Below are 256585 nucleotides of genomic sequence, written 5' to 3' on the forward strand. Positions count from 1 at the left end.
CATTATTATTATATATTAGCCTCAAACTAGAAAAAAACATAATATACATTTGGAATATAGTGGGGAAACATAGTCTGATAGAGTGATAAAAGGTACTACTATGTGGTTATTGAAAATAAATGAACTACAGAAATGTGCCACTACAGAGATGAAGACCACAATGCTGACTGAGAAAAATAGTCACAAAAGAACACATTCTATATTATTCTATGTATTGAATTGTCTAACAGCAGGCAAAACTAAATAATAGCATTTAGGAATGCAATCCATGAAATAATAACTAAAAATGTGAAAATAATAATTATCTTCACTGGAAATAGAGATTGCAAGGTTGAACAAGAGGGACTTCTGATATGCAGATATACTTTCAGTTTTTAACATATGTTAGTTAAAATGGTGCTTGCCTGGTAACAGCATTTTCATTTTGTAAATTCTTTCATATGTGCTTTATACCCCATCTCAAATAATTGTTTATGATAAAAAATGTGAGGAACCATTGAAAATACTTTATGAAAGGCAATTATACGTTGTAGAGACCAAGAATAGTAACCTATTTAAAAGACTGATAACAATGTCCAGGTCTTAATAAGAGTAAAGTTCTTGTTTTCTTGGACTTTACCCTATTCATTTCATGAAAAAAAAAATGGGAAGGCAGGAAGGAAGGAAGGAAAGGAGGGAGGGAGGAAAGGAAGGAAAGAAAGGAGAAAAACATGTTTTTAAAGCACATTAAATTCCACATCTAGTAATCTTAGCCATAATTGTGGCATCAGAAGGGGAAAAAAAAATGTTATATTCAGAAATGTGTTAGAACTGTCCAAAAAAGATATGAAATACATTGTGAAACAGATGTTGTAATTCAGTTTTATTGGTGATGAAATCACTCTTCTCCCTTAAAAACAGAACATTTCTATTTGAAAGAAAAGATTGGTAGGGGGCCCACAGTGTGCCATCTCATAGAGAAACTGACCCAGTTGAGTCCAGGTTTTCTGTGCCTGCAATCCCTACACTGATCCACACCAACTACACAAAATACTTTGGTATAAATGCTATGCCTATATAGTTTCCCCAAGTCTTCCCTAAAATGATCTGCATAATATTTTGTTATGATCTAAACTGTGTAATCCATAGAAAAGTCATCCAGGGCTTCACAGGAGAGTCAGATGTTTTGTTTGACAGTCCTTTGTGAAGCAGGAAGTGTGATTGTCACAATAGGCTATAGTCCATGTGATACTTATTCCTTCAGAAATCACATATTCAACAAGCAAGTTATAAAAATTTAAAGAAAACTGTGCAGATATTATTTAATTGGTCCTCCCCTTCGTTGGAAAACCCAAAATATTACTGCTTAAAAGTGAGTAATTTTGTATATATTTAAAATTAGTACCATCAGAGAGAAAAATATAGTGCCTGTAAAAATTCAGTGATTATCCTTATCTCAGTTTCCTTCCATAGTTGTGAAAAATAATACTGCTGTCAGGTCATCCATGTCACAACCACAGCAGGATATCAAAGACCTTAATTTTCACTTCTGTCATAGCAGAACTTTAATAATATGAGATAAATAATAATTTTTAAATATTTATATGCCTCTAATATAAGTCAGGGGTAGATGAAACTTACCCTTTCTCATTCACAGCAAAAGTGCTTTAAATCTCATGGAGAAAAAGTACAAATAATGCATGTAGATACTCTATCCTTAGAGGAAGAATGTAACTCCGTACTCTAAGTGTGGGTTACGCATAGTGACTTTCTTCCAAAGACTACAGTAACTTAACAGGAGAGAAACAGGCAAATATGTCTGGCCAGGCAATTAAGGTTAATAGCAATGGCCATATTGACAGTGTGCAATTTCGATAAGATGTTATGAGATGGCACTTCGCTTTGTGGTCCCATCCCCAAAACATATATTCTAGTCTAACAGTGAGAAAAATATTACAAAATCCCCAACTGAGGGATATTCTACAAAATTCCTGACTAGTAATTCTCAAAACTGTCATGGTCCTCAAAAGCAAAAAACATCTCAAAAATTGTCACAATCAAGATGAGCTCAAGGAGACATGATTAATAGATGTAATGTGGTATCCTGGGTAGTATCCTCAAACAGAAAAAGAACATTATGGAAAAACAGGAAATCTGAATAAATTATAGAGTTTTGTTAATAGTAATGTATTGATATTTCTTCATTAAGTGTGATAAATACACTATATTAACATAAGATTTAATAAAGGGAAACTTAATATTGGGTATTAAAATCTCTTTGTACTATCTTTGTAATATTTATTTTCTTTTTTGTCTTTTTTAGGGCCACGTGCATAGCATATGGAGGTTCCACAGGCTAGGGGTTGACCTGCAGCTACAGCTGCTGGCCTACACCACAACCACAGCAACACAGGATCTGAGTCGTGTCTGTGACCTACACCACAGCTTATGGCAACACTGGATCCTTAACCCACTGAGCAAGGCCAGGGATGGAACCTGCGTCCTCCTGGATGCTGGTCAGATTCATTTCTGCTGAACCACAGCGGGAACTCCTGCAGTTTTTCTATAAGTCTTAAATTGTTTTAAAATTAAAAGATTATTTTAAAAATAGGTATAGTTTATCCCAAGCCCAGAGTAATTATGAAAAAAGATCTATACATTGGCATATGAGGGTTGTGTTCATTAAATATCCGAAGACAAAACTGTTTGGGGATAGGTTATATTTGGGGAATCATCAGTATTTCCAACTGAGAGTTCTAGAGCACAATTAATAGACATTTATTTTTCACAGATTTGGAGGCTAGGATGTCTAAGATCAAGGTGCCAGAAAATTCAGTGTCTGGTAAGAAACCTCTTCCTAGTTTGCAGATGGCTACCTTCTTGATATATTATCGCATGGAGTACACAGAGATTTCAGCATCTCTTCCTCTTCTTATAAGGAGACTAGTCCCATCATGAGGGTTCTCAAGTTCTAATTTAACTGTACTTATCTCCTGAAGGCTCTGTCTCCAAACACCATCACTTTGAAAATTGAGGCTTCAACAAATGAATTTGGGGTGGACAAAAACACTGTAGCAAGCGGTAAGAATTTTGTAGTAAACTAATTTGTAATTTGATTTTTCTACTCAAAGTTTACCATGGACCAGCTGTATTATCATTATCTAGGAGCCTATTAGAAATTTAAAAATTCAGGCCCACCCCAGACGTATGTAATCAGGATGTACATTTTAGCAAGATTCCCTGGTGACATTAAGGCATTTTAAATTTTGAGAAATAATGGGTTATACTATTATTTCAAGAAGTTTAGCAACAACAAGATGGAGAAAAAAATAAGAGTTTCAGTGAGAAATGAATTTTTAAGGGTTTTTTTTTTTTGAGTGAAAACACAGTATATTTGTAAGTGAGAGAAAGAAATGAGGAGGCAAAGAGGTAAAAGATATGAACACATGGCATAAAATACTTCTATTATATTACTTAGTATAACTGTTCTTTTCCATTTTTATTCACCATCTCATGACTGTTTATTTTCCCAAGGACTTTGCCAGGTACAAGAAGTAGAAATAGAGATTAAGAAGATAAGGAGGCTTCACCAAATCTCTTGGCCTTCTGTAAACTCCCTGCAACTCTGATTTCTCTTTCACTGTCCTGAAAATGAGGACACTGAACAAATGTCAATATAAGGAATTAAAAGTACAATTAAAAAGTGTTTTCTAGGGAGTTCCCCTTGTGGCACAGCAGAAACAAATCTGACTAGTATCCATGAGGACGCGGGTTCAATCTCTGGCCTTGCTCAGTGGGTTAAGTATCCAGCGTTGCCACGAGTTGTGTGGAGGTCACAGATGCAGCTTAGATCTGGCATTGCTGTGGCTGTGGTGTAGGTGTGTCCCCCCCAAAAAAAAGCAAAAATAAAAAGTTTTCTAATTCTGATGGCACCTAGTTAGCATTAAGTAGAAGAGCATAAAAAAAAGACAGCTACTCCATTTGAACTCTCCTTATACAATGTACTTTACAATCTGACTTTCCCAACTAATTGCAATCTTTTATGGATCCCCAGAGACTCGCAGACCTGTCCTAATCTACTAATTAGGAGACCAGCAACGTGGTGCTAGCTTTTTTGGAGTGCCTGCCCTGAAGCAACATTTAGTACCAAGTGTTTCCCTTGGGGCTATCTGCAAATAAATTTTAATGAACAAGATATTATCTGTAATGCTCCTATGAAGACTTGATGAGTATCTAAGTTAGTGTACGAAGAAGCACATTTTCATAGATATCCATTGGCTCGATTTAGAGAAAAGAGCAAGAATCTCCGCACTGAGAACTAGGAAATCAAAGTTAGCTGCTTAATTCTATGACTGCGAACTTTTTATTTTCTTCTCAAAGATTCAGTGTTCTCATCTGTAAAATGAGGAGATTGAACTAAATATGAATTAACTGACTAGGAGCCCCAAGACCACATGGGTGTTTTGTAGTATTTTACATTTGACAAAGATTTAAAATAGGGAGTTCCTGTTGTGGCGCAGTGGTTAACAAATCCGACTAGGAACCATGAGGTTGAGGGTTTGGTCCCTGCCCTTGCTCAGTGGGTTAATGATCCGGCGTTGCCAGTGAGCTGTGGTGTAGGTTGCAGACGCAGCTCGGATCCCACGTTGCTGTGGCTCTGGCGTAGGCCGGTGGCTACAGCTCCAATTCGACCCCTAGCCTGGGAACCTCCATATGCCGCGGGAGCTGCCCAAGAAATAGCAACAACAACAACAACGACATAAAGACCAAAAAAAAAAAAAAAAAAGATTTAAAATAGGTAGAGGCAACCCACTAATATGAATTAGAGGATTTTCTGGAAACATTGGAGGGTATGATGTTATTGGTCTTATTTCTCCATGTGACAACAAACAACTGAAATAGGTTAGCAGCCTAGGAGGGTTAAGATGGTATTCTGTTCAGATTCCCTCTTCAGAGCTGACATAATCACCTTACCTCTTCACCCTGCATTCAGTCTCTACCAGGAAGGTCAGCTGCTGACAGCTCATAGCTGTGTCCCACATGACAAATTTCCCTTGACCAGCAAGGAACTATCTCACTCAAGACTGTATTCCCTCCCAGTAAGGGCCCTTAGCCGTTGACACACTCCTTTCCATTAGTTGAAGACAACTCTGTAGGGCCATGACAGCTCTGGAACTCCCCATGAAATCAGATGAGGTCTTTTGTTCAATGCTGCCTTCCTCACACAAATATATCTCCTAAGAGCACACTCCTGTGAGCCTACATGTCATTCTTTTCCTCAGAATCTGTTTCTAGGGACCCAGTATAAAGCATGCATCTCCAATTTGCCCAAATGCCACCATTCACTAATTTTTCCTAGTTATAAAAACTAAAGTTTCATTCCGATTGATCAGCACTCCCTCATTGTTGTTTTCCAAAGGTTAAAAAAAAAATGTATTCATACTCAAGTCTCTATCACATAAGACAAAATTAAAGACAAGAAGGTTACAGAATTCTATATCCACTATTCTTCTTTCATGCCCCCCTAGAAATTTGAATTTATAATACCAGGACTGGATGTTTGCTCAGATCCTTTCTAGGGCAACTATTCTGTATTATAAGATCCCATGCCTTGTTTTTATAGCAAGTAAGAGCAATTTTAGCACAAAGAAGTGACTCTAACTATGGAATTTCAAGACCCAGCATGAGACAACAGCCTACTCCAGCTAAGAGCAGAGTCAAGGTTGAACAGTCACATCTAGGATCATAAGCACAGAGAATATTCTATATGACAGCTGTTTCAGTACTAATTATGTAAAGCTGCTAGAACACATTTTCCCTTTCTTCTAGATTAGATAATGACTGATGGGGGGAAAAAAAAATAAACAACCTGGTAATACAGTCCAAGGATAGAGTTCCTTACTATATCTAGTGAGTATGTCTCTAGCCCATTAGTACTCACCAACATTTTATGAAATACTTTTTTTAAAATATGAGTGCACATTTCATTTTGACAACAGCCATGTCAAGAAGATATTTTTAATCTCCATTTAGAGATGAGATATCAAAAGTTAGGAGAGGAGTTCCCTTCATGGCTCAGCAGTTAACAAACGCAACTAAGATCCATGAGGATGCAGGTTTGATCCCTGGCCTCAATCACGGACGCAGCTTGGATCCTATGTGACTATGGCTCGTGCTATAGTTCTGATTTGATCCCTAGCCTGAGAACTTCCATATGTGGCAGATGCAGCCCTAAAAAGAAAAAAGAAAAAAAAAAAAAAAAACACTTGTAAGAAATCAAATCTTCTGTACAGTAAGTAGCAAAGTAGAAGTTGTGTGCACAGATTCAAGCTTAGCCTATTTGACTCCTCAAATATGAAAAATAAAATTCGTGGGATGTTAGTACTCATCAGGATCACTGTGGAGTTTTCAGAGTCAGCATCAATAGATGAGTAACCAAACTGATATTGTAGCAAATTCTAGACATTGTGATTCTGTTTCTTCTCCACATGTCCAGTCTAGTATACAGGGAAGTTTGGTTGGCCATATGAGATTTGCTTTATTAGCTCCACAGTGCTATTCAATCATAAGACATTGTCATTACCACTGTTTCTAACCTGCTCGAGATAAATAAATAAAGTCAGCTCCAAGAATAGTTTATCCTAGGACTGAACTCATTGCCTGGAAACAGTACTATTTTCCCTGTATCTTTAGCAAGATCCACAGAGAAAAGAAATTGGAACAAAAAAGCTAGAATAAGAAACTCTATATAACATAACATATATATATATATATATATATATAATATGTATGCTCAAAATAAATAAATAAATGTGGATATAGAGATTTTTGTATTATATATATATATGTTTTGTTGTACAGAGAGTTTCTTATTCTAAGTCTAGGCAATGAGTTCCCTCCTAGAATAAATTACTCTTGGAGCTGACTACTTTATATATACATAAAGTGTATATATATATATATAAATACACACACATACATAGAGTTTCAAATTGAATATATGTAAATATTATGTAAGTAAATTATATATATATTTACATATTATATATATGTACATTTATGTGTATATATATATATATTTATATATATATAAAGGTTAGATAGTGCTACCCTCAAAAATGTTTATCATAGTTTTATTCACTAATGAAAAATATAAAATGATCCAAATATTTGAACAGAAGAGAGTCAGTCTGGTAAATCATTTCACACCCACAAAATAGATTGTCATGTAGTCCTTAAAATTATATTTATCAAGAAAATTTCGTGACATGAGTAAAGAAAAATGATGAGAAAAAATCAGGATGCAATTTGTACAAATGATGTGACTTTTACTTGGTTAAGGACATCCATAAAAAGCTGGAAGAAATGTACCAACCTCTCATGACCTTGGTATCCTTACCTTTAAAGTATCATAATAACCCAAAGAAAACTAAAGGAGCTGGGGGGCAATCTAGGGTCCTAATAGGAAACAGATGGCACTCTCACAGGGTAATTGGAGATAATTTGATAAAGGAATTGTTTACCCAAATTGTGGCAAGAGGATAAGAAAACACAAAGGAAAGTGAAGTAATGCAGGACAGGTAATACAGCGTGCAAGTATTTCTCCTGGACATGAGGGAACAGTTCCCAAATCCCAGAAGCAGAGACATCTGTGTGAATGGATTTGATCCCCAACAACTTTGACCTGCCAATCATGGCAGTCAGGCCATAGCAACCCAACAGAAAAGAAATCAGAATATAAGTACCCCAATAGCATGCTCTTCCTTCCTCTGTACAGGCATGTAGATCTGCCTCCCAGAGTTGAGAGTAAGATGAAGGAAGGAGCAAGGGAGCTGGGGGTAGGGAAGTTGAAACGAGTGGAAGTTATTCTACAATTAATCCTTTTTGCTATTTGGCATTCACTTTTTTCCTTCAACCAGGAAGAATTTGTGTCCCCCATACTGGGATTATATAAAAGTCCCATCAACTACCTTATCCACAAGAGATTTGTTATTTGAGATTCAAGTTGAAGGATAAGTTCTTCTGAAAGTTTATAAATGCATGTACTGGAAGAAACCCTATGGACAGAAAAAAATAACTTCATACCTAAAATATATGTCCATCCCTGAAACAATGGAAAGTTTCTAGTATAATCATATGCCACCAGTTGTTCTTTAAAAAATAAAAATAAATTTAAAAGCTTTAAAAGTGAAAGGATCTGAGGGAAAGGGGGGGGGGGAATTACCCTAATACTCCCACCAGGACTGGAGTGGGATGATTCAGGCCTTGGCCCCTAAGGCGTTGGACCCTGTCGGGCAATCCTATTTACTCAGCATTCTTAGTTTCCAGCTCCCAGTAACAATTTTCTCTTCTTATCTCTTGCCCTAGCAATGACGTGTATTGTCTCCTATGGGTTTCCAAACACTTTGCTCAGATGACAGTAAATAGACCTTTTATTACACTCTTTTCAAATTACCCAATTGGAGTTTATCTGATATATTTTCTCATACTGACTGATAGAAAAATTGGAACTAGGAGTGTCTTCAGAAAAGATATTGTCCAAAGTGAAACTCTGGAACTGAGTTGTTTATCCATTTGAGAAGTGCAGGGATAATCCCTTTGGCAGAAGAAAATGAGTAATGAGTAATCCATGGCAGGTGGTAGTATTACAATAATTCAAATTGCTGCTTACTGGTGGCTTGGTATCTTAGTGTGTTCAACTGCCACAACACAATACCACAGGTTGGATGTTAAACTTTATTTTTATTTATTTATTTTTTTTGTTTTGTTTTGTTTTTTATTACTCAAATGAATTTATCACATCTATAGTTGTATAATGATCATCACAATCCAATTTCACAGGATTTCCATCCCATAAATCAAGCACAGCCCCCCACCCCCCAAACTGTCTCCTCTGGAGACCATAAGTTTTTCAATGTCTGTGAGTAAGCATCTGTTCTGCAAAGAAGTTCAGTCTGTCTTTTTTTCAGATTCTACATGTCAGTGAAAGCATTTTATGTTGGTGTCTCATTATATGGCTGACTTTTCTTAGCATGATAATTTCTAGGTCCATCCATGTTGTTAAAAATGCTGGTATTTCACTCATTTTAACGGCTGAGTAATATTCCATTGTGTGTATATACCACATCTTCTTGATCCACTCCTCTGTTGATGGACATTTACGTTGTTTCCATGTCTTGGCTATTGAAAATAGTGCTGCATTTAAGGTAATTATTGATATGTATGTTCTTATTGCCATTTTATTAGTTGCTTTGGATTTGTTTTTGTTGCTCTTTTTTCTTCCCTTCTTTTCTTGTTCTCCCCTCTTCTGGTTTGATAACTATCCTTAGTGTTGTATTTGAGTTTATTTTTCTTTGTGTATCAATTGTAGATTTTTGGTTTGCAGTTATTCTGAAGTTTTGATATGAGTCTATATGTATATGAGATTGTTTTAAGTTGTTGTTCTCTTAATTGCAAGTGCATCTCCAGTGTCCTGCATTTGTACCCACCTCTTCTCATGATTTCTGATTTTGGTGGCATAATTGCGCATGGATGATTTCATATCTTTACTGTATATATACCTTTACCGGTAAGCCTTGTCATTTGTAGAATTTTTGTTTCCTGTTGCTGTCTTTTCTTTTCTACCTAGAGAAGTTCCTTTAGTATTTGTTGTAAGGCTGGTTTAGGGTTGCTGAATTCTCTTAGCTTTTGCTTATCTGAGAAGGTTGTGATTTCTTCTTCAAATCTGAATGAGAGCCTTGCTGGGTAAAGTAATCTTGGTTGGAGGTTTTTTCCTTACATCACATTAAATATATCATGCCACTCCCTTCTGGCCTGCAGAGTTTCTGCTGAAAAATCTGCCGATAACCTTATTGGGGTTCCCTTGTATGTTATTTGTTTCTTTTCCCTAGCTGCTTTCAATATTTTCTCTTTGTCTTTAATTTAGGTCAGTTTGATTAATATGTGCCTTGGTGTATTCCTCCTTGGGTTTATTTTATATGGTACTCGTTGTGCTTCCTGGATTTGAGTGGGTGGTTCCTCTCCCATGTTAGAGAAGTTTTCAGCTATTATTTCTTGGAATATTTTTTCTGTCTCCTTCTCTCTCTCTTCTCCTTCTGGCACCCCTATAATATGGATATTGGTGCATTTAACATTGTCCCAGAGTTCTCTGAGACTCTCTTCATTTGTTTTCAATCTTTTTTCTCTTTTCTGTTCCACATCCATAATTTCTACTAATCTGTCCTCCACCTCGCTTGTTTGTTTTTCTACTTCCTGTATCCTGCTGTTAGCTGCTTCTAGTGAATTTTTTATTTCAGTTATTGTATTTTGCATCTCTTCTTGTTTAAGTTTTATATCTTGTATCTCTTTGGTCAGTGTTTCCTCTAAGTTATCCATCTTTGCCTCCAGTTTATTTCCAATGCCTTGCATCTTCTTCAGCATCAACAGTCTAAAGTCTTTTTCCCAGAGGCTGAGAATCTCCTCATGGCTTAGCTGATTTTCTGGGGTTTTTCCTTTCTCCCTCGTCTGAGTTATAGTCCTCTGTCTTTTCATTTATATAGGTTCTTGGTGTGGTGACCTTTTTACAGATAATAGAGTTGTATCCTCTCTTACTTCTGGTGTTCTCCCCCCTTGTGGCTGAAGTTGGTATGGGGGCTTGCTGTAGGCTTCCTGCGGGGGGGGGGGGGGGGTTGATGCCTGCCCACTGGTAGGTGGAGCTGATTCTAATCCCTCTGGTGGGTAGGGCTTTGTCTCTGGATGGGATTAGAGGAGGCTGTGTGCCTGAGGGGTCTTTAGGCAGCCTGTTTACTGAGGGGTGGGGCTGTCATCCCACCTGGATTGTTGTTTGCCCTGTGGCTTTTCAGCCCTGACTGATGGGTGGGGCCAGATTTTCCCAAAATGGCCACCTCCAGAGAAAGGCACGCTGCTGAAAATTCGCAAGAGTTTTGCTTCTAATGTCCTTCCCTCACAACAAGCCAGCTTAACCCCTGTTTTCTCAGGATGTCCTCCAAGAACTGCAGTTAGGTTTGACCCAGATTCCTATGGAAATTTTGCTTTGCCCTGGGACCCAGTGCACATGAAAGTCTGTGTGTGCCTTTTAAGAATGGGGTCTCTGTTTCCCCCAGTCCCATGGAGCTCCTGCATACAAGCCCCACTGGCCTTCAATGCCAGATGCTCCAGGGGCTCTTTTTCCCAGCGCCAGATCCCCACACATGGGAGTTTGGTATGGGGCTGAGAACTCTTACTCCTGTAGGTGAGTCTCTGTGAACCAGTTACTTTCTAGTCTGTGGGGCTTCCCACCCAGGAGGTATGGGGTAATGTATATCATGTAATTGCCCCTCCTACCTTTTGATGTGGCCTCCTCTTTGTCTTCTGGTGTAGGATATCTTTTTTAAGGTTTCCAGTCTATTTGGGCTGGTGTAGGATATCTTTTTTAAGGTTTCCAGTCTATTTGGTTGAAGATTGCTCAGCCTTTAGTTGTGAATTTTGTTGTTTTTAGTAGAGAAGTTGAGTTCCAGTCCTTCTATTCCGCCATCTTAATCCCCTGGATGTTAAAGTTTAAACAATGGAAATTTATCTTCTAAGCTCTGGAAGCTGGAAATCCATGACCAAGTTGCCAGCATGGTCAATTTCTGGTGAGAGCTTTCCTCCTGACTTGTAAATAGCCACCTACCTTTTCACCATGTACTCACATGACCTTTTCTTGACCTATGCATGTGGAAAGAGAGTTCTGATGTTTTTTTCCTTTTCTTGTAAGAGCACCAGTATAGGATGAGAGTTTATGACCTCATATAACTTTTATCACCTCCTCACAGCCCTTATCTCCAAATATAGCCACATTATGGCTTCAACATATGAATTTTGGGAGGACATATCTGTGCGATGATACAAATACACACTCACACACACACACACACACACACACACACACACACACACATTTATGGGTCTCTGCCCCTGGTTTCTGGCACAGATCTCTTAAATGCTGGTGATTTCCTAAGTGACTAGAGAACTAGGAGCAGCCCTTGTTCCATTAAGGAGACTCTGGCTGGCTCCTGCATAAGGGCTGGTCCCAAAAAAGACTAAACCATGATTAGAAACTTGACATTATCAGCCCCACCCCCCATCCTCCAGAGCTGTGAGAGGAGTTGTAGACAATTGTGCTACATGAGGAATCTTGCATAAAATCCCAGAAGTACAGGGTTCTGAGAGCTTCTAGGCTGACAAACACATACACATTAGAGAGTCACACATCCCAAGCCCACAGGACAAAGCTCTACACTCAGGATCTTCCCAGACTTCACCCTGTGTCTCTCTTCATCTGACTATTCTTCTGTATCCTTTATTATATCATTTAATAAACTAATAAGTATAAGTATTCCCCTGAGTTCTGTGAACCACTCTAGCAAATTAATTGAACCTCAGGAGGAGGTCATTGGAACTTCTGATCTACAGCCAGTTGGCCAGAAGCACAGGTGATAACTTAGGCTTGCAACTGGTGTCTGGGGTGTATGTGGGGTTTGGGGATCAGTGAGGGAGTAGAATCTTGTGTGACTGAGCACAAGATGACTTTATTTAAGGCAGTATCAGAAGTGAGTTAAATTGTAGGATGCCCAGTTGACGTCCCAGAGAATTAATTGGAGAAAAATCACATATTTGGTCACCCGAGAGAAGTGTTCTGTGTGAGTGGCAAAGGACACTCTCAGGGTAGAAACATACTGTAGGAAAGAACTGTATTTTTTTCCCATAAAAGGAAGAAAATTGAGTTTTTCATTTTTTATAAACTTTCAGTCCATAACACTTAGTGGAGTGCAGAATGAAGGCAAGAAGCCATCAAGTAACTATGGCACTGATATAATAATTGCAATTACAATAATAATAATAACCAAACACTTATTATAGAAGACTGTGGCATACTTTAACTTTTGAAGTCCTGTTGCGTGCACAAGAGGTGAAGGAGAAATTGAGATGAGCAACTCAACAGGAATGCAAGTGGACAATTACACAGCTTCTTTAGGAGCTTCGAAAACTTTCCTCTCTTACAGCTGGAAGCAGACATGGCTGAGAACCAAGCCCAACACCTGATTATAGCAGTTAGAGCTGTTGTGGGCACCTAGCTAAGGGCACTGGTAGGAAATGAATGGAATGCTTGGAAGTCATAAACAAGGCTGAAATCTTTGGAATTATAAATCTTGATATTCCTATGTCAGTTGAGGTGCAACCAACCACCCTATCAGGAGACAATTTTCAATTGTTCTCCTGCATTTCTACATATCTCATGAGTAGAGACACTCGCTACCTTTGTTCTGGATTATTTTTCCATGGATGTTTGTATAGTGAACACCCTGGGAAGAGATAGTGTTTTCTTCTAGAGAAAAAAGGCAGGAACCCTTGATATCCAATGATAAAGTTAATGTCTCCTACTAGAGCAAAAGGTGGGCAGATTTGCGGCCAAGAATTGTTTGGGTTCCCTAAGCCCAGAGTTCCTCTCGTACACCTCAAATCACTGCTTGAACAGGTATCATCAGTTTCTCTTCCCTTCACCAGGGCACTGAAACAAGAAAATACTAATGATCTGATTATTGCTGTTATGGGGAAGAAAGCTTTTTACGTCTGACACAGGAACTTCATGTCTTCTGTCCACATCCATGGACATGCTAACTTGTTAGCCTGAAAGTAGGGTAAATCTCCAATACTTTTTAGTTCTAGACAATTTTATTAACAAGGATGAGATGCTGAATAGAGGATTGGCTTTCTAGAAGAGGAAAAATGAGGATCTTTAAGTCAGTAAATGGTGTTTGAAGAAAGCTCATGGGAATTGGTAATAAATATGTTGACAAAATTGTAATGTTAACCAGACAATAATTTTTTTTCCAATTCATTGTTTGTTAATGAACAGAATCGGGGAGGTGATTGTAAGTCGAGTACAAGTAAATAGGTTCAAAGACAACTGACTAGTTGCTATAACTCTCTTCCAGGTGGCAGTATTTCCTCACCAATGTGGTGGTCAGGCTCAGGAACATCACATTGTAACAACCTGTACTAGAATGCCTTGTAGGGCAGAACAACACTTCTGATGTTCTTGTTACAGAGAAACACAGGTAAACCAAGAGTACAAGGAGGGAATTCTATGATTATTATTGGCTGAAACAAGATAAATCATTAGAACTTTGGTTGGTTTACTTGGAAGATGAGGAAATGGAAGGTGTATTGTAAAGAAGGTAACAGCTAGGTTATTTTTAGGATTCAGCCCCTCCTGCAGTCTATCACACTAACCTTCAATCCACTTGAGGGGGATAGCAAAAGGTCTCCAAGACTTTGCAGTAGATATTGGCTATTTTAAGAAAACTTTGACCTTCGGTTTTTCCTGAGAAAAACCCCTATGGTAAATCAGAGATGAGGCCTTGAATACTATTCAAGTTCTTACTGCTCCAGATAGAGTTTAACTGTAGATGAAGATGACCCAACAGAGAAGGAGAAACTGACTCAAAGAAATACAGATAGAATTTTGTTGTCAAACTCACTACCCTGGAAATCTTAGCTTGTCCTTATATAAAAACTAGGCAATAACTTAAAAGATGTTCTCAAGACAATAGGAAAGAAAACGCCTCCAATTTTAAAAAGGACTGCTTAAAAATAAAAAATTAAAAAAACTCACTGTGCCAATCAAATCCATGATAGTCAAAGGTGACAAAGCCCCAGAACCCCAGCCAGAATGCAGTGTGGCTTCGGCTGCTGAATCAGAGGGTCTCCAAAGTAATAATGACCTTGCTGCCCCGTATAGAGGTGTGAGGAAACTGAAAATATTGGCACTTTGGTTGAGCTGCAAGCAGCAGCAACACTGCTGGAAATCAAGTAAAAATGTGACTTACTTATTGGTAAGAGCCCCTCTCTCCATCTCCCTCTCTATCCCAAGTTCAGTTAATTTAAGAAAAAAGATGATTAAAGGGTAAGGATTGAGTCTCTTATGCTAAGAGGAACCTGAGGTTCTAAGCTTGGGAATATCGGCAAAGGGAGGGATTGAGCCTTAACTTCCCATCACAATACGGTTTGGAAGAACCTTGATTTTTTTATGTTTAACATAGTATTTAAGCTTGACTTTTAGACTCAATCAGATCTTTAACTGTTTGACCTTCAGTAAGATATTGAACACTTCTTTGTCTCATTTTTCCTCATTCCAAACTGAAAATATTAATAATACCTATTTTATAGGATTATTGTGAAGATTAAATGTGATAATGTGTATAAGGCTCATAGCAAAAAAAAAAAAAAAAAGGTTCCCATGTGGCACAGCAGCTTAAGGATCTGGCATTGTCACATTTGTCAATGCAGCAGCTTGGATTGCTGCTATGGAACAGGTTCTGTCCCTCGCCTGGTAACATCCACATGCCATAGGTGCAGCACAACAACAGCAACAAAAAACTCTTAGCATGTTGTTTGGCATACAATATAGTCTGTTCTCAATCATTAGCAATCATTGTCATGTATATAAAATGTATTATGGATATACCACCATAATAATTTTGCCATTGATAGTTTTGGTAAACAAAGTCTCCTACCACTGCTAGACTAAAAATTTGTACTACAAATTATCCTCATCTATAAAATTAGTATGACTATAAACTCCAAAGATTTAGTACAGACATTTAGTTAATACTTAAGTGTACATATGAACATAAACTTAGACTACCTGGGAATGAATAATTATGATGTAGATCAATTTATATTGATATATTGACAAAATTTTGGAGGAGAAATGCAAGTTGCAAATTTATAATGATAATATCATACTTACACATAGAGAATTATGCAGAAAAGTATATGGTATATGTCTATGTACATAGACATATATATATAAAATAAAAGGGAGAAAGTAGTCTAAAGCTATGCTAGGAATTAAGAATATTTGTACTTGATTTTATATATTGTAACTGTTTATATACTTTACAACAAGCATGGTGCATATACAAAAAATTTCAGTGCTTTTTTTTCCATTGAGGAAAATGTAAATTTTTATTGATTATACATTTCTCTGAAAGTTGAGATGTGTAATCTCAGTTTGAAAAGGGAACTGATACATACACAATATATAATATTCCTGTGCCTTCTATTGTTTTTCATATACTTATCATATACAGTTCCCCAAATCATTCTGAATACTAAGAACAAGCATAATCTCAATGTAACAGATAAAGAAATGACTCAGAAATACTTAGATTATACTATCTTTTCTATGCAATCCTTAAAAAAACCTCAAAACTTTTAGTAACATGCACAATGTCATGACAATCACAAGGATTCCTGTTCCTGAATGCTTGTCCCATACTTTTTCTGTTATTTCATAGGGATCAGTTTATCGGAAGTTTACATGAAGGTTCAGTGAGAATAGGAGGGAATTGACATGTCCATGGGCCAATTGACATGTTAACCTTTTGTTAAACAGAGAGGAGGTGGGGGAAGAAAGAGAGCAGCTGTGATCCATTCACTCCCATACTCTTGTGGGAAATAAAAGGTAGGACATCTAGTTGAATGTCCTTGCCAACAATTTTCTGCACCTCTGACTAAATAGAATAATAATAATATTTAGTAAAAGGAGAATATTTATCCATAGAATAATCTTTACAGGAATCCCATGGCTTAGGATTTCCTGTAGTTATTAAATCAGGAATCTACAGATTTATGAATCTTGGACAGTATTACATAAACTAAGGAATAACATGGAGAGAACTAAAGTCCTCCTGCTGTGTGAGGGGATAGTTTGTCACTTGGAGGCCATGTCTCCTCTGGCCAGAGAACACATGTCTTATGCAGGGAAGAAGGACCTAAGAAGCTTCTCTCTGTATCCTAGACTTATCCCTACTTTGTCTCAGCCTCTCAAGTGCCTTTCACATTAATAACAGGCAATATTTTTGGTTCAGGTGAGTCAGATTAAAAAATTCAATCCTTTGTGTTAGCTCAAAAAGAGAGCTAAAAGAACTAACAAATACAAATACATACTTAGCAATACATTTCTCCAAATAACAGGTGTAATTTAAAAATCCCAGAGGAGTAGGAGGAGGGGAGTGGGATGGACTGCGAGTTTAGGGTTGGTAGATGCAAACTATTACATTTAGAATGGCTAAACAATGAGGCCTACTGTACAGCACAGGGAAATATATCCAGTCTCTTGAGATAGACCATGATGAATGAGAATGAATAAGAAAGGGAATGTACATATATGTATGATTGGGTCACTTTGCTATGCAGCAGAAATTGGTACAGTGTTCTAAATTAACTATAGTTTAATTTTTAAAAAGGGAAAAAAATAAAGTTGGGATCAGGTTCTGAGAAAAAAAATTTAAAAAGAAAAAAAAACACCAGAGAAAATGAATATTTATGTAGAATTTACCATTTGTCAGGAGCTTTCCCTATGTTACTTCCCTATACTACCTGTCATGTGTGGTAGGTAGTATCATTCCCATTTTCATATAAAATTAATAAGACAGAATTTTTTTCAATGGGAAAATCATCCTTACAAAGTCTGGAATCTGGGGTTCCAATCTAGACCCCATGTTCATCTCCTTATTTTTGCCTCCTAGTAGGAAATTAAGTCTCTGATTATTCTTTGCAGGAATTGAATTTAAGAACTAGTTCTCTACTTCATAACCTGATGTGAAATCCCAAATGTATTTGAAAACAATACTTGCCAGGTTTTCAGCCCTGTACTTATCCCCTTCTAAGTGTCATCTATTCAACAACTAATTTTGTTACCTGGCTAAGATGCCAGCAGTAGGGTCCAGGACTCAGGAAGATGAAAAGATTCTACACCTAATAAAAGTTCCTTTGATGGAGCTCAGCACCCACTCCTGAAAAAGTCACTTTTAATTACACTTTGACATTTATTTTACTTTACACCTCAAAAATAAATAAATAAAACCCATGACTTTTAATGAAATGGATATGGGGTTTTGCCCTGGTAGTAGGTCAAAAGTGAAAGAAGTCATCTATAAAACTTTTGAAAGAGTTCGAATGAAACTACTTCATGTTTCTTCATCTAAAATTAAAGTGAGACTTCAGTACTCCATAGGTAGAAATTTTTCTTCTTTTTTGACATCTGATCCAGGGGGATTTATAATGCTTCTGCAGAAAAATGAACTCTAGAGAGGCTAAGATGATGAATAATTATAAGTAACAGAGTTTTTTTTTTTTTCTTTTGATGTTATTCCCAGTTACTCCTAATTCTGAATAAATAAATATTTCTGGGAACAGAAGGGCAGCGGAGGAGTAGACTCAGGTAGGAGTGTGCCACCTTATACAACTCCTACAGGATGTGTCTGCAAGTGCATTATGCCATGAAACAGAAATCCATGGGTGACAGATGGTATCAGTCCATAAACAGGGTCATTCTGGTCACATTTTTATAATTACACTTAAAGTATATAACTCATAGGGAAAAAAAAAAGATAATTTTCTTGGTCCATGATTTTTGCTATTCTTCCAGGATTTACAGAGTCTATTGGTGTTTTAAAATGAAAGAAAGAAAAACTACATGGTCAATGGCAGAAAATCTAAAGCAGAAGTGATCAAAATATATAACTTCTCAATGATCTGGTCCAGGCAGTTTTGAAGAAATGTGTCTAATATGGTAAAAATCGATTCTTTTGGCTATAGTTATTGGTTTTGTAAAATTAGTAGTGATATTCTAGTTATCTCATCCAAAGCAAGCTGATTAGATTATTGGTATGATTTTTCTAGTGTGAAAATTGGTTAAGAGAAGAAATTCCTGGTTCCATAACCTTCCAACGCAATGAAGAGATGCAGTCATATGTTGACAATTCTTTTAGAAATACCAAAGTAACTGACTCAATTCATTATAAGGGCATGTAGGACTTGCTTTAATGAACTGAGGAGGAAAATCCCTCAGAGTTCAGAAGTGGAGAAGAGCACAATTAGAGCAGATATACAAGTCTCTGCTTAGAGTAATCCATCTTCTAGAGCTTTATAGACCCTTAAAGTATGATATTTGCTCAAAAATAATTTTCCTTATAATTCATTCTGTGTTTATATGACAAGTTATAAAATAATGGAGGAATGATACACTGTCCATATTTTCCAAATAGATGTGAAATTAGGATATATGTATGTGCAATTCTTATACATGTACTATATAAAATATCATATATTATAATTTAACATACAAAACTATGTATGTATATGTATATATAAGAGAGAAAGAAAGAGGATCTTGTTCAGTGCTTCCCTTGGTGAACTAAAGAAAATTTATCCATGCCTGAATGATGTTTCCTTCATGAATATTCCCAAATGCCTTTTTAATTATTGCCTGACTTTCTTGTGCTTCAGTTCCTATTTGAAACTGAAATTAGTTATACGATTGAATGCAACTGTCAACCAGATAATCAGGTCTTCCTAATGCTCTTCTGCAGATCCATCTTAGACCAGAAGCTTTTTGCTATAGAAAACTGATACATGTGCTCAAATAAAGTTCTCATCTGAGTAGTCTGGTTTGAAGAGAACAAGTTTGGAAACCACGAAGAGTGGGGACCAAGAAAGAGAAAGATAGAAAAGGTATCAACTTATATCTAGTCTGAGCAATACTAAATTATTTTTTATCAGATGAAGCAAAATGTCTTAATGTTTCCAAAGTAGTTTCTCCTCTCTCATCCAATTTCAATTCATTCTAAGTGCCTTTTGAAATTCAGCTGGTCTAAACCGAAATCAGTTTCTTTCCTCTGTAGCCTACTTCCTCTCTAGTTTTCCCAATCGAGTGAAGAACATAACTGTTCACTCAGACAACAGTCAACTTTGGAATCTCCACTTTCTCTGATTCCTCTCTCTCCTTCATGTATGACATCTAATCACCAGCTAAATCCAGTGGTTCTCTCTCCTGCATGGCTCTGGAGAGTGGCTCAACCACCACTGAATTGACTGTCTTGCCCCCACATTTCTCACTCACCTGGATAAAGACAGCCTCTAAACTGGTACCTCTGTATTTCCCTAACCCCCCCATTCCCTTAATGGCCAAAATAATTTTTCTAGAAGCATATTCTGTTACTTCCTCTTTAAAATCATTTAGAAGTATTAGGGAGCTCACTCTCTAAAGTACAGATGTCTTATTTGTTGCATATTATCTTCTGGGTGCTGCCTGTGTCCACAGGCCCCATTGTTAAGGGAAATGCCACTCTTAATTGGTTTATCTTTCTGTCAAATGAATACTGTAAGGAATTTTAAACTTTGACTCAATATAGGTTTATATTATCCCTCTATTATAGGTCATATGAAACATATTTTGTGACTCTAAGATTTTTACATAAGAGTTATAAGGATGAGGAGACAATTCCAGTGAAGGATGAATTAGGCAGAAGGAGAGGTCAAATTGTGAATCTGTTGTAAAAGAGCCTTGGCCAACCCTACAGTGAGTTTTGAAGAGGAATTGCCTTCATAGCTTTCCATAATGGAGGTTAGGGGCCAAGTTTTTGTGCCCCCACATAGACAAGTCATTGAATATTGGGGAGACACATGACCTGGGTAAGCAGCTTCCTTCCAGTGTGGGCAGTTCCTAGAAAGGGACTTAGCTTTGAGTCATCCGCTGACAATACTGGCAGGAATTGGAAGAATGGATACCTAGGTGCTAAAGGGGCTTCAGGATACAGCATCCAAGTGGTCACTACCTCTTACAAGGACTTCATTATTTTAGTAGTTATTGTAATTTACAAGTTTTCCTAGCAGGGCATTCATGAGACCCAAATTCTAAATTTAAAATGGAGATTAATGCTAAAGATGATCATCCTTAAGCCCTCTACAGTGGGATCATGATTTCCAACACAAACGTTAAGAAAATTAAAGTGGAAATTGAGGAAACAATTTGTTCATAACCAGTTGTGTTGATTTCAGGAGGTGGATTGCTAATAACATGGATTTTCACATTTCCTTTTTTTCCTCAGGATTTCTGTAAATGTAGAATGAGGACTCGAGCTTTCAAAGAGCACTTGAGAAAGTCAAATATCCTTGTCCTTTGGTCAATCCCACTAATATCACATATCCCATTATTGCTCTCTACAAGAGATTTTTCTGCAATATTTGGTGTTGTGTTTAAATTACAGAAATAGATGAACATTTTGAAGTTTATTCTGAATTTATCTTGGGTGCTAAAATATTGTCTGAAAATATATAAATAAATATGCCATATTAAGAATTATTTTTTATTATTATTCCCATTGAATAAAATGCAATTAGGATTTAGGTAGAATTATTATCACTCATATCTTAAGCCAAGCATAAAAGTGCAGAGAATCCTCTGTAAATGATGGTGTGAAAGACAATGTGAATGAATAGGGAATGTCTCCCCAACACACACACACACACACACACACACACACACACACACACACACACATTCCTCCACAAAAAGTAAACTGAACAGTCAGTTGCCATGTACTCTTAAGTGCTGTAGGAGAAAGGAAAACTCCTTAGAGTCTACATGTAAAGACAGCTATTAATGAAAAGGAGTGCAGTCAACTGCAGCAAAGGAATTTGGGGAAGCAGAATGAGTGTGCAGATTTTTCAAAGCACTGAGATCAGCACTGACATGATATTCTCAAATTTTTAAATAAGGACAAAAGATACTTCTTGCATTTTTCCACCTCTTCTAAGAACAACTTTTACAATAAAACCTATATTTCCTTAGCAATACAGAGCTGCTCTCTCAGAGCCTGTTTAGACAGAGATCACCAATGCTGAGCTAATGTGCACATTCAATGAACTTTTCTCCATCTTCATCTCATTTTACCTTTTACTGAATTTAACACTGTGACTGTATATGTAAACACACATATATACACATATCCACATACATACACACATACAAGTATTTTAGAATTTGTTTTTGGATTTTCTATTTTTATGGTTAATTCTGGAGCCTTTATTTAATTATACATGATAAAAATTACTAAATATAACATCATTAAATAATTTCATTAAAATACATATATGTGTTTTTTGGGTGAACATCCAACATGGAGATTTTTAAATTAAATTTTAATTTAATTGTGAAGCATGAGTATGTTTTAATTCTGATATTTAAAAAGGAATAAAATAAAAAAGCAGCCCAGACAGATTACAAGCCCTAGAGAACTGTGATAAACTCATGTTCTCCTTTGAAGGCTGAGCTGGTTTATTACTCTATTTAGTTTGAGCTGACCCCCACATCTTTTATGATTGAATCAAAACTTTCAAAGAAGCCTTCACCACAGTCAGTAATGAAAAAAGAGAAAGCCACTAGATTTGATGTCGTATACCCAGAAGTTCTTATTCACTCTATAGATCACTGACCAAAGGCCACAAAATTTCCAAATTAAAACCATGAATGAGAAAAAATGTTAGCAGCTGACTAGGACACCTTTGTCCTGATTCACAGCAGCCCAGGCCTCTTGGGTTTGATGTGCCTCAGCAATGTTATTTTGGGTTAGTTACTAGGCAACTCTGTCTATGAGTCATGGGAGAGCACTCAGCAGCACCATCATCCGTGTCATCTTTCAATAGACTTAACACAATAGCTAAACACCAGTCGCCTTTTTTTCACAAAGACCCATGTCAGAAATCAGGAAGCTGGAATGTGGAGAATGCTTTTATAGTGTAGCCTTCTGTAATTTCATGTAATTTCAGAATTAAATATCATTAAGACAGGGAAACAAATGGCTTACTAAAAGGAAGTCAACCCAAAGAAGTATAAAGTAAAAATAAATAGAAATCCCTGAGATGGAAACATCAATAAATAAGGTACTTTGGAAGATTATTATCTTCCCGGACTTGAAAGTCTCCGGGATTCAGCTTGGGAAATCAGTTACTGTCTTCAGTGCACTAAAATAGTTAACTGGATTCTTCCTTTCTCAATGCTTAGCAGAGTATACCCTGTAATCCAAATGGAGACAAAAGTTTTCTCTTTGTTATTTTTAAGCAGATTCAACTATTCTTTTGCTTTAAATTTTTGTTCTATCCTAAAATATAAAAGTTACTAGCGATTAGAGATATGGAACCTGAGAGGGAGCAGGTAAGTAATAAAGAGAAGCAGATTTTTCACAGGCAAATATTCAATGCCCACTGGACACTACCTGATCAAAGTGTCACAAATAACTGAATTTTTAAGAGTTCCAACCTTTACCTGACTCTGCTCTTCTCCATCAATTTTATGGGTGGGTAGCACCTACCATCTTACTCCTCATGCAAGAAAACCACCCTCATCTCCACCAACTCCCTTCACAAGTTTGGCTTCAGGAGGATGTGACCTGTGCAGGTGCACTGGGCCCCTTCATCAAAGGGCCTCACACTTGATCAAATGCTTCAATGTCACCATTAGAAACTCTTCATCATTTGAAAACAACATGCCCCGTGTTTTCATTTTGCACTGAGCCCCACAGATTATTTATCCCATCTATACCTTTCATTTGTCACATGAAATTAGTCACCATGCTATCCATTCTACCTTCTGAGCTAACCTATAAACCTGTCAGCTCTTTATGCGACTTTTGTGGTTCAGGCTTTCAGCATCCTAACACAGGAACCTGATTGTGGCAAGGATTTTAGGGCAAGTGTCTCCTTAGAAGTGAGCAGAGCCATCCATGAGTAAGGGTCACCAGAGAAGAATAGGGGAAAGAACAATTCCAGGCAGTAGATACAGTACCAGGCAGCTCTGAGAAGGGAAAGTGGACGGCAGCCAGATGGAGAGAGACTCAGAAATCCCAGACGTTCTCCCTGTGTTTCTTCTCCTCTTCTCTCTCTCCCTCTGCATGGTATGCAGGTCTAGGACTCCTGGTTGGAATTCCTCGCTCCTGGCCCATGTACATCTAGAGTTAACATAAGATTTTACTATTGTTTTTCATCTGTGGAACTATCTTAAAAAAAATTAAGGAGTTCCCGTCGTGTTTCAGTGGTTAACGAATCCGACTAGGAACCATGAGGTTGTGGGTTTGATCCCTGGCCTTGCTCAGTGGGTTAAGGATCCAGTGTTGCCATGAGCTGTGGTGTAGGTAGCAGATGTAGCTCGGATCTGGCATTGCTGTGGCTTTGGCATAGGCTAGTGGCTACAACTCCGATTAGAGTTGGAAACCTCCATATGCTGCGGGAGCGGCCCAAGAAACTGCAAAGAAAAAAAAAGACAAAAAAAAATTAAAATGTATCCTCAGAGTCCCTAAACATCAAAATGCTCCACTGTTTGGCCTGTTCTATGCCTCATATTAGGAGCACAAGGCCAGATAGTCTTATCTTTCAGCTTTTCTGTGCACATCGCCTGTGATCCAACCCCAACAAATGGGTGTCTCTGTGCTTTTGTATAGGCTGCTCTCTTGACCTATAATTCTCTATGTACACAACCCCACAAGGAATTTAACCAATAAATTTCTAGCCAACCACTATCTTATTGGGAGGACAACTTCCTTCTGGATAAAGTTGCTCCCTTCCCCTTCTATGTTCATGCAGCTGGTTTGCACGTTTTTCCTGTAGAAACTGCTAATTTGGGGTGGGGGGAATTAGAGGAAGAAAGGAAGGGAAAGGAGGAGGAATAAAGAGTTCTGAACTCCTAAAGAGAGTCTGCAAATTAGCTAGCAGAGGCATTGGAAATGAAAATGGTACAGCCATCAAAGGCAACTCACCTGCTTCTCAGTTCCCCCTCCATCTCTTCCCCAGGGTAAATTGCCCTGGCTTCCCTAAATGGGTCGGTGCCAGTCTGATTGGGGCCAACATTTCTCAAGGGAAAAGCCTGAGTGCTGTCCTCCTCACCCTATGAGAGAAAATTAACCAGAAAAGTCAGCAAGATCAGCCACCCCAGGCTCCTGTGTGCCTATCAGCTCTCTGCATGTATAACAGAAGATCTCAGAGTTATTCCTTCCTTTCCCACTGGAAGTGACATATTGGCATTTATGCCGGTTCACTGATTCTAAAGGGTCAGGAGGAGAAAGCCACAGCTCCCTCCAATTACCCACAATAGCTGAACTCAGCAGAGACTTGGAAGACTCCCTTCACACAATCTTTTACAAGCAGCCAGTTATAAACCAGTCATCTATGTGTGTACAAAAGACCAAAATAAAGGCCTAAGTCATTTTCAAAACAAAACAAAAAAAATCTTGGATCACACATGAAAGATCTCTCACCTCCCTCCTCCTTTACAAGAAAAATAATTCCAGCTGGATAAGCTCTTGTAGAATTAGGAATTGGGGTGTGCAATTAAATAACACCTTAAAATAAAATGTTACAAATATACTCAATAGTGAGTTCATTTCATATTAAATTGAAATGTGAAAGAAAAATTATTTTGCTTTCCACACTTTGGTTTCTAGCTTAATATGGTGTATGAGAATGTTCATATTATCCCAAGGAACACTGTGAGGAAGAAAAGACAGGGAATCACTCCTCTTCCTTACCCATTTCATCTTTATTCTGAATTTATAAATATATAATGTGAATAAATCTGGCAAATTAACATTCATTGCCAGGATAATATTACCTGATTTCTGTTTGTTTGCTGTGTATCTTTCTATGTCTATCACATTTTCAATTTTTCCTAATTTTTAAATATCTTTTGCATTTACATTTCTGATTCTAATGTCTAATTTTAAATTTTCCTCCTTTGCAAGATATTTTTTTGAAGTCTATAAACTGGCATTCTGCAGTAGATAAGAATGTGTAGTCAGAAGCCAGTTTTATCTTTCTGACATGAAGTAACAGGCTTATTACCATGCACCGAAATAAAGACCTTTGTCATGTGTTCCTTTGTCTTGATGGTCACACCACCTGTGACAATGCAAAGTACACTGAAAGGTGACTGCATTATGCAGCAGCATTGATAACTTAATACTAGAAATATATTCCAAGGAAACAAGGCCTTACTCAAGTGCAACTGCTTTTGAAATTCTCTTTCACTAGTAACATTTGTGGGATAAAGTGTACACTGTATTCAATAGCATGACTTACTCATGATGATTGAAATAATCTCCCCTGCGTTATTCCCTGATCAGTGCCTCATGAAGTATGCCTTGTACCATCTCCCACCATGGGGTTGTAGGGAAGATAATGTCTATCTTTTCTAAATTCTCCTCAAATGAAAAATTTAGTTATAACTTAAATCTTTATAGAAAGCTAACTCATATAGATAATACATAAAGTTAGATTTAAAGAACTGAGATGTAAAATTTGTACTCTTATTTTCTACCTTATACATCCATGCAGAAAAATGACTTCAGCATCACTTATCTATACTAATTTCTTTATTCCCAGTGGTCATTCATGCCCATCCTCAGTGCCCTAAATGCCAAAGCCTATACATTTTGCCTTTATTTTATTTAGAAACAGAAGGCTAAACTTAATTTTTTTTTTTTTTTTTTTTGTCTTTTTGCTATTTCTTTGGGCCGCTTCCGTGGCATATGGAGGTTCCCAGGCTAGGGGTCTAATCGGAGCTGTAGCTACCGGCCTACGCCAGAGCCACAGCAACACAGGATCCAAGCCACATCTGCGACCTCCACCACAGCTCACGGCAACGCCAGATCGTTAACCCACTGAGCAAGGGCAGTGACCGAACCCGCAACCTCATGGTTCCTAGTCGGATTCGTTAACCACTGCACCACGACGGGAACTCCCTAAACTTAATTTTAAAGTATATATAAAGAAGATAATTATGGTACTGGAAATATAACAATACTAATAACAATAGTAATCATAAGAATAGAGCAACTAACACTTAGTATCTGTCAGGCATTTACATAATCTTTTTATATATATTAACTCATTTACTTCTATGAGGTTGGTGCAGATCTTTATAGAGTTTTCTGTTTAAATTTCATTCTTTGTGAAACAGTTGAGAGTTCACAACATAAGGTCTGCTATATCTTCCACAATCTCACTACTCAAAGAAATGCCTACAATAGAGACTTCAAATGGTTCTGCAGTTCTAAGATGCAGTTCTAAGATGCAGTTCTAAGATGCACTCTCTCTTGGGTCACTATAGTGCTATCTCCTACTAGCTGTTGGCTAACTTCACTGGGTCCTACTCTCAACTTCTATGCATCACTATTCAGGCAAGTTCTACTTGTCCTGCTTATGCTTACTTCCACTAAGACTATCACGTCTGCCAGGCACCAGTGCCCCCGTGTTGGCACTTTTGGCACCATTATAACATTAGTAGGAATCCAAGGCATCATATCTTGTGTGCCAATATTTTATATGGTGTTGATACAAAAAAAAAAGCTTTTATTGTTTTTTTTATTTATTCCTCTCCCTCCTTCCTGAAAAATCATAAATATGGGTACAGGTAGGCCTGAGATAACAGTCATATCTGAGGAAAAAATTCCCTGTTCTTCGGGATCAAAGATTTCTATATTTGGCCAGATTTGTAGACATTCCTTCTTTGTTTTGGCTAAGTTCCTTCTCACAGGGCTCCCAGGTCCTCTGGAAAAACATCATCCCAGTGGACCTATGTCATCACCTTAAGATATATGACCAGTCATCTTCATCCAAGAGGTAGTTATGCATTAGATCACAGGTAATTTCACTGCATCAGGATTATCATTATTGATTATTAGCAAAATGATTCCCCAAAGCAATAGAATCTATGAGTTAAAGCTTATTAAATTTAACATTTATCCAAGGCATAAACTATGGTGCTCACAAACATACCACGTGCTCCTCTTCATTCCCTTTCTCTCTTGAGTTTAAGCTCAGCCATTTACTTAATTTTAGACAATGGCTATGAGTGGGAGCCAGTGCATAGAAGAGTAATACACAACCTCCCAGCCGCTCTGCTCTTTCTCTGCCATGACTAAGTTATCATGATGCAGGTATAAGATGGTAGAGTTTCCAGCAGCCTGAAACCTTGATTTGTAGCACTTGCTGATTTCCATGCTGTGAATTTCCCAACATGACTATTTCAAGCTATATACATGAAGCTACTAAATGGGGACTTGGAAATACATGAGCAGAGCTGACTCTTAATCATTATACACCTTGTCGAGTGCATACTATAAACTCCGAAAGAAGAAGATATAGCTGTAATTTAGGAATAGAGACAAAAAAATCCCCAAAAAGAAGTTACCATCATGGCTCAGTGGTAACGAACCTGACTAGGATCCATGAGGATGCGGGTTTGACCCCTGGCTTTTCTCAGTGGGTTAAGGATCCAGAGTTGCCACGAGCTGTGGTGTAGTTTGCAGATGAGGCTCAGATTCCACGTTGCTGTGGCTGTGGTGTAGGCTGGCAGCTGTAGCTCTGATTCAATCCTTAGCCTGAGAACTATATGCCACAGGTGCAACCCTAAAAAGCAAAACAAAACAAAACAAAATATTACCCTGTAAAATTGAAGTAAATAGTATGCAATAGAGACTTAGTTGAACTTAGATATCTACACAAGGAACACTGTCCAAGGAACTGAGAAGGTATCAATGCACATTGCATTTGAGATAGTGAATCCATCACTGGGAGAAGTTTTCTTAAGTGCATTAAAGATAAAGCAGGATGTTTCCCACATCTTGCAAAGGTGATCAGCATGAACTCAGATTCAATCAACACTTTACCTGGATGCACTTTCTATGCCAGGAGTAATGCCCCTTCTTTACATATGTTCTCCCATTTCACCACAGACCCCTTTAACTTATCTCTACTTTGCAGATGAGAAAAAGCAAGGCATAGGCAATTAGCAAGAAATACAAGGGGGATTTGAGTCCAAGCACTCTGATTCCAAGCTCAACATGCCATTTCTGGAATCAGACTGTCTCTATTGTCTCAAAACAAAACAAAACAACAGTAACAAAATGGTGACTGGTGTGTAACTGAAGTAAATACAATCTTATTCTGCTCAAGCATATCATAACATTCTGAGACAATTGAATAATCATGGCCAAAGTAGTTAGAGACCAAAAAAAGAGGAAAGATAAGATTTGATATTTTTCACTTTTCTCCCTAATTTCAGGGCAATCAGGAACCATTTAAGAAGCTCCTACATGTTACTTTCTCCAGGTGAAAGGAGTTAATTCCAAAGAACCAATATTCATTATTAATTACAAATATCCCTAATATAAAGAATGATTTTTTTTCAGCTGTGGTTGTATAGAAACATCCCTTAAAAAAAATCTTAATTTGTTTTTTGTTCATCAAAACTCATGGACTTATGGCATTCTGAAGATACTGCCCTAACAGAAGGAAGATTTCCTGAGCAAATGTCAAATCCTGGTAACCTTGTAAGATATAGCTCCCATCAGTCTAATAATTTGACTCTCTTGTTTATAAATCAGCCTTTTTAGGGTATTTCTGTTCTATTAGTCATTTGGAAGCTGTTGTGTAAATATCTAGAATACTTAAATAAAATCTATATATTTTTGATCCTGTTAATTTGGGAGACAGTTTCTGGACCCACAGTAGCCCACCAAAAGTCTCTGACTCTTCCTCTATACATCTCCTTAGCAACAATTGCAGTATAACATATTTAACTATAAAGACATGCTAAAAGTTAATTGTAATTTAATTAATTTCCTTACTTATAAGTTAAGCACCATTAAAGAATTGACAAGTGAATTAAATTCTCTTGAAAAATAGTAAATTTTATTCTCTCATGGTATTAGAGACATTTTTCACAATGTCTACCAAGAGCATCATTTTACAGTTTGCAGAACTGCCCTGAATTAGTTTTATTTTCAAAAGCGAACAGAAGTTTTCTTATTTCCAAAACTCTTTTTAACTTCAGCATGCCAAATAGCAAATTAGTCTCACCTGTAGGTAAGAAGACATGATGAGCAGTGAAAAGTTCATTAGATTGTTCTTTTTGAAGTTCTTTGAGGCGAAGATTATATAAGGCTGCATGAAGATTGTCTGACTTGGCATAAGGTTGAAAATGCATGTAACAAATGAGTATAAAATCTCTCTTCTGTCTAGTCAGTGTTAATGTCAGATGTTGCTTTTCTGAGTTCTCTCTTCCCAGTTTTTTTCAGGCTTTGTGCATGGCAACATCAGATGCCTTTTAGAAGGTTGCTGTCCTTATTAAATATTTTATTTTTGAATAGTCACTTACACTCTGTTTATATGTTCTCTCTGGGACTTACAGGCTGATAAACAATTGGTTTAGAACACTGACATTCAGCCTCTTAGGTCCCTGGTCAAATATGTCTTGACATCTCCCAATCTGGTACAGAGGGCTTTACTCCTTCGGTAGCTTTGACTAACATGTAGTGCCACCAGAGCACTAATTCGCCTATTGTCAAGCTTCCCTAGAAGGTTATATATGAGTGAAAACATATACTTCCCAAATGGAATCAAAGTCTTGAGGTTATTGGAAATATTACGATTTATAATCAGGAGTTCTTTATTTTTAGACTCACCTTCATGACTATTTATTCTGAGTTTATGTAAGCCATTCATCTCCCTGACATGTAAAATAAGGCAGTTGAACTCAAGTTTTTTTCGTAACTAAAATGCTAGCAGTTAAAAAAAAAAATGATGAAGCAGAAACAGATGATGTGTCTAGGAGTAAACAAGACCAAATAGTAAACAAGCTATTTTAATGATTGAGAAAGAACAGCTACCAATCTGCTCTTCATCCAGGTACCCTGCAAAAAATCTACCTGTAAATACACTCTGTTCACTCACACTGAGCCCACAGCCCCCCTCACATTTAACAGAAAGGCACAATAGGGAAATGAATCATCATGCTGCACAGGAAATTCTCACAATATTGGTCAAACTAATCCATCATAATCATAAATATAATTGTTCAAAAGAAGATCACCAGACATTTGAAGAAAATCTGTATCATGTTAGTGAAAGATCAAGATGAACAAACAATGCAATTCATGATACTGAAGGAAGCAGTGCTAAGTTAGGGAGCTGAAGGAGATTTTCATGAATTTTAGTTTAATGGCTTTAAAGATATGAGATAATATTCTATTCACAAAAACATAAAATTTTTAAAAGGATATCATACAAAAGAAAAGGTTCATTATAGAATTATTTTATCACTCTCTTTTACCTCCCTGGCCTCCAAACCTATTTTGAAAATTTGGTACACGCATCCATACTTGATGTCAATGTTCAGGGATGTTTTCCCAGACATCTTTTTACCTCATCTTCTGTCTCCCACTCCAGCATGCAGCAATATTCAGAATACTGAATAAATTCAATATTTATTGACTACTCATTTCTCATTATATCACTTCCAATATATAGGTAAATATTCAATAAATGTGAATTAAATAATCTAAGAAAAATGTTTTGAGCCAAAAAAAGACACAAGTGTTCAGATTGATTAAGTCCACCTCATACTGAGAAGCATAAATGTGGAAAACAACAAATTAAACCAGGAAATTTTCTGGTAAAATTTCATAATTCAAAGTAGGAAAGGATTTTTTTTTAAATAATTAGCAGACTTTACTGGATATCCCATTACTAACATTCAAAATTATACATAAAAATCGTGCCACTAGAATTCTATACCAAGAAAATTATCAAGCATATGTGAGGGCATTTAAAATAATCTTAAAATTCCCTATAATAATAAATTATTCAAAGAAATGCTCTAGAATAAGAACAAGGAGTCCAAGAACAGGTATGACATAAGACATAAGAATCAGTGGCAATATGATACTGAAGAAATGTAGAAAGTTTCATTTCTTTGGAATTTTTTCCCCTGATCAACAGATTCTATTAGAACAATGTTTAGAGTAATATTTTGAAGAAAAGGAATTAATGGCACAAGAATTTATTTTCTTATATGTGTGTCTAATTTTCTACTACAGTGTTATAATATTTATATAAGTTGCAAGTGATATATTGAGGTTTTCTGTTTTTAGAATCTACCTATTAGCAAAGGATGGGATCATTAGAGTTACAGAACAGTGCATTCTCTTCAACTTTGACCATGTAAAAATAATAATAGATCAAAAATGAGAATGGGAAGCAGAAGAGGTAGAAAGAAAGGTACATATGCTAATTTCCTAGTTTAAGAATAGGAATAAATAAATACTGTTTAATAAGTCAAAGAACATAAAATTTAAGAAAACTCGGGTAAATAAGCACAAAATAATTTTAAAATGAAAATATGATTATTAAAATTATATAATAAAGAGATGTACAGAATAAAGAGGAGTCATAGATATGAGCACAGAAAATCACTTTCAGTGTGGGTAAATCAAATTTAGGTGTAGTTGGTGTGTCAAATTTAGATGTAGGTAGAGTGTCAAGTTAATGATAATCACCAGAAAAGTCAAATTTGGAAATCCTTAGTGGTTGCCTCTAGGCAAAGGGGAAGAGGAATTCTGAGCGAGAAAATAGGGAGTGGGATTATTTTCATTTGTACACTTTTACGTATTTATTAACATACTTTACTTCATGGAATTTTCCTGAATATCTTTTTATAGACTAAATCTAAAGTGATTTAGATATTAGTATAGCTCATATTGGTGAATTACTTAGTTCATAAAAATATGTGAATTTATTTATGAATATTAATTTTTAAGAAGGTAAGATTCTGGTCACCAATTCCAGTGTGTTGGTACACACTACCAAACAACTCTCTCCCACACCAGCTGGGTGTTCTAGAGTTCAATTCTGTGACACTATTAATCAGAGATTGCATCAGATACCTCCAATTAGGGCTCAGTCCTACAAGACTGCCGTCCCCCACTTCAGCCACCAATTATAAGTCCAAGTTGTCGCTTGTGCAGCTATAGATAAAAGGTTCCAAAGCCCCCCCCCCCGGTTTGATTTATTTGCTAGAGAAGCTCACAGAACTCAGGAAACCAGTTTACTCACTAGATTAACTGTTTATTACAAAGGACACAAATCAGCAACCAGATGTAGAGATAAAAGACAAGGGCCTAGCATAGGAGATTCTGTCCTGGAGTTTAGGACCTGGCACAGTGGCACCCTGGTTTGGAAGCTCTTCTGAAATAGAGTTTTAACTAAAGAAAAACCCCCCCTTGGCTAAGAAGGCAGCTGCAAGCCTTTCCAGCTGTGCTCATCACTATACCACCCTTCTTGTAATAATGTAACAACTGTGTGCCCTATGTCCAAGCCAGCAGCCCTGCTAATCAGGAACCCAGCATTGTCTATCAGTTCTGCTTCTGTAACCTTGCTTGCTCAGTTTCTTAGGGAGGAACACTGTCTGCTTGGGGATGGGGGAGGTCCGGGATGCTTACATGGGAAAATCAAGACCTTGTAGTGTATAAAAGTTACTGAGAACAAAGACCTGGTGCTCAGACTCTGGAGGTGACTCCTCTGAGCCTGCACCGGTGCTGAATAAACCTTGCTTTTCCATATCTCCGAGTGCTGTTTGTCTTCTTCCGTTGCCACGGTTTTTGCAGTTTCCACAACACTTCAACTGCCTTACTTTTGGGTTTTTCTGAAGACTTCATTGTACATGGCACAATAGCTTGGCCACTGGTGATTGACTCAACTTCCAGCCTTTGAAATCAGGGCCTGCTACTTTCAACCCTCTATTCAAAGTTGCTTCTCCTGGCAACCAGCTCCCACCCTTTAGGTACTTTTCTAATCAACTCATTAACATAACAAAACACATCTTTATCACTCAACACAGGAAATTCCAAAGCTTTTAGGAGTTCTGCACTAGAAATGGAGACAAAAATCAAATATTTTATTATAAATCACAGTGTCAAAGAGTCTGTTATTCTCATGCACAGTTGAAGAAAAAAGACAGCAAATGTTGGTGAAGAGATGGAGAAACTAGAACACTTGTAGACTGTTGATGGAAATGTAGAATGATGCAGCTGTGTGATCCAGCATTCTCATTCCTGGCCATAAAACCAAAGGAACTGAAAAAAGTATCTCAAAAGCTGTATGCACTCTCATGTTCATAGCAGCATTATTCACAACAACCAAGGCATGGAAACAACCTGTGTCCATCAAGGGATAAATGGATATTGAAAATGTGGCATATAAGCACAATATTATTCAACCATAAAAAAAGACGGAAAACCTGCCATATACAACAATTTGTTTAAGTACAAGTAGTTTCTTAGAGGAGAAATATCAGAAAAATGTAGTCATGGGTAGCAGTGCTAAGATAGGGAAAAGAATCAAGAAGATAAAAGGTGTGTTAAGCAGGTTACTGTTGGGAGGCCCAGGAAAGAGTGTGACATGCACACCTCAGAGCACTCCATCAATGGGCAAAGAAGTTTGAGTATTTAACTATTAAATGCTCCTTGTTGGGAGCTGGGGAGATAGGTTGAAGACATTTATTACTTGGCACTTCCTGTTGGCTCTGCAAATAGAACAGGCTTCCGTGGCTTCCACTGGAAGTTGAACCTGCAAAGCACAGAAATGGTAAAATGGTAGTGCCAAGGACATATGTGTGGAACTCTGAAAACTCCCAACTAAATGACAACATTCCTTGTGAGCAGAATCCATATCTTCTTTATTTCTACAACATAGCATGGGCCCCACAATGAATAAATACATTGTTATTCACTGAGTTGTGGGTACCCAAGCATTTTGAACATATCCCTGGCATAGCAGACAGTTTAAGTTTACCAAAAGTGAGAAGAGCTTTGTACATATTCTGCCACCAACTGCAAAGGATTTTCCCTATGGTCAATTCCCAGATGTTGGTTTACAGATGAGAGCTTGTCCAGAACTAAGTTTTTACCAATATGTGACAAGAGAAGAAAACAATTGATAATTTTATACTTTTGTGAGATTTATAAAAGCTGGATTTAAGAACTATAATTTGAAATTTTCCCCACCCTGTATTTTTGGTATTAAAATATTTTGTTTATGAAATTATAGTGAGATAAGTGATACTCTATTTTTCCTTTTCAATGCCTATGTGTTTCCTTTTTTTCCTGGGCAGATTTTTTTAAAGTGTGATTATATGTTGTATAAATCAACTTTTAATTAAAATCATATCATTTTATAATAGAAAAAAATCTGGAAATATATGAGCTATTCCTTATTAAGATTTTGTGTACTCATATCATCCTATCAGTTATTTTCCAAACTTAAAATAGCCTTAAAACCATTGATATGATTTTATAAGGTAAATATAATCATCAGCACTTTCAAAAATGATAAATATAACATTTGTTTACTCATAGAGAACCAAAAACATCTGCTTGGTTCTTTTAAGATTACATAGTTAAAATTTAATGATGAGTTTACTTTATGATTAATTATTTTTATTCTATATTATGCAACTTAAATGCTCTATTTTTTGCTATTAACTTTTTAAAATTGAAACAAAGTTGATTTACAATGTTGTATTAGTTTCAGGTGTACAAAAAAGTAATTAAGTTACATATATATATGTATGTATATACATACATAAATATATAATTTTTCAGATTCTGTTCCTTTATAGCTTATTACAGAATGTTGAGTGTAGTTCCTTGTGCTACACAATAGGTCCTTGTTGTTTATCTATTTTACATACAGTAGTGTTAGTCCCAACTAACATAAATCATTACTCCCAAGCTCCTAATTTATACTTCCCCACCCCCTTTCCTCTTTGGTAACTATAAGTTGTTTGTTGTTGTTTTTTCCTATGTCTGTGGGTCTATTTCTGTTTTGTAAATAAGTTCATTTGTATCTTTTTTTTAAAGATACCACATGTAAGCGATATCATATATTTTTCTTTCTCTGTCTGGCTTACTTCACTTAGTATGATAACATCTAGGTCCATCCATGTTGGTGCAAATGGTATTATTTCATTCTTTTTATGACTAATATTCCATTTTACACATATATATGTATATATGCATATACATATATACATGTATATACACACACACACATATACTATACACATTTTCTTTATCCATTCATCTGTTGATAGACATTTAGGTCGCTTCCATGTCTTAATTTTTAAGAAAGTCTCATTTTAAACATGCAAATATGGATTTATTGAGCAGATGATTTACAAAATAAAACAAAGGAAAATGACCTTTGTAACATAGTCTTGTTTAAAACCCAGTGTATATAAGATTATAATAGCCTATTTTCCAGGTCTCAGAAGACAGTCAGTGATCATAAATATGCTTCTAAGATTACATCCCATCTGACTCTTTAAAACAGTAATTCTTTGCAGCCCCAAATATTTTGTACACATTTATAGATCTTCCTATATATATAGTTGAATTCCTATATTGTTCCTTTTTTCTTATGGAATGTTGAGTATGATGTAAATAATCTGGTTGGAAAATTTGGACAAATGGTTAGCAACAATCTGCATGATATTTGGGGATCTGGCAGGGCTCTCTTTAGGTAAGGGATGGAGCCAGGACCACCTGGAGAGGTAGGTAGATCATATTCCAAAGCTCTAGCAAAATACAGGCAGAGAGAAATAGGTTAAAGTGAACACACACATACACACACAATTTGAAGGGATAAGAAAACCACTATGTAAGGCAGTTTATAGCTTGAGAATGTGTCTTAAAAGGCAGCTTCATCTTTATGTTTGTAAAGGGACATCTCAAAATCTCCTTTCCATTCATGGGTAATAGTCTTGATTCACTATTTAGCATACATTCAATGCTTTCTTGTCTTCAGGCAGTTATGTTTTAAAACTTACCAGATAGGCCCTCATTCAATTTCTCCTATGTTTCTATACATTAACTCACCTACAAGACAGTGAACAGAGACTACTGGGTAAAGTTTCAGGGTGTATGATGACTTGGCCTCACCTCTGTTTATTTTTCTCAGATATGTGTCACTCTTCCTCATAGCTAGTATTTCTTATTAACCCACTGGAATTTGTCAGAGAAAAACCTTGTCTGTAAGCAACTTTCATATAATAATGTGAATTTAAAAATCCATATATGGCCTTGTTTGTGTGAGGGTGCAGAGATTGCTATTATTATTACTCTTATACTAGTTGGCAAAGTCATCTAAAAGATTTAATTATCTTCCTAATATATAACTTAGTGCCAAAGATTAAGAATTTAGAGTGCATTTAGTTTTGAAATAATGGGTTTTTAAACCCACAAAAGTTATTTCAATAAATAGATGTTTCTTATGAATATTCTAATAAGAAATTATGCTAATGGCAATTTCTAAAGCTAAAAATTATTGAAAAGAAGATTAATTACTTATAATATGCCATGAGAACTATGGGACAAAAATAGATAATTCTTCAGTCTTTAATGCTCAAATATTTTATTGATATATTCTTGATGAGAAAAGAAGTAAAGATCAACCTTCAGAAGTTTAGGAAAATATTTTAAGATTAAACAAAGAATATTTCAATATGTATTTAAATATAATTTATCTTAAGTGCTATAAAATATATGAAATTATTGTGTGAAAAATAATGACTTGGTTGTAAGCCATTAACATTAAGAAAAAACAGAGGACTTACTCCACTAGATATCAAGATTTATTATAAATCTAAAGTAACATGTGTGGCATTGTTACAAAATAGATAAATAGGCCAGTGGAAAAAAGAAAGTCCAGAAACTGATATACATATATAGATAGGTGATTAATGACAAAGATAATATTTAATTGAAAAGGAAATTACAGGAGTTCCTATTGTGGCTCAGCAGGTTACAGACCTGACTAGTTTCCATGAGGATGTGGGTTCCACCCCTGGCTTCATTCTGTGGGTTAAGGATCTGGCATTGCTATGAGCTGTGACATAGGTTGCAGATGCAGCTTGGATCCTGCATTCCTGTGTCAGTGGCATAGGCTGGCAGTTGTAACTCTGATTCAATTCCTAGCCTGTGAACTTCCATATGCTGTAAATGTGGCCTTAAAAAGCAAAAAATAAAAAAATAATTTTTAAAAAATTAAAAAAAGGAAAACTACAAAAAAGGACCTGTTAAAAAGATGGTACTGTATCAATTGTATATCCACATGTAAAAGAAAAAAATTAAAGTGACACTTACTTTACAAACATGCTAAAAATTTTGTTCCAGGTGGATTGTCACTCTAAGTATAATATAAAAAAAAAAATTAAATCTTCCAGAAGGTAGCACAGTAGAATATTCTCATGAACTTGAGATACATAAGAATCTTTTTAAATTATCACTATACCTAATAAAAAAATGATAATTGGATTACATTGTCAGAACATCTGTTCATCTAAAAACTGTATGGAGAGAGAGAAAATGCACACCACCAAGTAGAGAAAACATTTGCAACATATATAAGTATACACATATTTTGAAAAAAAGAAAAAAAACTGCTATTAAGTTAATTAAAAAAAAAAAAAAAAGGCTGACAATCCAATAAAATGTTGGTCTGCACCCTGCAGGCTTGCAATCTCTTTACTTGCCCATCTTCAAGACCAAAATAAAGAGCCCTGAGTCAGTGCCAAATATCAATGGCTTAATGGATAGGTGAATCTTATGTGTCTGTGGCAAGGTCCTGGAGCAACATCCTATGAATGGCAAGTGGGACATGATGGCAGCCTTCACTACTGGGGTTGGGAAAGGTTACCAGTTATGGAGGGAATTGACATCAGGTGGGCTCTTTGGTTACCAAGGAAACCTATAGAGGGCAAGCTCCTTTGATACACTATCATAGCAGAGATAGGTTTGATTTAAAGATTAGAACAATCACTAGGTGAGACCTGGGGCAACTACATAGGCATTTACTGATTAGGCTCAATGATTAAGAGTGCAGGTCAATCAGGTGAGTAGAGTGGGTGAGTCAGGGACTGGCTGGCAGGAGAGGTACCAAGAGCAAGGGCAGCCATCTTGTATGGCCTTATCATACAAGTGGGTTAAGAGACTTGAACAGAAGGTATTCAAAAGGCCAATGAGCATATAAAAATATGCTGATATCACTACCCATCTGGATATGCAAATTAAAATCACAGCTATATACTTTTCATGTATACCAAAATGACTAAAATTTAAAATTGACAACACCCAACTGTTGGAAGAACTAGAATTGTCATACAATGTTTGTGAGTGGAGGAGGAGGAAAGTAAATTTCTACAACTAAATTACTAAATAAAATGAGTAATATTGGTTAAAATTTAATATATACACACCCTAGAGACTAGCAATTTCCATTCAAAGTAAATATGTGAAATTGTGTGTGTGTGCAACTAAAATCACATAACGAAATGTTCATAGCCTCATTATTTTTAACAGTCAAAAATTGGAAACCCAAGTGTACTTCAAGTGAAAAATAAATTGTAGCATTTTCATGCAATGAAGTAACAAACAGTGAAAATACATGAACTGCTATATATAACCAGTGGATGAATATTCACAGCCATAATGCTGAGAAAAGAAAGCAGACACAAAGGAATATATATACATAAAATTTCCCTTTATAAAAAGCTGGTATTAAAACTCTGTATTTTTTGTTTTGTTTTGCTTTTCTTTGTTTAGGGAAGAGTAAGAAGGAGAGTTGTTAGGTTTGATTTTTTTTTTCCTATTTTAACTTGGATATATTTATCTTTATGTGATTATATGATAATTTATGAAACCATACACTTAATATTTTACATTTTTCTGAATGTATATTATATTTTAACAATAAGGTTAATATTTTAAAAGTTCAAGCCTTTGACTTCTGCCTCTGGTGAAAATATAGTGATAGGGATTGTAGTTACCCTTCCCCCCTGAAATAAAAGAAATAAAATATGTGAAACAATAATTTCCAAGACATACACAGCAGGCAGTGAAGTATGATAATGACCCCTGAAAGACAGAAAATGAATGATATGAGCTCTATGACTGTTCTAGCTTGCTGACTCTAAAGATCTTCCAGTATAAAGAGATACAGCAGATGCCCTGAGTTGAAAAGAGAAAGTTGAGAGTATGAGGGAACCAAGATAGCTAGTGTTTTTATCCAGAGTAGTGTAGAGAAGAGAACTACAGAGAAACAGAACCACAGAGATCTGTGGAGGATCTAATTGAGTATTCATCAGAGTATGGATCAGGACTGGTTTGTGAGGAAAGCACTCAAGACTGGGAAAGAGCCAACTACAAAGATTAAACAGTACCTGGTACTCACAAAGAGCCAGGAATAGTGCCTGTTTCAAGCAGTGAGAATGAAAAGTCTCCTAATTCATTAGAAATTGTCAAGTATTTAAAAGGGTCTTGTCTAAGCAGTGGTGAATAATTATTCTTAAATAAATTATCCCCATAATAGATTGTTTTGGTCCTGCCTAAAATGTCTTAAAAGTAAAATCCAGAAGAATCAAATTTTTTCAAGTAACTTAACTACATACCAGAACAAATCTCAAAAAAATTTGTAGGACTGCAATAATACCTAGGAGTCAACCAAGTAAAACACAAAAAGTCTGGCATCCAATCATAGATTACTAGGTATGCAAAAAAGGCAATAATGTAGCTCATAATGCGTAAAAATCAATCCATTTAAACCATTCGGAACTAACCCAGATGTTAGAATTAGAGGAAAAGGGCATTAAAATAGTCATTACTATATTCTGTAGGTTCAAACAATTATGCAGAGATATGGAAGATATAGAAAAGAGCCATATTTAACCTAAGTAGATAAAAACTACAATATCTGAGATAAAAAATACACTGGATGGGATTAGATTGAGGACAATAAGACATTGGAGAAGAAAATATTAGAGAACTTGAAGATATGCAACAGAAATTACCTAAGATGAAATACAGAGGGAAAAAAATGAATGAAGAAAGAAAAAATCCTCAGTGACCTATGAGCCAAATTTAAGCCTCATAAAATATGTGTAATTGGAGTAGCCAAAGGTGGCAGGAGAACAGGGAAAAAATCCTGTAAGGAAATAAAGACTAACATTTTTCCAAATTTGATAAAAATTTATAGGGAGCTCCTGTTGTGGCTCAGTGGTTAGCGAATGTGACTAGGAACCATGAGGTTGCAGGTTCGATCCCTGGCCTTGCTCAGTGGATTAAGGATCCGGTGTTGCCATGAGCTGTGGTGTCGGTTGCAGACGCGGCTCAGGGCCCACGTTGCTGTGGCTGTGGTGGAGGCCGGTGGCTACAGCTCCAATTTGACCCCTAGCCTGGGAATCCCCATATGCTGCGGGAAATGGCCCAAGAAATGGCAAAAAGAAAAAAAAAAAAAAAAGATAAAAATTTATAAACCTACAAATGCAAGAAGTTCAGTGGTCCTCAAGAGCAAAAAATATAAAGAAAAATAGAATAAAGTATATCACATTGGTATTCAAAGCCGATGATAAAGAATATATCCTAAAAGTAGTCATAAAAGTGAGGCAAGTATACATAAGGAACAAAGATAAAAATGACAGCATACTTCCTGTCAGACGCAATGCAAACAAAAAGATAGTGAGTCAACATCTTTATCAAACTGAAAGAAAAAAAACCCTTCAACTTAGAATTATATAACTGACAAAAATATCTTTCAGAAAAAAGGGCAAAATAAAGACTTTCAAACAAACAAAAGCTGAAAGAATTCATCATCAACAGAACTAGACTGCAAGAAATGTCAAAGAAAGTCCTTTTGGCAGGAGGAAAATGATAGGAGAGGAAATGTGGATGTACACAAAGGAATTATAGGTAATAGAACTGGTAAATAACAATATTAGTAAATGTATACAGTTTTTTCTTATTAAAATATAAAAAGTATGTTTTTTCTTATTGTATGAAACTAAAAAAAAAATCCATATTAGGAGAATTGAGAGCATATATCCACACAAAACTTGTACTTAAATGTTCCCCTAGTAACCAAAAGGTGGAAACACAAATTTGCATGAACCAGAAAATAAATAAACAGTGGATATTGTTCAGGCATAAAGAGGAATAAAATGCTGATTCATACTGTAACATGGATGAATTTTGAAAATATGATGCTAAGTAGAAGCAAGACACAACAGACCATGTATCATATGATTATATTTATATGAAATATCCAAAACAGGCAAATCTACAGAGATATGGATCCTTTCCATAGTCTACTTTGGAAAGTAGACTAGTGGTTGCCAGGGGATGGAGTTTAGAAGAATAAAGAATGAGTGCTAATCATTATGGGTTTCTTTTTGGGGTGATAAAAATGTTCTGAATTAGATAAAGATGGTTGCATGACTTTGTGACTATACTAAAAATTACTGAACTGTGCACTTTAAAGGATGAATTTAATGATATGTGAATTGTAGAGAGTTGATGGTGGCTCTCCCAAAATACATTCAGGTCCTAATGCCTGGTGCATGTGAGTGTGACTTTATATGGAAGTAGGGTTTTGACAGATTTAATTCAGTTAAGGATCTCAAGATAAGATCCTTCTGGATCTAGGGTGGACCCTAAATCCAATGACAGGTGTTCTTATAGGAAGAGAGGGAGATTTGAGACACTCATACATATGGGGAGAAGGTCGCATGAAGGTAGATGCAAAGACTCAAGTGATGCTGCCAAAAATGTTAGCAGCCACCAGATCCTAGAAGAAAGGCATGAAGCAGATTTTCCCTTGGAGTCTGCAGAAGGGAACAATACTACTGACACATTCATTATGAAATGTGAGAAAATAAATTCCTATTGTTTTAAGCCACCAGCATGTAGTAATTTATTACAGAAGTCCTATGAAACTAATGCATGAACTATATATCAATTAAAAATATTATCTGGGGGTTTGGGATTGGCATATGCACACTGAGGTATATGAAATGATTGGCCAATGGAGACCTGCTGTATAGCATAGAGACCTCTACTCAGTACTCTTTGATAAACTACGTGGGAAAAGAATCTGAGTCACTTTATTGTACAGCTGAAAATATCACAGCCTTGTAAATTAACTATACTTCAATAAAACTTTAAAAAATATTACTTGGAATAAAGACAATTACTTAAACAAAAATAACAGTATAGTTAGTTGGATTATAAAATATAAAACACAAATATAAGTAAAAAATAGCGGTGAGTTCCACAGGGAAGAAATGGAAGTATACTATTGAAAAGTTCTTGTACTTAGGAGTTCCCATTTTGGCTCAGCGGAAATGAACCTAATTAGTATCTATGAGGCTGCAGGTTCAATTCCTGGCCTCACTCAGTGAGGTAAGGATCTGGTGTTGCCATGAGCTATGGTGTCGGTTGCAGACGCGGCTCAGATCTGGCGTTGCTGTGGCTGTGGTGTAGGCCAGTGACTGCAGCTTCAATTCAGCCTCTACCCTGGGAACTTTCATATGCCATGGGCAAGACCCCCCTCCCAAAAAAAGAAAGAAAGAAAGAAAAGTCCTTGTACTGGATTGGATAACACCCCCCAAATTTTCATGTCCTTCCTGGAGCCTAAGAACATGACTATGTTTGGAAGTAAGGCTGTTACACATTTGATTAGCTAAGACAAGATCATACTGGAATAGGGTAGGGAGAATCTTAACCTAATATAAATGCAGCCTTCACAAGAAGAGGAGAACCAGAAAGATAGACAAACAGAAAGAAATAAAAAAAAAAAAAAGTCACGTGACAACGGGAGCAGAAATTGGAATGAGACAGCTATAAGCAAGGAATGCCAAGGATTGCCAGCCATGAGCAAAGGACAAGAACAGGCAAAGAAAAATTCTACCTGGAGTCTCAGAGGGAGCATGACCCTGCTTACAATTTGATTTTTGGACTTGTAGGCTAGAACAGTGAAAAAAGAAATTTCTATTGTTTAAAGTCACACAGTTTATTGTACTGTTATAACAGTCCTGGAAAATTAAATACTGTTCTTAACAGTGCATGTGAAATAGTATATAACTCAGAGGTAGTCTGTGATAAGTTAAAGATGCATACTATAAATCATAAAGCTATCACTTGGAAAAGCCCTTGACAAAATCTAACAGTCACTCCTGTTAGAAAACAGAAAGCTAGGAATAGAAGGAAACTTCCTCTAATAAAAGCATCCATGAACAACCTACTGGTAACACCACACTTAATGATGAAAGACAGAAAATTTACCCCCTAAGATTAGGAATACAATAAAGATGCCTACAATCACCACTTCCAGATGACACTGTAATAGGGGGTCTAGCCAGTATGATAGAGTGGGAAATAAAAAATGTGAAACACCCTATTTATATAATAAAGGCAGAATTTAAAATATCTATTCAGAGATGACATAATCATTTATGTGGAAGAACTGAGAAAAACTACTTTAAAATGCTACTTTAATAAGTGAGTTTAGCAATACTCATTTAGCAATGGTCATTGAGCCTTCTTGCTTCCAGATACAAAATCAATTTATAAAATTACCTGCATTTCCACATACTCATAAGGAACAATTGGAAATTGAAGTTGAAAGCAAAAATAATGCCATTAAAATAGCATCAAAAGTATGAAATATTTAATAAATCTGATAAAATATGTTAAATATCTGTATATACTGACAACTACAAAATATTGCTGAGAGAAATTAAAAACTGAAGTGGAAAGATGTAGCTGCTCACAAGGTATATACCTCAATGTTAACATCAATATTAATTACATTGATATAATCAGTGTTAATGTCAGTTCCTCCCAAATTAACTGTAGATTTATTATAATCCTAATAAAGAAATCAAGAAGAGCTGTACTGGCACAAAAATAGATGTTTGGTATCCAACAAATCAAAGGAACAAAATGGATTGTCTAGAAATAGACCCAAACGTATACAATCGACCAACTTGTAACCAACAAAGAAAAGCAATTCAGTGAAGAAAGGATAAGGTTTGTTTTTTGCTTTTTGTTATTGTTTGGCCAAAAAATGGTGCTGGAAAAATTTTATCGGCATACGCAAAAAACTGACTTTGATTCCTACCTCACGCCACATAAAAAATTTAACTCAAAATTTATCATCTTAAATAAAAATAAAATGATAAAACTTCTAAAAGAAAGTATAAAATCCTTGTGAACTGGAATTGGACATTACAAACACAATCTACAAAAGAAAACAATTGTTTTACAACAGCAAAATTAAAACTTCTCTTCAAGAGACACTATTAAAAGACCTCTGTTTCCCACAGAGAGGGAATCAATATTTTCAAAGCCTCTATCTAAAAACTGATTTTTTTCTAGAGTATAGAAAGAAGTTTAGGAACTCAATCCTGGAGTTCCCACTGTGGCTCAGTGGGTTAAGAACCCGACATGGTGTTTGTGAGGATGCAGGTTTGATTCCTGACCTAGCTCAGTGGGTTAAGGATCTGGCATTGCTGTAAGCTGTGGTATAGGTCGCAGATGTGCTAAGCAACTCAAATCCTATGTTGCTGTGTTTGTGGTGTAGGCTGTTAGCTGCAGTCTGACCCCCTAGCCTGGGAACTTTCACATGCCACCAGATGCAGACATAAAAAGAAAAAAAAAAAAAAAAAAAAAAAAAAGAACTCAATCCTAAGAAAAGACAACTAAAAAAAATAAATTAAAAAAAAAGACCAAAATATGTAAATAGACACCTCACCAAAGAAGATATACTGATATTTAACAAGCACATAAAAAATCATTAGTGATTAAGGAAAGGCAAACTAAAATCATAATGAGATATCACCACACACTTATTATGTACGTCATTACATGATTATCTTAAACAGAATAACATTAAAACCACTGAAAACTATGTGAAGCAACAGAAACTCATACACTCCTCCTCCTCCTGAAAATGTAAAGTGACACAACTGCTTTGGAAAACATTTTGGCACTTTCCTAAAACTTTAAACATATACCTACTTCATGATACAGCCAGTTCTCTCCTAGGGTATTTCTTTTACCCAAGAGAAACAAAATCATATGTCTGTACAAAGACTTATACACAAATATTTATAGAAACTTTATTAGTAAACTACCCCAAACTGAAAACAACCCACCTGTCCATTAATGGGTAACTAGATAAACTGTGGTGTATCTATACAATAGAATACTACTCATTAATAAAAATTCATGAACTATCAATTCAAACTACAATATGGATGAATCCCAAATAACTATGTTAATATTTAAAAGGCAAAAAAAGAGCGCATACTCTATTATCCCAGTTTATATGATATTCTAGAAAATGCAACTACTTTTCAATGACAGATACCAGACCAGCAGCTGCCTAGTGGGGTGAGGTGGGGGGGGAGGAAGGGATTACCAAGGAGCAAAGGAACACTAGAAAACCTTTGGCGATAATCAGTGTATTTACTATCCTTATTGAGGTGATGATTTTACGGGGGTATACCTAAATCCACATTAAATTTCATATCTCAAACAGGTGCAATTGGTGTATATCAATTCTACCTCAATTTTAAAGTCTCAGTACCTTACTAAGTTATGTCTATGTAGTATTTGCATATATATTCTCAAGGAGTGATTATTTGCCACCGTATCTCCATAATTTTTTTTTTCTGGCTGCACCTGAAGCATGTGCAAGGCCAGGAATTGAACTCAAGCCACAGCAGTGACCCAAGTTGCTGTAGTGACAATGCCAGATCCTAAACCTGCAGTGCCACAAGAGACTACATATTCAGTTGCAGAAGATAACATTATTTATAGTTGCACTCCTCTTCGATCAGTAAAGAATACCCTCCCTCTCCAATTAGAGCTACTGCTCAAATTATGTTCTAATCAAATATATATATATGTATGTATGTGTGTGTGTATATATATGTGTGTGTATATATATATATATATAAATATTTGGATTAAGAATGTTATTATTGGGGAGATCCCCATCGTGGATCAGAGGAAACAAGCATCCTCAAGGTCGCAGGTTCAATCCCTGGCCTCACTCAGTGGGTTAAGGATCCAGCGTTGCCATGAGCTATAGTGTAGGTCACAGACACAGCTTGGATCTGGCGTTGCTGTGTCTGTGGAGCAGGCTAGCAGCTGTAGCTCCGATTTGACCCCTAGCCTCCATATGCTGCAGATGCAGCTCTGAAAAGCAAAACAACAAAACAGACAAAAAAAAAAAAAAACAAAAAAAAACCCAAAAAACAGAATGTTACTATTGGGCTTCTCAATCCTTTTTCTCAGTATTTATAGAAACTATCTACTCATGCCTCTCAATGAACATCATAGAATGGACATCACGTCAGCCGCAAAGAGTCTTCATTTCCTCACCTTTATTTATTAAGTGACCATGGGCAGTTGTTTAACTTCCCTGAGCCTTGATCACCTACTAGAGATAAGAGGATTTAATTGCTCTCACAACTATTGCTACAGCACATGATTTGTTAGGGATACTTCCAGTTCCAACATCCGTAACACTATGTGTGCTACCAAAGTCTTAAATCAAGATTAGGATTTTGATTCTTTTTGGGAAGTCAAGATCATATAATGATTTTTAGAGTTATATCACAATTATATAAGAGTGTGTAGAAAATTATTTCTACTTAGGAAATATCCTTCTTTAAAGACTACAATTTCTCCTAATGTTTATTTTTATGCATCTTTCAATGAGGTTGTATAAGGAATATATGAATTTTTTAAATATTGGTTTGAAAATTCTCCTTTGTATTATTTCCAAAAATCTCCATTCTTACCAGAACACACAGACACACACACATTTAGCACTTTCAACTGATGGTCACAGGATTTTGTAGCACTTTGGGACAGTAAAGGACTTTAGAGATTATGTTGTTTTAACCTTCTAATTCTAAAGTAGGAAAAACAAAAAAACAAAAAAACACACCTGAATCTCAGAGGTATTAAATGGCTATCAGAAACATTCTGCTATATAGATGAATTTGGTGTGATGTTCTAATCTACAGAGAATTCCTAGAGCAACAAAAAATATCCTATTTGTCTTGAGGAAATGTTCAGATAGAGATGTTCAATTCTTACTGCCTCTAAAATAAAGAATTGTCTTATAGAAATTATCAAAATAGACTTGATCCTGTGGCCATATTTGTTCATTAGATAGAAATTCACTTTTGACGTATATGATCTGATATTATAGCTGACCAAACATAGCAGACACGTTCTGAAGGCACCTTCACTTTGTCCTTGTGAATGGCATAAGCTTCTTCCATTGTTATCTATGAAAACAGATATTACCCATATTGATCCCATACAGGAAGATAATCTTTTAAAGTAATGTCCTACCTTTGTACCCAATACTACTTCATGTGTTTCCTGTAAGCTATTAGTAATTACAGTATTTTATTCTTTCACTTCAGGAAAAGCATTTAATGCAAACACTAAATGTAAAATACTAGGATTGATAGCTAGTTACATTTTTCCAAGAATACACTTATACTCCCAGTTAATGACTCTAAGTTGACTGGTAGTCAATGTCTTGGTGGGATGAGCAGAGAGAAAGTAATCATGGACAACAATTCATTGTCCTGTTGCTTTCAGAAATAGAAAAATCAAGTTCCTTGAATCACTGTTTCTCACAAGTTTTGTTCAGTCAAAAAAGTCTAGCACAAATTCAGTACATAATGCAGGGTCATTTTTTCAATATAAATGTTACGTATTTCTTAATCCTTTAGAGAGATTGTGATCCATCAAATTTGGAAATCTAGAAGATATTGTGTTTTTCCTTCGTTCTGTGCAAAGATCTCAATATGCGATTTTCCTGAGCCTTATCTGTTTCTTTCTCTCCAAGTTTAACAAGAGGAAAACTTCTGATATTACAAAAGACATAATAGTGTCCTCTTGAGTGTCTTGAAGGTCATTTGCTTTAATAGGCATGATGTAATTTGATTTGTCAATGATTACTGTAACATCCATTGCAATGGAAAATATGCATCAACAACCATGTTGTACTACTAGTACACACCACATAGCACCCATAACCTGAGTCTACATTTGAGGTTTAGGAGGGTTTCTTCACCACCCTCTGTAAGTTAATACATTTTGCTATAAGGCATTAGGCCTTACCTGTTTGCATTCTTGAGCCCCTTTAAAGATCCACTGAAAATTACAGATTTCTCCAAGGCAAACCACATCTGTATTTCTACAATTTTTCTACAGTTTTTCTACAATTAAGTGACATTTTCTGATCTATTTGATATGCAAGTCAAGACCTCCTTCCCCTACTTTACCTTAGGAAAGCCATTCATTTGTAATAAGCCATTCATTTGTAAATAAGCATGGTTTAGCATGTTCTGTTGGAGGCCAAAATAGGCCCTATTTTGAGGTTTCTCTTTTCTTTGGAGCCCTCTTCCCACCTGGACAGCCTGCTTAAGCATTGCTGCAAGGCTGCCAACTCAACTTTAACATGCATGCATCTCGCTCATAGTATTTATGTGTTTGTTTTGGTTTCCACTCACCAAAGTCTTCTTTTTATTCTATAATTACCATGGTTTCACATGATCCAAGTGCATGGATTTGTATTCGCTATGACAAATTATCCACCTTGGAAATTGTAATGTTTCATTATTTTTCATTTTTAGAACTAGGATTTTGTTTTAATGACTGATAAATGGACATATGCCAACTACCAAAGTTCCCTGGGTGCAAAGTCCTGCTATAACCCACATAACACAGACAAAATGGGAATTTGTACTTCATCTGAAAAAATTGCCCCACTGACACAAGCATAACATTCTGAAGGGGATACACACTGAAAAACACTAGAGTGAGGAGGCATTTGTCTAACTACAGCAGAGTATATAGAGATGGAAGGAGGAGTCAAGGGCAGATTATCTTTAGTTCAGAACTTTTTTTTATTTTCAGAAGGACAGGGTTTCCTCTAATTGACACTAAGAACAATATTTGTGCCTTTAAATTACATTTTACCCTGATAGCAAAAGAATCATCAAGAATAATTAACTGGTGCCCTATCAATGATTTATTCCATCTGTTTTATTGCATTTATTTTAATATTGGAAATCTCATATTTTTAAAAAGACAGCTTATTAAAACATAGCAATGAGGGAGTTCAGTCATAGCTCAGTGGTTAACAAACCTGACTAGTAACCATGAGGTTGTGGGTTCGATCCCTGGCCTCACTCAGTGGGTTAAGGATCTGGCGTTGCTGTAAGCTGTGGTGTAGGTCACAGATGCAGCTAGGATCCCACATTGCTGTGGCTCTGGCATAGGCCGGCAGCTGTAGCTCTGATTCGACCCCTAGCCTGGGAACTTCCATATGCCACAGGTGTGGCCCTAAAAAGACAAAATAGGTAAATAAATAAATAAATAACAATTAATTCTTGGTATTAAAATACCCTGCCTTTGCTATTAAATGGTTTTTGACTTTTTGAAGACAAATTTGCTTATTTTTTTCCAAGCTTCTCTGTCTCTTAGATTAAAAGAAGGGTTAGCTTTGTGTTTCAAAGACATCATATTTTGATTTTCTTCTATATCCATTGTATTGATGAATAAATATGGAAACAAATATGTTGTGGAAAGAACCTTAACCATAGATAGAGAGGAGAGAAAAAGGAACTGGTTCTATTTACAGAAAGGTTAACATCCCCCCATCTCTTCATGTAGCCTGCATAGTAAAGTGCATTTCTTTTCTTGATTTGGACATTGGAATTCAATGTTGATCAAGTAGCAAACTGGAAAAAGACATTTGATACATCCCTTCAGCTGTTAGGTTTCTTCACCTGCAAGCTAGGAATGTTTTAGGACCCAGCTCCACAGTACGCAGTCTGCAAATCAGCACCAGGGACATCACCCAGAAAGCTGGTTGGAACCAGGGACTTTCAGCACACACCACCCCCCCCCCCCCGCCCCAGAGACTTTCAGAACTGGAGCATATCTTGGAACAATGTCCCCAAGATGATTGTTTTGTACATTCAAATTTGACAAGCATTAATCAAGACGGTTTTTCCCCAAGACCTGAAGAAAATCATGCCGCAAAAAAAAAAAAAAAAAAAAAAAAAAAAGACAGAAACTTTCTCTCTGCATTTTAAATCTCCCACCTATTTCACAGAAATAATTATAGCCCCAGGTTGTCTGTTTCTGGGAAAACACATGTGGCCACTTGTGAGTTCAATTAAGAAATCAAAGACAATTTTACAACAAAAAATTATGAAAAAGGTAAAGAAAAAAAAAGACTAGACTAAGATTCTTTGAAAATTTGCCCATTTGTTTTCTGTGACAGAGAAGATGAAAATAGATTGAATTCTCCAAAAAGATAATAGGGAAAGTTTGCCTAAGAGCATAGTATTGAAAATAATATACAGATGAAGGAGAGCATCAACAGGTAACACAGTAAAAAGCACAGTGTAGGAAGGATGTTTATTGTAATGCCTGGATATATATAACACTGTCATGAATCTCAAAATTGATTTTCCTTTCTTCTGAGGCAATGGTAACTCGAATAAACAAAACGAGAAAGAAGAAAACACCCATAGTCTAAAGTTGGCCTAAGAAGCAGCACTATTTGACAACCGTGTTGAAAGCTTAATAATATTAACACAATGTCATTTGAAGGGAGAAATATTTTCCTTCCACTTGCTGACTCCCTGAAATGTCTATAAGGGTATAAAAGATGTTGGTAATAATGGAGCAGATGCCTCTGAATTGGTCAGAGAAAATGCTCCACCACACATAGTTTAGGAAATTATAGCTATATTTTCCTCAAATGTTTCAAATAAAAAAATCCAGTTGAATGCTGTGGTTTGCTTAGTAATTTTTCAGTGTAATTTTTTTCCCCCTGATTCTTTGGCTACATACAGCCTATGGGTTTTTGAAAGAAATAATATTTCCAGAGGAATCCAAACAAAGTGAGAGGAAATCCATTCTCTGTAAAGCAAGGGAAAAGGAGTGCTTTCTATAAGCAATAATAATTTTCTCCATCAACGAATATGTCTGTGTTAGATGGATACAAAATACCTTATCCTGGGACTGCCCAGTAGGTTTTTGTTTCCTGTGCCTAAGCTGAGAAGTTTAGTATGTCTGTGTTTTCATGGCATCAGCAACTTGAGCAAATCAAAAATTTTGAAGACAGTTTTAATACAAGTAATGAGGCTTGGGGAAGACCAGATCTATTACATTCAGGACAGGCTTTCCCCAAGTAGATATCTAGGGAGCTCAAAAATAGCAATGAAAATGTTTAAACTGCACAGGGATGTTTTGGGAATACAGATTGCAAATGCCTAACAAGTTTCTAACATCCCTAGGGCAATGCTTCATTTTCTAATATGTTCAAGTAACTTTGGAAGTCTTTTTAAGAATGAGCATGGATTGTTTGCATATGTAGAGCATTCTAAGTTTCTAAGTCTAGTAAAATGAGCTCCAGCTTCCTTGAGGACGTCATTCCTTTTTAAAGGGCACAGCAGTGAAAGCTGCATATGTGTTAGCCCCTTTGAAGAGTAAATTTGGAACAACTTAATGCAAATCATGGTATAGACCCTGGAAACCAATTATCAAAAAGACATAAACATAAAACAACAATGCTTCCTTGTAAGCAGCAAATCTTCATTAAGTCTTTTGGCATTGATTACATTCACATGATTCATTTTGAACTCTTTTTAATAATGTGAATTTAATGCATAATTTCTGTGTAATGACATTTTTTAATTACCACATAATCACGGGTGAAAAAAAGTATCTACCATTTGGTCCATTTTATGAGGCTAAGCAAATAAATCTATAAAATAATTTATTCTGCTAGTTGCTTGGAAACCTTATTGTTGATATGACAACCCCAGCATAATAAATCAAATCACCACTTTCTTTCATTTGCATGTACAAGTCATATATTTTCAGAAGAAAAGTACTCTTTCTTTTTGCTATGCTACAGTGACATCTACAGAAAGGAGTGAAGAAATATTGAAAGAAATAGCTTTCTTGCTTTCTTTTTTTTAATACTCTAACATAAAGCGAATTAACTCTCCAAGCTTTAAGAAATAAGTTAAATCTTTCCAACACAAAAGCCTTTTTATAAGAACCCTAAAAACCTCATAAGGCCAAATTTATAGAATTTTATATCTTGTGCTTCCTGAAAAACCTAGCTAATGGCAATTTTCCGAGCAAACTTAGTCATATTTATTCCAAATAAAAGTAATTATTTCCTTTATGAGGATCAGTGATTACTTGAATTTTTAGAAGATAAGCATTTGTAGTCAAGTATAAATAATCACTTGTTTTCACAGCTTCTTTCAAAATACGTCACCATATATTTTGCAATCCATTACTACAGATTACTATAGTTGTTTTTATTATTATTTTCCTATCCACTTTTAAATAATTTGAACAGGAGTTCCTGTTGTGGATCAGTGAGTAAGAACCCAACATAATCTCCCTGAAGATGCAAGTTCAATCCCTGGCCTTGCTCAGTAGGTTAAGGATCAGGGATTGCCACAAGCTGTGATACAGGTGGCAGATGCTGCTCAGATCCAGTGTTGCTGTGGCTGTGGCGTAGCAGCTGCAGCTCTGATTTGACCTCTAGCCTGGAAACTTACATATTCCATAGGTGCAGCCCTAAAAAGAAAAATACATTAATTAATTAATTAAAATAAAAATTTGAACAGTTAAGCCTTTGTGCCTAGAGATGGGGAGAGGGCAGGGACAGCATGAACACTGATCTTCAAATCAAATAAATTATAAATGAGACCTTCTCTTATTTCTAACTCAGTAAATATCTCTCTCCTCTAGCTACAAAGATTGATCTGAGGAAAAAGACCTTAATTCCTATGTTCTAGAGTCCATAAGTTATTCCACCTGCACCTCATTAAAAAAAGAACAAGAATGGAAATAATCCATCTTTTTGGTCAGGGTCACTACCACAACAAAGATGTTCAAGAGAAAAATGTCACTTTGAGTGGAACTTATTGAAATATCTCCCGTTCCTACAGGTCTTCCACGTGTCCCAAAATGACAGATCTCAGCATAACTTCTAAGAGGTAGTAAAGCTATGCAGAGCAGTACAGCAAAATCTTTTGTATTAGTGGAAAGGAATCTTTCAAAGAGTCTATGTCATAAGTGCTTTCTCGTTGACTGTATTTCCCTTACAAAACAGATTGAGGGGAAACAGGGATTATGATACTGTCCTTGTCCTCACCATCATTGCCATCACCTTCATGATCATGTTGTTTTGTATGGAAGAGATTGTAACTGCATGCTGTGGTAGTGATTTATGGCATAGTTAAGAGACTGGCAAAAGTGGGAGGAATATTTGAGAAAGAAAAGACTTTCAATTCAAGAAAAAAATTATTTCAACTGACATTCAAGAGACACCAGCTATGTACCATGCTCTGGGTTCACTGGCAAAGGTACAAAGGAAAGCATAAATGAGATATTAAAAAACATGGAAATTACTCCTTGGAATGGTGATGTACAGATTTGTCTTAAAGCTAGCCAGACATAGATAAATAGATATAGATAGATTAGATTGATAATAGATAGATGGTAGATGATAAATAGGTAGACAGAACAGACATTGCTCCTCCACAAAAAAAGCATTACTTTTAAATTTTGGATGTTGTGTTTTTCTTTGCAGGAACAAATTTAATTCTTACAAACAGGAATTCTTCCTACTGTTTTATTATTTTTAATGCACAGAATTTGTGTTTATTAGGGAGGATATTGCTTCACCAAAAGCAACACCATTGCTTTTCTGCTCTTGGCATCACACATTTCAAACGTCATGATTCAATATGTCAGAGGCTCTTTCTTTTGAAGAAAATCCCTTAATCCTGCCTTCATCTAGGAAGCACTGTGCTCATTTCGGTAAACCCCTCTGGAGCATTCTGCACAATATAGAAAGAAGTCCCTGTTCACAAGGCTGCCCCACTCATATTTGGTATTGGTCATGGCAAAGTTCCCAGTGCAATCCCAAAGAAAATGTTAGCGGAAATACTAAATTAAATTAAGCACCAATGACAGAACGCTGATACACACTGATACTGGGGATGGATTCAGGAGGGACTTGTTATATTACAGCATGTTTCACTATTTAAAGTTTATTAAAGGAATTTTACCTTCTCAAAAGTGGCTAAGATTCTGAATTTACAAAAATTGATCGACTTCACTACTGACTATAAAATTTAAAACCTGTTTTCAGTGACTTTGTACCACTTCTAGTGACTTTTTCAAAGATCAGTAGAGAATAAATCCAACCGGAGATTCTTTGTCAGGTTTATTCTTATGAGATAGGGCCTGGTAAATCATGTAGGAATTAGGAATTATCTGTGTGATTCATCCTCTCTTTTTTCAACTGTTCTTTCACATCTCTCAGAAAATGGGCTGTAGGACATAACTGGGAGTCTCAGAGCCTAGAATGGCGCAAATGTAGGGCAGGTCAGAGCTAGGAAATCTAACCAGTATAACTCAAGGAAACAAAGTAAAAAATTTTAATTTACAGACTTTCCAAATTCTGCTCATGTCTGCCTTTCCCTCCTTGACTCCAGTTAGACCCCTTATTTGCTCACTTCTGTCTTCTCTGACACCCTGGCTTAACAGGTATACTGACATTTGAGCCTCCTATTTCATTTCTATTTTATGACTGGCCCTGCATCCTTGCCTCATACTTAGATTTGGCTTCCTGAGAGCCAGGGGGTCTTTGGGGCTCCCTTCTCTGAACTGTCTCCTCTTATAGTTCTCTGGTTTAAGACCTGCTTTCTGGGCTCTGACCCAACCCAGACTCAGACCACCATTGTCAGGCTCCGACAAGCAGTCTTTCTCTCCACTGGGGGTTCCATAAGTCAGTAATGTGATCTAACATTGGGGAATCTGAGTTGTCCTCCCACCTCTACACCATACATTGTTGTTTTATCTGGCAAAATCAGTGAATCCCTCTGAATAGCAGACCTTCCGTTGTGATCCAAAAAGTCCATTTTACTGATATTTCATAGATATTCTAAACATTAGAGCTTTACAAGACATAAAAGCAAAAGCAAGTTACCAGCTGTACACATTGTATGGAAAGCCACTGCTGAACTTCTAGAGAGTTCCTACTTGGATTGTGGAATGGTTATGGCTTCTAACTTTAGTTATTCCTCAGTTCGAGGATTAAAGTGTACAAGTACTATGTGATAGTATACAGTTATACAGAACACTAGCATGTTAAGGTATTCAGATACTATTATTAGGTTGGATTGTGAAATTCACTCATACAGTTATCCAGTAAATACATATTCCAGGCCATTTATCCACCAGGCCGTCTGTGTTAGGTATCCTTGGATTACAAGGTGAGGATGATAGACAAGGGCCCTGCCTTAATGAGGCTTTCTGTCTTGCACAGAGGAGTGGAAAATAAACTGTTATAAAATGATCATTGGGTGTATACTTTAAAGTTAAGGTAATCACTATGAAGGAAAATTATAAGGAACCATAAGCCCAGAGTGAGGGGATCTGATTTTGTCTGAGGTCATTTGAAAAGCTTTTCTAAGGAAAGTGACATTTTTGCTAAGACTTAAAAGGTAAGTAGGATTTAATTAGGTAGAGAGAATGATTGTTAGTAGAAGAGAGATTTTCCTGGCAGGAGAGATTAGCATGTAGAAAGTCATCAGAGGAGGTATATGCCTTTGAGGAATTTAAAGAAGACCAGGGTGGTTGGAACACCCAAGGTGAAGAGACTGTCTCATAAGGGATACAAAGTCTTGGTCACTGTGGCTATAAAAACCTGTGATCAAAGATGCACAGGTTGGGAGTTCCCATCGTGGCATAGTGGTTAACGAATCTGACTAGGAACCATGAGGTTGCGGGTTCGGTCCCTGGCCTTGCTCAGTGGGTTAATGATCCGGCGTTGCCGTGAGCTGTGGTGTAGGTTGCCGACGTGGCTTGGATCCTGCATTGCTGTGGCTCTGGCGTAGGCTGGTGGCTACAGCTCTGATTAGTCCCCTAGCCTGGGAACCTCCATATGCTGCAGGAGCAGCCCAAGAAATAGCAAAAAGACAAAAAAAAAAAAAAAAAAAAAAAAAAAAGATGCACAGGTTGTATACAACTGGTGACTGTCTATATATAGCTACTAAACCTTAGCTCTCCTACTCTAGTATTAGCTGGACCCCAGGTTAAATTGCACCATCTAATTTAAATTGTCTGTGAGCAAAATAATTTTCCCTTATTTATTTTGTTAATTTTCCAAATCACCTTGAACTGCCTGAAGGATGTTCCCCTGTGTTTACCTCTTGATCGTAAGCTACAAGTCCTCTAGCTGTCGGTATCCAGCTCCTTTCAGTTATTTACCCAACAGTTTCCGTGATATATTGGCAAGACTTAAAGCATTTTAGTCATTGACATGAACTTGGTAGTTTTGCAGACAGGTAAAACGATACTTATATTAGCTAATGATAATTCTAATGGCTATTTGTGTCAAGAACTAAAGTAAGTACTTTATATTGTGTATTTTCCATAGCCAGCACTGGAACCCAGGTTTTCTGATGGTTGATATAGTGGTTTTGCTAACTTGCCATGCTCCTCATGTCACCATTAATCATTACCGTGAGATCCACACTTAGAATTTCATAGAGCAAAAGCATGTATAAGACCCAGGGATCAGTTTAGGAGACACTTGTGTGAAAGTCATGTCTAAGGTAGAGGGCCACAAGGACAGGCTTATGGATGAGGAGGACTTCTTGGGACAAGGCAGCTGGCTATTGTGTTCTACGGTTAGGACCACCAAAGAGAGAAATTCTAGGAAGAAAGAAACTGCACCTCTGAAAATAAAATGCAATTTCATTATGATCTCAGGATCCCAGGAGCCTCCTCAAGAAATAGACTCCTTTTTAAAAGGCAGGAAAACAATCATTATTCAGGAGTTACAATTATTCAGTAAATTTAAGCATCCATGCATGCTTCAGACTAGGTTAGCCACAAGGGTAACCTAGTACCCAAGCCAAGGTAAACAATTCTTCCAAATAACTTTTCTCTCTCCAAGGAGACCAGGACTCTGGATACCATGGGTGAGTTTTTTGCTTTGTAATATAAAGCAAGAGATAGGAAGGAAATCAGTGCCATCTGGTCTCTGAAAGAGATGCCATATTCCATTTGACCTAAGACTGGAGAAAGGAGTGTGTGTGTGTGTGTGTGTGTGTATTCAAGCAACAAACTGCAACTTCCATTGAGGGAAGATGTTTTTACATGTCTTGCACAGTTGATGTCTGAATTGTCATGTGTGTTTTAGATATAATCAGTAATACAATTCCCACAAGACAGAATACTAAACATGAAGCATTTTCTATTTCCTCTACATGACACAATCTAGAAAGAAGATGAAAATGGGCTGCAGTCTTGTCACTACACCTACAGAAAGCATTTGAAGGGAGAAAGGATTTTTTCTAAAGCAATGTTCTAACATTGACTATAGATTTTAGCTGAGAAGCAAAAAAAAATTTAGCTTTGTCTTTTGTACTAGCTAAAGTGGAAAATATAATTATTCTTAAAATAATTCTTTAAATTATTCTTCCAAAATAATGTTTATTGAATCATCTGTAATTACTGTTCTATGACCCCATTTTCCCTTTATTCAAGCACACACACACATATATATATATATCTCGCATATCATTATATTCATTTATTCATTTTCCAACCATTATTCTTGAGTAACACTAAGCCATAAAGACTCAGTTCTCATAGAGCTTAGTTAGAATATATAGGAGGCTTGGAAATATTACTTAAGTAATGGTGCAAATGAATTTAAATTCACATTTAGGGCAAGTATTTCCAAATATTAAAATGAGAGATTTTGACAAAAGAGGTGGACCGTATTCGGGAGGCCAGAAGAAGACTTCATCTTGCGTTGTGAAAAAGCAGAGAGTGAAGCATTTCCAGCGGAGGAGAGAAGGAGAGAGGAAATTATGGAAGATGGATGAAGTTAGGGTGGATGGAAAGGAGAGAGGAAGCAGTGGGGACCATCTAGTCATAGTTGACAATGCAGATGAGGTAGAAGGACACAAGACTAGGCTTCGGAGGCCATGATAAAGGGATTCAGTTTACTCTGGAAAGCAGGGGAAATGACATACCAGATTTGCATTTTCAAAATTTAACATGTCTGCATGTAGAGCACAAGTTGTATTTGGGACAGAGTAGATGCACAGAGAACTGTGGCTTGAACACGACTGGTTTTCCTCATGAAAAGAGAATGGAAATCATAAAGAATTGTGTTTGGTGATTTAGGAATATCTATAGAATGTTACTTTAAACTAGTGTGTTATGATCTCTCAGGAACCCTGGAAATATTTTGAGCCATTCCAGCTTCCCATTTCCACACCAGTCTGTAATGGAATTCTCAGCCCTAAGAGGCAGCCACCCTGAGGACAAGATTCTCCCCTGTGGTTTTCTGCACAAAACCTCTGGTTGGTATCATGTAACCCAAACTATAGGTAGTATTACTATTTTTGGCCAATCTGGGATTTCACTGTCAGCACTGCCTCTAGGAATGGCACTCATGTGGTTCAAATTTCCGTTGTGTTCAATGATTTTTCCCTCATTCCATTTACTAGATGTTCCAGTGTTCCCACTGGATGTAGGTATGAGAAAGGTTAAAAGCAGCTAGATTTTAATGTCCCTTCTTGATGACAGACTTTGCTCCACTGGAATTGTACAGATTACACCCTATGTGATCTGTAAGTGCAAAATTCTCTTAAAGTTCAATTTTTGAAAATAATGTTACCTTTTTTTCTCTGAATTTGATTTGCTCCTTTTTTTTTCTCCTTATTAGGAAATACATTTCTTAATGATTTATAGTACAGAATTCATGCTAGGTATTTTATTTTACTTTTTTCTATGTATGTTAACAAGTGCTAAATACCTCTACAAGGGTAGTTTCTAGTCATGCAAATTTACCCCTCCACCCAAAAGCAAATATTAACACTTGTCTCACTAAGGAGCTCAACATAAAAAAAGTCACTTCATTTTTAAGTTACAATTTCCATTAAGTTCAAATTATTGCCATATAGAATTTATACCCTCTCTCTCATAGGTATATAAAGGTTGATTTTTTTCTTTTCTATTTTGTACATTTTAATTGCAGTTTTAAAATGAACTGTAAGAGAACCTCAGCATTGTGCACAAGAAAATGTGTCAGTATTTCAGTGTTCTACATTTTATCTGTAAAATGACATTTTATCACACAAAAGTAAAATGTTGTTTTGCAAAAATAAATATGTGTGTGTGTATCAAATTGATTTTTTTTTTAACGTGGGACAGGACTGAGTTTTGCCAAGGTATATCCAAAGCATACTCTTTTCGACATTGTTTTGTGATTCATTTACTCAAGAAATTACAGCTCAGATGCAGCATCTGGTTTTCAGTGAGTTCTGGCTTTTTCCCCATTTTTCCATCTGGATTGACCGAGGTACAAGTCAATCAAGTGTGGAACCAAAAGTCTCACAGCAAGATAGAGTCTGGTCCAGCAATAAAGTCCAAGAATTCTCCTCACAAGCAGTGTACCATGAGCCTTCTATATATATGGATATTGTCTTACTAATTCTATTTTTAAACATGGATTACTGCAGCCCTGCCACTGTTAAAATTGCACATCTGACTAAAGATTGCCATCATAATAGCCATCATTTTAGAGCATCTGTCATACCACACGTCCAAGTTAGCAGTTTTAATATTCAGCAGAATGGCTTTCTTTGGTAAGCACACATCCTGTTTGGAAGACTGCAATGTGTAATCTACCACTAAAAAAATGGCCAGGAAATGTACTCTTCATAAAGGAGAAAGTATAGGATTTTGTCGAAGAAGGTCAGGTCTTTCACCACCTGACTCAGTGATCTGAGCAGGATCTTTAACTCCTTGAGGCTTGTTCAACATCTCTAAAATGGTTGAAAGTACCGTATGTAACCCAGAGCAGTGCTATGAGGGAATAAAATTTAAATGTCAGTTTGCTAATAGCCACAGAAATATTTTTAAATATCTTATGTAGGTAATGGCAGCCATTATGTTGGATTAAGTTTATAATGTTGCTGAAAACAGAGATGAAATATCATTGACTGGTGATTGTATCAAGTTCCTACTTAAACAGTTACATATGGAGTAAGTTTGGGCCCAGGATATGTTCATTAAAAATCAAACGTGTGGAGGGCTTTCCAGCTCTCTGTGGCAGAGAAAGCATTGTGTACCAGACAGTCTATGGACTCTCCTATGTTCCCTAGCTTTCTAGCAGTCAAGTAGGTCTTTGTGGCTAGTCTGGAAAAGGGCTTTCAGTAGACATGAACTACTTTTTCCAAGTAGAAAGATTTAAGTCCTAGAAATCAATGGTCCAGTAATCTCTTCCCTTACTGTATTAGTTTTCTATTGCTATATAAAATCACCCCCAAATGTAGTTGGCATTAAACAACATACATTTATTTATCTCCCAAGTCTCTGTGGGTCAGGAACCCCACTGAAGCTGGGTCTATGGTTTCAGGGTTGTTCACAAGGCTGCAGTGAAGATGTCAGCTGGGGCTGGGATCCCAGTTGAAAACTCATCCCATGATGGATACCACTTATGTGGTTGTTGGCAAGAAATCAGTTCCTGGGCATTGTTGAAATGAAGCCTCAGCTCCCTGATCACCATTGGCTAGGGGCCTCCCTCAGTTCCTTTCCAGGTCGTTCTTTCAGCAGGACCATCGGCTTTATCAAAGCCAGCAAAAAAGGGGGTCTACTGGTAAGACAAAAGCCATAACTTTTTGTAATGCAATAATCAAAGTGGCATGCTTTCCACACTGGTATAGTCTACTGGTTAGAGGAATTTTCATCAAGGGGAAGAGATTATACCAGGCTGTGAATATCAGAAAATGGATATTCTAGTAGGCCATCCTAGAACCTGTCTGTCACACCTACCAAAAAGTTTATCTACAAGGCAAAGTACCCACAGTCAGCTTGATTCCACAGTGACTTTGTGGAGCAGAGCCTCACCTGTGCTGGATTTGTATCACTGAGACTACAGGGCAGTTTAATATTGTGACTAATATAACATGGATTTAATTTGATGCCTAGAACAGTAATTTGTAAAATAAACTGGGCAAGACATTTCCCAAATACAGCTAAGAGAATAGACTCATAGAGGTTAGGCAATATTTTTTTCAAGGCAACAAAGCAAGTTATATCTAAACCTCAAAACTTGTGGTCTTTTCTCTGCTACTTTGCTGTAATGATGTATCACTGAGAACTCCTGCTACTCCTCTCTTGACTCTGCTTACCTGAAGAATCAAGTGCAGTCTCATAGAATGGCACCGCTTATTTTGTATTTTTTTTTTTTAAGGGCCACACCTGCAGCATATGGAAATTCCCAGGCTAGGGTCAAATCGGACCTGCAGCTGCCAGCCTATGCCATAACTACAGCAATGCCAGATCTGACCCACTTCTGAGACCTACACCACAGCTCACAGCAATGCCGTATCCTTAACCCACTAAGGGGGGGCCAGGTAATGAATCTACATCCTCATGGATACTAGTAGAGTTTGTTACCCTGAGCCACAATAGGAACGCCTAATTTTGTATTTCTCATTCTGACTCACGCAAGGAGAGTTAGTTACTTGAGGTATCCTTTGCACAATTCCCAAATCCTTTGCTTCTGTCTATTTTAGCACTTACTATTCTGAAGTGGAATTTTGTGTATATCTGTATCTCTTCTAGACAATAAGCCTGGTATGAGCAGAGGGCATAACTTACTCTTTGTATTTCCATAGCAAAATATGTCATGAATTTGGAAAGCACTTTATTATCTAGTCAATAAAGTTTGGTGAATACCACAACTTAGATATTTTGCAAACTCTATGTCAAGTTCAAATAGGCTTTTACTGAATTTAAGTATAGCTACACAGATTGGTAAGTCAATCAATGTAGAAAATAAGAAATGGGCAAGAAACTAATAAAGCTCAAAATGACTTTTTTTACTGAGATACTCCAATAGAAATGCCCAAACATTTTGTGGATTTCACATTGTTAAACACTTCATATTTCCTTTCTTCTCAGATTAATCTCCCAATAAAATTCCATTGCTCCTGTAGGATTTTTGAATCCTTATTCCCTGATGATGATGGTGATGATGATGGTGATACCGCATGCCAGGCATTTTAGGTCTGTAAAATGTGGTATTCACTTTAAGTCTACAATTTATCAAAAGGAAGAAAATTGCTCATGGTCAGACTGCTAGAAGTGGCTGGGCAGAATCCAAGCCCAGTGTGTTTATTTATTTGTTTATTTATTTATTTATTTATTTATTTATTTTTATTACTCAAATGAATTTATCACATCTACAGTTGTATAATGATCATAACAATCCAATTTCACAGGATTTCCATCCCAAAACTCAAGCACATCCCCCACCTTCCAAACTGTCTCCTCCAGAGACCATAAGTTTTTCAATGTCTGTGAGTCAGCATCTGTTCTGCAAAGAAGTTCAGTCTGTCCTTTTTCTAGATTCCAGGTGTCAGTGAAAGCATTTGATGTTGGTGTCTCATTGTATGGCTGACTTCACTTAGCATGATAATTTCTAGGTCCATCCATGTTGCTAAAAATGCCGGTATTTTGTTCTTTTTAATGGCTGAGTAATATTCCGTTGTGTATATGTACCACATCTTCTTGATCCACTCCTCCTTCGATGGACATTTAGGTTGTTTCCATGTCTTGGTTATTGAAAATACTGCTGCAATGAACATCAGAGTACATGTGTCTTTGCAAGTCATGGTTTTCTCTGGCTAGATGGCCAGGAGTGGGATTGCTGGATCAAATGGTAGTTCTATTTTTAGTATTCTGAGGAATCTCCATACTGTTTTCCACAGTGGTTGCACCAATTTACAATCCCACCAATAGTGTAATAGGGTTCCTTTTTCTCGCCACCCTCTCCAGCACTTATTGTTTGTAGACTTTTTTGATGATGGCCATTCTGGCTGGTGTAAGGTGATACCTCATGGTCGTTTTGATTTGCATTTCTCTAATAATGAGTGATGTTGAACATCTTTTCATGTGTATTTTGGCCATCTGTATGTCTTCTTTTGAGAACTCTCTGTTTAGATCTTCTGCCCATTTTTTGATGGGGTTGTAAACACCTTCTGCAACTCCATACCAAAAAAAAAAAACCAAACAGCCCATGTGTTTAACACCATATCCAATGATTTTAACCCTATTCTCTACTGTCATTGCTGCCATATACAGGCTCAAACACTACCTCAGCCCCTGTGCACCCTTTCCTTCTGACCTAGAACCTTCATTGCATCAGCAATTTTACCTAACATGACTACATTTTCCAAATGTAAACCACATATTCTAAAACAATGTGCTGGAATATCTGAAATTGTGACTCTTCAGAGTAGTCCAAGACAAGAGTTTTTATGCTCAAATCTTTCTCTCACAGAGCCTCTGACCTAAGTGAGCCCTTAGGTTAAAGGGTAAAAAGACAAATGGTTTCAAGCTTTTCTTCTAGGTCTTATTTTAGCCTCTTAACTCCCTCAGAGTATCAAACCCAACTCTAAAAGAAAATGCAATCCTACTTCTCCAAATGAGCATCCCACAAATTACTGCTTTCAACCAATTGCTCAAAGGAGCCCAAGAAAATAATTCTCAAAAAAATTTTTTTAAAGTGTTGATTCTCTCTAGCAGCTAACTTTTGAATGTCAGCACTGTGGGTGAGCAGCACACACTAGACTAAGCACCATGAGCTTCTTCCTCCATTTCAAAGAGGTCTAGTATCTCTACACTTCTTTAAATCCACACACTGGAATGGCAGAATAAGACCACCTGATTTTCTTGATAATTCCCGACATTTACAACTGTGTCTGCATTATTCAGATAGATTCATTTTTCCTTCTTCGTCGGGTTTGAAAGACAGAGCATTTGACTCTAAACCTTATTTCTCCCAAATGTTATCAGGCTGGAAGTGATCTTAAACAATCAAATGTTTAAGCCATATTCATAGATACAAAAGTGTTTCCTGCCTAAACACATGTTTATACCCACACATCCCCATTGTGGCCAGGCGCAGAGAGCTGGATGAGTGAAACTTGCGTTCTGAAGCACTGGCTCTGCTTATTAACCACTCTCAGCAAGAAGGTAAAATGGCTTTGTAGTACTAATCTGGTGTGTTAGTCTGTTTTCAGGCAGAATCAGAGCTTTAAGAATGGTATATGGCCACCAATTGATAGGTAAGAATCTATCTTTCTCTTGAAACTTCCAACTAAGGAGATTCCTTTGTGTCCTTCAATATCCTTTCAGCAAAAAGTGCACTATTTACATAACTGACTGAAATGAGGGCCCATGATTTCGTCTTCAGTAATTAGCAAAGATGTAACACTCTGCATTCTTTCATAAATGATGATGTGAAAATATAATAATAAAAGAAGTAATAATAATAGCCAACATTTAATGAGCACTTATTATTTGCAGGCATCATGCAAAGAACTTTACATGTATTTTCTCATTTAATCTCCATAATGTAAAAAGGAAATGTTACCAGAAGAATCCAGAATGAGAGAAATTAGATAACTTTCCCAAGGTCAAAAACCCAGTCTTGATGTGGAATTATGATTTAATCACTGGCTTTCTGATTTCCAGTCCCGAGTTGCTCTGCTATACTTTCTTTTGAGTAAAATAGACATTCCAATTTTATGGCACTTCCAAAAACATTAGAGTCAGACTCATTTTGTAAACTCAGAGGAGGTCACGTGTTAGAAGGAGAGCACAGAGATCCTTCTAATTGCTCTCCTTACTTTCACCACTGCAAATCTACAGCTATAGTCAATTCAGCAGCCAAAAGCCAAAATGACCCATTGAAACGTAACTCTGAGCATGTCACTCCTCAGGCTCAAATCCCTCCAATGTAGAGAACAGACTTGCCATTGCCAAGGCGATGAGGGAGGGAGTAAGATGGACTGGGAGTTTGGGGTTAGTAGGTGCAAACTGTTACATTTAGAATGGATAAACTATGATGTCCTGCTGTATGGCACAGGGATAGACTTGGGATAGACCATGATGGAAAAGAATATATATGTATAACTGACTCACTTTGCTGTACAGCAGAAATTGGCACAGCATTGTAAATCACAGCACTTTATTCTTTTAAAAAAAAGAAGAAGAAGAAAAGCTGAAGCCCTTCAAATGTTATATGAAGCTCTAGCCAGTCTACCTCTCTCTCTCTGATCTCATCTCCTTCCCGTCCCTTCTTCCTGCCACAGAGCTATACTCACCCACCCACCCACCACCCATTACCCCCTGAATATACTCTCCCTCCTCAGGGACCCTGGATTTACTGTTCTGTCAGGTTGAAATGCTCTCAGCTTGGGATCACATGGCTTGATCTTTCAACTCCTTGAGATTTTTGGTCAAACATAAGTTTCTAAATGAGACCGTTTCTGACCATCTGTTTATAATCACACATCTCCTCTGATTTTTCTTGGCATTCACCGTACCCCGTCCATAGATCTTACCATCATCTGATGTATTATATTTCACATACCATCTACGTCTTTCCATAGGAGCTAGGATCCCTGGGAGAAGGGCTATTTTGGGTCAATTTTGTTTGCCATTGAATCCCCAGTGCTTAGAACAGTGCATGACTAACAGTAAGCACTAAATGATATTTGTTACATAGATAGATGAGAATAAATGACTAAGTGGTATTCATAAGATTAGTGCATATTAAAATGCCCATTCTTGACCATATTCTATTAGCAAATATGAAAATATCATCTACAAACCTGTATAAAAAATAAAGACAGACTATCCTCAAGGTAATTTTAAATAAAAAAGGACAGAAAGATCTCTTAAGACCGCATTTAAAAAGTTTTAAATGGCCAAACTGAGAGTTCACAGATGAGCAAAGATGTAAGATAATCCACCCAGATACCTCGAATAGGAAGGGCTACAAATAGAGCAACTAATAAAGTTACCAACACACTATGTCATGTTCAGAAAAAATGAGATTACGGTGTCATGACTTCATTGTTCCTGTCAATTGAGAAGTGTAGGAAATGAAGAAAAATGTAACCAGGGATGCTAGTGAGCAGACTGACAAGAAGACAAGGGAATTATAGCTCCACAGTAATGACTCACACACTTGAATTCAGGCTTGCTCTTTATCAGTTCCACATGAAAAACTATAGAGGAAGATAAGAGGGAAACACAGCCGCACAAGGCCTCGCTAAGCTTTTAATATCAACATCAGAGAGACCAGAAGTCAGAGAGAGGAGTGATCCTTAAATAATTTTGAGACAATCATGAATTCCTCACACTGCCAGCTGTGGAAAAGAAGGCAAACCAAAAAAGTGAGCTGGGGCTGGGAAAATATTTGTGAAGCCGTGTTAGGCCCCCAGACCCTCAAGCAAGTGACTTGCTTTTTAACCATTTCTCCTTGGCACCTAAACCAGCCAAACTTTGTGAACTCAGCTTTCTCAACAGATGGAGTGTTCTTAAGTTCCTCTCTACTACCATCTTCTCCAAGTATAATTGAAAAAGCCAAAAAAAAAAAAAAAAAAAAAAAAAAAAAAAAAAAAAAAGAAAAGAAGAAAGAAAGAAAAAGAAAAAGAGTTTCAAGAGCTCGGCAGAGGGAACCGTTGGTTTTATTTTGGCGGTGATGTTCAGCTCCTTGGCAGGCAGCACTATTAGTTAACGTTGTTAGCACTCTGGAATTGTCTATGACTTTTGTCATGTGTTTAAGCTGATTAGCCCCCTGGGTGACTTTGGCTTCCAAGGCAGCATTCCTTTGACAGCTTGCTGAGGGTACAGATGTCTGGACAACAGATAAAGTTCTTAACCCTTATTTCTCATTTGGTTTCTGCTCAACTATTTTAATAACGCCTGCAGACTTATAAACAGAAGGCAATGGTTTGTAATATTTTAAGATGCTCACTTGCAGGCTAACCGCTATTGACTAAGGCAAATTTGCATCCGTAGATGCATGCTAAAATGTGACTCTTCTTTCACCCGCTAATTCCTTTCACAGGCTTAAACTCTGTAGATTTGACCTCTGTGATCTCAAATTTGCTCCAGCCTTTTCATTTCCATTATTGCTACCCTTCTCCAGCCTGTTTCCTTTGCCTGAAAACAGATCTAGCCTTCTACCTCATCCGTCGTGATAGAAGCTCATTTTTCATCTTCAGCTTTATATTCTATTGTTTCCATTCAAAGGATCAGTGTTTCATCCACACTGGAATACTTTTTACTTCCTGGTTATACCCACTACATTCAAGGGTCTGTGCTTTTGTTCATGATTGACCCACCAAACATATTTTTACATAATTCATTGTTCAAAATTAATGCATTAGCCATAGCTAGCCATTGTAATATATATGATATATCTTCATAATTTTGCCAAATTTAATATATCAAGTCCTAATTCTGTTTTTCAAGCACATTTAATTAGTCTTATATATATTCTTCATTGAATTAACCCTACACACTGCTAACAAAATTCGTTTTCTTAAAGGACAAATCTTGACTGGCTATAGAATAAAATTTCAACCCACATTCATATAAGCTGTAATCACTATAATAAACCCATTATTTCATAATATGTGTGTTTTCCTGACCAAACTATGACTGATACAATAACCAAAATTTAAAAGCACAAATTCTTTGACTCAATTATTTTTTAATTTATCTATTACCAAAAAAAAAAAAAAAAAAACTATCCAGGTACATAAAGAAATGGTTAGCATTGTTCAGTGTTTCATTGTGATAGCAAAAGTTAGAAAACATTGAAATAGTTATTAATAATGAAGTGTTTAAATGTATTTTGAAACATTCTTATGCCATGAAATACTAACAGTTAAAAATATCCCTAGATCTGTAAGTGGCAGTCATCAAAATGGAAAAGTTGTCAATATGCATTGAAAGTGAAAAATAGCAAGTTGTAATAAATGCATGCCATGAAATATAATACTTAATAAAACCAAATCCATTGAAAAATGTCTGACAGAATTTGCCATAAACTGTCAGTTCTAGAGAAGGATGCATGTTTGAGTAATGGGAATAAAAGGACAGTTTCTTTTGTATTCAGTTCACCTTTATTTGAATTATTTGTTTGAATTATTTCAGGGAGAATTATTTAAGTGTTGTGCATTTGTTTTAAACAATATATAAGATGGCAAATGTCTGGCCTCACAGTGGATTGCAAAGTGGAGACCTGCTGTGTTACTGTTTATGTTTGTTTATTTGTTGCTAAACAGACACATCAGAGCAAACAGCTTATTGGAATTAGCCAGAATGCTAATTTAATTTTATAATACACTGGCGAAAACAGAAAGATCCTTTCAAGCAGAACTGGTCATCCTGTCTAGTGTATAATCTTCAATTTGGGGTACCACATTTCATGAGGAAAATTAATAACCAGTGTGACTCTGAGGTAGAATAATCAGTGTGATAGTTAATTTTATATGTCAGCTTGACTGAGCTAAGGAATACACAGATAAGTGGTAAAGTATTACTTCTGGGTGTATCTGTGAGGGTTTTTCCAAAAGAACTTAGCATTTGAATCATTAGACTAAGTAGAAAAGATCCTACTCATCAGTTGGGTTTCATTCAATCCACTTAGGGTCTGAATAGAAAAAGAAAGGATGAGGAAAAGCAAATTTGCTCTCTACTTGAGCCAGAACATCCATCTTCTGCTCTCAGGTATCAGCCTTCCTGGTTCTCAGGCCATTGGACTCGGAATGGGACATACACCATGGGCCTCTTTGGTTCTCAGGCCCGTAGATGTGGATGAGAGCTGCAACACCAGTTTTCCTGAACCTTCAGCTTGCATATGGCAGGTGGTGAGACTTCTCAGCCTCTATAATCATGAGCACCAATCCCTCATAATAAAAATCTTTCTATATATCTCTACATATATATCTTACTGGTCTGTTTCTATAGAGAACCCTGACTAATACAATGAGGCTATAGAATCCATGTGACATTAAAAACGTAAACACTGAGAATATATACACTGAACAAGAGAAGTTTCTATCATTTAAGCTAGAAAACAGCAGACTACTTGCATAAACTTCCCATATAACAAGATAGCCCATGGTAGGCACTTTCAGGATATGTTACTTCAACCACATATCTATGATTATTTTACATTTTCTGCTCTAGTTGCAAAATGACCCCAAGAATCATAACGCTTTCACAGAAATACTGAAGGCCAGGAAGAAGAGGGGGAGGGGTCATTTTTCTACATTTACTCTAAGTATATTGCCAAGTAGAGCCTCCACCTTTTCATATAGCAGCCACACAGGAGAAAATGGCCAAATGACAATACCACATGAACTGGAAACTTCTAGAATTTATTCCAACTCTATCTAGACTGTCCAAGTACTTCCAAAATCCACTTATCCACACAGGAGAAGCAGCTTTCCAGCACTGTTACAGAAGTAGAGCACAATCTTATTTTTAAAGAACCAAAATCCCAAACTTGAAAACAAGTTATCTAGTTAGTGAAAAACAAAACCAAAAAACCAAACAGGCCATATTCAGTCATGGGACAAAATACACCTTATTTATTAAGCCACCTAGAATAGTGTGATGTCACATTCAAGGTAAAGAAAAATAATCATTTTGCACAACTACAGATGTCTTTTGGAAATTAGAAAATTGCTAATGTATTCCCATGTAAAATTTTTTCACAAACCAATCTAAATGCACTATTATTATACCCTGAGATATAAAGAACATCCTCATATGATCACTTTTAATTATTACTTTTGTCTTATCTTTAAAATTCAGTACCATACTCCCAGATTCTGTTACTTCTCCATGTGCTCAGCCAATGCATTTCTGTCACCATTATCTACTAAGCCTCCACTATGTGAAACTCATCATTATTTCCAATTCACATCCCTGAGAAGATGGATTTAGGAGCTAAATAGTGATTATACCATAGTAATTTATAAAGGTCTTTTTCAAATTTGTCCATTTTATATGCACTAATGACCAGCCCACTGAGTTTTGCATCATCCACTGTTACTAAACCTGCAGAGATGCTTCACAGGGTTTCAGCCTTAATAACAATGGAAAGGCAGATGAAGGGACCTGTTTATAAAACCTCAACATCTAATTTATTTACTAAGCAGTAAGTACAGGCCATTATATTGACTCACTCCCTTTCCTTAACCAAACTCCCAAGACTATTGAGTAGTTTCTTCATTATTTGCTTATGAATTTTAAATCTAAGTACTAGATTTATGCTGCACTATCACCACCTTTTAAATAAAAAATACTGTGTTTGTATCTTTGTATCTTCTCTGTAGATATATGCTTATCTATCAGCTATAAAATGTCCTTTGATTTCTAATGAATACTTTATGATGTTTGACCAGCTTTCTGCAAAAAAGAGTGCATTATTCTTTCAGAAATTAACAGTAATCAACAGCTAGCCAGTGACAAAAGGCTTGATTTTTTAAAGGATTCATACCCTTTAATTTCATTAATATATTTTTTCAGATTATTTTCCATTATAAGTTATTACGAGATACTGAATAGAATTCCCTCTGCTATATAGTAAATTCTTGTTGCTTATCTATTTTAGGTATGGCAGTTTGTATCTGCTAATTCCATACTCCTATTTTATCACTTCCCAAGTCCTTTTCCCCTTTGATAACTGTAAGTTTGTTTTCTATGTCTACATACTATTTCTTTGTATGTAGATTCATTTGTAATATTTTTATATTCCACATATAAGTGATATTATATAATATTTGTCTTTCTCTAGCATACTTACTATCATACTTATTCACTTAGTATGATATTCTCTAGGTCTATCCATGTAGTTGCACATAGCAGTATTTCATTCTTTTTTTTGGTTAAGTAATATTCCAGTGTGTGTGTGCGTGTGTGTGTGTGTGTGTATCATGTCTTCTTAAGCCAATATGCAGATTTAATATGATCCCTGTTGAATACCCATGACATTTTTCACAGGACTAGGATAAATAATCCTAAAATTTGTATAGAACCATGGAAGACCCAGAATTGCCAAAACAATTGTCCTGAACTGAAGCCATGAAACTTTCAGAATTCAAACAGTACTACAAAGCCACAGTAAATCAAAAAACATGGAAATTTCCCATTGTGGCTCAGAGGGCTAAGAATCTGACAGTCTCCATGAGGATGCAGGTTTAATTCCTGGCCTCGCTCAGTGCATTAAGGATCTGGCATTGCCACAAGCTACTGTGTAGGTCACAGATGAAGCTCAGATCTGGTATTGCTATGGCTGTTGCATAGACCTACAATTTCAGCTCCCATTTGACCCTTAGTGCAAGAACTTCCATATGCCACAGTATGGCCATAAAAAGAAAAATAAGAAAGAAAAAAAACCACAGCATGATATTGGCATATAAACAGACATATAGATCAATGGAACAGAATAGACAGATTAGGAATAAATCCACATGATATGCTCAGTTAATCTTCAACAAAGGAGGCAAGAATATACAACAAAGAAAAGGCAGCCTTCTCAACAGGTGGTGTTAGGAAGGCTGAACAGCTACATGCGAATCAACGAAATTAGAACACTCCCTCACACCATATACAAAAATAAACTCAACATGGTTTAAAGACAAATATGACATAATATTGTAAATCTAATTTGAAAAAAAATCATCAAAATAACTAGGAAAAATATTTCTCCCAATAGAAAATACATAACTTCATGAAAATATACACATCACCATTTTGAAAACATCATCATTGAGCTATGGTTTTATATGTAATGTGCTATGCCCTAAAAGTAATCCTACATTTTGGGGAGAGCTTCAGTAAAGCTAAGATACAGATACTGAAAATTCTGAAAACTAGCTTATTTAACCAGCTACTTTTATTAGCTGATCTGGGTGAACTAAGAGTGTTACTCTCTACAATTTCAGAGATAAAAAGCTAAAAAATAATTTGTTTTTTCATTAGAATATCCATATTTTGAAATCAACCAAAAAACGTGGAGGTTTTATATATCTCCAGTATTAAAGATATGTCTTTAGAGGATTAAGAGTGAAATTACGTGTTAAACTAAATTTCCTATTGAAATACATCACTTAATTAAGGGAGGTATTTGACAAATCAGCATAATTTTTTTTCTTAAAAACTGAAAGCCAGCTCTTGAAAGAGTTAACAAGACAGAATCTTATCTGAGTGACTGAAACACACTGTACACACACACACACACACACACACACACACACACACACCTACCTCTATCAAACAAAGGAAATGCACCAGTATTGCTCCTGAAATTGCCACCTTATAGCCATCATCTATAACTCATCAGTCATTATCACAATGTCATTTAAAACGCATAAATAATATTGTTTACTAAAATTTTAAAGCCAATTCTAAATAAAGTCTAAATGTTTGGGTAAAATCTCAAACTAGAATAATCCTTCAACTTTTCCTTCGAGAGTGGTTATTCTCATTATTTACCACAAATAGGCCAAATTATTTATTTGTGGTAAATAATTAGGGTAACAGTATTTTTTGTCTCAGAATGCTTCTGCTTTATGGACTCTCTATTTCATTTTTTTTTTTTGCTCTTTCATGCTAAAGTCCAAAAATATAATAAATAGCATGATTCTTTATGTATGAAAATACTTGAGATGTTATGGTTGCTTAATAAATCACAAAAATCATCTAAATGTGGTCAACATCATTAAGATTATAGAACCAAATACCTTTCACGTGAAGAAAACTCATTCAAAATGCACAGTGAGTAAAGTGATTTTGACTTTCAAAACAGATATGTTTCATTCAGCATATGAAATTTAAGTTGGTGATTTTTATCGAATACAGGAGAATTTTGATTTGCATCCAAAAATGAATTGCACTTACAAACAAGGTTGTGTATTGAAATATTGTACATCATAACTGTCTGTTAAATAGTCAGAAATGCACTTCTTGAGAATTATCCAAAGCAATGTGCAACAATTACCTTTATATTAGGTTTTGATCAATTGTACAGCATGTTTTCCCCAAATTATCAGTCATAAAGAAAAGCCTTCAGCAAAAATGAAAACTAAAAGTAGTTTATTGCATTCACATTTACTCAGAATCTTAAAAAGAGGCTTATTTATGTTTTTTATTCTCTTATATTTAGATGATTTTCTTGACCTCAATTCCTACATTATCTCCAAAGCATTATACTTGAACATTTCTTGATGTTTTACTTAATTTTTGCAACACAAACTGTTTGATAGTGACCAAAGATGGGTTATTATCTAAAAGATATATTTGCACTTATTTGCCAAAAATAATTTTTCAGAAGTGTTTTGTTGTTGCAAATGACAGCCTATTGGAATACTATTCTCCTTTTAATTAGAAAGCAGTTTGATTCCTGTGAGATTTTATAAAAAGCACAAGTAAAATAAAATGGTATCGCAAACCTTTCTTAGCCAAACCGTAGCAAATACCCAAAACTTTGAGAGATTAAAAATTGTGCCTCAGGGTGAAGGAATCAGATTGTTGAGCCCGAAATTTATAAAATTGGAAGAGGGGCTCTAAAAAATACAATATGACAAATACAAAATCAGGCCAAGGAAGGAACTGGCAAGGAACCCTAGAGCTTAATATTTTTATTAGCTTCATGACAAATCCACTCTATTTACTAAAAGCATATCTATATACTTATTTTTTTCATTCTATTGAAGTATAGTTGATTTACAATGTTGTTATAATTTCTGCTGTACCACAAGTGATTCACTGATACTTGTACACACATCCATTCTTTTTCAGATTCTTTTCCCAAATAGACCATCACAGACTATTGAGTAGAGTTTCCTGTGCTATACAGCAGGTCCCTTTGGCCAATTATTCCATATACCACAGTGTGCATATGCCAATCCCAAATCCTCAGCCCATCCCTCCCCCTGCCACCTGTTCCCTTTGGTAACCAGAAGTTTGTCTTCAAAGTCAACAAGTCTGTTTCTATTCTGCAAGTAAGTTCATTTGTATCCTTTTTTTAGATTCCATGTGTAAGTGATATCATATGTTGTTTGTCTTTGTCTGACTTTAAATTAAAATCCCTGAATCTACATTAAATCTTCTATCACATTTCAACAGATTCAAAATTAAGGATTAAAACCAATTCCAATGTGGAGAATAAACCAATTGCTGCCAGAGGTAAATATGCTGAAGATAAATCTTTATTGTGAACAGAAACATGCTGAGCATTAAGGTAAAACCTGACCGTTAACAGAACCCTAAACCATCACTGCTCCACTTTGGAATCCTTAGGTGAGGAAAGACCAGATAGTGGCTTTGCTTCATCTGTTGTTGTTTGTTTTGCTTTGTTTTAAATCTAGCCAAAGAAATTAAAATCCACTGGCCCTTCCAAGGGTCAATAAATGTATGATCATACAGTGAAATCAGGTTATACAAATGTTGATGAGAAAGAAAAAGAGACTTGTTTTGTAGCTAAACTCAAATTATGTTAGTCAAATTAGTCAAATTATGACACTGTCTCATACTGCTTGTTGTCTGAGGATACAATTTAATCTTCTTTAGATTAAGTTTGCTCATCTGTAGAAGGTGGACCATAACACTTACCTGAAAGCAGTGACAATTAAGAGCTAATAATGCAAAATGTTAACATGTAGGCAATGAAGTAAATAGTTGTTTCTCACTCTGTAATTGTCAGCAGTATTATCTCTAACCCTGTCTATAGGTAGTTTTACTTGTACCACATGTTTATGCATCCACAATCCTGCCAACCCAGAATATCACACATTTTCATTTCCCCATGTATTGTCTATGTATACTATAATTCTACAACTGTATTCCTGTATTCAACACATATTCTGTTTTGTACACAGTGGGAAACCAATCAATAATAAGAAGGAAAGGTAGCATTTTAAATTCACAAATACATTATGCTGAGTGAAATAACCAGACTCAAAAAGCTATGTGTTCTGTAATTCCAACTATATAACATTCTTACAGAAGCAAAACCGTGGGGAATAATATCCAAACATTGGCATGGGAGTATTGGTGGACTCTTATTAGAGGCATTGTAGAACTTGGGGGTTGGAGGGAGTAGAACTTTTTCTGTATTTTATTTCATATATTGGTTGTGGTTGTGGTTACATGAATGTATCATTTTTTTAACTTTCAAAACTGTACATTATAAGAGTAGATTTTGCTATATGTAAACTTCAAGTATAGAACATGAAAAAAAGAAGCTACATTAGTTTCCCCTGATTACTCAATACTGATTGTGAACATAAAACGTGATCCAGGAGTTCCTGTCGTGGCGCAGTGGTTGACAAATCCGAGTAGGAACCATGAGGTTGTGGGTTCGGTCCCTGCCCTTGCTCAGTGGGTTAACGATACGGCGTTGCTGTGAGCTGTGGTGGAGGTTGCAGATGCTGCGTGGATCCCGCGCTGCTGTGGCTCTGGCGAAGGCCAGTGGCTACAGCTCCGATTAGACCCCTAGCCTGGGAACCTCCATATGCTGCAGAAGCGGCCCAAAGAAATAGCAAAAAGACAAAAAAAAAAAAAAAAAAAAAAAAAAAAGTGATCCATTATATAGCCTATAAAAACATTAAAACTGCAATCAGTGCATTCTTTAAAATCATCCACAATCCTGCCATCCCAGTATAACACCTTCTTTCAGTTTTCCATGGATTATAATTCTATAACTGAATTTAACACATTCTGCTTTTCCCATATGGAAATAAACATTTTCAAGAAAACACCTTCCGTCACAATACAATCACCATTTTCCACCTGTACATCATTCCATCTAGTTAAATATAATTGACTTAACTTTCCTCAGTAATGGACATTTGGACTACATTAATATTTTTTATCATTATAAACAAAAATCCATTGAAAATTTCCTGCTGTGGTGTAGTGGGTTAAAGATCTCACACTGTCTCTGCTGTGGCTTGGGTCTCTGCTGAGGCACAGGTTCAATCCCTGGCCTGGTGCCATGGGTTAGGGACCCAGCATTGCTGCAGCTGTGGCTTAGGTCACAGCTGAGGCTCAGATTGGACTGCTGACCTGTGAACGTCCATATGCCATGTCAAAAATGATTTTTAAAAAAATTCATTGAACATCTTAATACACATAACCATTTTTTATTTGATGTTTTCCCCTTGGAGTAAATTTTAGTGCATGGAATTTTATCAATAAAACCTGAATTTTTTTGGTAAACATTTGCCCAGTTTTCATAAAAAGATTTTACTTATTTTCCCACCTACAATAGAAATTGGAACAATTTTATAATCTCTCATATTTACTGATTTATATGAATATTTTACATTTATGACAATTATATATTTATCATTTTTGTATATTACATTTTTAACTTTAATATGTGTGAAATGGATATTTTGCTTTAATTTTCATTTTTATTGTGTATTGCTGTTTACAGTATGTCAAAAATTTGCTTCAAATTTGTATCCATTAGAGGTATAGTCTTTCCTCGTTCTTTGTCCATATACATAGAAATTTTGCCATGACTCAGTAGTCTTTCCCTAGATGTTCCCTTCTGGGTTTGTGCCAAATTACACTGGGAAACTCCAAAAGTAAAATGATGCTGGGGGCCATATGAAGTTCATCAACTGATGAAACTGCACAGAGGCTGCCATATACCAGATACTCAAAAAATGTTTGTTGAAGGGAAGGAAGAATTTAAGGAAGAAAGGAAGGAAGAACTCAAGGGAAAAGCAATTATAAACAAGGACTAATCATCTTAACAGGCAGGTCTGGGAGAAGTCTTTCTGAGATAACCCCTAGCATTGAAAGTTATGTGGTCCTAGTCTCTCTTGAATCAACTTGGCTTGAATCCCGTAATAATTCTATTATGTAGCTACAAGTATATCGCTGCTTTCCTGTGCTTCAGAGAAACAATTACAAAAAGAAGCAGAGATTTAATATAAATTACTGGACTCAGTAAATTTTCATTCTAACGGTGAAATATATTTAAAATGGTTTCTTAACCAACAATATCAATAAAATGAAGCAGATAATTTGGAGTTGAATCAAAAAGTACCCACCTTCAAATATACTGACACAGATAGAGGAGTAAAGTCACACTGAATAGATTGCCATAGTCACAAAACTTTCTCTAACTTGTCGTATTTTGCTGATTTGATATTTCTTTTTGTTACGGGAATTAAAATGCCAGATTCTCCTCCCTTTAAATTTTTACCTACTCACTTTAAAATGTATTTTCACTTATAAGGTGAGGATGAAGTATCATCTCAAACTGGAGTATTTCTATTCAGCAAAAAGTGGCATCATTCAATGTCTCGTTGTTTGGGGTTTTGACTTTATTTTGCAGAAAGATAAAAGTGCTAAAGTAGGGTCGGTTTGCAACTAGACCCAGATTGCTCAGTTTTGTTTTGTTTTATTTTTTAACTTCTGCTCTCCTGACATTATACTGTATCTGCTACCAATCTAATTCAGATGAGGCATTTTTGTTTACTGAGTGAGGGAGCAAATATAACGTACATTTCTGGCAGATTAGTGGAAATAGTGAGAAATCTATCTTTGACAAGGAGTAGCAAAATAATAGGTTGGTGGTTCTGTGTGAGAACTGTATTATGCAAAAACATCGTCTTCCACCCCACTCCCAGAAGTTAGGTCCTGGGATGTCGGTGACTCATCTGGAGCGCTCAGAGCCAATTCTGCTAAATGCAGGAGGACGGTGCATGCCTCAGAACAAAGCTGGAATAACCCTGGCAAGTTAGAAAATGATAATTGGTGACTGACATTGAAGGTTTTCAGAGGCCAGTATCAAACAACCTCTATCTTTTTACTATGAATGATGGAACTTTGCGTTCCATTGTCACATTAAATCCCCTTGTGCTGTAGCTTAGTAAAATGAAAGCAAACATTATTTGGAACATTAGCTATAAGTCATGCAAAATTTGGCAGTTCCAATTTGCATTTGAATAATAAATTGAAATGAGCCCAACCAAACCAAGTCTGCAGCAGACTAATAGCAGAAAATATATACTTAAAGATATTACTACTATCCAAGGTGGCAGGGATATAAATGAATGTTGGAGTTCAGCATAAAACTGTCCAGTACTTCATTCATCAATATTTATGAAAATCTGAAACTGATTTATGATTTCCATTTCCTGCATTGAATCACAAAACAAGCGCTTACCAAAGAAGCCAATCAATACTGACAATATATTCCATTATCATAATAACTGGTAGAATGCCTCAAAATGGAAAACTAGCACTGGAGAATCTCAGGGATCTCCAGAATGACATACTTTCCGAACTTTACCTCAAAGACAAAGAAGAAGACAATTTGAGATTATAGTAAGACATAATAATAGAGAAAAGAATATGACTAAGATTAAAGACAGTGTGCTTAAACTCTGTGGGATCCATGGAACTATCATAAAAACAATTATTTGGAGGAAAAACACGTGGGAAGAGACCAAAGAGTTTTTTGACACAAGAAAGAAGAAGTGTGTTTGGGAAGATTTCATTTATTCATTTATTCACAGATTCATTTATTCAAAGATTTATTGACTAAGGTTTCTGATCCATCATGTAAGATCTAGAAATAAACAGATAAATATAATAAAATATGCATTTTAAAAGATTTCACAAGTCAGTGGAGAAGACAACAGGAAGACAGTCCTTGGGAGTTCCCATGTGGCTCAGTAGTTAACGAATCCGATTAGGAACCATGAGGTTGTGGGTTCGACCCCTGGCCTTGCTCAGTTCAGTGGGTTAAGGATCTGGCGTTGCTGTGAGCTGTGGTGTAGGCAGGCAGCTGTAGCTCTGATTAGACCCCTAGCCTGGGAACCTCCATATGCCACAGGAGCGGCCCTAGAAAAGGCAAAAATATATATATAAAAAATAAAGAATTTCAAGCTAAAACAACAAATAGTTTTTTTTTTTAATAAAAAAAAAAAAAGTCCTTCAATGGAATTATGTGCAAGGAAATCATGTATAAGGCTTTAAGAGTGGCACTAACCTCTTCCTGTTGACAGTGATGCCTAAACTAAATCTTAAAGGATGAATAAATGTTATAAATGTGATCAACAGAAAAAAAAAATCCACAATGTAATGCTCATTATTATAATTCTAAGAATCATACACACATCTAATATTTACGGTAAAACATAACTAAGAGTACAAATTATTTCCTCTTCCTTTTGCTGACTCTGAAGGCGTGATGACTTTGACCTTTCATCTACAGAATGGCTTTCCTTTGCTCATTTATCGCCTGGCTGTTTGAGTTAGACTATCTGCAGTAACAAACCTGATTCTCCACCCAGACCAGATTCGAGTCTGCAGGTTAAATAAAACTGTGTTGGGAAAGGTAACAACGGATACATGCGTGCTTTTTGCTATCAGGAGTATAAGGTCACAGCTATTGATTTTTGGGAAAAGGCCCCAAAGGAAGTTGTTGAGGAACTTTTTGAAAATTTAGATGACAAAACAAGAGTTTGCTGGAAAAAGGTGATTTTCATTCTTTAATCTCTCAGTCATCTGAAGGTGATTGTTACATTTTAGATTGAGAGATGTCTCTAAGAACAGGAGTAACCTTAGAAAATTACTACAATTTGGGACATCATACGATATTTAGAATGTCTCTTTCTTAGAATCGTTTTGGTCTAGGATAGAATCTGATATGCAGATGCTATGTTGTGAATCCAAATTGCCACACTTTCTGGCAGGGCAAGTCCCTATCCCCCTGTTCTAAGATTATATTATTTCATAAGACTGAAAGTCACAGAAAGGCCTCAGATTTTAGAGAAGAAAAAATATATTTCTGTAACCTGAACACAATGCAGCCACTTGAGAAAATTTTTCTCTCCATCTTGACAACTATACCCTGTTCATATGAAAATACATGCCTTCCAAAAACAAGATGTCAACATGCCCAGGAGGAGTGTATCGTACTCTCCAAAGATTTCAAAACTAAAATGTTTTTGAAAATAAAAATCAATCGTCATTACTTCACCACAATTTTGAAGTATACTAATAAACGAATGCCAACCACACACACACACACACACACACACACACACACACACACACACAACACATACACATCAAATCACCCTGAATTCTACATCCCAGAGTAATAACTATAAATAATTAGGTGCAAATCTTTATACAGACACATATGATAAATAAATGTATGTAATATATAAATATTAAAAAACGCTTTGAGGAGTTCCTGCTGTGGCACAAAGGGATCGGCAGTGTGTTGAGAGTGCTGGGATGCAGGTTTAATCCCAGACCTGGCACAGTGGATTAACGATCCAGTATTGCCACAGATGCTGCTTATGTCACGACTGTGGCTCAGGTCTAATCCCTGGCCTGGGAACTCCATATGCTCTGGGGTGGCTAAAAAAAGAAAAAAAAACTTTGAAAAAGATACTTTTTTTTTCAGAGCCATTTTAGGTTCACAGAAAAATTGAGCAGAACAGAAGTAACAGAGTTCCCATGTACCCCAAAGTCCATGGTTTATGGTATAATTTACTCTTGTACATGCTACGAGTTTAGACAAATGTATAATGACATGGGTCCATCATAGCAGACATATACATTGAATATATTCATATACATAACAGATATTTTCTTTTTTTACAGAGTAATCTATGATTTCCTTTTTTCACTAAATATATGTTTAGGTTCATATAGACCCCCCCTTACTTTCTGATAATATTATAGAATCTCATAAACACTGTACTTTTATTTAATTAGAAATACTTTATTGATAGACATATAGGTTTTTGGTTTTGTTTTTTGCTTTTTAGGGCCATGCCTGAAGCATATGGAAGTTCCCAGACTAGGGGTTGAATTGGAACTGCAGCTGTGGCCTACGCCACAGGCACAGCTGTGCCAGATCCGAGCCACAACTGAGACCTACACCACAGCTCATGGCAATACTGGATCCTTAACCCATTGAGCGAGGCCAGGGATAGAACTCACATCCTCATGGATACTAGTCAGGTTCATAACCTGCCATGCAACAACAGGAATTCTGACATTTAGATTTTTAGTATAATTTTTAACACAAAAAAGAGAGTACAATAAAATTCTTGCTCATATATATTACCATTTCATGTGCTTAAATTCTAGGTAGGACAGGAAAAATGTCACTGGCTTTGAAGCCATAAAAATTTTTCTTTCAATTACAGTTACAGAATTTAAAATTTAAATAAATTTGGCTAAATGAAGCCTTAGTTTCATCATCAATAAATTGGCGGTAATAGTTTCTTCATAGTATTCTGAAGATAGAATAAGATAAAATATATGATGTTTATTTTATTATTAACTATTAATATTGGCCACACCTGTGGTATGTGGAAGTTACTAGGCCAGGGATCAAACCCATGCCACAGCAGTACCCGAGCTGCTGCAGTGACAACACTGAATCCTTAACCCACTGGGCCACAGGCAAACTCCATAAGGTTTATTTTAAAAACTGAACATATGGTACATGGCTTTGTTGCTAAAGGTTTTGTGTAGCTGTGAGATTATCATCTTGTCAGTTGCTATCACTTCTCTGAATCAGGGCTGTTTATTAAAATTCACACCAAAAGGACTGGGGTAGGGGTACATAACACTGAAAGGAGGATGCCAGGGAGCTGGTCAGCCTCAGAAGTGAACTTCAGAACATCCCGGTACAAAGAGTCTACTGGGGGGTTATACACTCCTTATTGGAATTGGGTCTTGTGCTTTTTCACAAGGTCATGGCTCAGTTTAAAAGCAAAATAGGTGATGTGAAGCATTTGACAGCTCCCAGCACTGTCCTGGGAGCAGTGGCTGCCAAGGTAAATATGGGGGCTCCAGCATGACAAATCCTAAATGGCAGGGGCCTTGAAGAGGCCTGCTGACATTTTTATTTCAAATAAGTTATTAAAATAGAAAACCCAGGAGTTCCCATCTTGGCTCAGTGGTTAATGAACCTGACTGGTATCCATGAGGACGCAGGTTCGATCCCTGGCCCCACTCAGTAGGTTAAGGATCTGGCATTGCTGTGGCTGTGGTGTAGGCCAGCAGCTACAACTCCAATTTGACCCTTAGCCTGGGAACCTGCATATGCCATGGGTGCAGCCCTAAAAAGACAAAAGACAAAAAAAAAAAAAAAAATAGAAAACCCATTCCAGAAATCTAGAAGTATCCCTCCTAGAAGCAAGGATTAGGGAAAGCTCAAACAGATTTTGTTACATCCGGTCACTGAAGAATAAAGAGAAACAGGCTACCTTTGCTGACAAGAAAAACATACTAATTCAGATAATGTGCGGGATTCATTGCAGAGGAGATAGAAAATTCACAAATTAGGATCCTGCATGGGCTTTGCACTCCAGGGGAGTCTTTCCCCCCCCATCACCACACGCCTCCGTCTTCCTCCTTCTCAGGAATATTGTCAGCCTGTCATGCAGGCCTTCAAGGCCTTCACTTCTCCTCAAGAGAGAAGGAGTGATTTAAAAAAAAAAAAAAAGTTTTATTTTGAACCAATTACAGACCTACAGAAGTTGCAAAAGTGGTAGAGTCCTGTAACCTCTCCCCATGCCTCCCACAAGGGTAACAGTTTACAGAGCATCAAAACGTTGCCGATGTCTTTTTATTTCTTATTTTTTTAAGTTATATTGAAGTATATTTGATTTAGAAGGTTGTGATAATTTCTGCTGTGCAGGAAAGTGACTCAGTCATGCATATTCACATATTCATTCTCTTTCAGATTCTTTTCCCACAGAGATTATCACAGACTACTGGGTAGAGTTCTCTGTGTTATACAGCAGTCAATGAATGTCTTTTTTTAAAACAGTTTCACTTAGATACAGTTCACATGCCATCAGACTCACCGACACCTAAAAAACTCACTAGTTTTGGAGTTTGCATCATGGCACAGTGGAAACAAATCTGACTAGGAAACATGAGGTTGCGGGATCGATCCCTGGTCTTGCTCAGTGGGTTGGGGATCCGGTGTTGCTGTGAGCTGTGGTGTAGGTCACAGACGCAGCTCAGATTTGGCATTGCTGTGGCTGTGGTGTAGGCTGGTGGCTATAGCTCCGATTGGACCCCTAGCCTGGGAACCTCCATATGCTGCAGGTGTGGCCTTAAAAAGACCAAAAAAAAAAAAAAAAAAAAAAACCCTCCCTGGTTTTGAGTGCATTCATAAAGGTGGAGATCTTTTCAAACAAAGTTATCAGCTGAGCAGAGCCTGACCTGTAGCATTAATTACTTCACAGCAGGGTTTCATTCTGTTTGCAAAGTCCTTCTCATGTCCTGGGGCTTCCTGAGGTACCTCTGGCAGAGCCACCCATGATCACAGAGCAGACTTACACATGTGCACAGGAACGCCTCCTCTTGCACATGCTGTTTGTGATATGGTTTATCAAAACTTTGTCTGAGAATTATCTTTACCACTTGAAAAATATTTGGTCACTTATATACAATCCATGAGATTTGCATGTTTCATCTCACAGCATTGCAGGGGCAGTAACTTTCCTTTTATTTATTTATTTATTTTTTTTTGTCTTTTGTCTTTTTGTTGTTGTTGTTGTTGTTGTTATTGTTGCTATTTCTTGGGCCGCTCCCGCGGCATATGGAGGTTCCCAGGCTAGGGGTTGAATCGGAGCTGTAGCCACCGGCCTACGCCAGAGCCACAGCAACTCGGGATCCGAGCCGCGTCTGCAACCTACACCACAGCTCACGGCAACGCCGGATCGTTAACCCACTGAGCAAGGGCAGGGACCGAACCCGCAACCTCATGGTTCCTAGTCAGATTCATTAACCACTGCGCCACGACGGGAACTCCCTATTTTTTTTTTTTTTTTACTGAAAAAAAATAGTTGATTTACAATATTGTGTTAGTTTCTGCTGTATAGCAAAGTGAGTCAGTTATGTATATACACACACTCCTTTTTAAAATATTCTTTTCCATTATGGCTTATCATAGGACATTGAATATAGTTCCCCATCCTATACAGTAGGAGTAATAACTTCTTAATTTTCACATATTTCTAAATATAGTCATGACTTACTGAAGTCTTTTAAAGAAGATTGTATCTCAATTAACTTGACTTTGTTTGGAAACAGCCCAGCTCTGCCTGTCAGGTCTATAATTGGCATCTAGTTGAAAACTGAGTGCAAATAAAGTGTTCTGAGACTTTCTTGGCCTCCTATTGGCTTCCCCTCCTTGGGTAGCTTTGGTTGTCAGTTCCTGCCCCCAAGATCCCAAACCTACAAAGCAGAAATGCAAAGCCTCCAAGATAGACAGAAAGCCTTAAGGGGAGAGCTGACAGCTGGGGGACCAAGTCACTTTGGTTTACCTGGGAACTTCGCAGCTGTAAAACTGAAAGCTTTGCTTCTGTGAACCCCATCAGTCCTGGGCAAACAGGGGTAGTGGGTCATCTATTGGTATCATTCTTGCATGGCACTGATCTGGACACCGATTCCTGAACACACATGGGTCCATCACTGCCAGTGTCTTCAGCCAAAGACACCAGGATCCCACCTACAGTTGAAGAAGTCAGGCATGTTCCACATTGCCTCAAGGAAGGACACACACAATGGGGAGCCTGAGAGGGGTTTGCCTTGGATAGAGGGCATTGGAGACAGTGTGTGATCTGACATGGGCCGGGTTGGGGGTTTGGGGAGGGTTTAAGGAAGCAGGGGTTTGCTGGAATGGCCCAAGATGGAGCAGTGACTGTGTTGAGGGAGTAACCTTCAACAAGGACCTGGCTGAGATGGGCCAGTTGTAGACTTAGAAGTCATTCCAAGGAATAGTGAAGGCCTGAAGTTCTCTGAGGGTTTTCCCTGAACAAGAAGCTCCAGAATAACCAACTAGAGAAGTTACAGATATGGGATTATCAATAATGAGATGTGAAAATGATAATAAACATAATAAACATCTTTTGATTAACCAAGCTGTAGTAAATTTCCTTCCCTTCTGAATATTGAAAACAATATTTTTTAAAAAGCATTGTCAGCTGAAGAGGCAATCAGAGTATGTGCCAAAGAGTGTAAAAATATATTTTAGAAATGTACCAAGTAGTTAATAAATGTGTCATTTTACTGGATTTGTGGCAGTTGTGATTTTTGTCAGCTTTTTAAAATTTTCAGTTGGCCTTGATTTATTTTCTATGGCTTAAAACAATAACCATTTTCTCTTTCACATTTCTGTCCTTCTATGCCAGGCATTGCAGGCTGGACTCCAGTCATAGGAGGGCTTGCTTAGACTGGATCATTGAAATGGCTCATCCCACAGGTGTTGACTAGCAGCCCACCTGGCCCATTGACTAGATCTCCTGCATACAGGGTCTCTCTGTTCTGAGTTCTCAGTGTCATGCTCAGAGTCCAGGAGTATTCCAAGAGTGACATTTTAGGATTAAGAAAGCAGAAATGTCCAGTCTTCATAAAGTAAAGGCCTGAAACTAGCACTTCTACCATATTCTAAAGAGATACCTAGTCAACCTCTCAATAGAAAGAGTAACAGATCATTGGTAGCCATTTTTAATCCACCATGCAAGGAAACACAGTATCTGATTCCCAAAATTTACCATTAAAGTTCCAGATGGTAGTTGTTATGTAGAGTCAGTGATTCTTAGGTGAATGTTGTTCCTCTTTTGTATGTTTGCCTTTGAATTTTGCCTGAAATTATGTAATCTTGGTATGGATTAAATCAGAATATATTTCCCTATACTAAAGAACAACTTGGCAACGCCTTTTCCTCCTAGCATCTATTTCTCCTGTCTAACACAGCATTATTTTCCTAATGAGGAAAGACATATGTTAGGAATAAAGTTGATAGATGTCACTGAATGTGAATTCATTATTAACATTTAGGTTAATCATTCAAATTGACAGGGACCCTGGCAATAAGAGGTTGGTGTTAACTGATCTATTTTTGAGTAACTATGAACTGAGAGTCTTCCTTCATATCCAGAATAAAATTACATGAAGAATCTTCAAAAGAATCATGAATGTTCTAAGTAACCTGGAAACAAAACACATGGCAAATGATCATTTTCCAAATAATATTTTACATAGAAATTCACATCATATGGCTCTGTTGAAAGTATACATTTAATCAACATCAATCATAATCAGGCTGAAATTTAATAAAATAAATTTTCTTCCCAGTGTATGTAGTAATTCTTATATTGCAGAGTCACACCATCTGCTGTGACAATAATATTTTGAGGATTTCTTAGAGAACAAAATCACCATATAGACTGTTAAAATTGAAGCCACAATGGTACCCTCTAAATGCAACAGTTCTGATGTTTATAATGGCCTACAGAAAGCCTCAAGCTATCTCTTCATTCCAAAGAATCTAAAGCAGAGGTTTCCAATATGAACTAATCAAGCGCTGTCAGAGGAGTTTACACCATCTGGCATCACATAAACTCAAGTCTTCACTTAACATTGAAGTTCAAGAGTTTCACTCTCTCTAGATTATCTCATTTGGGGATTCCACAGTGTATGCAGTCAGTAAGGATGCATCCACAATGCAACACTTATGGTATGTCTGAAATCAGTAAAGCCCTCCTCCGATGGTTTCTTACCATTCTTATTAAAGTTACCATGGCTACTATATATTCTTTGAGACCTGAATTGTATAGTTATTGTATTCTTTAGCTCTGATTGGCTCTGTCTTACATTAGCTATTTCTGTTGAAGTATTCATTGAGTTCATCAGTTCTCTCAGGTTTGGTGAACCTAATTTTGACCATTGCTTTGAACTCTTTATTAGGTAAATTACTCATCTCCATTTCATTTGGATTTTTTCTGGAAGTTTATTTTGTTCCTGTATTTGGAACATATTCCTCTGTCTCCTCATTTTGTTTGACGTTCTGTTGAAACACCTACCTCTCCCAATCTAATAGGAGTGCTCTTGTGTGGGAGTATCCCCTACGTAGACTGCATGTATGCATGGGTGTCATTGGCAGGCCAGCTAGTAGGAATGGCTGCAGGGGAGTCCTTGGGGGCTCTTCGTTGGGATGACTGAAGCTAGAGAGGGTGTGGCCAGTGGAAGTTCAAGATGTGTGACGCCAGTTTGGTTGGTTGGCCGGAGCTAGGGTGGGCACAGGATGGGTACTCAAATGATGACACTTGCCTGGTATCTCCAACCTTGGAGAAAGTCTCAGCAGTTCCCCATCTATTTGACAGCTGTTTTAAGGTTAGTAATTGGATTTCCTTTCCATATGACCTAGGTGCTCTTTAAACTGCTATGTGTTCACATGGTCCCAGAGCAGGCAAGTCTGCACTTGGGCCCCTTGGTGATATTCCTCCAACTGCTGGTCACTGTGTCAAGGGCGGGGTTCCTGTGTGTCCATATTTTTCCTACCCATTTCTATGTGGTCCCTCTATGTTCAGAAGATGTTCAATCAGCCCTCAGTTCTCCGTCAAGAAAAATTGCTCTATGTGTAGGTGCAGATGTGGTATGTCCATGGGAGGAGGTGGGTACGGGACTTGCTGACATCTGGGACCCCCTTCAAAAATCTCCGTGGTTAATGCCAAAACTTTCTTTGACAGCCAAGTAAATGAAGAAGCCAAGTAATATCACAGATATTTTTTAATATGAACTGCTATTTTCAAGTTTACCTCAGTCATATCTATGAAATGATTGTTTCATTTTCTTGATCTCAAACCATCATTCTAGCCAACTAAATCTCTTTTCTATCTTTTTAAAATTTATTTTTCACTGTATTTTTATTTAAAAATGTTTTTCAGTTTTTTAATTATATTGAGATGTATTTGACATACAGCACTGGATACATTTAATGAAAGCATAATGACTTGACTTACATGTATTGTAAAATGATTACCACTATAAGTTTAATTAATATCCACCATCTTATATAGATAAAAAAAGAATTTTTTTTACCTCGTGATGAGCATTTTTAGGATCTACTCTTTTGACAACTTTCAAATAGACTATATAGTCATGTTAACTATATTTATCATGCTGCATTTTATATCCCCAGGATGTATTTATTTTATATCTGGAAGTTTTTACCTTTTGACCACCTTCATGCAATTCCCCCACCCTTACCTCTGGTAACCACATTTGATCTCTAAAAAAAAAAAAAACTTCTTGAGTTTTAGAAATATTTTATGGTTTTCTACACATCATTATTTCTAGTAACACTGTTTTTACCACAAACAAAAACATTTTTAATATAAGAAATCTTACCTGAGCTATCACCATCAAGACCCATTCATCCAAAGCAGACTACAAAGGCAATTTACATTCCAGGTGAAAAAAGCAATAAAAATTATCATCTCTCCATCTTTCAACATGTCATTCTTTGTTCAATTACCCTAATCAGTCCTACTGAATTACTAAATGATATCTCAATATTTGCTTCAATCAACTTTACCCAGACTGAGCTGGCTTCACAAGATACATGTAATTGTGCACAGCTGAGCATACACATACACACTCATGATCCAGATGTTTCTCTGCCTTGATATCCTTGTCATTGTCATTTTTATGAGAATTAATCCTTTCTTATTCTCTAGGACTGCTGGAGCTGGACCAAGGTAAATGTCTGTGTCCATGATATGAGACTTGCTGCTCAATCTGTAAGTACCCCTTAAGCACCAGTGTACTTATGGAATATTTTAGAAAAATTTCGTTAATCAACCTTGAAGGAATTATTCCCAGGATTTATTGCTTGGTTAAAAAAAAAAAAAAAACCAGGGCCATTGGAAGGATCTCTTCTAGGAGATTGACATTGATTTTTTTCCTATCATATCATTTGAGAATTAGCCAAGACCCAAGAGGGAAGGAAAACATAATAACCCTTCTCGAGGCATCTTAGTTACTTGAAGAGAAATATTCTGGTAGTGCCATATCTGGCATTATAGAAACAATTTCTCAGAATCATTCATGTTCTTTCCCACTTTGGTTCATTGTATTTTTTTATATGTGTCAATGAATGTGGGTAGAGTTTGTATAAGGGCTTTTTTAACCCTCAAAAGGCCTTCTTTCCTTTTCTATTTTATTGACTGACACATGGATGTCTTATATAATAATGTAAAAAATTATTTATAATATTTTTGAAACATATTTAGTGTGGTGAAGACAAAAAATCAATAGTACTTATATCTATTATATTTGAAGGTGGCGTATCTCTTTTAAAGGTCAATTAAAAATTTGTTAGCATAGATCCTGTGACTATTTCAAAAGGAAAGTTTTAAAAAAAAGCCAAAGCCATAAGACAGTAGAGGTTGTGTTTTAGGAATTAAAAGATTGAATGGAAAGGGTCTTGTCTAAGTGGTCCCATTTAAAACTGTGTCATGTTTCCAGCCAAATAATAGAGATTAAAAAAATTATCAGATATGAATGAAAACAAAGTTTTAAGCACCACTGGGCAAAAGCATTATTGGTGTTAGAGTTAGGTATTTTTAGCAATTCATTAAAACCTCAGCTGCTCGAGTTGTTAATGAAATAATGGACCTTCAGATTTGCCCTACACCTGTCAGGAAGCTAAGGATTATCTTTGTCATTCAGGCTTCAGAAGTTTGGGCAAGTCTTTAATTTGGTTTCAAAAAAATTAAAATAATAAAAAATGAAAACAAAGGCTAAGAGTGTCCACAGATTTAATCTTTCTGGAAAGCAATTTAACAATATCTACTTTAAAACAAAGCTTTTTAAATGTGTGTTCACTTTGCTTTTGTTTGGAGTTTTCTAAAAGCAGAGAGAGAAAGAAAAAAAAAAAACACATATTGTTTGGTATGTGATTTCAGGAAGCACATAAGAGAGTGGGGAAATGGGACAGGGAAGTAGGGAAGGCAATGAAGGGTGAATTCAGATTACTTCTGCGGGCAAGTGGGTCCCAAACCCACCAGGGACCATTGAAGAGACTGTGGAATATGCCTCATGATTGTATCACTGAGCATTGATGACACTAGCAGATTTCCCATGAACTCTCAACTTTCTGATTGAAGGTTGCTTTAAGAGCATGAACATTCTGGTTCATCTGGCCCCATGATGCCAAATAGGCTAACTCTAGCATCCAGAGAATACTCTCAGCCAGAAGGACTCAGGAAACCATCAGAGTATATGGGAATTGTATGCAGGTGACTTGGGTAGGCAGAGAGGACAGAGTGGGCCCCTAAGGACCTTTGACCTAGAGAATCACATGTAGAAATGTGTTCTTTCATCATGCCTCTTGCAGTGAGTAGAGGAATGTAAGCAGTAAAATTTCTAAAAGGTTGTATTACATACACATGATTACGCAGGAAACCAGTGGATTTTCGTTTAGTCTATCAAAAAGTCATCTTTTCCTGCAATCAATTCCAAGTTCCATTGAAACTATGGTCCATTAAATAATCTGTTTTACGAATATGTAGTTATAATCTCAACACACTCGCCTGTCCTGAGATGCCTGGTAATATTACCAAATGAATTTTCTTAGGAGACTAGAGAGATCCTCTACGGGGTTGCCAGATTTGGCAAATAAAAATACGGGACACATAGTGTATTCCTTTTCTCAGCTGCCATAATGAAGTGCCACAAACTGGTGCCTTCTAACAACAGAAATTTATTGTCTCTCGGGAGACTAAAAGTTTATATTTATGGTATCAGCAGGGCCAGGCTCCCTCTGCAGGCTCCGAGAAGGATCTTTGATACTTCTAGCTTCTAGGGGTTGTCTGTAACCCCTGGGGTTTGCTTAGTTTGTAGCTGAATCACTCCAATCTCTGCCTCCAACTCCCCTTGGCCTTCTTCCCTCTGTGTCTGTGTTTGTGTTTCTCCTTACAAGGACATCAGTGCTTGGGTTTAAGATCCACCATCATCCAATACGACTTTATCTTAGCTTGATAACACCTGCAAAGACCCTATTTCCAAACAAGATCACATTCACAGGTTCCTGGCGGCATGAATTTTAGGGAGATACAATTAAACTCAGTACATCCAGTTACATTTGAATTCCAGGTAAACAGTGAATATCCCAAATACTGCAGGGAACATACTTATACTAAAAACCACTTGTGTACTTGAAATTATAATTTCATTGGATGCTCTATATTTGTATCTGGAAAAATTACTCCTAGAGAGTATTCAGGCCCTTCAGCATCATCTCCTTTCTACAGGCCTTTTGAAGAATTTTAATCCATTTTATCTAAATAATTGCATAAGTAACCATCTTCCTCTTTTGTCCCATTTTCTCCTGAAGTCTTTTGTTTTTTTTAGGGCCGCACCCACAGCACATGGAAATTCCCAGGCTGGGGTTGAACCAGAGCTACAGCCGCCAGCCTACGCCACAGCCACAGTAACCTGGGATCCAAGCCGAGTCTTTGACCTACACCACAGCTCGTGGCAACACTGGAAGCCCAACCTACTGAGCAAAGCCAGGGATTGAACCTGCATCCCCATGAATACTAGATTCATTTTCACTGCACTGCAATGGGAACTCCTTGAGGTCTGAAGTCTTGAATCTTATTAATAAATATTTACTGAGTTATTCACAATCTGTAAGAATATGTGACAAATGAGTCTGATCCCTCAATCAGATGGTAGAGGAAGATATGTAAGATGTTCTCCCTGCCCCTAGACATCCTACAAGTTAGTTCTAGTGATGAGAAAGACATCTCCCACAGAACCGCTGCAAGACAGAGATTGTACTGCCAAAGATGCTTTTGTTTGCATCTTTGGTGGTACAATAAGCAAAAGTGGAAGGAACTTGAATTTGTTGCTATCCCACCCATGGTAGAAGGTTACGGTCAGATTTCATGGAAAGGTGGCTTTGGAATTGGTCCTTAGAAGACAGAAAGGATGGAAGTGTGAAGTTGAATGGGTGAGAGTGTCCTACGTAGAGAGAGTAACTTGACCAAAGGAAGGAGTTGTTAGTCTGTTTAAGGGTCTCACCTAAATCAGTGGTTCCTAAACCAGTCTGCCAGAATCTCCTAGATTCTGAATGTCTGTAGTCATTCTGTAGGGCACTGATGGAGTAGGTCTAGAATGGTTTAATTATTTTAAAAGTGCCCTAGGAATTGACATATACAGTATAAATCCTAATGTGCAATAGTTCAAATACAAACTAACCTTGTATGTATCACATAACATTCTAAGGTCAATGTGATAGGCTAGGGTTGGGTTTAGTAAAAGTAGACTAAAAAGGGAAAACTATTTTATATTTCCAAAGCAGAAGTTATTTTTAGACTCAGTGGTCTGAATAGAGAATTTATAGCCAAGATTTTTCATTAACACAAGGCCCTTCTTTCCTTCCTTTCACAAATACCGAACAACTCTTTCATGAGTAAAAAATGTTACTCATTCCTTAGTAAACAGTTAAAAATTCAAAGAACAATTTCCATTCCAAACTAATTTGTAAATGCCCATTATCAATAGTTTTCAATTAGTAACGTAAAATGAAGACTGAATGTTCTCAGTTCTAAACACGAACAAAACTATACTACTTGCTGATTTATTTTAGGTTACTGACATAAATGAGTCAGGAGCAAATGAGGTAAAAATTGCAATAAGATAGGATAAATGGCTAATTTTTCATGTAAACCACCAAAAAAGTTGTCTAAAAATAACAGTTTAAACAACTAAAAATAGCAGTGTGAGTCAAACTCCAGGAAATGCAGACTGTGGCTTGTTGTGTCTGTGCATTTCAAATAATGTTTATAATTTTTAAAACACTTATCAAAACAGAACAAATGTACAACTCTCTACATAAGGTGAACTTCTAGAGAGATATTTCCTGACAGCATGGAGAAGGTTTAAAGTCTTTAACTAGAAAAGGTCTGTTCTCTTTTTTAAAATTATAGTTGATTTACAATGTTGTGCCAATTTCTGCTGCACAGCAAAGTTACCCAGTCATACATGCACATAGTTTCTTTTTCTCATATCACCCCCATCATGTTCTAGCCCAAGAGATTGGACACAGTTCCCTGTGCTATATAGTTGGGCCTCATTGCCCATCCATTCTAAATGCAACAGTTTGATCTACTAACTCAACTCCTAGTCCTTCCCACTCCCTCCACCCTCCCCCTTGGCAACCACAAGTCTGTTCTTCATGTCTGTGAGTCGATGTTCTGTAGATAAGTTCATTTGTGCCATATTTTAGATTTCACACATAAGTGATATCATATGGTATTTGTCTTTCTCTTTCTTAGTTCACTTAATACGAGAATTTCTAGTTACATCCATATTGCTACAAATGGCATTATTTCATTCTTTTTATGGCTGAGTAATATTCCATTGTGTACCACATCGTATAAATCCATTCATTAGTTGATGGATATTTAGGTTGTTTCCATGTCTTGGCTATTGCAAATGTTGCTGCTGTGTTTCCTCTTTATTTCAGGAAGGGCTCCCATTAAGCACCAAGTATCTCTTTGAAAAGGTAACATAGTTTTCATCAACAAACCAGGCGGTAATAATAACTAACATTTGCAGTTTGTGAAGCACTTGTGCTTGCTCCATTGCATCTGATGCCTAACAGTTGTAGTGGGTGGGGAGGGACAGGGGCTGCCCATGGTGCCACCTTTACCATACAGGTAATCAGTGTGAGGCTTAAGAATGTCCCTAGAGATACTGAAGGCTGGATGATTTCTAGCCAGAGAAGCAGAGCTTGTACCTGATTCCCAGCCCTAACAATCCGGTCATCTTCCAATCATGCCATGACGTTCTAAACTATTTCAAGAAAAGTTATCCTCATGAAATAATATACCAGAGTAGAGAAGGGGCAATTGTTCTCTTCGACTCAGATCTGTGAGAAGCATTATTAGAATGTGGGTTAAATAGCTGAGAAGCCGCTATTGGAGATATGCAACCTTTATTAGGATTTAATATCTCTGTGGTTTTGTTTTAAATAACTTAGTAAGCTGAACTAATCAATTCGATCAAGTAATGGTCTATGAAATTCTCTTTAAAGCAAAGCTGTTAGATTAAAGAATCCAAAGATAAAATCTGAAACTAGTAAGCTTCTGCTAGTAATCCTCTTTATTGTTTTAATGAAATTCAAACCAAGTCACAATGAAAGTTCAGAAATGAAGGGTTTAAGAAGAAAATGTGAAAATTGATTCTGCAGAGTTTCATTTCAAATCAAGTCTTAACAGCCATTAAAACCTTGAAAATGGAGGTTCACATGATAATCCTTCCACTATTTTAGCAATAGCCAGTTGCCACTGCAATCGAGCAACACTGTGGTGGAAAGTGGGATGTCCTTTTTACCATAATTAGTTGAAATTAACTGTCATTGTTCCTATACATCAGAAAATCAACCCAGTAATGTCCTATTCAGATTATCCTAAGGGATCTATGGTTTCATTAATTCTGAACTTTGAAATTTCTATAGCAAACAGGAACCAAAGCCGAATATCTAACTATGGGAAACAGTTAATTAAATTATAAAGTTTCCCTATGGTGGCATATTATCTCATCAAGAATTTTTCTGGTGTTCTCTTGTGGCTCATCAGGTTAAGGATCTGGCATTGTCACTGCAGTGTCTTGATAAATGCTATGGTGTGGGTTTGATCCCTGGCCTGGAACTTCCACATGCATGCCCCCCCCCACTCCCAAAAAAGTTTTTATTGACATATTATTCATAGTCAAAATATTCATAGTCTAGTATTAATTATGGAGAAAACATGATAGAAATTGGATTAGTTTGTAAGGGCTGCCGTAACAAAATGCCACAGACTGGGTGGCTTAAACAACCAAAACTACTTTTCTTATGGTTCTGGAGGCTGGAAATCCAAGATCAAGATGTTGAGATGTTTGCTTTCTCCTGGGGCCTCTCGCCTAGGCTTGCAGATGGCTACCTCACGTGACCTTTCTTCTCTGCATGCTGGCTCCTGATGTCTCTTCGTCTGCTTATAAGCCCCATCCTAACAGCCTCATTTTAAGTTAATCACCATTTTAAAGACTGTATCTCCAAATAAGGTCACATACTGAGATAGTAGAATTTAGGACTTGATCATATGAGCTCCAAGGGGACCTAATTTAATACATTACACCAATTATATGCAAAACATTTTTCTCTGGCTATATGTATGTTGATGTTTTGACAAAAAACCTAAAAGGCAAATAAGACAAACAGCTAACTGAAAGAAATGTGTAGGAAGTTAACTTCATTTTCATCCTAATATTCTTCTAGGTTTTAAAAGAATGTATGTTTATTTAAAGTGAAAGGAATCAACTTAGAGCATATGTTTAAGTATTATAATGGTGACCCAAAGGATTTCTACATGAATCTATCTATATCAATGATTATCCTTCTTTTTCTATTCTTTAATTTCCTTTCCTCTTCCTTTTTTTTTTAAACCATAAACTACTTCTTCAGCAAAGGTCTTAGACAGTAGCCCAAGATGTAATATTGGAAAAAGCAAAGCTACTTTAGTTAATGCAAGGCCATTTTCATTGTAAACTGTAAAGAATTTGCCCACAGTAAATTTTTAAGTACTTTGAGAGCATAGCCTAAATTGCATTCATCTTCAAAACTTTTAATCCCTAGCATAGCGCCTTCAACTGAACACATATTCAATAAATATGTCAAAAGAAAAGACACTGAAGTATTTCACAGCTATTCCTTAAATCAGAAGACAACAGTGAATGTACTAGATTTAAATCAAAGCAATTCACTTCAAGTTCTTGTTCTGATGAATATCATATAGGTAACTTTCATCAAGCCACATAAGTTCCCAGTGATTTGGCTTCCTCATTTGTTGGTAATGCAAAAGAAAAAATGAATTTTCTTAACAGCTGGTCTAAGTCCAGGGAGTGAATTGCCTTTGTTTAGAAAAAATCTGTGACAAGGCACTTGGGATAGAAGATAAGATCTTGGGGACAGGAGCTAAAACCAAAAGTTAAAAAAAAAAAAAAAAGAGAAGTAAAAAAAAAAAAAAGAAATGGAAGGCTAAGTTGTTTCTTTGCCTGAGAAAATGAGATATACTATTGAAGGGACAGTGAGAAGAGAAAGGAAAATCAAGGAGAAAATAGGAGAGAAAGAGAGATGACAGCAAGATGGCAAGAGTCTGTGGGCACAATACAAGATGTCACCAGCATCGGAAATCTCTGCAGAGAGGCAGGAGAAAAGTTTCATAAACAATTTTAAGTCGTGAGCTGTGAGAGGTGCAATTTGACCCCTCATCAAATTCTTCGAATTTCAGTAGAAGGTCTATCACACTGCAATGTAATGTCATTACACACTATGGATAGTTGATGGTAAATAGTAGGGGATGCAGAGGGTGAAGGGGTGACTCAGTGAGAAAGGGCAAGTTCATCTGAGGAGCAGAGTGAAGCACAAAGGCAACCTTGGGAGTTCCTGCTGTGGTGCAGTGGGTTAAGAATCTGACTGCAGCAACCTGGATTACTGTGTAGGTTTAGGTTTGATCCCTGGCCTGGTGCAGTGGGTTAAAGGATCTGGTATTGCTGCAGCTGTAGCATACATCATAGCTGCAGCTCAGGTTCAATCTCTGGTCTGGGAACTTCCATATGTGCCATGGGTGTGGCCACGAAAAAAAAGAAAAATAGATTGAAGGCAACCATGTACATGCAAGCCATGAAGACTGCAAAAACTTGAAGAAGGGCTTCCACAACCCACAATCAATTGTACAAAGATCTTATGTGGTTTTGAGATCTCAAGTATCATGTGGGTCATATGTTAAATGGGATAATCATGTACTACTACTGCTGACTTTATAGAATTACTGTAGCAATCAGAGGAGATGAAAATTGTTGACATTTATTCACAATTTACTATATGCCAAGCACTTTGAGGCTCACTCTGGATATTTTTACTCTTTTAGTACTCAAAGGAATGGCATAAGGTTCCTAGTACAAGCTTTGTCTGCATTTCATAGTACTGGAGAAGTAACTTGCCCTAGTTCACATAGCTAATAAATAAACTGATGGAGCCAGGAATCAAGCCTATAATAAATATACTAGCATAGCCCAGAATAAAACAATAACATGTAAATTAAATAATATTATAAGCAATATAAGGTATCACTCTGGCATTAGACAGATCAGGCATTTAGAAAGGGAAGGAGAGGGAGGAATGTGGAGGAATTAGTTCATCTCTCCTCAATTAATGGTGACCTCACAGGTGTGAGGTCATGGAGGTCTTCCTAGTATGGTCCCTCAGCTTGGAACTCCTTCTGCTTGTGTTGTGGAGATTGAGCCTGAAATAAGAATTTAGGCAGGAGTTCCTGTCATGGCTCAGCAGTAAGAACCTGACTAGTATCCATGAGGACTTGGGTTTGATCCCTGGCCTTGCTCAGTGGGTTAAGGATCTGGCATAGCTGTGACTGTGGCATAGGCTGGCAACTGCAGCTCCGATTTGACCCCTAGCCTGGGAACTTCCATAAGCCATGGGTACTGCCCTAGAAAAAACAAAACAACAACAACAACAAAAAAGACTTTAGGCACAGGGACTTCTTACTGGGGCTGAAATTCAATTCTCTGGCAATTATAAAAGCCATGTACCCACTGAGCTATAGCTTCCCAAAGGGGACACCTTTTGAAATCTTATACAAATGTGCTGATCGTCCAGCAGTACTTCCTTTTTCCTCCTCTTCTTGACCTAACACTCATCAATTAGATTCCCTCTCCACCCCTCAGATGGCCTTTCCCCTCAGACTCCCCACTCCATGCCCGCAACTGCCATTCTGCTGGAGTTCACACAATTCTATACTGTCCTCCTCCCTCACTTATATGTAAGCCTCTTGAAGCCAAGAGCTTCTTGGTTCCTAATTCCAAAATGCCCAGAAAAATGCTAGGAACACAGTAGGTTCTCAATAAAAAGGTTTTTTCATTAATGGAATAAAAATCCAACTGCATTTTTTTGGGGGGATAGCTGCACTAGGAAACCATAAGTCATACATCCTGGAAGAGACTTTTGTATCTAGAGTTAAAATTTCATTTTAGCTCTGATTTTAACTTGCTCCATGACTTTGGGCAAGTCACTTAACCTTTTTGGCCCTCAAGTTTCCCTTGTAAAATCATTGGTTTAGATTAAATTGATTTTTCAGGTCAATTCTAGCTCTTAACTTACCTAACATTCCTTCTTCTCTGTCAGAAGAATGATTAATGAACAGACACCCCTTATAAACCATTGGTCAACTTGAAAACTCAGGGAAAATGTCTATGTCTCCCTTTATATCATTATTATATGCTTTTTTCTGTCCAAGTTCAAACTTACAGCCCTTGAGAATTCATAGCTTCTATTATTCTTGCCAAATATGTTCTTAGCTAACCCCCTGATCCTACATGTATGTCCTTATTACTAACAGGTCCACATAAACTATGTGGCATTAAAGAAGACTGATTTCTCTACGATAGCTAGTTGCTCCAATGTTTCTTTGTTGAAGTACTAAAAAAAATTTAGTAGTAGATGAGGGTGAAATGGCTGGAGATTGCAATGCCTTAAGCGCTTTAACGTTATCCAACTGCCCAGGTTGATCCACTTGGCACACATGCCAAGAGGAGGGAACATAACAAGTAGGAAACAAGCTATTAGCCAGCTTGAATGCATGGCAATTAGTGATCCATTATCTCTACAACAGGGTTAGATTGGTTTCCCAATAAGCTTTTGAATTAACCAGGCATCGCATTCTATTGCAAATCAATTAAAGACATTTACTATGTTACTTCCTGATTTCTCATAAGTAAATTGATTTATACTTATTATTGGATGTATTTTGATAATCTTTTTGTTTTACAGATACCTCAGATAACACTTCTGAATGATATCAATTCACAGAAGAAAACAGTGTGAATCTCAGTCTAATTTCATAGATGTTAATAATGAAAGTTCAAAATTATCATTGAATGTGGGGGTAGGTGGTTTTAACCCTCACCAAAAATACATCTTTGAGAAATGTTGTGGTATAAATTAAATTTATAATTATATGAAATAATCCTTTTCAAGTTTGTCATTTGTAACATTCCTGTAAATGACAATACCGCCTCCCAATTTGACTTAAAACTTGAGAGCCACCATTCATTTTCTTTATCTTAGCCATGACATCTATGCTGTTGCCAGGCCAGCCTAACAGTCCCTTCTTTCCACCAACAGAGTTATCACATCCTCCACAAAACTTACATCCCACTTTCTGCCCCATAAATCTTCTGCAAAATGGAAGCCCTCACAGAAGGTAAGGGGATTTTGTGGAAAGTTTTTCCACAGTTGCAACTGAATAAGTGAGACTGAAGCAACCTGTGTTGAGATGAAATAGACATAAAGAGAAGGATGAGGCAGTAAAACTGGAGAAACTGTAGGTTCTCATAAACATGAGAGATTGGTATTTAAACTAAGTTTAACCATATAGCAGAGGGAAAGGGAGCCCCAGATGAAAACTGAGACCCCTGATGTGATTACTGAGGCTGCCACCATTGCTTTTTTCCCCTCTGCATTGCTACTCCCATCACTTCATTTTTTAATGCCTGCTATATGTTAAACACTTTGCTAAACACTATGAAAGTAGTGTCTCTGGTTTTCACCATCCTCCAAATGGCAGGAAGAGCTGCCTATATTACTCAGGGATAAAAGAAGGTAAAGAGAATAGATGCCTCCAACATACTCTCTGCCTCCAGTAGAGACAGTGAAATTCAGAACCTGAAACTCCTTGCTGATGGGCTTCCACTTATTCTGCACCTGATGAAAAACATAGACTAAGTCCTCACTGTGTAATGAATAAGTGGGAGGTTAACCTGGCTTGGGCCATAATCCTACCACTGGTCATTAAGATTGGTTTGACTATTAGAGTGGCTGAAAAATATCTTTCATCTCTCTTTCCACCATTTATCTTCCTACTCAAACTATCATCTCAGTCAAGACCAGTTTCATCAAGACACCAGGCAATGTTCAGTCTTGAGGCCTGCCTAAATGGAATCACTTTCTGTGCCCTGATGGTACTCCATTATTTGGGATCCTCTTTTGACGATTTGAGGATCCAGAAAACACACTGGGGATTTCATGGGACCCCAGAGTTTTTTGGGAGCTTTACTATTAACACCAGGTGATCTTATCATCTGAATTCAGATATGAACAGAGTCCCAAATACCCATGGGACATCTTTCAATTATAAAAGATATAGGTGGATGCAGATCTCTCATAAGGGTATGTGTCTCGTCAAGCAGAGCACAAGGTATGTTTTAACCTATACTCATCTCCTAGATCTGATTCAAACTTCACAACCATACACAGCAATTCTGCCAGTGTACATGGTAAAAAAACCCACTAGAGGGGTTGAGCTTTGCTGGATAACAATAAATAGTAATAATGATAACAATGATAATGATGATGATAATGGGAAAAGATGAAGCTAGATTTTCAAAGACTTTCTGATTTTTTTTTTAATTTTGCTTTTTAGGGCCACACCCATGGCACATGGAAGTTCCCAGGCCAGGGGCTGAATCAGAGCTATAGCTGCTGGCCTATGCCACAGCCACAGCAATGTCCAATCTGCAACCTACACCACAGCTCAGGGCAACACCGGGTCCTTAACCCACTGAGTGAGGCCAGGGATCGAACCTGCATCCTCATGGATGCTAGTTAGATTCATTTCTGCTGAGCCATGATGGGAACGCCCAAAGACTTTCTGATTTTTTAATGTGAGATACCACTCTGATACACCAACATGACCAGGAACAGATCTGGACATATCAGTGAGTAATATATTCAATTACATGTCTTTTGTAATCTCAACATAAATACCATTTTTTCTTATGGGCTAGTAAAATGCCATCATAGCATCTTTCTGGATTCCTGGGAATAATAATGTGAGGGATCTGATGTCTCCCTCATGGTTAGTAAGCAAAGGTAATTAATTTGTAGTGTTGTGAGAAAACTCATCTCCTGAGACCCATGTGCCCAAGGAAGGCTGGAACCATTGTTACACCTTACTGGTGAAGACCATTCTGGAAGAGCTCTCACTTACCAATGTAAGCTCTTGCCAAAATATTAGAAAATCTGTTAAGAACAATAAATCTAATTTTGAAAATATTTTGCTTTATCTTTTTTCCTATTTTTCTTTCTCACACATACTAAACTGTAAAATCCTTGAGGAAAGAAAAGTATTTTCTTTATCTTTGACTATCTGTGTACAAAATAATGCCTTGGGCATCCTAGGCACTTAGAACTTAATGGGCAATTAAGTGAATGAAAGATCAACTATCATAAGGGCTATGGTATAATTTAAGGTAAAAGAAAGAACAGAGGTTATGTGGTTATCTTACCCTATTCACCCCAGATTCCAGAAAAGAACCCCCTTATCCCTTGAACTTCCTGTTTATTGGCAATTAACTCCCCAAAGAATGAGTTAATCCCACATAAAACTTCTCTGGAAGCTACTCAGTGTCCTAAAAAGTAGAACTAAAGATAGGTGGGTAAGAGGGAATCCAGGTCAGCTAGGGTTTAGAAGTGATTATGTAGAGAAATCATTGAAACCATTCTTGGATTTAAGCAAAAGCCATAAAGTCTTAAATAAATAATGTAGCCCAACTGTATTTTAGTCTAGATCCAGCAAAGCCCACTGTCACCTTTTTCCTGGACTAATTTAGATATATAGACTTTAAACCATTCTTCTCCACTTAGTCTTTCCCCCGATAATAAATTCTCCACAAAGTAAAAATGAGCTTTTTGAACTCTAAATTCAATCATGGCACTTGACTCCTTAAAATCTTCCAGTGCCCTCCTGTTGCACTTAAAATGAAAGGAAAATACCAACACATTTTTTCAACCTCATTTTCAACCACTCTTCTCCACTCTCATTATTTTCTGGTAACAGCAATCTTCTGTGTGTCCCTAGAAAACTCCAAGCTCATACTTGTCCTTGTATGTTGTTCTCTCTAACTGGAACCTTCTCCCCATCCTCATTTCATTCTTTTGTACACATAGCTACATTTTTCTTTTTTTTTTCTTTTTTTTTTTTTTTTTTTTGTCTTTTTGCCATTTCTTGGGCCGCTCCTGCAGCATATGGAGGTTCCCAGGCTAGGGGTCAAATCGGAGCTGTAGCTGCTGGCCTTCGCCAGAGCCACTGCAACGCTGGATCCGAGCCGCTTCTGCGACCTACACCACAGCTCATGGCAACACCAGATCGTTAACCCACTGAGCAAGGGCAGGGATCGAACCTGCAACCTCATGGTTCCTAGTCGGATTCGTTAACCACTGCGCCATGATGGGAACTCCGACATTTTTCTTATCCTTCAATCCTCAACTCAAACATTACCTCTTCATACAGGACTTTCTTGACTACTTAATCCAAAATATCACCCCCCTCTATTATTCTTTATCTTTCTTTAACCAAGGAAATATGAATAGAAGTGACATGTGCCACTTCTGGTCCAAAGTTTAAGGAGGGAGTGTTTGATTCCCTCATTCTCTTTCCTTTCGCCATATTAATTGTTAATGTCCCAGATGGGAGAGATTTTATCAGCCTACTCTTCAAATGACAGTGATATAGAGTAAAGCCTCGATCAACCAGCAATGGATATATGGCATGAGTTGTATTAATCCACTAATTTTAGAGAGATACTTGCTATTGGTGCATAACTCAGTCTGTCTATAGCTAATGCAATCTCAGAACTCTGCTTATTTCTTTTATATCTCTAACAACAATCCATAATTATTATCTTCATAGTTGGGCTAACCTACTAGAATATAAATTTCATGAGAGCTAAAATACACTACATACCTATAAAGGGTCAAATACACTGTAGGTGCTAAATAAGCATTTGGTAAATACATGAGTCCTGTGCTACTGTAGATGCTGCTCACTGGAAAGGAAGTATACAGATCTCCCCTGATGAGCCGGGAGTGACACTTTTTGTTAATTGCCCTAACTCTGGCTAGAGGGAGAAGCCCTTAAGAAAGAGTTAGTTACATGTTGCCTAATTTCCTCTACCTCTTCCTAAAGCAGGGGCCAGCTGACCCTACTGGTAGCCTGACTCCTACACACATTCTGGTCCTTCCTTGTCTTTTCTTGGAAGGCAGTCTGTTATTCAGATATCTCATCATCAAGTCCACCTTACCTTAATCCAGTCTGCCCTTGGGTACCATATAGCAGTCTTGAAACTTTTGATACATAAACTCCTTTAAAACTCTTAAGAAAGCCATGGACTCTTTCCACAGTACAAAATCATGCAAGTTCACAATTTCATAGGACTGACAAACTTCCTGAAGCTTCTTCAGGGATGCCTTCCCCCATATTCCAAAGACTTCAAGCTAAAAAACAGACTTCAACGTAATTCTCTGATCAGACTGCCTTCATGGATCCCATTGTTCTCCTGTTCTGAAGCCCTGTGTTTTTTTTTTTTTTTTTTTTTTTTTTTTTTTTTTTTTGGTTTGGTTTGGTTTGGTTGTGCCCACAGCATGTGGAAGTTCCTGGACCAAGGACTGAATTTGAGCCACAGCTCTGACCTATACCACAGCTGTGGTAACTCCAGATCCTTAACGCACTGCACCATGGCAGGAATTCCTGAAACTTTGTTCTGAAGATCTGTTCAACACTCTTGATCTTCTCTTGCTGTGTTCCTGCCTTGCTCTTATTCCAATTACTGTCCTAAATACCAGGTAGGCAGTAGGGGCTCAGTTAGTTACTCCTCCCCTTTATTTCCAGTGTGTCTGCTGTAAGGCTAGACCATTCTCCTTGCATATAGATGGATAATGGTAGCTTCCCTGAGTCCCAGGGCCTGTCCCACCAAGGGACACATACTGTTCAGTCTATATCCTTCTGATCTCTTTAAGTCTACCCCAAAAACATTTTCAAACACTCTAAAAGTGGGAAAAAATCCTCTGATATTAAATATCACTTACACAAAAAAGACTTTAAAAATCTCTTATTTGTTCAACTTCTTCAACTATGAGTGAATAAAAATAGGTTGTAGAGTCACTTCACAGATTTAAGAGGTTATCTCTTAAACTCCTTTCAGCAGAACTAGAAGCTACAGAGTTAAAGTGCTTCTTAAAATGATAAAAGTGCAACATCAGAACAATGACTCAGCTTCTGAGTCAAGCTGAGTTTTTCCAAAACAAGGTCTTCTGCAGTCTGTCTTAAGTATTTGTGCATTATGCTGCTCTAAGCATGTACACATTGTGCTATTCCACTCAGTTAGAATAGCAGTCATAAGAAGGGCTCCTTTTTCATTACAGGGCACTTGGAACAGCACTATTAAATATTTTAGATGGGAAATCTTGGGTGGAAAAAAATTTTATACAAAAGAGAGTGATAAGGAAAAGACAGAAGTATTATTTCCTTGACTGAAACTTAGGTAGAGGTTGCAAGCCTGCCCCCTGATGCCCTCCACCCTGAGAATTCTTCTTGAAACTACCACTGCCCCATGCAGCAAAGTTCGAATCCTATTGACATAAGCTACATATGACAGTGCAGGAGATAAATATCTCAACAAAGAGTGCAAACAGTGCTTCCCATCTTCCACAAGATAAAAAAAGGAAGGCAGCCCCTGACTCCATCACTCATTTGGCTAGATTTCCCTGATGATGACTGTTTTTCCAGGAATTCAAGAAGGCAAATCAGTGCATTGCTGTTCTGCTGAATGGCATGCTCCTGCCTGTCCCCGTGTATCAGGGGAATCCCTTCTTGCTCTTTTTCCTTCCTGTCATAACCACTTAATATTTAACTCAAAAAAATAGATTCTATTGTTTCCTGTCCCTTTAGGACAGAATGTCACATCCCTAGAACTTAGAAGAATATACTGATCCTTGGTGTCAAACCTTAAGGTAACTTTAGCACGTGGAAATTTAGAATCATCTGTCTTTAAGCTATAAACTTCCTGAATCAGAACTCAATGGTAATTAATGAACTTATTAATGAGAAACCCCAAAAGACAATGGTGGCACTCTATATGTGGGCTATTTTTGTCACATAAGTTTTGCCAAGAATGCTTTTCAACCTCCGCCCAACTATCTTAGTTGAGATGACAAAAATCTAAACTGTCCTCAAGACCCAAACTGAAGATCACTTCAACTGTGAAACTGTCTTTAACGCAAATCTCACAGAGGTGAGGTCAATCTGCATTCATTAGCACAATTATTCAAGCATCTGTCCTCCCCTATCAGACCATAAATTCCTTGAGGCAGGATTCATACTTTATTCATTTAGCCCCAGAGCCTACTTCAGGGCCTAGCACATAATGTATTGTCAAAAATGTTTATTAAGTGGATAATACTGACTACTGACATAAATAAGGTGCCTCAGAATTGTTTTGTGGGCAGGCATACTATGAAATCTGATGATTCAAATGGTACCTGAGCTACAGTCAAGGACAAAAGGGCCACACACTAGCTTTAGCCTCCCCACCAGCCACTTCCTAACCTCTGACACAACTACGTACTCTACCTTTGGAAGAAAAATGGCCACGGTAATGCTAAGAGTATAAATGTTACCACATATCTAAATTTTGTTTTGATATTTTATTCAACCAAGACCTATTGAGTATCTGCTAGGTTCAAGACAACCTAGGAGATTTTTGGGTTTTTTTATGGCCATATCTCGGGCCAGGGATTGAATCTGAGCTGCAGCTGCAGGAACACCAGATCCTTTTAATCCACTATGCTAGGCCAAGGATCGAATCCTTGAATCCACAGTGACTTGACTGCTGCAGTCAGATTCTTAACCCATGAGAGATTTTTAAAATTTTTCAAGGAAATATATTTTTAAGAATTAAACTATGACTTACATATAATAAAGCTATATTCAGATATTTTACTAAGAAAATCCTAAATCCAATTCCAGCACCTAATGTTAAGATCTGTTCCATAAATCAATAGCAAACCTTCTTATAAAATTTTACTAAAGTGAAGAGAAGTGAAAAGGAAATATTGTACATTGTTGGCAAGTATAGACTCTGTAATCAGAAGGCCTGTATTTGCAAACCAACACCCTCACTTGCTAGCCCAGTCACCTTGGGCACACTATTTAATCATCCTGGGACTTCATTTCCTCGTATGCAAAATGGGGACTAATAATAGTACTTACCACAGGCAGTTGTTCTGAGGCCATGAAATTGCTTATATTACGATGTCAATAAATGTTAGGAAGTTTCTATAGAAAGTTTCTCATGAAGTTCCCATTGTGGCTCAGTGGTTAACGAATCCAACTAGTATCCATGAGGATGCAAGTTTGATCCCTGGCCTTGCTCAGTGGGTTAAGGATCTGGCGTTGCCACAAGTCTTGGTATAGGTCACAGACGTGGCTTGAATCCTGTGTTGCTATGGCTGTGGTAGGCCAGCAGCTATAGTTCCAACTGGATCCCCAGTCTAGGAACCTCCATATGACGTGGGTGCAGCCCTAAAAAAGACAAAAGACAAAAAAAAAAAAAAGTCTCTCCTATCAACCTCCCTCTTTACAGATCTTTGCAAAGAAAAAATATTCTTTCATTCAATTAGACTTTCACTAATGAATAATAATACTCACTAATGAATGTTCTCTGTGCCAGACACACACTGCTAACATGGTTTTGACTGATACAGCCCATGTTTTCAGGGAGCTTATATTCTGAGATATCAGTTAAAAGGTGAACAAATGCTTTCTGTGGTAATATTGAGAAAAGAATCGAACATACAAGGGGCTAGAGTGAATAGGTGCATGCCTTCTTTAGGTAGAGTGAAACTTCTCTGAGAGATATTTGGGGTGAGATCTGAACCTGAAGGGAGGGTGCTTACAAGGATCTAGGAGGAGAGTGTTACAGAATGGAGAGTGGGTGTAACGGTCTTAAAGTTAGAACTTTCTTCAGTTCAAATAACAGCAAGCAGACCAGCATGCTCACAACAGAGTAAGCTCAGGGAAGAAGGGCAGGCAGGCGATGAGGCCCTGGAGTGAGGCAGGGGCCTAGCCATACAAAGCCTTGGCAGACACTGGGAAACTCTGGCATTAGTTCATTTAGTTTTGTAATTCGAGGCCAGTGGAAGAGTTTGCACTGTGGCAGCATGTTCTCCGATCTTCACTTTTGAAAGCTAATTCTGGTTGTTTTGTACAGAAAAGATGTTGGGTCAGGTGTGAGGGAAATGAACTGGGTCAGGTGGGAATGGTGGAGGCAGTTGGATGAGGCAATTTTCAGGGTATACTTCAAGAGAGAATTACCAGAATTCAGTGTAGAATGGCTATTTGCTATTTGTCACCCCTACTGTCTTTGGCCTGAGCAATTAGGTAAACAGTGCTGTCACTGAAAAATAAATGAAGACCAAAAGAAGAGCCAGTCTGAGAAGGAAAATCCACAGTTCTGTTTTAGGCCTATCAGTATCCTCATCTGGAGTTAAGGGGTGATTTCTAATGCGAAATTATGTATTCCAGATTGGATTGGAGCACGTACAGGGGGTATAGGTATAGGAGGTCACAATATTGTTCCCTGAGCACATCAATACTAGGAAGCTAAGAAAAGAGAAGGCGTTTCAGATCACACTGTAAAGGAGCAGTCGATAATAAAAAATACACATATATCATGAGAGTGCAGCATCCCCAAGGAGACACAAAGAACAATTCAAAGAGAATGGAATGGTCAACCACATCAAGTGATGCTGAGAAGCTAAGCTCAGAGGGATATGGTGGCTGCTGAAACAGTGATCAAGTGGTGAGAACAACAGTCTAATTTCATGGGGCAAAGAGAACCAGGGAGGTGAGGAAATGAAAGTGTGTATAGACATTTCTTTTGAGAAATTTTCTCATAGAGGAAACAAAATGATTGTGAAGAGAATAGTTAATGAGTATATGGGTTTAAGAAATTTGTTTTTCAATGGAAATCATAACAACATGCTGTCCCATCTCTAAGAGGAACTTTTGGGATTGAGCAAGTGATGGGAATTCTATTTCCTTTATTGACAAATTTCCCACCAAACCTATAGTGGGTACTGAAAAGGGTATTTCCCCACACACACACCAAAATAGATGCTTAAACTGGATTTAAACTTTGTACAGTTGGAATTTTTATTTAAAAAATGCAAAAGCATTTCTTTTTTTAACTTAGCATTTGTGTTGACTGGTGTCATCACATCAATTGGAATAATTTGTCTAAATATAATTTTTAAATAGAAGCTTTTCCATGTTGAGAACAGTAAGTAACATAAAATGAAAAGGTGATCATTTGTTAGAATTGTAATCTATCATTCTAATTTATAGAAAAATAAAGTTAAAATGTATCCATTCAAAGAAGTCCCAGTGAATCAGATACTTTAATTCATGAAAAGATAGGAAATATTTTTTAGAAATATGAAAAACCAAGACTTTTAAACTAGCTTTATGCCAAAATTGTCTTCTACATAATGGTGCAATGAACTGTGTTTCACTAATACCAACTAAATGTGTTTTTAATGATGTTATAATAAACCTAAAATCTTGAGAGGAGAGTGATGCTGTCAAAGTATAATTGTTTCAAACTTGGAAAATAAACCATTTACCCCCAGTGCAATGTTTACTTGAGGATAAATGGCTCATTTTTACCTTGGTATTTATCTGACAGCAGGAGGAGACATATCCTTGGTAAAAAGTTCTATCATCATTATCCTTATTTTAATCACAAGCATCTGGTTGAGGTTTCATTCCTTTTCTATAAAGAAGAAAATGGGGCCATTTCAAAAACCAATAAAGGGGAATCTGTGTGAGACAGACTGTCAGAATCATCTGGTCCTGGGTGGCAGGCAAGCCAAGGGGAGGCACCTGCCTCATCTGCAACATTGCTTTTGAGAGTCTGCTGGGAAAATACTCTGCCCCAAAGGGAATTCAGTATGAAATTTCCCTTCATAGTTGTCAAATAGATCAGTCTTGGAAATGAGAAAGTGTCTGTGATGAGGACATTAGGGAACAAAATTAGAATGAGTCTCCAGGTTATTCATTCCCAGCAGTAGCTCTCTGAGAATAGAGTAATATTTATCCTATAGTCCCATGTGGGAGAATGGCCTGGAGGAGGTCTAGCAAGTGCACCTGCACCTAAGGAGACTGGAGGCACCACTTGCTCTGCTCCCAGACATCAGGGCGATCCTGACAGCCACCAGTTCCTCATGCCTTTCCTTTCCTTGCCCCTCTTCTCACTCCCACCCCAACTTTTTTACAGCTCTGTCCTACAATCCTCCCTTCTTTGACACTGAGTTCCTTCCTGGAGGATCTTTCAGCCTGAGGCACACCAGACTCACCTCACTTTTAAAAACTGCCTTAAATCCTAGTCTTGGACCCATAGATATGCAGGGGCCATGTTTTTAATGAAAAAATTATACCTCCCTCTCTCTATTCCCTCACTGTGACCTGGCAACAATTGCTTAGGCAACTATGTTTCCTGGTTTGAAAATATAAACTGGTGGGATCAAGATGGTGGAGGAGTAAAACACGGTACTCACCTCCTCCCACAACTGCATTTAAAAAAAATCTACAAGTAGAACGATTGTCACAGAATATCTACTGAATGCCAGCAGACCTTAAAACTCCAAAAAGGGCAAGAAACACTTCGTAAAACTAGGCAGAACAAAAGGGAAAAAAGGAAAGCAAAGAGGAAAAAGAAGGAATCAGGATGGCACCAGCACTCCTGAGAGGGAGCTGTGAAAGAGGAAAGGAACCCAAATCCTGGGAGGTCACATAACCACAAGATGGGACAAAGGGGGAACCTCAAAGACTCAGAGAAAAGATCGGCTGGACCTAGGAGGGCAAAACAGAAGGAGAAGTGCACAGACCATTGGTACCACTGCCCCTGGAAACCACAGCTCAGAAGGTGGCTGGGCACTCTGACTTAGGAACCAGAGGTCAGTTCCGGGCAGAGAACTAGAGTTGGCTATGTGGAGAAAACCAAGGGAGTGCAGGAGGAGGCTTGGGCCCTCAGGAGAAGCAAGGCGCCATTGACCAGGAGGTCCAGATGAGGAGGGGTGGGACCATGGCAGGAATATCCTTCTCTGCACACATCATGTATGCTTTCGGGTTGTAGGAACCTGCTGCAAGGGCTACAGGTGGCTGGGCACCTCTTGGACGGACTATAGGCAGTGGGAGCAAACCTCCACAGTTATCTCAGACTCCAGAGGTGGGCGTGGCCCACCACCACTAGGGGTCTATGAACAGGAAACCACCTATAGCCCCAGTCACCTCTGCAGAGAAGGGAACTGCAAACAAGTACCACCCATTGCCATCATTCCCCAGGGAACACACATGCTATTGCCACTGCCAAAGTTCTGGGCACCACGCACACTGCCCTGATGGTAACTGTCACTTCCCAGGGCCCTTCAACCAGAAGCTACCTGCACCACCTCCCCATGAGTCTTTGCCACTGATAAGGGCCTAGTAACCAGGCTCTGGCTAATGGCACTGCACACTGAGGAAAGAGACAGCAAGCATCCAAACCAAAGGCAGCCTTCATACTCCCCCCGCCCCCCCCAAAAAAGTAAGCCTTCACAAACTACCCAGGGGCACACTCACATATAACCAGCCCTCCAAGACTACAGTAGTTGTTGTCCCTAAACTCACAGAATAAGAAAAATATAAGCAAAAGGAAGAAGCTCAGGAACCATTCAAAGAATAGGGGAATTCCCCTGAGGCAGCAAACAATGAAACAGATCTCTGCAGTCTAACAGATGCCAAGTTCAAAAAGGAGATAGTGAAATACTGAAGGAATTAAGAGCAGATATGAACAGTAATGCAGATTACTTTAGAAAGGAACTAGAAAATATAAGGAGGGGCCAAGAAAAATTAAAAAATTCAACTGCAGAATGACAAGCTGAGTTAAAGGCATTGAAGAACAGAATGAATAATGCAGAGGAATGAATAAGTGACTTGGAAGATAGAATAATGAAAATAACACAATCAGGACAGCAGACAGAAAAACAAATGAAAAAACGTGAAAACAATATGAGAGATATATGGGATAATATAAAGTGGGCCAATCTATGCATAATAAGGATTCCAGAAGGAGAAGAAAAAGAAAGGGGGGTTGAAAATATATTGAAGAAGTTATGGATGAAAACTTTTCAAAACTAAAGGAAACAGCAAGATACGGGAAGCACAGAGGGTCCCAAACAAGTTGAACCCAAACAGGCCCACACCAAGACATATTATTATAAAAATGGTGAAAGTTAAAGATAAGGAGAGGATTCTAAAGGCAGCAAGAGAAAAAGAGTTAATTATAAGGGAAACCCCATAAGGCTGATTTCTCTACAGAAATATCACAGGCCAGAAGAGAGTGACAAGACATATTCAAAGTTCTTAAAGGGAAAAATTTGCAGCTTAGAATACTCTACCCAGCATGATTATCATTTAAAATAGAAGGGGAAATAAAGAACTTCTTGGAGTTCCTGCCATGGCTCAGTGGAAATGAAACTGACTAGTATGCATGAGGAGGCAGGTTTGATCCCTGGCCTCGCTCAGTGGGTTAAGGATCTGGCACTGCCATGAGTTGTGATGTAGGTCACAGACATGGCTCAGATCTGGCATTGCTGTGGCTATGGCATAGGTCAGTGGTTACAGCTCTGATTTGACCCCTAGCCTGGGAACCTCTATATTAGGTACAGGCCTAAAGAAACAGAAAAAAAGAAGAAAGAATTTCTCCAACCAACCAACCAAAACTACAAGGATACAGCAATACTAAATCCATTTTAAAAGAAATTCTGGGAAGTCATCTGTATATAGGAAAGAAGTAAGAAGGCATAGGATGGAAGAAATCACAGCTGGAAAGTAATCGCTTAAATATAGATCTAAAAGAAAAAGAAAACCTTTTTGTAAAAGTGACAAACAAAATTTGGGGAAGGAAAGTAAGAAAATCTGTATTCTTTTTTGTTTTGTTTTTTAATGTTTTTGAGCCTATGTGACTATCAGGCTAAAGCAAGCAGATATAGTAAGGTGTCAACATACTTTAAAAACAGGGCAACCACAAATCAAGACCAAAAAAAAAAATCGCAAGAACTAAAAAGAAGAGATACAAGCATAAAATAAAAGGAAATCTCCCAACCAACAAAAGATAAAGGAACAAAGGAGATACATGGAATCAACAGGAAAACAAGGTTTAAAATGGCAATAAATACATATTTATCGATAATTACCTTAAATGTCAATGGAATGAATGCTCCAACCAAAAGACATAGAGAGAGTGCTGACTGAAAACAAACAAGCAAAGAAACAAGAGCCTACAATATGCTGCCTAAAAGAGACATCTTAGGGCAAAGAACACATATAGATTGAAAGCGAGGGGATGGAAAAAGATATTTCATGCCAATGGACAAGAAAGGAAAGCAGGAATTGTAATACTCATATCAGACAAAATAGACTTTAAAACAAAGGCCATAAAGAAAGACAAAGAAGGACACTATTTAATGATAAAAGGATCAATTCAAGAAGAGTGTTTTACACTGTCAATATATATGCCCCTAATAGAGGAGCACCCAAATACATAAAAAAAATACTAAAAGACATAAAAGGAGAAATTGATAAAAATACAATGTAGCATATTTAACACCCCACTCATATGAATGGACAGATCCTCTATACAAAAAAAATCAATAAGGTAACAGAGATCCTAAATGAAACAATAGAGCACACAGACTGAATTGACATTTTTGGGACATTACATCCAAAAAAAAAAAATCAGAATATACAATATTTTCAAGTGCACATGGAACATTCTCAAGGACTGACCACATACTTGGGCATGAAACTAACCTCAACAAATTTAAGAGTACAGAAATTATTTCAAGTATCTTCTCTGACCACAATAGCATGAAAGTAGAAATCAACCACAGGAAAAGAAATGAGAAAAAAATAACTACACGGAGACTAAACAACATTCTATTAAAAAACCAATGGGTCAATGAGGAAATCACAAGGGAAATTTAAAAAAAAAAAAATACCTTGAGACAAATTACAAAGAAAACACAACCTTCCAAAATCTACGGGATGCAGTTCTTAGAGGGAAGTTCATAGCAATACAGGCCTTCGTCAAAAAAGAACAATCTTGGAATTCCCATCATGGCTCAGCAGAAACGAATCTGACCAGTAACATGAGGACACAGTTTCAATCTCTGGCCTCACTCAGTGGGTTAAGGATCCAGCATGAGCTGTGGTGTAGGTCACAGATGGAGCTCAGATCCTGAGTTGCTGTGGCTGTTGCTGTGGCTCTCATTTGACCCCTAACCTGGGAACCGCCATAGCCATGGGTGTGGCCGTAAAAAGACAAAAAAAAAAAAAAAAAAGAGGAAGAAAAATCTCAAATCAACAACTTAAGCTATCACTTAAAAGAACTAGAAAAAGAAAAACAACAGAACCTTAAGTCAGGTGAAGGAAGGAAATCATATAGATCAGAGAGAAAAATTAATAAAATAGAGATTTTAAAAAATAGAAAAAATCAATAAAACCAAGAGCTGCTTCTTTAAAAGGGTAAAAAAATTCACAGACCTCTGTCCAGACTCACTAAGAAGAAGAGAGAGAACCTAAGTAACCAAAATAAGAAATGAAAAAGGAATGATCTCAGCAGATATTCAGAAATACAAAAAACCATAAGAGAATACTATGAACAATTATATGCCAAAAATTTGACAACCTAAAAGAAATGGACAACTTTCTAGAGACATATAGCCCCCCGAAACTGAGTCAAGAGGAAACAGATAATTTAAACAGACTGATCACTAGAAATGAAATTTAATATGTAACAAAAACACTCTCTACAAACAGAAGTCCATGACCAGATGGCTTCACAGGCAAATTCTACCAAACATACAAAGAATAACTTATGTCCATCCTTCTTAAAATTTTTCCAAAAGATTGAAGAAGGAAAAATCCCAAAGACATTCTTTGAAGCCACCATCACCAAATACCAAAACCAGACAAAGATACTACCAAAAAAGAAAGTTATAGGCCAATATCTTTGATGAATATAGATGCAAAAATTCTTAACAAAATTTTAGCCAACTGAATCCAACAGCACATAAAAAAGATCGTATACCACAACCAAGTGGGATTCATTCCAAGTTCACAAAAATGGCTCAACATATGCAAATGAATCAATGTCATACACCACATTAACAAAAGAAAAGTGGGAGTTCCCATTGTGATTCAGAAGAAATGAATCTGACCTGCATCCATGAGGATGCAGGTTCGATCCCTGGCCTTGCTCAGTGGGTTAAGGATCTGGCATTGCTATCAGCTGTGGTGTAGGTCGCAGACACAGTCTAGATTGACATTGCTATGGCTGTGGCATAGGCTGGCAGCCACAGCTCCAATTTGACCCCTAGCCTGGGAACTTCCATATGCCATGGGTACAGCCCTAAAAAGACAAAAAATAAAAAGAAAAGTGAAAAACCACATAACTATCTCAATGGATGCAGAAATAGCATTTGACAAAATCCAACATCCAGTTATGATTAAAAACTCTTACAAATGAGGGAACATAACTTAACATAATCAAAGCCATTTATGACAAACTGACAGCCAATATAATACTCAACAGAGAAAAGCTGATAGCCTTCCTGCTAAAATCTGGGACAAAACAAGAATGCCCACTCTCACCACTTTTATTCCACACAGTATTGGAACTTCTAGCCAAAGCAATCAGACAAACAAAATAAATAAAATGTATCCAAGCTGGAAGAGAAGAGGTAAAATTGTCACTACATGCATATGACATGATATTTTGTGTAGAAAAGCCTGAGGACTCCACACAAAAACTACTTGAACTGATCAATGAATTCAGCAAAGTAGCAGGATACAAGATTAACATTCAGAAATCAGTTGCATTTCTGCATACTAACAATTAAATATTATTAGAAAAGGAATATAAAAATATAATACCTTTTAAAATCACACCTGACAAAATTAAAAATTTAGGAATAATCCTGATCATGGAGGTGAAAGACTTATATGCCAAGAACCATAAAACATTAGTCAAGGAAATTATAGAGGATTCAAAGAAATTGAAAGATATACCACACTTTTGGATTAGAATAATTAATATTGTTAAAATTGTCATATTAGCCAAAGTAATCTACATATTTAATGCAATCCCTATCAGATTACCCATGACATTTTTCACAGAACTAGAACAAATAATCATCAAAGTTATTTGGAACCTTAAAAGAACCAGAAATGCCATAGCAAACCTGAATAAAAAGAACAAAACAAGAGGGATAACTCTCCCAGATTTCAGACAATACTACAAAGCTAAAGTAATCAAGACAGTGTGGTACTTGTACAAAAACAGACATATGCATCAATGGAACAGAATAAAGAGCCCCAAAATAAACCCAGACACTTGCGGTCAATTAATCTTTGACAAAGGAAGTAAGAATATACATTAGGAAAAAGGTCTCCTCAGCAAGTGGTGCAGGGAAAACTGGACAGCTGCATGTAAATCAAGGAAACTAGAACACACCCTCATACCTTGCACAAAAATAACCTCAAAATGGCTTAAAGACTTAAACATAAGATGACACTATATAGGCAAAACATTCTCCGACATCAACTGTACACATGTTTTCTTAGGTCAGTCTCTCAAGGTAATAGAAATAGAAACAAAAATAAACCAATGGGACCTAATCAAACTTACAGCTTTTTCACAGCAAAGGAAACCATTTTTTTAAAAAGAAAATACAACCTAAAGAATGGAGAAAATAGCTGCAAAGGATGCAATTGACAATAACGTTAATCTCCAAAAATACACAACTTATACAACTCAACAGCAAAAATGCAAACAACCCAGTTGAAAAATGGGCAGATCTCAATAGACATTTATCCAAAGAAGACATTCAGATAGGCAACAGGCACATGAAAAAATGTTCAACATCATTAACTATTAGAGAAATACAAATCAAAACTACAATGAGGTGCCAACTCACCCTGATCAGACTGACTATCATTATTGAGACTACAAATATCAAATGCTGGAGACAGTATGGAGAAAGGGAACCCTCCTGCACTGTTGGTGAGAATTTAAATTGCTACAACCACTATGGAAAACATTAGGGGGCTCCTCAGAAAACTAAATATAAAATCCAGCAATGCCACTCCTGAGCATATATCCAGACAAAACTTTCACTGAAAAAGATACATGCACCCCCATGTTCATTGCAACACTATTTACAATAGCCAAGAATTAGAAACAAACTAAATGTCCACCAACAGACGAATGGATTAAGAATATGAGGTATATATACACAATGGAATACTATTTAGCCATAAAAAGAACAAAATAATGCCATTTGCAGCAACATGGATAGAACAAGAGATTCTCATACTAAGTGAAGTAAGTAAGAACGAGAAAGAGAGATACAATATCACTTATGCGTGGAATCTTAAATACAGCCCAAATGATCCTATGTATGAAACATAAACATCATGGATGTTGAGAGCAGACTTGTGGTTGCCAAGGGGGAAGGGGAGGGAGTGGGATGGACTGGGGGTTTGGGGTTAATAGAAGCAAATGGTTATATTAAGAAAGCATAGACAATGTGGTCCTGCTGTACTGTTCAGAGAGCTATGTCCTATCACTTGTGATGTAACAGATGAAAATTAATATGAGAAAAAGAATGTATATATAGAGAGATAAAGAGTCATATATATATATGACTGGGGCCATTTTCTATATAGCAGAAATTGACAGAACAATGTAAATCAACTATAAAAAAATTTAAGAACAAGAAAATATAAACTGGACCAATCTAGCTTCTCTCTCTGGATTTAGAATTGAAAAGCCAATTTAAGAGCCTGAAACTATTAGCCGTCTGAGTAGCACTGAGAGGGAGGCTGTGAGGCAGAGTTAGAGGTCTGTATGAATGATAAGAAATTAAATCCATGGGCATAAGCAGAAAGAACAAGTGAATGTAAGAAGCCAATCATTAGGGGGAAACAGAGCTAATGTGTCCCCCAAAAATCAGGACACACATCATGAGTGTCCACGACCATCCCAAGGGAGCACTGTCTCAGGTTCAGGAAGCTTAAATTCCTATGAGGCTAACTCTTCCTATAGTTCCTGTTCTTGGATTTTCATACAATTCCACTTCTCACTAAAATAAACTTACTTTACTTTCAGTATTTTGAGTGGGTTTCTGTACATGCAGGGAAAAAAATCTAACTAGAAGTCAGTTGGCAAAACAGGAAGCTAAGACTAAATAATTCTTGAATAACTTTCAATGAACTGAGGAGGAGGAGGAGGAAAAACTATCTTCTTTCCATGGGTTCTCTGGCACTTGGTCTTACATCAAAGACACGTAAGTCCAGTGGCATATCTTAACATTTAATATTCTTTGAGAACATAAAGCCTGGTACACCGGACTGAGAGGGGTCTAGAGATCTTCCAGGACACTAAGTCAAGAATCTCTTACTTTTGTCATGGAAGTCTTTTCGGTCTTACAAAAAACATCTTTATATAAAAAACATCCAAGTACAAATGCTTTTGTTGGGCAACTCAGTCACCCTTTTTACTCCCTCACCAGATCAAGAAACCCTAGAAGTCCCCAGAACTCAGTTTGAAGCAATTAATCTCTCATTTTATATGTGGTCTTTAAAGAATTTAAGCTCCTCCCTATGGGAACTTAACCGTGGGGTTTTATCTCTAAAACCATCTGTAATCCCCGTCTCAAATGCACTAATATTCAACAATCCTACAAGCAATTACTTTATATTTGTTCTCTATGTATTCTTGTAAAGACTTCCAACATCATAGGTTTCAAAATATCTTAATATTGGAATATTCATTTGAGACGAATATTTTATATACCAGTATTTTTAAAAGAGTGCACTGAAGTCTTTGCCAAAGCAGCTTGGATTTGGGCACCAGTCCAAAGATTGAACTTTAAAGAGATGTGGAATGTGTTTCAAGAAGTCCTAAGGTGAAAACGTGAAGCTGAATAATTTTGATGTCTCTGTATAACTCAAGTATATCTTTCAGACTGAAAAAGAGGTATGGTTTATATAAGAAGATGAATGATTTAAGTATAGCAATGTCTCTTCAATTTGACTTATTTAAATCTTAAAAGGTTGGTTTCTGCCATACATTTCAAACCACATTAACTTCAAAATCTGTATATTCTGAAAGCAAGAAACTGTAGATCAGTGATGGAAAGATCATCAGAGGCTGTAACAGAGATGACCATGACTTCAGTATCCACTCCGTCTTCCGAGTAACAAAGCCCTACTTTTATTCTGAGCAGCAATGTGATCACTTAAGGAACTACATTTCTAAGCTCCTTACATCTAGATGTGACTAAGTTCTGGCCAATGAAATGTAAGCAGAAGTGTGTGAGATTTCCAGAAAGACTGGTTTAAAGGAAGCTGCCTCAGCTAGGAGGTGCCTATGGTGTTCTCCCAGCTTTCACTCTTCTTGATGCTTCAAATGCAGATCATGATGCTAAAGATCTGCAACCATCTCCTATGAAGAGGTGACCATGAGGATGCAAACAACAGAGATGTATCTGCCCTAAGAACTCTTGACTGTCTAAACCCAGACTTAACAAAGGAAATAAACTCCTCCATGTCATTCCACTGTTATTTGATGCTTCTTGTAATATAAAATTAAACCAAATCCTAATTAATTTGGTTGTCTAACTTATAAGATATTCTTCCAGGACTATGGATAGGAGGTAGGAGGAGAAAGGAAATGTCATGACTACTTTTGAAAAATAAAATGTGCATCTGTTTATCTCTTGCCTCCACCTGCAGCTCTCATTTTTTCAGTACAGAGGCTGTTTAAGAATTCTGCCATTATTTGAATAAACAAAATATTATAAAAATATGATAATTACTTAAATAATATGAAATCATATCAAAACTTACCCTAAAACATCTTTCATACTTATGTTGAATATATAAGATTTAATTAATTTTAAAATAGAGATGAAGTACATGCCCCTCTTAGAAATCTTTCTAAGCATGTGTACGTAGAATAATGTGTATTTGTTTTTTTCGATAGAAAGCAATTCACATATTGCTTTCTTCTGGCAGAAATAAGGGCATATAAAGAGCTTCTTCACAACTGTGTTTCCATAACTATTATTGTATATGTATCAGAAAAGAAACCCCCCCCACACACAATAATCCCATCAATTAATTCTTTTCATTTTATACATAACTGTCAACACATGGAGAACATTAAGAATAGTCTCTCCTTTTCCTTAACTATGAAAGACATTTGCATTAAAAGAGGAGGATCTTTATTTCCTTAGAGTTCATCTGTGCCTGCTGGTTATTCCCTAGCTAAAGCTATAATCCTGTTTGCAACATCATAATCATTTACCCAGCAAACAATCAGGGTGTCACTAACAAAGAATTATGACTTTAGGTGGGGGATAAACTACAGGCACAGATGAACTCTGAGGAAATAAAGATTGTTTTCATGCAAATGTGGCAAATAATAAATAACCAAGGGTGAAAATTATGATGAAACAGATTACTCTATAAAAACAGATTTGAGAAGGTATAAATAGTATGTTTTTAAATTTTCTCCTTTCTGGAAGTATGATGCACCAGGTGTTTATAAAGTACCAGTGCAATTTTACTATTTAAAAACTCTGACTTTACATATGAAGGAAGAAATCTATAAATACAGGGAATGATGTTTCAGAAAGATTTTTAATAAAATAAATTTAAACATTTAGATTTCAAATAAATGCCAGCTTAAAATAATATTCAATCTAATTGTTCAACTCACTGAAAGCATTCTTTGCTTTTGATATTGAGTGATTTTTATGGATAATTTATGTCAACTTGATCCTAAATTCACTAATTAATCCATCCATTAATTTGTCTCTATAGTCAATGATTGTAGGGTAAACCTATGAGAAATGAAGATAATAAGCATAGCATGGCAGAGCCTCTTCCAGTCCCAAGGGGTTTTGCACTCATTACTGCATTTTATACTCACACTATCTTTTGAGCTAAGTCAAGTCAGTATCTTTTTCTGCATTTCATGATAAAGAAACGTATTCAAATAAGTGATTTGCCATCCAGTAAATGGTGTAACTTGATAACCTGTGTTTCTCCCACAACATATATCATACTGTCTGCCTTCCCCTGGGAAAAGTCAGGGACTGGGGTAGCTTATCAGCTGGATCCTGAACATTCATGCATTCATTCATTACTAATGACCACCCAGTCTGAGCTACACATATGATAGGGGTGTAGCATATCTGGTGAACAAAATGGGTATAATCCATGCTCTATTGAACTGGATCATCTAGTGGAGAGACACATATTCAAAGAACCCACAAATAAATTATTATAAAAGCTATGAAGGGGGAGTTCCCATCATGGCTCGGCAGTTAAGAACCTGACTGGTATCCATGGGGACGCAGGTTCAATCCCTGGCCTTGCTCAGTGAGTTAAGGATCTGGCGTTGTCGTGAACTGTGGTGTAGGTTGCAGACGCAGCTTGGATCCTGTGTTGCTATGGCCCTGGCGTAGGCCAGCAGCTACAGCTCTGATTAGACCCCTAGCCTGGGAACCTCCATATGTTACGGGTGCATCCCTAAAAATACAGAAAGCCAAAAAAAAAAAAAAAAAAAAAAAAGCTATGAAGGAAAAAGTAGGATACTGTGAAAAAGAATAAAGGAAAAGAAACAAGGGGAATTAATTTAGATAGAAATTAGGGAAAGTCTCTTGAGAAGGTACATTTTGTCAACTTGGGGATGAGAAGTGTCATGTAGCCAAAATCAACATGAGATAAGCATTCATCTTTCCAACAACTGAATCATAAGTACAAAAAGAACGGGTTTGTCTGTATCAAGGCATTATTTAAAATATTTGAGTGCCTTATAGATATGGAGCCATTGTGTAACATTCATTTGTTCAAGAAAGTATTTCTGTTCATCTCACATATAAAACACAGAATTAGGTGGTCTTAAGGGTGTGGTGTCCCACTGGCGGGTGTTGTGTGACACACTCAGAGTGCACCAGATGTGAAAGATTTCAATGAATATCCAACCACATATTAAAACTACCAAATATCTTTTAACTTTAATTTGTTTTCATCATGTGTACACATCCAGAGCTCTAAAATTATAGAATTTCCTATGGCTCTATATGAGTAGGAAAGTGTGCATATACAACTACTAAATCCCAACCTGCATGTAAAATCATGTGATCATTTGTCCAATAGTTGCTAGAGGCACACTGTACCAACTCTAGAATTAGTAATATGGTTGTGATTCTAGAATGTCTGTAACTCTCTCAATTCCACAGCCAGGACTGGGTGCATGCCTTTAACAGCGATTTTAAGCTGATCTCCAAAATGAGGTAACACATTAAAGCTGCTTCAGGCAAAGGTTCTAATCTTATTTAGTTTTTATTTCCTCATTAGACTAATGGCAAAGGAATTAAGGAACTTTTCTAGATGTGTGGTTATGGGAGGCAAATAAAGGCAGAAGGGGGTCTGCTCTGCCCCCAAAAGACCATCAATGTTTAATTTCAATGTTATATTGGAAGTCAAGTGATAAAGTCAACAGTACACTCCTTATTTCAAATTCTTACCAGAAATGCACTGATGACAACTAATTATCAGCTTCTTTTTTGTTTCAAAATTCTTATATTATAAAAGGTGATGGCATCTTATAAAACCTCTTTCTGAGCTAGTTCATAAAAGATTCAAGCTATGATGGAATAGGCAGAAGGAATAGTAGTTGGTCCTACTTTCCTAATGAGACTAGGACATCTCCTGCCATCATGTCTGAGAAAAAAAACTGGAGTTTTATAAATTGTACTTAGAAAAAAAATTGCCTTTTCTGTCAAAAGGTAAAAGGAAGCTGTCTTAGAGCAAAGGAGAGTAGGGAGAGCCAAGAAACTTTAAACCTGAGCAGAAATGCTGAAAAGAAAAACAACACAATTTCCTAGCTTAACAGAGGAAGAGGAGATCCCTATTTTAACTATAGATACTAAAATTCAGAAAGCCACAGCCTCAGGATAAGATGCCAGAAAGGCTTTTGACACAAATGGCAAAGACTCGAGAGGGACTCCCTGTTGTCCGTCTATGACATTGTGATTGAAGTGCTAAGAAGACAGTGACAAGTACCAAGGAGTCACACTCTTAAGATATCCATTTCCTTCCAAAAATGTTATTCTGATAGTATGATTGGGTTTTCTGATTACCTATTGTTCACCTTGTTAATCACTTTGAATAAATGGTGTTTTATGCTAAAAGACATAGAAATGGCTATAGGTCTCTTCATCATCATTTTCTATCCTGTCAGTAGATGATATGTGTGAATAACAGAACAATTTATTGATGCCGTGAAAAAAAGTATCAAAGATAGATTTGCACTAAGCAACCATTAGTCTCGTATAAGGGATTACTACCCAGAATCTCAGAATTTAGAGTCAGAATATTACCTAGAAAAGAGAATTTGAACCCTGAGATATGATTATGCTAGGGTAATGGCATAACCAACCTGCAGAGCCAACTCCTTAAGGGGAAGCTGTCTTAAAATGTCAGAGTGACACCCATAAAACTGCCCTCCCATGTCATCTTCTGCTCTTTTTTAAGCCCTTGCATTATAAAATTATGTAAAACCTTGAACACCTACCAACACCAGGATCCACTGTCACTCAACACTAGTGGATCACTATCATTCAGCACTTCCAGATAACATTTCCAGATAATCTGAATGATTATCTCTATCACAACAGTCCTTCAGACTGATCAAATTTGTGTTAGAGTTCTCTGGAGAAACAGAACCAACTGTGAAGGCTAGCAAATCCACAATCTACAGAACAGGCCAGCAGGCTGGAGACCCAGGGAAGAACTGATGTAGCTTGAACCTGAAGACCATCTGAAAGCAGAATTTTCTCTTTCTTAAAGGACCGTGGTCATTTTTGTCTTAAGACTTTAAGATAAGATGATTGGAAGAGATCCACACACACATGGACAGTAATCTGCTTTACTCAAAATAAACAATTTAAGTGTTAATCTCATCTGAAAAAAATTCCTCCAGGAGTTCCTGTCCTGGCACAACAGTAAATGAAAATGACTAGTATCCATGAGGACACGAGTTCGATCCCTGGTCTTGCTCAGTGGGTTAAGGATCTGGTATTGCTACAAGCTGTGGCATAGGTAGCAGATGCTACTCAGATCCAGTGTTGCTGTTGCTCAGCTCCAAATCTGAACCCTAGCCTGGGAACTTCCATATGCCACGGGTGCAGCCCTAAAAAAACAAAAAACAAAAAACCTTCATAGAAATATCTAAAAGTGTAACCAAATATCTGAGTACTTTAGCCTTGCCAAGTTGACACATAAAATTAAGCATCACGCTGACCCTCCCCAAATGAGATACTTAAGGGGTATTTTCTGTGTTTTGCTAGAACAGAGAATGGCAAGTATTATGTCTACTTTATTTTAGGTCATCTTTTTTCTCTTCTAGCAGCAACTTTAATGTTATCAATAAATGTTAAAAACACTAACAGAAACAAACAACTATAATCTCCAAAGAAAAAATGGATTCCAGGCTCAATAAATGATACTGCCAAGTATAACTTGGCCATCAAATGTACTTTGATGATATATTTATTTAAAATATATTTTAACAATTAAATATTACTTTAACAATAATCATGTGCTCACTTATATAATACTATACAACTATACCTCAATATAAAATTAATTAGGTAATGTTTAAAAGATAATCATATACTATCTTTTAAGTTCTTAGAGACATAGTTATAACTTACCTCTTAAGTTTCACTAAATTTTACTAATATGATACATACTATATATAGATTAGTGTTTGACACATATAATTTAGAAGAAAACGCTCTTGAAGTTCCCACTGTGGCTCAGTGATAATGAACCCAACTAGCACCATGCAGATGCAGGTTTGATCCCTGGCTTAGCTCAGAGGATTAAGGGATCCAGAGTTGCTGTGGCTGTGGTGTAGGCCGGCAGCTGTAGTTCCTATTGGACCCCTAGTCTGGGAACTTCCCTATGCCACGGGTTTGGCCCTAAAAATCAAAAAAAGAAAAAGAAAAAAGAAAATGCTCTTAAACTTGTAATTTCACTAACTTTTATTAGTCTGCAAACCTTGAAGTATCAGAGACAATAATCAAAGTCTCTAGGACAGGTAATCACTTGATAACTTTTTTCAGTTGTTTGCTTTACTCTGGATACAAAGTGGAAAAAGTAATGAACAAATGATCACTAGGTAACCTGTGATCATGGGAATGTCATGACATGTTGTTCCTCAAGAAAATCTTCTTCCTCTTCATCTGTACTGCTTTCAGAAAGTGTCTGCCAAGACTGAATTTCAGTATCTTTTTCAGAAGAGCTGGAAATACATTAAAAGATCAATACACAATATACAGAACCAGGTTTCAACTCTTCATTTATCTTCTGATCAATACTGCACAAGTTGAAGTCATTGGAGGCAGACAGCTGTAAGGGGGCTATCTCAGACTGAGACCATAATTTTCAATGTGCCCAATATACCAAGCCTCCTTTTAATGAGAAATTCTCATCATTCTCCCTCTACCAAGAAATAAAGCCACAGAGGAACTAAGGAGAGGAGTTTTTATGGTCTTTGGTTGTGTCTTTCACTGATGATTCAGAAGGCACTTCAGAAACTTGCAGAGCCTCAGGGTCATCATTAAGAACATTCGTCATTACATTGGCTGTTTAATAGAATCCCAATGAATAGACTGCCAGACAAATCACCTCTTTCATGTACAGTAAATTAGGACAATGTGGATAGCCAGTCAAGATATGCCAAAACCAAAATTAATGACAGCAATTATATAGTTATTTTATTTTGTTGTATTTTATGGTGGAGAGGAACTTGTGGAAACTCTAATGCATTGCTTCCTGAGGTCTGGGGGAAAACAGAGAATGAAGGGAAAAAGAGAAGCCTGTAGAGTTCAGATATTTTGGTCCAAGGTATCTAGAAATTCAGCCCATGAATACTACTGAATAATACAAAATACTTCACTCTGTGATGGATATAACCCTTTTTTTGGATTTTATGTCCAATACAAGCTAAATCAGAATTTCCTAAGCCCTTGTCAGTGGACCAGTGGATTTCAATCTAATTATAATGTTTTCACTAGTCTAAGGAGAGAAGAAAAAAAAAAAAAAGGACAAGGTAACAAATTTTTCATTAAAATTTTTAATTTTAAAGAACTGTTCTTTATTCTATTAATATGGTCTCCTTATATTTTTAGTACTAAAGGTCCTTTCTTTTATGAAATCATGGTGAGAGTATGTTGTTGGTTTACTTTGTTCTTAATGACTTTTTTAGGGGAAAAATAGAAAATTTGTATTGATCCCTTAGAAAAAATGTAGGTGGTGTTAGAAATAAAAAAAATTCTAGGAGCACAGCTAAATGATTCCCTCCTTCAGAAGGACAGTGTAATGGATTCCTCATTTCCTTTTACCAAAATATTAGACCTCAAACCAACAGAGGAATTTACAATTCAAGGCACTTTTATTTTACATTTATTTTAGTCTTTTTAGAAGGATCCCTCCTCCTTTTTCAAGGAATTCTAGTATGTCAAAAATAGACTGACATGAGTACTTTTCTGAAGCACTTATTAGTATAAGCCATGTTCCTTATAAACTGATAACCATCTCTAAACCTTAGCTTATGTAAAGAAAGAATGAAATTATGCAAATTAAAATATGCTATCATCAACAATCTAGACGATTTCAAGAAGGAAACTTCTCAATATTCTATTTGAAAAACTTTATTCACATTGAGTAAGAGTCTATTAATGGAAAGTATTGAAATTTAGCAAGTTAATGAATGCAAGTAAGGCAATTGCTTTTCAATATAAGAAGAAAGGTTGAAGGATTATTAAATTCCAAATGTCTTTTCATTTTCCTGACACACATTGTGCAGCAGAGAATTATCTCTTCACATTAAAGTAACCACTTCATAAGCCTTTTACTAAATCCTGATAATAGGTCAGCAAAAGTCCTAAACATTTTACAGAGAATGGCCATATGTAAGTACACACATGAGGATAATTTTTCTTTATGTAGTAAAGATAACTAGTTGGAGATTGTCAAAATTTTTACTGTGTACTATCTGTACATATAAGCTGCAGATTTAACCTACCTCTGTGTCTCAACTTCATGGGGGCTCCTTGCACATGAGGTCTTAAGGAAATCTAGGGTAGTCTGACTTACACTCAGCGAATGGTTGTGGAAGGCTGGTAATTCTTCTGTGGTTAGGCTGTAAAGTTGTTCCAAAGGATCTGAAATATTTGATTTCATACATTGTCAACACATAAGTTCAAGAAACAAATGTATAGCATATGGTGCTGAAAGTTTACTCAGAGTAAACCACAGCAGTACAAAGACTGTCAGTACAGATAATCAATAATCTAAATTTTCTAGTATTTGTAGCATGGGCACAATATGAGCTAAGTTTGATCTGAGATTCCAAATTAGGAGATGGGTATCATATCACTTTAATCACATAGACTTTTTTTTTTTTTTTAGCAATTCCTCCATTTTTCCAGGTTTGTTGAGATATAATTGACATGTAACATTGTATAAATGTAAGATATACAATGTATTGATTAGAAAAACTTATATACTGTAAAATGGCTACCACCACAGTGTTAGCTAACACCTCCACTATGCCACATAATTACCATTTCTTTTCTTGGTGAGAATATTTAAGATCTTCTCTCTGGGCAACTTTCAAGTATATAATACAGCATCACTAACTGTAAACACTGTTCTGTGCCTTAGATCCCCAGAACTTATTTACTTTATAACTGGAAGTTTGTGCTCTTTGACTAACATCTCCCCATCTCTCCTACCCCTCACCCCTGGTAACCAACACTTTTCTCTGTTTCTATGATTTTGGCTTTTTTAGAGTCCACATGTAAGTAATATTTGTTTAGTATTTGTATAGTATAGTATAGACAGTATTTGTCTTTCTCTATCTGACTTATTTTACCTAGCCATATTGAGTTCTAAATATACTTTACACTTGTGTCAAATGCCCTGAAAATTCACAAAATCCCAAAGAAATATCAAGTGATCCTCTTTAAAGCTAAGATGTTGTGCAACTCCTCAACCTGCATGAATGTTAAACACTTTACTATATCTTTTTGTCTTCTGAGAAATAAGAGGTTTTCCCCCAAACAATCTGAGTCAAAGGTTAGTCTTGGAAAAGCTGCTCTTTCTTTTTAGACTTCCTTGCTTTGTTTGGGTAGATAATAACCACGTGGTTGTGAAAGGGGAGAAGTCTTAGATCTTTTTCTTTTTCAGGAAGTTGGCCTGTGATTCAGCCTGGGTAAGGACAAATAGTACAAGTTAAATAAGCAAATGCATAAGCAAACACACCTTTAGATAAACTAACAAAAAGTCAAGTATAGGAATAAATACAATTACTATGTTAGGCCATGATGCCTTCTTTTTACCATTGGTAAAGTTGTAAGATCTATTACCTTATGCATGAGGTTATGCTATGGTGACTTTGAAAACTGTTAAAGTTACTGGTTGATATTCTTCCCTTCATTTTCATAAAAGTGCCAAGATCAGAAGGACCAAACACCAAATTGCTTGTATTATACACTTGACTAAAGATAATTTTGGGGGGGGGTGAATAGTATTAACATGAAGGTTTTGAGCAAGTAGAGATTCCCCTACAGAAGGTAACTTTGGAGTTCCCCTTGTGGCGCAGTGGAAATGAATCCGACTAGGAACCATGAGGTTGCGGGTTTGATCCCTGGCCTCACTCAGTGGCTTACGGATCTGGGATGAGCTGTGGTGTAGGTCACAGATATGGCTTGGATCTGGTGTTGCTGTGGCTCTGGTATAGGCTGGCGGCAACAGCTCTGATTAGACCCCTAGCCTGTGAACCTCCATACGCCACTGGTGTGGCCCTAAAAGGACAAAAGACAAAAAAAAAAAAAAAAAAAAAAAAAAAAAATTTTAAATTTTAAAACAGAAGGTAACAGATTATTTCTTCTGCAAGATAGACCTCAATACATTTATGACTGGCAGTGTCTTTGAAAGCTCAGTGACTTCCAAGTTGTGATACATGGAGAAATTCAGTAGGCTGAAGGACAAGGCTTGCACTCCTACCACCCCAAAGCAATCAGGACAGTTTTCCTCGCTCTCATTTATCTTTGGGAACTCCATATAAGATTAATTTTGAGAAAAACAAAAGATTCCTTAGCTAAAACTTTGTCCCAGCCCCCATTATTGGAGATTTGAGGGCCTACAGGGGATTGGTTACTTGTTCAATGTCACACAACTACATAATCGAAGAACTGGAACTCAACCTAAGCTCTTTTAGCTCAACAATGTAATAAATCACTATGTTCCAGAATCTAATTCTTTAGCATTAGTCTATTATTTTCTCTCCTATTTTTCCACAAGATGAAGGAAGACAGCTATGCAAGGTCCCTTTATATACCCCAATGATAAAGAATGTTACTCATGGGAAAGCAGTCAGTTTAGGGTTTGGAATTGGTAGAACACAGTGCTAAGGTCCAATGGTGATACTTAGTCCAAGGAATCCCACCAGGAGTGATATTCAACTTCTGTGAGGCACTTGAGTCCTAACTGAGTGAGTGCAAACCTAGTTCAAATTGTGCAAGTAGAATGGGGCTATTTTTGTATTATTACCTATTCTCAAAATTATATTTCGCAACACCTTGTGAATTTAACAGGTACAAAGGTGATATTACTTGACTTTTCAAGGCAGAGAAAAATAAAACTGCCTACAAAATCCTACTATAGTTTACTGTTAAAACTAAGTCTTCTGATTTTTCTCATACAGGGCCAGGGAAGGCTGCCTTGATGTTTATATTGGACGTTTTGATTTAGAACAATCAAGTCAGACAATTGTTGAGGAGTGGATTCAAGTTCAATCTGTTCTAACACTGGAATAAGAGTGATCATTGAAAAATCTCTTAAATGCAGTAATAGAGAATGGCAAAGGGGAAAAGTTGGGTATATACTAAGTTCTACAGTGAATTTATAAAACTCAGGCCATTTAAAACAGGTACATAAAACTTTATTCTATGGGGAAATAGACACATATATAAACAAAGGAACCAAGTAAAGAAGAAAAGAAGAACCAAAGAAACAGGTCAAAAACTTCAAAGAGCAGAAACAAAGCAGACAGGATATTTCCCAATTAGAAACCAATAACAAAAATAAGAACAACTTCTAAAGGATGACATACAGCTACAAAGGACATCTCAATGCTCGGGAGGTGTGACAACCAGGACCCTAGCCCTGCAGCCTGTGAGCGCAGGTCCAGCCTGTCAGCCTCTTTCCCCTTCACCACTGTCTTGCCTTGTTTACCCTCCATGCCTTCTTTCTTTTGTTTTACTCTGCCCACACTTTCTCTCTCTCCGCTGGTCACAAGAGTAATTTGAAGTAAGGATTTCAAATTATTTAAGTGGAACTATGGTCTGGTGTTGAGACAAAGGAATGTGGGGCAGACTTGCCCAGGTTTTTGCCTGGGAGCTTCTGGGCACCCAAGAGAGGCAGTCACTGCATCACCCAGAATGTCACGTACTATATCCACAAAGGTGAGATTCAAGTAGTATCTGTCCCTTCTACCCCACAGGGTAGCTATGAAGATCACAGAGCATCATTACATGTAAGAACTGTGATTATTAGTGTTCATTGAATGGGTTCATAGTCCTTATAACAGCATTTTTTAATATGTTGACTTTCAATTATATGGAGCATTTAATATTTTTTTCTGAAATTCAAAGATGTATTAAAGCAAAAAGATTGTCATTTTAGCCCATCCTAACCTGACTGCCTTTACAAGAGTTAGCTAGTTAATTCATTGACTATAAATCCTGATTAGCCCTTTTATAGTTTAATATTTTACCTGATGGTCAACCTGTATGAATAAAAGGCTCCAATTACTCAGGTAGCCACTGCCTCTGTATTTTACATCATAGACAGTATGGCTACTTCTGCTACTATCAGGTGGATTTTTATTCTTTCTTATTTAAGAAAAAGTCCTTTCCTCTCTATAATTACTTGGCTCAGTACCTGTGGACTTGTACAAATATAAGATTGCCATGGGAATTTAAGGATTACAAGAACTCTCTCTTAAACCACAAACCAGAATGAGTTTAAAACAAATGCTTTACAATGTACTATTACTGATTCTTTCTCATAATTTATAATCTTCTGATATTTTCCAATTTTTTAGGCTATAATGACATCCAAAAACTGACAAAGTGCCTTGGTAAGATAATTATGTTCATAGGTTGATATCATTAAGGGAGTGACTATAGTATTACTAAAGATATCTGTGACGGGAATTATGAACTATAGCTATAGTTCACTATTATCCTCAAAGTGGCCAAGAAGAAAACAGTTTTAAAACGGAAAAAGATTTTACATGTTTTTGACTGAAAATTGGATTTTCCAAGAGCACCTTACTTTACTATACCAAAAGCCCGACTCACTGGTTTCTGGTATAATTTAAATTTTTTCAGGACTGCTTATTTACTGGTTATTTAACTGTTAAGAATGTGTGTGTGTGTGTGTGTGTGTGTGTGTGTGTGTGTGTAGAAGAAAGAAAATTTTCATGAATATTTAATAATATACGATTGAATTATATATGATATAATTTATAATTGAATTCAATCATTGAACAATCTTATGATAGCCCCATTATTTATACTCATCTATACTCATCTTTTATACATGGAAACCAATGCAAAGTGAGGTTAAGAAAGTAATTCACTCACTGTCAGGAACCCAGGAAGTGGTGGTTTCAAGTTTCAAAACCAGACCCCTGGCCCCAGAGCCTGGCTCTCAACCACCCTGCTTTGCTGCCTCTGTCTCCTGACTCATAGGGAAGCTGTGTCTGCAACCTGCAATGCACACACCCCAGCCAGCCGGCCCAGCCTCCCCCTGAAAAGGCTCTACCATCAGCCTCTGCAACTGGAGTCTATGTAGTTATTTTCTGTTTTTTCTTCTCCAGGCTTCTTGGCAGGGCTGTTTCCTTAGAACTTAGAGGAAGTGGCTGTATCCTTGAGCCAACAGAAAACCAGTCAGAAGGTTTGCTGCTCACAAAAAGGCAGCTTTTTGGGTATGCGAACTCATTTCCATTTGTATAAGAGTCCAATTGTGCAGCTCCTCCTGAAGGGTTTTTTTCCAGAATACAGCCTGAGTAGTGACACACGTGGGTGGGATTTTTCTGCCCATTGATGCTGAGCAGACTACAAAAGCCTGTGCAGAATCAGTGAATTTTCTAGAATAGGGCCTGATTGTACTACAGCATCTGCTGCCTCATTGGTTGTTGGGATGATTCAGCTGAGATGTTGTCCTCTTCCTTCCTTGGCTCCAGGTGAATGTCACCGAAGTTGTGCCCTCACTCATCCAAAGCCAACCTTCCTGAATAGAAAGAGAGCCATTCCTGGGTCAAGTATGAGTAAGGGATTGTGTTCTGCTCCTGGACTATCTGAAAAGCCCTGGCAGTTCACAGGCTACATGGAGTCTGCTTGCTTATGTATATGAAAAGTTACATAGTCTAGTGAAAATGCTAGTGTTGATGTGTGAGGAAATGAGTGACACAGGGGAAAAGTGAAGCATGTAAGGACAAACCTGATAAAGGACATGGAAAAGCTAAGAAGTTTGAAACAAACAAACAAAAAAAAGACTACTGTTTGTAAAGTATTTCATTTGTAAATAACGGAACATCAATTTATCAAAATAAAAGGCTTTCATCTTCTGATTAAAAATTGTATGATTATCCTTTTGATCCAATTCAGATCTGACATGCTTCATTTAAGAATCAGCTTTTAATATGAAAATTACCTCCAAGGATATTTATATTTGATTTTTAGTCATGTGAGGTAAGGCAAATGAATGATGGGTAAAAATGGATCAAGGACCCTCCTCCTCCAACTCCTAATGAAATAAACAGGAAAAGCAGCGAAGTAAAAATAAAATAAAATCATAAAAGGGACCAAAGAAAGAGGTACAAGTTCGTACAATAAACTTTGACTAAGGACAACCAAAGGAATAAACAGAAAAGTCACTGAGGTATAGCTGGGGGCTACTGCTGTCCATCTTCCCTTCCCACCCAGTATCCACACAAACCAGTAATGGGAAAAGAAGAGTCATCTATGGTGTTTACATGTCTCAACAACACCACATCAATTTGGAAAAAAGTGGGATGTAAAGAGAAAATATGCAAAGTATTTTTAAAGCCTTAAACATCCACCATAAAATTTTAGCAAAGGCAATAAGAAAATTGCAAACCTGCTATTGGGGACAAAACACACTACACACTTGAAATCAGGTTCAGTGAATTTGGGCATTTAATAAAATCCAAAAAAAATGAGAACCCAGATCCTTCAATAAAGGAGGCTAAGCTCCCCAGTCCATCTATCTTCCCTGTATCTTTAAGCCAGCAGGATACAGAAAAGAGTGCAACAGCCAACCCACAAATAGTAGCTCCAAAGAGAAGATGGACACATCCTGTGGGGAGCATTTCAGGGAGAATGCAGTCTCACTATATCAGAAAAGAAGAGGATATGAACAAAGTCACCCATAACACATGTGTTCAAATAAGATACAAAGAAATGACAACAGCCAGTTACACAAATGAACGGCAATCCAAGAGTCCACGGCACACAAAGAATGACTAAATGAAAGACCAATCTGATAGATAACAGATCAAGACCAAAAGAAAATTCCCACATAAATCCTTTGGCTACAAAAGAAATAATGAAAATGACATTTTTAAAAAGAATAAAACCTTATTTCAAAGATCAAACAACATATCAGACATCAAAAAGGAAAACAGTCATATTCCTGGATTGAATCCCACATCAGAAAAAGGCAAGCTGTAATGAATATCACTGAGACAATTTAAAAAAATTAGATATGCATTGTGGATTAGAGAATTATAAACTTTCAATGTTAAATTTCCTGATTTTGATCTCTGTGCTGTGGTTATATAAGACAATACTGTTGTCCGTGAGAAACACTGAAGTAATTTTAAAGGGTCAGGATGTCTATAACTTCCTCTCAAAATGTTTGGGAAAAAAAGAGTAGTTGTGTATGTGTGTGTGTATACAAATGAGGAAAAGACAAACATGATTAATTAGGTAAAGTGATATGGGAGTTCCTGTACTATTCTTGCATTTTTGCAAATTTTCTGTTAAGTATAAAATTGTATCAAAGTAAAAATTACAAAAAAAATCCAAACATACCTATAAAGATCTCATTTATTAAGTTAAGCAATAAAGAATGGACTATAACCAGCTGAAAACTGAAATTCTGACATGGAAGACAAATTTGAGATAATCACGGTAAATGCAAAAGAAAATACAAACTGGTTAAAACAGTTGAAGAAAATGTAAGTAAATCCATTGTATAAAGAAGATTTAACATAGACATTTCTCAGCAAGAGAAAGCCAAATGGAATAGAAAAGAAATTCAAATACACAATAGCAGAAAATTTCTCTGAAAATAAGGAGGAACTTATGCGCTTTAAGAAATAGTGAATTACTGACATTGAAACATAATCCTGGTCCAGTAACTCAATTTCAAAGATTAAGAAAAAAAATTCTTCAAACACCCAGTCAGGAAAGAAGCATGTCACAGGCAAGAGAGAGGGTGAAGGGAAACATCAGAGATCTCAGACTACTTCACAGCAGATTTCAGACCCAGGAAATGATGAATCAGTGAGTGCAAAGTTTAAGAGAAAAGTTACTGAAGGAAATTACTCACAATTTGCCATACACTGTAAATCAACTATAATAAAAACATTAAAAGTGAATAAATAAATAATGAAAAAATTTTGAAAATGGTAGGATGCATTCTCAAACATGATAGGACTCAAACAATAGAGCTGCCCAGAGCTCTAACTGGGGGAAAAAAACTATTTGACAATTAAATTCAACCAAACCAAAGGTAAATGCAAAAACTGTGCCAAAGGACTAAGTAGCATCATATCCAGGGACAGAAGACCGTGGAGTAAAGTCTACTAAGTGCAGAGGGAAACAGAAATTGTAATCGACTAAATTAATCTTGCTGACCTGCCAATCAACCATAAAGATAACACACATTCTCAAGAATGCCGCAATAGAAACTTCTAGAAATGAATCAAAATAAAAGGCTCAAAATTGGAAAGTCTTAGTAAAAATGCAGAATCCCAGGCTCTACCCTAGCTTTATTGAATCAGAGTCTACATTTTAACAAGACCCCTGGGGAATTTGTATACATACTGAATCTTGAGAAACTGCTTCAAAAGATCTAACAATTCAATTCTCCAACAAACATGTTGAACAGTGGCTTTTAAAGCTACAGAGATTGGATGCTTAGTGAGTTTGTAGAAAGGAGAAAAAAAATTTTTTTCTGTCCATATGAAGGTCCTTAAGCTGCAATTTAACCATGAATTATGTGAGCTGAGGGGACCATCTCTGATGTGGCTGAGCATCCACTTATTTTATAGCACATATTTTATTATCAGAGTGACACTGGAAGATAGTCAAGAAAACAGACAGAGATCGATGGTTAAAAGACGAAAAAGGAAAGGCTTGTTTTCTTGGAGCATGGTATGAAGAATCAGGCAGAAGACAGAGTTAATATTCCCTGCAGTGAAAAAAAAAAAAAAAATCATCACCTGCAAGATTTCTCAGCACATTTAATTCTTCTTCCAAACTATCTAAGGTTTGTTGATCAGCAGTGTCATCTAAGAAAGGCTCGTTGTGGTCAGTATCATCAATATATTCAATTTCTGAAATTTCAGAAGCAGCTCTAGACAGTGATTGAGCAGCTGCATTTCTTGATTGGGGATGAGAAGAGGAAAGACAGCTGGAACTTCTTTTCACAGAGGTGGAAAGTGGTAAATTTGCCGTTGAAGGTCTCTGTGATGTCTGGCCTAAAACACAAAATAAAAAAATGCAAATCTACTCTTTTAAAAATTCTGAATGAATACTTAAAGTTACATAATATCATCTCCCTGAACTTAGAACAGTCAAACTCATGCAACGGAGTTTATAAGAAAATGAACTTCTGGTTTAACTCAATTTGTTAACCCCAAATTACTTTCCCTATGTCATAAAGAACACTTTTGGGTTATTCTCTAATGATTTTTTTGGCATTAAAAAAAAAGGAAAGCTAATTTTAATATTAACTAAAACAAAACATCTGTAAACCCATCAATTCCAGAACAACTCAAATTCCAATCTTATCATCTATCCCATAGACAATCACTGTGCCATGTTTCTTAAATTCTAGGACAATACCACATTGTGCCTTGGAGGAGAAAAAAAAAAAAAAAAAAAACCTGTAGGATAAACATGGTACCATTTCCCAGTGAACCAATTTTATCTGATGGAGTGTAACATTCTTCTATTAAAACAAATAGGAAGACAAAATCGACCAGTTTGGAAATCTTTTAGAAAACATAGGCTTTAATGAAATTGAGAGCACATCTCTAATTTTCCAAATATGAGTTCACTCTCAGGTGCTATTTTATAAGGCACTTCAGTGAAAAGGTTACAGAAGCACAGATCTGAGTTAGGTTACTTTGTTCCACTAGGGCAGTTACCACGACAATTGATCTATTTCATAGGTTGACTTGGTTGGTTTCTTCAATGTGTATGTTTCTTTCATAGTAGGAAAAAATAATCCCTTCAAAACTTTCACTAACAGAACATAACTATATATATCATTTGGTATTGTTTGCAAGATTCTTTAATAAAGACCCAAAGAATATTTAAGGTACAAATTTAGAAATTCATACTGCAGGTATATTTTTCCATTACGATTTATCATAGGATATTGAATATAGTTCCCTGTGCTGTACTTGTTGTTTAATCATTCTGTATATAATACCTTACATCTGCTAATAACCCCAACATCCTTCTCCATCCCTCCCCCTCCCCCTCTGCAACCACAAGTCTGTTTTCCTGTCTGTGAATCTGTTTCTGTTTCATAGATAGTTCATTATTGTCATATTTTAGATTCCACATATGTGATCTCATATGATGTTTGTCTTTTTTATAATTTCTGACTTACTTCACTTGGTATCATAATGTCTAGTTGCTTCCATGTTGCTGCAAATGGCATTATTTCATTCTTTTTTTATGGCTGAGTAGTATTCCATTGTATATATGTACCAGATTCTTTATCCATTCATCTGTCAATGAACATTTAGGTTATTTCCATGTTCTGGTTGGCTATTGTGAATAGTTCTGCTATGAAATATATATGTCTTTTTAAATATATATCTTTTTGATGTATATATACATCTTTTTAAACATAGTTTTATCTAAATATATGCCCAGAAGTGCGATTGCTGGATCATATGGTAATTCTATTTTTAATTTTCTGAGGACTTTCCATACTGTTCTCCATAGTGGCTGTACTAAACTTACATTCCCACCAACAGTGTAGGAAGGTTCCCTTTCTCCACACTTTCTCTGGCATTTCTTATTTGTAAACTTTTTGATAATGACCATTCTGACCTATGTGAGGGGGTACCTCATTGTAGTTTTAATTTGAATTTCTCTAATAATTAATGATGTTGAGCATTTTTCCTGTGCCTATTGGCCATTTGTCTTCTTTGGAGAAATGTCTATTTAAGTCTTCTGCCCATTTGTCAATTGGGTTGTTTTGGTTTTTTGTTGATGAGTTGCATGAGCTGTTGGTATATTTTGAAAATTAAGCCCTTGTCAGTCACCTTGTTTGCAAATATTCTTTCCCATTTTGTAGGTTGTCTTTTCATTTTGTTCATGGTTTCCTTTGCCAAGCAAAAGCTTGTAGATTTGATTGTCTCCATTTTTTTTTTATTTCCATTGCCTTGGGCAACTGACCTAAGCAAATATTAGTATGATTTATGTCAGATAATGCTTTGTCTATGATCTCTTATAGGAGATTTATAATATCATTTCCGATGTTTAAGTCTTTAAACCATTTTGAGTTTATTTTTATCATGGTGTGAGGGTGTGTCCTAGTTACTGATTTACATGCAGCTGTCCAGTTCTCCCAGCACTTGCTGAGGAGAATTTTTCCCATTGCATATTCTTGCCTCCTTTGTCAAAGATTAACTGACCATAGATGTGTGGGTTTATTTTTGGGCTCTCAATTGTTTCATTGATCTGCATGTCTGCTTTTGTACCAGCACCACACTGTCTTGATTATTGTAGCTTTGTAGAATTGTCTGATGTTTGGGAGAGTTATCCCTCCTGATTTTTTCTTTTTATTCAGGACTGCTTTGGCAATTCTTGGTCTTTTATGGTTCCAAATAAATTTTAGGATTAATTACTCCAGTTCTGTGATAAACATCATAGGTAATCTGACAGGAATTGCATTAAATATGTAGATTGCTTTGGATAATGTGACCATTTTAACAATATTAATTCTTATTAATTATATCCAATCAAAGAGCATGGATATCTTTCCATTTCTTTGTATCATATTCAATTTCCTTTATTAATATTTTATGGTTCTCAGCATACATCTTTCACCTCCTGGGTCAGGTTTATTCCTACACATTCTATTTTGGGGGTGCAACTTTAAGTTTTTTTTTTATTTTACGTTCCATTTCTGATATTTTATTGTTAGTGTAAAGAAATGCAACCGATTTCTGTATTTAATTGTGTATCCAGTGCAGGTATATTTTTAATATACTGAATCATTGTTCTGATTTAGATAAATATATTTATAGTAAATACACATAATTTATATTATAAGATAATCTTGCATTCCCTTAATACAAATTGGTGTTGTGTAAAGTACTAGATTCTTTAATGTGCTATTGTCATTATCATAAAAATCATCATGACTGAACATATGCCATATAACATTATGCTCATTCTATTGACTCAAAGGAAAATGTAAATTTCAGAATGGTGGCTACAGGAAATTGTCATGTATTAAACAGTTAATGATTCTTGAATTTGTCTTCCTTTTTTACACTTAAAAGATCTAGTTTCAAGGTAGCTAGTACCCTAAGAAGAATCTCAATACAGTATGTAATTATTTAAGCAATTAAAACTAAGTAAGTCCCAAAGAGCAGCAATTTTAATGAACATTTCAGAAATCAATTTTGAAAACAATTTTTGTTGGAATGAAATTGTGAATCAATTAAGATTCTGACTTTTTGTGTCTATTTGTGCTCAGAGACAATTCCAAAGATAAACAACTGACTAAAATGTGACTAATGTTTTAAAAAAAGTTACTATCCCTAAGACTTATCTTAATGACTAGAATTTGAAAATGATTTCCCCTTTTATCTGTAATATGTAAGGAATCAATATTTTGCCTATAGTCATCAAGAAAAGCAAACTTGCCACTCCCAATAGTGAAGCAGTAGTAGGGAACAACAATGGTAGAAGTGCAGCTCAGAGAGTCTAACAGTAATTCAGCTATATAAATATTAACTTCTAGATCTATGGAAAACAACATACGTTTCTATCTGTATTGTGCTATGTCTCAGGCAAATAAAATTTAAAGGAATTTAAAAATCCTTAAAATAAACAAAAGATTATATTAGGAAGAAATGGACTTCTGCCAACATAGGCAAATATGAAGTGAGGAAAAACTTAACATAATGTCGATGCCCTTCAGAAAATTCAGGAGAGTACAAATGCTTGCTGAACTCATAACATCTGGTTGCCACATTATTAGAGGCTAATTGATCCCAATTGGGAAAAAAGTACACTGGGGGTGGGTCAGACTTATGCTTAGCATACAGCAAAGAGAGAGACTATCTTTCTTCCTGGAAATATATTCAAAGTGTAATTTAAAGTACCTAAAATGTAGTAAGAGACAGAAAGGATTCAATTTGGTCCTTGATTTTACTTATTTTGTTCATTTAGGTGAGAATGTCCTCCCCTCCTATGTTTCCTGTATAAGCTTATTTATATTATTGCTGTGGTTAAGATCTGAGGCAGAGTTAAGGCGAGCAGTAATGAAAAGTCCCACAACTAAAGGGATCATTACATATATTTTTTGTAAAGTCCAGTTTGTAGATTATATACACAGGAAATTCCCTTTGGAATAGCATGCAATAACTGGCGATGTAAATAAAATTTCCATGTTTCAGGAACTCAGAAAATACATTTTTAGTGTATAAACTCCCAGTAATTTACGCAGTGGAGAAAGAAGATTAAAAGACAATAATGGGAGTTGCCATGGTGGCTCAGTGGTTAACAAATCCAACTAGGAACCATGAGGTTGCAGGTTTGATTCCTGGCCTTGCTCAGTGGGTTAAGGATCTGGCGTTGCCGTGAGCTATGGTGTAGGTTGCAGACGCAGCTCAGATCCTGCGTTGCTGTGGCTCTGGCGAAGGCCGTTGGCTATAGCTCCGATTCGACCCCTAGCCTGGGAACCTCCATATGCCATGGGAGTGGCCCAAGAAATGGCAAAAAGACAAAAATAATAATAATAATAAATAAATAAATAAATAAATAAATAAATAAACATAAAAAGACAAATAAATAAATAAAACAAAGTAAATTAAAAAAAAGACAATAATGTTTCATAACCTTTATTCAGGAAAAAAATATTGAGTCCTTTGATCAGACTGTTATTTGTTATTGAAACACTATGCAAAAAGCATGCTGGGTCCACTTATGCTTCATCTAATTCTAATGTTTTATTTAGAATAGTAATAATAATTATTATTATGTTAAAGATTATGCAGTAATCCATATTTTTAGCAGCATTCTTGTGCCCATTAATCTAACCCAAAGCACCTCTTTACATTATCTTCCCAATATTTGGCTGGTCTTATTAATAATTATAGCATATATTCCTGAGCTAATACCAAGGACAATTTCTTCTCTATACTTAAAGTGTAACTATGAAGAGTGTTAATCTATAATTTCCTCAGATTATAGAGATAGGAAGATGGGATGGGGGAGCAGTAGGTTTTGGCAGGGAGTGGGGAGAATCAATGGACTTGCTGCTAAATACAGTATTTTATAGCTATCATGTTTTGACACAAACTTAAAAATCTCATGAAATAGGAATTCCTTTGTATATTGGCATAAATTCAGAGATTTCTATAATGTGCAGCATAGCCAGGAAATTTTCATTTTTATTTCTGTCCAGAAAGTCATATCCCTCCATCTCTAACTGAAGATCTGTAAAATATGGATAAAATGTTACCTACTCTCTAACATCTTGAATATCTATGCATTTCAATGGCAAACCAATTATGTTACCATCACCATTGCTAAAACACTGCATAGGCATCTACCTCTATTATAATCAAACAGGCACACTATTATTAATTACCTATCAGCCTCCAGAAGTATGTTACTCACAGTTTTTCCATAAACTTTCATTATATATGGTGTAATTTATGTATTTACATGTCTCTAGAGCAGTTTTCTCAAAGTACGATTATTGGATTATCTACATCAGCATAACATGGAATTGTCAATAAAATAAATGCAAATTCCTGGACCTTATCTCAGCCTTAACGAATGGGCATTTCTAAGAGTCAGGTGGAGAAGTCCACATTACAACAGGTTTCCTAGGTGCTTATGTTCACATTGACATTCCAGAGGCTCTGAACTGGACCCTAAGCCCTCAGGCTTCCAGAAAGATGGCTTATTTTATACCATTGGCACCAGGCCACCAGTAGGTACTCCTTCAAATGTTCTTAATAGTAAATTATTGATTTCATCTAATCATTCCAAATTGATACATAAAGGCATCTGGCTACTTATGTATAAAGATTTGTCTTAGTAACAAATTCCCATAGCATGCATGCGATTTAGTTTTTATCAATATATAGCTACTTAAAACAGTTCCTTTGACTGCCTCAGAAGGAAGCAACCAGAATTTTTAAAGCTGCCCTGGACTGTCTGATGTGAGAATAGGTATCTAATTATATAGCCAAGAAACATTTATCATAAATGAATTGATTTTCCTCCCCCCAAAAAAAACCTTTTAAATCTGACAGATTCTTAACATAAATGCATATGCAAAGAAACTAAGCTAGCCAAGTAGTTTTCATCATAGGATTCAGGGCAAGAAAGATATATAAATCTTAAATATTTGGACAAATCATACATAATTAAATTTCTAGCTTGAAATGGCCTTCAGATGAAAGCAAAAAGCCCCCTTTGTCAAATGTTTCTCCTGAAACGTGAGCACCTGAAGATAAGGGAACATGACTTAGGCCACACTTTTCCTTTAGGGCCCAGCATGATGCTATCATACTCAACATGTGAGTTGAACTGCTTTAATTTATCAGTCATCTATTGCAACTTTGTATGAAACTCTGCAAAAAGTAAATCTACTTTAGCAGGTATTTTAGGATAACAATAATGATCTAATAATACTATTGATTTTAATAATGTCAAAATTCTCTGTACATGCACACTAGGAAAATATTGCAATGAGCACTCAACACATCAAAAGAGTTAACCTATAGAAAATCTTGAAATTATTCTGACTAGAGAATAGAATTAACGAGCAGAAATCAAGATCCCAGGGGCCAACACATTAAGCATTAGGTTTTAAAGCAGAGGTGTCTTAACTATAGCAGCAAGTAGCAATCTTATGGTTGTATCTGATTATAATACAAATTAAGCGGAGGGGTATGAAATATCTAGTATAAATATATTGCTTCCAAAAGTGTAATGAAATTGAGTATGTGTTTTATAAGGGTTGTTCAAAATATATGCCATATCCTGAGCTACATTTTAAAAATATTCCCTAATACACTGTTATAGAAAAATAACTGACTATAAAATTTAAGTTTTTGAGAAGAATAATGACTATTCTTCATTTCTTGGTTTTGGAAGAAAAGTCCAGGACAGCTTAAATGAATAAGTTTAAATTAGGTAACTGCAAAAACTAATTTTCAAGTGCCTAGTATACTGCTAAGAGACAAATTAATAAACAAAGTGAGCCACCAATATGGCACCTTACAGCCAATCTTACCTGTCTTCTGCTGTGCTCCACTTGATGATGGGTGCTGGGTACTCTTCAGAACACCTACAGCAACTGCATTATCAACATGTGCATTTATACTATGGTCTGGGATCCATTCTCTGTCTCCTAAAATGGAAAAAAAAAAACAGTAAAATCATATAAAGTTTAAAAAGAGGATACATTCATGTTATTGTTTGATTATATTTATTGTCTTTTTGCATAATATTTAGCTAAATAAAATCAGTTATAAGAGTGAGGCATATATTATGGAAGAGAAAAATCTCATAATTATATAGTAAAAAGAAAAAATGAATTCTCAATTGCAAAGATATTGCACATACAAAATTACACATATAAGTTTGAATAGAGACAAATATTTATAAAATTATATAGCAATAAAACAAACTATCATAGTTTGTACATGAATAAATATATTTGAATACATAGGAAATCTAAAATTAGGTGACACTAAGTCCAGGCTTTAAAAGGAAATTATGGATATATCGCAGAAATCACACAGATCCTAAGATTTTATGATTTGCTCTTAATATGGCTTTTAAGAATTATCATTAAACAATTAACAGTTAATAAAGTGATTTGAAGAATTAATTTACTTGAAGTTAAGTTGATTTGAAAAATAAATTAACGTCTATTAATTTACTAAAGCCCACACTCCTAAAATCTAAAAATAATCTCTCTCTGTCTCATTACAGCCATGTTTTCTTAATTCTGATATTAGTCAAATATAAATATATGGCGACTCACACCAGGTTAATAATTTCAGCTAGACAAGAAGAAAATGATTTTATTTGTTGAACAGAATTGCCCAGAATTTCCTAAGATGTTGACATACTGTTTAAAAAAAAAAAAAAAAAAAAAAAAAAAAAAAAGGTGTTACAAATTGTTAGCTTGGTCCACAGGCTAACATCTGATTTTACATCAGAATTTACCTGCACTTGTAATCCTAGTACTGGAGTAGCTGCATTTTAAGCTATGAGAAGGAAGTAAGCTGAGTCTTTCATTTTTATCAAAAACAAAGAATCTTTCAAGTCCTTGATATTGTTCAGTTATGGGTTTACTTCTGAGGGCTATTTCTCGTAACAACTAGGAAACAGAATATTCAACAAAATTAAGTATATTTTATCTCATCAACACAAAGCAGCACATTCATTCACTAAGCACCTACTATGTTCTTGGCACAGATTCTGCCCACATCAAATTTAGGTTCTTGTTATGGAGACATAAATAATAACACAAGATTTATATACAGTGAGTTCAGAAAAATGTATAAATAACAATTATAGTAATTATCTGAAAGTTGCCATTGAATCTAAGGAGGACAGAAGGTCATGAAACAAACTAAAGTTTTCCCTTCTCCCTTCTTTGCACATTAATTACGCTGGAAAACAGAGTCTCTCTCAAATACTGTGCTTTTGAACTAGTGTCTCTGTCTACATGTAAAATAAATCCAGAGACAAAAGTAAAATACTGATGGAAATAAATCTGATCTGATTATGGCCATAGAGAAAATCCAAGTTAAAAAACATTCACCATTAAGAAAATACTCAGGTAGGAAACAGGCAAGAGTGAACTAAATAATTTGAACAGGATTTTGAATACAGATGTGGCTGGTGTGAAGCCTAGGTTTATTCCACCACTATATGAATTTGTATTTTGATATGCCCTCATGCTAGAAGAATAAAAATGGGATTAAAAAATACATGAGTCTAGTAGGAAACAGATTAGAGATGCACTAGTGAGAGCTCTAGATGGGTCTAAAATATAATCAGAGTGGCTATCAGTATTTATCAGTTCCCTAATGTATCTAAATAATACCTAAATTCAGTCTGCTTCAAGGGAGCAATCACACAAAGAAAATCATTATAATTCTAACGAAATGTGCAAGTCATATAAGTGATATGATATTATAAAACCAAGCTAGTGACCAATAAAGCACTTCCTTCAAAGACAAGTCCAAGTCCATCCTACTCATGACATCTTCACTGGCTCTCCCAGACACTGATCACCAATTCACAGAAACATTCAGGTCTAGTGGAGCTCAAATGTGGATTAAACAATTGAAAATATGGAAAGTTTGTTTTAAAGCCTAGATTAACAGAGAAAAACAATGAGAATGGATCTGTTTCCGAAACTCACCAAGTTGGTAATTTTAGATCCAAAACCAAGAACTCCTGACTAGTCCATGTTCTTCCCGGCACACGCCCCTACCTCACTGCTGCTGCTCTACAACTTAGTACTCAATTGCATAAAGTTCTCCCTTTATGAAGAACTCAACTTCTGGAAACTAGTGCAAAATGAATTGTCTTTCACTCCATTTGGAAGTCAAGTATGCCACTGCTAAAAATTGCCCCTACTGCCCACTCCTGAATTTTCTACTGGAGCACAACAGATTTCTAAACAGTTTTTGCTCAGGGGATGGTTTCTACTAGGACAGGAAGAGAGTAAGAACAGTTCATGTTTAGTGCTTAGGGATGAAAAGAAAGTAGATTCTACCACTACGTATAAAGCACTGTGCTCTTTGATATACACATTTATCACTTATTTTATTAATAACAGCAGTATACGGGATTAAAAGGTCTAGTAGTTTTTTAATGTTCCAATTTTAGCTATGAAATGCTTTATGTAGATACATACAACACATAATATAACTTTATCATGCAATATCAATAAAAGACTTGCTTTGGGTATCTATACCAAATATACATATAAAACACTTCATAAGTGGAATTTAATGTATTATTGTATTGAAGTTGACATACACTATTCCAGTATAAGTTTCTATTATTACAACTTAATAAATCCATTAAAAGTTACAATTTTCTTAAATGATTCCAAAAATGCTATCAGACTTATATTCTATATATCCTTTTACATTTAAATTTTAATGTCACATTTTTAAGATGTATCCATGTTAATACAGTTGTTGCTTGCTTGCTTGCTTTCTTTCTTTCTTTCTTTCTTTCTTTTTTTTTTTTTTTTTTTTTTTTTCCCTAGGGCTGCACTCGCGGCATATGGAGATTCCCAAACTAGAGGTAGAATCAGAGCTGTAGCTGCTGGACTATGTCACAGCCACAGCCACAGACAGGCCAGATCTGAGCCACGTCTGTGAACTACACCACAGCTCACCACAACACCAGATCCTTAACCCACTGAGCAAAGCCAGGGATCCAACCTGCATCTTCATGGATCCTAGTCAGATTAATTTTCGCTGAGCCACGACAGGAATTCCCCAAGTGGTTCTATTTCATTCATTTTAATTGCTTCATTGCTTTCCACAGATTATATATCTGTGAGTTTCTGCCAAAAGTCTTTTATTAGGTTACAGGCAATAATGTCTCCACCTAGGGCAGAGGTCCAGCAGGCTTATGCCCAGTATAAAAGAACTGGGCCCTGTATTCTCAGGAAGCCTCTCTTATAACAGCACAGAACATGTGCATGTGTCACCTAGCTGTTAGAATGATGCCCTGTGGGAACTGGAAAGTCAGAGTTCTTCTTTATTTTGTAGGCAGAAATTAATTCGATGATCAACTTTTTTCTTAACTGGGGAAAGAGGAAAAGCTCAGCTGAAGTGGAGCTTTATGTTAAGGAATCTAATATTGGCTAAATTGTAGAAATATCTTTCTAGATGGGACTGGGGTTTATTTTTGCCAGATACATTAGGGCATCAATAAACATGGATTAACATTAGTGTTAATTTATTGGCTTGATGATTTCAAGCAAGAAATGTATATTTAAACTCTAGCCCAATGGTAGATGAAAACTCAAGATTTCTGCTTTTCAGATAAGATATTCACTGACTTGGGCCAGATTCCCTGTAGAAATGAGTTTCCTTTCATCTTTCTGCACCTGTGAGTATGTCTCCTTGTGTATTTCTTCAGTGACTGAGCAGACTTTTATGGATCTGAGACTTTTCCAGAGGTCTCAGTTCCAATTTCCCACTTTGGAAAGGAACAAGACCTGTCACTGAGTGGGCACAGAAATCCAATACCCTAAACAGAAGTAGCAGCAGCTCAATATTCATTCTTCTACTTTTTTGGTCCCATCTTCAGTTTAGGCACCATGGAGACTCGTTGTTCATGGATTTAAAGTCTGGTTAAAATGTCTTACTTTCGCAGTTTTCAAAGAATTTATCATTTGACTTGTCCAATTTCTTTTTTCTTTGTCTTTTTTCCATTTCCTCGGCCGCTCCCGCAGCATATGGAGGTTCCCAGGCTAGAGGTCGAATCAGAACTATAGCCGCAGGTTTACACCAGAGCCACAGTAACACGGGATCCAAGCCGCGTCTGCAACCTACACCACAGCTCACAGCAACGCCAGATCCTTAACCCACTGAGCAAGGCCAGGGATTGAACCTGCAACCTCATGTTTCCCAGTGGGATTCGTTAACCACTGAGCCACGATGGGAATTCCTGATTTGTCCAGTTTCTAAATAATTATTGATTGATTGATATTAAACAACCACTTAAGGTTTTTAGTACATAGAATAGAGATTCAAATATAGTTTTTAAGTTCAGCAATAATGCAATAATGAGCTACTTCATCTTTTTTTCTCTGAGAAGAAACAAAAACTATACTCCTGTTTCTTTATTAGACATATCTTGAAGAATTACCTTTTAAATCTTATATTAAGTCACAAAAACTGGTTTTATCTACACAGGTGCATTTATTTCATTTTAACTAGTGACTATAGAGTAAAAAGCTAGAAAGGATTTATTATGCTAAACTATTCATAATACTGAATTTCATTTAGAAAAGAAACAGCACTCTTACCATGGTGCACGAGGTGGGCCTTGAAGTATTTGTCACAGAAATCCCTTCATTATAATGGCATTTACCATATTAGAATTTGTTCTGTAAGTCATTAACGTTCTTTCCCATATGAGCTACTCTTCAACTCTAAAGTCACACATTTTAAATTCAATAGGAAGTAACATTTAAGAATATAGTGTCAATATGAAATTTTTATGACATTTATTACAACATTTTTAACATAATAAACAGATATCTACCAGTGGTGACTCTGTAGTATTAGAATCCTCATGCAGGTTGCTAAATTCCAAGGATTCCTTGTCCTCTTGAGATAATTTCTCCTTAATAGAGGGTTTTTCTAAATCTGTACTTGGCAAAGAATCCTTGCTCTCAAGTGAGATAGAGGGATAGTCATGCTTTTGATTAGTTTCTATATCTATGCTTTCTTCTTTGAAATTTCTCTCAAAAAAGCTGTTTTCCTCTAATGTTTGAGCAGGAGAGTAAACATCAGGATCCACAATGTCATCAAAATCTGTACTTGAACTTCCTGCTGTGGAAGACACACATTTACAAAGTTAACTAAATAAACTTCAACAAATAAATTGATTAAACTGTTCAGAAACAGTGTAAACCTTTATCAATAAACATTATTTTTTAATCAATGTTTCTTTACTGAGTCCTCAGTGTTAAAATACTTTTACTCTGCTTATACTCATAAATTACAATCTTAAATTACTTATACATTCAAACCTAAATGATTTAGACTAATGGAGGGAGATAAGGTTTTGTTTTGTAATTCAGTCTTGAAATTGATGCAAATTTCCATTTCAGCTTGCGGTTTAATTCCTGTTTTCCTACCCCTCTCCCACTCACATTTTTTATCAGCAATTTATGATATATACCACAGAGGAAACCTTATTTCCACATTTTACTTCTTTTGCTTGGCCTGACTAGTGATGAAGAAGGGCAAAGGGAAATCTGCCAGATGAAACAGTAGCAGTTAGGGACCTAGAAAATGTTAAAGCTGGGACACCTGCCTCTGGAAAACTACAAAATGAGCAAGATTTTATTAGTCACCCACCTCATTATGTCTTCTTTAAATAAATCACTTGGTTTAGATCATTGGTTTTCAACCTGGCTACACAATGGAATCATCTAAAGGTACTCTTTATATCTGTCAGTGTATGGGCCTGACTTCAAACCAATTAAATCAGACATTGAGAGTGAGACTTAAACATTGTTTTTTTGTTTTTTATTTTATTTTTTTCCCTTCCACAAAATTCTCCAGGTGATTATAATGTGCACGCAAAGTTGTGAAATATTAGTCTAGATTTTCTTAAGAAGGAAAATTTTTAAAAATGTTCACACCAGATTGCTTTCATTTTACACACATACACACACACACACACACACACACACACACACACACATCCTTCCTTATTCAGATAGAGTACAGCTTCATCTGATCATTGCTTAGTCTCTTCCCAACATACATGTCTTATCTCTATATGACTAAAATAGTCTCCGGTGATATAAACTCTGCCCTACAGCCAAGGGACATTCTTGTTGCAAATGTTTATGTAACTCAGCAATTACAGGCAGTACTTAGAAATTCCACTTCCAATATCACCTCTTAAACTGCAAAAGTACTGTGAGAAATGCAGTAGGTTGTATATAAGGGAAATATTTTTATAGAAAAACTTTATAAAAGCTATTCAAGTTAATGAAACTTTTATGATAGTACTGTATTTTCCTCCTAAACTTGAATAGAAATTACCTGAATCTGATTTTTTGGTAGAAATAGATGCTATTTCCTATATGTAAATGCCTATAACCAACCTCTACAATATTTTTTCAAGATTGTAAAATTCCAATATTAGGATTTATTGCTGCTGAAAAGGTGACAACATAGCCTTTTAATAATGTTTAAAATGTGATGTAGAAAGTATATATATGATTTAATTTAGTCTATTAATTGGAAGCCCTGTAAAGTCATTAAAATTAGATGTCTTAGTTCAACATTCAATAATCAATTATTCTAATTTATCACATCAGCAAGCTAAAGAAGGAAAATCACAGTTATCAATAGATGCAGAAAAAGCATTCAATAAAATCTAACACCCATTCATGATAAAAAAAATAACTCTCAGCAAGCTAGAAATAAAGGGTAACTTCCTCAACTTGACAAAGATTACATACAAAAAGCTGCAGTTAACATCGTACTTAATGAAAAGAAACTAAAAGTTTTATCTCTAAAATCAGGAATAAAACAAGGACGTCCACTCTTAACCACTTCTTTTCAACATTGTACTGGAAGTCCTATCTAATGCAATAAGATAAGGAAATAAAAGGTATACAGATTGGGGAGGAAGAAATAAATCTGATTTTGTTCACGGATTACATGACCATCTATGTACAAAATCCAAAAGAACTGATTAAAAAACTCCAAAAAACTCCTGGAATTAATAAGTGATTATTGCAAGGCTATGGGATACAAGGTCAACATACAAAAGTCAATGGTTTCCAACACACCAACATGAACAAGTGGAATTTAAAATTAAAAACACAATACCACTTACAAGGACACAAACAATGAAATATTTAGGTTACAATCTAAAAATTATGTACAAGATCTACAAAAGGAAACCTATAAATCTCGATGAAAGAATAAAAGAACTAGGAGTTCCCATCATGGCTCAGTGGAAATGAATCTGACTTGTATCCATGAGAATGTAGGTTTGATCCCTGGCCTTGCTCAGTGGGTTAAGGATCCAGCATTACTATAAGCGGTGGTGTGGGTTGCAGAGGCAGCTGTGGCATTGCTGTGGCTGTGGTATAGGCCAGCAGCTACAGTTCCAAATCAGTCCCTAGCCTAGGAACCTCCATATGCCACAGTGTGGCCCTAAAAAGACAAAAAAAAAAAAAGGAATAAAAAAACTAAATAAGTGAAGAGATAGTTCATATTCATGGATGAGAAGACTCAATATTATTAAGACGGAAGGTTGTCCCAACTTGATCTGTAGATTCATTGTAATCCCAATCAAAATCCCAGTAAGTTATTTTGTATATATTGACAAACTTACTTTAAAATTTACATGAAGAGGCAAAAGACCCAGAATAGCCAACACAATAGTGAAGGAAAAGAATAAAAGTCAGAGGACTGACACTATACAACTTTGAGAATTACCATGCAGCTATAGTAATCAAGACAATGCAGTATTAACAAAAGTTTAAAAATAGATCAATAAAACAGCATAAGGAATCCATATTCAGACCTCCATAAATATAGTCAACTGATCTTTGACAAGAGAGTAAAGGCAATACAATGGAGAAAAAATGGTCCTTTTCAACAAATGGCATTGGAACAAGTGAATATCAACATGCTCCAAAATACATCTGAACACACCCTTATAATCATCACAAAACTAACTCAAAATGAATGATTTTACCTAAAGGTAAAATCAAAAACTATAAAACTCCTAGCATATAGGAGAAAATCCATGTAATATTGATTATGGTAATGAGTTTTTAAGATACAATACAAAAGGCAGGATCTATGAAAGAAATAACTGATAAGCTTCATTAAAATTTAAAAGCTTCAGTTCTGTGAAAGACACTGCTATAAGAATGAGAAGACAAGCCACATACTTGGAGAAAATATTTGCAAGACATACATAAAGTATTGTTATCCAAAATATGCAACAGAACTCTAAAATTTCAACTGTAAGAAAACAGAGAGCCCAGTTAAAAAAATGGGCCAAAGATGGCTTTCCTCAAAAAAGAACAAAAATTTCAAATCGACAACTTAACCCACCACCTAAATGAATTAGAAAAAGAAGAACAAGCAAAACCTAAAGTCAACAGAAGGAAGGAAATCATAAAGACCAAAGAGGAAATAAATAAAATAGAGATTCAAAAAACAATAGACAAAAATCAATCAAACCAAGAGCTGGTTCTTTGAAAAGGTAAACAAAATAGACACACCTCTGGCTAGACTCACCAAGAAGAGGAGAGAAAAAAACCCAAACAAAATAAGAAATGAAAAAGGAGAAGTCACAACGGATACTACAGAAATACCAAAAAACCATACGAGAATACTATCAACAATTATGTGCCAACAAATTTGACAATCTAGAAGAAATGGACATCTTTCTAGAGACCTACAGCCTGCCAAAACTGAATCAAGAAGAAATAGATCAACTGAACAGACCGATCACTAGAAATGAAATTGAATATATCCTAAAAACGCTCCCTACAAATAAAAGTCCAGGAACAGATGGCTTCACAGGAGAATTCTACCAAACATACAAAAAGGAACTTATACCCATCCTCCTTAAACTTTTTCAAAAGGTTGAAGAAGAAGGAACACTCTCAAAGACATTCTATGATGCCACCATCACCCTAATTCCAATACCAGACAAAGATACCACCAAAAAAGAAAACTATCGACCAATATCTTTGATGAATTTAGACGCAAAAATTCTCAACAAAATTTTAGCCAGCCGAATCCAACAACATATCAAAAAGATCGTACGCCACGACCAGGTAGGATTCATCCCCGGTTCACAAGGACAGTTTGACACAAGTAAATCAATCAATGTCATACACCATATTAACAAAAGAAAAGTCAAAAACCACATGATCATCTCAATAGATGCAGAGAAAGCATTTGACAAAGTCCAACATTCCTTCATGATAAAAACTCTTACCAAAGTGGGTATAGAGGGAACATTCCTTAACATAATCAAAGCCATTTATGACAAACCCACAGCAAATATAATACTCAATGGAGAAAAGTTGAAAGCCTTCCCACTAAAATCTGGAGCAAGACAAGGATGCCTATTCCTACCACTGCTATTCAACAGAGTACTGAAAGTCCTAGCCACAGCAATCAGACAAACAAAAGAAATAAAAGGCATCCAAATAGGAAGAGAAAAGGTAAAACTGTCACTGTATGCAGATGACATACTATATATATAGAAAACGAAAGGACTAAACCCCAAAACTACTTGAACTGATCAACAAATTCAGCAAAGTAGCAGGATATAAGACTAACATTAAGAAATCAGTCGCATTTCTGTATACTAATAGTGAAATATTAGAAAAGGAATACAAAAACACAATACCTTTTAAAATTGCACCCCAAAAAATCAAATATCTGGGAATACATCTGACCAAGGAGGTAAAGGACTTATATGCCGAGAAGTATAAAACATGAATCAAGAAATTAAAGAAGATGTAAAGAAATAGAAAGATATTCCATGCTCCTGGATTGGAAAAATTAATATCGTAAAAATAGCCATACCACCTAAAGCAATCTACAGATTCAATGCAATCCCTATCAAATTACCCATGACATTTTTCACAGAACTAGAACAAACAATCCAAAAATTTATATGGAACCACAAAAGACCCAGAATTGCCAAAGCAATTCTGAGGAACAAAAACCAAGCAGGAGGCATAACTCTCCCAGGCTTCAGGCAATGTTACAAAGCCGCAGTCATCAAGACAGTGTGGTACTGGTACCAAAGCAGACATACAGGCCAATTGAACAGAACAGAGAACCCAGAAATAAACCCAGACACATTCGGTCAATTAATCTTTGACAAAGGAGGCAAGAACATAAAATGGGAGAAAGACAGTCTTTTCAGCAAGTATTGCTGGGGAACCTGGACAGCTGCATGCAAATCAATGGAACTAGAACACACCCTCACACCATGCACAAAAATAAACTCAAAATGGCTAAAGACTTACACATAAGACAAGACACCATCCAACTCCTGGGAGAGAACATAGGCAAAACATCCTCTGACGTCAACCTTACAAATGTTTCCTCAGGTCAGTCTTCTAAGGCAACAGAAATAAAAGCAAAAATAAACCAATGGGACCTAATCAGACTGACAAGCTTTTGCACAGCAAAGGAACCCAAAAAGAAAACAAAAAGACAGCTTACAGAATGGGAGAAAACAGTTTCAAATGATGCAACTGACAAGGGCTTCTAATCTCTAAAATATACAAGCAATTTATACAACTCAACAGCAAAAGAGCCAACAATCCAATTAAAAGATGGGCAAAGGACCTGAACAGACATTTCTCCAAGGAGGATATACAGATGGCCGACAAGCACTTGAAACAATGCTCTACATCACTGATTTTTAGAGAAATGCAAATCAAAACTACCATGAGACACCACCTCACACTGGTCAGGATGGCCATCACTAATAAGTTCACAAATAACAAATGCTGGAGAGGGTATGGAGAAAAGGGAACCCTCCTGGACTGGTGGTGGGAATGTAAATTGGTACAACCACTATGGAGAAGAGTATGGAGGTATCTTAGAAAACTATACATGGGAGTTCCCGTGGTGGCTCAGTGGTTAATGAATCCGACTAGGAACCATGAGGTTGCAGGTTCAACCCCCAGCCTTGCTCAGTGGGTTAAAGATCCAGCATTGCCGTGAGCTGTGGTATAGGTTAAGACGTGGCTCGGATCCCACATTTCTGTGGCTCTGGCACAGGCTGGCAGCTACAGCTCCAATTCGGTTCCCTAGCCTGGGAACCCCCATATGCCACTGGAGCAGCCCTAGAAAAGTCAAAAAGACAAAAACAAACAAACAAACTAAAAACTATACATAGAAATACCATATAACCTGGCAATCCCACTCTTGGGCATATATCCAGACAAAACTTTCTGGAAAAAGACACATGCACCCACATGTTCATCGCAGCACTATTCACAATATTCAAGACATGAATCAACCCAAATGTCCATTGACAGATGATTGGATTAGGAAGATGTGGTATATATACACAATAGAATACTACTTGGCCATAAAAAAAGAATAAAATAATACCATGTGCAGCAACATGGATGGAATTAGAGACTCTCCTACTGAGTGAAGTAAATCAGAAAGAGAAAGACAAATACCATATGATATCACCTATGTCTGGAATCTAATATACAATACAAAGGAACCTTTCCAAAGCAAAGAAAATCATGGACTTGGAGAATAGACTTCTTGTTGCCTAGGGGGAGGGGGAGGGAGTGGGACGGATTGGGAGCTTGGGGTTAATAGATGCAAACTATTGATTTTGGAATGGATTAGCAATAAGATGCGGCTGTGTAGCACTGAGAACTATGTCTAGTTACTGATGATGGAGCATGATAATTGCAAAAAAATAGAATGTATACATGTATGCATAACTGGGTCACTATGCTGTACAGTAGGAAAACATTGTACTGGGGAAATAACAATTTAAAAATTAAAAATAAATAAATAAACTTTAAAGTCTAACACTTAATGGGCATTTATATTCAGCAATTTCTAAAAGGCAACTGGAACAACATGCTCTAGGTAGTTTGAAAAATACCTTCTGGCCTAGATCTGGAGCCCTTCAAATTTCTAAATTCCCATGTGGGTAGAGTTCATGGTCATATGATTTAAAGGCTTAGTAGCTAAAGATATTAAAACCAGCAGGATTACCACAAATCACTATTCTCTACCATCTGTTACCAAACGAAAAGTTAATCATCAGTTTTACAACTAGTTACTTTAATAATTTCTAGTTTCTCTCAAATTATTTGCCTAAGATATATTTATTGGTTTTTTTCTACCAATCCTAAGTAGATATAATATTTGAAAAGCATATTGGAAATAATATAGTTCCTATATTTTCATCTAGGAAAATGAGATCTAAGGATTATGTTCAAGGTCACATAGAAATTTAAGGCAGAAACGAAAAAAAAAATCTGAATCCTAGGCCAGAAGATGTTGGTATGATTGCCTTTAAATGATGATCTCAGCTTGTGGAAATGAAGCCAAACATTAGCACACAATATTCTAATCTAGATTCCAAAGGTACTACTAGTAAAATTAATGCAGATACATAAACAGATGATTTGTTTTGGTTTGGTTTTATCTCTTACATAAACTTTACATCAAATTTAAATATTTTAGAAAAAGATGTAATGCAAGGAAGAGCAAAGGGGTGCCAATCAGACTTTTGTCATTAAAAGTCCATCCATGTAATCTTTTAAACGCTAGCTCAGTCCAAAATAACTTTTAAAGTGTTCTATATTGGCTGCTTTTTCCTCTGAATACAAATACTCTTCTCCATTGATTAAAAGGGTTATTTAGTACAAAATTATGTATTTTCAACCAATTTCCTTCTGAGCACTAAATTTTATGGCTTTAAAATGAACGGCAAAATAGGCAAAGCTTTTACATACTGAAATATACATTATTTTTATAAAGTTACTAACATTCATTCTTAATAATATTAAGTATAAGTTACCTTTTGAATTATCTTTACAGTGAGAGGAGCTGTTGCTCAGAAGATGTAAGAGGTTTGTTTTCTCCTTGATGAAAACATGGTGTTGGTGGATATCCTTTTCATACAGAAAAGCATTCTGGTAATGATGAAATGCACGACTTTCATGTTTAGGGATAAGCAAAAAAAAAGAGTTGAGTATATAAAACAGAAAGCAAAATGACCCAGCTTGTTAAAATAAATATAATAAAACCTTAAAGAAATAGGGTTATTCACATTAATTTAATATTTGTTTTAACATACTGTGGACACAGTCTAAACTGCAAGTAACTAAACAGTATTATGAATTTAAAAGAAACAGGCAACTTTGACAAACCTGATTTAACTGCAAAATTTTAATTGAAAGTTTTTTTAATATTCTTAAATAAGTTGTTTCTTAGGTTCTTATTAAAACGGAGAGCTATTTTTCAATTTCATCAGAGAATCAATTAATAAGCTTAAATACAATTTTTATTTGTTCATCATGAACCATATAAGTTCAAAATCTATATGCAGCATTTATGTTTCAATTTTAATGAAGATTACCATATACAAGCACAGTTAAAATTGAATAACATTTTCTATGAATTAAATAATCTATTTTATAATACTTGATATTTATATAAGCTCCACATAGTACCACCATAAAAACTCATGGATTATGCTTAAGCAAAAAGGTCCTCTTGTATCACTTATGATCCTTTGTGGCTCTTCATAGAGAAGAAGCTCTAGAAGGGCCTCCAAACCCAAGATGCAGAACTTGTCAAACCATAACAGTCACTTTCTCTGCCTTGTCTGACATGGAGGTCAAAGCAAAGACGTGTCAAACGATATATGAAAGAATCAAATTAGAGATTAGAAATGTCATTCCTTTTCTGAGGAATCCAGAAGTTCATATAAACCTCGTATCTACTGACCAGAAGGTTGTCACATTTGCTAGATATCTGGGTCTATGTGTCCAAACATGGGACTTTTTGAGTCCAAGGGCATCACTTAGGCCCATGGCTTTTCCAAAATGCAGACAGGGGCCTAAGCTGATCTGAACATATACACAAAGAATTGGTGTAGGGGCTGCTTAGTAGGGACTTCATTTTGCTGTTTACTGAACTTAGTACTCTGTAGTCAAAACACCTGAAATCCTAGCAAAGAGGACTTGGAGTAATTTTTAACATTACTAACAGAGCTAGATGTTATTTTTCATTTGGAAATGACAAAATTATTAAAAAATGTACAAACTGAATCATTATAATTCATTTATTTATTACAGAGTAAAATCTGCCTGGGAAGCTGTCTATAGGTTGAGGGCTCTTCTTGTCTTGCAAATTAATTGTTAATACACTTGTTTTTATTTAGGGTTCATAAAAAATTGAGGTAAGGAAAGTCCAAAGAGCATCTTTGGAGAACATGAGAAAGTTCATATGAAATCTATAAGACTTGGTCAGCCATTTCAAATAATAATAATTCCTAAATTCAGAAGTCCTCATTAAATAATCCAGACATTATGTCAGAATACAAATATATCATTATAAGTAATTTTCTAATTATTGGATGTTGATAAACATTAGTAATATTGTACCCAAATTTAACAATGGCTTAAGTAAAATATGTTCTAACATTAAAGTCACATGTTTATGTCACGAATTTGTCAAGAGGTAGCTGATTTTTTGTGTGTTTTTAATAAATATCAAAAACAAGTTAGAGATATGCTAGTATTATAAGGTGGGGACCTTGGGAAGGTGATTAACTCTGTGAGGGTGGAGTCCATGATTCCTTTATTAAAGAGTTTCCAGATTTAAAAAAAAAAAAAAAAGTGAGTTAGAAAGATCTTACCTTTGTTGGCTGTCTGCATCAGCTAATTCAACTTTATAAGGCACAATATTTCCTGGTTCTTCAAGTTCCTCTTCATAAGTCTTATTAAACACATGATGTATAATATTAGTATGTTCAGTAAGTTTATTATATATTAGTTAGCTTGTACATAATATTTAGAGAACTTTCCTTTTACAAAGAATGTCATACGCTATGTGCCATAGAACATAAGTTCTAGAAGAACTAAACAAATTCAATAGATATTTGTTGAGTGCTTTTGCTGTGTCAGGTCATTTTATCATGACTAACACACCCAGAACCAAAAAATAACAACTTAGGTTTTATTATGTGACTACTGAGTGCCATATAAATTAGTGACTCATGTTTTTAATTCTCTGCTCAGCATAAGCCAGCATGTCATAAATTTACTCCATGCATCAACAATTTAATGAAGGGCATGCACACATATATATGCATGTATGTATTTATTTGTTCAGTATCTTCAATTTATACAGAGCAGAAATCAAAATGTGGCTAGGCATACACACACACACACACATACATGCCACATGTACATGCACACACAGCAGAAGTCATTAACCTAAAGAAGAAAATGGTACTTCAAAAGGTACTTCCTACATTCTAGTCTTTGTTACAACCACAGTGAGATCTACACTGAGGATGGGTGGTACATTCAGCGGTGACAGGGCTAGAAAGGCAGAGAAATGCCGAGTTTTTCACAACTTAAACCTTCAGCCTCGAGCTCCATCTCTGGCTGGCTCTAGCTCCAGCTGATTCTACTTGGTATCTTCTAGAGGTTTGTATTCAAGTTATTATTATACTAAATCCCCTAAATCTTAATATTATTTCCTTTAAATAGGAAATAGTAGTAAATGACATTCAACAAACTAAATGTATACAAATTTCATTAAGTAGGTATCACATACTGAGTCTAATCTTTGTTTAAAAGCCTGATAACATAAAGCACTAAGTAAAAGAAACACCAGAGTACACTTCTACAAGTTAAATGAGTGAGATGTCTTCTTAGCTCCCATGCTATGACACGAAATCAATTAAGCTCACAAATTTACTGTCTACATTAAAACAACACTCTGTTTCATTCCTATTGGCACCTTTAAATTCAAACAACGGTAAACTTAAACTATTAAACTATGTTGAATTATGAAAAAGAATATTGTGGAAAATAATATGTAGTTGTAACTGTATGTTATGAATTTCCTGCTTGTTAAGTAAAATGAGTGGTCATTATGTACTTACATCATCCAGTTCAACTATTTTTAGAGATGGTTCAGGTCTCTCTATGTTTAATTCTTCTACTGGCAGAAAAAGAGCTGGGGGTTGTATTTTGATATCCTCAACTAGAAAAAGATTACAAAATAATATCAAGATTACAAAGAATATACCTTATCTGGCAATTCATCTTCAGATAACACAGGAAACGACAGAAGAATGTTCTTCTCATTAACCCTCTGTGCTACAATATTGAATTTTTAAATAAAACTTATTTAAACTAAGACAAAGCAAAACTAGAAATGGGAAGAAGAGTATGCATGATTTTGATCTGGAGATAAAGTGTACATAGTACAGTTGATAATGATACAGTAAATAAAACCAAAAGCAGATGCTGATTAATGCTCAGTATATATAGCTTGAAATAAATTTGAACATATCCAATTAAGACTGAACTAACCTTCACTATCTTCATCATTTTCACTCTGAGAACACTGTGCCTTGCCAGTGGTTTTACTCGGAGGTATGAATGTCTCTGGCACCATGTTTTGAAGCTGCTCCTGTGGAGTTCTACAAAACAATAAAGAAGCAATTAAGAGCCTAAGGCACATTATCTGAAACCTCCTCAGACAAGATCTTGATTTACTTCTCAAGGAAGTGAATCTAAGAAATTAATGTTCAAACAATAGTTGTACTTCTAATTTCCAGAAGAAAAGTCCAACTATATAACAGAATCTTTATCTACTAAAACAATTTTGTAAATCAAAATAACATCCATGAAATTTTTAATTGCATATTTTACTGTTTTTCATTTAGGATGAAAATCAAAGTTGTGATAGAATTCAGTGTTCTGGCAAAAAACACATTGTGTCCATGAAACATATCACACTGTTTAAAAAACTTATTTACAAATATGTGTTGTATCTCATGGCTTTTGCATTATATTGATAAATTCTAAAAGAACTGAAGACATTTTTTTTTTGTCTTTTGTATTTTTAGGGCCACACCCGTGGCATATGGAGGTTCCCAGGCTAGGGGTCTAATCGGAGCTGTTGCCACCAGCCTACACCAGAGCCACAGCGATGCCAGATCTGAGCTGTGTCTGTGACCTACACCATGGCTCATGGCTATGCCAGATCCTTAACCCACTGAGCGAGGCCAGGGATCGAACCTGCAACCTTACAGTTCCTAGTCAGATTCATTTCTGCTGTGCCAGGATGGGAACTCCTGAAGACATTTTTCTAAACTTCCACCAAGCCAACAGGGCAATAAAATAGGCTCTCATTATATGAGCATGAGGTGTTCTGTCTGCAGTATCTATCACCTAATTAACAATGGGGTCTGATGTGACCTGTCTCAAATACAAGGCAACAAAGCTCAAGAATTCTTAGAGGTCACGTGCATTTGGTTCCAGAGGATATTCCCAAATTATGGGGAAGGGATTAACTTTTTAACTAAGCATATAAGTAGCTGCATGGCTCCTCTAGACTATGCATGCTCATGGAGTCCCCATATAAAAGTCAGAGGGTTCTTAATAAGATGAGCAAGTAACATCTATATAAAATTTAAAATTTAGGAGTTCCCGTCGTGGCGCAGTGGTTAACGAATCCGACTAGGAACCATGAGGTTGAGGGTTCGATCCCTGCCCTTGCTCAGTGGGTTAACGATCCGGCGTTGCCGTGAGCTGTGGTGTAGGTTGCAGACATGGCTCGGATCTCAAGTTGCTGTGGCTCTGGCGTAGGCCGGCAGCTACAGCTCCGATTCGACCCCTAGTCTGGGAACCTCCACATGCCACTGGAGCGGTCCAAGAAATGGTAAAAAGACAAAAAAAAAAAAAAAAAAAAAAAAAAAATTTAAAATTTACTAGGTAGGCTATGTTCTAAACAATCTGAGGTACTGAATCTTAATGTGAATATAAATAGGCACTAGTATTATCTTAGTTTGATGAGAAAACTGAAGCACGAAGAAGTAAACCAACTGTTCTAAGTCATTCAGGTAGTAAAGACAAAGAGAATTTAAACCAAAGCAGTCTGCCTTCCCAAGCCCGTGTTCTTTTTTTTTTCTCTTTCTTTTTTTTTTTTTTTTTTTTTTGCTTTTTTAGGGCCAAACCTGTGGCACATGGAAGTTCCCAAGCCAGGGGTCGAATCCATGCTGCAACTGCCGCCCTACGCCACAGCAACGCAAGATCTTTAACCCACTGAGTGAGCCCAGGGATCAAATTTACATCCTCATGGATCCTAGTCAGGTCTGTTACTGCTGAGCCACAATGGGAACTCTTCCAAGCCCATGCTCTTAATCATTACTCTCTGTTGCTTTTCTCTCTCTCCCAATTTGTAAAGGCATTGAAATTTTAATAATCTCCTGGAAAACTGTGACTATGTGCATTACACATTATTCAGCTTTGAAGAGCATGTCTTTGTGTGTTGGGGGGCAGTGCTTTTTAGGGCTACACTTGTGGCATGTGGAAGTTCACAGGCTAGGGGTCTAATCAGAGCTGCAGCTGCCGGCCTATGCCGTAGCCACAGCAAGGGGGGATCTGAGCCACATTTGTGACCTACACTACAGCTCACGGCAATCCCGGATCCTTAACCCATTGAGCAAGGCCACTGACAGAACCCACATCCTCATGGATACTAGTCAGGTTCATAACCCAGTAAGCCACACTTGGAACTCCCATGAAGAGCACTATCATCTTACACCCATAATTTAATTAAGTAATGAATATTAAAGAGATTAAAGGTCAAAGACAAAACTGGCATCTGGCCACTGGAAAACTCTTTTCAGTTTGACATGGATATACCGTACTAAAAATTCAATCACAGATACACCTAACTGTACTAATATCCAAATACTCCCCGTTCTGAAGTGAAAACTTATCTAATTATAGGAGGAAAGCCCTGAACCAAAGACTTAGAGAGTTCAGACAATAGCGTATTGGAGCTGACGGGGCCCCATATTCTAAACTGAATATTTTGCATGTGAGAAAATGTGGACCAAGAGAATTCAAGCGATGTGCCCATGAACAAACAGCTAGTTAGCTGACAAACTAAGTCTATATTCTGGATATTGGGACCCTTGCGCCAATACTTTGATAAAAGATTATGCCACAGGGAGCTCCTGTTGTAGCTCAGGGGGTTACAAACCCAACTGGTACCCATGACAATGCAGGTTCAAGCCCTGGCTTCACTCAGTGGGTTAAGGATCTGGCGTTGTCATGGGCTATGGTATAGGTTGCAGACACTGCTCAGATCCCATGTTGCTGTGGCATAGGCTGGCAACTGCAGTTCTGATTCACCCCCTTACCTGGGAACTTCCATATGCTGCATGTGTAGCCCTAAAAAACAACAAACAAATGAAACAAAACAAAAAGATCATGCCACATAAATAAAAAAATGAAATATGCTTGGGAATTGGATTACCTCACCAGATTCTCCTCTTTTAAAATTAAAAATATTTATTGAGCATTGAACAATTCATTTTGGGGAAACCAAATACACCAAATCATTCTTGTGATAAGAGGTTCTAAATTTATTGTGTGAATCAGTGTTATATAGTTTGCATCAGAATCACCATGGAAGGTCTTTTTAAATGCAGAATCTCATCCCTACCCTTAACACTGATTTTTAGGTCTGTCTGGGGTTGGGTCTAGAAATCAGCATTCTAGAAATTTATCCTGGAACTTCTGAAGATCAGCTAGAACAGAGAAGTACATATATTGAAAAAAGTAGGGGAACTGGACTAGAAATATCAGCTAATTTGTAACAGTCACCCTTAAAATACTCTAAATCCCAATCATACGATCTTCTTGAAACTTTCCTAGCATTTAAAAGATCTACTGGTGACAAAAGTAAAAATAACCACTGGACTACATCAGACTAAAAAGCATCCACACAGCAAAGGAAACCATCACCAAAACAAAAATACAGCCTACAAATGAGAGAAGATATTTTCAAATCTTATATTTAGTAAGGAACTAATATCTTTCGGTGGTTTAAAAAACCCACAAAGAACTCACACAAGTCAACAAGAAAAAATTAAACAACCCAATTAAAAATAGGCAGAGGCTCTGAATATACAATTTTCCAAAGAAGAAATACAGATGGCCAACAGGCACATGAAAAGATATCCAACATCACTAATCATTAGGGAAATGCAAATCAAAACCACATGAGATATTACCTCACACCTACTAGGATAGCTATTATTTCAATGGTAAGAAATAACAGAAATTAACACACTGTTGATCAACAAATAATGGAGAAATAAATGTTGGAGAGGATGTGGAGAAAAGGGAACCTCATACATTGTTGGTGGGAATGAAAATTGGGGCAGCTGCTTTGGAAAACAGTATAGATATTCCTCAAAAAATTAAGAATAGAGGAGTTCCCGCCATGGCTCAGTGGTTTAACGAATCTGACTAGGAACAATGAGGTTGCGGGTTCAATCCCTGGCCTTGCTCAGTGACTTAAGGATCCGGCATTGCTGTGAGCTGTGGTGTAGGTTGCAGACTCGGCTTGGATCCTGAGTTGCTGTGGCTCTGGCGTAGGCCGGCGGCTATAGCTCCAATTAGACCCCTAACCTGGGAACCTCCATATGCCATGAGTGTGGACCTAGAAAGCAAAAAAAAATTAAGAATAGAACTACCATGTTATCTAGCTATTCCACTTCTGGGTATTTATCGAAAGAAAATGAAAACACTAATTCAAAAAGATATATGTATCCCTTTTCCATGTTATTTATAATATAAAAGGCAAGATATGGAAGCAACCTAAGTACCCAGCAACAGATAAATGGATAAAAAAAGATTCCACACTATGGAATGCTACTTAGCCATTAACAAAGATAAAATCTTGCCATTTGCAACATGGACAGACCTTGATAGTATTATGATAAATGAAATATGTCAGACAAAGTCAAGTGTTTTCACTCATAAATGGAATATTAAAATCAATAAATGAAACAAAAACAAAAACAGCAATACAGATTAGTGGTTACCAGAGGTGAGGAGTTATGGAAGTGGGCAAAATGAATAAAGGTGGTCAATATTATGGTAATGGATAGAAACTAAACTTTTGGTGATGAACACACTGCAGTGTGTACAGAAGATGAACATGATGTGTACATATGAAACTAATATAAAATATTATAAACCAATGTTATCTCATCAACAATAACAAAAAAGATCCACCGAAAATATTAAGATCACCACTAATACCTATCAACACTTATGAATTGGCAGGTAAAGTACAAAAATATTACTTTACAAATGAGAAAAGAAATACAAAACCAAAACTCAATAGAACATATATTTATGAGCCTTAAAGCCTTTTATAAAACATGACATTTATACGCAGGAATGAAGTCTAAACCATGATTATGGTTAACAATATAGGAAACTCTTCTGAAACAAAGGATCATAAATGCATCAGAGAAAGACAAATATCATATGATATCACTTATATGTGGAATCTAATAAAAATGACACAAAAGAACTGATATAAAACAAAAACAAACTCACAGATTTCAAAAGGAATCTTATGGGGAGTTCCCATTGTGGCTTAGCAGGTTATGAACCCAACTACTATACATGAGGATGTGGGTTTGATCCCTGGCCTCGTTCAGTGGATTAAGGATCAGGCATTGCCTTGAGCTGTGGTATAGGTCGCAGATGCGGCTCGGATCCCACGTTGATGTGGCTGCAGCGTAGGCCAGCAGCTACAGCTCTGATTCAACTCCTAGCCTGGGAACGTCCCAGTGCCACAGGTGTGGCCCTAAAAAGCAAAAAAAAAGTAATCTTATGGTTACCATAGGGGAAGCTGTGGTGGGGAGGGAGGAATTGAGATAGTAGGGAATAACATATACACACTACTGTATAAAATAGATGATTAATAAGAACCTACTGTATAGCTCAGGGAAATATACTCAGTTGTTTATAATAGCCTATATGGGAAAAAAAGAATGCAAAAAAACTGTATATATACACCTCTCTCTCTGTATATATATATGTATACCAATTTACTTTGCTGTCCACCTGAAATTAATACAACACAGGAAGTCAGCTATATACCAATAAAATTTTAAAACATAGGAGCTGTGCAAATAAGACTTTAGTGAATATTTTCACTAACCATTCTTCTTTACTAAGAAAATTTGCCAACATTCAGTACTCAGCAGAGCTCAGCATTTCATGCACCTCTGATTAAAGCTTCTAGGATGTGCTTAAGCACAAATGATGCTGGTCATTTACTAACAAAATTGTCATTCTTTTATAGTCTAAGAAATTCAACTGAAAGGCCTTGAAAGGCAGCCACTGAAAAAGATAAGTGGCCTTGGGGTTACTTTTATGTACTAATTCCCAAGCTGGAAAGAGGCAATTGACAGATATACACTACTCAGTTTCACACCTGAAAAACCATTATAGACATCATACTTTAAAAGAGATATAGACAACATGGACAATAGTTATATAGGAATAACCAGAATAGTAAATGAATGAACTTAAAACCCTGTGATATAGACCACAATGGGATACAACTACACACCTATTAAAACAATTAGCAAACCGCCCCCCTCAAAAAAAAAAAAAAAAAAAAAAGCAAAATAGCACTGAAAATACCAGGCACTGGCAAGGATGGATAGCAACTAAAACTCTCATATATTGCAGGAAGAAAAGCAAAACTGTACAGAAACTTTGAAAAATAGTTTGGCAGATTCTCATCAAGATAATATACACTTAACATACAACCCAGCCAACCTGGTCCAGGTATTTACCCAGGGACTTAAAAACCTATATTCAAACAAAAACTTATATGCAAATGTTTATAACAGATTTAGTTATAATTGCCAAAGCTAGAAACTAGCAGGATGTTGCTTAACAGATGAATGGATAAAGTATACATCATGATGGCAAAATACTACTCTGCAAATAAAAAGGGCCAGACTTTGACTCACTCAGGAACATGGATAGATCTTAAATGCATATTGCTAAATGAAGGACACAAAAAGCTACATATTACAGTTTTATTTATATGACATTCCAGAAAGAGCAAATATATAAGGATGGAAACAAACCAGTGGTTGCTATGGGTTGAGGAAGAAGGGTTAACTAAAAAGGGAGAAGCATAGGAATTTGGGGGTGCTGTGTGCTACTGTGGAGAATATGTGGCTCTAAGCTTCAGAAAAAAAAAAACCCACAGAACTGTACACAAGACAACTGCTCAAATTTTTTAAAGTGCTCAAGATATGCATGTACCCCAAAGAATGGTAGAACCACTTTAAAGGAGGTGGGAAAGAAATGAATGTCATGGCCTAAGCAATTTTAGAAAGCAGAATTTTGATTGGATACTATAGAAAGCATTGCACACAAACAGGGTAGTTTAGTTGGTTAATTTGTTTCTCACGGTGATATTAGTTAGCAATTCTGAAACTGCCTTATATACATATTAGGTGTGACAAATTAATAAATATATTATAGATACTGAGGGCCAAGATTCTCCTCACTGCAGGAAAGAAAATACAAATAAGCAAAGAGACAATGTAAGTGAACTACATGATGCCAGTCTGGAGTCTGAGGTATGAACATGAACTCATGTTTACTTAATAGATATCCAGGTAGACAGGTGCAGAAATAAATTTAGATGTGTGTGTACACTGAGTTAGTTCATACACTTATATCCCCTAGATGTTCTCTGAGAAAACCTAGGACCTATGACAAGGTACACACCCAAGTCAAGATTTCAGTTCTGCATAAGTCTCCAGTAAAAGTAATGATGATTCTTTGGAAAAATGATTCCTAGGTTAGGACAGGGAAATGCACTTTGGATGACAGAAAAATAAAGAGATGTTCAATGGAAATCAACAAACAAACACAAAAGGATAAGGACATATTGGGAGAAGAGAGGAGTCACCCTGAAAGAGCTCTCAGTGGTCAAAGTAGTAATAATTTGAGTCACAAAATAAATGAAAATAGTATTGGATATTAATCCAAAGAAAATAAACATCTATGAACCAACATAAACAACTAATAAATAAATGAAAGTGGTAGAAGAGATTTTCTTCCTCAAGTAATTGCAATTAATAAATGTAGAAGGAATATGGGAAATAGAAAATCACCAACAGAGCAACAGAGTAATTATGGCTACAGGCAAAAATCCACCAATAAAGCTAAAATTGGTAGATAAAAGTTTAAGGAAAATGGAATTTTGCATCATCTCAAAGTCTCAAAGTATCTCCCTTGAAATATTTATTAATTACTCTGATGTGACCATGCCCCCCCCCATTCAAATGTTGAAATTCTAACACTCAGTGTGATGGTATTAGGAGATGGGGCCTTTGGGAGGTGATTAAGTCATGAAGGTAGAGCACCTACATGAAATTACAGAAGAGGCTTGGCATTCCCTCTGTAGCACAGTGGGTTAAGGATCCCACGTTGTCGCATCTGTGGCATAGGCCACAACTGCAGCTGGGATTCAATTCCTGGCCTGGGAACTTCCATATGCCACAGATGTAGCCATTAACAAAAAAAGAAGAAGGGGTCCAGGAGGGCCCTGTGAAGACACAGTAAAATGATTCTTCCTATGAACCAGGAAGTAAGCCATCACCAGACTCTGAATCTGCTGGTATCTTAATCTTGGACTTCCTAACCTCCAGAACACTGAGAAATAAATGTTTGTGGTTTATAAGCCACCCAGTCTATGGTATTCTATTATAACAACCCAGATGGACAAAGATAGACATTGGTACCAAAAGAGGGGGCTGCTATAAAATTCCTTAAAATGTGAAAGCAGCTTTGGAACTAGGCTGGAAGGAGTCTGAAGTTCATGCTAGAAAAAAGCTACATTGCTATTAATAGACCTTTAAAGACAATTCTGATAAGAGCTCACAAAAAAGAAGAGAGTTTTAGAAAAAGCTTCAGTAGTCTTAGAGAATACCCAAGTAATTCTGAATAGAATGGCAGTAGTAATATGGATGGTAAATGTCATTTTGATGAAGTATCAGATGGAAGTAAGGTACAAGTTGTTGGACAATGGAGGAAAGGCAATCCTTGCTAATAAATTGGTAAAGAGCTGGGCTGAATTGTGTTCATGTCCTAATGTTTTATGGAAGGTAGAACTTGTGAGTTATGAAATTAGATATATGGCTGAGGCAATTTCTAAGCAAAGTGTTAAGGGAGAGGCCTGGCTTCTCTTGACTGCTCATAGCAAAATGCAATAAGAGAGAAATGACTTCAAGACTGTTGGGAGACATGTTTCTACAATCTTTTCTTAGCCTCTCTGTTTCTATTTTCTATGCTGAAAACTCCATCTTGTTCTGCTTTACCTTTACTCTATATTCCTGCTTGAAAAACAGTCACAGTGCTGGTAAATAACATAAGCTTAAGAACAAAGACCTAAAGGCATAAGTTATTCATGTGGTCAGCTGAATGAGGACTTAATGCATTGGTCTAGGCATGCCGTTTGCACAGCATGATATGTCCTGTTAAGAATAAGAGGAAGATGAGCCTCATGGTCCTAAGGGGTTTATGAGGGGTCATTAACAGGATATGCATTAGCAAGGAGAATGAGGTGCAAACATAGGCAAGCAGGGTTGTTGCAGATAGGCACACAGATTGTCAGCAGAATCACAATGGTGATTCTCTAGATGCTATTCATAGATAGCTGATGCCAGGCTTCCTCAATGCTAATGACTGTTAGATGCCTAAAGGTTAGAGTAAAAGCTTAATCAACTACCAGCTATGTGACTTTTAAAAAATAAATAAAACACTATATCTTGCACCTACAGCCCCCTCCTCGCTTGATGTCATCTTATAGAGCACAATAAAACCTGTGTGGTTTTTTGAGGCGGCGCTCTTAGTCCCTGAGACCTTGAGTGCCCCGGTCCCCACATGTAATTAAGATAAATGTCTCTGTGTTTTGTTTTATGTTAATCTTTTAAGTTTCACAGCACCTGTTCTTCAGCCTTCACCGGCTGAGCTGGTCTCGGCACAAGACAGAATTAATCACAAGCTAGAAACGAGAACGATCTTGAAGGCAATTCAGAAATCATCAGGTCTATCCCTCCCTTTTCAGAGAGCCTCTGTTAGAGCAAGCCCAGGAAAACTGCAGGGTAAAGACTGCCCTGGTGACCCTGCGCTAGTGCATCCAGAAGTGGGGCTTCCTGCCCAGTGGGCCTGGATGGAAGAGCATAGACAGAGAGGATAATTGTCAACACCTAAGTTCTAACAGAATTTGCCCCATTGGGTTTCAGACCTCCTGGGGGCCTGTTACTCCTTTTTATTTCCAATTTTTCCCTTTTGGAATGAAAATATCAATACTATGCCTGACCCACCACTGTATTTTGGAAACATGTAACATGTTTGATTTAATAGGTTCACAGAGAGCAATTGTTCTCAGAATGAATCAGACATTGAATCTCACTCATATCTGATTCAGATGATATTTAGATAAGGCTTTAGACCTTTGAATTAATAATGGAACAAGTTAAGATTTTGGAGGCTATAAGTATAGAATGAACATACTTTGCATGTGAGAAGGACATAAACTGTGGAGGGCCACGAGCAGAAAGTTCTGTTCTGAATGTTTGTGTCCCCACAAAATTCATCTGTTGAAATTCTAACCTCCATGGTGATGGTATTAGGTGGTGAGCCTTTGGGAGGTGATTAGGTCATGACTGTAGAGCACTGATGAATGGGATTTCTTATAAAGAAACCCAAGAGAGACCCTTCACCCCTTCTGCCCTGTGAGGAGAAGATAGCCATCTATGAACCAGTCCCCAGGTCTGCTGGCACCTTGATCTTGGACTTCCCAGCCTTAGGAAACTGTGAAAAATAAATGTGTGCTGTTTATAAGCCACTCAGTCTATGATAATCTAACAGCCTGAACAGACCACGATATAAAGGGAAAAGAGTGGTTTTACAGCAGAGAACCTGGGTGAACACCATGTGAATGATGCACTTAAGGTTAACAGCCTGGTGATGAGATTTGCCAACAGTATGATCCTGAGGTATCACGCACTGAGAAGGGCATGCCCTCTCTGTGGCATTCCTCCTTAAAATATTCAACCTCAATCTAATTATGAAAAAACACCAGATAGGCCCACATTGAATGTGTTCTATGAAATACCTGGCACGTACTCATGCCAAGAAATGCAAAATCTGTCTCCGCCCAAACATACTGAAGAAGAATTTGGATTTTGCCAGTCTCTAGCTGATTTGTAGGCACAAAGGAGTGTAAGTAGTACTGCTACAAGGGCAAACGGAACTCATGGCCTTTAAAGGTACCTCTCAATATGGCTCTTCTATCACAGCACAATTACGAATGACTCTAACATGTATTCAGTCATAATTTATGTTTGCTATTTAATACTGTAACTTTTAAACGGTTTAAGAAATGGTGCATCTAAAGATATACTCTTTGAATAAAAGAATAAAAGGTTTGATTAACTTAAAGGTAGATTCTGAAAAGTACAGCCTCAAAAATTTATGCCAATGTAAAAAAACTGAGAGCAATACCTTTCCAGAGTAATCTTTCATTTATCACATTATTTTTGTGATTATTCTTAAATTCTATACCATATGTGTGCCTTTTTTCCCACCTATGCATTTCTATTTCTCAAGGCAAACCCTAAATCAATCATGGATTACATACATAAATTGAATAAAAATTCTTATCAGAACAGTAGAAACTTCACAGGAATTTAACATTGCTTTAAAATTATTTATGCAAATGGGAAGCACATATGTAAAATTATTGCAAAAAAGCATGTCACACAAGCAAGGAATGTAAATAGCTTTGTAAATAGCTTTTGCATTTCTAATAACAAAAATTCAGATAATACCGTCTGTGTTTTTTAAGCCATAATTTTTCCATATAGGATAGACTGTCTTCTTTAAATTCAATTGTAAGTGGTTCTGTCCAAATTTTCATATTAGTTTGTACTTCACACTCTTCCAGTGAGTCTATAAAAATAAACATAACATACATAATTAATACAAGCTAGTCTATAAATTACCATAACTTTGCTCAAGAGGCAAAACTCACCATTTTTGAGGCAAATGTGCTTTGATATTTACCTATATAATCAATAGTTCTAGGCTTAAATTATGCAAATGTGTTAAATATTGATGATGTATTATATTAATGTATAGATGGTTTTCTTCAATAATTTCTTGAAATAAAAAAATTTGATTCACACAGCTTTTTAAAGCAACTAATTATTTTAAACAATAAAAATAAATACAAACAGATTCATTATATATTCTACAAATGCACACACACATAAAGGTATGTGTTATAGCCACTGACAATAATATTTACACATTATGGGAAACAGAAAATAAATAACTCAGAATGGCACCTGGAGGAGATAGCTGTCCTCATGAATTTATATCTACATGGCAATTTACTTCCAGATGCTTAAGATGTTTCTGAAGTACTACTAAATTAGAACCACTACTCAGAGATATTTAAAACTGATGGAGATTTCTGGGAAAGAAAGCAGTGTACATCCAGAGTCACGAGTCTCTCTACCTTCCTAAATATTACTCCTCTTAATATGCTGGAAAAGAAATGGAAATAGTAAAGAGGGAAAAAATTAATTTTATAGTCTAAAGTAGAGAATAATCCCAAGCTCATACTGTATCCTTTAATGAATATCTTTCAGAAAGAGCTAAATGCCAGGAATAGAAATAAACCAAAAGAATGTAAGTAACCCCACTCCTATTCTTCCCAAAGTGAATAAAGTGTAATTCCTCCCAAATTCCAAAGAAAGCAATTAGAGGATGTTCTGAGAATCACCATCAGAATGCATTAACTGAAAGAGCAGGCATCAAGGACCAGAGAAAGTTATGGGGGATTAAAAAAAGCTGTCTACTGTGAGTCCTCCTTTCCACAAGAAAACAAAACATTTCTCCACCAGAAAGCAAAAAGAAAAAAAAATGAGGACTCACTTATTTTTTTCCCTAGGTCATGGTGAAGAGCCACTTGGCTTGCAAGATAACCACCAAGTCCAGAAGGGTGATGAGGAGGAAGCAGATGAAGCAGCTGGCCTGTGATTCACTCTTCTCTCATCACAATGGCATGTTCCCAGAAATAAAGATGACAGGTGGCCTGGGTTAACCTGCTTGTGAATATGCTAATAACTAGACCTTCTGGTAAATTAATGATGTTTTCTAGAAAGAGTGTCTTTAGCTATGTAATGCATTTAGCAGGATAACTTTTGTTTTGAATTGCCTATAGAAAACAAATCTAGAACACATGGATTTATGAGGCATGTTTCCCTGAAAAATGCCACATATGCTAGGTAACTTAGGTTTTGGTTTGCTCCCTTGTTTACTGGTTCCCTGGCTGCATTTTGTAAGAATTTGTGTGAGATGCTCTCTTCATAATGATGGGATGGGATGGTGGTATTTTTCTTAATAGACACCGCAAAAGTCTTAAGGCAAAAATGTGCCTGAGGCCTCTGATGGAATAGCCAGGAGGCCAGTACAACTGAAACAAAACAAGGAGGGAGAGTAATGGGAGATGAGATCACAGAGATAGGTACTTCAGATTACATTGAACCTTCTAGGCCATCCTAAGTACCGCCTTTCATACTGAAGGAAGTGAGAATTTACATTTGAATGAAATGAAGTTAGGAATCAATAACAGAGACAACTGAAAAATGAAAATTCAAGTGTGCTACTATGTTAAATGGCCAAGAAAGAGAGAAAAACATATTCAATGTCATTTCTAAAGAGGTACACAAATTAAATATACAATATCACCCTTATCAGATCAGCAACGTTTAAAAAAATCTGACAATTTGGGTGTTGGTAATAATGGGAAGCAGCCATACCTCTTATACACTGGAGGTGGGAGCATAAACTGATACAAGTACTTTGGTAAATAATTCAGCTTTACCTAGTACAGCTGAAGACATGCACACCCTCAGACCCAGCTGTTCTACCTCCAGGAACAGACACCTGGACAAGAGTGCACAGGTGTATCATGAGACCTGTGCAAGAATATTCATACCAGACAGTACTTGTGATAATAAAAACCATCAATGTTTAAACAGATCAAAGTTTAATAAACTATCAGTGTTTAAACAGATAAGTAGGTATGTTCATATAACAGATGACTCTTTAGCAGTAAAAATGAATGAAATACAACAATGCACATCTTCATGAGTGAATCTCAATAAATAATATTGATTAAATTAAAGAATACATACACTGGCTTTTTACTTACACAATGTTCAAATATGTGCAAATGTAACAATATATTGTTTAGACATACACACATGCAGTAAACCACAAGGAAATCAAGGAAATGAAAAAACACAAAACCCAAGTAAGTGATAATCTCTTAGAGGGGAGAAAAGAGGGAGAGAGAAAGGGCTTTCTGTTTTGTTTTCTCCATAAGCTATATAAATTTTATAAATGTTCTTTTGTATCTACTTAATATCTTAGGAAAAGGAAAATGTTTATAAACATATACATATAGTATATACAAACAAAAAACATCCTAATCATAATACTCTGGGGCAAGAAAAAAATCATATTAGTAGAAGTCCTTATCTTTATGATTTCTCCATAGAAAGCACACTGTTGACCACACGGATTCTACCAACTTTCCTCCAATACCTATGCCATTCTTTGTCTTCTTTGCTGGCCTAACACAAAGTTCTATGGCCATCGTGTATCATAGGGAGATCAGTTTAGTGACACTCTCAACTGGAACCTAAATTTAAATGTTAGATACCAGTAATACAGGTCATATTAGGTATCACGTAAAAGAGACAGGAAAAAAAACAATCATTCAATATAAAACATAGCTGCCGGGGTTCTCCATTTTGTAGCTGGTTTGGAAGCCTACCTTGACTTGATTACCACAGTACCCTTCTCTCACCGACCATTCTATGCTACTCTCTGCCAAGATCTTCTTACCTGGTGGAGTGACTTAAAGTTTCATTCCAAAGGATTCAAGACCACAGAAGCCCTCTTTTCATTGGGTTGCCACATTTTTCCAATGAACAATATTACTAAACAAAGAAAAGTTAAGTATGCTGTTGAACAGCTTGCAGATGAAGTTTATCTTCTTTCTGTCATGACAATCCAATTGTTCCTTTGTAATTGTGTTCAAATACAATGGCCAGCAGTACAGTGGCCCCTTCTGACTATTAATTCAGTGCTGATGAGCCCCCAAATGGCAGTGGGTAGTTTCAGCTTTCTTTTATAATGAAAGTTTTGCTGGAGTTTCTTATAATACAGAGCACCCTGTAGGAAAAGCACCCCAAACTTAAAAGACGCTGTTTCTCAGCTGGAACCCACATTGAACCTTTAGCAAGGTCAGTCCACAAAACTATTAAGCCCTCTGAATACTGCTGCCCATAGTAACATGATTGAATTCCACAGAAATTAGTCTATTCCTGTATCTCTTTCATAATAAAACGAGTGTTTTTCTCTAAGACAATGTTGTGTGAGATACCATGATGACAAAACTTCTGTTGGCAGATACACTACAGGGAGAGAAAGCAAATCCTTTTCTGAAATATCCAGTCTTTCCCATGAGGACTAATTACTGCCCCATCCATGATGGAAAGGATACAATACAATCATTCTGTAACAGATACTCCCTGTTCACCAAATCCACTTAGCATCGTGCCATCAGTCTAATGGGCCAGCATTATCTTCTGTGCAATAGCAAGACAATCAAGGTCCTTTGGGACTTACATAATGCTAGAGAGCTGGAGAGCTAATGTAAGTCTGGAGCAAGATTGTGAGGGTATACTGTTACCTTTGCCATATAATATCAAAATATTTCAGATTATATTTATTGATATAAATAGAAAATAATATATTTGATATGTCAAGGAGTAGCAAAATCTGGCCCACTAACTATTTTTGCAGAGCATTCAATCTAAGAGTGGTTTCTACATATTTTAATGGCTTAAAAATCAAAAGAAGGATAATACACTGTGACATATGAAGATTACATAAAAATTCAAATTTGGGTCCATAAACAAGGTTTTATTGGGAAATAGTCACACTCAATTGTTTGTACATTATCTATGTCTGCTTTCATGATTGAAAGGCAGAGTACTTCTGAAAGGCCCTTAAAGCTTAAAATATTTACAATCTGTCACTTTTCAGAAAAATAAACCTCTCAACTAGGTCAATAGCTGTCTGTCTTCCCCAAAGAGAATGTGTTGGTTTTCTCCAGTAAAGACACTACATCTAGCAAAGCAACAGTGACCTGTATCATCATCATCTGACCAAGTTCACTCTAACCTATAGTCATTTTTCAAAGTCATTGGCTTTTGCACTAAATAGGTAAGTTAAATGGAAATATGATAAAAAGCAGTATTCCTGCATCTTTCAAGTCTTTGATGTTGGCATTAATCTCTGCAATCTGCAGAAATTGCAATGCCTTTTGGCATGGTATTTTATCATGAGCATTGGCAAAGATGGTGGGGTGGAGGGACAGTTCTAGGATCTTATACTTAGGTACCACTGTAACAACCTTCACGCAACAGGTCAGACTTTCAATAGAAAGATTTTATCTGTTACTAAGTATATTCATCCCCAATATGTAATCAGGGCTGAGAAAATAACCACAAAATGGCCCCACAGTCCCAATGCACTATGAGACAGAATAAAGATTCCACTCATCACCTTACTTCCTTAAATTTCTGAGACTAGCTGATGGACTACAGTGGTAATTAGGATCACCAGGGATAATGTCAGTTTAGGCCCAGAATCTAATATCCCCCTGCAGGTCTTGGCATTGCATTTCCTCATTGCATGTTTATCCTAGTAAATAGTTAAAATTTTGTAGTGAAGGCTAAGAGGAAGATACATAGTATACCCTTGTGGCCACACTACAAAATCCTGCAGAAGGACCCAGCTTCTATCTAAATTAAGGGACTCCAGATCTGTGGTGTGGCTTAGGGACAAGAACCTCATAAAAACCCTGAACCCCCAACATAGTAGCTCAAGTTGGGTCTCTGTGCATCAAGTGTAAATATTTTCTCCTCAGAAAGAAAAAATAGGAGACTGTACAACTCCTTAATTCTTACATATTCCAATTAGTATTATAGATCTCTGTGAACTGAAACTTTCCAATCACTAGTCTTTCTTATCCTTTATTTTGGTAATTTTTCCACTACAACTTTGATGATTATATGCCAAAATCTGGCTTATACCATTCCAGGCTGCCATGATTCCTCTGAAATCAGGCAGTTCAATTCCATTTAAGCATCTCCATCCACAATCATCTTCAGCCTTCAGCTACAACACATCAGTTCTCCTATTATTTTTAAATACTATGTCTTCCAGGTGGATTTCTATAGAAGACTTAGTCCCTTTCAAAGTAGAAAAGGAAAATAAACATCAAAATGTAAAAGGACAGGAGTTCCTGTCATGACGCAGTGGAAGCAAATCTGACTAGGAAGCATGAGGTTGAGAGTTCCATCCCTGGCCTCGCTCAGTGAGTTAAGGATCTGGCATTGCAATGAGCTGTGGTGTAGGTCGCAGACACAGCTCAGATCCCACGTTGCTGTGACTCTGGTGTAAGCCGGTGACAACAGCTCTGATTAGACCCCTAGCCTGCGAACCTCCATATGTCATGGGTGTGGCCCTCAAAAAAAAGACAAAAGACAAAAAAAAAAAAAAAGTAAAAGCACAAATAAAAGAGCACATAAAACAACACAGTCAATGAGAGTTATACTGAGGTACATAATAAAAAAGGATACAAAAATAAATTCAGAAATATTAACAAAATTGATGCATCATTAACAAATATAGGAAAAATATTTGAAGGAGAAAACATTACTTAGTAAAAAATCAAATTCTAATTGGGAAGAAGTCAAGTGATATCTTGACAGTAGGAATTAACTATGTTACAAAAGAAGAATAATCAAGGGACTTCCTCCATTGGAAAAAAAATAAAATAAAAATCATAAAATTGGATGTTATCAACTAAGTTACATGATTTAAATGTATTACTAACATTTTATTTTAATGAAAAGCAATTGGATGTCTCAAGATTCTGGGTAATAAAATTAATAAATTGAGTACTTTTAAAAGTGTGATTTCCCTTAATAGATACTGGGAAACACAGCACACTTCAGTCATCTAGATCTTCACTGTCTAGAATATGGGTGTGAAAATCACCAAGGAAAAATAAAAACAAGAAATATTTCTTCAAAAAGAAAGAAAAAACAAAAAAATTAATTATCCCCCTGAACTTCACAGCAGTTCTTGAAATATATTTCTCCAGACACATTAAAAAAATTTTTTACTTCTCTCTCTCACACATCCTCCTGTTTTATGTATTGTAATTACAGTTCAATAAAGGAATAGTTGTTCTAACAAAAACTGTCTGCTGAGAGTAGAGGAGCTGAAAGAGCCATTTCTCTATTCATCTGACAGCCTGAATTTACATAGGATACAAAGGCAAATATATCCCCAACACCCAATTCAGGGTCCTATAAATATTAAACCAGTAACCAATGGTCATACAGTGACTACTTCTTTGAAGAGTTATATCAAATTGCTATCTCAATATTAATAGTTTCTGAACACTGCATTTATATTCACAGAGAATGGAGAGAAAATACTTTCAGTTTTATTTTAAAGCATTCATTTTATTAAAAAAAAAAAAAAAAGCTGTACCTGGTTTTGCTGCATGTACATTCCATTTCTCGTCATCACGATGCCCAGTTCTCCACTGATTTAAAACTTCATGAAAGGATTGGGCAGAAGTTTCTTCATCCAATGGCCCTTCACACAAAAGCCTATCTCGTGGATTTGCACAGTCTTCTTTTTTTGTTGTTGAAACTTCTACCTAAACCAATAACAATGTATCTTAAGTATGTTTTACTAAGTGCTCTGTATATTAAAATGCAGGTAGCATTAATTTTGAACATTGTGAGTCACACATTATTTTTTAACTTTGAGTAAAAATGCTTTTAAGTTGTACTTATATATATGCTTTACTGATTACTTTAAAACTTTATAAGCAGTTATAAATGGTCTCTTCAGAAAGTAATAAAAATATAGACTTCAGGACTAAGGATTTATAATTATGTTATTCACCAGTGTTTTCCCTAGAGAGCAGTGATAGCCTGGTATCCAATCTTCTGACTTCTTCAATCTCCCACTCCCTGTAACCTCCCTACAGCAGAAAGAGCAGTTTCTTAACAGGTAAATCACTCCTCTGCCCAAAACCCTCCATGGACTCTCCATGAAGCCCTCAATTCCTACTAGAACATACAAGACCCTACATAACTTTGTACTCGCCTGCCTTTTCCTTCAGTTTCTTCAATTTTCCCCCTCTTCATTCACCCTGCTTCAGCCAAACTTATACTCTTGCAGTTTTGAGAACCCATCAAGTACACTCCACTTGAGGGTCTTTCATGAGCTCAGAGAATGAACCTTCTCTATATCTTCACACAGCCAGAAACTCCTTTCATTCAGTCTCAGTTCAAACGTCACGTACTTAGAGAGTGCATGAGGACCATAACAATGACCCTAAGAATACAGCCTCTTTCTACCCCATTTTCCAACCTCCTATCCTTAAAATTTGTTTTTTTTTTAAGTATTTTTCTCCTAATAACATATCCTGAATTTACATGCTTACTTATCATCTGTCCCTCCCAACAGAATGTAATGAGATCAGGAATTCCTTCTGTTCCCTCACTGCCAAGAGTAAGTAAGTAAGCGTCCGACCCAAAGTAGGTGTTCATTAAAAGTTAGTTGAATGAATGGAAAAATTAATAAATATGAAACACTGCCTGCTTCTCAGTATAATGATGGGGGAAAGGATGAATTCAGAACAAAATGCAGTTCCATGGTGAACACACAGAAGAAAATAAAGGTAGGATTTGACAGTTATCCAGTGAATCAGAGAAAAAAGCTTAATTAGGGAACTAAAGCAAAAGAAATTCCACACCAATGCTGAATTATCAAATGTGGATTACCTACACTGATCAAACTGTGAAATCTCCAGTGCATTATCTTCTAGATACAAGAGTAAATCCTCTATGTTCAGCCCTTAATTGCACAATAAACAGGCAGACTATTAGAGAACAATTAAGAGAAGATTGTATATGCCTGCATAGAATAAACAAAAAGCATCTGGAATCTATAGACACTATACTAGCCATTGACACAGAAATCCATGTTAATAAGCCCCCAATAGAAACAGAAGCAAAAAGCAGGTAAATAAGAATCCTATGGGCAAAAAGAAGCAGGGGCAGTATTCCAGAACAGAAGAACGGTGTGTGTGTATATATATATATATACATATGGCATGGAGTGAAAGAGCACAGTGGTATGGAACTGTATACAGTTCCTGTGGTGAGAACTGTGCTGCTATAGCAAAAAGAAAAAGAAAAAAAACCCACAAACAAACAAACAGGATATGAGAAAATATAAAGCATGGGAAGACAAGCAGGGTCAGATTGTGAAGGATTCTGCTACCATCCAGAGGAAATTAACACTTAAACATACTGGAAATGCAAAGCTACTGAAGAGCCTCACACAGCAGTGTGGGAGAGAAAAAAACTGGAGAATAATAAGTTCACATACAAGGAAACCAATTAAAATTTACATCCATTTGTTAATATCTATCAATGTCACAAGTGCATAACCCTCTTCACCTAGGAATTTTAGGATTTTATCTATATATACATATATATACATATGCAAAACAATATTTTTCAAAATTATTTTTTCTTTCTTCTTTCTGTGTCCTCATCGAAACTACTCTTTATACCATACTTTGAACCAGCATAAGACTGAAACAGCAGAAAAGTTATTTCATAACCAATATATAGTAAAGTATCTTACATAGTATCTTATAATATCTATATAGTATCTTACAACCACTGCATAGAATGAGAAGGCTGTGGAGTATGCTATATGAAGTACAGAACTATGCTGACTATAAAAAGCACTATGCAGAGCAGTATGCAACAAATAACTGTGTTAAGAAATACATACATACCAAATTGGAATTATGATTAACTGCTATAAGGGGAGAGAATTATATGCACTTTTCACTTTAATATCCATTTTCATTTTAAGAAAAAAAAACTAATTTCAGTATTTGGAATAGCAATAAGACTAGAAGTGACCAAATATTCAAGAGTTTTCAGATGGTTTTAAAATGAGACATGGTGGGAGTTTACATCATGGCTTAGTGATTAACAAATCCGACTAGGAACCATGAGGTTGGGGGCTCGATCCCTGGCCTCACTCAGTAGGTTAAGGATCCGGCATTGCCGTGAGCTGTGGTGTAGGTTGCAGACACAGCTTGGATCCCTCGTTGCTGTGGCTTTGGCGTAGGTCAGTGGCTATAACTCAGATTAGACCCCTAGCCTGGGAACCTCCATGTGCTGCAGGTGCGGTCCTAGAAAAGGCAAAAAGACAAAAATAAAAAATAAATAAATAAATAAATATAAAGTAAAATGAAGGCAAAAGACAAAATTAAATTAAATAAATAAATAAAAATAAAATGAAACATGGTAATGGGTTGGATGTGCAAAGGAGGAAGAGAAATGACTATAGAAAATAACTGTTCTTGTTGGCTCAGAAAGCTAGGAGAGAGGCTGCCACCCATAGAAACATCTATAGATTTTGGAGAAGAGGTAACGAATTTAGTGTGGAAATACTAAGCCTTAGAAGTACATGGGGAGGTATTCAGTAAACAATATGTGAGTGTGTGTGTGTGTATACATATGAATGCTGTACTAATGAAAAAGCACTGAAAACAGTGCTTAATACAAAATGGGTTAAGTATTCTGGTGATTCCAGCAGCTCTCCAGGGCAGCTCCCATCCAAGCAATCAATCAGAGATAAAAGACATTTACATTCTACAGCTATGCCTATGGAATACCTGGCTTCCACAGTGTGGTGACAGGATAGGAAAAAGGCAAAAGATTGTACATTGGCTCTTAAATATTTCAGCCCAAAACTGTCATATGTCACTTCCACTCAGAGCCCATTAGGACCCTGCCCAATTCTCGGAGGCTCGGAAATTTGAAGGAGCACTTGGTATCCATTGCTGTACATTCATTACCTCTCTAGGCTACATGATACCCCAGCAAAATATGTTTTACTATCCCCACTTTCCCCCGAAAAGGAAACAGGGGATCAAAAGGTAAGTAAATTGCCCAATGTTACAAAGCTATAGGAAAATCTGAGTCAGGATTTCAAATTCAGGTTTCCATCTGTAAGAGGAAAGCTCTTTAATGAACTGGACCCCTTTCTAAGGACATCCACCGGCTTGAATCCATAAGAAAAGCCCTGAAACAGATATCAGGCTTTAATACCATTTTGACTCTTCTCAGCATTCAAAATGCTTAGTAAGCCAATTAAAAATCAGATTCCTGGACCCAACAGACATAAAACATCAAAATTTGCGTAGCAAACCAGGAATATACATTTTAAACAAACTTACCAAGTGCTTCTGATGGTTACTGCAGTTGGAGAACCTCTGCTCTCTAGCACAGAGGAGGACCGAACATATGAGAGGGCATTTCTTTAGTATGTGCACTACGTACAGGTGAACACCTGAGGGTTGAGAGCAATGATGTCCACCAGAATGACTGAGCTATTGTTAAAACCACACAGGTCTGGACCCATCCACAGAGATGCCAAACTTAGTTACATGTTTCTCTAACATTTCTCCAGTTGATTCTAATGTGCACTCTTGGATGAAACCACTGAATTAATGGTTTTTAAGTTAAGGTAGAGTGTCTATAAGCATACACAATTACCCATGGGGGTAAGAAGCAGCATTCCTTTTAGAGATTAAAAGCACAGGCAAAGGAGTAAGCTCTATAGTTCTCTAGCAGAGTGAATTACTTAAACCCTCTCTTTCTCATCTGTTAAATGAGGTAATTATAATTCAAGACTTATATGGTTATTGTGATTATTGGATAAGAGAAAGCAATTAAAGCGTTGAGCACAATGCCTAGCATAAGGTGTTTAATATATGTTAACTATTGATGCATCACTATTTTTATTGATGGGACAAATGGGTAAGATGGCAGGCACAAAGGAGAAATCCTTAAAACCACAGCCTCTGGGGAATGGTTAAAAGTAGGTAATTTGGAGTCATGAGGTCTGGGTTCAAATCAAAGTTCCCTCTATCAATGATATCTTGGGCAATATAAAAAACTGCAATTTGCCACTATTTTCTCTGAAAAAAAGAAATAATTTTAAAAGGATAAAAAGAAATAATAAACATAAAATATATAGGATGGTGTCTGACACACTATCAGTCCTCAGTACATTGTTATTCCCATAATAAGGCTGTAACTCATTCAGCGATTCTTCACAAACACCCTTGGCAGTTCTATTAGTGAAATTCATGCCAAAATGCTAATCTTCCTGGACAATTCAAGTTCAGTTTCTATGCTGTAAAGAGGCCTTACTAACATACAGCATGGTTTATATTCTCTGAACAAGGATTTGGAACTTAGACTGAAATTCAAATCTCATTCTGTCACAAAGTAACAAGCCCTGTAACTCTGGCCAAGTTACTATTTCTGAACTACAATGAAAAAATGATGTGGCATTTAAAAAAGTGAGGATTATTACAAGGATCAACATTTGAGGAAGTCTGTATCTTGCTAAAGAATCAATATAACAATATTATTAAAATATATAGACATGAGCTGATAAAAGGTTATCTGGCATAAATCTGATTTTAAATAACTGTGAAACTGCCTGTCACCTAAAATAACTGGCATAGTTTTATATTTTTAGCCTGAGATCCTGATGAATATAAAATTGCTATATTGCATTGTGTTATTTTTTTTGTGTGTTTCTCCCACATATTCATTTCTTGATGGGGTGAAAATGCACAGAAAGCAATACAGTCAAAGGATCATTCATCAAAAAAACCACAAAAGACCCAGAATTGCCAAAGCAATTCTGAGGAACAAAAACCAAGCAGGAGGCATAACTCTCCCAGGCTTCAGGCAATGTTACAAAGCCGCAGTCATCAAGACAGTGTGGTACTGGTACCAAAGCAGACATACAGGCCAATTGAACAGAACAGAGAACCCAGAAATAAACCCAGACACATTCGGTCAATTAATCTTTGACAAAGGAGGCAAGAACATAAAATGGGAGAAAGACAGTCTTTTCAGCAAGTATTGCTGGGGAACCTGGACAGCTGCATGCAAATCAATGGAACTAGAACACACCCTCACACCATGCACAAAAATAAACTCAAAATGGCTAAAGACTTACACATAAGACAAGACACCATCCAACTCCTGGGAGGGAACATAGGCAAAACATCCTCTGACATCAACCTTACAAATGTTTCCTCAGGTCAGTCTTCTAAGGCAACAGAAATAAAAGCAAAAATAAACCAATGGGACCTAATCAGACTGACAAGCTTTTGCACAGCAAAGGAACCCAAAAAGAAAACAAAAAGACAGCTTACAGAATGGGAGAAAACAGTTTCAAATGATGCAACTGACAAGGGCTTCTAATCTCTAAAATATACAAGCAATTTATACAACTCAACAGCAAAAGAGCCAACAATCCAATTAAAAGATGGGCAAAGGACCTGAATAGACATTTCTCCAAGGAGGATATACAGATGGCCGACAAGCACTTGAAACAATACTCAACATCACTGATTTTTAGAGAAATGCAAATCAAAACTACCATGAGATACCACCTCACACTGGTCAGGATGGCCATCACTAATAAGTTCACAAATAACAAATGCTGGAGAGGATATGGAGAAAAGGGAACCCTCCTGCACTGGTGGTGGGAATGTAAGCTGGTACAACCACTGTGGAGAACAGTAAGAAGGCACCTTAGAAATCTATACATAGAACTACCATACGACCCAACAATCCCACTCTTGGGCATATATCCAGACAAAACTTTTCTTAATAAAGACACATGCACCCACAGGTCCATTGCAGCACTATTCACAATAGCCAAGACATGGAAACAACCCAAATGTCCATCAATAGATGGTTGGTTTAGGAAGATGTGGTATATATACACAATGGGATACTACTCAGCCATAAAAAAGAACAAAATAATGCCATTTGCAGCAACGTGGATGGAACTAGAGACTCTCCTACTGAGTGAAGTAAGTCAGAAAGTGAAAGACAAATACCATATGATATCATCTATATCTGGAATCTAATATACAGCACAAATGAACCTTTCCAAAGTAAAGAAAACCGTGGACTTAGAAAATAGACTTCTTGTTGCCAAGGGGGAGGGGGAGGGAGTGGGGTGGATTGGGAGCTTAGGTTAATAGATGCAAACTATTGCCTTTGGAATGGATCAGCAAAGGGATCCTGCTGTGTAGCACTGGGAACTAAGTCCAGTCACTTATGATGGAGCATGATAATGTGAGAAAACAGAATGTGTAGGAGTTCCCGTTGTGGCGCAGTGGTTAACAAATCCAACTAGGAAGCATGGGATTGTGGGTTTGATCCCTGGCCTCACTCAGTGGGTTGAGGATCTGGCATTGCGCTGATCTGTGGTGCAGGTCACAGACACGGCTTGGATCTCGTGTTGCTGTGGCTCTGGCATAGGCCAGCAGCTCTGATTGGACCCCTAGCCTGGGAACCTCCATGCACCATGAATGCAGCCCTAGAAAAGACGAAAAGAAAAAAAAAAAAAAGAATTTGTGCATGTATGTGTAACTGGGTCACCATGCTGTGCAGTAGAAAAAAAATCGTATTGGGAATATAACAATTAAAAACAAACAAACAATAGCCAGTGAAACAAAAGCAAATCTCTTTGAAAGGATTTTCCCAATAAAAATGTTTTTGATTAATAAAAAAACAAATTCGTATTAAATGACAAAGTGATCAAACGATCTTCAAAACTCTATAGCTCTAGTTGACTATATGAATGACCGTCTCTGTGATCATGTATGATGGAAAATGTCTACTATATTTTTCTCGGCTTACCTCAGAGCTGTTCCCCTGAAGAAGAAGAGATTTGGGTGTATGCTGACTTTTACTCATCTCTTTTGCAGAATGATTCTCCCCTTTGAGTTCATCTGGATTAACTTCTTTTATAAACCGATGGGCAACATCCAACACATTGGATAATATTTGAGATTTTGCCTATTAAAAAAAATGAATAAAAAGCCTGATATGTCAGCCTAAATAAGTTAGCTATATTAAATAATGTTCTCATTAGTCTGTGATGAATAAAATTCCATGTATTTTATTTATCATTGAAAAGTACAAGTTGTCATTTATATCAACCACATAATAGCGAGAGCTGCCATCTGCTGAAGGGCTAGTTTGAGCTCATACTATGCTAAGTACCTTAAAAACATATCATTTAATCCTTAAGTCAATACTACAATATAACTTTTCTTTTTCCTCTGTTTTCAGGATAAAGAAAAAGAAGTTTGGAGGGATTAAATGACTTGCCCTTGGTCACATGATGAGTGTGGAAGTGACCAGAGCTAGGAAGTGTGTGTAATTCTAATGACTCACAGCCTTTCTACTATGTCGACCTCAAAAAGATAATGTGCTAATTTGTGCACATCACAGCTAAAGAACTAAATATAGCTCATCTTGTGGAAGACTGAACAAGCAGTAATGAGTATTTTCTTGGCGATAAAATATTTTTAGAATGTATTAACTATACAAAAAGTGCACATTGGAAAGTGCCTCTGCCTGTGGTTCCCTAGCAAACTCCAAGCTGTGTCTCTTGTCATGCCTTTGCTTAGGAGTTTCACTTACCAGAAAGGCCCTCCCTCCTTTATTACCCTCTTTTCCTGGCAGATTTGTGACTCTTATGCTAGAATCACCCTGAATTACCCCCCCATGTCCAGGAAGCTTTCCCTGCCCTCCTCCCCCAGCTGCATAAGTTACCCATTCTCTCTACCCTCTTCCTACCCGAGGAGTTCTCTGCCAGGCCACACAATATTGGTGTAAAATCATCTTTTGATGTCTATCTATTCTATCATACCAAAAACTCCCAAAAGAAAAAAAAAATCACATCCTCTCAAATCCTTGGATGGCTACCCCAGTGCCTAGTAAATAGCATATGGCAAAGTAACATCAAAATAAGGTGCTGGGGAGAGGAGAGGAAGAACTTCAGGATTAAAATAAATAATTGAAAAAGAGAATTCAAGAACTCTTGTTAGGAGTGCCTGTCGTGGCTCAGTGGTTAACAAACCCAGCTAGTAACTATGAGGTTGAAGGTTGGATCCCTGGCCTTGTTCAGTGGGCAGTGGGTTAAGGATCCAGTGTTGCCGTGCACTGTGGTGTAGGTTGAAGACACGGCTTAGATCCTGCATTGCTGTGGCTATGACGCAGGCAGGCAGCTACAGCTCTGATTCATCCCCTAGCCTGGGAAGCTCCATATGCCACAGGTGCAGCCCTAAAAAGACAAAAAACAAACAAACAAACAAACAAAAACCCCTTGTCAAATGCCTTTAGATGAGCAGGTGCATCTCAGGACACCCCTGTTCACTAAGGGGTCTCCTATCAGCAATAACCCTGGTCTTCCCAAGGACCCTTCAGGATTCAGATCCCATCTAAGCTTGAACCAAACAAACTCCAGAGGGAAGATGCAGGCCCTTCAGAGTCCTCTCTGAAAACCCGGCTTTATGAACATAATGGAATAAATAGGTCTCGCAGTTCCCATTGTGGTGCAGCGGAAATGAATCCAGCTAGGAACTATGAGGTTGTGGGTTCGATCCCTGTCCTTGCTCAGTGGGTTAAGGATCTGGTGTTGCCATGAGCTGTGGTGTATATTGCAGACATGGCTCAGATCTGACATTGTGACAAAGGCTGGCAGCTATAGCTCCGATTGGACCCCCAGCCTGGGAACCTCCATATGCTGCAGGTACGGCCCTAAAAAAGCAAAATAAATAAATAAAAATAAATAAATAGGTCTTACTCCTTAGCAAATGTCAAGACAGAAGAAAACTTCAACAGGGATCAGAAATAAGTATTTATACTCTCCCATGTAAATATTCCTATGTTTAAATTTTCATCTACTTTGTTTAAATAGCTGAGATTACACTGAAACTTTCAGTTATGACCTTCTATAAATCCGTTCAGATTCACTGCAATCTGATTCTGGAATAAATCAGTGAACATCAAATTAACTAGCGTTATTTCACACTGAATTAATAAATTTATCTATGAAAAGTGTCTAATGTGATCTATGCACATTATTGCTATCCATATACAAACCTATGGTATCTGCTCAAAATTTTCCCAAGAATCTTTAAAAAACCTTTACAGACCAAAGTAGTCCTTATTTTTTTAAAGAAATTCACATTTATAATATGACATTATTGTCTATATTCATTATACTGTGCGTTAGACCTCCCTGGCTTATTTACTGCCTAACTTCAATCTTATCCTCCACCCCACCACCCATCCCCTGGTAAATACCATTTTACTCTCTTTTTTTACAAGTTTGACTTTGGATTCCACATAAATGTAATTGTTCAGTATTTGCCTTTCTCTGTCTGACTTATCTCACTTAGCATAATGTGTTCAAGGTCCATCCATGGTGTCACAAATGGCAAAAGGATATCCTCCTTCCTCATGTCTGAATAATATTTCATTGTGTGTAGATATACCACATCTTTTTTATCCATTCACCCACTGATGGACATATAGGTTTCCATATCTTAGATACTGGGAATGATGTTGCAATAAATATACGAGTGCTTCTATCTCTTCAAAATCCTGTTTTAATTTCCTTTGGATATACATCCAGAAGTGGAATGGCTGAATCTTATTTTTTGAGGAGATACCACATTATTTTTCATAGAAATTGGACTAATTTACATTCCCACCAACAGTGTACAAAGGTCCCTTTCCACCATATCCTTGCTGGCACTTACTGTCTACTTGATGATATTAATTAGTTTGGGGTTAGTGGAGATTATAAAGAGGCACAGAAGAACATTTTGAGAATGACAGAAATACTGTGTAACTGGTGGGTTACACAAGTGCACTGACAAATGTATTGTCAGAACTAATCAAACTGCACACTTCAAAGGGGTGCATTTTACATAACAACGTGAACATGTTGCTGAACTGTACACTTAAAAATGATTAAGACAGTAATATTTACATTATTTGTATTTTACCACAATTTTTAAATAATGCGAACACAAAAATAATGGATGCATTTTATTGTTCATAAATTAAACCTGAATGAAATTGATTTATAGAGAAAAAGGGTTTCCTGTTGTGACTCAGCAGGTTAAGAACCTGACTAGTATCCATGAGGGTGCAAGTTTGATCCCAGGCCTTGCTCAGTAGGTGAAGGATCTGATGTTGCCACAAGCTGCAGCATAGGTCACAGATGCAGCTCAGATCTGGTGTTGCAGTGGCTGTGGCATAGGCTGGCAACTGCAGCTCCGATTCAACCCCTAGCCTAGGAAATTCTATATGTTGCAGGTGTGGCCCTAAAAAAAGGAAGAAAAAAAAAAAAGAAATTAAGCCAATGGTAATACTTCATTTTTCCAGAAATACCTGCATTTGAACAAATATTCTTAATTCAAGTAATTCAATCTAAACTTTATTTTCAATTCCCTAGAATAAAGGACTGTTGATTTCAAAGGTGGTTAAAATTTCTAGCTTACATTTTGTATTTTAAAAAATATCAAAAAACAATAGTATTAATTTTATATAAATTATCAAGATAGAATTATTATTCAAATATATATTTACATAACAAAAACAATAATTATTCCTGTCCTAAGATGAATCTTGCTATCAATGTTTCAATAATTTTTTTTTTAGGTAGCATACTAAGAGACTCTGGAATGTCCCCCAAAATGATTTTATTTTGGTAGCATACTAAGAGACTCTGGAATGTCCCCCAAAATGACTTTATTCATAAATTAAGTTTACCACTAGAAAATAAGATGAATAACTGATAAATAACTGATGAATAGCTGATAAGTTGAAATCCTATATCTAAATGTCTGAAAAGTCTTTCAATTCAATATAAATGAAATGCCAATAAGTACGAATTTTCTTTCCTGCAACAATTTACTTTTAAATATTACTTTTCTTAGTTATCAGACTAAGTATGTATACTTTATTTTTCTCATTCTTAAAATAAGCATGCGGGGAAAGGGAACAGATATTAGGATCACCATTTTTTAGATAAGAAAACCCAAGCTCATAAAGCTTAGAGCAAAGCCAAATGGATACAAAATGTTGGAGCTTGAGTTAGAATTAAGACCTTCTTTTTATCATCTTAATCCCTTTTCTCTACTGAATTATGTAAACACAGAAAATATGTTTTACTTTTGATTCCTAAAACTTAAAATTTATTACATTTTATCTGATAGATATGAACATTAGTCTTCCATTAATCATGAAATGATTACCACAATAAGCTTAGCAATTATCCATCATCTCAAATAAATACAGAATTAAAGAGAAAAAAAAGTTTTTCCATGTGATAAGAACTCAGAATTTCCTCTCCTAACAATATTCATATAAAACATACAACAGTGTTATTTATATATGTAATTGCTTGTGCAGAGATTAGATTGTTGAGTTTTTATTTTTAATTAATTTTCTTATTTATTTTCATGTTTGACCAGGTACAAGCAATTAATTAAAGGGAGGAGGTGAGATTCTGCTTTCATCTCACTGCCATATAGCAAGGGAGAGGGGACTTGGAGGGCAACTTGAACTTTGAAAAAATAAAACTTTTGAGCACCAAAGTTAAAAGTATCCTATAAGAAGATAATTATAGAGCAAACCTAAACCATCTACCTCTTAACTAAGAGGTATAAAATGTAACAATCATAGAGATTAGAAATTCACAATAGCAGGCTATGATACCTAAAAGTTCCTAGATATGTGAAAAAATATATCACACATGTTATTTTTAACAATGTTGATTCTTCCAATGAGTATGGAATATATTCCCATTTCTTTGTGTCTTCCTCAATTGGTTTCAACAATATTTTAACAGTTTTCAATGTATAAGTCTCTTTCCCCTCTTGATCAAATTTATTCCCAGGTATTTTATTCTTTTTGCTGTGATTTTAAATAAATTGTTTCCTTAATTTATTTTTCTTCTAGTTCATTGCTAAATTACAGAAATGCAACCTTTTTTATATTCACTGAAAATTTACTGTAAACTTACAGTATTTATTATTTCTCATAGTTCTTCAATGAAGTCTTCAGTGTTTTCTATAAGTAAAATCATATCATCCACAAATAATGACAGTTTTACATCTTTCTTTCCAATTGAGATGTTATTTATTTCTTATCTTCATCTAATTGCTCTGGCTAGGACCTTCAATACTATTAAATGAGAGCTGTAAGAAAGGGCATCCTTGTCTTATTCCTGATCTTAGAAGGATAACTTTCAGGTTTTCATCACTGAGTAGGATATTAGCTGTGGGTTTGGCATATAAGGATTTTATCATGCTGATTATATTACTTGTATATCTGTTTTATTGAGAGTTGTTACTGTAAATTGGTACCAAATCATCATTTTTTTCACTTTGTTAATATGGTTTGTCGTGTTGATTGATTTATAGATATTGAATCATTTTTGCATCCCTAGAAAAAATCCCACTTGATCATTACATATGACCCTTTTAATGTATTGTTGTATTTGATTTGCTAATATTTTGTTGAAAATTTTAGCATCTACATTCATCAGAGATGTTGGCATGTAATTGTATTTTCTTGTGTTGTCCTTGTCTGGTTTTGTCAAGGTGATGCTGGCCTTGTAAAATAACCACTCCCTCCTCTTCAATTTTTTTAAAGAGTCTGAGAAGGCTAAGTATTAAATCTTCATTGAATGTTTGGAAGAATTCACTTGTCAAGCAATCCAGGCCTGGACTTTTGTTTTTTTGGAAGGTTTTTGATTACTGTTTCAATCTCCTTACTAGTGATTGGTGTCTATTCAGATTTTCTATTTCTTCATGATTCAGTTTTGGAAGGTCATTTGATTTTAAGAATTTGTCCATTTCTTCTAGGTTGTCCTATTGTTGTTGTTGGGTATCTATTCATAGTATTCTCTTATAATCCTTTGTATTTCTGTACATCCACAGTAATTTCTAATCTTTTGTTTCTGATTTTATTTATCTAAGTATTCTTTTTTCTTAGTGAATCTAGCTAAAAGTGGGCCAATTTTTAATCTTTTCAAAGAACAAGCTTGACATTTCATTGATCTCTTCTCTAATTTTTACTATTTCTTTTCTCCTACTGACTTTGAGCTTCATTTACTCTTCTTTTTCTGGTTCCGGTAGATGTAAGTTTAGAAGATGATACTGCAAAGTCTATTTGAGAATTTTTGTTGTTTTTTGAGATAGGCCTGTAATCCTACAAACTTCTTGCTACATCCCAAGATTTTGGTAGGTCATATTTTCATTTTTCTTGGTCGTCAGGTATTTCTTAAATTTTCTTTTGATTTCTTCATTGACCAAGAGTTGTTCAATAGAAAGTTGTTTAGTTTCCACATATTCGTGATTTTTCCAGCTTTCTTCTTGTGGTTGATTTCTAATTTCATACCACTGTCACCACAAAAGGTGCTTTATATGAGATCAAACTTCTTAAATTTATGAAGACTTATTTTGTTCCCAAACATATCCTTGAGAAAGTTCCATGTGCATTTGAAAAGAATGTGTATTCTGCTGCATTTGGATGAAATGTTCTATACAAATCTGTCAAATTTGACTGGTCTAATGTTCCATTTAAGGCTGCTGTTTCCTTGTGAACTGTCTGGATGATCTATCCATTGATACAAGTGGGGTGTTAAAGTTTCTTGCTATTAACAATTGTTCTGTTGCTGTCAATTTCTCCCTTTAGGTCTGTTAATAATCACTTTATCTATTGTGGTGCTCCTATGTTAGGTGCATATATATTAATGAATGTTATATCTTCTGAATGAATTGTCCCCTTTATCATTATATAATGTTCATATTGGTCTCTTGCTACTTTTTTTTAGCTTGAAGTCTATCTTTTCTGATAAGAATCTGTTTGCAAGCACTTTCTTTTGGCTGCCATTTGTTTGCAGTATCATCTTCTAATCCTTCACTTTAGAGCTGAAATGAGTATCCAGGAGGTAGCATACAGTTGGTTCTTGTTTTCTAATCCATTTGGCCACTCCGTGTTTTTGGTGAATTCAATCCATTTACATTGAGGGTGAATATTGACAGATGAGGACTTAGTACTGCTGTTTTATCCTTTGTTTACTAGTTGCTCTATATCTCCATTGTTTCTTTTTCCTTATGTCTATGATTGCCATTTACTTTGGCAGTTTTCTATGATGTTTTTCAATTTCCTCTTGCCTTATATTTTAAGTCTCTGCTCTAGATTTATGTTTTGTGGTTAGTATGAAGTTCATATAAAAGTATTGTAGATAAATAGTCCTTTTTCTACTGACAGCATATTATCTTCATTTGCCTATTTTAGTTCCATTCTTTTCCTCTTCCCTTTATGCTTTTGTTGGCTAAAAAGTTATCTATTTTTATATTGTGAGTTTGTAACTAAAATAAGTATTTATAGTTATTTTTACTACTTTTCCCCCTTTAATCTCTATTCTATAATTTTTAACATATTCTGAAATAGAGTTATAATTTGCTGATTCTATTTCTCAAATTACTCAAATCCATGTGTACTTTTGCTTTCTCATTTCAAACAGAAGAGCCCTTTCAACATTTTGGAAGGGAATGGTAATAAACTTCCTCTGTTTTTGTCTTGGAAAGACTTTACTTCTCCATGCTATTCCACTGTCTTCTGACCTGTAGAGTCTCTCCTGAGAAATCTGCTGAGAGCCTGATGGAGTTACTTTATCGGTTACTACATTTTTTTTTTCTTCTGGTTGCCTTAAAAATTCTACCTTTATCACTAACTTTTGACAGTTCTAATATAATGTGTCTTGGAGGTCTTTTTGCACTGAAATATTTAAGTGTTCTCATAGCTTCATGGACTTGTATCTCCAGACTTGTTACTGCTATCGATGCTGTCGCTAGCATTGCCACCAGAGTAATGGGCATCTCCACCACATCCATGGTCACCTGAATTGTGGGCACTGCCATCATAATGTGGGGAGGAGCAAAACTTCTGCAGATTTGGAAAGTTCTCAGCATTATTTCTTTAAATAAACTTTCTGCTCCTTTCCTCCTCTTCCCTCCTTCTGGAATACCCATTATCTCTATGTTACCTTTCCTAATGGAGTTGGATAGTTCTCATAGAATTTCTTCATTTAAAAAAAAATCTTAGTTCTCTCACCTCTTCTACTTGAATCATTTCTATTTTTATATCTTTGAGCTCACTAATTCTCTCTTCCCTATGGTCTCTATTTCCAGTGTTTTCTACTGCAGTCTTCATCTCATTTGTAGAGTTCTTGAGCTCTAGAATTTGTTTTTTAGTTTCAGTTTTGCTAAAGCATTCCCTATGTTCATTAATTTTATTCCTGAGGTTATTGAACAGCCTTTCTGAGTTTTCCTGTAGCTCACTGAGTTTCCTTACGACAGCTATTTTGAATTCTCTATCAGTTAGGCTGCATTATTCTATGACTTTAGGTTTGATTTCTAGAGAATTATCATTTTCTTTTGTGATAATATGTTATCATGATTTTTCACAGTGTTTGATGAGTTGTTCCTCGGCCAGTACATTTGAAGTAGCAAACACCTTTCTTATTTAGATAAAAGCTCTTTAACTTTGATTCTAACAATTAAACAAGTTAGTATTAAAGAACTTTCTCTTGCTTTTCAGTAAGTGGCACTATAGCACAACTTTTTGGTTTCTCTTACCTGAGTTGCTTCTGCCTATATTTGAGAATGAGGACTTTCCATCCACCACTGCCTTTGTCAGAGCTGTCACTGGTGTCCAAGTTGTCACTGCTTATGCTTCCAGGGTTGCTGGTACTTTGCTTCTGCCAGTGTTACTGCTGTCACCAGCACTGCCAACATGATAGTAGGCCCCTGCACCACATCCAAGGCCACCTGAATTGCAGGCACTGCCACCATGATGTGGGGAGGAGCAGAGGTAATGAGCACCCTTGAAGCATCTGTGGTCCAAGGGTACCACTACCAAAGGTTAAGGGGATGCCAGAATCACAGGCACCCACCATGACTGGAGGGACCAGGGTGGTAGGTCCTTGCCACCATTTCTGCCTGGTTCCCTGTAGCCATGGGCACCACTGCAGTTGAGATCCTGGAGTTGTATGCTCCATCTCTCCTGTTGCTACTGAGTTCTCTAGGGCTGTGGGCTTACCCGCCATGGGCAGGGGTCTGGGATCATGAGCACCACCTCTGCTGTTTCATCAGTTTCACCTCTTCTTTATGTTCCAGTCCACTCAGATGTGTGGAGTTTTCTGGCATCCTGATATGTTGGGCAGAGGAAGCTTTTTTGAATTATGGATGTTTTATTAGCTGTTGATTGAAGGAGAGAGACATCTTATGCTCCCAGGATGCTGACGTTAGTCTAAGAGAAATTGATTAATCATTCTGAGATGAAGTTTTCTTCCTCAACTAACTACAGCCAAAAAAAAAAACACACAAAAACAAAACAAAAAAAATTCATATCTTCTGTGTGCTCTTATAACTCTCAGCTTACATCTATGCTAGAGCTTTTCTCTTCAATGTGTGATCCATATATCAGTCATCACCTGAAAACTTGCTAAGAATATGAAATCTCAGGTCCCATTTAAACTCACTAAATCAAAATCTGCTGTTTGATATGGAATTTGAATGTACATTAAGGTTTGAGTATCATTTGTCAGAATGCTTATTCATCAGTTGTGTTACAGGTGTTTGAATACATCTGTCTTCTTTGTGAGGATGAATCCCTTGATTCTTTGAGATAGGAGACCATGTCTATTCTGTCTTCTATACCAATTACATGTGTGTGTGCCATATATGTGTGTGTGTGTGTATGGGTCTGTGTATACACACACACACACATATATATATACACACACACACACATATTCCTCTCTCAATTCTCCTCCCTAAAGCCCTGTCCTTCACATTTTGCAACTAGAACATTGTTTGGTGTTGATAAGTACTTGAGAAATGTTGGTTGAATCTAACTGACTTACTGAGATAAAAGTGACTAAAAATTCCATGTGAACATTTGTTCCTTATACCCAGGCTACCTGAGTCAATGTCAACACAGGAAAAATCAATGGTACTATTAAATACAGCACAAAGGGGCAAATCATTTACCTTTCTTAGCCTAAATGTTTGCACCTGTAAAATGAAAACAATATCTATCATGCAGAGCTGTTATGAAGAATACATATTTCATATGAAAAACACCTAGCAGACTGACGACATAAAGCAGAGCATTCAAATGAGTGTTGTCATTTTATATAGATCACAATAGTATACTATTTCTCTTCAAATAAAACAAATAGCTTAAATACCCAGAAAATAGAAGTCTTGCCAATTTCAACAGATTTCTGACTACAGTGAAATGAAAAGTTCAGTAAATAATTCTATACCCATAAAACAAATGTTAAACTGGATAAATTTGTTTAAAACTATTTCAGAACTCTGGAAATTAACCAAAAGCAAACAAGTTAAGAAACATTTATTCAAGAACTATGCTGAAATTAGTGAAGAACATCAAGAATGTATGGCTTCCTAGTGTGGGGCTGCTCCTATTTTAAATGTCCCTTCCCAAGTTTGCGGATTACTGTCACAAAAGCAACTGGCCTTGCTGGACAGGGGGTATGCTTGATTTCCAGTGGAGAGAAAAATCTTGAAGTTGCATGAGCTAGAAAATTTGGTCATTAATGAATGGAAAAAGCTATAGCTCTGACAGCCTGAGGTTTTAGTCCCAACTGGGATGAGCAGTGGGCCACACAAACACTTACTGGGGTGAAACCAAAAGTGAGAGCTATATAAGGATAGATTAAAAAATAGAAATCACAAAAAAAAACCCCAAATGAAAATTCTTGAGCATGACTTATGTATGCTAACAACAGTTTTGAAATGAAAGACAGTTCAATGAATTTGAAGGCAGACCAAGGTAAATCATCTAATTTAATATGAAAAACAAAATGTAAAAGATTACCAATCTCTTGGGTTAGAACATGATGGAAGATAGTATTTTAAAAAAAGAATGTACATATATGTATGACTGGGTCATTTTGCTATATAGCAGAAACTGGAAGGAACATTATAAATCAACTATACTTCACTAAAAAAATTTTAAATAAAAAGGAGTGATCCAAAAATAAAAATAAAAATTATGTATTTTATTTAAGATTAAAAAAATCAAATGAACACAGCTGAGAACTTATGGGATAGCATTAAGCATCCAACATACATTCAATAGGAGTATCAGAGGGTGAGAAATGAGCATAAAAAATATGAAGAACTCATGGCCCACAAACTTGTCATATTTGATGAAAATTATTACTTCAAAAATCCAAGAATCTCAATAAGCCCCAAGAAAGATAAACATAAGGAGATCCAGACCAAGACATATCATAATCAAACTACTGAAAGCCAAAGACACACAAAAAAACTGGAAAGACACAAGAGAAAAATGACTCATCTCATAGAAGGGTACATCAGTGTGAATAATAAGCTGATTTCATATCTGAAAAAGTGGAGACCCAAAAGGTAGTGTAATGACACAAAGTGCTCAAAGGAAAGAGATGCCAAATATAATTTTATATTCACCAAACTGTCCTTCAAAAGTGAAAGCAAAAATAAAGACATTCCCAAATAGATAAAGAGCTCATTCATTCTATTATACCAGCCATACTACTACAGAAAGGTTTTAAGGCTTAAATGTATTAAATTCACCAGAGGAAAGACAGACCCAGAAACATAAATATAAAACTAAAGATATTATATATAATTATAAATAATATATATAAATTTTATAGAATAGAATTTATATAATTATAAATTTATATATATATACAGACAATCATTAGACTGTCCTTACTGATTTTCTACCTAACTGTGTCATTAGAAATTTCAATATCCCTTTCTTAGAAATTAATCAAAGAGATAGGCAGAAAATCAGTAAGGACATAGAAAACTTAACAACACCAAGTTATCTTGACCTAAGGAACATTTAAAGAATCCTCAAACTCACAATATTAAATTAAGAATTCTTTTCAAGTTCATATGAAACTAAAACAAATATATGCTCCACATAAAATAAGTATTAGTAAATTCATGAGAATTGAATTCATAGAAAGTACGTTTTCTGACCTCAACAACAACAACAAAAAAATAGAAATCAGCAACACATAATTTTGGGAAACCATAAAATATTTAGAAGTTGAACAACACATTTCTGAATAACCTTTGGATGAAAAATAAATCACAACAAACGTCAGAAAATTGACTGGAAATGAAAATACAATGTATCAAAATGTATGGTATGCAGTAAAAGCAGTGGTTAGATAACTTTAAGTGCTATTTTGGAAAGGAAGAAAGAGCTAAAATCAATAATCTAAGCTTCTTTTCAACACAGTATAAAAAGGGGAGAAAAAAGTCCAAAAAGTAGGTAGAATTCAGAAAATAAGGATCAGAGTAGAATCAATGAAATGGAAACAATTGAAAAAAATCAATTCAACTAAAATTGGAAAGACTTAAAAATTTATAAACTTTTAGCTAAACTGACTGACCAAGAAAAAAGTAAAATATAAATTAACAAAATCAATAATGAAATAAGGAACATTGCTATAGACCTACAATAATTTCTGAATTATAAAAGAATTTGGAAAAGTTATGCCAACAGACAACATAGATCGAAGGACAAATTCAATGAAAAACACTAATTACTGGAGTTCCCGTCATGGCTCAGTGGTTAACGAATCTGACTAGGAACCATAAGGTTGTGGGTTTGATACCTGGTCTCATTCAGTGGGTTAAGGATCCAGCATTGCCGTGAGCTGTGGTGTAGGTTGCAGACATGGCTTGGATCCCATGTTGCTGTGGCTCTGGTGTAGGCCAGAGGCTATAGCTCTGATTAGACCCCTAGCTTGGGAACCTCCATATGCCACAGATGTGGCCCTAGAAAAGACAAAAAGACAAAAACAAACAAAAAATCCCACAAATTATCAAAACTAATACAAAAAAAAAATAGAAAAGTAGAATAGAGCACTAAAGAAACTGAATTAGTAATTCAAAATCTTCCTATAGAAAAAAATCCCAAACTGACTGCTTCACTAGTAAATTCTATCCAAAATTTAAGAAATTAAACCAATCCAATACAAACACATAATAAAGGAGGAAATACTCCTAAACTACTTTTATAAGGCCAATACAACCCTGATATCAAAGTAGATAACTACATTCCAGAAAAATAAATCTACAGGCGAATATTCCACATCAACATAGATGCAAATTCCTTCACAAAACATTTGACAAATTCAATCCACCAACATGCAAATTATGCACCATGACCAAGTGAAATTATATCCCAATACTGTAATCTTAACTGCACATCTGAAAATCATGTATTGTAATAAGCCATATTAATAAAGGACAAAGAGTATGATCATTTCAATAAGAGCAGGAAATATACACAATAAACAGGGAATACAAAGGGCCTTCCTCAAACTGATGAGAGCATCTACAAAAACACTATAACTAACATCACAATTAATAGCGAAAGATTATATGCTTTGCCCTTAACCAGGAACAAGGCCAGAAAGTAAACACTTCCTACTTCTGTTTAACATCTACTGGTGCCTTTGGTTAACACAATAAGATTAGAAAAAGAAATAAAAGGCACTTAGGTTGGAAAGGAAAAAGTAAGACTATTTTATTTGTAGAGGATACAATCATATATGTAGAAAACCCTAAGGTACCTTAAAAAAATAGATACTATAATATGTGAGTTTATCATAAAATGCTTGGGAAAATATTTAACAAAAAAGCACAAGAACTGAAGACTAAAAACTAGAAAACATTAACAAAGAAATTTAAAAAGATCTAAATGGAACAAAATCAGGTTCATAGACTGAAAGACAACACTGTTAGGATGGCAATTTTTCCCAAATTGATCTATGGACTCCATGAAAATCTTTATCAAAATCCCATGAGAATTTTTCTTTGCAGCAACTGACAAGCTTATCCTATTACATATATGGACACGACGAGATATCATCTCACACTGATTAGGACAGTGCTAATAATTGTGTGTGTGTGTATGTGTGTATATACATATAATTTTATATTTATAAACCCTCATACATTGTTCGTAAGTAATATAAAATGGTATAGATATACTGGAAAACAGTTTGGAAGTTTCTTGAAAACTTAACAATACTAACCATGGGACTCAACAATTCCACTTCCAGGTAGCTACACAAGAGAAATAAAAATATGTCTATGAATACCTTATGCAAATAATCATAGTATCATTATTCTAACAGCCAAAATTCTAAAAAAAAATCTATATGTCCATCAATTGACGACTTGATAAACAAAATATGATATATCCATACAATGGGATATTGTATGGATATAATATATCCATGCAATGTTGTGGGAGAATCTCAGGCATCTTACGCTAAGTGAAAAAATTCAGACACAAAATATTTCATAGGAATGATTCCATTTATGTGAAATTTCTGGAAAATACAAATCTATAGCAACAGCTCACAGACAGTGGTTGCCCGAGGCTAGAAGTGGAAGCAAGGATTGAGTGCACAAAAGCACCAAGAGGAGTTCCCGTCATGACTCAGCAGTTAGCAAACCCAACTAGCATCCATGAGGACATGGGTTTGATCACTGGCCTCGTTCAATGGGTTAAGGATCCAGCGTTGCCATGAGCTGTGGTGTAGGTCACAGATACAGCTTGGATCCAGCATTGCTGTGGCTGTGGCATAGGCTGGCGGCTACAGCTCTGACTGGACCTCTAGCCTGGGAATCTCCATATGCCGCAACTGTGGCCCTAAAAGACAAAAAGACAGAATAAATAAATAAATAAATAAATAAATAAATAAATAAAAGCACCAGGAAATTTTCGGTGTGACGGGAAAATGTTCTAAAACTCAATTTGCGGTGACTGTTGCACAGGTTTGTATTTACTTTAAAAAAAAATCACTGAATTGTACAGTTATGATGTGAATTTTATAGTATATAAATTAAACCTCAATAAAAGGAATTTTGACTAGAAAATAAATCAATAGACAAGTAGCTTCCTGCATTGCTAGTCTGACCATAGCAGAGACTTGTATCATGGTGAATGCTCAGTTTCTTATTTTTCTGTTCTACCATAAATTCTCCCTGACCCACAGAAGTGCTCATCCTCACCAGCCCCATGTGAAAGATACAATTACTGAACATACTTCTGCTCTCTGGGCCATGGTTCATCGAACAAAAGTGAGTACCTGGTCCAGGCTGAGCTCATGGGGATTTAGTTAGATTTGGAATCAAAAAAGCAACATTTGGTCTCTCTGACACTGATCTCCTATTGTGTATTTTCATAATTTGTTAATTATAAGAAAAATACAAAGTAGACACCTTGGAAAAAATAATAAAAGTGGAAGAAAGAGTCTGCATGGGCTCTCAACAACTTTCCACCTCCAGTCCTGGTTCCTACCATGACTTCACTACATCCTCCCTACTCCCATATAATGAGACCTCCATGAAATCTTTAATAATAAGATAAATTCTTTTGCTAAGGCTAATAGTGTAAGAATCAGTGCTTCCCAACTTTGACAAAGAGATTTGAAAGTGTGGGGATGCATCTTAGGTTTTCACAATTACTGGAGAGCATTACTGACATTTATTGGGTGATAACCAGGTTTAATATATATTCTGCAATGTGAGGAATGGTACACTGTGAGAAAAGTTCCTGCCCAACACACTCAAGAGATTCCCAATGAGAAATAGTAACACTGACTTAGTCCTGCATTATCACCACTTTCTTAAGTTACAGAAACCCAGTAAAAAAAAAATCATAATGCCACCATACTAAAAAGTAAGAAAAAGAGGTACTTCACAGGGGTGTCTACTAGTAACAGTTTGGTATATATGCTGTCAATCTTTTATCTCTGCTTGGAAGGATCTGAAACACAAAACACATTATCTTTCACTTAATAATATAACAACTATCATTTTAAGTCTTAAGTAACCAATGAACTAAAATGTAATGGTTATTTTATAAAATATTTAAAATAGATAACCATGAATATTAAGTATCATAATTGCATAAAATTATCTGTGCAACCTCTCTACGTGCTCAAAATGTTCAAAAATCAAACCAAAGCAGTGTTCAGGGCACATAGGAAATCATATATCTTACTGTAGGATAGAAGCTTAAACTAAAGCCAAAGAATGTGATTTACTGCCAGCATTTCCAGATTCCTCGACATCCTTCACTACACTGCATGATGGTAGGATTTCATCTTGTAACTGTTCTAAATTCTCACCTGAACATTTTTTTTCCCTAGAATGATATTATCTTTCAAATTACACTCTAGAAGAATTCATCACTCTGACAATGTATCGTTAATCAAAGTAAAGAGGGTTGATATTTTATAGCATTTTGGAATGGATGGCACCTTATAGAAGTTAAGGTCCAAGAGTAAAAAGTTTTAGTTCAGTTAGAAAAATGATATACTTTATGGCAGTGTCAGTGCTTCAAAACTCTAACTACCATCATCATCCCAAACCCTGGCTATCCAGCAATAAATATTAATGATCATGTTGACATAGCCATGCCTCCTCATATGATCCAGAAGTTCCAGCTCAAAGACCTTCACACATAATTTAGACCTATGCGACTTCCTAAGTTCGAAAAAAAAAAATAATAATGCTGAAATGTCTCTTTTTATGGTGCTAACATTCATTGATTTTCCAGCTGCAAAATTTTTGAATAGATTTACTGTAACCACAGTCTTGTATTAAAAACTGAAAACTAGTTTCTGTAGAAGAGTTCTGTTATTTCATTTGTACTTGCTAGGCAAATAGGTAACAGAGATAGAGGTACACACATATACACATACACAGAAAAAAAAAAAAGAAAAACTGTCTTACACATACATAGAACCCGAGAAACATTATGATTGGTTAGAGTTATTGCTGGACACAGTTGGAACTTGCATAGCTTTTAACTATTAAAAAAAAATCATTGCAGAAAGATCAAATTATGCACTAATGGAATTTAAAAATATATATATATATATATATATGTATATATATATATATATATGCCTTACTTTGGAGGAAACACTTCCCTCTCTTATTGAGAATATTTTCCCAAGTACAGTTTTCTCTGGTTTCTTTGATGTGAATTACCTCATATGCAATTGGTAAATAGGGGAATGATGTCAGTACAACTGCGGAGTTTTATTGATTCTTAAGTTTTTCTCTTCCAGCACATTACTGTTTCGAGGCAATTGGGGACAAGCTGTCTCACAATTAAAGCCAAAATCTTAGTAATATATAAAGACCTTAGGTAAAAAGTTGAAAATCTATAAAAATGCCTTCCCACAGTGCAAGAACAGATTATTTTAATGGCTTTAGCTTTCCAGTTAAGCTATCTGGGAAAAAAATGTGAGTGTAAATAAGTAAGTTATAAAGCTTCTCTTTCTGATTTAAAATAATGGATTAATAAAGGAGGCAACAGTTTGATTCAGAGTTTTCATTTTGACAAATATGATGTCATTAGAAATTATTTGCTACCAGGACCAAATACAGAGAAGGTAGCACAAGTCCTCAAGGTACATGTACCAGGGGTTTTACAAGGATGGCCAACTGTTTTTGTTAGGGCTCTGATCACAAAGTGCCATAGGATTTGATTGGCCTTCCCCTAATCCTAATTTTTCTGAATCCCTGTTAGTTAGGTAGGGGACTGCCCAGAATGGGAAGTTTTTCAGAAATCATATATTGTGTTAAGGTGCTAATACATGTACACTGAAGAATTATGCTTTAATTTCTAATAAAATTAACTTTTTAATTAAAAAATCATCAAAACACTTGCTCAGGATTTATTTATCCAAAGAAACTTCCACAGATTATCTTGCTAGCATATTTCTGTTTATACTTTGCATTAAACAGAGTGCATGATAATAGTATAAAGATCCTTTTACCTAAAAGCAATAATTATAAACCAGACTTAATCTGAGTTGGGAGCTACATAGAAAAGAAGGAATACTAACACACCAAGCAGATAAATTTCTAAAATTATCATAAATCTATGATAAGACACAATAAGCTCATTAAATTTCCACCTAGGAAACATATATTTGCAAAGTAAAAAATAATTTATTTATAAAAATAGATAATTTTAAACATCCTAACCCATTAAATGAAAAAGATGAGCTTTAATCTCACAATTTTTTCACATTATCCTCTATTCTTAGAGCAAGCTGTAATTTTGCTTTTCTGATGACACCATCTTTACAGAGAGTCTTAGCACAAATTTATTCCTTAAGAACAGGCTTTACCATAGGGTCATCTCTGAATTCTCTATGAAACTTGAAGTAAAAGATATACATGAATGACTTGACCAAAGATCTCGTCTACTGTTAGGAACAAAAGAAAGAAAAAGTTAACTTCAGGTCAGCTGAAAAGTCGAAAAACATTGCTCAGAAATTTCCATATAGCAGACACCAGAAAGAAAAATAGAGTGTGAGTAAAAGTCCCCATATAAATATATGAAGAAACAGAAGAAAACTAAATATTTATAGGGTGAAAGAAAGCTGCAACAGAGGAACTCACAAGAGAATCATGTTCTAAATCCAGTTCTGCTCATCATATTTCTAAAAACAGATATGGAATTTGCATAAGTAGTACAAAAATGTCAATGGCACAAAAACTTACTTATTGCAAATTAGTCCTGGAAATCAAATCCTGGAAGTGTGAAATTCATGTGACTCAAGTTCACTGCTTATTCCAGCATTATTTCACACCCTTAGATTTACCTTTCCTCTAAAGGTCTAATGGCGCAGGTTTTATTAATCAAAGATTTATGTATTATTATTTCTTCTTGACACTTAAAGAGATAATAAAAATAAGCAAGGACCTGGACACATACCTCTGATTATAAATGCAATTTACAATTCAGTAGACAGTAAGTGTCAAATAAAACTAATCTGGACTCAATATTTAGTACTGTCATAAAGTAACAGGTGAGAATAATGAAATAACACACACTTGATGTAGTTAAACTATTTAAAAATAAGACAATATTGCATATAAATGTAACAGTTCAAATGGTAATATACTGTCAAAGTTTTAAATCCCTTGGTATTAAGAAAAATAACAAAATGTGATCTCGTTCTAAATAATTTTGCCTTTCAAGTTGTATTACAACATTAAACATTCTATTTAGAGAGCAGTCTTAAAAGTGAGCCAGAATAGCAACAAGAAAACAACATAAGAAATTCACACCTGCAATCTGCTTTCTATTTGCAGTTTTGATGCCATATAATTATGCACTATATTAATTATCTTAGCAAGTACTTACTATTGTTTTCAACTAATATTACATGTATAATGCATCCAGATGAGTTAGCTGCTTTCAGCAATTATGCATATTTTAGCTGCATGAAGAACAAATGATTTAATACTCAATGCTTTAAATAACAGATTTTTAGGCATAGTAGAATAAATTCACTAATAAATAACAATCAATAATTTTCCATGTTTTTATATATAATAATGCTGTTACATTATAATTGGACAATTTTAATCCCATAAAGACCAATGAACATAAAATATACTAAGAAAACCCCTGTAAAATTTGTCAGATTCCATGAAAAAAATGATAATATGAATAGCACCTGCAAATTATAAAGACTCCTCAAATAACCAGCATCACTGTGACTGATTCATCAAGGGTCATACATGTGATTAGACCAATGTTTTTTTTTTAGCAACATACATTTATTACCTTATGGTTTCCATGGGTCAGAGTCTAAGTCCAACTTAACTGGATGCCCTGCTCAGGTCTCAGAAGCCAGGAATCAAGATGTGGGCCTTACTGTATTCCTTTCTAGGAAGGAATCAAGATGTGGGCCTTACTGTATTCCTTTAGAGGTTCCCTTCTGAGTTCATAAGGTTGTTGGCAGAATTCAGCAGGTCTGAGGTTCCGGTTTTCAGGCTGGCTCCCAGCCTGAAGCTGTTCTCAGCTCTAGAGGCTGCCCACACTTTCTTGTCCGTGGCCCTTTCCCAGGCCCTCTCACTACAGGGCAAATTACTTCTTCAAGGCCAACAAGAGGATCTCCCTGACCTCGGGGAGGGCCTCACTCTCCCTTTTAAGAGCTTTCATCTGATTAAGCAAGCTCCCTTTCAATTACTCACAATCAACCGATTTGGCACCATAATTGCATCTACAAAACCCCTTCATTTTGTCATAGTCTATTGGCTAGAAGCAATTCACAGGTTCTTAGACTAATGCTCTTTATAGTCCCCTCTAATATGTGGATTCTCTTATTATTTATTTGGATAATAAAGAAATCTGTACTTCTCTAAAAATCTATCTTACTTTATTTTCACAAAAGTCTTCCAAAATATATTATTATTAGAATACTTTTGACAACATCCCTAAAATCAAAAGTAAATATTTCATTAATTCTTTAAACCCATTATAATCAATGTACTTTGTTTTCTAAGTTCTAAATTTAGATGGTATAGGAATTGCATTGAATTTCCACAAATACCATATCCTTACTAATAAAACCTAATGTATGGAGCACCTGCTGCGAGAAGAATTCTTTTACATTTGTTGTCATTTAATCTGACCCTCACACCATCTCTGAAAGTTTCTGAGCTTGCATATATATGAGTTTTATCTTAGATTCCCTTTGCATAAATATTACAGAAACACCCTCTTTTCCCTTTGAGAAGAGTTCAGGCCATCTCTGCATTAAATCTATGTACTGTGTCTTCCTTCTCACTGTATCTGCTACTCTTTCACTTGATTCTGTAATATACTCATTAAACCACGAATGTTCTCTCAAGTCTTCACTAGTAGTATCAGATATCCTACCTTTCCTTTTCCACACCCTTTCAAATGTAGTCTTTTCCCTTTCCTTAGCTTCTCTTTGTACCGGCATCTAAAAATATCATCATCATAGGTGTGGTTTCACTGAAGGGCAGGCTTTAAAATGTCCCATATTTAAAATGTTCCATATATTGAAATTGCCTTCTCAAAAATCCTTACAAACATTTCTCCAAAGAATATATAAGTTGGCCAATAAACACATGAAAAGATGTTCAACACAACTAGTAATCAAGGAAATGCAAATCAAAACCACAATGTGATACTACTTTATGCTGACTAGGATACTGGAATCGAAAAGTGAGATAATGAGGTTGGCTGAGACGCAGAGAAATCAGAAGTCTCATACTCTGCTGATAGTGTGAAATGGATCAGCCACTTTGGGAAACACTCTGGAAGTTCCTCAAACAATTAAGGATTAGAGTTTCCATATGACCTAGCAATTCCACTACTAGAGATACAGCAAAGAGAAGTTAAAACGTATCCCCATAAAAACCTGTACATAAATGTTCACAGCAGCATTATTCATAAAAGCCAAAATGTGGAAACAGCCAAATGTCCATCAAACAGTGAATGGATAAAAAATGTATGGTATATATCCATACAATGGAATGCTGTTTGGCCATAAATAAATGAAGCACTGATACATGTCACAGCATGGGCAAACTTTGAAAACATTATACTAAGTAAAAGCAGTTAGTCATAAAAGATCTCATATTGTGTGATGCAATACACAGTACATATATGGATTAATCTATGGGTTAATGCATACAGACAGAAAGTAGATCAGTGGTAGCCAGGGGGATGTTGGGAGGAGTGGCAGAGGAGGATGAAAGAAGTAGCAAAATGCTACAGGGTTACTTTTTGAAGTGATTAAAATGTTCTACAATTAACTGTGGTGGTAGTTGCACATATCCGTGAATATACTAAAATCCATTGAATTGTAAACTTTAAATGGATGAGTTGTACAGTATGTAATATATATTGATAAAACTGTTTTTTAAAAATTCTTGTCAATGATGGCTCTATAAGTGTTCCTCATCTATCTTTTGGGTTTCCCATCATTCTGGTTTTGGAAATTTTGGTTAATCAAAGATTTAACTGTAATGTCTTCCAAAGAGTCTGCCTGGGTAAACTAAACTTTTAGACTCACTAGGCTGTCATCAAACTACTCATGGCAACAGTATGCTCAGAAAGATAAGAACAGGAACAACAGTTTGCCAGTGGGAAGGCATCAGTTGTTCTCTGCTGAGAGTCTTGCAATAGTTCACACAGAAGTACCGTTCAGCTAGGTGAGGGATATACCTCATTTAGAAGCCTTATTTCACAGAGCCAATGGGAAAATGACCAGGGTCAATCCCCATCTGTCCCACAGCCCATGTGCCAGTTACAAAGCTCACCAGTTATAAAGTGCTCAGGGAGCTGAGGCTTCCTCAGGTATTTATAGTCCTTCTATCAGATGCCATTTGCCAATCAGAAGTCATTTACCATGAGTAAGTTGTTTCCAGAGCCCCACAGCCCATGTGCCAGTTACAAAGCTCACCAGTTACAAAGTGCTCAGGGAGCTGAGGCTTCCTCAGGTATTTACAGCCCTTCTATCAGATGCCATTTGCCAATCAGAAGTCATTTACCATGAGTAAGTTGTCTAGGAACAGAGATGATATTAGGTGCTTTATCTGTTTCCTAGGAAAAGAGCTAGAAAGTTAACTAAAGGTCAAATTCTCAGACACAAAGGGAAAGAGTTTTGTTAATCCTTCACCAACATATTAACATACCACACACTCTTTTAATAATCCAATCTTTGGCTTTCAAAGTTCAGAGAAAAATAAACTCTACTACTTAAAATGTAGTTTTAAGTTATCTCATGAGCTTGATCATATCATTCAGGATTCAATTCATGTTTTCATTCATTCAAAAATGCAATTTTGGAGTTCCTGTCATGGCTCAGCAGTAATGAACCCGACTAGAAACCATGAGGATGTGGGTTCGATCCCAAGCCTCACTCTGTGGGTTAAGAATCCAGTGTTGCTGTGAGCTGTGGTATAAGTCATAGACGCAGCTTGGATCTGGTGTTGCTGTGGCTGTGACTGTGGCTGTGGCCACAGAAAAAAAAAGTGATTTTTAACATACCAGGTACAATGTTAAGCTCCACGAATACAGTGATGTACAAGACAGAAATAGTTCCTCTCCTCACAGGATTTGAAATTTATTTGAAATTTGAAGCTTTTATAAAAGAATGACTAGATAACAACAATATAGTTTAAAAAATTCCTTTGACAGAGGAAGTACAAAGTGATAATCATATTGAGTCACAATGAACACAGACTTGTAGTACAAGGAATACTCATTAATAGCATTATGCATATTTAAGAAAGAAGAAAAACATGTCAATACTCAGTTGTTTATATATATATTTAAATATTTTATTTTTCCTTATGTGTACTAATATTTATAAATAGCAAATTTATATGTGTTAGGATGTAACATACCATGTCATACCACATACTGACATGACCTAGACTCTAAAATCATGTGAATTTATAGTACTTCCTTTTTTGAAAGAACATCTACTCCCCATCTCTATATTTCCATCTTGTCTGTGAGACTTTGGGAAAAGAAAGTGCACATGCTTATCTCTGCCCTTCAGGGTTCTCTAAGGGCAGCCTTCCCAGAGGATGCATCCTAATCTAGACATCCATTAAGGAGTTTTTCTGGGTAGGTCCTGTCCACAATATGGTAGTTGCTGGTGGGGGGAGGGAGAGTGACAAAAAATCAATTCTAGGAAGTATGAGGAAGCTGGATTTGTCTGAACACTCGTGAAACAGCCTCCAATTCTGATTGCATCAATAATACAATTGATATTTTGATTTCTACCTTCTGACTCTAATATCTGTTTCTCAATTGGTTCAGAATCTGGAAAGTGAAGAAAGAAAGGTTTTGTAGTGACCTTGAAAAATTGCAGTACACTCTAAAATAAGGCAAATAATTGCAAGTAATTGGAGTCTGAATTACATATTGTCACAGGTCAGGTTTGCCAGTAGACAAATTCTAAGATTTGCCTGGCTGAGTTTTACTGGGGAGTGCTCTGAGAGGAACACTTTTGGGGAAGTGAAGGATGCAGAACTGGGTGCAGAGGAAAACTGAATTTGATGTAATTGCTCATCCCAAGGGAGGAGCTGTGATGGTCCATCAGAGTTGTCCCCAACCGAGGCAAGGGCTTGAGGGAATTTGTACTCTAGCATAGCCACATATTGGGCCAGTGATGGGCTGCCTCCAGGGATTGAGTGTAGGCTCAGAAGTGGCAGTTCTCTTTGGGGAAGGGCATTTCTGGGGGGAGGGACTCAACTCTGATCTATCTGCAGGCAACACGCCAGGCAGCTAGGGAAGCAAGTGTCTCGGTTCTAAGGAGGAAGTTCTGGGTGACACAACATTGCATCTATAACACGTGTGTACAGAGCATTTAAAACAAGTATGTTAAGATCATCCAAGGAAGTAACCATGATATTACACAAATGACTAGCTATGGCCTAAAAATACTATATTCTTCTGAACATTAACAGAAAAATGATAGAGTGAACCTAAAAGCTGGTACTGGTCATTGTCAAATGAAAGAAAAAAAATCTACCCTAAAGTCAGATAGCATAAATAGTAGTATTCTGATGACAACTGAGGTTCTGCCTGGTAGTTATTTTCCTGTAAGTATGTTCAATCAAACAAATATCCCCAATTATAACCCATATTTATATAGGGATACCTTTCTTTGTAAATAAAAAAGTAAAGAGGCTGCATATAAATGGCTCATATGAGAAAACATGGAAATTCTACCTCAATTATCTCTTCTCGCATTACTAACCACTCCTTTCCCAAGGTCTCACCTTTCCAGTTAAGAAAATCTCCATTCCAATTAAGAAAATATACATACCAGAATCTATTAATGATTTACTTAATCCAACCTCCCTCTGTGCATGTCATACTTCACAATGGAATGCCTTTTGTTTGTTTTTCCCCCTATATTCCATTATCTCTGATTAACCTTGTCTCTTCTGTTTGATCTTTTGTTGTTAAAAAGGAAATAGGAATGCCTGATATAGTAAAGCCTTCTTTTTCATCAATGTGAGGTTTAGCCAGTGAAAAATCTTTTGTTTCAAACCTTAGTGATGAAAATCATTCCAAATATAGAAGTAGAATTTTTATCCTCAGTAATTCCCCTCATGCTTTTACACATTATCTTACAGATAATTATTAACAGAGGTTACAGAAGGTAAAAAAAGAAAAAAGAAAAAAAAAAAAAAGCTTGTGCCGAAATCACTCTCAAGTATAAATCAATTGTAAATCAAAAGAAAGGCCCTTTGAAATTGTTAGTCAACATGGAAATGGTAACACTTTGCCTTCAATTTTTTAGGGTTTTATCTCTTAAGTGAAACAAATTATGCCAGGACAAAATGGTCCCTACTGAATGTGAACTTTATAAAGATTAACTGGTCTGGGAGTTCCGGTCATGGCTCAGCAGTATCTGACTAGTATTTATGAGGACACAGGTTCAAGCTCTGGTGTCACTCATTAGGTTAAGGATCAGGCATTGCCGTGACCTGAGGTATAGGTCACAGACATGTCTTGGATCTGGTGTTGCTGTAGCTGTGGTGTAGGCCGGCAGCTACAGCTCCCATTCTACCCCTAGCCTGGGAACTTTCACATGCCGATAATGCAGCCTTAAAAAAACAAAAATCTAACTGGTCTGCAGGCCAGGGGCTAAAATGGTTTACAACACTCAAAATACGCTATTCTTTATAATAACCAGAAACCCCAGCATAGATTAAATAATATAAAGTATGGTAGCCATTAACTAGAAAGCTTGCTCTTTATATAATAATGCTTATTATACAGATATAGGACGCCTGCTCTAACATCTGATTAGGTATGAATGCAGCAGTCAACAAAAAAAAATCTCATGACTTCTTTTTTCCTTGTCTCCACAATTTGTATCTTTTTTAAATTGAAATATAGTTGATGTACAATAGTATATGCTACAGGTAAACAAAAAAATCTCATGACTTTGAAGGTTACCAAAACAGTAGAAAACTAGAAAGACTATGACTGGTTAATAAGGGCTAAACAGGAGTTCCTGTTGTTGTGCAGCAGAAACAAATCCAACCAGGCTCCTTGAGGATGCACGTTCAATCCCTGGCCTCACTAAGTGGTTTAAGGATCCGGCATTGCTGTGAGCTGTGGTGTAGGTTTCAGATGCGGCTCAGATCTGGTGTTGCTGCGGCTGTGGTGTAGGCCAGCAGCTGTAGCTCCAATTCGACCCCTAGCCTGGGAAACTTCATATGCCATAAGTGTGGCCCTAAAAAGCAAAAAATAAAAAATAAAAATAAAAATAAATTAGGGCCAAACAGGAAGAGATATCCACATATTACTGAACAATGGTCATCAGGTCAAGACAAAACAGTACCAAGAACTTTCATGCATAGAAAAGAATGATGGAAACAAGAGAAAAAAAAGCAAGATGATGAGAAAAAAAGGGGGGCTAAACAGCTAGAGAAATAGTAAGAAAATAGCTTACAGCTAATGGGACAACTGCTTAAAGTCAAGAAGTGATGGCAGACAATGGGTAAGGCCATGATAGAGAAGCAAATTAGAGTATAACCAGAATAGCAAATCTCTTAGGATGAATGTGTAGCTATACATATTACATCAGGTAGCTGAGGCCTCATATTAATAATGGTTGTAATAGCTACCATCAATATTATGGGCAGGAGTCACTGATATACAGTAAGACTCTGTTCACTGTACACTTTACAAAGCTGGGAGGGAGTAAGTTATAGATTTTGAAATAATTTCTTTTTTTTGTCTTTTTGCCATTGCTTGGGCCACTCCCACGGCATATGGAGGTTCCCAGGTCAGGGGTTGAATCAGAGCTGTAGCCACCGGCCTATGCCAGAGCCACAGCAATGCAGGATCCGAGCCGCATCTGCAACCTACACCAGAGCTCACAGCAACGCTGGATCCTTAACCCACTGAGCACGGCCAGGGATCGAACACACAACCTCATGGTTTCTAGTCAGACTTGTTAACCACTGAGCCATGACGGAAACTCCTGAAATAATTTCCTTTAAAAAAACTTTTTTAATTTAAAGTTTTGTTGAAAAATGATCAAATGTTCTTGAATTGTCTGGAAAAGATAATTACTTAGCAATCCTTCAAAGTATTACCTAGCAATCTGGGTGAGTGAAATCATGTTCTATTAAGGAGAACAACAACAATGTATGTTTAGCTCTCAATACAGGTGGTCTCTGCTCTTTCCTATGATTTAGCCTCACAATTTGACATCCCTAGCAGACAATGAATTTCCCAGTACTATCCTCAAGATAAGCACCAAGTGGTACCTTTGATTTCTACAGACCAGACAGCAATCCAGAGGAGTAACATGATTATAGAAGATATATAGTTATTTACCACTGTTTAACTTTAAATATATACATAAAAGAACTCCTATATTTTGGAAAAAAAAACTCTCAAGCATTCATTATTACTTGCTATGCTCTTTGATTTGTATTCACATTATGAAATTCATTTATGCTAATTTTTAGGAATGAATGCATAGTCTACAATTTGAGATTAACTAGGAACTTAAATACCATTCTACTATTTCTGGCTTACCAACCTTTCCTCTTCTGCAACCAAAACTAGAAAATGTGATATGGGATGGGATGAAGTTTATGCTCAATAAATAATTCTCTTACTTCCCCATCAATTCCACATTTAGAACCTTCAAGAATATAATTGACAGAGATCATATCCTTTTATGCTAACATATAGAATACTTCTGTTTTAATGATACTAACATGGAATAGAAAAATGCTCATGCCTAGTATATATACGCTATGTCTCACTGCTTTTAGTAAGCATGGTTTGACCCATGTCATATCTGCCTCTGGACAACAATAAACCATATCACAAAGGCAAAGTTTGTCTTTTGAAATTGAGTGTGTGTGTGTGTGTGTGTGTGTGTGTGTGTGTGTGTGTGTGTGACAGAGAGAGGAAGGGAGGGAAGGAGACAGAAAAGGACAGAGGGCTAGAAGAGAGAGAGGAAGGAAGGGAAGACAGAGAACCAGACTTAGATAAACTTGAAGGCCAAATATTGAAGTTGAGGAAAGGAGCCATGTCTCATTTTTCTCTTTATCTTCCACACACTGGCTCAGTGCCTAAATTCACTGAGAGATAATTCAGGAAATGTGAACAAATCACTGAATGGAAAATTCTAATGTGACCTCACAGTGGGATAATTATACTCCTTATCCTTAAAGTGGAGTGCCTTTGGTTATATTCCATATTATTTGTATAATAATAACAATTATACTCCCTTTTACATACATTAATTTTCATTTTCTATGACCTTGACCATCCAGTTGTATAATACCTTCTGAGGCAGCAGAGTAGTTGGTGGATGGTTTTTTTGTTTTTCCCTCTATCACTTTTGCCAGGAGGCGCTAAACACTGAGTAGCTATTCGAAAGTAACTGACATTGGTAAATACTGATATAAGTGAGGTCAATTTTATGTTTTGTGGTTATTATGACTTCAGTCATTGGCATCCACGAGAGCTACCAACACATATATGTTGAAGCAACATGTAAAGATTGACGTCTACCAGTGACACTTCTAAATACAGATAATATTAAACCCCATGAGATAATATTAAATTCTTTAACCCATTATACAAGGCCCTTGGTTCTCACTTTTATCTCCGGGTCCTTAAGGGCAGGATCCTATTCACCTGTGTAGGGTCACTGCCTAGCATTAACCCTGCTGCCTAAAAGGCATTCAATATATATGAGTTGAATGAATTACTGTACAATAAATGAAATCTATGACAAATCAATACGTTAAATATAACTGGTATAATGTTATAGCTGACTTTAGCCATATTTATTGTTTAAGTATTAGAATTTTAAAGCCACCTGACAAGATTTGAGTTTAGGCATTTCAAAAAACAATGACTGTGTGAGGATAAATAAAAGCTTTTGATATATATATAGGAGGAAAAGTAGAAACCTGAGAGATAAGCTTATTTAAACAATAATGGGGGAGAGCAAATAAAAAACTATTTTATTTAAATAAACATGAGACAGGAGTTCCCGTCGTGGCTCAGTGGTTAACGAATCCGACTAGGAACCATGAGGTTTTGGGTTCAATCCCTGGCCTTGCTCAGTGGGTTAAGGATCTGGCATTGCCCTGAGCTGTGGTGTAGGTCGCAGATGTGGCTCGGATCCTGAGTTGCTGTGGCTGTGGTGTAGGCCCGCAGCTACATCTCCGATTCAACCCCTAGCCTGGGAACCTCCATATGCCACAGGAGCGGCCCTAGAAAGGGCAAAAAGACAAAAATAAATAAATAAATAAATAATAAAATAAACGAGAAGAAAACAAGAGATTTCTATTTATAAACTAGACAGAAATAATACTTAAAACAAATCATGTGTTCATTTGAAACCACAATAGATAAAAATATTGTCTAATTTTTAAATGTCAAGTTCATAGAGAGAATGCATAATCTAAAAACGCTAATCAAGCTAAGTGCTTCAGGAGCTATATTAAAAAACAACGTGTACAGCAAAATAAAATCTATTAGTGTTCAGTAAAATAAATTTAAGTTGTATGTAAAGACTGTACATAATAGAATTTTAGAAATTAATTGTAAATTATCCTAAATTCTAGATAATTAAACATATTTTAAATGTCTTTGTGTTGAAACATTTTATAAATACACCACAAGTAAAGCATTTTAAAGTCATACCTGCAGAAGAGTTGTTCTATGGAGCTTTAGTGCCCCCTTCTGGTGAATTTTAGCAAAGCATCCTGAACAATAATCTTCTCCACATTCAAGGCATACCTTAAAAGATATTGAAAAATCATACAATCTTATAAAATATAACTTTGAGAAAAAATTGTATAAAGAACTCTTTTCTATAACCTTTAATTCTCAAATTACACACCTAGTATGTCAGCAAAATTGAAAGCCCAAGGAAACGAAACAATCATTTTTTTCAGTTAAGATGTAACTGAGAAAAATTCACTTACAAACTCTAATAACTCTTATAGCAAAATAAATATAAAAGTTACAAGTAGGTTTGAGATATATGTGTTAGTTGCATATATGTATGTACAATTTCTGAATAAATCACTAAAAATTTTTCAACTATACAGAAATTGGCACAACATTGTAAATCAACTATACAAGTTGTAACATACAATTATACAAGTTGTAAATATACAACATTGTAAATACAACTATACAAAAAATACAAAAAAAAAAATCCCAGAAGCCTCAGATCGAACTTCTTAACCTGATAAAAACTAAACAGTGTTATCTCTGGGCCAAAAGAACTTCATTGCGATGAGTTTTTTTATCTTTCTGTATGAATTTACATGGCACAATTATTTTCAAAGGGTATATATACTATTTGTACCCAAAAATCCCCACAGACTTCTTTCAAAGGCACTGGTTCACTGGTGATTCTCAAAATGTGGTTTCAAAAGCCTTCTTAGAAGATTCCTCAAAGGAAAAAAAAAGTATAAGAAAAAAACAGGATGGAACTACATCAACATGTCAGCAATGTTTATGACTGGTGAAATGACTATGGACAAGTTTATATTTATCTTGCAAATTCTCTATGATGTTAAAATGTCATTTTTTAAATTTGAAGATAAGTTGAGAAGTGTGACCTAGCTGCATCTATGATGGTATCAAGCAAGAATGAGAGTGAGAAAAGAAAATGGAATTTTTACTGAGAGTAATTACTACTGTGCAGTTGTATAGCCACTCCAACACCCTTTACAGTAGGACAAAAACAGTGCAAATGCTAATAGCCCTCATTTCCTTGAGTTTAGCCTGGGTTGAGAACAACCAGTAACCACGAATAAGAAAGCATGAGGGCTTAGTATTTCTGTTGGCGCTTTCATTTCTTCCCTCTCCTGTCTCTCTCCTCCTGTCAGAGAATTATAAGTATAAAGCAGCTGAGACAGACTGGGGTGACGCAAACGAGGCTCTTCCTCTGCCGTGTATGGGACAGTGGTAGCTGATGTGTGCAATTCTGTGACACATCTCAAATTGTACTCTGCATATGAATCTCCTGGGATTGTGTTACTGTACAGACTCTGGCTTGGGGAGTCTGGAATGGGACCTGAAACCCTGAATTCTAGCAAGCTCCCCAGTAATGCCCTTGCAGCTGCAGGATGCAGACCACACAGTGAGTAACAAGGCTCAAGAATGTATAGGATGAAGAAAAATAGACTAAACTCTTATTAAAAACCCAACCAGAGTCCATTAATTTTTAAAAATTGTATTGTAAGTCCCCATATGGTGATACAGTTACCTACAATAATGTAGCTATGCTTATTAAATATAAAATAATCAGGAAAACGCTAAAAAAAAAAGGTTAAAAGTGTTAAGACATTTTATAGAACTAAAAGGAAACTAAAATCAAAAAAAAAGAGAGTAGAATTGAATAACAATAACAGGAGTTCCAGTCGTGGCTCAGCGGTTAACAAACCCTATTAGGATCCATGAGGACGCAGGTTCAATCCCTGGCCTCGCTCAGTGGGTTAAGGATCTGGCGTTAATCCTGAGCTGTGATGCAGGTCATAGACACGACTTGGATCAGGCGTTGCTGTGGCTGTGGTGTAGGCCGGTGGCTAAAGCTCCAATTGAGCCCCTAGCCTGGGAACCTCCATATGCTGCAGGTGTGGCCCTAAAAAAGACAAAAAAGACAAATAAATAAGTAAATAAATAAATAAATAGCAATATCCACAATACTCAGTGAGCAATTTCTCATCATTCTAAGGTTTCATATGTTTCATCTCATTTAATCCTCACAGCAGCTCCATGAGATTGGCATGATCATTGTCCCTCCATTGTTTAGATGAAGCAACAAAGAAACATAATGACTGAGAATCTGTCCAGTTGTACAGCTAACACGCCAGGATTTCAATCCCAGAGACTAGCTCAAAGCTTGAGCTCTTACCCATGACCCATATTACTAATAACCAGGGACTATTAATTGCAGTACTAATGATTTATTGAAAATCCTTGATAAAATCTGCAAGAAAATAAAATCCAATATGTCAAATGGTTGCATGGTCAGGTAGTTATTAATCTAAGTGGGAAAGGAATCTGAAAGAGAATGGATATGTGTATATGTAAGACTGAATCACTTTGATGAATGGCAAAAATTATAACAACCTTGTAAATCAAGTATTCATCAATAAAACTTAAAAAAAAATCCAAATGTGGAGTTCCCATCATGGCTCCGTGGTTAACAAATCCAACTAGGAACCATGAGGTTGCGGGTTTGATCCCTGGCCCGCTCAGTGGCTTAAGGATCTGGCATTGCCGTGAGCTGTGGCGTAGGTCGCAGATGCAGCTTGGATCCCACTTTGCTGTGGCTGTGGTGTAGGCCAGCAGCTACAGCTCTGATTAAACCCCTAGCCTGGGAACCTCCATATGCCTCAGAAGTGGCCCTAGAAAAGACAAAAAAAAAAAAAAAATCCAAATGTATTTTTCAAATGCGATTAACTACACAGGACTGGTTTTTAATTTAAGTGGAAGAAAAACAAATACTATCCCTACTATGGGAACTAGTCCTAGGCTTTCAACTATTATTTCAAGAACTATAGTCTCTTAAAGAAATTATGATAAAAGCATTATCGAAATCCATAATTTGTAAGTGTGAAATTAAATAAAAAGCTATTCACTTAAATATACGGTAATATCATTGTATTAATTCAGATTTCAAAATGTATTCTGCAATATATCTGCTAATATCTTAATAAATTTCTCATAAATATTTGACACTGTTTTTACAGTGTGATATACAGGATGGAGAGTCAGTTTCAGCATATAATTCTAAGCCAAGTATTTGCTAACAACAGACTTTTAATGAAAGTAGCCAAACGAATGATGTACTGGAAGATCAAAGCTGGAGTCGCAGACTAAGCTTAGTATTTTGTTATACAAGCATATTTGGATTCAAACTGGGTTAAAATGACCGCGAACTGGAAAATCTTTTTAGGCAGTTTGTATAACTGGCAGGAACATACTAAAAATGTAGATATGGGCCCCATCCTACCACAGATGCTTCTTCGATGATGGAATACCCAAGTGCAGTTTTAGCAAATATCTTTTTAATTTGATCAAGGCTAGATCAGTTATGCTAAGCCTTCAGAATCCATTTGAGTTTAATTAAATTATCCACATTTGCCAAATTAATATGTACTTTTAAACTATCCATTTCACTTTTGTCATGTAGAAACAGCCCAAAGCCCATGGAATTTCTTGTAAAAATAAGAAATCTGGAAATTGAAGTTTTTTTATTTTTACTATAAACATATATGAATGAGACGTATACACCGTGTGCCAACAGCAAAAGCCATACAACTTACTATCTCCTCTCAATGTGCTAGGTACAATGCCAAATACTCCATACACATTAATCAATATCCTCAACAACTTGGAGCTCTAGACTACTCTTACCTGTTTTATCCCATTTTACAAATGAGGAAAGAGAAATATAAAGGATTTAAGTCACTTGCTAAAGGTCATCGAGCTAACAACAGGCAAAGTTGAGATTCAAACCCCCAAAATGTAAGCTATTAATCCCTACCTCCCAGCCCTACATAATTTTCCCTGATGAAGATACGGAAAGGTTCAGTCTGATTATCCAGTCAGCATAACCATCTAGACGATGGAAGCTAAGAACATAAGGTAACCTCAGAGTTCACCACTGCAGAGGTCATTATATCTGCCACACTTGAATTCTTGAAAAAACTTGTTGTGCTTTAACAAGTAATGTGGGATGTCATTTGCATTTCAAATAGAAAAACACGCTTTCTTAAAATCTTGGTAAAATTGTTTAGGAATAGTTACAGACTAAATCCTGGCATCTATTTTTCAATAGTTTTCAGGAAAATCAGTTTTGTAATCACTGCACACTTCATCACTCTCATCTGCTTTCCAGCCAAGGCATATGCCATTTATTCTGTCTGGGATGTCCTTCACTTGCTTTTCCTTCTCTCTGGAAAAACAGAGCCTATATTTCCAAGCTAGTCAAGCCTTATCTCCATATGCCGTATTGTTGAAATTCCATGGCCTTTAAACAGTGTTCTACACAGAACAAGATTCACAAGAAATAGTGACTCAGAGCTCCTATGCAAATGCTTTTTCAGATCATGAGCAGTGGACTCCCAATAGTTCAATTCTGCCAGTAAGTCCCTTTTAGCTTTTATACTCAAGCTTCAGGAATATTAGCATTTGTTTATATTTTCTAAACATTTCTGGATAGGTATAATTTGTTAAAATTTCTTAAAATGTTGTTCATCATTATATCAAGCAAGAAAAAAATTAGTATGATATAATAGTAAGAGCTTTATACCAAGAGCCAGGGTTTTATATTTGACATTATTAGCTCTTTATTAGAGCCTTCCAACTCTCTGAGCTCAGTTAAAACTGCCATGAAATAAGGCTGGTAATACAATCTTAAATCAGAAGGGATTATAGGCAAGTTCTCTGAAATTATAATAAATAGTTATAGTAATCCATAAATATTAATTATAATCATCAAATTCTTTAAGGGGAAAACTGCTTCTTAAGTGTGTATAATATTTTATTTGCAAAAGATAATGGAGAGCTTCCTTTTGGTTATCTTTAATTATAACAATTTTTTCAATATCAGAAAAGTTTTAAAGAAATTGCTTATTCAACAATTATTTGTTGAGAATCTATTAAATTGTAGGCATAAGTCTAAGCGATACGCACAGAGCAGCAAACAAAACTAAATCCCTACTCTCATGAAGTCTACATTGTAGGTTTGTGGAAAGCAAACAAATAAATGTACATTAAAGAGTGATAAACGTTATGCAGATGATGAGGCAGCTTCACAAAACTAGAGAGTACAGCTCAGTTGTTGCTCTTTTATAAAGGGCACCAGGATAAGCAAAGTTTGAGCTGAACTTACTGACATGAGGAGAACTTGGGGGGAGACATTTTGATGGAGAGATTCAAAAGTTGAATTTTGAACATGTAAAATTAGCAATTTTTATTAGTCACTAAAGTAGAAGTATTGATTAGGCAGTATAGTTGAAAGTTCAGAGGAAAGGTGTGAGTTAGAGATGTAAATGTGAGAACCAACAAAATAGAATTTGTCTTTAAAGCCAGGAGAGTGGATGAAACCACCTAAAGAGTAAGTATAAATAGACCAGAGAAGAGGTCTGAGGACTAAGCTCTGTGGCACTCTCATGTTAAGGGGTCAAGAATACAGAAAACCAATAAAGTCTCACACAGAAAAATACATACCATAGCATTCCATTTATATAAAGTTCAAGAACAGGTCTAGCACCACTAAATGTAAGCTGCTAAAAATGATCACAACTGTGACTGGCTTTGTTGTGGGGGTTAATTGGAAAAGGCACAAGGGAACCCTATGGGGTAATCTATAATCGTGATGGGGATAGATAAAAGATCTATCCATTTCACAGCAAGTAAATTACACCTCAATTAAAAAAAGAGAATGGGAGGAGAAATACAATGATAGCAAGTGAAGACAAGTCTTTAGAAGTGTTATAGGGGTACAGAGGGAGGTGTGGAGACCAGAGAAGAATTTTTGGTGTGGTTTTGGTTTGGGAAATACTGCAGAATGTTTATGTGCTGACAGGTATGATCCGAGGGAGAGAGGAGGTTAGGTGGTGTCCTTAACGGGAATGGGAGATTGAGAGTCAGTGCACTGTGCAGTGTTGGCCTTTCCTGGCAGCCTGCACACTCCACCCTTAGTAACAGTCACGAAGGAAAAGGACACGGCTACCAAAGCAGGTTAAGTGAGGAGGGGTGTATGAGCCCAGGTAAAAGTTCTGTTCTAAGATGGTATTACAGTGCACGTACTAGCAGAGCAGCTTTGGTCTCACACTGTCCACAAACCTTCCCTTTTATCTTGGGTTTTTCACTTTCAGAAGAATTTGCCATTTTATAATTAAATGGCTCTTTCACTGGCTCTGAAAGGAAAAAAAAATCAGATCAATCACATTAAAATATGATGTTCATTTTTCTGTTAAAGTAATGAAATTATGCTCAAACAGTATTTAAATATGTTGCCCCAAGAAGAATGGCATGTAGCCAAGTCTAATCTTCCCGGGGGGTCCTCCCTCCCACCCCCTGCAACCACAGGGTCACACAAATCCACCAGTATCCATTCTGCTGTAAACCGAATTGAACTAAGTAACAGAAATTGAACTAAATAACTAAAAAACAGAAATTAAATAACGTAATTGAACTAAAGTAACACAATGTTAAAGACTATGCTTTTAATAGGATTCCTATAGGATTCAGTGCCATCTATCCATCAAACTGAAGCAACACAGAACAACTTCTATAATAAATGTCATATGTATTTCTAGAACTTGCTCTATCAAATTATCCTACCTATTCAATTGAATGCATTTATACTTTATTTTAAAAATCTAATTTCTTTTAGAATTATTGTAAAATCAAACTTTACTTTTGGTATTTGCCATTTTCAAATAATTTATTAAAATCTAAAGAAATTTCAACATTTGTTTAATTTCCCAGAGTAATTTTCAATTTATAATTTTGTACTGATAAAATTTTCTTCCTGGTTAAAAGATTATATTAAAGTTTAAGGAACAACATCATCAAAGTCTTCGCTTTTCAAAAATACCAGTATTATAATCATATACTAAGTCGATTTTTGACATAAGTGCCCCCCAAAATAGATAAAATATATTTTGAATATCAAAGATAAAGAGTTATCATTTTTGTGTTTAGAATCTATACTGCATGAACAGTTCTTGTTCTAACACTTAAATTTTCTATGTAATTCAAATGTAAAAGGAATTATATCTTCAGCAACTAATAATACAGTGGCAAACTGTTTACCTTGAAGCTGTTCCCTCAGTAATTTTAATTTCACTTTTCCAGCAGAAAGCTGTATTAATAAAATAGATATTATTTGTCAGGTATACAAACTCAAAGTTTAAGTTACTAATGAAAATATTATAAAGCCGTAACATTTTGGTGCATCTTGAACAAAACAAACATTTCGAAAGAATAATATAATAGGAGATCATCATTAATGCATATAGAGAACTTTTAATTAAATCAAAAGAAAATTTTTAAAGGAAAACTAAATGTTTGAAATATATATAAACCGGTTTATAAAATGTCATAAATTATCTTCAAACAAAAATGATATATCATGATGAAATGATTTTAGGAAAGCACTAGTGTTCAATTATTTTAAAGGTTCAGTAAGCCTTTTCTATCTCTGATCTTTCTGAAACACTTTGTGTAGACCAAATCTAAATTGAATTCTGACTGAACTATTCTGCTTATGTTACTGTAGAAGCTAATATTATTATCTTTATTTGCCCAATTTAGAGAACCACATGTTTAAGCATCATAGATAATAACTTTCAAATATATTATTTGTGATCCCTGACTCTCCCAAGTTGTAGCCAAAAAAAAAAAAAAAAAAAGTAAATAAGAATCATAGCTAGGTATTCCAAATAAATCGTCACTTAAAATCTTTGGTTCTTAAGATTTTAGGAAATGAAACAGACTCGCCAGCTGCACATTCTTGCCTTGGTCTTATTAAAACCAGCATCTGAAGTACATAGCCATTTATGGAGCATGGTGCACATTTACACACACACTGTCGATTCATGCCTCGTTTTCAATTTGCAATTTGCATGCTCAATTGCCCAATTTGTACATGAGAATATGAGAACAATGGTTGCCTCTATGTCTATGGCTGTACCAACTGCAGTCATCTTTGAAAATTTAGGCCTGATTATTCTCAGTGAATCCAGCGGTTTTGCTTCAAAAGGGCATTTGTTTGTTCACTCACATTCTTGAAGGAGCTGCTCAGATGCTATGTACCAAACACAGCAGACAAGAAAATAGGATTGAAATAATCAATTTTATGTGAATTACACTTTTATTTTTAAACTGGCAGTGCTCTACAAGTTACAGATAATTTAATCTCATTTTTATAACCAAATTATCCAATATTATTACCTTAATGATACATCCAAATTGCAACATGATCTATGTGGTTATAGGCTACCTAGGCAGAACAGATACACCAAAGAAAACTGAACTCATTATTAGGGAAATTTTAGAGGTCCTTCTTGTTATTGTGAATAATATTTTTCTGTTCTCTGAGTATTTACTTCACATGAATCAAACTGCATAAAAATATTTCACTGAACAAACTGCTAGCTGCTATTTTTAGGTAAATAGAATTTCCTCCTGAGTCTGATTTTTATCTGTTGGGGAAAGAGATGAGGGTGGGGTAGGGCTGGGCCAGGGATACACACACACACACACACACACACACACACACACACACAATCGTATACATGCAAACACACACACATCTATATGCATATGCACATACAAATATATATATATATAAGGATATGCATATGAAAGTATATGTAAAACATCAGGAATTCAATATACTGAAGCCTATATCTTATTAACTCAGTGATACCTCCACCAGGAGATGCTCAAGGGGTGTCATCTGGGCCCAGGGCAGCTGGGTGGCTCTACCGCACAGACACATATCACCTGGGCCTCTGGGCTCAGACTACACTGTCATCAGCCTTCCTGGCATTCTCAAACACCTCCAACCTGCCACCAATGCCTAAATCTGCCATGCTGGGTCTATACTCCTCATCATACAAGCCACCCCTCCAAATATTCTCATTTGTAATCCAATTAGCTATTTAACCTTTGCCATTCTTTTCTATGTGCCCTTCCATGAAAGTTTTATTAAGTAGTCAATTTAACTATCTTATGTCTTAAACCCTTCCTAAAAATATCTCTTCCAAAAGTTCACACTAAGTGGACCCATCTTTCCTCACAAACAGCCTTCTCCATAGAACTCTCCAGAGGTAATATAGTTCCATCTCTACTTCCCTTCACTCACCAGGAGAGAAGGAAAATGCTCTCCCAGTTTGCTCCTCAGTGCTACTTCCAGAATATTGTTCTACTCTCATCATTCATCGAAGTTGCCTCTACTGATGGTCCTTACCACCCACTCATTGCCTTTATCAACACCCAGGATTTTCCTCCACCTGAACCGTAGCAATCCGCTCAGTGCTTCTCTCCATCACATTTCTGGGTGATGAGTACAGAGACTTCATTGTCCCTGGTCACCTGACATCCTGATGCTGAAAACCCTCTGACATGCTGACTACTATGAATATCTAAGTGCCTCTTCAGCCAGCTGACCATTATGACCAAACCTTGAACCTAAGCATCAATCTGAATAGCCACACCTTCAAAAGCCCAAACTCAGAGTTTCTCAGTGCTAGCTACAATCAACTTACCTCCTTTCTCTTAGACCTCCCATCTACCTACCATTGTGATGAAATAATACTCCCTGGGTCCCCTGAAAATCCATGCTGAATAAGCCCAGTGGGCTCTTAGGGTGATTCAGCAATCCATTCGTTTGCAGCTAAACCTCAAATATGAGTCCCATAGTGGCTACTCCAAACCTTCCCCATTCCCAAAACTCAAATTCACCCCATTTCCCCTCCTTAATCTGAACAATGATCTTGCCTTCAAATTTACTAAGAATGTTAAGATCTTCCCATAAAGATTTTTTCCACAGGGAGTTCCCGTCGTGGCGCAGTGGTTAACAAATCCGACTAGGACCCATGAGGTTGTGGGTTCAATCCCTGGCCTTGCTCAGTGGGTTAAGGATCTGGCATTGCCCTGAGCTGTGGTGTAGGTTGCAGACATGGCTCGGATCCCAAGTTGCTGTGACTCTGGTGTAGGCAGGTGGCTACAGCTCCGATTAGACCCCTAGCCTGGGAACCTCCATATGCCATGTGAGCGGCCCTAGAAAAGGCAATAAGACAAAAAAAAAAAGGTTTTTTCCACAGCTTGCTGCCCCAATGCCTGTCAAAAGCAACCTCTAGAAAATGCACCTTCATAGTTCCCACCTTAGCAAAGCAGGCTAAGGATCCAGCGTTGTCTCTGCAGTGGCTTAGACTGCTGCAGAGGTGTGGGTTCGAACCCTGGCCGGCACAGTGTGTTAGGGATCTGGCATTGTCGCAGCTGTGATGTAGATGCAGTTGCAGCTTGGATTTGATTCCTGGCCCAGGAACTTCCATATGCTGTGGATGTGGCCAAAAATTTTAAAATAATTAAATAAATAAATGAAAGTAAAAATGCACCTTCTCTACCACCAGTTTTCTTTTCCATCTTTCTTGTCTCAGAGAAAATCTGCTTCTTTCCCCGGCTCCAACCCTCCTCACTGAGCTACGTCTTCAAAGGCTACGTCTTCAAAGCAACTGATTCCTCTCTTATTTGGCTCTTCAATTTTGTCACCATGAATGAATCTATACCTCAGCTACAAACTGGCTCTCATCTTCCCCGATTCTAAAAAACATGTAATAAAATCTCCCTCGATCCCATTAAAGCCTTGAGAGTTCACCCTCTGTTCTCATGTTCACTGAAACTTCAGTCTTTACTTGTCGCCACCTGCCTTTCTTTTTTAACCGCTTGAAATACATATTTTACATCTGGTAACAATCCAACCATCAAATCAAATTTATTGTTTTTTTAAAAATTCTCAGTCTCTGTAAATAAACATTTTAATGTGATTTTTAGTTAATGTTACAATTGGTTTCACACACATTATCTCTCACATTGCTCAAAACTCTGTGAAGTAGTCAGCAAGTATGGCTATGCATGTTTACAAATATGCTAACGCAAGGCCCAGAGGCTATGTCACTTGCCTAAAAACATAAAGATAAGGAAGCAAGTCAGGATTTTAATCTATGTAATCTAGCACAGGATTTCTTGACCTTGGTACCATGGACATTTGAGGCCAAATAATTCTTTGTTATACATTGTGCACTGTAAGATGTGCGGCATCACCCCTGGCTTGTAGCCACAAGACACCATTAGCCTCAAAAAAAAAAAAAAAAAAAAAAAATTCCTCTCAGGGGTGATAACTAAAAATATGTCCGAACATTGCCAAATGTCTCCTGGGGGGGAGAGAAATGCCCCGCTGAAAAACACTGGATAAATTATACTAAATTTTTTTCAATACACAGCACATCAATCAAGGTTGATGTCTCCATTTTTTATAAAAATGTCCTCATTTATTTTTGTTTTCTATGAAATTATATTACTTTGACTCTACTTCTCCCATTCTTTCTCTTCTCAGGCTCCCTTTACTGGAGAGCTGACAAATTATCTTAGAACTAGCCTGCATTCCAGTTCTTTACCCTGACCCTTGACAGGAGCAAGTTATTTAACTTCTTTGATGTTAAATTACTTCATCTGTGGAACTGGAAGAATAACAACTGCCTCTTAAGAGTGACACAAGCACTTAATGAGACAAAACAGGAAAAGCACTGTTGACTGATATAAAACTGTGAGTAAACACTAAAATTCTCTTTGCTTCCATATTCTTTGAGCTTATTCATTCATACCTGCCCTTTATACCTTTCTTCTCCTTTTTATATATTCTTAGGTAGCACATTTACTCTCTCAGCTTCAACTAACACTTGAGAATGCAAACAAAACTCTACATCTTGGAAGTCTGCTAAGAGAGTAGAACTCAAATGTTCTCATACAAAAAAAAAAGGTAAATATGGATGTGTTTATTAACTCAGGGGAAATCCATTCAAAATGTATATATAAATCAAATCATCATGTTGCACACTTTAACTATCTTACAATTTTATTTGCCAATTATACCTCAATAAAGCTTCGGGGAGGAAGGAAAGAAATCGGGGGAGGGAAGGAAGGAGGAAGCCAACTAGCTAACTCTAAATGTAAACACCAGGAGTTCCCGTCGTGGCGCAGTGGTTAACGAATCCGTCTAGGAACCATGAGGTTGTGGGTTCGGTCCCTGCCCTTGCTCAGTGGGTTAACGATCCGGCGTTGCCGTGAGCTGTGGTGTAGGTTGCAGACGCGGCTCGGATCCCACGTTGCTGTGGCTCTGGCGTAGGCCGGTGGCTATAGCTCTGATTCAACCCCTAGCCTGGGAACCTCCATATGCCGCGGGAGCGGCCCAAGAAATAGCAACAACAACAACAAAAGACAAAAAAAATAAATAAATAAATAAATAAATTTAAACACCAGAACTTTTTTCTTGCTCCCTTATTTATTCTATCTCCTGGGCAATATCAGTTATATATTTGACTTCATTTTCTTTCTCACTGTGTTTTGGTTCCATGTTTCCTTCATATTTCTTCTGCTACATTCTAATTCAGACTCTTCTCATCTGACCTCTAGATTCTTTCAATAGTCTTCTATATCACTGCTTCTGTACTCTGTAACTCTGACCTCCAAAGTAGCATGTATGCATGCCTGAGGGAGCGCAGGAAAAGATCAAAGAAAAAAAAAGAAATATCTACTCATGGTTATATCATCCTTGGTTGATTTCCATATTTTGTTCCACAATGCACATGATATATTACTAAATTAGTATGTATATAAATAAATTATAAGTAAATAAAAAGTTCATGGATAGAAAGTCCATTCTCTGAGTATATCATTTTTGTTGTTGTTGTTTTGTTTTGTGTTTAGCTTTTTTTAAGGCTGCACCTGCAGCATATGGAAGTTCCCAGGCTAGGGATCGAATTAGCGCTGCAGCTTCCAGCTTACACCACAGCCACAGAAATGCCAGATCTGAGCCGCATCTGTGACCTATACCTCAGCTCACAGCAACCCCGGATACTTAATCCTCAAGGTACTAGTGGGATTCATTACGCTGAGTCACAATGGGAACGCCCTGAAATATATTTTTTATTGACGTGGTACATGATCAAAAGAATTCAAATATCACATTTTCTATACTCATAAACTCCAAATGCACTGGATAGTAACAAGATCAATGATCACACATCATTACCTTAACCTTGCTACTCTCCTGCTCCAAAGCCATCAGGGAATTCTATTCACCCAATGTAAAAGTCTAGACTCCTGAGTCTGGTACTCAGGCCCCCTACCCGCCTGCCCAATCTTACCACCTTACTTTCCTTTTTTTTTGTTTTTGTTTTTGCCTTTTAAGGCTGTGCCTATGGCATATGGAAGTTCCCAGGCTAGGAGTCAAATCAGAGCTACAGCTGCCAGCCTATGCCATAGCCACAGCAATATGGGATCTGAGCCATGTCTGAGACCTACACCACAGCTCACAGCAACTCCAGATCTTTAACACTGAGTGAGCCCAGGGATTGAACCCACATCCCACATCTTCCGTTTCATTACTGCTGAGTCACACAGGAACTCCCCAGTCTTACTTTCTACTCCTGCCCTTGTAGCTTCCCAAGCCCCTATGCTTTCACCCTCCTACCTAATTATGAGGATTATGGGAACTGACATTATGACTTATTTGTCACTTTTTCATTATAAATATATCTAGTAGACTCAAATTTTTGTAGAACTCAACTATTATTTCCCAAGCACAAATGATTCATACACTAAATGGCAAAAATTATAGTGACTTTTCCTGTAAATATTTTCATATGTGCATCATCTTTTACATTAGGTAAGGATCTCCTTGAGAACAAGGATAATTCACCATAAGCCAGACAGCCTTTAATAAATGCTATTGAATAAATAAATCAATAATCACAAAGGGTTAGCATTTTTAATATACTATATTTACAACAATATCTAAAGCATGGAACACTTCTCAGAAAGATAATGAAAATTGCAAAGTGGATTATAAAACTTTTAATCCAAAAATTAAAGAAACATATCTGAGTAAGAGAGTGACACTAAAGAATAAAATGCCTTTTCAAAGCAAAAAGGTTAGAAGTGCCGAGTAAGATGTTCGTAGAGGCCAACTGGCCCAATGAAAGTTTAATGACAGGTATATAAAAGAGAAAAAGCTATATAAGTTAAAACTTACAAAGTCACGAATCTTGTACTAAAGAATCCAGAGAAGCAAAACAGTTTTCTTTACATAAGGACACTCATCTGCTTTTAAACTTAAATATAATGTAATGTCATATTTTATAATGCATAGTAAAGATAAAGCAATTCTATAGCTGAGAAAACTTTAAGCATTTTCCCCTTATGTATTTTCACACATAGAATCAAGTTTATTAATAATTATTATTCAAGCAAAACATAAACACATTAAATAAATATGAAATAATAAAAAGGCAGAAATAAGTCGGTTCTTTGTTATATCAAATAACTTCACTTTCACTTTAGTGTAGAACTACATAGTTCTATTTCACAAATTTAAAACCAGAACTGAATAGAAAAATTCAGTTTAGAAAAATTCAACTGAAGGCGAATTTCAACAAATCAACTTGCATATAAAAAACAAAAATACATTAGAATAAAGAAAGTTGTATATTAACCCATAAAATTTAATCAAAATCCAATAATATGTAAAGTTATTAAAACAGGACTAGTAGGTTCTTCAGGATGGGAGGAAACACAAGATCTGAAAAAATGTTTTATATCTTCCCAGCAAATGGCCTGAGAATCAAATGGTATTTTCTTACCTTAATAACATTTCCTTTATTTTGTGACATCATGTATGAATGATTACCCAATTTGCTAACTTGTCCAGATTTCCAGTGATACCCACTTGACCTTCAATATATATAAACAGAAGACAAAATGTAATTGCTAAATACATTTCTCCCTTTTAATGAAAATAAATATATTTTCCCTATTTCAGGAAATGGATATTCAGTTGTTACCATGTAACAGGCCACCACAAAATGAAAATGAAATATCAATAAGGCCACAATATCCTCAGTAATTCTAAAACATAGCTATACTATATTGTGAAATTTTGAGAAGAAATGAATAAAAGTGAAATGTCCAAACACAAATGAAGAATTTCATTTTTTTAGACACTGAACAATGACTAAAGAAAGCTTTACTGACTTATAGGAAATCTTACAGATTTCTAAGCAGTTTTAAAGGCTAAGGGTTTGCAAACGTAAAAAGATAAAGAAAGCAAAACAATACCCCAAATATTCAGTAGATCTACTAAGTGATGAATTCCTTATTAAGACCACAAATCAGCTCCCACAGTGAAAGGAAACAGAGACTGCAAAGTCAAACTGTTTCATTTTACAGTTTTCAAAGCACTTTTATTTGAGCCTCACAAAATTTTGTGAAGTCAACAGAGCAGAGAGTCTAATTCCCATTTTAAAAAAATAATGAGAGGAAAACTTGCCCAAGGTCACAGAAATAATAAATAATAAAGCCATGATCAGAACACTGGATTTCCATCTTCCTGACCATTGAGTGGCAGGTTCTCATTCTGGCTCTGACATTTACTATCTATGTGACCTTAGAAAAGCATTTAACCATGCTGAAAACCCAGTCAAGCTTTATAATATTTTTGAAAACATCCAAAAAAAGGTTCTTCAACTAATAAAAACTTGCTCTTTGGGGCTGATTTCAGGAACTCTGATTCACAGATATATTCATGATCCAGTGAGAAGCCCAAACTAAGTCCAAAGCAGTAAAGATTTAAACAAATAAGAAAGGAAAGGAAAAACAAAAAATACAAACAAACCAGCAAGAGAAGTGGCCATGGGATCATGAGGATAAGAGTGGCAAGATACACAATAAACTTAGGCAGCTGGGATAATGTATCACATGGAGATGTCTTTGATTAAACCCATGCTCTGGTTATTTGAGAGGGTTGTGTTATGTGTCATAAATAGCCTTTCAAATAGAAAAGCTATAAGAATAAATACTAATGACACTGTAATACACCTTTGAATTTTCTTTAATGGTTCAGGAGGTACTTCAGAGATATTTGACGATCATCATTTTGAGCACACACACACAAAAAAAAGCAAATTTAATACACACAAAAAGTCTGGTAACATTTAGTACCACCAGAAGCACACAAAACACACACTCTCATCTTCTGTAGGAGAAAGTTGTACACTTTTGAAGCCTACTGGAAAGACAAGTTCTCCAATGTCTACCAAAGTGTAAACTGCCATATATTCTGATCTAAAATTACCTGGGTAGGAATTTATCCCATAGATACTCATATATGTTAGCAAAAATAAATGTAGAAGCATATTCATGTAAGCATGTATAATCACAAAATACTAAAAACTTAATCAAGACTTTTAAAATAAATGCTGTTATATCCACACAAAGAAATACAATGCATCCATTAAAAGAATGAGATCACAGTGCACTGATATGGCAAGAGCACTAAGAGATATCAAATAAACAAGAAGGGAGTGAATCCATTCACATATTTTTATAGATAACCTCATTTATAGAAACATAAGAGACATGTCAGATACTAATCTACAAACACAAACACACTTTCAAACACACATACATATATACATATATACACACATAGCTTGTACAAGGGTAAGATAAGACATTTGTAGAGAGAAACATTTTAAATAGGCTGAGAGTCAGCCTACAGTGAAGAAGGGATAATTTCCACTATATAACTATCAGTTCTACTTGCTTTTAATTATATTTTTAATGATATTTATCATTTTTACAACAAAGAAAAATTTTCAGTAATATTTGTACAGATATGCAAACATAATATCAGAGAGCTCTCATTAATAAAATTTCAAGTAAAGCACAATTGCTAAAAATACTTCAAACATGCTTGAGGGTCCATATGATTCTTGTCTATGTACCTATAAGCCCCTGCCCCAAAAGTCTCTTAATAAATAAAAATGCCTTAAACCTAAACTGGCAATCTTCTGTTAACGGCAATTTTACGGGAGCAAAGGACAAATTTAGCACTTCTGTTCTAAACATTCCAGACTATAAATGGTTCAGAAGGGTAATGTAAGAAGAGAAATAAGTCAGTGTATTAAGGACCAAATAAGGTTTGGAGAAAAGGGACACAAATAGAAAAAATAGGGGAAATTTAATACTGCTTATTCATTAGGAAAAGCCAGAAATGATTCACTTAGATCAGATCATCACTGGAATGACAAAATGTATAAAATAGTTCATGACATAATTCAGTCTATTCCTCTAAAATTCTCTAAAAATGTCACGTACCCTCTTTCTTCCTTTTCTTTGCTCCTTGTTGATTGGAATTCTTGTAGTTTCTTTTCCATCTCTTGGTTCTCCAACTCTAACTGGACTTTCTCCATTCTCAGTTCTTGAGCATTTCTGAATAAGGTTTTAATACAGAATGTTCATTTGGAGTCAAAAAACAAACAAAAAAGAGAGAAAGAAAAGGTGGGATAATTTTATATCATTGTTTGCCCTCCATTAAAATTATGGATAATAAATTCATGGTTAAGCATTTTAATAACAACTTCCTTTGTATTCTTTGAAATATGGTTTCTAAAGTTAGCATTTACCTTCCATTAATATTCTCCTGAAACAAAGTATTGCTTCAAATCCTAGACTTTTGTTTTTCCTGTTACATTGCTAGAGATTTCAATGCATAATACACTTGACACATGAGCTATGTCTTTATATATGCAAAAACATCCATGACACACAAATATAAGTTACAATAAAAATTACTCTCTAATTTTCATACTGTCTTTACTGTGAAAGATTCAAGTGGTTAGAATCATAATGTTTAAAATAATTATTCTGGGAGTTCCCGTCATGGCTCAGTGGTTAATGAATCTGACTAGGAACCATGAGGTTGCGGGTTCGGTCCTTGGCCTTGCTCAGTGGGTTAAGGATCCGGAGTTGCCATGAGCTGTGGTGTAGGTCGCAGACAAGGCTCAGATCCCACGTTGCTGTGGCTGTGGCTTAGGCTGGCATCTGTAGCTCCGATTTGACCCATAGCCTGGGAACCTCCATATGCCATGGGTGCAGTCCTAAAAAGTAAACAAATAAATAAATAAATAAATATAAATTTTAAAAATAAAAATTAAAAACATTGCAATTCTCAAAATAAAAAATGAAAAACATAGATATAAAATAGAAAAGAATTATTCTGTATGGGCAGAATACACATTTCTGCTAATCTAATCATCTTGGAAAACATGCCATGTATGTATAATACAAAGAAAACAGAAAAGAGCAAGCCTGCTTGGGGCCTATTAGGGAAAAAGCACATATTAAGGGTTTTGGTACCATCAAAGGGATAAATTCCAGCTGAGCTATGCACCACCTATTGTTTCCTCTTAAGGAGAGCAACAAGAAGAAAAATTTTTGAGGACAGAGCAGAGCCCCCTTACAGATTCTCGTACAAGAGATTTTGTAGTAATATCTGAAGCTCATCAAGCTTTTGACATAAGCCATTTTCTTCATTTTATAACTCTGGTTCCTTGTCAGCATTAGTCACTGACTCTCTCCTTTACAGAAAAAAAGCCAACCTAGTTCTCTAGCTTTCCTTATCTATCATGAGTATAAATCTCTTCCTTCATTATTACATTAGTATTTATATAATTGAATAGTGTGGGCACCTATGCATGCAATGGCAAGGAACCAAAATAAGAATAATGAAGATAAGAGAAATAATTCATAGAGGTTGTGAGCAGTTACCAAAGAGGAAGTGGGCCAAAGATATGCCCCAAGTGGACAAATCCAGAGAGCTATGTGGAGAGTGATAGGAGGCAAAAACTGTCCAGAGGGTACAGAGAAGCTGAAGAGACTGAGAAAGAGAGGCATTAGTTTCATTGTAACTGCTCCACAAGGAGTAATTTAACCCATCCTACAAACAAGCACTATAGTAAGTGATAGGATGTGAGACCCAAAGGAGCTTCCACTGTAGAAGACATGCATGAAGGTAACTGAAGCCAAGTATAATGGCGCTCTCGTTGGAGAAGCACAGGGAGATACTTGAGCACATAGGAAGGGTACATGCCCAGCCCCTGGGAACATAGGAACAGTTCCTGGAGGAGGTGAAGACTAAGATGAGCCCTAAAGGATGAAAAGGACTTAGCCAGTCAAGGGAGGTGGTAAGAGCAGTATTCCAGGAAGAAGGAAAACTGCAGGCACCGGAAGGAAAAAACAATGTGTCAGTCAAGGAACTATAAGTTCCCTGTGCCTGGGCATTAAGTGCAGGATGGGAAAAGTAGCAAGAGATGGAACTGCTGAAGTGGACAGCAGCCAAATCATGAAGAGCCCTGCAGGTCATGATGAGGAATTGGGTTTGTGTCCTATGAGCAATAAGAATCTTTAAAAGGTTTTAAGAGAATTGGGAATTGATCAGACTTGCATTTTAGAAAGATCATTCTTACTGCATAATGGAATATTAATTACAGGGTACAAGGTTGAGAGCAAGGCAGCCAGTTAGGAGACTATTTAAGTAATCCTAATAATAGAGAGACTGTGCTGGTCTGACTGCATGGAGACAGTGGAGAGAAAAACAGGAACATCTGAGAAATATAAGGAAACAATTAACTGAATTTGGAGACCAAGCAGAAGGAGGTGACCGACCAGAGAAGGGACAAAGAAGGAGCCCGGGACAACCCATGGAGTGACCAGGAAGACAGTGATGTCATTTCCTGAGCTCATTATTTCTGGGGTGGGCTAAGGACACAGTTCAGGATTGGTCCCCAAGCTGGTCTTCCTGCACAAAGTCTCAATCGGCCTTCAGAGGAAGAGTTCAAAAGCACAAATATGACTGTGTTACTTGTTGGCTTTGATGTTTTAGAAACTCCCACTGTGGTAGAGGAAAGAGGTAAGACTGAAAAAAAAAAAAAAAAAAAAAAAAAAACCAAAAAAACAAAAAAAAAAACTGGCCTATTTACTGGCCACTTGGGCAAATTGATGGTGGGATTCCATGGATCTGGAACATGACCAAAGATTCCTCCTGTGTCTAAGACAGACTTAGATACAGTCAGAAGGACAACTCAAGTTGGTCCTACAGAGATGATGTCAATACAACAAATCCAAGAGCCAGAGACAGCCCACTGAAGTGGTTTGGGAAAGAGGCTGAGAAAGAGGTAGAAAGGGGTTGGAGAACACCCAAATGTCAGGCGATATTGAAACAATGGTTAAGAGAATGTCAAAATAAAAGGACTTGGAACAAGGAAAGGAACAAGGAAAGGGCAAGAAAGAAACTCCGGAGCAATTACCATAGACTGGGTGTTCCTGTGCTAGCTTCTGTGAGTTGTGGATCATGGGTGGATCAGGGAGACATGCAGGCCAGGGAACATGTCTCCCTTCCCCTCCAAGATAAATTCCATGTAAGTTAACTTATTAACTATATGGCCTTGCCTTCTCTCCAATCTTGTTCTACAAATCTTAGTAAACTGGTTACATCTCAAAGTCCACAGATTACGTGTCTATGTGCCTTTGCACAAGTTCCACCCAGTAACTATCCAACTAACAGCTTTTCCAGCAAAGCCAAGAGACCTCCTTATCTTTGCTCTAGCAGTCTGGGCCATGTTCTTATAGCTGCCTATGCTTTAATGTTACATCATGTATAACACTATTTTGTAAAAGTAATTTTACTTACTCACATCTTATACAAGCTACCTGAATGCAAAGATTGTGACCTCCTTCTTTTGTATCCATCATTCCTTAGCACAGTGTGTAGAACATGTGTACTTAGTAAATGTTTGTTGGATGAATGTTTATAGGTATAAACACAGACTTAAAACATATCACCAAAATCAGATAACACATAGCTCCTTCTCTTTTTGTATAAAGGAAAATTAGTAATACTAACAATTGGATAGTTCCCCTCCCCACCAAAAACTAGTAAACCTAATGATGGTAATGCAATATAACATTTTTCCAGCTGACACAACGCTTTTACACACGGGATCTCAAATGTGAAGGGAGAATTAGGGAAGCTCTAAAGACACTGAATAACCACAGGACTATTGATCTGGATCAGGGAACTCAGAAACTAAAATCAAAAATCCACAGTTTGCCCCCCACCCATGCTGATTGGCCCTGAATAATACCTGAGAGGAAGGCCTTGGGAATTTCCAGGGACTGTAGATGATCTTAAATGGAAACAGTATATTGATCCTTCTGGTACTCCTACCATGTCATGAAATTGACAAGATACCCAGAATTGCTTGGCTTAGGTTGAATACATCTCCCAGGTAATCTAAGACAAAAAATACCCTTCCCAGAAAAGGTGAATTTAACCTGATGTCCTTTAACTATGCAAAGTCTAAGGGTAGTTCCTGATTTCTCTTCCCTGTTTAAAGGTCCCTCACTCTAATAGCCTCCTTAAATTTCAGTTTCTTTCAGTTTCTTAGGGTGATTCTTTTAACATTTTGAATAAGTGTTACAAAAATATTTGCAACTTTTTGTTATATTGCTTCAATAGTTGATAAGCCCAATTTACATTGATTCTTGTAGAATAGATGTTTTTAGTCCTAATTTTTAAATTATAGATTTATAATACTTCAAATCTACTTTCTCAGGGAAAAAAAAAAAAGAGCAATGTAGGGAGAGTTCCTGTTGTGGCTTAGTGGTGACAAACCTGACTAGTATCCATGAGGTTGCGGGTTTGATCCCTGGCCTCGCTCAGTGTTTTAAGGATCCAGTGTTGTGGTGAGTTGTGGTATAGGCTACAGATGTGGCTCAGATGCCACGTTGCTGTTGCTCTGGCTGGTAGTTAGAGCTCCCATTCTACTACCCCTAGCTTAGGAAGTTCCATATGCTGCTAGTGTGGCCCTAAAAAGACAAAAAATAAAATAAAAATAAAAAGCAATGTGAGGAAAAAGGAGATAAAAATTCACAAAATTTGATTTCAACTCTAAACAGCCTCATGTGAAAAGAATACTCTAAATTATAGCATACAGAAACTTCAGCAACTACTTATAGTTAAGCAATAAACATATGTGCACTTACTTATATTTTAGCTTTACAGAATTTCCAGGTTTTCCCCATGGAAGAACCACAAAATCTTTAGTGTTCATGATTACTCTCTTAGTATTGTTTAAAAATTATTGTGATTTGCAAAACCTTCTGAAAAAATAACAAAGACAAAAGAATTATGTCAGAGGTAAAGCAGTTAAGTTACAAATTTGAAACTACATATAACTCAGGAAAACTTTAAAACCAGAAATTATTTTGAGGGAAAAGGCTGAATCAAAGTTTAAGCAGCAAAAGTTATAACATATGTTATGTTTAACAAATATTTATATGCTAATATAACTATAACATAGCTGATGGAACTAAAATTTTACCAACAATCCTATAGCAAAAGACTGTGGAAACATTCAACTAAAAGTGAAGAATGAATTCATTAAGACAAATAGAGTACATATTCTGGCTCTATGATTACAATTATAAAATACATATCAAGTATTCATTCTCTTCCAAAAATAACATCCAAGGCTAAATATAGTGAAAACTTCAGAAATGCAATCCAAACTCAAAAATCTTCTTTTACATATGTATTAATATAAAATGATAATTAAAGTATGTAATAATTACTCAAAGGCATTCTAATATCCTCATTTATCAAAGAAAAATTTAATGATGCTCTTTGCCTAAGATTGGAAATTAGCATATTTAGAGAGAATTTTTCAACAAGAAATAAAACAAAAAAGATTTTTTTACCTAACTCCAAGTTAACCAGAAAATTAAATTATTCAGAATACCCTGGTTCCTGAGTATCCCAATTACTCATGGTTCTACAATAATTTACTCTGTAATGCTGAATTACTGAATTGCATGCACTATTCAATTTTTACATAAATAAGAGTTTCCAAACTTCAAACACTTTTAAAGAAATATAAGAGGCAATATTATAGAGTCCAGAGTCTTAAATGCCCAAACCATTTGATACAGTCATTATACATATATGCTCCTATGTGCTCATAACCCCTATAAATATTCATTGTGGTTCAGTACTTTACTGAGACATAAAGGAGTCAGGGCCCAAGGAGATTTGTTTTCTGGACTCAAACACTGCAGAGTCAGGGCATACAAGACTTATACACAAAAGCCATAACACAAGGTAGTAATTACAAAGGCTGTAAAACATAAAAAGGGAGAGAAATAAGAGATTGCAGACTGCTGTCATTTAAAGTGGGACTTTAAGGTAAAGGGAGGCTAATATATGAGGATGTGGATGGTTGAAATTTCCCCATTGCAGAAAGAACAACTTTTGAATGGAGGGGGGGAAATTGTTGTAAATTTAGAAATGTAGGCTGAGACCCAATAATAGGAAACTTTAAATGCCCACAAAAAGCATTTGTAGTGTATTCTGTAGTGAATGAGAGTCAGTGAAAAGTTTAGAGGGAAGAAAAGAAAATAGGTTAGGAGGTTTGCTCAAAGACAAAGGACAAAAGGCATCAGACCAGGAGTCACCAAGTTTAAGTCTATTGTGACACTAGAGTTGATACCATTGAATGGATCAAATCTCTGGGAAATTGTTTTATACTTTAAGCAGTGCAAGAACTGATCAAAACATTTTTGGAATGTCTCTTTTGAAATTGTCTGCAGAGTCCATCTTATACTCAACACACACACAAATCTACTTTGCTGTGCCTCATTCAAAACTAAAAATGATACTGTCCAGCAGGAGCAAGTGCTTTGTCCACTTAAATCTAGTTTCAATTACTCTACCTCTAAAAATCAAATCTAGCCTGGAAGGGTAGATTTTTACTATCCTGGAGGAAATTCTGAAGGAATATATTCTCTGAGGAGAATTCAAAAATGGAATTACACAAAAAAATTTTATACTGTAAGTAATGTAATGGTTGCATCATAGGACTAATTTTATCTGAGCCTTCGATCTACAGTTAGCTGTTCCTGTGTGACCCAATTGGGGGTACAGAAGTCACAATGGTAAATGAGGCACAGTGTCTTCCCTCAAAGAACTAACAATCAAAGGGAAAACCATAGAAATTATGACAATGCTGTGAAACATTCTGACAGAAGCAAGTATATCTAACTCAGACTTGCTTTTCAACCACCAAACTTTGTCTCTAAAGCTAAAACCAGGGTCAAAGAGAACAAAAGATACCACAGGAATGAAAAACTAAGATTTGCTTTGCTTCTACCCCTTCCTTGTAGGTAAAACCTTTGTCTCATTTTTATCAGAGGCTACCAAAGGTACCTTTAAAAACTTCCAAGGCATAGAGTAACACAGTTTACATATCCCTTTTTGATCTTAATCAGGAAATCTAACCTCTCGACCCTCATCTATTGTCAATAAGTTGTTCATGAAAAGTTCCATAATGTTATCATTAACCATTTTCATTAAAAAATAAAACAAAAGAATCTCCAAAGTTAATGTATGATTAATAATTTAAATTGCTTAATGTCACCAATGCATTGAATATATAATTTTATACATGTATGTACATATGCATAAAGCTGAACAGATATATAAAGACTGAAATGAATGAAAGAAAAATCTGTAAATTTCATTAGGATGAGATGATTCAGATTCATAGCTCTGCTGATAATGTGATTTAACCAATAAATAGTCTTATTCAGGGGGCATTTCACTTCACTGAATGAAATTAGTAAGGCTTCTTCGCAAATAAATGTTTTATCAAGTCACACACATAAGCCAATTTTCTTGTATGAAGAAAAAAGGAAGATTATTATTGTGAGTCAAGCTGTTCTGCCTGTTTCCCTTCCTTAAACCAACAGAGAATTAGTCACCTTTCTTGGGATAGCAAGGATATAACAATGTCAGCAGGAAGAATAGGAAAGCACAAAACTTTAGTCACCTAATGGAACCAGAGAAATACAGATAAACCCTATTATGCAAACCTCATAATTCTGTGTCCTTTGGTCAATCAATTTTTTTCTTATAATTAAATACCAAAAGTTCAGTCATTATTTGGAAAGTTTTCTAATTACCTGATTTATTAGACTGCATCATTTTTCTGTCCCCAAACTTGTTCTTCCCCAGACATATACACACAATATGTCCCAAAATTGTACATGACGGTTTCAGTGATCTTTCCACATAAGTTCCCATTTGGGGAAAGCAACCTAAGCATCAAGGCCTGCCACCACAGAAAGGAAATAGGGAATTTACGATGATCTATAAATCTTGAAACTCAGAATATTCGAGTTGCTCTAGCCTTGGAGAATGTAACCATCACACTGCTGGTAGAAGGGATATTTGGGAAACCACTGTTTTTAGGTAATTGAAAACTTATCTAAGGTTAGTTGACTCTTCTAATGACCCAGATCATCTTAGACCTGAAAACCTAAAAGCAATAAATAAAGATATTTCCTTACTTTAGCATATACTTTAATGGGGTCTAATAAGCAAGCTCTTTCGGATGGAGTAGAATGGTTTCCACAATACTTAGAAGTCAGAGACCCAAGCAAGAAATGTTAAATGAAAATGAATTTAATTAAAAAGAGTTAAATAAAAAAAATAATTTTACTTTTAATATTTTCCCTGATATAATCCCTATTTTAAACATACATATGTATGTTATACATACATATATATATAAAATCTAAGGAAAGAACTGAAAACATATGATCCCTAGCTTAATATCCTGTGCTCGAGTGGCCTAATAAAAAAATATAGGCCATTTTCTCCTACCATAGGTCTTAAAAGTAAATTAGAGATTAACATCTAGGGCGCATTCAATCTTTCAACCAAGCAAGATATTTGATAATTAAACACTGCTTCAGGGCACTATTTTTACCTAGTGTGTATGTGCAGGTTCCCTTGAGAACAACTGAAAAAGTTTGGCTTTAAATATCAAGAGGCAAGATATTCCTTTAAAATACTTTCCAACTACAAATGATAAGTAATATTAAAAGTTGATACGAGGTTTAAGTTCTGAAGACCTTTGTGTGAGTGGGGTCTCTGAGTTTCAGTTTGTTTATCCAGTAAAAACAGTGGGGATCTCCCCTTCCCTAATTTGCTGAATACTGAACAGAAGGTCTCCAAGCCTTGGCCTATAGTGATGTGGGCTACTAAAGGGCTTCAGAGAGTCCAGGGTTCAGGGAAGTGGGGAGCCTTAGAAAATACCCTGAAAAGTAAATGAGAGGATCATAGAGACTTTGCTTTGCCCACAGCTGCTCTGATTTCATCCTTTTTACATATTAAGCTTTTGGGTCAAACTATTCAAGAGCTCAAAAAAAGTTTGAAAGGCACAATAGTAAAGTTATATGAAAGTATTATTCATTCCATTATCAACTAAAAACTTTGTATGATTACAAATAGTAATACAAGGTTTAAACCTTTTAGAAACCTAAGTCCTTTTATATTTTGATAGTTTATTTACCCCATTTATTCTCAACACAATCCACTGTTACACCAGGTGCTCTCTTGTGAATATCTTAGGTATGGGAAAATAATCCAAGATTGGTGACAATGCCAGAAATTATAATTTTATTCTCAAACTGTTAGCTCCTCTTAGGATTTGAAATCTAAATTGTTCTACATAAAATAACTAATTAATATCATTCAGATTCTTTGCCCTTTCACACTCCTGTCTTTAAAAGGAAATTTAGAGAAAGAATTGTTTGACCTCAACTACTTTCTAAATTTTATAGCACTTTATTTAAACATCATCTAAACTAGTCTGGGCGTTAAATTGCTCCCATGTAATACAAGGTCACAAATTTTTGTCTCTAAATAGTTCCCTACACACACAGGAAAAAAATACTGAGCTACTCTGCTTGGTATTTAAGATCCTCCATTATGCATTCCAATCTTCCTAAGCCTTATGCTTTATTTTCCCACTTCTCAGTTTACCAAGTTTTATTCTATTCAGGGCCCAGTTTGAAGGCTACCCCTATCATGAAGGCTTCTTTTGTCAGAAGTGAGCTTCTCCTCCTGTAAGGACAGCATATGTATCATTTGGATATGCTGCCTTGTGTTAAAATTTTTTTTTTTCTGGCTACTTTGCTTATATAGGTGTTGTTTCCTCAAGTATCCCAAATATTTGAGGGCAGTCCTACCATTGACCTTTGAATCCCTAGCAATTGGTAGAGTGCCTACATACAGTGTACAGTCAGTAATAATGTGCCATTTAAGTATTTAATTTTTTTTTTTACTGCTTTGAACTAGTTAACTCAATGGGAAAAAAATTAAAACAAACACACCTTCTTCCCCACTTCCACAAATCTATTTTTCTTTTTTCCATGTGCCAGGTATCAGGTTAAGCACTGAGGAATAAGACAGGTATGGTACTATCCCTCACTGAACTTATACTCTGGTGAAGGAAGTAGGAAAAAAATCTAAAAGCAAACAAAATAATTGTTGGAAGTATTAAGTGTTTTGAAGGAAACAAAGGACTTAGGGTCTTTCAAATAATTAATTTGTAATATAACTCGCAATATTATGCGAGGTCAGGGCAGACCTCTATTAGCCAATAAGGTGCTAGAGGGAAGTACAGGTGAAATTTTTTTTCCCTAGTCTTCCTTAAGCATACAGTTTGCACATTTATAACCCTGTGTAGGCTTCAACTTTACATGACTCCTTTTTTTAATGAGTCTTGCTAACTCTGCATATAAGAACACACAAAACTGACTTGTATATCTGAGCTCCTCTAATGCTGATTGATAAGAGAAGAAAAACTTCCACAGCTTCACATTTATCAGGAATCTGACACCCCTCACTGTGACCTTTACTCGGAGGAGTGGGTTTTTAGAACCAAGTGGATGTATGTGACCGCCCAGGCAGAAAGAAGGCTACACAAAGAGGTGTGATTATGGTTTGCCACGAAATCAAAATTTTCAAATAAGATTCAAAGACTTCATTCGAAAAGGTCGGAGTGTAGAAAATGTACAAGTGATGTGACGAAGGCCCTGGTTTCACTGTTTGGTGTTCACCTTTGTTCATGTTTCCAAGAGCATCAGGCTGGGAAGTCTTTTGTTCAGACAAAAAGAACACTTTCAACTCCGGAAGTCAAGGCGGTTTCTTGCAGCTGGCAGGCACCGTGTTGGCCACAAGGCAACTGCTCAGCAAACATCTGCTGGGCCAACGAACCCAGCTCCCCCACGGCCCAGCTCCCCCCGGGCCCAGCCCCCTTTCTCGCCCTTCCGCCCGGCTACCCGCACCACCCAGAAGGGGTATACAGCTCGCTATGCCAAATGCGAGACCCGCCGCCCGCCGCCACCGCAAGCAACCGACCCACCTGCAGCCCCCAGACATCTGCGTCACCCACTGTGGCCCGCCGCAGCGAGCCGCCCAGAGCTTCCGCCTTGGTCTCCTTGGTTACCGCGTTACCTCGATATCTATAGCAACCAGCAGGCTTGCTACTGCGGCTGTTGGCCCGCAGGGGGAGCAAAGGAGCCCTGCAGAGGTAGAGGGAGAAGAGGAGGAAGGGACAGGACAGGTGCTGGAAGATTTGCGCTGGAGAAGATAACATTTGACTCACACTTACGGAGCCCCTACCATATTCCAAGCACTATTCCAAGAGCTTTATTTGTACTGTTTAACTCACCCTCGTAACAGCTCAACTTATATCCAAGAATATTAAGGTACAGAAAGTTTGAATAACATCCAAAATTACAAAGGCAGCAAATGGCAGACCCACTAATTAACCCAAGCAGTTCAGAACTCCCCACATGCATGCTGTTCAGTCACTTAGCAAGTGTCACAATAGGCAGAGTCAGGACTAGAATCTAAGCCTTTGACAAGCCTAGAACTCTCTTTTCCTTATAGCAAATATATGACTCAGGGTGGTGTGAGAGTATAAGATTTGAGAGAGAGAGAGAGGGAAGGACAAACTTTGTCTTCCAGAAAGTCACCTGTAGTGAACTTATTTTTGGCCTCCTATATATTCTGTAGTTTTTAACCTCTATTTTTATATATGATGCAAGTAGGATATCTGGTTGATTCTATACTTATCCACACTGAATCTATCTTGTTACTGGACTAATAAGCTCAATTGTTACAGTTGATGCTAACTATTGCACCACTGCTTTCCACATTAATGTGCCTGCCAGTACTCATTTAAGAACACGTTGAATGCTTCCCTCTGGCAGAGTCAGCTGTGTAAGATTATAACCAGCATATATAAGAAAATGACAATCACAGTGACAGTCATGTGGCTATGACTGGGCTTTGAAATGAAGGCAGACCTGAGTTTGAGTCCTGGTGCTGCCAGAGCTCACCTGCCATGTGACCTTGAGCAGGTTATAAGACCCAGTTTAATTCAATAAATGAGGTAACAGTACATTGAGTACATACATGGTGTAGCATGGAAGAGTAAATGTAACAATGTATATTGTCTTTAGCACTAAGCCAAGCCCATAGTGGTTTGAAAAATGGTGGTGATATCATAGGTATGTTGTTTATCTTAGTGGTCATGGTATAAATTCACCAAGTCCTTCCTTTAAATCTAATTCAGTAACAAGTTACAAATGGATATGCAATACCACTAGAAGTTTCTTGTCCAGGACTGATTCCCAGACAGCTGTGCCACTTTGAATTACCAGGAAAGGCATTTCCAGCATACATCCCTTCATTCATCCATTCATTCATTTATTCAACAAATATTTATTGAGAGCCCACTGTTCCAAGGCTCTGAAAATACTGCAGGGAAGAAAACATGGCCCCTCTTGTTATCAAACATATATTTCAATGGCGGCAGAAAGATAATAAACATATAAATATAGGTCAAGACCTTTGAAAAATAAGAATCAAGAAAGAGAAAATTAATAAGAGTTCAGATTTAGGTTAGATGGTCAGGGAAGTTTCTGAATGCAGGGATAGAGGAAGCAAGAGGGTAGTCAGGGCAAGAAATATTCCAGACAGAAGAAATAGTAAACAAACTTAAATGCTGACCCAATGAAGAGAAATATTTTCCATAAAACCTCTGATTACTTCTGTATAGCACTTTTTTTTTTTTTTACTTCAAAAAAGAATTCTTGGCATTCTCATTGTGGTGCAGTGGAAATGAATCCAACTAGGAGCGATGAGGTTGCAGGTTTGATCCCTGGCCTTGCTCAGTGAGTTAAGGATCCAGCGTTGCCATAGGCTGTAGTATAGGTCGCAGATGCCGCTTGGATCTGGCGTTGCTGTGGCTGTGGTGTAGGCCGGCAGCTATAGCTCCGATTAGACTCCTAGCCTGGGAACTTCCATATGCCGTGGGTACGGCCCTAAAAAGACAAAAAGACAAAGCAAAAACAAAACAAAACAAAAACAGAATTCTACAATGCATTTACTGGTGCAATAGAAAACTTAACTCATAAAAATATTGTGTAAATTATTCTGATGCTTTTCAAAAGCCTTAGAAAGACATTATCATGCTTATATTTAGCAAAGTTTCTTCTGCATACTCATGCAAAATAGAGCCAAAAAACAAGCCCATGCCAAGTAGTAAAATGAAAAATATGAATTGCTTGTCTTTTAAAACCCTGATTAGTGATGAAATGAAATATGTAAAAACAGTAACACCTCTAGAGATAGAATATCCTCTCTACTAAAGTAGAGTGCATTTAATGCACACACCAGCAATTCTGCAAATAGTTTACCATGTCTGTATTAGGAGGATAGTATTCTTGAGGGTTTTGGTAAACCCGTACTTCATTGTGCCAGTCTGAAGATAAGGTCTGAACACAAGTTTTCTGAGCTAGGGATATTCAATTTTAAGAGAGAAAAAATTACTCATGGAGAAATGGAGAGCACAGACTTACAGAGTTCAAGAAATAACTGCAAAGTCATGCTTTAAAAGATACATTCTCTCTCATATGCACGCACACGCATGCACGCTCGCATGCACACACACACACATTTCCATTAAGCAAGCCCAATTCATTAAGTAACTTTATTATAGTCACTAGGCACTGTCTGGAAGAAAACTGTGGTAGGACTTTCTAGTCATAGGTAATAAAAGTTCTTAGATGAGTAATGAAAATATCTGGTCCCTCATAATTGTCAAAGGTCCATATGTGATTTAGTATTAAGGCTTTTCTCTTTTGCAGCAGTTGTACTTCCTGAATACAAGGAAGCCTGGAGTCTAGGAACTATTAAGAAAAGCTTATGGGGAGTCCCAGGGTAGCCTACAGGTTAAAGCCTCTGCATTGTTACTGCTGTGGCTCGAATTCAATCCCTGGCCCAGAACATTCTGAATGCTGTGGGCACCGCCAAATAAAGAAAGAAAGGGTGAGAGGGATGGAGAGAAGGAAGGAAGAGAAAGAAAAAGAAAGAAAGGAAGGAAGGAAGGAAGGAAAAGAAAGAAGGAAAAAGAAAGAAAGAAAGAAAGAAAGAAAGAAAGAAAGAAAGAAAGAAAGAAAGAAAGAAAGAAAGAAAGAAAGAAAGAAAGAAAGAAAGAAAGAAAGAAAGAAAGAGAAAGAAAGAAAAGCTTGTGTTTCTATTCCTCATCATTCCATCCACTGAGTCTTATGATTACCTATGTTAGGATCACAGGAAAGGATAAGGATTAAGGCAGAAAAGTCCTAACTTGACAGGCATGAGCCCTCCAGGTGTTTAAAGCAGACTGTTCTCCAGAGTTTACCCCACTCCACCCACTGGGGACCACTCATCTGCTTTCCTCTAGATGCAGGTGGTGCATTCTCCCCAGACCTTTGCTTACTTTGGCCCCAGAGGCATCAAGTGATCATTCTCACTTCTCTCTGCAGTGTCTCAGGGGTCCTTCTGTCTGGATGGAATTTTAAATGATCCACTATTTCTTACATTTTTGCATGTGCCGTATCTGCCCTACAGAAATTGCTCTTTTGTCATTTGCCCTGCCATGCTTTGGGAATGTACGACAGCCAACACAGTCACCTCTCTTTTGTTTAAATACCAGCAACTACAAGGCCAAACAGTTACACTTCTGACTACTCAGATGGAATCAAAAACCAGATTACTGTGTCCCCAGCTGCACTGATGTATGTCTTAACCAGGATTGAAATGACAGTCAGGGTCTGTTAAGAGACATCGTCTAAAACTTGGAAATAAGGAAATAAATACATGTCATTTCAGTACACTCTAAGAAGACTCAAAGATTATCTTATCCTCTAGGAAAATGTACCTCTGCATGATTATCATTTACGATTCATAAGGCTCTGATTCTGTGAAGTTACATGTCATTGATAGGCTTTTTTCATTTACAGTTTTCATGTCACTTGCACCTAGATTTTTGAACCAGCTTTACCACCTTGGTGGTTCCTTCCTTAATTAATAAGAAACTGTAGAAGATGTTCATTCTATATGTGCAGAACTTCATGGCCTTAACTATTGAAATAATATTTTGAGGGCAAATGCCAAGCCTTCCTCTTCTGAAGGGAGATGGGACCTATGGCAGATCAGCAACTTTTTGAAAGTACTCTTAAAATCTCCACTTTACTTTTACTGCCTCAAACTCTTTTATAAGCAGAAATTGGTGGTCAGTTCAAAATTCTAGAAAAGATTTTCTCCCATCTCCTTTTTGCGAGTCCTGAAAATTAGCCTTACTCTAAAATGGAGCTTCTACTCTCTTCATGCCCTGGCAGGCACTGACTCTAACATCCTACGACATATGTATGGGATTTTTCAAATTGTTAAGGAGAGCTGAGCTTTAGCGGCAAAAAAAACTACAAAAAGATTTCTCAAAAACCCAAATTATTATGATATAAATATATTTAAAAGTATCTGAAGAGCTACATTTAAGAAGGCAAAGGAAAAACTTACAGTTAGGAGGTGACATTGTCCTTTTATGATTTTTCTCAGCATTGTAATTTCTGGCTGTCACCCACAACACAAATCTTCAGCAAATAAATTTCCGTAACACAAGGCAATTTTTTCTGATGTTTCACAAGTAGGGGAAAATCATCAGGGCATATGATAAATTCCTGCTTCTTGCAACGTGCAGTCCTTTCCCACTTGAAAATTAAATGCTTAAGTTTTTTGGAAGGGCATAGGGTTTTTTAATCAGCCTTTATTCAACATCTTCTGTATTGCAGACACTGCCCTAAAATGAATACAAATAAGAACAGAGATTCTATCTCTGGCCTTGAGAAACCTAATGTCTATTAAGGGAAGTGAGAGTCTGCAAATAATTAATATGTAATGTACCAAGTACTATATTCACAAAGTATGGGAACAAGAGGTGCATGTGTGTGACGTGGCCACTAGTTCTGGGTGGTTCAATGTGGCAGGGAGAGAGGATAAAAAGCTGTATTGGGGTCAAATTTAAAAGCACCTTGGACATTACACTGTTCACAATGGAAACTACAAAATCATTTTGAAAACAGAAAAGAATCATCTCGGTATGCTTATAAGAGGATCTTTCAAAGATAATCTTGATGGTAATGTGAGTATAGAGCTGAAGGAGAACATGAAGACAAAGAGACACTTTTGCAATATGGTTATGTTAGTCTAAGAGAGAAATGATGGGTCTGGAATAAATCAGTGCAGAGGGCACAGGCCAAAAGAAATAGTCAAGGGAATTTCATAAACCCCAACAGGATTTGAAGCCTGAAGACATGTGGTTGTTGAAGAAATGTGGTTATCACAGAGTGAGAACTGAGGAGATAGCACAGAAATGAATACAGCTCTGAAGTTTTTATTTTGGAGATAGCAACTGGAAATATCAAAAAGTATAGGTCTAGCCGAGAAAGTGATGGGTCCGACCACGTATATTAGAGTATCATCATCATACAGAGAATAACCAAAGCTAAAGGACAAGTTCAAAATGTCCCAGGAGCTTTCAAAAAATTATGGAGGAGGAGTTGAGAGAGACAGTCATCTAACATTCTTTAAATAGATGGATATGAGACTCATAATTGACCCTTTTTATCCAGCAGGGTTTATTGCAAGTTCCTCACAAATGAACACGACAGCCTGACTGAATTTATTAATGCAATATTAAATTATTCTGTGTCATTCATACATTTACCTCTAAGAAGCAGTCACCATCCTAAGTGGTAAAAAAAAAAAAAAAGCCTGACATCGATTCCTGAATCACCTACATACAACTTACATAAACATGTCGAATAGGTAGAGATAGAACTCAGGTTATGGTGTCTTTAGAAAGACACTTTATTTGAACCTAACATTACCCTCTTTCACTTTTTCTTACTACACCCCCTAATTTAATATGAGACTAGTATTTCTTGGTTCCATCCAGAGGTCAATAAACAGTTATTGTTAGCATCAATAACCTGCCCCTCATCTCCCTCTCATTGCCTGGCAACAACCCATGAATTTTGGTAGCCATGTTTTCCTACACAATGCACCCATCCTTGTAATGATTTATTAGACAAAGTCCATAAATACATGAGTAAATTGAAACAAGATTCTTTCGTGTGAGAATGTTGATTTGAGACTGAGAGAGTAATTCTTTGGTTAGCAATATTCTATTATGTGAACTACAAAAAGGGGAAAAAAAGGAAGGATAAACAGAATTTTAAAAGGGAGGAAGGGAGGAAAATGTATGGAAGTTTTCTCTTTCCTACGGACTAGCTACATCCTAGCCTTTGGATTCCATGATATACCCTTGTATCCTTAAAATATATTCCCTTTGTTGCTCAAACTGGCATGGCTTGGTTTCAGTAATCTTGACAAAGATGACTGTCAGAAATGTAATGAAGTAATTTTCTTCATAAGGCAAGTTCTAAGTTAGATTTCCAGAGAATTCTTTTAAATGACTGTTGAACGTTATGTCTCTCATAATTTTATATTAATATTCCTAGATATACAAAGAAAGGAAGGTCATCTGGCATTCTTTTGAAGCCATTCCATCAAAAAAGGTAAAAAAAATCTCTTGTTTATTTTTTAATCAGTTTAATTTCTTAGTTTATTTGCTGTAAGTTTAGCTGTGCCAGTTTTGCTAGCAATTATTTATAATTGATGTAGCTTTAGGGAAAAGCTTATCTTAAAAAGAAAAAAAGCTGGCATTTCAGAGAAAAAGACATTCATTTTGAGCCTTGCCAAGTTTTAATAAGTGTATCTTACTGTCTTCTTGAGATTTATGCACTGTTAGCTGTACTTCATTTGGAAAATTTGCATTTTTCTTTTGTGCACTCAAGCTGGGAGGCACAAAACAAGAGTTACAGGGTTTGTTTGACATGAGATGTCTAACAGTAATTTTCTTTCATCAACTTTCTTCTACAGCTCTGATCCCCAAGGGTAGATTTTTCATCAGATTTTGTGAAACATTTTATAATAGCCTTACCTTTTGCAGAAGTTACTCCCAAAAAATTCCAAAGGAGCTGTGACAACTCTCTCTGCTATGGAACAAACCAGAATTACCATCCTTATTCCACTATGAGTTAACATGACCTGTGTGTCCATTTTCATATTAATTCAGAAAACCATATGCTTCTAATATGCCTAGCTTTTGTGAAGGTGTGGGCATTCACCAAATAGTTCTAGAGGAGCTATTGTGTCTCAGATACTTGGATAAATAATGGCTACAATGATAAACAAGGTTGTATTCTGTCCTTGCAGAAAAAAAAAAAAAAAAAACAGTCTAGATGGGAGATACAGACAAGAAACTCTGAATAGTAGCTACTAGAACTATGTGAGAACATAATACTCTAGAAGCACAGGGGAAGGACACTAATTCAACAGTTGAGGCTGAAGAAAGGCTTCTTAACATGATGCCCTATCTAGCTTTGGTTCAAATGTTAAGTAGGAGGTCCAGAAAGGGTTTGGGGGAGTGAGTAAAATTAGTAGAATATAGGAAGTTTATTTACTTATTTAATGGCTGCACCCACTGCATATGGACATTCCTGAGCTAGGGGTCGAATTGGAGCTGCAGCTGCAGGCCTGTGCCACAGCCAGGTCAACACCGGATCCTTAACCCACTGAACAAGGCTGGGGGTGGAACCCATATCCTCAGAGAGACAAGGTAGGGCCCTTAATCCTCTGACCCACAACAGGAACTCCAAATATGGTAGGTTTAGAGAACTTGAAAATGTCCGAGATTACTAAAACCTGAAAGAGACTTAGGAGAAGTGAGAAAGAGGGACAAAACAAGTGACAATCATACAATTTGGCAAAGGAGAGACAAATTAAGAGGCCATTTGCTACAGTAGGGCAGATACTAGGGGCCTAGGACAAGATAGCTTGATTAAAGGAAAGTGTTAAGAATCCAATATTTATAATGAAAAAATTCATCAATGTACTTGGAATTGATTAGATGAGAGGTTGAGGAATAAAGGATGATTTCCAGTATTTATGGACCTGAAGATAGGATTTTTACATTTATATTCATGAGAGATATTGGTCTGTAGTTTTTTCTTTTCTTCTCTTTTTTTTGTAATGTCCTTTTCTAGTGTTATTATTAGAGTAATGTAGGCCTTATAGACTGAATTAGAAAATATCCCCTCTGCTTTATCTTCTGAAAGAGATTTATAAGATTTGTATAATTTCTTCCTTAAACTTTTGGTGGAACTCACTAGTGAACATATTTGGGCTTGGTGCTTTCTGCTTTGAAAGGTTTTAAATTATTGGTTCAGTTTATTTAATAGATTTGGGCCTATCCTGATAGTTTATTTCTTCCTTTATTTGTGTTGGCAAGTTATGTCTTTCAAGAAATTGGTCCATTTTACCTAGGTTATCAAATCTGTGAGCATAGATTTGTCCTCTCATTTTTCCTTAGGTAGCATGGATAGAGGCTGATTGATTTTATTGATCATCTCAAAGAACCAGCTATTGGTTTCATTTATTCTCTATATTGATTTCCCATTTTCTTTTTTTTAAATCTACATTGTTTTTTATTTGTTTAAAAAATTCAATGAATTTTATTACATTTATAGTTGTACAATGATCATCACAACCCAATTTTATAGCATTTCCATCCCAATCCCCCAGTCTACCCCCCACCTCCAACCTGTCTCCTTTGTAAACCATAAGTTTTTTAAAGTCTGAGTCAGTATCTGTTATGCAAAGTTCATTGTGTCCTTTTTTTAGATTCCACATGTAAGTGATAGCATATGATGTTGGTATCTCACGGTTTGACTAACTTCATTTAGCATAATAATTTCTGGGTTCATCCATGTTGCTGCAAATGCCATTTTTTCTTTACTTTTAATGGCTGAATAATGTTCCATTGTGTATATGTACCACATCTTCTTATCCACTCCTCTGTCGATGGGCATTCCCATTTTCAATTTTATTGATTTCTACTCTAATTCTTATCGTTTATTTTCTTATGCTTACTTTGGGTTTAATTTTATCTTATTTTTCTAGTTTCCTAATGTGGAAAATTAGGTGACTGATTTTAGATCTTCCTCTATTTCTATTGTACACATTCAATGCTATAATATCTCCCCTAAGCACTGCTTTCACTACATCCCACAAATATTGATAAATTGTAACTTTGTTTTTAATCTTCTTGCCTTTTCTAGGGCCACTCCCGTGACATATGGAGGTCCCAGGCTAGAGGTATAATTGGAGCTGTAGCCACCAGCCTACACCAGAGCCATAGCAATGTGGGATCTGAGACACATCTATAATCTACACCACAGCTCACAGCAATGCCGGATCCTTAACCCACTGATCAAGGCGAGGAATCGAATCTGCAACCTCATGGTTCCTTAACCACTGTGCCACGACAGGAACTCCTGTGTCTTCTTTTTCATTTACTTCAAAATACTTTTTCATTTCTCTTAGATTTCTTCTTCCACCCATGTGTTATTTAAAAATGCATTATTTAATCTTCAAGTATTTGGGGTCTTTCCAGCAATCATCTTGTTATTGATTTCTAGTTCAGTTTCATTATGGTCTGGGAACAGATGCAGTGTGATTTCTAATATTTTAAAGTTGTTAATATGTGTTTTATGGCCTAGAATGTAGTCTATCTTGGTGAAAATCTATGTGAGTTTTAGAACAAGATGTATCCTGCTTTTGTCGAATAAAATGGTCTATTGATGTCCTCTATACCCAGTTGATTCATGGTGCTGATGAGCTCAACTTTGTCCTTACTGATTTTCTGCCCACTGGACCTGTTTATTTCAGATAGAGGAGTGTTGAGGCCTCCAGCTACAATAGTAGATTTATATATTTCTGTTTGCAGTTCTTCCAGTTTTTGCCTCACATATTTTAAAACTATCGTTAGGTATATAAATATTAAGAATTGTTATGTCTTCTTGGACAATTGATCCCTTTCTCATAAGGCAATGCCTCCCTATGTTCCTAATAACTTTCCTTGCTCTGAAGTCTGATCTGTCTGAAATTAGTATAACTACTTTTTGCTTTCTTTGATTAATGTTAGCATGTTTTATATTTCTCCATCCTTTTGCTTTAAATCTACATGTGTATTTACTTTAAAGTGGGTTTCTTTCAGACAACATAAATTTAGATTTTGGTTTTTGATGCATTCTGACACCCTGTCTTTTAATTGGTATGTTTAGACCATTGATATTTAAAGTAATTATTGATATAGTTAAATTAATGTCTATGTAACTTTTTATTTTTGTTGCTCTTGTTCTTTGTTCTTATTTTTGTCTTCCACTATTTTCCTGCTTTTTATGGTTTCAGTTGAGCACTTTATTTTTTTTAACTTAATTTTATGTTTTTTTGCTTTTTAGGGTTGCACCTGAGGCAAACGGAAGTTCCCTGGGCTAGAGGTCAAATCAGAGCTGTAGCTGCTGGCCTGCACCATAGCCACAGCTATGCAGGATCTGAGTCACATCTGTGACCTACACCACAGCTCTTGGCAATGCTGGATTCTTAACCCATTGAGAAAAGCCAGGTATCAAACCCACATCATCATGGATACTAGCTGGGTTTGTTACCACTGAACCTCAATAGGAACTCCAGTTGAGCACTTTAAAGGATCCTATTTTCTCTCTTTTCTTGGCACAATAATATACCTTTTAACAATGTTTTTTTTAGTGACTATCCTAGTGTTTACAATGTACATTTATAACTAATCCAAGTCCACTTTTAAATAACACTATACTACTTCACAGATGGTGTGAGTACCTCATAATAACAAAAAAATCCTAACTCCTCCCTCACCTCCATTATATCATTGCTGTAATTCACTTCATTCATATATATGAATATATATACAATAATGATACATTGTTGCCATTATAATTTTATACAAACTGCTGTCTGTTAGCTCAGTTGAGAATAAGAAACCTAAAAGTTTCTTTTACCTTCATTTATTCTTTCTCCTGTGATCTTCCTTTCTTTGTGTAGATCTGTTTCTGACTTGTATCATTTCCTTCTCTTTAGAGAACTTTCTTTTAACACTTCTTCCAAGGAAAGTCTACTGGAAACAAATTCCTCAATTTTTATTTGTTTGAAATATTCTTCATTTCTCCTTCCCTTCTGAAGGATAATTCTATGTTGACTCTTGAAATCACAGAATTCAAGTGTGATGAGACTTTTTTCTCAACGTTTTCAATGTTTCACTCCATTCTCTTTTAGCTTCCATGATTTTAAGCAGAGATCAATCTTTGCTCCTCTTCACACAAGCTGTTTCTCCCTTTGGCTCTGTGTAAGTTGTTTTTATTTATCTTTGATTTTTTTATACTTTGAAAATGACATGCCTAGGTATAGTTTTCTGGAGGATTTATTGTTTCATCTTCTCTGGACTTCCTAGATCTGTAGTTTGGTATCCGACATATATTTTGGCAATTTCTCAATCATTATTGTTTTAAATATTTCTTCAGTTCCTTTCTTTCTTCTCCTTTTGGTATTCCTAGTCCATGAATGTTACACCTTCTGTAGTCATCCCACAGCACTTGAACATTCTGTTCTTTTCAGGCTTTAACCCATTTATTTTCCCAGTTTCAGAGGTCCCTATTAAGATACCCTCCTTGGGGAGAAAAAAAAAAAAAAAAGAATTCACCTATTCACCTTGTGGCTCAGGGGGTTAAAAACCTGACATTGTCTCTGTGAGTATGCGAATTAGATCTCTGAGCCCTGACCTTGCTCCCACAACTTCAGAGTAGGTTGCAGATGTGGCTTTTATCTGGTGTTGCCGTGGCTATGGCGCAGGCCCTAGCTGCAGCTCCTATTCAACCTCTAGCCCAGAAACTTCCATATGCTGTCGGTATATCTGTAAAAAGAAAAAAGAGGGAGAGAGGGAGAGAGAGAGAGAGATCCTCCTGCTCAGACCCTTTCTTCAGCCATGTGCAACCCACTAATAAGCCCATTAAAGGCATTCTTCATTTCTGCCATGGTGTTTTTGATTCCTAGCATCTCTTCTTGGTTCTTTCTTAAAATGTACATCTTTCTGTGTACATTGCCTATCTATGCTTGCATGATGTCTGCTTTATCCATTAAAGCCCTCAGCATGTCAGTCATATTTTAAATCCCTGATCTGATAACTCCAACATCCCTGCCATATCTCAGTCTGGTTCTGATGCTTGCTTTTTCCCTTTGAACTATGCTATTTGCTTTTTAATATGCCTTGTATTGTTTTTCTTGATAGCTGGACATGATATACGGGGTAAAAGGAACTCCTGTACATAGGTCTTTAGCAATGTGGTGAAAGGTGTGGGAGACGGGGAATATTCAGGTACTATGATTGGATCTCAGTCCTTTAGTGACCCGTGCCTCTGGACTGTGAACTTCACATATGCTTCTCAGTTGTTCCACTTCCCCTTCAGCTGGAAGAGAATGACTAAAACCAGCTGGAGTTGGGTATTTCCCTTTCTCCAGGTCAGTTTCTCCAGGTCACCTATTCACCTTGGTCAGTTAGGCTCAGAAAAAGCTCCAGAAGATTAGAATCTGATCAAGTAATTTTTCCTAAAGGTAGATCTTCTTAAGAAGAACAAAAAGCTCTGGTATATTTAAAAATAACATTTTCCCCTCCTCTTACCAAAAGCATGAGGGATTTTCCTCCAATATTCACTCTACAGTCCTGGTAGAATTTTAGGAAGCAAAATTTACAAAAGTGTGGGGTCCCTCCATAGACTAAGCCCCCCCTACAGTTTTTAACTTTCTAAGTTGTCTACACTGCACCTCCAGCAATTACAGTTACAGGTTTCCTGATGCTGGCACTAGTTCCCCAGGAGGTTTCTGTTCCAGAAAGTTGTGATTCTCCCTATTTGCCTGTAGGTCTCTGTAATTTGTGGGCAGTGGTTTAACCCTGTGGCCTCACTTCTAATGCCTAGAAGCATTGTTGATTTTTTTCAGTTTGTTCAAGTACTGAACGGTGACATCCAGTTTTCTTGCCAGAGCAAACACTGGAATCCTCTTTTGTTTCTTAATAGTTGATATGTGAAAAGCATACTTTAAATTTGAAGGTACTTTGTTGTGAGTTTGAACATTTTCTAATGGACATCTGTATTTCTAGTTCTGTGAAATGCTCCTTGTTGACATGATTGATCTGTAATTGTTATTATTATTATATATATATAAAGATATATGATGTACATATAATAAATTACACCATTTTAAATTTACAGCCAACAATTTTCAGCAAAATATGTATGTGCAACTACCACTAAAATTGAGCTGTAGAAAATATATATATGTATTGTAAATCAACCATACTTCAACAAAAAATTTAAATTTATTATATATATAAAATCCCCCAAAAGTTACTGCTTGCCTCTTTGCAGTGAAAACCCCTGACAACTTCTGATCTGCTTTCTGCCACTCTGTAATAATTTTTCCTATTCTAGAATTCATTATAAATGTAAACGTGCAGTTTATACTCTTTTGTGTAAAGCTTCTTTCACTCAACATGTTTTTGAAATTTTTCCATGTTAATGTATCTGTCTGTTTCCTTTTGTTGCTAAGAACTATTTCATTGGCTAAATATACCACAATTTGTTTATACATTCACCCTTTAATGGACATTTGATTGTATTTAGTTTTTGTCACTTAAAAATCAAGTTGCTATAAACATTTAGTGCAAGTATGAGAATGCCATTTACCACTGCTTCTTTTATGGGCATGGCCTGGAAGTTCCATGTATGGCTTCAGTCTGTATCCCATTAAAGAGCGATTTGGCATGTGACCACAACTGACTACAATGGAATGTGGAAATATAATTTGTAACTGGGATACAAGTGTCCATCTAAAGTTTGGGGTTTCTATTACAAATGGAAGAAAAACAAAATGGAAATGTCAGGTATTGCCTTCATGTGAAGGGGAGGAATCTAAACTGGCTTCTAGATTTTGGATGAATATTGATGACCATTATTTGATTTGACATCCAGTGGACAGATGAGCAAACTGTTCACCATGACACTCTGGTATATTTCCAACAGTAATCAAAGCTGGAATTACAAATTTGGGGATCTTCAACATATGGGTAGAATTTAAAGCAATGGGATGAGATGAGATCCCCTACGGAGTAAGTGTAAGATATGGTTTCTATCTGGTGATGTAACAATTTCACAAACTGCTTTCAGAGCCCAAGCTAAATATAACAATAACTAGGAGAATGCTAATTAGCTGAAAACAAAACAAAACAAAAGGGTTTTTACCCTTTTCCCTGCTAATACAGTA

The 256585-nt window shown here is 36.4% G+C and overlaps 1 protein-coding gene across 1 annotated transcript; it reads right to left on the bottom strand.

Annotated features, from left to right (window-relative positions):
* Positions 1–124407: 124407 nt before the first annotated feature.
* On the bottom strand, positions 124408–242442 carry ZBBX (zinc finger B-box domain containing). The gene is made up of 19 exons (XM_021069755.2): positions 242367–242442; positions 231415–231528; positions 228900–228990; positions 221287–221335; positions 220276–220385; positions 214141–214236; positions 184354–184512; positions 177062–177233; positions 170242–170362; positions 158867–158976; positions 158434–158534; positions 157177–157256; positions 155332–155468; positions 147298–147587; positions 143218–143371; positions 142277–142393; positions 134991–135248; positions 126471–126609; positions 124408–124685 (listed from the first exon to the last, which is right to left on the bottom strand). Exons 1-19 carry the CDS (start codon positions 242381–242383, stop codon positions 124574–124576), a joined length of 2427 nt encoding a protein of 808 aa, XP_020925414.1. The 5' UTR covers positions 242384–242442; the 3' UTR covers positions 124408–124573.
* Positions 242443–256585: the final 14143 nt, after the last annotated feature.

The sequence above is a fragment of the Sus scrofa genome, chromosome 13 (genome assembly GCF_054392235.1).
Source record: "Sus scrofa isolate SSC_HxYL_T2T_F1_AM1 chromosome 13, Sscrofa_HxYL_maternal_Yorkshire_Landrace_v2.0, whole genome shotgun sequence".
NCBI lineage: Eukaryota > Metazoa > Chordata > Mammalia > Artiodactyla > Suidae > Sus > Sus scrofa.

Bases quoted from the DNA above. Each gene is read 5' to 3' on its own strand.
- ZBBX (XM_021069755.2), bottom strand. The intron at 158,977-170,241 runs GTATTATCTGAA...ATTGTTTTGTAG, and splicing joins TGGCTTAAAAAACACAGACG to AACTCCACAGGAGCAGCTTC. The intron at 158,535-158,866 runs GTTAGTTCAGTC...ATCTTTTTCTAG, and splicing joins AAATGATGAAGATAGTGAAG to TTGAGGATATCAAAATACAA.